At 44.5% G+C, this 288,358-nt stretch overlaps 1 protein-coding gene and 1 long non-coding RNA gene across 3 annotated transcripts; one reads left to right on the forward strand and one right to left on the reverse strand.

Moving 5' to 3' along the window:
• Window positions 1-9,310: 9,310 nt before the first annotated feature.
• On the reverse strand, window positions 9,311-29,575 carry LOC130367962 (uncharacterized). The gene is made up of 3 exons (XR_008892233.1): window positions 29,448-29,575; window positions 12,471-12,576; window positions 9,311-9,443 (listed from the first exon to the last, which is right to left on the reverse strand). It is a non-coding gene; the product is annotated as an uncharacterized LOC130367962 (long non-coding RNA).
• A 7,774-nt stretch (window positions 29,576-37,349) lies between these two features.
• On the forward strand, window positions 37,350-242,326 carry TBXA2R (thromboxane A2 receptor). Of its 2 annotated transcripts, none has more exons than XM_056571039.1 (3): window positions 37,350-37,835; window positions 194,558-195,527; window positions 240,914-242,326. In XM_056571039.1, the coding sequence occupies exons 2-3, from the start codon at window positions 194,685-194,687 to the stop codon at window positions 241,181-241,183; spliced, it is 1,113 nt and encodes a 370-aa protein (XP_056427014.1). In that variant the 5' UTR covers window positions 37,350-37,835; window positions 194,558-194,684; the 3' UTR covers window positions 241,184-242,326. The 2 variants fall into 2 exon arrangements, with proteins under 2 accessions (XP_056427014.1, XP_056427004.1); XM_056571029.1 differs by lacking the exon at window positions 37,350-37,835 and adding an exon at window positions 173,556-173,887.
• Window positions 242,327-288,358: the final 46,032 nt, after the last annotated feature.

A 288,358-nucleotide genomic window follows, 5' to 3' on the forward strand; every position in this document is an offset into this window, starting at 1 on the left:
AGGATCGAGAGAAGACAGCCTTCACCACCCCATGGGCCTGTTCGAGTTTAAGAGTATGCCGTTCGGGCTCGGTGATGCCCCAGCAATCTTTCAGCGATTGATGGAGAGATGTCTTTTGAACTTCCAGAGCATCCTCTTATATCTGGACAATGTAATCGTCTATTAGAAAGACTACTGAAGAACACTTGAAGCATCTGTCATCTTTGATGTACTGATACGGCATGGCCTGAAGATCAAGCTATCCAAGTGCCACTTGTTAAAGCCCAAGGTCCAGTACCTTGGCCATGTGGTGAGCGCAGAAGGAGTCCAGCCAGATCCTGATAAAGTGGCTTCAGTCTGTCATGACCGGGGTGGACAGGGAGAGTGAGCGCTAAGCTGTCCCTAGAAACATTCTCCCTGCCTACTTGCCCATCCGCCCTAAATGGCAGATCAACAACCACGGTGTCGGTCCCTTCCTGCGCTAAAGTGCATTGGGCGAAAAAGTACACAAATAATATTGTACATAGTCGGAAACACAGCCAAAAAAACAGATAAACCAGACAAGATATAAACATACAAACAGGGCAGGATATAGTGTACTGACATACAGTTCAGAAACCGGAATCAAGATTAACAGCAAATATGAATAAATGACTAGATATGGAATATATATACAGCAGAAACCAGGAGATGCTGGGGATGAACAGATGAACTGAATGTAACACACTAAACAGGTCAGGAAACATAGAAAACTGAAACAGTGTAAAAGAGAACTGCGCAGCACGCACCAGGTATGCATATCAGGAGCTTCTTTGTTGTTATTCAGAACAGTCGGGTTCACATGCAGGGGAGCATGAAAGCAATGGCTTGATGAAGCACTTCAGCATGGAAATGGTCCATTGTCAGCTCCCATACCACCGCGTCTGATCCTTCTTCTCCCCTGTATGTGAACCCTACTGTTCTGAATAACAATAAAGATGCTCCTGATATGCATGACTGGTGAGTGCGCCACAGTTCTCATTTACAATATCAGCGATTTAGCACCGAGGAGGAATCAGGTGTAGCTTCCAGGGTTCCTGCTGTCTACCGCAATAGTGTTCCTATCACATAAGCGTATACTGGATAGTGCCGAGATTATCTCTATTGGATCTATAAACTTAGTACACTGTTCACACTGGACGCTTAACAAAGAACACAGACAGATAAAAGTTCAGATGGACACAGATCAGTACAGAGGACACTATAGACCAGTGATTCCCAACTGCGGTGCCGCGGCACTGCCCGTGGTGCGGCGGGATTTTGCACGCTTATGACTGACTGCGCAGGAGAGAAGGGAAGCCTGCGTGCGCACACAGTGTCCCCCTGCGTCCCCCTCTCCCTTGCGGTGCAGTGACCCGAAAATGGTGCCCCTTGGTGGAACGAGCTGCATCTGCGCCGGACTCCCGCGCCTGCCGTGGAACTGCAAGCTGCGCGGGCCGGCTTGCTTAAGGTACCGTACCCTTTCCACCCCTCTGTTCCACCCCTTCTCAACCCTGTCCAAATCCCCCCACCACCGTCACCCAGGTCCACCCTCTACCCCCCGTCACTCATGTCCACCCCCTGTCATCCATGTCTGCCTTGTCCACCTCCCTGTCCATCCCTGTCACCCATGTCCACCATCCCTGTCACCCATGTCCACCATCCCTGTCACCCATGTCCACCCCCCCGTCACCCACGTCACCCATGTCCACCCCCCCTCTCACTCATGTCCATCCTCCTGTCATCCATGTCTGCCTTGTCCACTCCCCTGTCCATTCCTGTCACTCATGTTTACCCCCCCATCTTCCCCCGTAGTCTACCCAGGCACCCATGTCTACCCTCCTGTTCACCCATCTGTCCCTTTGTCACCCATGTCCACCCCCCCTCTCACCCATGTCCACCCCCCCCTTCTCACTCATGTCCATCCTCTTGTCATCCATGTCTGCCTTGTCCACTCCCCTGTCCATCCCTGTCACTCATGTTTATCCCCCCCCGTCTTTCCCCGTAGTCTACCCAGGCACCCATGTCCACCCTCCTGTTCACCCATCTGTCCCTTCATCACCCCAGTCCACCCCTCTCTGTCACTCCTGTACCTCTTTTACCCCCTTGTCACCCTTGTCCACCCCTCTGACCCCCTGTCTCCCATGTCCACCCTCCTGTCATCCATGTCCACCCCCCCCATCCAACCCTCTGTCACCCCTGTCCATCCCTGTCACCCATGTTCACCCTCCATTGTCTACCCCTCTGACCACATCCTTGTCACCCATGTCCACCCACTATTCACCCCTCTGTCACCCATATCCACCCCTCTGTCACCCCCTATGCCCCCGTCACCCATGTTCACTCTTCTACACCCATATGTCACCCTTGTACACCCATCTATCACCCATGTACACTCCTCTATACCCCTCTGTCACCCATGTACACTCCTCTATACCCATCTGTCACCCATGTACACCCATCTGTCACCCATGTACACTCCTCTACACCCCTCTGTCACCCATGTACACCCATCTATCACCCATGTACACTCCTCTATACCCATCTGTCACCCATGTACACTCCTCTATACCCCTCTTTCACACATGTACACTCCTTTACACCCATCTGTCACCCATGTACACTCCTCTACACCCCTCTGTCAACCATGTACACTCCTCTATACCCCTCTGTCACCCACGTACACTCCTCTACACCCCTCTGTCACCCATGTACACTCCTCTACACCCATTTGTCACCCATTTACACTCCTCTACACCCATCTGTCACCCATGTAAAAAAAAGTGCGGAGCCTAATAGGTTTATTTTGCAGGTTTAACGGTGAAGAATTGTGTGTGGAAGAAAGAAATGATGGCCCGGACCAGATGGAGAAGAGAAGGCAACGATGCAAATTAGAGAAGACATCATTTGTGAGTTACTGTATAAAGCAGCACTTGAAACTACATACCCACTGATAACTAGATAAATAATAAATAGAGAAATAGATTTGTATTTTCTACCGTTTTTTCCTTTATTTTTAAATTTTTTTTGCTCGTCAACCTCGGTAGGGGTGCACCATGGAAAAAAAATTTCCGAGGTGTGCCCCGACCCGAAAAAGTTTGGGAAACACTGCTATAGACCAATGGTAATGTACAGAGGACACTCTACACAGTAATCTTGTATACTATCAGTTCATGTGGTAAAAACACAAAAGATCAGAAATCATGAACTCTCTAGACTCCCCACTCCAAATATGGAGGGACATCAATACTAACTCCAAATAGACTACTAGCCAGCGGGCACACTCCACCGTGTGATCAGGATACTGGCCTAGTGGGAAACAGAAATATAATACACAGAACACTGGACTGAGAAACGGATTAGTCTGAATAGACTCCACAAAATCAAACTACATAACATGGAGGAATACAGGTCAGGATACAAAACAGGAAAATACAAAACCAAACTCCATAACCTGGAGGAATACGGCTCAGGCAAGGCTCACAATGTGAACACAGACTAAGATAACAAGGTTAAAGCAGAACAGACATACATAATCCTAAAAACCGATAGATGTACTAAAAACCAAGCAGACTAAAATCTATCATAAACTGGCATTGTAACCATGGTTAAAACTCAGATAATAACAGACAAAATAAAACAGTCATAGTCAGAATAAGACCTATTAACCAGCACAGAGTGTAGCAGAGCTAAGCTACTATCGTTGTTTCATCCCACACTTTGCCAAAGTAGCTGAGCCGCTGGATGCTCTATTGTGGGGAAGTACAAGAGGGAACTATATTGGGAAACTCCCCATCGACTGGTTGGAAGAACAGGAAGCTGCTTTCCAAGATCTAAGGCACCTACTTACCCAACCTCCAATCCTGGCATATGAGGATTATACACAACCATTCCGACTTTACACGGATGCAAGTTTTCAAGGCCTGGGAGCCATCCTATCACAAGTGCAGGCCAACCAAGAATGTGAAATTGCCTACGCCAGCCAGAGTCTGCGAGGAGCAGAGAAGAATGATAACAACTACAGTTCCTTCAAGCTGGAGCTCCTAGCTCTTGTGTGGGCAGTGACTGAGAAATTCAAGGACTATCTTGGGGCTACGCCATTTCCTGCTTACATCAATAACAGCCAACTAGCCAGGGCTCAAGTCCTGCAGGAACGTGTGGGAACTGAGTTCCTGCACTTTTTCCACAGCAGGAACACAGTTCTTATTAGCAGGAATGCTGAAGGACCAGCCCACACTTTTTTTTCCAGGACTTGACCTCTGCAACTAGCGCATCTCAATACTGCAAAACTTGGCACTCTAGAGCAAAGATGAGCCACCAGACTGGCGAATTACAGCTTCACAATAAAGTACTGGAATGGCAAGTCCAATGTCCCTGCTGACACCCACGGAAGGATGACTGATGGTGAAGAACCCCCAGAAGACCAGTGGGAGGATGTGGAAATGCCACCATTCTACAACCGGTTCATGAATCAGAATGTTATCCATGACAATAGCCAAGACCCACCAGTATGGTTAAAAATGTAATTCTGCGTAACATTCCTCTGTTAAAACAAGATCTGATCTTGCAGCCATATTAAATAATGGAATAGATGTTATTTTTAAAAAGGCTAACACTGGGTACTATTTTTTCTTCTAGCCTCTTTTCGTGTGAAATTCCAAAGACAACTATCTGGCTAGAATGCAAAGGCAATTTTGAATATGGCCACAGGAAAGTGTGACTTATTCCTTCATGAAGATAGATATCAATTTTAAATCATGTAGTAATAATAAGTAACAGAACAATTAGTTATATCAACTATATTACAAAAAATCTCATTTACCGGGCTACATATAACATCTGTAATGTCCAGAATATTGGCCATGCCAGTAATTCCTTAAAAACAAGGTTCCAGTGCCATCTAGTGGATATATAAAACCACACAGTCACTGTCTCCACCCTCAGCTGTCACTTTAGGGAGACTAAGGATGCATTCACACCAAGATTCTTCAATACGGGGACCGAATCCAGCTGGGAGATGTGAAAACTGGATGCTCCCGTATCCTAGCCGGACCCGGCCTGCATCTCATTCATTTGAATGAGCCGACCAGAGTCAGATAGTGACTCTGGTCAGCTCATTTTTGCCCTGTATCTGGTTTTGTGACCAGACAGAAAACTGTGAGTGCCCGATTTTCACATCTCCCAGCCGGATCCGGTCACCGTATTAAAGAATTATGGTGTGAATGCACCCTATTCTGGGTAACACTGAAGGTTTGATCCTGACTGTCATAGAAAGAATATTTCCCATTTCCCACTGTAAGATGTTAGGATATGCCCTGGAAACTGACCAAAAGGGAAACCTATTGGACTTTTCTGCATGGTCTTCTGAAACTGGCAGGTCTGAACATCACACTTGACCTCATTTTCATGTATTGATCTTATGACGTTATAGTTTAAGATGTGGTCTTCTCTGGCAAACCTGTTATGTATGTATGTATTGAACCATAAGGTATTTTTTTTTGTGTCTAGTGTCTATGCATGTACAGTCAGGTCCATAAATATTGGGACATCGACACAATTGTAACATTTTTGTCTCTATACACCACCACAATGGATTTGAAATGAAAAACACAAGATGTGCTTTAACTGCAGAGTGTCAGTTTTAATTTGAGGGTATTTACATTCAAATCAGGTGACCGGTGTAGGAACCACAACAGTTTGCATATGTGCCTCCCACTTGTTAAGGGACCAAAAGTGTAATGGGACAGAATAATAATCATAAATGAAACTTTCACTTATTAATACTTAGCTGCAAATCCTTTGCAGTCAATTACAGCCTGAAGTATGGAACGCATAGACATCACCAGATGCTGGGTTTCATCCCTGGTGATGCTCTGCAAGGCATGCTACTGCAACTGCCTTCAGTTCCTGCTTGTTCTTGGGGCATTTTCCCTTCAGTTTTGTCTTCAGCAAGTGAAATGCATGCTCAATCGGATTCAGGTCAGGTGATTGACTTGGCCATTGGATAACATTCCACTTCTTTCCCTTAAAAAACTCTTTGGTTGTTTTTGCAGTATGCTTTGGGTCATTGTCCGTCTGCACTGTGAAGCGCCGTCCAATGAGTTCTGAAGCATTTTGCTGAATATGAGCAAATAATATTGCCCGAAACACTTCAGAAGTCATCCTGCTGCTTTTGTCAGCAGTCACATTATCAATAAATACAAGAGAAGCAGTTCCATCGGCAGCCATACATGCCCACTATGCCATGACACTACCACCACCATGCTTCACTGGTGAGGTGGTATGCTTAGGATCATGAGCAGTTCCTTTCCTTCTCCATACTCTTCTCTTCCCATCACTCTGGTACAAGTTGATCTTGGTCTCATCTGTCCATAGGATGTTGTTCCAGAACTGTGAAGCCTTTTTTAGATGTCGTTTGGCAAACTCTAATCTGGCCTTCCTGTTTTAGAGGCTCACCAATGGTTTACATCTTGTGGTGAATCCTGTGTATTCACTCTGGTGAAGTCTTCTCTTGTTTGTTGACTTTGACACACATATACCTATCTCCTGGAGAGTGTTCTTGATCTGGCCAACTGTTGTGAAGGGGGTTTTCTTCACCATGGAAAGAATTCTTTGGTCATCCACCACAGTTGTTTTCCTTGGTCTTCTAGGTCTTTTAGTGTTGCTGAGCTCACCGGTGCATTCCATCTTTTTAAGAATGTTCCAAACAGTTGTTTTGGCCACACCTAATGTTTTGGATATCTCTCTGATGGGTTTGTTTTGTTTTTTCAGCCTAATGATGGCTTGCTTCACTAATAGTGACAGCTCTTTGGATCTCATCTTGAGAGTTGACAGCAACAGATTCCAAATGCAAATAGTACACTTGAAATGAACTCTGGACCTTTTATCTGCTCATTGTAATTGGGATAATGAGGGATAACACACACCTGGCCATGGAACAGCTGAGAAGCCAATTGTCCCATTACTTTTGGTCCCTTAACAAGTGGGATGCACATATGCAAACCGTTGTAATTCCTACACTGTTACCCCGATGTAAATACCCTGAAATTAAAGCTGTTCATTTCATTTCAAATCCATTGTGGTGGTGTACAGAGCCAAAAATGTTAGAATTGTGTTGATGTCCCAATATTTATGGACCTGACTGTATGTTCTTGCTCAACCAGCTTTGTTCTCTAGCCCTTTCAATCACTTCTAATGTGATTGAGTATGGTGTGCATTATGTGCATCTTAGCCATTGTGCTTGTACATTAGGTAGTATGCATTTGTTATTACGCATCTAATGTCTCTAACATTTTTCATGGGATTATCATGCCACCACACCATTGGCCTGTTTATAAATTATGACATGCAAAGTAATTTAGAATGTTTTTTTTTTTTTTATGTATATGGGCCTTCTAAATTGTTTTCTTCTATTTTGGCGTAATGTATAATTTACACGTTTATACATGTAACTATAGTGCTTTGCGGTATCTTTTAAGTTGGAAGACAATATATGCTGCCATGATTTATAACTAAGGTCAGCTGTGACAGAAACGTGTCCGATCCATGTTTGTCCATGCTATACAGAACCTATTTTAAATGAATGAATGAATGAATGAATGAAAGTTTACATAGTTATATATAGCTATATAGTTCATAAGGTTAAGAACAGAGTCCATCAAGTTCAACCCATTTTTCTATTGTGTCCCATTGAGTTGATCCAGAGGAAGGTAAAATGAGGCACTCCATGATTTTATTTGCCTTGGCAGCAGCTGCCAGACACTGGTCACTACAGCTAAATTTACTATTAACTAAGACTTTCCATGTCAGTTGTCCCAAGTGTTCTCCCATTTAATACATAATCCCTGCCTGGATTTTTCTTCCCCATGTGCATTACCTTACATTTATCAGTAACCCTTTAGATGCGTCTAAAATGAAAATGAAAGCTTACCGGCAGCTCAGTCGGACTGATTGGAACCATTGAGATAAAATCACGATGTCCCGATCAGCTAGGATGCGAGCGGAGGTCCCCTTACCTTCCTCCGTCGTGTCCGATCGGTGATTGATTGCTCCAAGCCTGAGATCCAGGCTTGGGAGCTATAGCACTGCAAAAAAAAAAAGTTAATAAAGGTCATTTAACCCCTTCCCTAATAAAAGTTTGAATCACCCCCCCCCCCTTTACCATTTAAAAAAAAAAACTGTGTAAATAAAAAAAAAACATATGTGTTATCTCGGCATGCGGAAAGGTCCGAATTATAAAAATATATACCGTAGTTAAATAAACCGCAGTCCAAAATAGCGTGTTTTTGGTCACTTTTTATATCATGAAAAAATGAATCAAAAGTGATCAAAAAGTCAGATCAATACAAATATGGTACCTATAAAAATATCAGATCACAGCGCAAAAAAAGAGTCCTAATACCGGCCCCTAGGCAGAAAAATAAAAAAGTTATAGGGTTCAGAAGATGACAATTTTTAACATATACATTTTCCTGCATGTGGTTATGATTTTTTTCAGAATTACGACAAAATCAAACCTATATAAGTAGGGTATCATTTTAGCCGTATGGACCTACAGAATAAAGATAAAGTATCATTTTTACCAAAAAAAATGCACTGCATTGAAACGGAAGCCCACAAAATTTACAAAATGTCATTTTTTCTTCAATTTTGTCGAACAATGAATTTTTTTTCCATTTTGCCATGGATTTTTTTTTGTAAAATTACTAATGTCACTGCAAAGTAAAATTGTAGGCGCAAAAAATAAGCCAACAAATGGAATTTTAGGTGCAAAATTGAAAGCGTTATGATTTTTAGAAGATGATGAGAAAAAAATGAAAATGCAAGAACTGAAAAACCCTGTGTCCTTAAGGGGTTAAAACACACCTGCGATCTTTTCCATGCAGTAGACCAGTGTTTTCTTATCTGTATGCCTCCAGCTGTTGCAAAACTACAATTATTGCAGAATGATAACCCTCTTGCCCAGTGGTCACTCTACCCATTGAAGCCGGACAGGCTCCCTCTGAGCATCTGACTAGTGATGTATTGTCTCTGCAACTGCAACCTGGAAAAAAACATAGATGTCATTTTGTATGCTGCTAAAAATAAGAATTGTAAGACCACTATCACGCACAGGTACAGACAGTATATTAGGAACTCCACTAACTTTACAGCCCCTGTAGCATAGTCCAATAAAAAAGAAATCCCAGAATACCCCTTTAACACCACGCCCTAGGTGAGCTGGCTTCTTTCTGTTCTTTATTGCACATGTGTCAGATGTCTTAGGCACTAGCTGATAATGGCAGGATTGCATGACTCAAGAGTCTATTTAATAATTTTTTATTTCTTTATGTGTTTTTTGGGTTTCTTGCAGATGTTCCTGTTTGCGGGTCACCTGACGTATCCATAAGTTTTCATGTGATGGTTTGTAGTCCCAAATCTCACAATAGTATAAGTCCATAGCTTTTCTAGGATATAGCAAATGTAATTAATTACTATTTTTACTATATGTTTTGTCATTTTATAATGCTGAGAAAAACAACGACTGAATAACTTCCGCTGCAAGCACAAACCCACATGTGCACTAACACACATAGGCAGGGCTATTTGCCAGATGTTCCTAAGACTTGTCTTGAGCAAGAGGCGACTCCCTCTGCTGCTGTTAAGGACTCTGCTGCAGTTAAGAAGCTCAGGCAAGTACTATAGCTCTTTTGTTTCTTTTAGGATTTAATACTTTGTGTCTTTTTTTCTAGAGTGTATTTTGGTTATGATGAAAAGTTGATCCGTAAATTATGTACTGTTATAGTTCAGAGCTTTATGACCATACAGCAGCTTCATATGCCATTTCTCAGGGGTTTCTTGCTCAACACTAAAACTAAATGTGAGATTTTCCATAACTCTAGTTGCTTTATAAAAAGCAACTAGTGTTATGTTATATATTGATTCATGGCAATACTTTTAGTGTAAGACAAAGGAACATTAGAGAGGAAAACAAAGGAAATGTTAAAGCTTATGAATGAGCAATATAAACTTGTAATATAGATAGATGGCTTGGGAGATATTAGACAGATATTCAATACTTAGTGTATTGTCCAAAAAAAATGAGATAAACCAACAACAATTTAGTAATGTGTATTATAAGCATTTATAAATGAAATAAAAATATTAATTTACATTGCATAACTGAAGGTATATTCCCCACTTTACTATGTGGAGAATGCTATCTTTACCAGATAGTTGTGTGATCTTGCTATAATGCTACATTTGAAAATGATTTTATCATATTTTGAAGTCATGAGTAGCTAGATGTACTGTTATAAATTAACTTACTGAACAGCCCAGAAGCTGCATTAAGGATAAAGCAATGACTATATTATATCATATACCTCAATCTATCTCATGATGATATGGGTAAAAAAAAAACGCGTTGAGATTCGCAACATCGTGGACACCAGAGACATAAGTATCAGCCAACTTTGGCATAATTTTCCTCTGTATTGCATACTTTTTTATATGATGCATATTTGGCTGTTTATTATCATTGTATGTGTTAAGTACTATGCCAGGAGTTATTATACACCTGATCTGTACTGTAGTCTGAAGTGGCATAAAGGGCATAGTGCAATACTTACCACCATAATACCATTATGATATAATTTTGTATTTTTGCACCCTAGTATGTATGTAGTAGTCTCTGATAGTGGGGCATAGTGGAATATTTTGTACATTATTGTTACAATATCCTAGGTAATCATTATATATTGACCCTTTGAGATGTGGCACGTAAATTGTTTGTTATCAGTTACACTTAGGGTCTTGTTCCCTTAGACAAGTAGCTTGTTAAGAAAGTTAGCTAGTGGTAGGGACTGACAACAGGGGAGGTTCCAGCACGGGGGCTTCCTTTTTAGGACAATCACTCTGCCTAGAATCAGGTTACCGAGGGGTAGATTAGGGCCATGTAGGCTCCCCCGCCACCCCCGCCAGGTACCCCACCCATTGTCCCACCCTGAGTCACGGGGTTAGGGTCAGAGATAGCTAGGCTGATACATATGTCCAGTATTTATCAATTGTGAGCAAGATATATTATCTTGCACCTAATTTATTTAATTGGTTTTATGTGTTTACCACATGGTTTTTATGTTTTTTTGTGCACCAGAGTGAATTGACTGTCTATTCAGTTGTCAGAGAAACATTTTAATAGCACAAATAAATGTTAAGTTTTTAGTTTACATTCTTTGCTTGAATTGTTGGTTGGTGGCTTGGACATCTTTGATTTAATTATTACGGGGATTTTTACACTGAGCCTAGCATTTCATTAAAAAAAATGTAGCTCACAGTGATTATCATGACAAATACTTTATCTTTGTGAAATCATTCTCAATATATTAGAGCTATCCTGATATTTGATACTGAGATCGTCCACTTAAAATATTACATACAATATCACTTTTACTTTTAAATGTTTACATGCAATCATGAGTTTTGCTAAAGATAGTCAGTACATTCTTAATGGACACAGGTGTCCTTCTTTCCCTGTTCCTCTCATTATATAGGTGTAGGTATAGGCTATGTTTTATCATGCTTAATGCAAATAAATAACAAAACATGATCAAACAGCCATGCATGTTTATTTAAATAGGAAGGGGGTGGCACTTATTTATTTAGTCAGAAAAGGTTAAAGGGGTTATTCAGGCAGTTAACAGCATATCAGGAGAGGCATAGAGGCACGTAATAAGGACATAGTTTTGCCTCTGTATAAATCATTAGTCAGACCGCATATGGAGTATTGTGTTCAATTTTGGGCACCTGTATATGAGAAGGATATAACTGATATGGAGAGGATGCAGGGCAGGGCAACAGAGGTAATGGTATGGGAGGATTACAGGACCAAGATACGTTATCAAAGTTGTCTTAGGGGCAATTTAATCACAATTGACAGTACAGAGGTCTTTCTAGTGATCTTTTTATACCTAGGCCAGTAACCATTATGAGGGGTAATCCTTTACGTCTAGAGGAAAGACAGTTTCACCATCATCACAGACAGAGATTCTTTACTGTAAGAGCAGTGAGTCTATGGAACTCTCTGCCACTTGATGTTGTGATATCTGATTTAATAAACAAGTTCAAGGGGGGTCTGGATGTTTTTCTGGAAAATATAATATTACAGGTTATAGAAACTAGATTTATGTGGATAGAAAATTGATTCAGGGATTAATTTGCCTTCCAATGGATAAACACAGTAGGGTTTTAGGTTGAATTCAATGAACTCGTCTCTTTTTTCAACCTTACAAAATATGTTATTATGAATGTACTATTACAATAATTACATAGGTTAAAAGAAAAGCTGGATCAATAACCACAATATGCTATACAAAAACACTGAGGTCTAATAGATCATTTAGCCCTGAACTCCCTTAAAGGAGATATCCCATGCAGAACTTTTTTCTGCCATTATGACCGGACTGCCAGAATATAAAACGGCAAACGGGACTCACCAGCCGTCGCTCCCTTGGGCCCCGCTATCGCTGCTCCAGTCCTCCACTGCTGTCTTCTTCCTGGTTGCCCATGGTCAATATGTCACACTGAAGCTCAGCTAATTTTCTGGATCAATAACCACAAAAAGCTGGATCAATAACCAAAAAAGCTGAGTCAATGACCACAATATGCTATACAAAAACGCTATACAATAACCACAAAAACTTGGATCAATAACCAAAAAGAGCTGGATCAATAACCACAGTATGCTATACAAAAATGCTATACAATAACCACAAAAAGCTGGATCAATAACCAAAAAGAGCTGGATCAATAACCACAATATGCCATACAAAAACGCTGAGGTCTAATAGATCATTTAGCCCGGAACTCCCTTAAAGGAGATATCCCATGCAGAACTTTTTTCTGCCATTATGATTGGGCTGCCAGAATCTAAAATGACGAACGTGACTCACCAGCCGCCGCCCCCTTGGGCCCCGCTATCGCTCCTCCACGGCCGGCCGGCAATAGACTGAGTGGCAGTATGTGGGGCATTGAACCCCAGCAACCAGTATTGCATTGTAACGTGTTGACCACAGGCAACCAGGAAGAAGACTGCAGCGGAGGACTGGAGCAGTGATACTGGGGCATTGAGGGAACGACGGCAGGTGAGCTCCTTTAGATGTTATATATTCTGTCAGCCCGGTCATAATGACAGAAAAAAAATCTGCATGGGATATCTCCTTTAACCCCTTAAAGGGGTACTCCGGTGAAAACCTTTTTTCTTTTAAATCAACTGGTGGCAGAAAGTTAAACATATTTGTAAATGACTTCTATTAAAAAATCTTAATCCTTCCAGTACTTATTAGCTGCTGAATGCTACAGAGGAAATTCCTTTCTTTTTGAAACACTGATGACATCATGAGCACAGTGCTCTCTGCTGACATCTCTGTCCATTTTAGCAACCATGCACAGTAGACGTATGCTAAGGGCAGCATGGTGGCTCAGTGGTTAGCACTGCTGCCTTGCAGTGGTGGGGACTTGGGTTCAAATCCCACTAAGGACAACAATAAATAAAGTGTTATTATCATTATAATAAGGTCAGCAGAGAGAACTGTGCTCGTGATGTCATCAGAGAGCATTCCAAAAAGAAAAGAATTTCCTCTGTAGTATTCGGCAGCTAATAAGTACAGGAAGGATTAAGATTTTTTAATAGAAGTCATTTACAAATATGTTTAACTTTCTGCCACCAGTTGATTTAAAAGAAAAAAGGTTTTCACCGGAGTTCCCCTTTAAGGGTACAGTCCGTTTTGGCCTTAAAGGGTACTCCAGCCCTAGACATCTTATTCCTTATCCAAAGGCTGGGGATCCTCGCAATCTCTCCTGCAGCACCCACTTATAATCAGCCTCACAGAGCTACATGTCTGATGACTCACGATACAGGGGCCGGCGTGACGGCCACCACAACCCCTCCCATAGACTTACATTGAGGGGGCGGGGTGTGAGTTCAAGAGGCAGAGCCATGATATCACATTACTCTGTCCCCTGTATCATGAGTCATCAGACACGGAACGATCTTTGCTCCATGAGGCTGCTGACAATTGGGTGCTGCAGGAGAGATTGCGGGTGTCCATAGCGGCAGGACCCCCATGATCAAACATCTTATCCCCTATACTTTGCATAGGGGATAAGATGTCTAGGGCTGGAGTACCCCTTTAAGGACAAAGCCAGTTTTATTTTAGCATTTTTTGTTTTTTCCTCCTTGCCTCCTAAAATCCTTCAAAATTTTCCATCCAAAGACCAATATGAGTTTTTTGAGTAACCAATTGTACTTTGTTATGACACCTTTTTATTTTACCATAAAATGTAAGACGCAACCAAAAAAGATTATTTTGTGCGGAAGTGTAGAAGAAAGACTATATTTTGCTAATTTTGGAGAGTTTTGCTTTTACGCAGTGCACTTTTGATAAAAATTACATGTTCTATTTATTCTGTGGCTCAATACAATTTAAAATGATACCCATGTGTCACGATGCCGGCTGGCAGGTAGTGGATCCTCTGTGCCAGAGAGGGATTGGCGTGGACCGTGCTAGAGGATCGGTTCTAAGTCACTACTGGTTTTCACCAGAGCCCGCCGCAAAGCGGGATGGTCTTGCTGCGGCGGTAGTGACCAGGTCGTATCCCCTAGCAACGGCTCAACCTCTCTGGCTGCTGAAGATAGGCGCGGTACAAGGGAGTAGACAGAAGCAAGGTCGGACGTAGCAGAAGGTCGGGGCAGGCAGCAAGGATCGTAGTCAGGGGCAACGGCAGAAGGTCTGGAATCACAGGCAAGGAACACACAAGGAACGCTTTCACTGGCACTAGGGCAACAAGATCCGGCGAGGGAGTGAAGGGGAAGTGAGGTGATATAGGGAAGTGCACAGGTGTAAACACTAATTGGAACCACTGCACCAATCAGCGGTGCAGTGGCCCTTTAAATCGCAAAGACCCGGCGCGCGCGCGCCCTAGGGAGCGGGGCCGCGCGCGCCGGGACAGAACTGACGGGGAGCGAGTAAGGTACGGGAGCCGGGGTGCGCATCGCGAGCGGGCGCTACCCGCATCGCGAATCGCATCCCGGCCGGAGGTGGTAACGCAGCGCCCCGGGTCCGTGGAACCGACCGGGGCGCTGCAGTGAGGGAAGTGTAGCGAGCGCTCCGGGGAGGAGCGGGGACCCGGAGCGCTCGGCGTAACAGTACCCCCCCCCTTGGGTCTCCCCCTCTTCTTGGGGCCTGAGAACCTGAGGATCAGACTTTTGTCCAGGATATTGTCCTCAGGTTCCCAGGACCTCTCTTCTGGACCACAACCCTCCCAATCCACTAAAAAAAAAGTTCTTCCCCTGACCTTTTTAGAGGCCAAAATCTCTTTGACAGAGAAGATGTCCGAGGAGCCGGAAACAGGAGTGGGAGGAACAGATTTAGGAGAAAAACGGTTGAGGATGAGAGGTTTAAGAAGAGAGACGTGAAAGGCATTAGGGATACGAAGAGAAGGAGGAAGAAGAAGTTTGTAAGAGACAGGATTAATTTGACACAAAACTTTAAAAGGACCAAGATAGCGTGGTCCCAACTTATAGCTCGGGACACGGAAACGGACATATTTAGCGGAGAGCCATACCTTGTCTCCAGGGGAAAAAATGGGAGGAGCTCTTCTTTTCTTATCTGCGAATCTCTTCATGCGAGAAGAAGCCTGTAAGAGAGAATTTTGGGTCTCTTTCCATATGGTGGAAAGATCACGAGAAATTTCATCCACAGCGGGCAGACCAGAGGGCAAGGGGGTAGGGAGGGGGGGAAGAGGGTGCCGGCCGTACACCACGAAAAACGGAGATTTGGAGGAAGATTCAGAGATTCTGAAATTATACGAGAATTCGGCCCAAGGTAGAAGATCTGCCCAGTCATCCTGGCGGGAGGAAACAAAATGTCGTAAATAGTCACCCAAGATCTGGTTAATTCTCTCTACTTGTCCATTGGATTGAGGATGGTATGCAGAAGAAAAATTTAATTTAATCTTGAGTTGTTTACAGAGAGCCCTCCAGAATTTAGACACAAATTGGACGCCTCTATCCGAGACGATCTGTGTAGGCAACCCGTGAAGACGAAAAATGTGTACAAAAAATTGTTTAGCCAACTGAGGCGCTGAAGGAAGACCAGGAAGAGGGATGAAATGTGCCATTTTGGAGAATCGATCAACGACCACCCAAATAACAGTGTTGCCATGGGATGGGGGTAAGTCAGTAATAAAATCCATACCAATCAGAGACCAAGGTTGTTCGGGGACAGGTAGAGGATGAAGAAAACCAGCGGGCTTCTGGCGAGGAGTCTTATCCCGGGCACAGATAGTGCAGGCTCGCACAAAGTCCACCACATCAGTCTCTAGAGTCGGCCACCAATAGAAGCGGGAGATGAGTTGCACAGATTTCTTGATGCCCGCATGACCTGCGAGATGGGAGGAGTGACCCCATTTGAGGATCCCAAGGCGTTGGCGTGGAGAAACAAAGGTCTTTCCTGGAGGAGTTTGCCTGATGGAGGCTGGAGAAGTGGAAATCAGGCAGTCAGGAGGAATGATGTGTTGAGGAGAGAGTTCAATTTCAGAGGCATCTGAGGAACGAGAGAGAGCATCGGCCCTAATGTTTTTATCAGCAGGCCGAAAGTGAATTTCAAAATTAAATCGGGCAAAGAACAGAGACCACCTGGCCTGACGAGGATTCAGCCGTTGGGCAGACTGGAGGTAGGAGAGGTTCTTGTGATCGGTGTAAATAATAACTGGAAATCTTGATCCCTCCAGCAGATGCCTCCATTCCTCAAGTGCTAATTTAATGGCTAGAAGCTCTCGATCCCCGATGGAGTAGTTCCTCTCCGCCGGAGAGAAGGTCCTGGAAAAAAAACCACAAGTAACAGCATGCCCGGAAGAGTTTTTTTGTAGAAGGACAGCTCCAGCTCCCACTGAGGAGGCATCAACCTCCAATAGGAAGGGTTTAGATGGGTCAGGTCTGGAGAGCACGGGAGCCGAAGAAAAGGCAGACTTGAGTCGTTTAAAGGCGTCTTCCGCTTGAGGAGGCCAAGACTTGGGATCGGCATTTTTTTTTGTTAAAGCCACAATAGGAGCCACAATGGTAGAAAAATGTGGAATAAATTGCCTGTAATAATTGGCGAACCCCAAAAAACGTTGGATGGCACGGAGTCCGGAGGGGCGTGGCCAATCTAAGACGGCAGAGAGTTTATCTGGGTCCATTTGTAGTCCCTGGCCAGAGACCAAGTATCCTAGAAAAGGAAGAGATTGGCATTCAAACAGACATTTCTCTATTTTGGCATAGAGTTGATTATCACGAAGTCTCTGAAGAACCATACGGACATGCTGGCGGTGTTCTTCAAGATTGGCAGAAAAAATCAGGATATCGTCCAGATATACAACAACACAGGAGTATAGTAGATCACGAAAAATTTCATTAACAAAGTCTTGGAAGACGGCAGGGGCGTTGCATAGACCAAAGGGCATGACCAGATACTCAAAGTGTCCATCTCTGGTGTTAAATGCCGTTTTCCATTCATCCCCCTCTCTGATGCGGATGAGATTATAAGCACCTCTTAAGTCCAGTTTGGTAAAAATATGGGCACCTTGGAGACGATCAAAGAGTTCAGAGATGAGGGGTAGGGGGTAGCGGTTCTTAACCGTGATTTTATTAAGACCGCGGTAGTCAATGCAAGGACGTAGAGAGCCATCTTTTTTGGACACAAAGAAAAATCCGGCTCCGGCAGGAGAGGAGGATTTACGGATAAAGCCCTTTTTTAAATTTTCTTGGACGTATTCAGACATGGCAAGAGTCTCTGGGACGGACAGAGGATAGATTCTGCCCCGGGGTGGAGTAGTGCCCGGGAGGAGGTCAATGGGACAATCATAAGGCCTGTGAGGAGGTAGAGTCTCAGCTTGTTTTTTGCAAAAAACGTCCGCAAAGTCCATATAGGCCTTAGGGAGACTGGTTACATGAGGAAGCACAGGGACACGGCAAGGTTTACTGGGAACCGGTTTTAAGCAGTCCTTGGAACAAGAGGGCCCCCAACTCTTGATCTCCCCAGTGGACCAATCCAGGATTGGGGAATGGAGTTGAAGCCAGGGAAGTCCAAGAAGGATTTCAGAAGTGCAATTGGGGAGGACCAACAGTTCAATCCTCTCGTGATGAGATCCGATGCACATTAGAAGGGGCTCCGTGCGGAAACGTATAGTACAGTCCAATCTTTCATTGTTTACACAATTGATGTAGAGGGGTCTGGCGAGACTGGTCACCGGGATGTTGAACCTGTTGACGAGAGAGGCTAAGATGAAATTTCCTGCAGATCCAGAGTCCAAGAAGGCCACAGCAGAGAAGGAGAAGGCAGAGGCAGACATCCGCACAGGCACAGTAAGACGTGGAGAAGCAGAGTAGACATCAAGGACTGTCACACCATTGTGCGGAGTCAGCGGACGTCTTTCCAGGCGGGGAGGACGGATAGGACAATCCTTCAGGAAGTGTTCGGTACTAGCACAGTACAGGCAGAGATTCTCCATGCGGCGTCGTGTCCTCTCTTGGGGTGTCAGGCGAGACCGGTCGACCTGCATAGCCTCCACGGCGGGAGGCACAGGAACAGATTGCAGGGGACCAGAGGAGAGAGGAGCCGGGGAGAAGAAACGCCTCGTGCGAACAGAGTCCATATCCTGGCGGAGCTCCTGACGCCGTTCGGAAAAACGCATGTCAATGCGAGTGGCAAGATGGATGAGTTCATGTAGGTTAGCAGGGATTTCTCGTGCGGCCAGAACATCTTTAATGTTGCTGGATAGGCCTTTTTTAAAGGTCGCGCAGAGTGCCTCATTATTCCAGGATAATTCTGAAGCAAGGGTACGGAACTGTACGGCATACTCGCCAACGGAAGAATTACCCTGGACCAGGTTCAACAGGGCAGTCTCAGCAGAAGAGGCTCGGGCAGGTTCCTCAAAGACACTTCGAATTTCCGAGAGGAAGGAGTGTACAGAGGCAGTGACGGGGTCATTGCGGTCCCAGAGCGGTGTGGCCCAAGCCAGGGCTTTTCCAGACAGCAGGCTGACTACGAAAGCCACCTTAGACCTTTCAGTGGGGAACTGGTCCGACATCATCTCCAAGTGTAATGAACATTGGGAAAGAAAGCCACGGCAAAACTTAGAGTCCCCATCAAATTTATCCGGCAAGGATAGTCGTATTCCAGAAGCGGCCACTCGCTGCGGAGGAGGTACAGGAGCTGGCGGAGGAGATGATTGCTGGAGCTGTGGTAGTAACTGTTGTAGCATAACAGTCAGTTGAGACAGCTGTTGGCCTTGTTGCGCAATCTGTTGTGACTGCTGGGCGACCACCGTGGTGAGGTCAGCGACAACTGGCAGAGGAACTTCAGCGGGATCCATGGCCGGATCTACTGTCACGATGCCGGCTGGCAGGTAGTGGATCCTCTGTGCCAGAGAGGGATTGGCGTGGACCGTGCTAGAGGATCGGTTCTAAGTCACTACTGGTTTTCACCAGAGCCCGCCGCAAAGCGGGATGGTCTTGCTGCGGCGGTAGTGACCAGGTCGTATCCCCTAGCAACGGCTCAACCTCTCTGGCTGCTGAAGATAGGCGCGGTACAAGGGAGTAGACAGAAGCAAGGTCGGACGTAGCAGAAGGTCGGGGCAGGCAGCAAGGATCGTAGTCAGGGGCAACGGCAGAAGGTCTGGAATCACAGGCAAGGAACACACAAGGAACGCTTTCACTGGCACTAGGGCAACAAGATCCGGCGAGGGAGTGAAGGGGAAGTGAGGTGATATAGGGAAGTGCACAGGTGTAAACACTAATTGGAACCACTGCACCAATCAGCGGTGCAGTGGCCCTTTAAATCGCAAAGACCCGGCGCGCGCGCGCCCTAGGGAGCGGGGCCGCGCGCGCCGGGACAGAACTGACGGGGAGCGAGTAAGGTACGGGAGCCGGGGTGCGCATCGCGAGCGGGCGCTACCCGCATCGCGAATCGCATCCCGGCCGGAGGTGGTAACGCAGCGCCCCGGGTCCGTGGAACCGACCGGGGCGCTGCAGTGAGGGAAGTGTAGCGAGCGCTCCGGGGAGGAGCGGGGACCCGGAGCGCTCGGCGTAACACCATGTTTACACGCTTTACTATTATGGTACTACTTAAAAATATACAAGGTTGAATGACGGCAATTTTTTTTGTGCCGTGATCTGTAGCTTTTATTGGTACCACTTTTGTTGATATGTATTTTTTGATCACTTATTATTTTATTTTTCTGAGATGTGATGTGGCCAAATGCAGCAATTTCTGATTTTTTTTTATGTTTGCGTCGTTCATCGTACGGGATCATTAGGATTATATTTTGATATATTTTGACATTTACGCATGCACAAATACCAAATATGTTTATTAGTTTTTTTTTTACACTTTATTTTTAGTAAAATGGGGAAAGGGGAGATTTACATTTTTATTGGGGAAGGGGCTTTTTCAAATTTTTTTTCAAACTTTTTTTCACATTTATTTTGCACTTTTTATGGCCCCATAGAAGACTATTATAGCAATCATTACATTGCTAATACTGTTTAGTGCTATGCATAGGCATAGCACTGATCAGTATTATCGGCAATATTTTTCTCTGGTCGCAGAAGCCATGATCTGTATTGATCATGGTTTTGAGGGGCCAATGGCAGACATCAGTACAATCTCTGATGTCCGCCATTACCGGACAGCCGGGACCTACCATGCATTAAGCGAGCACCAGAGGATCAGGACGTACATTTTTGTTCCACGTCCTTAAGGGGTTAAGTGTTTAACTTGTAATAGAAATTTTTCACTGTATTCCTTAGGTGAGCCTTAAGGAGTACTCCTTAAGGAGTACACATGTTCCCTAAACCAAATGTTGAAGGAGTATTCTACTGAAAAGTAACTTTAGTTTGTTGTGCCCAGGCTGCAAAAAAAAAAAAGAAAACAAACTTTAACTCACCTTTCTCTGTTTCCCCGTAGCGCCGCTACAGCTGTTCAGTCCTCTGATCTTCTTCCTTCTTCTGTGTGCATGGATCGTCACACTGCGCTAAGCCTGACACCAGCCGAGGCGGGACATCGCTGCTGCCGGTCATAGGCTGAGTGCAGTGTGACAATCCGTGCACACGTAAGAAGGAAGAGGACCGGACTGGAGGAATGAACAGCTGTAGCAGCGCTACAGAAGAAGGTTAGTTAAAGGGGTACTCCATTGGAAAAAAAAAATTTAATCAGCTTGTGCCAGAAAGTTAAACAGATTTGTAAATTACTTCTATTTAAAAATCTTAACCCTTCCAGTACTTATCAGCTGCTGTATGCTCAACAGAAAGTTCTTTTCTTTTTGAATTTCCTTTCTGCCTGACCACAGTGCTCTCTGCTGACACCTCTGTCCATTTTAGGAACTGCCCGGAGCAGTATAAGTTTGTTATGGGAATTTGTTCCTGCTCTGGACAGTTTCTAAAATGGTCAGAGGTGTCAGCAGAGAGCACTGTGGTCAAGCAGAAAGGAAATTCAAAAAGAAAAGAACTTCCTGTGGAGCATACAGCAGTTGATAAGTACCGGAAGGATTACGATTTCTAAATAGAAGTAATTTACAAATATGTTTAACTTTCTGGCACCAGTTGATAAAAAAAAAATGTTTTCCATTGGAATACCCCTTTAAATGTCGATAATCCCATCTAAAATCTGGTTAATCTAAAGATTTTTAAATAGAAGTAATTTACAAATCTGTTTAACTTTTTGGCAGCACCAGTTGATTTAAAAAAAGTTTTCCAGTAGAGTACCCTTTTAAATTTTTCTTTTTTTTTTTTCCTTCTTGGCAGCCAAGGCACAACTGACTGAAGTTACGTTACAGTAGACTACTGTAGTGTAGTACATGTAGTACTTCTGATAAAACCTGCAGGTTTAAAGAATGGCAGGTGTGTTAAACTTGCCACGCATCTTCTTCACAATTTCATGAAGGGGTTGGGCATAGTCAATATCACAAAGTGCAAACATGTACATTTCTCACATTTGGTAGATGCCTTCAGGTAGATAATCCCCCTCTCCTGCAGGTTGTGCGCAATGAAGAGACATCATCATGCACTGCCTGCAACATGAGCTCTGTGCCATTGTGGTACATTACAGGAGAGGAAGATGCTTGCTCCCTGCTCCTGTACAATACGTTCTACACAGAGCCACTCATTTGACATTCTTAGGAGGGCTACAACCTCACTCCTATCACTCTCAGACAGCCTGTACAAGCTGAGAAGTTTTTACTGATTGCAGCATGTTCAGGCTACTTTTTCTTAAAGGAATCAATCAGTTTTAGATCTATCAGTAGAGATGAGAACAATTTTGAGATGTGGGGGTGGTACCCCACTAGTAACAGTCACCCAATCAGAATAAGTACCATTAATAACCACCCTCTGGTTCCTATCATTGAGCCAGTTACTTACCCACTTACACACATTCTCCCCCAGCCAGAACCTTCTCATTTTATGTGCCAACCTTTTATGTGGAACCGAATCAACTGCTTTGGAAAAATCCAGATATACGACATCCAGCGATTCCCCCTGGTCCAGTTTGGAGCTCACCTCCTCATAACAGTTGATCAGGTTAGTTTGACAGGATCGATCCCTCATAAATCCATGCTGATACGGGGTCATACATTTATCTTTATCAAGATATTCCAAAATAGCATCTCTTAGGAAACCCTCAAACAATTTACATACAACCGAGGTTAAACTAACAGGTCTATAATTCCCAGGGTCACCTTTTGACCCCTTCTTAAATATTGGCAAAACATTTGCCATGCGCCAGTCCTGGGGAACAGTCCCTGTCACTATAGAGTCCCTGAATATTAAAAATAGGGGTCTGTCTATTACATTACTTAATTCCTTTAGAACACAGGGGTGAATGCCATCTGGACCTGGTGATTTGTCTATTTTGATTTTTTGTAGGCGGCACTGTACTTCTTCCTGGGTTAGACAGGTGACCTGTACTGGGGAGTTTACCTTATCCCACCGTATTTCACCTGGCATTTCATTTTCCTCAGTGAATACAGTGGAGAAGAATTTGTTTAATATATTTTCTTTTTCCTGATCCTGATATCATTTAAATATTTTACATTGTTCAGCCCTTTCAGGGACCATTACTGCAATTTGAGATCTGAGAGGGAGGCTTGAAATGATAATGGTAGCTCCAGAGGGTATGTGAAGCTAGGGTGGAAAGGTAAGAGACCCAAACTTGGTACAAGGGTTACACTAAGGGGTTCGACTGAGGTGGCTTTTACAATTTCCATGCTGGGACAAGGAGAAGGTCATTAAGGGAGTGGGGATGTGCAGAGTAATTTTCTAAATGAACCCATGGTAAGTCTGTCTTGTTACCCCACAATTGTTTGAGTAAAGTTATTGGCATAGAAATGTAGTAGCCTATAATGTCCGGCATACCTATTTCTCCTGCTAATCTAGACATTGTTATGATGTGAGATGTTAACCTAGTTTTTTTCCCAGACCAAATGTGAAACCAGGTGTTGTGCCTTTTGAAAAAGGCTGTTGGGAGGGAAATAGGGAGATTTTTGAAGGCATATAGCAATTTAAGAAGCAAAAACATTTTAAAAGTTTGCTTTCCATAACTGCTGGGAGTGACTGTTACGCCGAGCGCTCCGGGTCCCCGCTCCTCCCCGGAGCGCTCGCTTCACTCCCTCCGCTGCAGCGCTCCGGTCACGTCCTCTGACCCGGGGCGCTGCGATCCCGCTGCCAGCCGGGATGCGATTCGCGATGCGGGTAGCGCCCGCTCGCGATGCGCACCCCGGCTCCCCTACCTGACTCGCTCCCCGTCTGTTCTGTCCCGGCGCGCGCGGCCCCGCTCCCTAGGGCGCGCGCGCGCCGGGTCTCTGCGATTTAAAGGGCCACTGCGCCGCTGATTGGCGCAGTGGTTCCAATTAGGGTTTTCACCTGTGCACTTCCCTATATTACCTCACTTCCCTTGCACTCCCTTGCCGGATCTTGTTGCCTTAGTGCCAGTGAAAGCGTTCCTTGTGTGTTCCTTGCCTGTGTTTCCAGACCTTCTGCCGTTGCCCCTGACTACGATCCTTGCTGCCTGCCCCGACCTTCTGCTACGTCCGACCTTGCTTCTGCCTACTCCCTTGTACCGCGCCTATCTTCAGCAGCCAGAGAGGTGAGCCGTTGCTAGTGGATACGACCTGGTCACTACCGCCGCAGCAAGACCATCCCGCTTTGCGGCGGGCTCTGGTGAAAACCAGTAGTGGCTTAGAACCGGTCCACTAGCACGGTCCACGCCAATCCCTCTCTGGCACAGAGGGTCCACTACCTGCCAGCCGGCATCGTGACAGTGACATTGTCAGATTTGTTAGAGAAAGTATGACATAATCTGCGTAAGGTGAGATAACATTTAGTCTGTCGCTCATGTGAATTCTGGATACTCTACTATGTAGGTGGAGAGCTTGGGCTAATGGTTCTATGAAGAGAATATAAATTATGGGGCAAAGAGGAGTTTTGCTGAATTCATCTGAAAGTATCTAATTGGCTAGAACCCTAGGCGATGAGTATGAATATAGGGAAAAGATTGCAGAGAGAATACTTCCTTTGAATCCCATTGTACAAAGCACTGAGAAAGAAAATAATCACTGTTGACTATCAAAGGCCTTCTCAGCGTCTAATGCTAGAATCAAGGAAAGGGTGTTTGACAGCCCTTTGGTATTGTCAGACGTCTGTCTGCCCAAGACGAATCCTAATTTGTCATGACCAATTACGCTAGGGTGAACAACTGACAGTTGATTAGCTAACAATGATATAGGTCTATAGTTCTGGGGGAGGTCAATAGAGTGGAGATATATCATGGGGAAAATTAATCTCCAATCCCAACGGTCAGACCCCCCTGTGATCTCCTGTACGGGGCCCTGGCTCTCCCCAGGTGTGGCGTGTCACTACCCCTGCACAAAACAGTGGCCGACACAACCTCGATAAATCTCTATGGGAGAGCCATTCGTCTATCTTCGGCTCTCCCATAGAGATATTTGAAGGGGACGCGTTGGCCACCACTTTGTGCGAGAGTCGTGAAGTGCCACTTCGGGGGAGAGAAGGGCCCGATACAGAAGATCGGGGGAGTTCCAGCAGTCAGACCCTCCATGACTTAAAACGTATCCCCTATCTTTTCCCCATGATACTTCTCCTTTAATGCTAACAAGTTTTCCTCAGGCAAATTGCCAGACTCCATTGCTGCATGACAAAATTTCGTAGGTGGAGTGCTAAGGCAGCACTATATGTCTTGTAATAGGCACTAACAAAGCCATCTGGGCCAAGGGATTTTCCGAAGGGGAGTGGGCACATAACTTTTTGAACTTCAGCTAATGTGATTTCCCTGTTAAGATTTAATAATTGGGTCTCAATGAGATTGGGAAGATTAAAGGGATACTCCGCCGACAGATATCATATCCCCTATCCAAAGGATAGGGGATAAGATGTCTGATCGCAGGAGTGTGGAAACGGCGTGGAGTGACATCATGAGGGGGCGTGGCATGATGTCACATCTACGGGCACGGAAACCTAGCATTCTACACTTACTGTTTAGTGCGGCACAGTGCTTCACGGAGCTCGCGGGGGGTCCCGGTGACGGAACCCCCGCGATCAGATATCTTATTTCCTTTCATCATGGTTTATAAAAGCATAGCTTTGTTTAAGCTGAAGTACAGGCATGGACAAAGTCCAGTAGTCCAGTTCTCTGTGCTCTCTCCTGTCTGATAGTAATTCTCTGTACTCTCTCCAGTCTGATAGTACTCCTCTGTGCTCTTTCCTATCCTATCAGACAGCACATAGGAGTGCTAGCCCACCCAAGCCATGATGTTATAATCCATGATTTCCATTAAAAGGAAATACATTTTTCTTATGAAGTATATTAGAAAGGTTAATGCTTTGCCAAGATGTACAACATATCAAAAGTTTTTGGATCTAACAGTTTCCATTTAATAGATGAAAGGAAGAAGTCCAGTGCTTTATATTCAAAACAGGCCGTGCAGTTTATTATCACAAGCATGCAGTACACAGTAAATGCATGATGGTGACGTGTTTCTGCTGGTGGCACCCAGCCTTACTCAGCCTTACACCGGCCGTAACACGCCACCATCATGAATTTACTGTATACTGCATGCTTGTTATAATAAACCATGCAACCTGTTTTGTATATACCGCACTGGAATTTGGGGAATAAAAAAAAAACAGAGTTAAGCCAGTATTATTTATAGTACAGTACAATATAATAAATCTGCCTTTGGGATCTGTAATTATATCTTCAAACTGAAAAGCAACATTTTTTTCTAGTCCCAATGAGGACCCTCGCCCCTGGGAGTTAGAGTTAAAATAAAATTGGAAGATATGCTGCAAAGCTGGGTGTTTCATACAGTGCGCATCCCTGGACAGAAGATAAGTCTCCTGGGCACAAATTATATTGCATTTCAGAGACTGAAGAGCGAATGTTTATGTGGGACATTTTGGCCACTGACATTAGGAAAAGCTGTACGTATATCCATTGTAAAAGCAAGTCAGAGATGTATGACAATGCACGTGGAAGAGTGTGTCTTTCAGCAAACATGCACCCCCCCCCCTATAGAGACAGATAAAATGCTGAAAGTACAGTGAGTTGTACACATTGCAATGGAGTACTTAAATTGTAAACAGAAGAAATAGGAAAATTGAAAACAAAATAAATAAAACTTTACACGGCTCCGCAAACACATGCTGACATACTCAAGTGGGGTAATAGTTTACACAGAAGCTTTAGCAGTATGAATTGACAGTAGTGCCTGAATGGCAGTTAGTAAATATAAGTTACCGTCTGGAAGATCATACTGCAGATCACTCTTTAGCCATACGGGATCCGGACATGTTGGATGGAGGCCATTTCGGTGAAGTCAAAGCAATGGTAAGCCTCCATTTTTACGAGTGTTCCATCAATCTCTCCTTCACAGTGAAAAAATGGACTCTAGCTATTATGTCCCCAGGGACAGTGTCATCTAGGTGCTTTGGGCGAAGGATCCTATGAACCCTATCCACCTCTATCTCTTGCGGGTTGCAGGAAGGCAGGACTGATTTTATAAACGAGCAGACATATGCTGGAATGTTGGCAGGTAAGATGGACTCAGGAACCCAATGTAATTTTATGTTATTGCGGTGGCTCCTGTCTTCCAGGTCCGCCACCTTAGGTTTTAAAGCCGCAACATAATCTTATAGGTAATTGTGGGAGTTAATAAGAAGATAGTGTTACACCGAGAACTCCTCATACTTTGTCTCCAGATGATCTACTCTATCACCTAGGTCATCAATGTTTATGTCTATGGGTAAATAAGGCTAGAGGGTCCCAACCACATACCTCAGGCATAGCATTCATGGACGATAGCCGGGGTATCTACTTGGCCAGACTGTTGCAGTCAGGCCATGCCCTCTTTCAACCCCTTTAACTATTTGTCACTTCTGTTAATGCTACGTAGATGTAGAAATTGTTTATAAGTGATCACGGACTCAACATGATTTGTGTGATAACTATGTTTGTGTCCCGCAAATCCTTCCCTTTTTTTGTATATGGAATATGCTGTTCAGTTTAGGGCAACGGTACATAAAAAAGATGTGCTGGGGTTGGAAAAGATACAAAGGCACACCATTGTTGTACATAGAGTAAAAAGTGAGAAGAAAATAAACAAGATTATGGAAAATAAATAAATAAATAAAAATATCGAAAGAAAAAAATAGTAAAAAGAAGAAGATAAGAAAAAGAGAAAAATAGCAAGAAAAAAATAAATAAATCAGGGTGCACCATGTATACCTGGTGTAATTTCTTGTAAAGGAACCAAAGGGCCCAGATTTCACAAAAGTTTGGGTATGTGAGACCAGCCACACCATCACCAATGGAAGTTAGGATTGCCACTAGTAGAGCAGTATTAAAAACGTGTCTGCTAAGATCAAATGCATTGCTAATAATTTTTGATAATTATTAATTATCAATAATTTAATGATTTTCTTGTATTCTAATTCATTTAGAAAATCCATACGCATGATGCAGAACCATAGTTATAACTGATGGGGATAATGACTCCTGTTCCTATAAGAGCAAGAATGATGGTATATACTGACCCGCCTCCCTTAACAAATTATGACAGAAGTCCGCCAGTTTAAGATAAGAAGTTATAGCCTTTCTATTCAATTTAAACTGACTCATCTTGTAAGCTTCAAGATCTTCTAAACTTTCGAAATAAAAATAAAAAATCAACCTAACGGATGGGATCAGTGTTTCAAGCTTTTCTGTGGAGGGTGGCAGATTTTCTGCACAGATATCTTTTAATGTAATAGTTGTTAACTTTTCCCAAGTACAGTCACATTGTATCAAGGTGTAGTGATAATATAAAGAGGATAATTGAGCTTGGTAACATAGGAGTGAGACCTTCATACTCCTTAGTTTTAGAATGATCTTAACTCCTTTAAAGGGGTACTCAGGTGGAAAACTTTTTTTTTCTTCAAAACAACTGGTGCCAGAAAGTTAAACAGATTTGTAAATTACTTATTTGTAATTACTATTAAAACATCTTAATACTTTCCTTCCAGTACTTTTCAGCTGCTGTATACTACAGAGGAAATTCTTTTATTTTTGAATTTCTTTTCTGTCTGTCCACAGTGCTCTCTACTGACACCTCTGTCCATGTCAAGACCTGTCCAGAGCAGGAGAAAATCCCCATAGCAAACATATGCTGATCTGGACAGTTCCTGACATGGACAGAGGTGTCAGCAGAGAGCACTGTGGACAGACTGGAAAGAAATCCAAAAAGAAAATAATTTCCTCTGTAGTATACAGCAGCTGATGAATAAAGAAAGGATTAAAGATTTTTTTTATAGAAGTAATTACAAATCTGTTCAACTTTTTGACACCAGTGATTTAAAAGAAAAAAAAAATGTTTTCTACAGAAGTACCCCTTTAGTTTCTTAAATACCTCTCAAAAGGGGTTTTTTGATATTAAAAAGCAAAGGTTTCATGGAAAGCCTTATACATTTATATGGCAGGGAAGGTTTTTTCTTAGACCTTAAAATAACTGCCTGCACTGACGAAGGTATGCCCGGAGCAACCCTTTCTGAACCATACGGAGAATGCATACAATAGACAGAATTAAATATGTTTGATGAAGTGTCTTTCTTCCCATCCACGATAGAAAAGGCAGTCAGTATTCTTCTAGTTTCTCTCTAACTCTTGCTAATAAGGAAACATCATTTAGTTAAAAAAAAAGCATTTAAAAACAAATAAACTTACGTAAAAATTTGAAAGTCAGACGTAAATATATAATAATTCCTGAAATTTTGCTATATCTTGAACTGGATTGGTTATAAGAATTAGAAGGTAAAACCATTAGTAAGATTTTAAGACCTTTAATCAACTTAATGGGTACAAAAGAAAGAAGAAAGATCAGCTCACCGACTCTTCATATTCAGCAGACACCATGGTGAGGGATCCAGAAGCATGGAAGCAGGGAGCTGCTTCTCCCCGATAGCAGTAGAAAGTGGAAGAGAGAAAAATCCTGCTCCCGGTGAAGTGGAATGCACTAAAACATAACATTTATTCCTGCACATTAAAAAATGGGTTCCTCATGAGTGGCAAGTGACATGTCACTCATAAAAACAGGAGTGAAACTCCGACATGTTTTGAGCAGACGCTCTTAGTCATGGCACTGATACCATGACTTACGGGGGTTTAAATACCTACTGAGCAATGACAGGAACCTGTCCTCCAAAGACAGGAAGTGACGTTTTGGGCTGGGAACTGACCAGGTGAAGGCCGAACAGGTGAAGGATAATTTAGATTCACAAAAGAGTTAATTAACTCGTTCCTAGCCACGTGTAACCCAAAAATATATAGGATATGTTATCAGTACATTGATAGTTGAAGCCAAAATTATGTACATGAAAGTTAGCAGAAACACGACATCTAAACAAGATATATAAATATATATTTGTTCACCAAGAAAATGTATAGAATAACTCATTTGTGCACTAATAGTTAAAGCCAAAATTATGTATGTATTTATTTAAAAAAAAATAAAAAATACAAAAATAAATATATATATATATATATATATATATATACACACACACATATGTGTTAACCAGTGTTAAGCACAGAAAAGTGTGTATGCAAAAGATCTTAATATACTTCGAGAGTTCGTCTTCCATGCTACACACATAGTATGAATACCGACCTATAGAGACCACAATTCAGGACCAGTCACGGGGAATTGCGCAGCATTCTGCACAAAACACGGAAGTTCCGTATGACCTGCGGCTACAATAATAGAATGAAAGATATCAGGTAAGATGTTCATACTTCATGTTTGTATAACGCATCTTGCACGATTCCGAAAAAACGTTACAGTATTGTCATTTGCTCAGAATTCGAATGGAGAACATACCATATAATATATACTCTATATGTGTATAACTAGATTATATAGATGTCTCAACGGACAAGAAAAGTGCACGTATAAATGATAAGATGTGAAACCATAAATATGCATTATGCAACAATATTCTGACTTGCCATCGGCAGTCCACGACAATGGGGGGCATTTACTAAGGGGTTTAGTCATTTTTTTCTGACTATTTTTGGCGCAAAATTGTCGCAATTGCGCCTACCCTATAAATTGTGCGACTTTCCCTAGCAAGAGCTAGAAAGTCAAATTTTTTTTCCCCGCTTAATTTACGCAAGTTTTCAGTTTTGACTTGCAGTGGTCAGGAATTTATTAACTGAGACAGTCGCAGTTGCGCAATAAACTGTCGCAACGGCCGTAAAAATTGACTAAATTTACTCCAGCTCCAACATGGAGCAGGAAAAGCTGCTGCCGCCCGGGCTCCGACATACTTTCTCCCCGCTACCCTCACTGCGCTACCGGGGCACTACAGTCACTACAGTGATTTACATCCCCCCCCCTCTCACCTGCCAGCGCCACACAACTCCCATCTGTCTGCTGTTGCAAGACTACAAGTCCCAGCATGGCCTTACAGTGAGGACACGCTGGGAGTTGTAGTCTTGGAGCAGCGGGAGCTGAGCGGCGCGGGCGGGAGACAAGGGGGGGGGGGGGCTGGGTAGCGGGGAGGCCGTGTGAGGAGCCCGGACGGGAGACAAGGGGGGTAGCGGGGAGGCCGTATGAGGAGCCCGGGCGGCTGCACTGTAATGTCAGCCCGGGCTCCTGCCCTGAGAGCCATAGGCTTTGGCTGTCAGGGCATGCTGGGTGTTGTAGTTTTGCAACAGCTGGAGGGCCACAGTTTGCAGACCACTGGTGTGTGGTCTGTAAACTGTAGTCCTCCAGCTGTTGCAAAACTAAACAGCTGAAGGGGACCGGCGAAGAAGTTCACTTACCCTTCCGAGGCTCCAGCGACGATCGCTGACGGAGATCGTCGCGCAGCGCTGGATCCTACGGAAGCCGGTAAGTTGCGCAAGCTTCCCAACCAGGGTGCCTCCAAATGTTGCAAGACTACAACTCCCAGCATGCCTGGACACCCTTTGGCTGTCCGGGCATGCTGGGAGTTGTAGTTTTGCAACAGCTGGAGGCACCCTTGCTGGGAAACACTGGCCTAAAACAGTGTTTCCCAACCAGGGTGCCTCCAGATTTTGCAAGACTACAACTCCCAGCATGCCTGGACAGCCATTGGCTGTCCGGGCATGCTGGGAGTTGTAGTTTTGCAACAGCTGGAGGCACCCTTGTTGGGAAACACTGGCCTAAAACAGTGTTTCCCAACCAGGGTGCCTCCAGATGTTGCAAGACTACAACTCCCAGCATGCCTGGACAGCCATTGGCTGTCCGGGCATGCTGGGAGTTGTAGTTTTGCAACAGCTGGAGGCACCCTTGTTGGGAAACACTGGCCTAAAACAGTGTTTCCCAACCAGGGTGCCTCCAGATGTTGCAAGACTACAACTCCCAGCATGCCTGGACAGCCATTGGCTGTCCGGGCATGCTGGGAGTTGTAGTTTTGCAACAGCTGGAGGCACCCTTGTTGGGAAACACTGGCCTAAAACAGTGTTTCCCAACCAGGGTGCCTCCAGATGTTGCAAGACTACAACTCCCAGCATGCCTGGACAGCCATTGGCTGTCCAGGCATGCTGGGAGTTGTAGTTTTGCAACAGCTGGAGGGCCACAGTTTGCAGACCCCTGGTTTGTGGTCTGTAAACTGTAGTCCTCCAGCTGTTGCAAAACTAAACAGCTGAAGGGGACCGGCGAAGAGGTTCACTTACCCTTCCGAGGCTCCAGCGACGATCGCTGTCGGAGATCGTCGCGCGGCAGTGTCGTGCAGCGCTGGATCCTACGGAAGCCGGTAAGTTGCGCAGGCTTCCCAACCAGGGTGCCTCCAGTTGTTGCAAGACTACAACTCCCAGCATGCCTGGACAGCCTTTGACTGTCCAGGCATGCTGGGGCTTGTAGTTTTGCAACATCTGGAGGCACCCTGGTTGGGAAACACTGTTTTAGGCCAGTGTTTCCCAGCCAGGTTGCCTCCAGATGTTGCAAAACTACAACTCCCAGCATGCCTAGACAGCCTTTGACTGTCCAGGCATGCTGGGACTTGTAGTTTTGCAACATCTGGAGGCACCCTGGTTGGGAAACACTGTTTTAGGCCAGTGTTTCCCAGCCAGGTTGCCTCCAGATGTTGCAAAACTACAACTCCCAGCATGCCTAGACAGCCTTTGACTGTCCAGGCATGCTGGGACTTGTAGTTTTGCAACATCTGGAGGCACCTTGGTTGGGAAACACTGTTTTATTCCAGTGTTTCCCAGCCAGGTTGCCTCCAGATGTTGCAAAACTACAACTCCCAGCATGCCTAGACAGCCTTTGACTGTCCAGGCATGCTGGGACTTGTAGTTTTGCAACATCTGGAGGCACCCTGGTTGGGAAACACTGTTTTAGGCCAGTGTTTCCCAGCCAGGTTGCCTCCAGATGTTGCAAAACTACAACTCCCAGCATGCCTAGACAGCCTTTGACTGTCCAGGCATGCTGGGACTTGTAGTTTTGCAACATCTGGAGGCACCCTGGTTGGGAAACACTGTTTTAGGCCAGTGTTTCCCAGCCAGGTTGCCTCCAGATGTTGCAAAACTACAACTCCCAGCATGCCTAGACAGCCTTTGACTGTCCAGGCATGCTGGGGCTTGTAGTTTTGCAACATCTGGAGGCACCCTGGTTGGGAAACACTGGCCTAAAACAGTGTTTCCCAACCAGGGTGCCTCCAGATGTTGCAAAACTACAAGTCCCAGGTTGGGAAACACTGTGCCCGGCCTCCGCCCCACCTTACTGTAAGGGCATGCTGGGAGTTGTAGTCCTGCAGCTGGGGGCAGGGGACAAGCTTGTCACATTTATTATCACCTGCTCACACATCTCCTGCACCACACAACTACAACTCCCAGCATGTCCTTACTGTAAGGGCATGCTGGCAGTTGTAGTCGTGCGGGGCGGGAGATGTGTGAGCAGGTGATAATAAATGTACTAACCCATTTTTTTTGTTTTCTTCTCATTTCAGATCCGTTTATCCTGTGGACTCCTTCGGATTCGGTGGACTACTTCGATGACCAGCGTTTTTCTTTGTTTGATTTTAATAAAATGGTTAACGAGGGCTTGTGGGGGAGTGTTTTTTGTAATAAAAATTTTTTAAAACCTGTTGTGTTTTTTTCTTACTTTACTAGACAGGCTTAGTAGTGGAAGCTGTCTTATAGACAGAGTCCATTACTAACCTGGGCTTAGCGCTAGCCACAAAAACAGCTAGCGCTAACCCCCTATTATTACCCCGGTACCCAACGCCACAGGGGTGCCGGGAAGAGCCGGTACCAACAGGCCTGGAGCGTCAAAAATGGCGCTCCTGGGCCTAGGCGGTAACAGGCTGGCGTTATTTAGGCTGGGGAGGGCCAGTAACAATGGTCCTCGCCCACCCTGGGAACGTCAGGCTGTTACTGTTTGGTTGGTATTTGGCTGAGAATGAAAATAGGGGGGACCCTATGCGTTTTTTTTTTTTAAATAAATAATTAAATATATTAAAAAAACGCATAGGGTCCCCCTATTTTTATTCTCAACCAAATACCAACCAAACAGTAAGAGCCTGACGTTACCAGGGTGGGCGAGGACCATTGTTACTGGCCCTCCCCAACCTAAATAACGGCAGCCTGTTACCGCCTAGGCCCAGGAGCGCCATTTTTGACGCTCCGGGCCTGTTGGTACCGGCTCTTCCCGGCACCCCTGTGGTGTTGGTTACCGGGGTAATAATTGGGGGTTAGCGCTAGCTGTTTTTGTGGCTAACGCTAAGCCCGGTTTAGTAATGGACTCAGTCTATAAGACAGCTTCCACTACTAAGCCTGTCTAGTAAAGTAAAATAAAAATAAAACACAACAGGTTTTAAAAAAAATTTATTACAAAAAACACTCCCCCACAAGCCCTCGTTAACCATTTTATTAACATCAAGCAAAGAAAAACGCTGGTCATCGAAGTAGTCCACCGAATCCGAAGGAGTCCACAGGATACACAGATCTGTAGAAGAAGTAACCAAAAAAAAAAAAAGTGTAAGTACATTTAGGGAGAAAAAAACTGTGTTAAAAAATGTAATAAACACACACACACACACACACACACACTAAACGCCGTTTACCACTTCTGAGCCATGACTACAATTTACAGTGATCCCTCAACTTACAATGGCCTCAACATACAATAGTTTCAACATACAATGGTCTTTTCTGGACCATCGTAAGTTGAAACCAGACTCAACATACAATGCTACAGACAGTCCAGATCTGTAAAACGTGTCAATGGCTGGAAGAACCAACCAATCAAAATGGGCATTCACTGGTAAAACCCCTGTATTACTGAAGTGTATGCACTGACTGGTATTACATGTTCTGTACACTTTACCTGTATCAGGGTTAGCTGCTCTTTTGGACACCAGGTGAGGGCAACTCCATTACTTGTTTTGGACATTGCCTGTACTGTACAGGACCCCTGAAGAAGCTCCTGTCCTCTACATAGACCAGTGTTTGCCAAGCAGGGTGGCCCCATTTTTTGCAAAACTACAACTCCCAGCATGCCCGGACAGCCTTTGGCTGTCCAGGCATGCTGGGAGTTATAGTTTTGCAACAGCTGGAGGCTCCCTGCTTGGGAAACACTGACATAGACAGTGAGTTACAGCTCCCAGCAGATCTTTCTTACTTTTATATGTAAGGATTTGCTTTATCTATATCAGTTATCTACTTATTTTTCTTTGTCACTTTTTCCTATTTTTGGATGACATTTTGGTGCCTTTAGAACCAATTACCCTGTTTCCATAGAGTTATGGTCTCAACATACAATGGTTTCAACTTACAATGGTTTTCCTGGAACCAATTAATATTGTAACTTGAGGGACCACTGTAGTTATTGAATTATTTAGATGTGGTGAAAAAGCTAAAAAAAACTCAAAAACAAAAGATCCAGAAGGAAACCAGCAGCCAAACCTATTCAGACAGCAGGAAAAAGGAACAGACTATTTTTTCTACTACATGAAGTAAATTTCCCACTTTTGCCTATGTGTGCCAAATTTATTAATGCCGTGCAGCAATTTAGTAAATTTGTCGCACATAGTCAAAAATGAAGTAGAAAAAAACAGGGTAAAAACCAGACTACATAGTAAAAGATTAGTAAATGCCCCCCAATATGTCCAAAAGTTCTGTGTTAACTACAGCTTCAGCAATGAAACACAGGGTGTCAGGTAAGATGTTCATAATTCTTATTTGTATAACGCATCTTGCACCATTGAGGAAAAAAAAAAGATATTTTTAACACCGTTAGTTAACACCGAACTTTTGGACTGCCGATGGCAAGTCAGAATATTGTTGCATAATGCATATATATGGTTTCACATTTTATCATTTATACGTGCACTTTTCTTGTCCGTTAAGACATCTATATCATCTAGTTATACACATATATAGTATATATTATATGGTATGTTATATATATGGTATATTATATGGTACTGTCAAGTTTTTTTCAGAATCGTGCAAGATGCGTTATACAAACATGAAGTTTGAACATCTTACCTGACTTCTTTCGTTCTATTATTGTAGCCGTAGGTCACACAGAACTTCCTTATTTTGTCCCGAATGCTGCGCAACTCCCCGTGACAGGTCCTGAATTGTGGTCTCTATAGGCCGGTATTCATAATATGTGTGTAGCACGGAAGACCTTTCTTGCTCAGGTCCCCCTTACTTGCTCTGCTCTCTGCCCCCCTCTACTTGCTCTGCTCCCCCTTACTTGCTTAGCCCCCTCCTTACTTGCTCATCCCAACTTTACTTGCTCTGCTCCTCCTTACTTGCTCAGCCCCCTGCTGCTCCTTACTTGCTCAGCCTCCCTTGTTTACTCAACCCCCCCTTACTTGCTAAGCACCCCCTTATTTGATCAGCCCCCCTATTAGCTCAGCCCCCTTAATTGCTCAGCCTCCCCTATTTGCTCAACCCCCCCTTACTTGCTCAGTCCCCCCTTACTTCCTCTGCTCCTCCTTACTTGCTTTTCTCTCTGCTCCCCCTTCCTTGCCCAGCCCCCCTACCTATTAGCTAAGCCTCCTTATTTGCTCAGTCCCCCCTTATTAGCTCAGCCCTCCTTACTTGTTCAGCTCCCCCTTACCTTACTTGCTCATCCCCTTATTTGCTCATACCCCTCTTACAGCTTCCCCCTTACTTGCTCAGCTCCCCCTTACCTTACTTGCTCAGCCTCCCTCCCTTATTTGCTCAGCCTCCCTCCCTTATTTGCTCAGCCTCCCTCCCTTATTTGTTCATCTCCCTTTACTTGCCCAGCTCCCCCTTACCTTACTTGCTCATCCCCTTATTTGCTCAGCCTTGCCCCCTTATTTGCTCAGCCCCCTCTTATTTGCTCAGCCCCCTCTTATTAGCTCAGCCCCCCTATTTGCTCATTCCCCTCTTACAGCTTCCCTTATTTGCTCAGCCCCCCTTACTTGCTCAGCTCCCCCTTACCTTACTTGCTTAGCCTCCCTCCCTTATTTGCTCAGCCTCCCTCCCTTATTTGCTCAGCCTCCCTTCCTTATTTGTTCATCTCCCTTTACTTGCTCAACTCCTCCTTAACTTACTTGCTCATTCCCCCTTGTTAGCTCAGCCCTCCTTAAGTTATTTGCTTAGTCCCCATTTATTAGCTCAGCCCCCCTTACTTGCTCAGCTTTCCCTTACCGTACTTGCTCAGCCCCCCTTATTAGCTCTGCCCCCTTATTTGCTCAACCTCCCACCTTATTTGTTAAGCCCCCCCTTAAGTTATTTTGTCAGCCCCCCTTATTTGCTCAGCCCCCCTTACTTGCTCTTCCTAACTGCTCCTAACTGTCCTAACTGCTCTTGGCTCTTCTCACTCTACTCCCCTTTCCTTGCTCAGTTCCCCTTACTTTAATTACTGCTCTTGCTGTGGCTTGCTCTTCAGGTCCTAACTTCTTCTCACTGCTTACACTCTGTCTCTTTGCCGTCCGCAATGTGCACTCCCGCTCAGAGACGTGCACACATAGGGGTAAAAGGGGGCTGGAGCCCCTGCCCTTTTCCTCACCTGCCCCTGTAGTGCCCTCACAAAAGGAGCTACAGACTCAGGGTGACAGGTGAAGTAAAAAGGATCCGTTGCTGGGGAGTTGTATGTGGTTTACTGGAGGGTGCTGTGCCCTCCCTGCAGCAAGGGGGCGCCACTTACCCTGTCATTATCTGCCATGGCTAAGCTTCTCTCCACGAGGAGGAGATAGGAGCAGCGGAGGCAGAGAGAAGCCCCGCCCACAGCATGTCCGGACACAGACTTCAGCCTGTGCAGCCCTTACTGTAAGTAACTGTAAATATATGTGAGTGACTGTATGTCAGTGTGTGTGTATGTGTGTATATGTGTGTGTGCTATGTGTATATATATGTGTGTGTGTGTGTGTCTATCTCTATGTATGTGCAGAGAGGGATGGCTGGGGCCTTACTGTAAGTAACTAAATATATGTGAGTGAGTGTATGTCAGTGTGTGTGTATGTATATTTATATGTATGTATGTATGTATGTATATATGTGTGTATGTATGTATGTATGTGTGTATGTATGTGTGTATGTGTGTATGTATATATGTATGTATGTATATATGTGTGTATGTATGTGTATGTATGTATATATGTATGTGTGTATGTATGTATGTGTGTACTGTATATATATATATATATATATATATATACATGTATGTGTGTGTGTATGTATGTATGTATGTGTGTATATATGTATGTGTGTGTATGTATACATATGTGTGTGTCTCTATGTATATGCCTATACAGTATATGTGAGCAAGTGAATCTTTGTATGTGTGTATGTATATATGTATGTGTGTGTGTATATATGTATGTGTGTATGTATGTATGTATGTGTATGTGTGTGTGTGTATGTATGTGTGTATATATATATATATATATATATATATATATATATGAGCAAGTGAATCTATGTATGTGTGTATATATCTGTGAGTGATTGTATGTGTGTACCTATATGTATGATGTGCTTATTGGCTATATCTTTTAGTATATATTCCATGTTATATGTGTGTCTGTGTATTTATGTTTCTATATGTATATTTGTACCTGTATATATGTGTCAAAGTGTCTCATTGTATGTGTGTATATTACCTATGTACTGTATGTGTGTATATTACCTATGTACTGTATGTGTGTATATTACCTATGTACTGTATGTGTGTATATTACCTATGTACTGTATGTGCCTTTATGTTATGTGCTTGTATGTATTGTATGAAGCACATTATTAGGGAATTATTGGAGGAATGTAAGCACAGTATATAGGGAATTTATGGAAGCACAGTATATATTTCATTATATTGGAACATTATATTTTTATGTATGCTGGCACTGTGTATAGATCCTTAGGGTGCGTTCACATGTGCCTATTTTTGCTGCAGATTTTGCTTCTCATTGACAATGGGAAGAGAAATCTGCTAAAGCAAATCTGCAGCAGAAAATACGCACGTGTGAACGCAGCCTTAGTGGTGGCACAGAATAGTTAAATAATAGTGGCACAGTATATATCTCATTAATGGTGGCACAGTATATAGGGAATTAATAGATGAATGGTGGCACAGTATATAGGGAATTAATAGATGAATGGTGGCACAGTATATAGTTCATTAATGGTGGCACAGTATATAGGGAATTAATAGATGAATGGTGGCACAGTATATAGTTCATTAATGGTGGCACAGTATATAGTTCATTAATGGTGGCACAGTATATAGTTCATTAATGGTGGCACAGTATATAGTTCATTAATGGTGGCACAGTATATAGGGAATTAATAGATGAATGGTGGCACAGTATATAGTTCATTCTTGGTGGCACAGTATATAGGGAAATAATAGATGAATGGTGGCACAGTATATAGTTCATTAATGGTGGCACAGTATATAGGGAATTAATAGATGAATGGTGGCACAGTATATAGGGAATAAAGGGGGTATGGTATATAATTAAAGGGAAACTGACAGGCTGTTTACTCGCACTAAACCCAATACACTAGGTTACAGTGCATGTATACAAAAATTGGTCTTTCCGCTTTCTAGGTATTGCCCCACATTGCTAGTATGCGAAGTCAGTCTTGTGATCAATGGAGGCGGAGCTTCCCTGCCTCCATCCTGTATGCTGTGCTATGCCTGGCCGTCTTTGTATATTTATCATTCTTTTTTTTGCCAACTCTAGTATATTGTAGAATGTAAGTATATATTAGTGTGGTGTCCATCTCTTCAGTGTAAGAACCAGAGCTGTGTGGAGATTCCTGCATAAGGTGGGTGCTGGGTTATTGGGGATGGGTGCTGGGGGATGGGTGATTGGTGCTGGGTGATTGGTGCTGGGTAATTGAGGATGGGTGATTGGGGATGGGTGATGGGTGATGGGTGCTGGGTGATTGGTGATTGGTGATGTGTGATGGGTGCTGGGTGCTGGGTAATTGGTGCTGGGGGATGGGTGATGGGTGCTGGGTGATTGGTGATGGGTGATTGGGGATGGGTGGTGGGTGATTGGTGATGGGTGATTGGGGATGGGTTCTGTCATATAGAGGTCAGACCAGGGCATATAGGAAGAGATTTATTAAAACCTTTGCAGAGGAAAATCCTTCTGCAAAACGATCTGATTGGTTGCTATGGGCGACGGCTCTTTCTCTGCACAGGTTTGATAAATCTCCTCTATAATGCAGTATATTATAGGGCAGCTGTCACATGTTTTCTGTAAATAAGACTGGCAGCACAGCCAAAGTGTATATACACATGGCAGACCTCAGAGAAACTGTTCTTGACTTTACAAAAACACCAACTTTTATGGGCATAGGAATGTTGAGGAGGCCCCGCAGGAGTCCACTGTGTCCCTGGGCCGCAGCACATCTGCCCATTAAGTCTGGCAGACGTTTTTTAAATGATGAAAAGTGCCCTCTTTTTATGCTTGAGCCCCTGCCCTCCAAAATGTCTGTGCACGTCCCTGCTCCCGCTCCTTCTCTTTCTGTCCGCCGAGTCCGACAGCCAGAAAGCATGGGTTGCGCGCACGTGACCCTGGCGCCACTCAGCCACATCAAAATAATCATCTGCGAGGTGAGAGGGAGAAGAAAAAGAAGCAGTGCTCCCTTGCGGCGGCGGTGCAGCTGCAAATTCCCCCAGAGCGGCACCGGCTTTTGGTAGTGCTGTGCCCAAATTTGTTTCAAAGACGCTTGGTGTGTCGGCAACATGGGTGTGGCTTGTTGTGGGTGTGGCTTGCTATGGGTGTGGCTTGCTACGGGTGTGGTTTGTGGGGGTGTGGCTTGTCACAGGGTGGATTTTTTTTACAGAATTGTCCCTATATATTGTTTTCGCTGTAAGGACCTTACAGTGAGAACAACCATTTTAATTCAGACCTGTATAATACAGACCCCAGAATCACCACCCACCATAATACAGACCCCAGAATCACCACCCACCATAGTACAGACCCCAGAATCACCACCCACCATAGTACAGACCCCAGAATCAGTCCTCACCACAATACAGACCCCAGAATCACCACCCACCATAATACAGACCCCAGAATCAGACCCCACCACAATACAGACCCCAGAATCACCACCCACCATATTACAGACCCCTGAATCAGACCCCACCATAATACAGACGCTAGAATCACCACCCACCATAATTCAGACCCCAGAATCACCACCCACCATAATACATATCCCAGAATCAGATCCCTCCATAATACAGACCGCAGGATCAGACCCCAGTTGTGTTGTGCAATAAAATCCAGTTACATTTACTGACTCACAATTCACATCTTTTATGGTCGGCGTCATCCTCTTTCCTTCTGTTCTCCATCTGGCTCAGACAGACATGACGACTTCGTCCAGCCAAAACCCATCACTGTAGCATCTGCAAGGCAAACATCTTAGTTTTTGCATTTTTCCAATGAAGTCCCCAGAAGTGCAGAATTCAGTGGAGTTTATTCCATTCCAAACAGTGTTACAGAGCAGGCTGCGTTTCAGCGACCTGTCTTCGCCTTTGTCAAGCACTAGAAGCAACGAATTGTAGCCTGCTCTTTAACACTGTTTGGAATGGAATAAACTCCACTAAATTGCACTTTATACTTTGGTGTGCTGCGATTTTCCTTGGATATAGGTAGCTAGCTAGGTTGGTTAGGCAGCCAATTAGGTAGGTAGGTAGCTATGTAGATATGGAGGTTCATAGTTAGGTAGCTAAGTAGGTAGCCAGGTAGGTAAGTGGGTAGCTATGTATGTAGGTAGGTAGCTGGGTAGCTAGATAGGTAATTATGTTGCTATGTAGGTAAGTAGCTATGTAGGTAGGTGGCCAGGAGGCTAAGAAGGTGGGTAGGTAGCCAGGAAAGTAATAAGGTTGGAAGCTAGGCACTGAAGTGGACAGGCAGGTAATTAGGTAGGTTTAAGGTAGGGAAATAGCCTGGCAGGTAACTAGGTAGGTTACCAGGTAGGGAAATAGCCAGGCAGGTGACTAGGTAGGTTGCCAGGTAGGGAAGTAGCTAGGCAGGTAACTAGGTAGGTTGCCAGGTAGAGAAATAGCCAGAGAGGTAACTAGGTAGGTTGCCAGGTATGGAAGTAGCCAAGCAGGTAATTGGGTAGGTAACCATATAGGGAAGTAACCAGTGCTCCTCCACATCATCACCCGCCCCTGCACATACACCCCCCATTTCCTCCACATCATTACCCCCCCCTCTTCCACATCATCACCCCCCTATCACCTCTTCCACATCATCACCCCCTTCTTCCACATCATTACCCCCCCTCTTCCACATCATCGCCCCCTCTCACCTCTTCCACATCATCACCCCCCCTCTTCCACATCATCACCCCCCTCTCACCTCATCCACATCATCACCCCCCCTCTCACCTCTTCCAGGTAATTGGGTAGGTAACCATATAGGGAAGTAACCAGTGCTCCTCCACATCATCACCCGCCCCTCACCTGCACATACACCCCACATTTCCTCCACATCATCACCCCCCTTCTCACCTCTTCCACATCATCACCCCCTCTCACCTCTTCCACATCATCACCCCCCTCTCACCTCTTCCACATCATCACCCCCTCTCACCTCTTCCACATCATCACCCCCCCTCTCACCTCTTCCAAATCATCACCCCCCCTTCCACATCATCACCCCCCTCTTCCACATCATTACCCCCCTCTCACCTCTTCCACATCATCACGCCCCCCCCTCTTCCACATCATCACTCCCCTCTCACCTCATCCACATCATCACCCCCCCTCACCTCTTCCACATCATCACCCCCTCTTCCACATCATCACCCCCCCTCTCACCTCTTCCACATCATCACCCCCCCCCCACTCACCTCATCCACATCATCACCCCCTCTCACCTCTTCCACATCATCACCCCCCCTCTTCCACATCATCACCCCGCCTCTTCCACATCATCACCCCCCTTTTCCACATCATCACCCCCACTCTTCCACATCATCACCCCCCCCCTCTTCCACATCATCACCCCCCTCTTCCACATCAACAACCCCCCCACCTCTTCCACATCATCACCCCCCTCTCACCTGCGCAACCCCCCTCTCACCTCTTCCACATCATCACCCCCCCTCTCACCTGTGCAACCCCCCTTCTCACCTCCTCCACATCACCCCCTCTTACCTGCACACGCTTTCATCACCTCCCCTCTCCAGCCGATGCCAGGATGATTTAAAAACAAAACAAAAAAAAATCTTGTTTAGATGTCGTGTTTCTGCTAACTTTAACCCCTTAAGGACCAGGCCATTTTATACCTTAAGGACCGGAGCGTTTTTTGCAATTCTGACCACTGTCACTTTAAACATTAATAACTCTGGAATGCTTTTAGTTATCATTCTGATTCCGAGATTGTTTTTTCGTGACATATTGTACTTTAACTTAGTGGTAAAATTTTATGGTAACTTGCATCCTTTCTTGGTGAAAAATCCCAAAATTTGATGAAAAAAATGAAAATTTAGCATTTTTCTAACTTTGAAGCTCTCTGCTTGTAAGGAAAATGGATATTCAAAATATATTTTTTTGGGGGTTCACATATACAATATGTCTACTTTATGTTTGCATCATAAAATTTATGAGTTTTTACTTTTGGAAGACACCAGAGGGCTTCAAAGTTCAGTAGCAATTTTGAAATTTTTCACAAAATTTTCAAACTCACTATTTTTCAGGGACCAGTTCAGTTTTGAAGTGGATTTGAAGGGTCTTCATATTAGAAATACCCCATAAAAGACCCCACTATAAAAACTACACCCCCTAAAGTATTCAAAAAAACATTCAGTAAGTGTATTAACCCTTTAGGTGTTTCACAGGAATAGCAGCAAAGTGAAGGAGAAAATTCAAAATCTTCATTTTTTACACTCGCATGTTCTTGTAGACCCAATTTTTGAATTTTTGCAAGGGGTAAAAAGGAGAAAATTTTTACTTGTATTTGAAACCCAATTTCTCTCGAGTAAGCACATACCTCATATGTCTATGTTAATTGTTCGGCGGGCGCAGTAGAGGGCTCAGAAGGGAAGGAGCGACAAATGGTTTTTGGGGGGCATGCCGCATTTAGGAAGCCCCTACGGTGCCAGGACAGCAAAAAAAAAACACATGGCATACCATTTTGGAAACTAGACCCCTCAGGGAACGTAACAAGGGGTAAAGTGAACCTTAATACCCTACAGGTGATTCACGACTTTTGCATATGTAAAAAAAATATATATTTTTTTTACCTAAAATGCTTGGTTTCCCAAAAATGTTACATTTTTTAAAAGGGTAATAGCAGAAAATACCCCCCATAATTTGAAGCCCAATTTCTCCCGATACAGAAAACACCTCGCATGGGGGTGAAAAGTGCTCTGCTGGTGCACTACAGGTCTCAGAAGAGAAGGAGTCACATTTGGCTTTTTGAAAGCAAATTTTGCTCTGGGGGCATGCCGCATTTAGGAAGCCCCTATGGTGCCAGAACAGCAAAAAAAAAACACATGGCATACCATTTTGGAAACTAGACCCCTCGGGGAACGTAACAAGGGATAACGTGAACCTTAATGCCCTACAGGTGTTTCACAACTTTTGCATATGTAAAAAAAAAGATTTTTTTTTTACCTAAAATGCTTGTTTTCCCAAAATGTTTACATTTTTAAAAAGGGTAATAGCGGAAAATACCCCCCAAAATTTGAAGCCCAATTTCTCCCGATTCAGAAAACACCCCATATGGGGGTGAAAAGTGCTCTGCTGGCGCACTACAGGTCTCAGAAGAGAAGGAGTAACATTTGGCTTTTTGAAAGCAAATTTTGCTCTGGGGGCATGCCGCATTTAGGAAGCCCCTATGGTGCCAGAACAGCAAAAAAAAAACACATGGCATACCATTTTGGAAACTAGACCCCTCGGGGAACGTAACAAGGGGTAATTTGAACCTTAATACATTACAGGTGTTTCACGACTTTTGCATATGTAAAAAAATATATATTTTTTTTACCTAAAATGCTTGTTTTCCCAAAAATTTTACATTTTTTAAAAGGGTAATAGCAGAAAATACCCCCCAAAATTTGAAGCCCAATTTCTCCCGAGTACGGCGATACCCCATATGTGGCCCTAAACTGTTGCCTTGAAATACGACAGGGCTCCAAAGTGAGAGCGCCATGCGCATTTGAGGCCTAAATTAGGGACTTGCATAGGGGTGGACATAGGGGTATTCTACGCCAGTGATTCCCAAACAGGGTGCCTCCAGCTGTTGTAAAACTCCCAGCATGCCTGGACAGTCAATGGCTATCTGGCAATACTGGGAGTAGTTGTTTTGCAACAGCTGGAGGCTCCGTTTTGGAAACAGTGGCGTACCAGACGTTTTTCATTTTTATTGGGGAGGGGAGGGGGGCTGTGTAGGGGTATGTGGATATGTAGTGTTTTTTACTTTTTATTTTATTGTGTGTTAGTGTAGTGTTTTTAGGGTACAGTCGCACGGGCGGGGGGTTCACAGTAGTTTCTCGCTGGCAGTTTGAGCTGCGGCAGGAATTTTGCCTTACCTCAAACTTGCAGCCGGATACTTACTGTAATCCTCCGCCCATGTGAGTGTACCCTGTACATTCACATTGGGGGGGGGGGGGGGGGGGAGCATCCAGCTGTTGCAAAACTACAACTCCCAGCATGTACGGTCTATCAGTGCATGCTGGGAGTTGTAGTTTTGCAACAGCTGGAGGCACACTGGTTGTGAAACACCGAGTTTGGTAACAAACTCAGTGTTTTGCAACCAGTGTGCCTTCAGCTGTTGCAAAAGCTACAACCCCCAGCATGTACGGACAGCGGAAGGGCATGCTGGGTGTTGTAGTTATGCAACAGCTGGAGGCATACTACATTGGCTGGGGATGCTGGGGATTGTAGTTATGCAACAGCTGGAGACACACTGGTTTGCTACTTAACTCAGTGTGCCTTCAGCTGTTGCAAAACTACAACTCTCAGCAGTCACCGACAGCCAACGGGCATGCTGGGAGTTGTAGTTATGCAACCACCAGATGCACCACTACAACTCCCAGCATGCACTTTAGCTGATTGTGCAAGCTGGGAGTTGTAGTTACACAACAGCTGAAGGTACACTTTTCCATAGAAAGAATGTGCCTCCAGCTGTTGCAAAACTACAAGTCCCAGCATGCCCATAAGGGCATGCTGGGAGTTGTGGTGGTCTACCTCCTGCTGTTGCATAACTACAGCTCCCAGCATGCCCTTTTTGCATGCTGGGAGCTGTTGCTAAGCAACGGCAGGAGGCTGTCACTCACCTCCAACGATCCAGCAGCACAGGTCAGTCCCTCGTCGTCTCCGCCGCCGCCGCTGCTCCTGGGGCCCCGATCCCAACAGGGACGCCGGGGATCGGGGTCCCCAGCACCCGGGGTCATCTTCCCGCACCCGCTCACGTCCTCCGGAAGAGGGGCGGAGCGGGTTGCGGGAGTGACACCCGCAGCAGGCGCCCTGATTGGTCGGCCGGTAATCCGGCCGACGAATCAGGGCGATCGTGAGGTGGCACCAGTGCCACCTCACCCCTGCTGGCTCTGGCTGATCGGGGCCGTCTCTGACGGCCCCGATCAGCCAATAATTCCGGGTCACTGGAGACCCGATTGACCCGGAATCCGCCGCAGATCGCTGGACTGAATTGTCCAGCGATCTGCGGCCATCGCCGACATGGGGGGTCATAATGACCCCCCTGGGCGATATGCCCCGATGCCTGCTGAACGATTTCAGCAGGCATCGGGGACCGGCTCCGCTCCAGATGGTTGCGGGGGGCCGGTAAAACACATGACGTTCTCATACGTCATGTGTCCTTAAGGACTCGGAAATGGAGACGTATGAGAACGTCATGTGTCCTTAAGGGGTTAATATACATAATTTTGGCTTCAACTATCAGTGTATGAATAAGTTATCCTGTATATTTTTATACACATGGCTAGGAACAAGTTAATTAACTCTTTTGTGAATCTAAATTATCCTTCACCTGTTCGGCCTTCACTTGGTCAGTTCCCAGCCCCAAACCTCACTTCCTGTCTTTGGAGGCGGGGAGGTTTGTTTGCAGTGGGTTCCTGACATTGCTCAGTAGGTATCTAAACCCCCGTACGACATGGAATTAGTGCCATGACTAAGAGCACCTATTCGAAACGCGTCAGAGTTTTACTCTTGTTTTTATGAGTGACATGTCACTTGCCAATGTGGCAACCATTTTTTTTATCTGCACGAATAAACGTTAAGTGTTAGTGGATTCCTCTTCACCAGGAACTGGATTTTTCTCTCTTCCACTTTAATCAACTTACCCTGCCTTAGCACTTGTAAGAAGGACTCCATTACTAAAATATAAAGAGCGGGGGAGAGAGGTGTGTATGGAAGGTTTGAATGCACCATTTATCTTAATCCTAGCTCCTGAATAAGAATAGAGAAAAAATAGCTTTAATGAATTGAGAAGGGAAATGAAACTTAACCATATAGACCCATGCCACTCTATCGAATGCCTTTTTTGGCATCTGTCCCCAGTTTTTATCTAGCTTTAAAACTTACTGCAAATAGTAAATACAAAAGTAATTTTCTTCTATCTTTTATTTGTTATAAAATCTTGGATTATAGTGGATCAGACAACACATCCTATTCATTTCTATCTGAAACAGATGAAAAATTTTAGCTGTCATGATCTGTTTTACTTTGTAAGACTAAATAAGCTGAGTAAAGCTGTCCATGTATAAGGGATTTAAAATGGCTATTTCTATTAATAGTTGCCCTGTTAAGATTGTATTTCTGGACAACAAATTTATAAGCTCAAATGATAATACAATATCTGCTGGGATCTGTGTTGTAGTCTGGGTTTCCATTAACTGGATACAGAGCTGTTTGACATGAAAGACTACATCCAACAACTAAAGAAACGTCAGCAGTTCAGCTTCTGCCTTTGGTTTGCGTCTGTTATCTGCAGACTGTTGGCTATATTTTATGATACAAACAAGCATCAGTGTTTAGCTTAAGCCAAATGTTATCCTCAACAGCTTGCCTAGCTTTATTATATCTATCATGACAGCCTCTATTGTATATTTGCCGCAGTCATAGTCAACATTTTAGAAACATAAGAAAACCTGTGTTGGAAACCTGTGTTTCACACTATGAAGCATGTGATAAATGATGAAAAGGTTGGGGGAGATTTATCAAAACCTGTCCAGAGGAAACGTTGCTGAGTTGCCCACAGCAACCAATCAGATTGCTTCTTTCATTTTTCACAGGCCTTTTTATAAATGAAAGAAGCAGTCTGATTGGTAGTCGAGACATTAAAACTTTATAAGGTGAAACCCAAACTGTCTAAAAGACAAATAAAGGCTCCAAAAATTGAAGCAGAGAGATTTATTGGCACAGAATGTAAAAAGATAAGTGGACCCTTATTCCTGATTTTTGAGGATTCTTTGATGACAGAGGTAGCTCTGCGTCAGACTGGGTAAAACTAGCACATAGCAAATGTGGTGCTAATATATCAAAAGGGGGTCTAAATGTGATCCTGAAAACTAAAGGCCTATTAACTTCTATTTTGAGGAAATTATTTGAGGATTTTTTTGAGATGCTCTTCTGGAACGGGATCGGCCCTGTCAAACTTATCTGATCAGCTTCTATTAGGAGGTCAGTTATAGAATAAACTGGAGTGAAGCTATGAATGTTGTGTATCTGGACAACATCCACACAAAAGGTTAGTATGCAACTTGTCCAGTGGTATCAATGGCACTTACACTTAGTTGGGTCACATTTAGAAGTGGGGTACCACAGGGCTCACTGCTGGGTACACAGATTTTAACTATGTTTATTATTGACCTTGTAGAGAGTATACAGAGTAAAATTTCAATATTTGCAGATGACACTAAACTGGGTAAGGTAATTATTACAGAGGAGGACAATATAATATTACAGAGGGATCTGGGGAAGCTGGAGGCTCATGTGGATAAATGTAAAGTTGTGTACTTGGGTTAATGCAACAACATGTATGGCTGTGTGCTAAATAGCAAAACACTAGTGAATCCCCTCTACATCTCGAGGAAATAATTCACAATAAACACGGACAGGGACACTATGGATCTCTCTGCCATATGATGTTATGATGATGTTTATAGGTTAAACTTAATGGACTCTTGCCTTTTTTAAATCTTATACACAATACAACTATATTCCACTGCAGGGACATGCACAGACATTTAAAATAAATGTATTAAAATACTTAAGAATTTTTGAAATACTTCATGAGAAAATTTTATTTCCTTTTAATAGAAATCGTGGCTTATAAAATCCTCAGCTACTTTCTATACAGTCTTTCCTGAATGGTCTTAACCTCCCTAAAATAGATACTGACACATTAAGTTTACTAAACAAACCCATCCCTGAAGTAGAACTCTCTAATGCAATCTCCTTGCTGAAACCCAATAAATCCCCTGGTCCCGAGAGATTTACAGGAGAATACTATAAAACTTTCCAAGCTGTTCTTGCCCCTCATCTATTAGACATCTTTAATGAAATATTTCTTACAGGTGCTCTCACACCTGAGATGCTTAAAGCCATTATTGTTACACTTCCCAAGCCGGGTAAATCCCCAGATAAACCTGAAAATTTTAGACTGATCTCTCTACTAAATGTAGATCTGAAATTATATGCTAAAATATTGGCTAACCGTATAAATAACATTCTCCCTTCATTTATTAAAAACGAGCAGGTGGGCTTCGTAAAACATAGACAAACAACTGAAAGTACAAGACGTTTTATTGACCTGATATGTAAAGTAGAATCCTGTCGGGTGCCTTCCTTGCTCCTCCAGGCTTGATGCGGAGAAGGCATTTGACAGGGTACATTGGGGGTACTTAGATGCAGTATTGGCTAAATTTGGTTTTCAACAAACCATTAGAAAAGCGATATTGGCCCTATATTCCTCCCCATCAGCTTCAGTCTTCACCTCTGGATTTCTCTCCAAAAGCTTTCAAATTACAAACGGTACCCGTCAGGGATGCCCCTTGTCGCCCCTAATCTTTGCGCTAGCAATGGAGCCTCTAGCTGAGAAAATTAGAACTAACACCTCCATTCATGGAATTTATGTAGGTGGTGTGGACCACCGCATAGGCCTTTTCGCTGATGATGTGATTATCATCTGCAGGGATCCCTGAGCTTCCCTACCCCACATTTGTCGTGATTTAGATGACTTTAGTGACATTTCATACTACAAAATCAATTGCAACAAATCACATATTCTTAATTTGGGGCTACCTTCTAAGATGGTTAACATAATTAAATCCCGTTTCCCTTTCCCATGGGCAGATGGATCCATTACCTATCTAGGGATAAAACTAACCTACCCAAGCTCTAATTTATTTGAAATAAACTACTCCCCTCTATTAACTAATATTAAACATATCACTTCTACTTTTCCAGCCCAAGGTATATCATGGCTTGGCAGAATAGCTGCTATCAAAATGATGGTCCTACCTAAGATCCTGTACACCTTTAGAAATGTCCGGAGATATTTACCTCTCTCATACCTCCAAAAACTACAATCAGTGATAACCAAATATATATGGCATGCTAGAAAAAGAGTCAAGGCATCCTTACTATTTCCGCAACTTTCTAAAGGAGGAGTTGGGTTCCCATCCATTATTTAATCTTACAGGACTGTAATTTTAGACCAAACTAAATCATTGTAGCTACGAGACAACAATAAACTTTGGGTACTAATTGAAACTTCTTTAATGAAAGCGAAACCAATAAAGAATGTTCTTATGGCAACCTGTGTATTCAATATACCAATCACTAGTACCCATCCAACTACAAAGGCGATATTTCAAGTATGGCAAACATATATTCGCCGGAATAAGTTATGTCAGGTGGATGTTTCATCCCTACTTATTTCTATAATGGAAGCTGTCATTCCTGACCTTTATGTTTCCCATTGGTCTGATCAGGGTATACATACACTATCAGATGTTTGGGACAGTGAGAAATGTGTAGCTTTTGAGGAATGAAAAATACTCTGTGACCCACAGAGACTTCTACAAATACTTACAAATTCGCCAAGTTCTTGATTCCTTCACATATCCTCACGATGGGAAATGCTCTGAATTGGTAAATTAGCTTTCGAGACCCTCTGAGTCGATTAAAGGAATTACTTGGAATTACGCCTTTCTAGTGGCCTCCTCTTCCCTTAATCCCAACCCACACACAGTTAAATGGGAATTAGAACTTCAATCCCAATATACAGATCATCAATGGCACCAAGCCTTTTCAGCCATGCATAAACATACTAGATGTGCCAGTCACATTGAAACTTCTAAAAAGCTCTTCTATCACTGGTACCTCACGCCATCTAGGTTAGCCCATTTCTCTGATTCTTCCGACAAATGCTGGCGCTGTACTTCTCTTGGTTCATTTCTCCATATTTGGTGGGAATGTCCCAGGATATTATCATTTTGGAGACAATTGGGTAGATTCCTATCTCAATTGTGCGGCTTCCCGATAATACTTACTCCAGCCTTAGCCTTATTAAATTTGGACCTACATGTGTACTCATATTTCCATTGAACCATTATTATACATTCTCTAATTGCAACTAGACATATCATTACTAGGAATTGGAAAACAAATAGGATACCAATGATCAGGGAAGTTAAATAAGAGATTAGCTCCAATTGTTTGCATGAGTATAAAGCCTCTTGTGCCCTATACTCAGATAGGCGATTTTTGGCTTAATGGGATGTTTGGCTCCAAAGCCCCCATAATACAGTCCAATTATAAAAAGTAGAAGCTGGAATACTTAGAGATCACCTCATCTCACTACTTGATAGCAGATAGTAACCTTGCTCGCTCCTCGCTCACCCGCTATAAGACAATGATTCTGTTATCTTTTGTCGAGATGACTTGTTAGTGCCTTGTTTAGGTTATTTGTTCTTTATTAAAAACTTCAAATGTATGTGATGCATGTATAGACCGTCTATTATTGTCCTTGGTGACGATCCACTGTCCTTATATTTGAATATGTATATTCTGGCATCATATTTGGATTTATTGACTGTTTGTATTTTTTTGGATGCTTTTTATATTCAATAAAAACTATTGTTATAAATAAAAAAAAGGTTAAAGGGGTACTACTCTGGAAAACATTTTTAAATCAACTGGTGCCAGAAAGTTAAACAGATTTGCAAATTACTTTCATTTAAAAATCTTAATCCTTCCAGTACTTATAATCTGCTATATGTTGCACAAGAAGTTCTTTCCTTTATTTCCTTTCTGTCTGACCACAGTGCTCTCTGCTGACACCTCTGTCCATTTTAGGAATTGTCCAGAGCAGGATAGGTTTGCTATGAGGATTTGCTCCTACTCTTGACAGTTCCTAAAATGGACAGAGGTGTCAGCAGAGAGCACTGTGGTCAGACAAAATGTAATTTCAAAAAGAAAAGAACTTCCTGTGCAACATACAGAAGCTGATAAGAACGGGAAGGATTAAGATTTTTAAATAGAAGTAATTTACAAATCTGCTTAACTTTCTGGCACTAGTTGATTTAAAAAAATATATTTTCCAGAGGAGTACCCCTTTAACCCCTTAAGGACGGACCCATTTTTTACCTTAATGACCAGGCTCTTTTTTTTTTTTTTGACATGTGTCTCTTTAAATGGTAATAACTTTAGAATGCTTTTTCTGAGCGGAGCGATTCTGAGACAGTTTTTTCGTGACATATTGTACTTTATATAAGAGATGCATTTTTGTTGACACATGCAGCATTTTTTGTGAAAAACTCAAAAATATTGTGAAAAACTGGAATATTTCTGCTGTTTTGTAAAATTTTTTAAGGTGTACACTGTGCGGTAAAAGTGATGTTATATTTATTTTGTGGGTCAGTACGATTATGTTGATACACATTTTATATAGCTTTCTATGTTCTTTTTCCTTTTTTGAGCAGAATTCTTTTTCTGCCATTTATTTTCCAACAGCCGCAACTTTTTTATTTTTCGTCTGACGCCATTGAGTGGGGGCTTTTTTGCGGGATGAGCTGTACTTTCCATTGGTATCATTTTTTGCGATATGTGCTAACTTTTGATCTTTTTTATTCTGCTATTTGTACCAAAATTGTCGAATTTTGTCCCCCTTTTTTTTTTGCTTTTGATAAATGACAACCATATGTTTCTTCCCCTATCCCCATTAGAAAATTTCTATACATTATATTTAAAGAATTTCTTATTTTTTTATTATAGCAATATTTTAAGTAACACATTTTTATTATGGCTCTCCTATTCTTTACAGTTTTTCATAGGATTTACATGAAGTCTTAACCCCTTAAGGACGCAGGACGTAAATGTACGTCCTGGTGAGGTGGTACTTAACGCACCAGGACGTACATTTACGTCCTAAGCATAACCGCGGGCATCGGAGCGATGCCCGTGTCATGCGCGGCTGATCCCGGCTGCTGATCGCAGCCAGGGACCCGCCGGCAATGACCCGCCATTAACCCCTCAGGTGCCGGGATCAATACAGATCCCGGCATCTGCGGCAGTTCGCGATTAAAATGAACGATCGGATCGCCCGCAGCGCTGCTGCCGGGATCCGATCATTCATAACGCCGCACGGAGGTCCCCTCACCTTCCTCCGTGCGGCTCCCGGCGTCTCCTGCTCTGGTCTGTGATCGAGCAGACCAGAGCAGGAGATGACCGATAATACTGATCTGTTCTATGTCCTATACATAGAACAGATCAGTATTAGCAATCATGGTATTGCTATGAATAGTCCCCTATGGGGACTATTCAAGTGTAAAAAAAAATGTAAAAAAATGTAAAAGTAAAAAAAAAGTGAAAAATCCCCTCCCCCAATAAAAAAGTGAAACGTCCGTTTTTTTCTATTTTACCCCCAAAAAGCGTAAAAAACATTTTTTATAGACATATTTGGTATCGCCGCGTGCGTAAATGTCCGAACTATTAAAATAAAATGTTAATGATCCCGTACGGTGAACGGCGTGAACGGAAAAAAAAAATTTAAAAAGTCCAAAATTCCTACTTTTTTAATACATTTTATTAAAAAAAAAATTATAAAAAATGTATTAAAAGTTTTTTATATGCAAATGTGGTATCAAAAAAAAGTACAGATCATGGCGCAAAAAATGAGCCCCCATACCGCCGCTTATACGGAAAAATAAAAAAGTTATAGGTCATCAAAATAAAGGGATTATAAACGTACTAATTTGGTTAAAAAGTTTGTGATTTTGTCATTTTTACCAGAAATTGTACGGCGTGAAAACAAAACCTTCCAAAATTAGCAAAATTGCGTTTTTCGTTTTAATTTCCCCACAAAAATAGTGTTTTTTGGTTGCGCCATACATTTTATGATATAATGAGTGATGTCATTACAAAGGACAACTGGTCGCGCAAAAAACAAGCCCTCATACTAGTCTGTGGATGAAAATATAAAAGAGTTATGATTTTTAGAAGGCGAGGAGGAAAAAATAAAAACGTAAAAATTAAATTGTCTGAGTCCTTAAGGCCAAAATGGGCTGAGTCCTTAAGGGGTTAAAGGGGTATTCCAGGATTTTTTTTTTTTTATTTGACTATGCTACAGGGGCTGTAAAGTTAGTGTAGTTCATAATGTAGTGTCTGTGCCTGTGTGTGACGGTTTTCTCACAATTCTTCTGTGATTTTAACCTCTCTATGTATTTTTACCAGCATACAAAATGACTGTTGTCTCAGATTTTTTCCAGCTAGCAATGCGGCCTAGACCTGACTCCCTAGTCAACTGATAACAGGGAGCCTGTCTGCTTCAATGGGTGGAGGGATCAATCTGCAACTAATGCAACAGCTGTAGGCGCCCTGATTGAAAACCACAGGTTTTGTTTCAATGGGTGGGGTAACTGATGTGTGAGAGGGAGGAAAATTGCATTGTGGGATTTGTAGTCAAAAAAACATAAGTCATACAGGAAATACAAGTTCACAAAAAGCTAGCCACAGTGTTATGGTAATCTCATGATATAGCCATTTAGCCCCAAGACAAGCGAAGATCCTTCCTAAGCATGTCCATTACTGTCTGCCAGGTACGTACTAAAATCACATTATGATGGATAACCCCTTTAAGGACTCAGCCCATTTGGGCCTTAATAACTCAGACAATTTTATTTTTACGTTTTGGTTTTTCCTCCCAGCCTTCAAAAAATCATAACTCTTTTATATTTTCCTCCACAGACTAGTATGAGGGCTTGTTTTTTGCACGACCAGTTGTCCATTGTAATGCCATCATTCACTTTACCATAAAATGTATGGCGCAACAAAAAAAACACTATTTGTGTGGGGAAATTAAAAAGAAAACCACAATTTTTCCAATTTTGGAAGGTTTCGTTTTCACGCCGTACAATTTACGGTAAAAATTACATGTGTTCTTTATTCTTTGGGTCAATGCAATTAATATGACACCCATGATAACATACTTTTCTATTATTGTTGCGCTTAAAAAAAATCACAAACTTTAGTACGTTTAAAATCCCCCTATTTTGAAGACCTATAACTTTTTCATTTTTCCGTATAAGTGGCAGTATGATGGCTAATTTTTTGCGCCGTGATCTTTTTATTGATACCATATTTGCTTATATAAAACTTTTAATACTTTTTAAATAATTTTTTGGGGAATAAAATGTTATAAAAAAGCAGCTACTGTGGACTTTTTTTTTACGTTCACGCCTTTCACCGTATGGTATCATTAACATTTTATTTTAATAGTTGGGATATTTACTCACGTGACGATACACTTTTTGGGGGTAAAATAGGGAAAATGGACAATTTATGTTTTTATTGGGGAAGGGGGGTTTTCACATTATTTTTTTTTTTTTTACTTTTATTTTTACAATCATTCGATTGCTAATACTGTTCAGTGCTATGCATAGGACATAGCACTGATCAGTATTATCGGTCATCTTCTGCTCTGGTCTGCTCGATCGCAGACCAGAGCAGAAGACCCGGGGAAGGCAGCGGAGGCAGGTGAGGGGACCTCCAGCTGCCATGCTGGATGATCGGATCATCGCGGCAGCGCTGCGGGCGATTCGATCATCCATTCAAAGTACCGCGATGCTGCAGATGCGATGATCTGTATTGATCATGGCCTCTGAGGGGTTAATGAAGGACATCCGCGCGTCCGCCATTATGGGTGGGTCCCTGGCTGCTATCAGCTGCCGGGACCTGCCACGCATGACACGAGCATCGCTCCGATGCTTGCGGTTATTCATAGGACGTAGATGTACGTCCTGGTGCATTAAGTACCATCTCACCAGGACGTACATTTACGTCCTGCATCATTAAGGGGTTAAGGATAATTTTGTGAAAGGCTAGTCTAGAATCATGAACATAGCTTAAGACTCATGGGCCCTTGTGCAAAAATTCATCCATTTGGTTGTTGTCCGAGGGCCCGGCCAGGTAAAGTGCCCACCACTGCTACTGGGGATCCAGGACACTTGTCCCGAATCCCCAGGCTAACGCTGCTTTGAGCTGTATGCGTGCGCATACAGCTGAAAGCCTCCTCACAAATGGAGATACCCAAAAGGAGACGTGACCTTTGCCCAATGCAGTGCGGACACTGACGATGTCACTCATCTGTGCCTGTACTGTGTGGGAAGAAGAACGTCGTCTGGTGGCAGTGCAGATGAGTTCGCTGCGTGGGACAGGTGAGTATTTGTTTTTGTTTTGTTTATTACTATTTTTCTTTTCAACCTTGCACATAAAGGATTGTGAGGGGGGGGGTGGTCTACCTACCTACATAACTGGCTACATAACTTCATACCTGGCTGCCTAACTACCTACATATATACCTGGCTACCTAACTACATACCTGGTTACCTACCTACAAGCCTTGATACCTAACTATGTACATACTTGGCTGATCACAATTGATAATGGCATTTAACCAGTTAAATGATGGACATCAAAGTGATTTCTGAAGTCCATCATTACTGACTAACATCAGCTGCTGATAGCAGTGGCCATCTGCTGGTTATGATATGTACCCAACTCGTGGACCTGTGCCGTATTCTCCTGACCTGACCCATGACATTACATGTATGTCATGGGTTGGGAAGGGGTTAAAGATATATTGGGAGCTTTTGCATTATGAACTAGAATAAATAAAGCAGACTTTTCAACGATAATCTCAAAAATAAATTATTTTTTATTGAACACATAAGACAGAGTATAAAATACATGAAATACACAAAAGAAACCCTACCAAAAAATCTCACTGGGCAATGGTTATATATACTGGTGCTGAGTAAAAAAGTTTTACTCTAAAAAAATAATAATTATAGTATGGAGAAGATACATCCCACATTAATATACTGTGAATAAATGAATAGTCCCAAAAAATCCATAAATGATACAAAGATGTGGGACCTACCATGTTCCCTAATGTTGGAACATGACCAATGAGCTAGTGGGAAACTTCCTGTTGCAGCTCCTCTATTTTGTGGCCTTACCGTATCCCAATCATGCCTACCACCACCAGTCCTGCCAGTGCTCCACCACTGATTCCACCTACACCACCTCGGCAACGCACTCCAAAGCTTGACTTTCCTCACACAACTCCTCCTCATGGTTAGTGTTATCCTTCTTTGTAGCAGTAGGGGGAAGGAGGCAAAGACAAAGTTGATAAAATATGTCTATGATGAACATTTCCACAGCACCATGTGAATGTAGATGAGGAGGAATCTGACAGGTGGTTTGCCATTATATTGTCAGAGTCCTCTGCCTCCTCCTCAGAATACTGATGAGTCATTCAATCAAGAAAAACCGTATCATCCTGTGAAACAACCTATCTCTGTCAGGCAGTAAGAACTTGGGATGGCTGACACAGCTGCTCCTACTACCACTTGGCTCCTGGCTGCAACCTGTACTAGTGCTAGTACTGTCACCAACATTCTTACTGGCAGAAAACATGGCAGGGGTCTTCTGTCTTCTACCCTGTCCAACATTTACTTTACCATTTTTAGGTTAGTTTGGAGGTTAGCTTTCTTACAACCAGGTAGGTATAAGGCAAGTTTGATTAACCCAAAAATGTAAACGTACAGCTTGAGAATTCAGTGGAATGCGATGCTTTTAGTGCGCTGCTATGCCATAAGCAGGAAAATATAATGCTTGTTTGAGGAAACCAATAATATTCATGAAAACTGTGTTAACAGGGCCGATCTGTGTCACATGCACACACTTTTTACTTTGTTGCTATTGCACAACTAGGCGGATATAATGTGTGTTTAAGAAAAACTAAATAATTCACAAAAACTGTGTTAAAAAAGCAAATTTGCGTCACATGCTTGTCCTTTTTACTTTGCTGCTATATAACCCCTTAACGACAATGGACGTAAATGTTTGTCATGGTGCCGTGGTACTTAACGCACCATGGCGTACATTTACGCTCCGTCATGACTGTGAGCACCGGACCGGTGCTCGTGTCATGTGCGGCAGGTCCCGGCTGCTATCAGCAGCCAGGGACCCGCCGGTAATGGCCAACATCCGCAATCACGCGGATGTCTGCCATTCACTTTTCAGATGCCGTGATCAATAACGATCGGTACTTTAAATGGATGATCGGATCGCCCGCAGCACTGCCGCGGGGATCTGATCATCCAGCATGGCAGACGGAGGTCCCCTCACCTGGCTCCGTCCGTCTCCAGGCGTCTTCTGCTCTGGTCTGAGATCGAGCAGACCAGAGCAGAAGATCACCGATAACACTGATCAGTGCTATGCCCTATGCATAGCACTGAACAGTATTAGCAATCAAAGGATTGCTATAGATAGTCCCCTATGGGGACTATTAAAGTGTAAAAATGAAAGTAAAAAGAGTAAAAAAAATGTGAAAAATGTCCTCCCTGTTACGCCGAGCGCTCCGGGTCCCCGCTCCTCCCCGGAGCGCTCGCTACACTCTCCCCGCTGCAGCGCTCCGGTCAGATCCACTGACCCGGGGCGCTGCGATTCCGCTTCCAGCCGGGATGCGATTCGCGATGCGGGTAGCGCCCGCTCGCGATGCGCACCCCGGCTCCCGTACCTGACTCGCTCTCCCTCGGTCCTGTCCCGGCGCGCGCGGCCCCGCTCCCTAGGGCGCGCGCGCGCCGGGTCTTTGCGATTTAAAGGGCCACTGCGCCGCTGATTGGCGCAGTGATTCCAATTAGTGTCTTAACCTGTGCACTTCCCTATATCACCTCACTTCCTCTGCACTTCCTTGCCGGATCTTGTTGCCATTGTGCCAGTGAAAGCGTTTCCTTGTGTGTTCCTAGCCTGTGTTCCAGACCTCCTGCCGTTGCCCCTGACTACGATCCTTGCTGCCTGCCCCGACCTTCTGCTACGTCCGACCTTGCTTCTGTCTACTCCCTTGTACCGCGCCTATCTTCAGCAGCCAGAGAGGTGAGCCGTTGCTAGTGGATACGACCTGGTCACTACCGCCGCAGCAAGACCATCCCGCTTTGCGGCGGGCTCTGGTGAAAACCAGTAGTGACTTAGAACCGATCCACTAGCACGGTCCACGCCAATCCCTCTCTGGCACAGAGGATCCACTACCTGCCAGCCGGCATCGTGACAGTAGATCCGGCCATGGATCCCGCTGAAGTTCCTCTGCCAGTTGTCGCTGACCTTACCACGGTGGTCGCCCAGCAGTCACAACAGATAGCGCAACAAGGCCAACAGCTGTCTCAACTGACCGTTATGCTACAGCAGTTACTACCACAGCTTCAGCAGTCATCTCCTCCGCCAGCTCCTGCACCTCCTCCGCAGCGAGTGGCCGCCCCTGGTCTACGCCTATCCTTGCCGGATAAATTTGATGGGGACTCTAAGTTTTGCCGTGGCTTTCTTTCCCAATGTTCCCTGCATCTGGAGATGATGTCGGACCTGTTTCCCACTGAAAGGTCTAAGGTGGCTTTCGTAGTCAGCCTTCTGTCTGGAAAAGCCCTGTCTTGGGCCACACCGCTCTGGGACCGCAATGACCCCGTCACTGCCTCTGTACACTCCTTCTTCTCGGAAATCCGAAGTGTCTTTGAGGAACCTGCCCGAGCCTCTTCTGCTGAGACTGCCCTGTTGAACCTGGTCCAGGGTAATTCTTCCGTTGGCGAGTATGCCGTACAATTCCGTACTCTTGCTTCAGAATTATCCTGGAATAATGAGGCCCTCTGCGCGACCTTTAAAAAAGGCCTATCCAGCAACATTAAAGATGTTCTGGCCGCACGAGAAATTCCTGCTAATCTACATGAACTTATTCACCTAGCCACTCGCATTGACATGCGTTTTTCCGAAAGGCGTCAGGAGCTCCGCCAAGATATGGACTCTGTTCGCACGAGGCGTTTCTTCTCCTCGGCTCCTCTCTCCTCTGGTCCCCTGCAATCTGTTCCTGTGCCTCCCGCCGTGGAGGCTATGCAGGTCGACCGGTCTCGCCTGACACCTCAAGAGAGGACACGACGCCGCATGGAGAACCTCTGCCTGTACTGTGCTAGTACCGAACACTTCCTGAGGGATTGTCCTATCCGTCCTCCCCGCCTGGAAAGACGTACGCTGACTCCGCACAAAGGTGAGACAGTCCTTGATGTCTACTCTGCTTCTCCACGTCTTACTGTGCCTGTGCGGATGTCTGCCTCTGCCTTCTCCTTCTCTACTGTGGCCTTCTTGGACTCTGGATCTGCAGGAAATTTTATTTTGGCCTCTCTCGTCAACAGGTTCAACATCCCAGTGACCAGTCTCGCCAGACCCCTTTACATCAATTGTGTAAACAATGAAAGATTGGACTGTACCATACGTTTCCGCACGGAGCCCCTTCTAATGAGCATCGGATCTCATCACGAGAGGATTGAACTTTTGGTCCTCCCCAATTGCACCTCGGAAATTCTCCTTGGACTTCCCTGGCTTCAACTTCATTCCCCAACCCTGGATTGGTCCACTGGGGAGATCAAGAGTTGGGGGCCCTCTTGTTCCAAGGACTGTCTAAAACCGGTTCCCAGTAACCCTTGCCGTGACTCTGTGGTTCCTCCAGTAACCGGTCTCCCTAAGGCCTATATGGACTTCGCGGATGTTTTCTGCAAAAAACAAGCTGAGACTCTACCTCCTCACAGGCCTTATGATTGTCCTATCGACCTCCTCCCGGGCACTACTCCACCCCGGGGCAGAATTTATCCTCTCTCTGCCCCAGAGACTCTTGCCATGTCTGAATACGTCCAGGAAAATTTAAAAAAGGGCTTTATCCGTAAATCCTCCTCTCCTGCCGGAGCCGGATTTTTCTTTGTGTCCAAAAAAGATGGCTCCCTACGTCCTTGCATTGACTACCGCGGTCTTAATAAAATCACGGTTAAGAACCGCTACCCCCTACCCCTCATCTCTGAACTCTTTGATCGCCTCCAAGGTGCCCACATCTTTACTAAATTGGACTTAAGAGGCGCCTATAACCTCATCCGCATCAGAGAGGGGGATGAGTGGAAAACGGCATTTAACACCAGAGATGGACACTTTGAGTATCTGGTCATGCCCTTTGGCCTGTGCAACGCCCCTGCTGTCTTCCAAGACTTTGTTAATGAAATTTTTCGTGATCTGTTATACTCCTGTGTTGTTGTATATCTGGACGATATCCTAATTTTTTCTGCCAATCTAGAAGAACACCGCCAGCATGTCCGTATGGTTCTTCAGAGACTTCGTGACAATCAACTCTATGCCAAAATTGAGAAATGTCTGTTTGAATGCCAATCTCTTCCTTTTCTAGGATATTTGGTCTCTGACCAGGGACTACAAATGGATCCAGACAAACTCTCTGCCGTCTTAGATTGGCCACGCCCCTCCGGACTCCGTGCTATCCAACGCTTTTTGGGGTTCGCCAATTATTACAGGCAATTTATTCCACATTTTTCTACCGTTGTGGCTCCTATCGTGGCTTTAACCAAAAAAAATGCCGATCCCAAGTCTTGGCCTCCTCAAGCGGAAGACGCCTTTAAACGACTCAAGTCTGCCTTTTCTTCGGCTCCCGTGCTCTCCAGACCTGACCCTTCCAAACCCTTCCTATTGGAGGTTGATGCCTCCTCAGTGGGAGCTGGAGCTGTTCTTCTACAAAAAAATTCTTCCGGGCATGCTGTCACTTGTGGTTTTTTTTCTAGGACCTTCTCTCCGGCGGAGAGGAACTACTCCATCGGGGATCGAGAGCTTCTAGCCATTAAATTAGCACTTGAGGAATGGAGGCATCTGCTGGAGGGATCAAGATTTCCAGTTATTATTTACACCGACCACAAGAACCTCTCCTACCTCCAGTCTGCCCAACGGCTGAATCCTCGCCAGGCCCGGTGGTCTCTGTTCTTTGCCCGATTTAATTTTGAGATTCACTTTCGTCCTGCCGATAAGAACATTAGGGCCGATGCTCTCTCTCGTTCCTCGGATGCCTCAGAAGTTGAACTCTCTCCGCAACACATCATTCCACCTGACTGCCTGATCTCCACTTCTCCTGCCTCCATCAGGCAAACTCCTCCAGGAAAGACCTTTGTTTCTCCACGCCAACGCCTCGGAATCCTCAAATGGGGTCACTCCTCCCATCTCGCAGGTCATGTGGGCATCAAGAAATCTGTGCAACTCATCTCCCGCTTCTATTGGTGGCCGACTCTGGAGACGGATGTTGTGGACTTTGTGCGAGCCTGCACTATCTGTGCCCGGGATAAGACTCCTCGCCAGAAGCCCGCTGGTTTTCTTCATCCCCTGCCTGTCCCCGAACAGCCTTGGTCTCTGATTGGTATGGATTTTATTACTGATTTACCCCCTTCCCGTGGCAACACTGTTATTTGGGTGGTCGTTGATCGATTCTCCAAAATGGCACATTTCATCCCTCTTCCTGGTCTTCCTTCAGCGCCTCAGTTGGCTAAACAATTTTTTGTACACATTTTTCGTCTTCACGGGTTGCCTACGCAGATCGTCTCGGATAGAGGCGTCCAATTCGTGTCTAAATTCTGGAGGGCTCTCTGTAAACAACTCAAGATTAAATTAAATTTTTCTTCTGCATATCATCCCCAGTCCAATGGACAAGTAGAAAGAATTAACCAGGTCTTGGGTGATTATTTGCGACATTTTGTTTCCTCCCGCCAGGATGACTGGGCAGATCTCCTTCCATGGGCCGAATTCTCGTATAACTTCAGAGTCTCTGAATCTTCCTCCAAATCCCCATTTTTCGTGGTGTACGGCCGTCACCCTCTTCCCCCCCTCCCTACCCCCTTGCCCTCTGGTCTGCCCGCTGTGGATGAAATTTCTCGTGACCTTTCCATCATATGGAGAGAGACCCAAAATTCTCTCTTACAGGCTTCATCACGCATGAAGAAGTTCGCGGATAAGAAAAGAAGAGCTCCTCCCGTTTTTTCCCCTGGAGACAAGGTATGGCTCTCCGCTAAATATGTCCGCTTCCGTGTCCCTAGCTACAAGTTGGGACCACGCTATCTTGGTCCTTTCAAAATTTTGTGTCAAATTAATCCTGTCTCTTACAAACTTCTTCTTCCTCCTTCTCTTCGTATCCCTAATGCCTTTCACGTCTCTCTTCTTAAACCACTCATCCTCAACCGTTTTTCTCCCAAATCTGTTCCTCCCACTCCTGTTTCCGGCTCCTCGGACATCTTCTCTGTCAAAGAGATCTTAGCTTCTAAAAAGGTCAGAGGGAAAACTTTTTTTTTAGTGGACTGGGAGGGTTGTGGTCCTGAAGAGAGATCCTGGGAACCTGAGGACAACATCCTAGACAAAAGTCTGCTCCTCAGGTTCTCAGGCTCTAAGAAGAGGGGGAGACCCAAGGGGGGGGGTACTGTTACGCCGAGCGCTCCGGGTCCCCGCTCCTCCCCGGAGCGCTCGCTACACTCTCCCCGCTGCAGCGCTCCGGTCAGATCCACTGACCCGGGGCGCTGCGATTCCGCTTCCAGCCGGGATGCGATTCGCGATGCGGGTAGCGCCCGCTCGCGATGCGCACCCCGGCTCCCGTACCTGACTCGCTCTCCCTCGGTCCTGTCCCGGCGCGCGCGGCCCCGCTCCCTAGGGCGCGCGCGCGCCGGGTCTTTGCGATTTAAAGGGCCACTGCGCCGCTGATTGGCGCAGTGATTCCAATTAGTGTCTTCACCTGTGCACTTCCCTATATCACCTCACTTCCTCTGCACTTCCTTGCCGGATCTTGTTGCCATTGTGCCAGTGAAAGCGTTTCCTTGTGTGTTCCTAGCCTGTGTTCCAGACCTCCTGCCGTTGCCCCTGACTACGATCCTTGCTGCCTGCCCCGACCTTCTGCTACGTCCGACCTTGCTTCTGTCTACTCCCTTGTACCGCGCCTATCTTCAGCAGCCAGAGAGGTGAGCCGTTGCTAGTGGATACGACCTGGTCACTACCGCCGCAGCAAGACCATCCCGCTTTGCGGCGGGCTCTGGTGAAAACCAGTAGTGACTTAGAACCGATCCACTAGCACGGTCCACGCCAATCCCTCTCTGGCACAGAGGATCCACTACCTGCCAGCCGGCATCGTGACACTCCCCCAATTAAAATTGTTAAACAACCCTTTTTCCCATTTTACCCCCATAAAGTGTATATAAAAAAAAATTAATACACATATTTGGTATCGCCGCGTGCATAAATGTCCAAACTATTAAATATAATGTTAATGATCCCGTATGGTGAACGGCGTGAACGTAAAAAAACAACGCAAAATTACTGCTTTTTGTCACATTTTATGAAAAAAATTAAAATAAAAAGTTTTATATACACATATGTGGTATCAATAAAAAGTAAAGATCATGCCGCAAAAAATGAGCCCTCATACTGCCACTTATACGGAAAAATTAAAAAGTTATAGGTCATCAAAATAAAAGGATTTTAAACGTACTAATTTGGTTAAAAAGTTTGTGATTTTTTTAAAGCGCAACAATAATAGAAAAGTATATAATCATGGGTATCATTTTAATCATATTGACCCACAGAATAAAGAACATATAATTTTTACTGTAAATTGTACGGCGTGAAAACAAAACCTTCCAAAACTTGCAAAATTGCGGTTTTCTTTTTAATTTCCCCACACAAATAGTATTTTTTTGGTTGTGCCATACATTTTATGGTAAAATGAGTGATGTCATTATGCAGGACAACTGGTTGTGCAAACAACAAGCCCTCATACTAGTCTGTGGATGAAAATATAAAAGAGTTATGATTTTTAGAAGACGAGGAAGAAAAAACAAGAATGTAAATATAAAATTGGCCTGGTCCTTAAGGTCAAAATGGGCTTGGTCCTTAAGTGGTTAATACTATGAAGCTAAAATGCATGTTTCATTAAACCAGGAAAATAGTGTTTTTATAAGGCTGATTTGTTTTAATTGCACCTACGCTTTTTAGTCCGCTGCTATGTTACAACCTGTAGGTATATTGTTTTTGCAATTTACCCCTGTATATATGAGTAAAGGCGCTATGCTGCGTTTATGGTGCTTTCCGTATGTATTGCTATCAGACAGGTCTGCTGCAGCACAGCTTTGCTCTGTTCAGTACTTGTTTTTTTTGTTTTTTTTGGTTGAGCCTTGATAAAAGCTTGCTGGGCTTTGTGGTACAAAATTAAGCTTGTGTGGAAATGGACAGGAGCTCCCCCCTATGATTAGCCCACACACAGAGGCTGGGAATTATCCCTTCTTTGCTGTAGATCCTTGTATAGCCCCTATAGGATTTGGGTACTGTGGATGATATAGATAGGATAAGAATTCTGTCTCCAGGATAAGGTTTGTAGCTTAAAGGGGTTCTCCAGGATTTTTTTTTTATTTGACTATGCTACAGATGCTGTTAGTGTAGTTCATAATATAGTGTCTGTATCTGTGTGTGACAGTGGTCTCGCAATTCTTTTGTGATTTTTGCCCCAATATTTATTTTCAGCAGCATACAAAATCACCTAGGTCTTGGGTTTTTCAGGATGCAGCGAGTCAAGACGTGACATCACTAGTCAGGTGATGACAGAGAGCCTATCTGCTTCAGAGGGTGCAGCAAACACTGAGTGGAAGAGAGATCATTTAGCAACAGCTGTAGGCACCCTGGTTAGAAAACACTGGTCTTTTGAATGAAATGAAACTCCTTTGTGTTTCAATGGGTGGGGTGGCTGATGTGTGAAGGGAGAAAAGGGACCTCAAACTTACAAGCATAGAACTATGGGATTTGTAGTTTAAGAGAACGAAATCCAACAGGAAATACCCAGTTCACAAAAAGATAGCCACAGCATTATGGTGATCTCACAACATAGCCATTTAGCCCCAATACAAGCACAGATCCTTCCTAAGCATGTCCATTACTGTCTGGCAAGTAAATACTAAAATCCCCTTATGGTGGACAATCCCGTTAAGGATTGTGGCTCCAGTTCACACACACTGTCTGTCCTATCTCTATCTCTCTCTCTCTCTGAATTCCTGTGACCTGATCTCTCCCTGTCTGCTGCTCACTGGGACCGGCTTGTTAGCCTTTAGCTGTGCCTTTAGCCTTGTCATGTGATATGCTTGTCACCTTTAGCCTTGTCATGTGATATGCTTGTCACCCTGATTTTAGGCCTCTGCCCCCTGCACCTCCCACTTTCTTTGTGCGCCAAAAGCCATGCTTTTTATGTGTTTTCACACTTATACCGGTTTGCGCAAACTGAACTGGTAAAAGTTTAGCACCACTTATTATATACAATTTATTAATATAAACAGGAAGAATCCAATTTGACACCTAAATGTGCTATATGCCATCTTGGCTACATGGTGTCTCTACATGATCCTAACATAATAGCGGAAAGGTCACCAAACTAACAATCATACAAAAAGAACCAAAAAGTGACTGTAATGCCGCTTATAAAAATATATAACTTTATTGAATCACATTAAAGGGGTATTCCAGGCCAAAACTTTTTTTTATATATCAACTGGCTCCGGAAAGTTAAATAGATTTGTAAATTACTTCTATTAAAAAATCTTAATCCTTCCAATAGTTATTAGCTTCTGAAGAAGGTGTTTTCTGTCTAACTGCTCTCTGATGACTCACGTCCCGGGATCTGTGCAGTTCCTATGGGGATATTCTCCCATCATGCACAGCTCCCGGGACGTGACATCATCATTGAGCAGTTAGACAGAAAACTTCAGAAGCTAATAACTATTGGAAGGATTAAGATTTTTTAATAGAAGTAATTTACAAATCTGTTTAACTTTCCGGAGCCAGTTGATATATATATATATATATATATATATATATATATATATATATATATATATAAAGGTTTTGCCTGGAATACCCCTTTAAAATACAATAGAATGGGACCATAATAACACTGGAATAAAAGAAGACCTCAAAGTACAGGCCGAGCAACAATGCAGAGAGCATGCATTATACACTAGATGTGGGAACAACTCTGTAGGAGTTAAATTCTATGTACCTGCACCTGAAGTAATGTTGTCCCCTGTAGAGACACTTGGAACCCCAGCCGGATAATTTTCCTACCTGGGGAGAATCCTTCCCAGCAAAGAAATAACCAACAAGTTAAAGTGCCATGGCTACCAACTATGACAAAGTGTAAGTGCATAAGGTGCTTTTTTGGGCTTACCCATGTTTAAAGTGCTGCTCTCCGCTCCCCAACGCCATTTTGCTTCCTTTCCCAAGGGGCCGCAGCTGTCATAGTCTCTGCATTGTTGCTCGGCCTGTACTTTGAGGTCTTCTTTTATTCAAGTGTTATTATGGTCCCATTCTATTGTATTTTAATGTGATTCAATAAAGTTATATATTTTTACAAGCGGCATTACAGTCACTTTTTGATTCTTTTTGTATGGTTATTATATACAATACTTATTATATACAATACTGAAATGTCATGATTAACCATATTTTCTGTGATCACGGTGCCCTAAGCTATTTAATGATAATGCAATTTAATATTTGAGGATTTGCCACCGGTTAATATGTATAGTTCATGATCAGTTACAAAAAAAAAAAGTAGTTTTGTCTTTCCTGTGTTTAAGAATTAAATGTGTGTCACATTTATGTTTAGTTGTGTGGTTTCCCTTATACAGTTTACACCCTTCCTTCCTGAAGACACAAGTAGATTAAGGGAAAAATACAGAAGTAGGATTTAAAAACCCCAAAAAACAAAACAAGAAAAACATTCATTTTGGAAGGCCAAGTGAACGAAGAACATGTGACATTTTTGATGAATTTCAACAATTTAGGTAATTGTTACAGTGGATTAGCTTCCATAACATTGTTCACATCTGTGAGCTTTAGAAAATGCTTATATAGAAAATGCTTTAATGCTTATATATAGTATACCTGGACAGCGTGGCTTGAACTAGGTGTATGGAAACATCATTTAGGGAAGTTACTCATGAACTCGGATGTATTTTCCAATTCATAGAATTTTATTTTCATCATTTCAGCTTCACAGTATATTCCGTTTAAAACTTCATACATAAGATGTCTGATATCAATCAGGCAGATTAAAAACAACCTGTGCTCCATCCTACTTTTTAGGGCAAACCCCCTTAGTCATGCGCACAGGTAGGACAGGTCAGGTGGTAGATATAGGGCGTCACACTAATACAATTATTATACCATCACCTAATGCACTAATATATCCACACACCCCAAAAACACTCAGAGAAATACTTTGTAACTACATGTCTCATTTAAACCTTTCAGTTCCAATGCCTCCAACTCCGTAATCCAAAATGTCTCACGACGCAAAGTTTCTTTTATTGTCTTCCTTATTCGCTCTACATTCAACATTTTCTATTACCTGCCAAGGTAGATCCCACACTACATGACCACAACTTCTGAAGTGTCGTGCTACGTTTGTGTCGCCATACTGCGTTTCCACCTCTGTCTTAACATCACCTTCCAAATACCTTGCAAAAAGGGGAGGGAAAATGAAGAAAGATGAGCACATTTAGCAATAATCAGAACATGAGACAACAGTAAAAAAGATCTTAAACCTGTGTGATAATTTATGCTGCAATTTTATTGGGGGTTCCAGTTATATTTGCACATGCAGAGTTCTTTCTTTACTTACTTTTGCTATGGGAGGGGTTGCCCCTCCCTTTCTTGAATTACTTTTTTTTTTTTTTTACTGTAAGGTTTCTGTAAGGTTTTGTACATAGAAATAATCCAAACAATACAAATATAGAAACAAGCGACCATCATCAAAAGGGCCGAGGTCCTATAGAAAACACATAGTCACAAAATATGGAACATATGGGCAGGCTCAAAAGCGCCAATGAAGCCAGCAAACCAAGGCAAGAGCCCCTATATTGGTGAATACACAAACAAACATAAACCATAATGCAGACAATGCAGGAAATCAGCTTATCCGCTGCAATAGCATGCGGCCCATGGGGCCTCAGACAACAAGGAGGGGAGGGGGAATGGAAGGGGGGAGGACATAGACAGGAATACATGTAACACTCAAATCAAACGGAAAGGAGGAGAAAGGAGAAACAAAGAAAAGAAAGAAGCAGGAAGAAATAGAAGGGGGGGGGGGGGCGGGGGTCAAGGTGGTTGCCGGTCTGAAAACCGATCCCACGGCTCCCAAACGGAGAGAAAAGAGGAAATAGAATTACTTAAAGAAGCTGTGAGAGCTTCCAGGGAACAAATCGTACAAATACGTGTAAGCAGATCAATCTCTGAGAGAGGAACAGTTCTCTTCCAGCACTTGGCGATAAGGGTCTTAGCAGCCAGGACAATGTGCATGAAGAGCCGAAAGGGCTTCTTAGACAAAGTGGAATGGGAAAGGTGGAGAAGATAAATCAAGGGGTCTAGTGGGACGGAAATACCCAGAGCCTCAGAAACGAGGCACTGCACCATTTTCCAATAAACCGATAGGACAGGACATGACCAGAAAATATGAAATACTGTGCCCAACCACACCCCACACCGCCAGCACTGAGGGGGGATGGAAGGGTTTAGTCTATTCAGAAGCTCTGGGGTGTGATACCAGCCCATAAACAGTTTGTACAGGGTTTCCTTGTACGCAGTTCAAATGGATGCCTTGAATGCCTTTTCCAAATCACCGGCCACTGAAGCAAGGTAATGGTAGTGTTTAAAACCTCCTCCCAACTGGCCATATAACGGTGGGATGGGGGCAGGCCCGGACTGGCCTACTGGGATACCGGGAGATTTCCTGCTGGACCGCCAGCCCTGGGGCCGCTTTGAGATATGGCTTGCGTGCATTTTTTCCCCCGCCAGGGCCAGATCATCATTGGCGCATCGTGCCCACAGGGGGCCCCTGTCACATTAGGGAAATCCCTGTGTTCTGAAAAATCTTTTCGGGACACATAGATGCCCTGGTTACCTCTCTGCGGCCGCCGTTAACTTTAAAAATGCAGGGGCCGCCGGGAGGTAGTGCACGCAGGGACGGCCCTGACGTCCCGTGCGTGCGCCCATAGTAACAGAGCGGAGCAGTGAGGAGGACGAGCGCACATGGTAAGTGACCAGCGGCACGTCATCTTCAGTATTCCGACCACCGCTCCGGGGTCATGATCTACTTCTATGGCCCATAGACCATAGCAGTAGATCGTGACCCAAGAACGGTGGTCAGAATACTGAAGTGGGGCAGTAAACAGGCATACAGCCTCCAGCCATACACTGTATATGGCTGAAGGCTGTGTGTCTGTGGGGGAACTGTACTGCACCTAATGTGGGGGACTATACTGCACCTAATGTGGGGGACTATACTGCACCTAATGTGGGGGAACTATACGGCACCTAATGTGGGGGAACTATACTGCCAACCTAATGTGAGGGACTATACTGCACCTAATGTGGGGAACTATACTGCACCTAATATGGGGGAACTATACTGCACCTAATGTGGGGAACTATACTGCACCTAATGTGGGGAAACTATACTGCACCTAATGTTGGGGACTATACTGCACCTAGTGTGGGGGAACTATATTTTACCTGTTATGAACAAGAAAATCACGACATGCTGGTATAATGATGCAACACTATGGGGCTGGTATGTAATTTTTTCCGGGGCTGGTTTTCACACCCAGTCCAGCCCTGAATAGGGGTTCACCGTCTGGGGGCTGTATGAGTAGTGCATTTAGGAAGCCCCCATGATGCCAGAACAGTAAAAAAAAAAAAAACACATGGCACACTATTTTGGAAACTACACCCCTCAAGGAACGTAACAAGGTGTAAAGTGAGCCTTAACACCCCACAGGCGATTGACAAACTTTTGTTAAAATGGTGCCAGAACAGTGGACCACCCCTCACGGGTTGTAACAAGGGGTGCAGTGAGCATTTACACCCCACTGGCGTTTGACATTTCTTTGGAACAGTGGGCTGAGCAAATGAAAAATTACTTTTTTCATTTTCACGGATCACTGTTCCAAAAATCTGTCAGACACCTGTGGGGCGTAAATGCTCACTGTGCCCCTTATTACATTACGTGAGGGGTGTAGTTTCCAAAATGGGGTCACATGTGGGGGGGTCCACTGTTTTGGCACCCAAATTCTCTCTCCAAAAGCCCAATGGAGCTCCTTCTCTTCTGTGCCTTGTAGTTTGCCAGCAGAGCACTTTACATCCACATATGGGGTATTTCCATACTCAGAAGAAATGGGGTTACAAATTTTGTTTTTTTGTTTTTTCTACCTATTTGGGGAAACACCAGCATTTCAGGGGGAAAAAAAAACAAATTTTAAATTTTCACGTCCAACTTTAACAAAAACCTGTGGGGTGTTAAGGCTCATTATACCCCTTGTTACATTCCATGACGGGTGTAGTTTCCAAAATGGGGTCACATGTGGGTGCTTTTTTTTTTTTTGCATTCATGTCAGAACTGCTGTAATCATCTGTCCCTGTGCAAATCACCAATTTAGGCCTCAAATGTACATGGTCTCTCTCACTCCTGAGCCTAGTTGTTCGCCCGCAGAGGATTTTACGCCCATATATGGGGTATTTCCGTACTCAGGAGAAATTGCGTTCCAAATTTTGGGGGTCTTTTTCTCCTTTTACCTCTTGTGAAAATAAAAAGTATGGGGCAACACCAGCATGTTAGTGTAAACTTTTTTATTTTTTACACACACATGCTGGTGTAGCCCCCAACTTTACATTTTCATAAGGGGTAAAAGGAAAAAATCCCCTCAAAATTTGTAACGCAATTTCTACCGAGTACAGAAATACCCCATATGTGGCCCTAAACTGTTGCCTTGAAATATGACAGGGCCCTGAAGTGAGAGAGCACCATGCGCATTTGAGGCCTAAATTAGGACTTTGCAATAGGGGCAGACCCGAATACAAGGATGGGGGTTATCTCCACCTAAACCCTACTGCAGTGTAAAAAGTAAAACACTACATCTCATCCGGCAGTGTTCCCAAACAGGGTGCCTCCAGCTGTTGCAAAACTCCCAACCTGCTAGGACAGTCTATGGCAATACTGGGATTTGTTGTTTTGCACTAGCTGGAGGCTCCATTTTAGGAACACTGCCGGATGAGATGTAGTGTTTTACTTTTTATTTTGTGTCAGTGTAGTGTAGTGTTTTTAGGGTACATTCACACGGGTGGGGGTTCACAGTGAATTTCCGCTGGGAGTTTGAGCTGTGGCGGAAAATTTGCCGCAGCTCAAACTTGTAGAAGGAAACCCACTGTAAACCCGCCCGTGTGAATGTACCCTGTACATTCACATGGGGGGGGGGGGGGGGGGGGTGCACCCCAAACCTTGAGCTGTTGCAAAAATACAACTCCCAGAATGCACAAAGACAGATCGTATATGCTGGGATTTGTAGTTTTGCAACAGCTGTAGGCACACTGGTGGGGAACCACTGAGTTAGGAAACAGACTCTAGCTCAGTGATTCCAACCCGTGTGCCTCCAGCTGTTGCAAAACTACCATTCCCAGCATGTATGGTCTGTCAGTGCATTCTGGGAGTTGTAGTTTTGCAACAGCTGGGTGGCACACTTGTGTGAATCACTTAGTTAGGAAACAGACTCTAGCTCAGTGTTTCCCAACCAGTGTGCCAACAGCTGTTGGAAAACTACAATTCCCAGCATGCCCAGACAGTCAGGGATGTTGGGCGGTGTAGTTCTGCAATATCTGGCCCTTCAGATGTTGCAGAACTACAACTCCCAGCGTGTCTGGACAATCTGGGCATGTTAGGAGTTGTAGTTATGCAACAACTGGGGAAGAACAGTTTGGAGACCGCTAAGTAGTGGTCTCCAAACTGTAGCCCTCCAGATGTTGCAAAACTACAACTCCATGTATGCCCAGACTGTCCAGGCATGCTGGGAGTTTGCAGAACTACATGCCCAGCATCCCTGACTGTCTGGGTATGCTGGGAATTGTAGTTTTGCAACATCTGGGGGGCTACAGTTTGGAGACCACGGCATAGTGGTCTCCAAACTGTGCCACTTCAGATGTTGCAAAACTACAACTCCCAGCATGCCCAGACAGTCAGTGCATTCTGAAAGTTGTAGTTTTGCAACATCTGGAGGACCATAGTTTGGAGACCACTACAAAGTGGTCTCCAAACTGTGGCCCTCCAGATGTTGCAAAACTACCATTCCCAGCATGCCCAGACAGCCTTTGGTTGTCTGGGCATGCTGGGAGTTGTAGTTTTGCAGTTTTTAGAAGGCCACAGTGAAGATCACTTACCGGCAATCTTCATTGCAGCCTCCTCGCCGTACTTTCTGCCTGCACTCCTGATGTCTCTGCCGCTCGTTGGTCTCTCCTGCCACCGATGCCGCTCGGGTAAGCCAGTTCTCTCCCCCCCCCCCCCTTGTTTCTCCACCGCTCTGCCCAAACTTTGATCGGCGGGCAGAGCGGGGGAAATTAACTTTAACCCTCCCGCCCCCAACTGCCATTGGTCATCAGCCTGATCGACCAATGGCAGGGGATAGGAGGAAGTGGCAGCACTGCCACATCGCTCCTATCCTTTAGCATGGTCGGAGCTGTCTGTGACAGCTCTGATCACTGTTATTTTCCGGACGATGGGGTCACCAGTGACCCCATTGCCCCGGAAACGCCGCAAATCGCCGGTCTGAATGGGGGGGTCTCAGGACGGGATGGATATCAGCAGTCAACCTGGTCCGGTCCCCGCCCGTCGCGCGGCTGGGACTTAAATTCCCACGGGCGTACAGGTACGCCCTCTGTCCTTAAGCACGAGGACGCGAGGGGGTACCTGTACGCCCTTCGTCCCCAACAGGTTAAGAGGTAACGCTTCTGTTTTTGAGAGGTTAACTTTATAGCCAGAGACCACACCATATGCATGAAGAGCCTTATAAAGATTAGGAAGGGAAAGCAAAGGACGTGAAAGTGTGAGAAGCATAAAGCAAAGACCAGGGGTGGAAAGTGGACAGCTCTATTGGGTACCATTAGACAGTGTAAAAGCAGGAGATGTAGTGTGAGGGAGTTTGAGAGAAGCAGTCAGAGAGGAAAAGAGACCCTGCAGAGCAGTGAGGAAGTTACCAGTGATTCCAAACTTCTGGAGGGTAGCAAAGAGGAACGGCCACCTCAGCCTATCAAAGGCCTCCTCGGCATCCAAACTGAGAATTAACGCCTGCTCAGACCTCCGAGCAGGCGTTACCCTATACCCTAAACCCTTACGGATTAGGGTAATTTAGGAGTGCAAAAAAGATTGCGAAATTCCCTCCCCCCCACCCCATAAAGAAATTAAAAAGAGGAACAAGCTTAGGGATAAGTGTGGAAGAGAAAGTTTTGTAGTATAGATATGTGAATCCGACTGGACTGGGAGAGCAACCAGCAGGAAGGGATTTTGAGAACTTCAGAGAGTTCTTCCCCTGTTATGGGAGCATTAAGAACCTCAACGATTTGCCTTCTACAAAGTAGGCAAGCCACACTGGCAAAGATAAGCATCGAGCGCAGAATCACGCTCCCCCCGGTCGGATGGAGAAGGAAGGGAGAAAAGACGAGAATAGTAGTCAACAAAAAGGCGGGAAATATCAGCGGGGTGATAGTGAAGAACACCTGAAGGACCTGGAACCAATTTTGTTTAATATCTTCATTAGAGATATCGCAAAAGGTCTTAATGGTAAGGTATGTCTTTTTTGCTGATGACACAAAGATATGTAACAGGGTTGATGTTCCTGGAGGGATACGCCAAATTGAAAAGGATTTAGACAAACTTGAAGAATGGTCAGATCTCTGGCAACTGAAATTTTATGTGGATAAGTGCAAGATAATGCACCTGGGGCGTAAAAATATAGAATATTTGACACAGTCCTGACCTCAGTATCTGAGGAGTAATTTAGGAGTAATTATTTCAGAAGACTTAAAGGTAGGAAGACAATGTAATAGAGCAGCAGGAAATGCTAGCAGAATGCTTGGATGTATAGGGAGAGGTATAAGTAGTAGAAAGAGAGACGTGCTCATGCCGCTGTACAGAACACTGGTGAGACCTCACTTGGAGTATTGTGCGCAGTACTGGAGACCGTATCTCCAAAAGAATATAGATACTCTAGAGAGAGTTCAGAGAAGAGCTACTAAACTAGTACATGGATTGCAGGATAAAATTTACCAGGAAAGGTTAAAAGTACCTTAACATGTATAGCTTGGAAGAAAGAAGAGACAGAGGTGATATATAGAGACTTTTAAATACATAAAGGGAATCAACACGATAGGAGGAGAGCATATTTAAAAGAAGGAAAACTACCACAAGAGGACATAGTTTTAAATTAGAGGGGCAAAGGTTTAAAAGTAATATCAGGAAGTATTACTTTACTGAGAGAGTAGGGGGTGCATGGAATAGCCTTCCTCCAGAGATGGTCCGTTTTTGCATTTTTATTTTTTCCTCATCACCTTCTAAAAATCATAACACTTTCAATTTTGCACATACAATTCCATATGATGGCTTATTTTTTGCGCCACCAGTTCTGCTTTGCAGTGATATTAGTCATTTTACCCAAAAATCCATGGCGAAATGGAAAACAAATTCATTGTGCAACAAAATTGAAGAAAAAATTTCCTTTTGTAAGTTTTGGGGGCTTCCGTTTCTACGCAGTGCATTTTTCGGTAAAAATAACACCTTCTCTTTATTCTGTAGATCTATACGGTTAAAATGGTACCCTACTTATATAGGTTGGATATTGTCGTACTTCAGAAAAAAAATCCTAACTACCGTATTTAACGGCGTGTAACATGCACTTTTAAAACTTAAATTTAAAGCAAAAAGCCTGCCTGCGTGTTATACGCCGATAAATCTTCTGGTCACTGATTTAAAGCGGCCACAGCAGCAGCTGCTTGTTAAGTATTAGCAGCACAGCCGTGGCCACTTTAAATCAGTGACCAGCGGCGGCTCCTCCCCGCTCTGCTTTTAATTTTTCTTACCCCCCCTCCCTCATCATTCCCCCTTTTCCCTGCTTTTCATAGTCTTTAAAATTTTCCTGCTTGCTGTGGTCAGTGAAGCAGATGAGTGACGTCCTCTCCTGGCTTCTCTGTGCGGCATCAGTGACGTCACTTTTCATTTCCTGTAGTCGCCGCACTCCGAATTCTGACTAGCGGTGGTTACAGGAAATGAAAAGTGACGTCCCTGATGCCGCGCAGAGGAGCCGGGAGAGGACGTCATTCATCTGCTTCACTGACCACAGCCCGCAAGACAGCCAAAGTGCAGCCAGGTAACAAAAATAAAAAAAACTATGAAAAGCAGGGAAAAGGGGGAATGATGAGAGAGGGGAAGAATAGCATAGGAGGAACATGGTGGGGGATGATGAGACAGGGTGGGGGTATGATGAGACAGGGGGAAATGATGAGGGGGGAATGATGGGGGACACGATGAGACAGGGTGGGGGGGATGATGAGACAGGGGGAAATGATGAGGGGGGAATGATGGGGGACATGATGAGGCAGGGTGGGGGGATGATGAGACAGGGGGAAATGATGAGGGGGGGAATGATGGGGGACATGATGAAACAGGGGGAAATGATGAGGGGAGAATGATGTGGGACATGATGAGACAGGGTGGGGGGATGATGAGACATGGGGAAATGATGAGGGGGGAATGATGGGGTACATGATGAGACAGGGTGGGGGATGATGAGACAGGCGGAAATGATGAGGGGGGAATGATGGGGGACATGATGAGACAGGGTGGGGGATGATGAGACAGGGGGAAATGATGAGGGGTGAATGATGGGGTACATGATGAGACAGGTTGGGGGATGATGAGACAGGCGGAAATGATGAGGGGGGAATGATGGGGGACATGATGAGACGGGGTGGGGGATGATGAGACAGGGGGAAATGATGGTGGGGGAGGCACTAAATGCTTATTGTCTGTATGGCTAGTGGTGGTCTATGACAGGGTGATATATTGAGACATGGGGGATGATGAGACATGGGGCGTGGCAATGAAAGGGGTAAATGTGGCCCGGGCACTGATAAAATTGAAGGAATGATGTGGCACTGGAGGGGACAGGACCAAACTGAGGTGCAGAAGAAAACAAAGCTGGGGGGATGATGTGGCATTTAGTCCAAGTCATTTATTTTGCGTATAATTTAAAAAAAAATTAAATTTCCCTGTTAAAATGGGGGTGCGTGTTATACGCCAGTGCGTGTTATACGCCGATAAATACAGTATATGCAGGAAAATTTAAGCGTTAAAAATTGTCATCTTCTAACCCCTATAACTTTTTTATTTTCCTGCGTATGGGCTGGTATGAGGACTCATTTTTTGCGCCGTGTTCTGAAGTTTCTATCGGTACCATTTTTGTATTGATCTGAATTTTTGATCGCTTTTTATTAATTTTTTTCATGATATAAAAAGTGACCGAAAATACGCTATTTTGGACTTTGGAATGTTTTTGCGCGTACGCCATTGACCGTGCGGTTTAATTAACTATATATTTTTATAGTTCGGACATTTCCGCACGCGGTGATACCATATATGTTTAAATTTATTTAAACAGTTTTTTTTTTTTATATGGGAAAAGGGGGGTGATTCAAACTTTTATTAGGGAAGGGGTTAAATGACCTTTGTCAACTTTTTTTTCACTTTTCTTTTTGCAGTGCTATAGCTCCCACAGGAAGCTACAGCACTGCACACACTAATCTTTTACCCTGATCCCTGCAAAGCCATAGCTTTGCATGGATCAGCGAGATAGGGGCTTGATTCCTCAAGCCTGTAGCTCAGGGTTGGAGCAATCAAACGCCAATCGGACGCGATGTCCCGATCATTCTGACTGAGCTGCCGGGAAGCATTTACTTTCACTTTCAGACGCAGCGGTCAACTTTGATCGCCGCGTCTGAAGGGTTAATAGCGCGCGGCACAACGATTGGTGCCGCACGCTATTAGCCCAGGGTCTCGGCTATCGTTAGCAGCCGGGACCGACCCAGTGTGATGCGGGGTCACGGCGTGACCCCGTTTTAAACACCGGGACTGGGTGAGGGGCATACAGGTACGCCCTTCGTCCTGAAGGAGTTAAACATGCATGGGATAAGCAGGGACTTTTGATAGGATTCACATTATTGGACAGACTAGATGGGCCAAATGGTTCTTATCTGCCAACACATTCTATGTTTCTATGTTTCTAAGTATCTTAGAGGGCCGAGGGAGACTGGGTAAGTGCTCGGTCACGTAGGCGCCTGGCCAGCATAGTATGGGCTTTATTACCCTTTTCATAAAAATGTTGCCTAACATACAATTGTCTTTCAACCCTATGGAGAGACAGGTCCCCCAACTGAGCACGAGCAGCCACCAATCGCCGCAACAGGAGAGTCTCTAGACTTGCTATCCGTGTATGGAGTTCCTGGGAATGAGCCAGAGCATCTCACTTCAATCAACTTGTGAGCTTCTCAGAGAACAGCCTGTAAAGAGACTGTGCCCTCATTGGTAGCAAAATAATCCGTCAGGCACTTCTGAATCGACTCCCGGGAGGGTAATGTTTTAAGAAGAGAGTCATTAAGATGCCAATGACAGCTCTGGAGAGAAGTATGGGAGGAAGAGAAAGAAAGGAGAACAGGACAGTGGTCAGACTAGGAGATAGGCTCAAGAGAAGCATTGGAAAGCACGCGCACCATAGGGAGGTTACCAAAGAAGTAATCTATGCGCGTGTGCAGTTTATGAGGGTGGGAGAAAAAGCTAAAAGAGCACTCCATCGGGTGGTTGATTCTCCACAGCTCATACAACAAGGAAGCCCGTATTAGCCGCCAAAAAATATAAGCCAAGCGCAATTGACTGAATGTTGGTCTAGGGAAGGTGAAAAAATAAGGTTAAAATCGCCCCCCCCCCCCCAGTAACCACGCAGAAGGAGGGTACCTATGTAGTCTAGTAAGGCTCTATGTAAAAACGGTATTTGCGATGTGTTAGAGCCATAGATATTACAAAGCAGCAGTGGGACCCCACCCAGGACAACCTCCAACATCACATAGCGCCCCTGTGGGTCGAGAAAGGTAGAAGAGACTTAAAGCGGGCAGGATCGAGATATATAGAGAGTATAGCAACCCCAGCTACTTTCCTATTAGAAATGGCAGAGTAGGCCTGTGGATAGAGATGGTGTAGAAATTGGAAAGATCCATGATATGATGGTCAAAATGTGTCTCCTGAAGGAAAACGACATCAGCCCGCAGCGAGACCAACTCCTGTTGCAATAAACGCCTCTTAGTTGGGGAGTTAAGACCCTTAACGTTCAGGGAGACACACTTAACCATGACGGATGTGAAGATGGCAGCGGAGCTAGTGAAGGGTCATACTTACAAAATCCGGCAGACGAACCAGAGAACACCAACGGGAAGAGCCTGCGAGGACAGAACCCTGGAAGAGACAAGAGAGGAAAGCATGCCACCTTGTTATAGATACAGTCCTGGGTATAAATAAATCTTGGGAGAGATCTCTGCACAGTCCCCTGATATATTTACACATAGTTATTAGGTTGCCCCTAAGCCTTCTTTTTTCTAAACTAAATAACCCCAATTCTGATAATCTTTCTGGGTACTGTAGTCCTCCCATTCGCCGTATTACTCTGGTTTCACGTTTTTGAACCCTCTCCAGCTCCACTACATCTTTCTTGTACACTGGTGCCCAGTACTGTACACAGTATTCTATGTGTGGTCTAACTAGTGATTTGTACAGTGGTAGAATTATTTCCTTGTTGTGGGCATCTATGCCCCTATTGATGCACCCTATGATTTTATTTGCCTTGGCAGCAGCTGCCCGACACTGGTCACTACAGCTAAACTTACTGTTAACTAAGACGCCTTAGTCCTTTTCCCTGTCAGTTGTCCAAAGTGTGCTCCCATTTAATACGTAATCCCAGCCCGGATTATTCTTCCCCATGTGCATAACCTTACATTTATCATCTGCCACTTCTCAGCCCAAACCTTCAACCTATCCAGATCCATTTGTAACAGTGCACTGTCCTCTATAGTGTTAACCGAGTTTATTTTTATATGCAAAGATTGCTACTTTACTATTCAACCCCTCTACAAGGTCATTAATTAATATATTAAATAGAACAGGATCCAAGACTGACCCCCTGTGGTACCCCACTAGTAACAGTCAGCCAATCAGAATAAGTACCAATAATAACTACCCTCTGTTTCCTACCACTGAGCCAGTTACTTACCCACTTACACACATTCTCCCCCAGCCCCATCCCTCTCATTTGATGCACCAATCTTTTATGTGGCATCGTATCAAATTCTTTGGAAAAATCCAGATATACAACATCCAGCGATTCCCCCTTGTCTAGTCTGGAGCTCACCTCCTCATAAAAGCTGATCAGGTTAGTTTGACAGGACCGATCCCTCATAAAGCCATGCTGATATGGAGTCATACATTTATTTTTATCAAGATACTTCAAAATAGCATCCCTTAGAAAACCCTCAAACAATTTACATACAACGGAGGTTAAACTAACAGGTTTATAGTTCCCGGGGTCACCTTTTGACCCCTTTTTAAATATTGGTACCACATTTGCCATGCGCCGGTCCTGGGGAACAGTGCCTGCCACTATAGAGTCCCTGAATATTTAAAATAGGGGTCTGTCTATTACATTACTTAATTCCTTTAGAACACGGGGATGAATACCATCTGGACCTGGTGACTTGCCTATTTTTACTTTTTGTAGGCGGCACTGTACTTCTTCCTGGGTTAGACAGGTGACCTGTACAGGGGCGTTTACCTTATCTCGCTGTATTTCACCTGGCATTTCATTTTCCTCGGTGAATACAGTGTGCCTCCAGCTGTGCCTGCTCATTGCGTCAATCCACCGCTACAAGCAGATACACAGCGATCTGCGAGTCGCAGCGTGAATGTGCATTGTACTTGCAGACATCACAGGCTTTCCCCCTGCTCCCTGAGCAAGGCCGAGAGCAGGCGCTATGTGTGCGAGTACACTGCAAATGCGTGCGGCTACTCGCAAATCACTGTGTGTCTGCTTGTAGCGGCGGATTGCCACTACAAGCAGGCACAGCTGGAGGTACACTGTAGGGCCCGTCATCGGCGGATTCGCAGCGTAAAATACACGGCGGATCTGTTTCGTGTGACCCTACCCTTAATAGGCAAAATTATACACATAGTTGTCTGTTGATTCAAAGATTTTGTCAGTTGCTTAGCATAATGTGAAAGGATGCTTCATAATAGTTAATTCACAGGGATTACAAGTATTTATTTGAACAGGAATGTATTATGTATGATGGTCTGGATAAGGGGGCGATCTTCGCAAAGAGATGATCTTTTGAAGAGGTTTTACCCCTTAATGATGCAGCAAACTCTTCCAATTTTCCATCAAAAGGGATTGTTGTTTGCAGGACTAATTGTACTTTGTAATCACATCACACATTTAACCACTAAATGTATGGTGCAGCCAAATACAATTATACGTGGGGTAAAGCTGAAAAACCAAACAAACAAAAAAAAATGCAGTTATGCGACTTTTAGAGGGTTTCGTTTTTACGCAGTGCCCTTTTCAGTAAAAGTGATACATTATCTTTATTCTGTAGGTCCACAATTGCACTGGTACCCAATTAGTATGCTTAAAATTTATCTCTTCTGACCCCTATAGCTGTAGTTTTTCGGATACAGGGCTGTTGAGGGGTAATTTTTAGCGCTGTTATCTGTTTTTAACAGTACCATTTTTGTTTTGATGGGACTTTTTTATCACATTTTATTATAATTTTTTTCTGCTTTATGAACTTTGCAATTGACCGATTTAATTAACATTATATATCGCACGCGGCGATACCATACGTGTTTATTTATTTTTTGTTCATTATTTTATTTATGAAATGGGAAAAGATGGGGGGGTGATTTAAACTTTTGTGTATGTATATGTGTGTGTGTGTGTGGGGGGGGGGTTACAAACATTTATTACTTAATTTAAAAAAAATATTTTTTACAATTAAGGAGACTATTACATGGAATCTTTTGATTTCTAACACTGTTCAATGCTGTACTTTTGCACAGTATTGATCTGTGTTATCTGCGCTCTGTTGCTCTAGCCTGCCAAAGCAGACTTGAGCAACACAGAGAAGATCAGACAGCACAGAGGCAGGTAGGACCCCCCAGCTGTCATGTAAGGTGATCACCCTTAGCAACAAACCAGCAACACAGAATTGCCAGCTTTTTGATGGTAGGATTTAAAGGGTTAAAGGAAAACTGTCAGATATTTTCTCCCACACTATCCACAGGTACTGGTGGATAGTGCGGGAGATGCTGATTAAAACAAGCCCTACCTTACCCGGATCCGCCGAGCCGTCTGCCTGCAATTGTAGTTTTATTCCATGTGGAAATCTTGCTGTAACTGGCACGGGCGGGGCTTCTGCCCTTAACTGGCACTGACATCAGCGTCGCTTCTGAATATTCATCCCCCTCCCTCCAGCTCTCCCTCTCTTCGCTGCTCCTAACTGGAGGGAGTCGGGATGAATATTCATAAGCGGCGCTGATGTCAGTGCCAGTTAAGTGCTGAAGCCCGTGCCAGTTACAGTAAGATTTCCACAGAGAATAAAACTACAATTGCAGGCGAACGGCTGGGTGGATCCGGGTAAGGTAGGGCTCGTTTTAATCAGCGTCTCCTGCACTATTCACCAGTACCTGTGGATAGTGCGGGAGAAAATATCTGACAGTTTTCCTTTAATAGTCTTACAGTGGCCACTGAAGGCTATTAGCTGTGGCGTCTGGCTGTTGATTCCAGTTGGGGGTAGTGCTGTATGGAGCTGGCTGAAGTTACAATTTCACTCTCCTGGGGAGAGAAGGGGTTAAGGCAGGGCAAAAGAGGCATCTGCCTTGGGCCCAATCATTCCTGGGGGGGGGGGGAGAGATGCAAGCAGCTGCCCATTGAGCCTTCTGCGCTGCATGGCTGGAAAACTTGTCATGTCATCCAGAAGACTATATAGCAAACATATTTCGGACACTATAGCCCTAAATTGGTAACTGATCACAGTAAAAAGAAAATTTTACTTACCTTTTTTTCACCTTTTTTAGGGAGGGGCACAAAAAAAAATGCTTGCCCAGGGTCTAATGATGATTAAAGTCGGCCTTGTTTTCACTGTATCTGTTTATTGTAATCAGACCTTTTTTTCCCAAACTAAATAACCCCTAACATTTTTTAGTACTGTAATCCTCTAATCCACCCATTCCCTTATTACCTTGGTCCTCCTCTCTACCTTCTCCAGTTCAGTCATATCCTGATTGGTTATTTGTACAGAGGCAAAGCTATGAGGGAGATTTATGAACACCTTTGTAGAGTGAAGCAGTTGCCAATAGCAACCAATTGGATAGCATCTTTCATTTTTCAGAGGCCTGTTTAAAAATTAAAGAAGGAAAACAAAAAAAAAAACAGATAGAAGAAAGTCCGCACGAGGGGAGCGTTTTTGAAGCAGCTCCCCTCGGTGAAGTAAGTAAATCCTAAGGCTGGGTTCACACTGCAGAATTTCTGAGCAGAATTTCTGCTGGAGATTGAGCCAGCAACGCTAGGACAGAGCAGACTGCATTTCTGGCCCCATAGACTGCAATGCATTTCTGGGTGGATCTTTTGGAGGATCTGCTCCGCAATGCATTGCCATCTATGGGGACGGCAATGTAGTCCACGCGGTCCTAATGCCGCCGGTTCGATCTCTGGCAGAAATTCTGCCCAGAAATTCCACAGTGTGAACCTAGCCTAATAGTAGAGGTCTGTCATGGTTTATGAACTTGTGGTGCTGAAAGCAAGGTACACGCTCTCCTTTTTTTCTTTCTTTTTGTATATCCCTTTTTTTTTTTTTTTATTAAAGAAGGAATCTGATTTCCTCTGCAAGGGTTTTGATAAATCTCCTATGTTCTTGTCATGAGCATCTTTGACTTTTGCAATGCATCCCATTAATTTTTACCTTTCAATGTATGTAGGGGGAAGGTCAGGGCTGAAGATTGACCATAAACCAGCAAAGCACCTTTTTTTTTTGGTCCTAAAATAAAATAATGTGATAAAAATACCAACTAATAATTTTTTTTTTTTTAAAGAAACCCTTGTTGGCATCATTTCCAATATACTCATTAATGAATATCTTTTAGGGTGTATCTTTAAAAAAAGGGTCACTATTGGGGGTCCAGTATTGTTCTGCTAGCGCCAAACCTTTGAAGACATGGAGTGAAGCCTATAATTCATATAGTAAAGCCCTGAACCAATGGGTGTACTCCGTTCCTACTGGGTCCCACCATGTGGTCAAGCAATAAAATATGGCCTAAGGGAAGGTATTGCCTAACATGGGACAAGCAGTGTAATAAATGTTAGAAGCTATATATGAAAAAATATTTAATTATGCCCAACAATTATGTCCAACAACATATAATAATAAAATAATCACTACACACTCTAGTGAACACAACTCAGATTGAAGCCCCACTCCCCCAAAATGCACTCCCCCAAAATGTTCTAAATTTTTTTTAAAACTGTTAACCTTTTCATACATTTAAAAAGTTTTAAATAAAAAAATATATATATTACTGTCAAAAAAGATTTGTGACAACCCACACTGACTTTAGACTGACTGAAGAATATTTCCCCGGAACTTCTAGCTTATCACAAGGCTTGAGACTGTACCTGTGCAATGGGGCTGTTGGAAATTGTGTGGCTGTAGATTTTAGACGTCTCCTGTGGGGGGGATCTCATTGGGGCTTTAGGATCACCTGGTTTACTCTGCATGACTTCCCTTAAGGTTACAGTAACACTGATAAACATGTGCATAACACAAAATGGCTGCATAACAAAATACAATTTACCCTGGAGTAGTGGGCCCAGAACAGTGACACTGGAAGTACCTGAGGCAACGTTTACCAGACAGGACAACATCCTGTACTGGGTTACCACAGATCATTTGCGGGACCAAAGGTTTAGGAACAATTGCATGGTTGGGTTTGCAACTATTTACATTATATTGTTGCTAATCATGTAACACTTATATAATATTGTCACTAGAGGTGTAATGTAATTGTTGTTAAATATAGCCAGCCACAAGGGCCCTGTGGTTTGTTCATTATTAAAAGTATTTTGTGAGTTGTCCTAATATTTTATTAATGGGGTTATCCACCAAAAGGGGACTTTAGTGCTTACCTTCCAGACAGTAATGGACATGCTTAGAAAGGATCTGTGCTTGTCTTAGGGCTAAAGGGCCTACTGCTACTGCTTTATTTTTGTGAACTGGCTATTTCCTTTTGGCATTCCCTTCCTCCAACTACAAGTCCCAGGATCCCTTGTTTGTAAGTGTGAGGTCACTTTTGTCAGCCAACCCACCCATTGAAGCTCACTCTAGCTCGCCTCCATGCTGTGCTGTGGTTAAAACTACAATTCCCTGCAGCCCTGTGGAGAATGATCACCCTTCCTTCCAGCTGGTGTTCTACCCATTAAAGTAAGGTCAGGCTTCCTTTAACTACTTAAGGACCAGGGTTTTTTCCATTTTTACACTTAAAATTTTTCCTCCTTACCATTAAAAAAGGTCTGCCAGATCTTTCTGGAGGGATTGTGCACTCAAACGTGGGTTTTGAATTGTTTTTCTCACATTCCTGCGAACTGTTCTGTCTGATATTTTTCTTGGTCTTCCAGATCTTGCTTTAACTTCCACTGTTCCTGATGACTGCCATTTCTTAATTACATTACAAACAGAGGATATTGACATCTGAAAACGTTTTGCTATCTTCTTATAGCCTTCTCCAGCTTTGTGAGCTTCAACTATTTTCAGTTTCAGATTTCTAGACAACTGCTTAGAAGAACTCATGGTGCTGATTGTTGGGGCAAGGTCAGATGAGTCTGGGCATTTAAAACTTTTGAGATTGACATCAGCTGGTCTTCCCAGATGATGATTGAGAACAATCCATGACACTGGCAGGTCTCAGCTTTGCAAAATTCTGCAGGGTGCCCAAACTTTTGCAGACGCCATTTGTTTGTTTTCTGTTATTTTGAAAGTGTAAATAATGAAAATAAAATCTAACTTTTGTTGACACATTATAAGAATGTCTAATCTTTAATTTGATGCCTTTTGGAGATTTTTCCATCTTTCCTTGACTTCTTTTTGCACATTAAAGGACAACTGCAGCGCAATATACACTTATACCCTATCTGCAAGATAGGGGATAAGTGTTTGATAACGGGGGGTCCCCCCGAGATCTCCCTAACAGGGCGCCGCCATTAGCGCTCATAGTGAGCGCTAAGGCGCGTAGCATCGACCTAGAGGACGACGGTGACGCCCCCTCTCCTCCCCGTCCCCATACAGTTCTATGGGAGAGCCGGGGAGGCACGAACACTGCCTCCCCGCCTCTCCCATAGAGATGCATGGAGGAGGCGTGCCGGCCGCAACATCATGCTGTGGCAGGCCCGCCCCCTGCACGGGAGAGCCCCGGCACAGCCACGGCCCCGTACAGGAGATCGTGGAGGGTCCCAGCGGTCAGACTCCCCGCGATCAAACACTTATCCCCTACCTTGTAGATAGGGGATAAGTGTATATTGCGCTGCAGTTGTCCTTTAATACAATTTTTTACCTAGGGTGCCCAAACTTTTGATCCCCACTGTATATTTTTATAACTCAGACATTTCTGTGTCTCGGACAGCCTCATTCACCCTTTTTTTCCAGGTCACCAAAGACCCGATTGACCCGGAATCACCTCAAATCGACATGGGGGGATCCCAGGACCCCCCCCCCAGGGGTTTGCACGGGGTGCCTGCTGATAGATATCAGCAGTCATCCTGGTCCTGAAATTCCCACGGGCATACAGGTATGCCCTAGATCCTTAAGTGTCAGGGCGTCAGGGCGTCAGGGCGTACCTGTATGCTTAAGCAAAATGGCAGCCCCCATATAATTGTACAAAAACTGAAAAAAATTAAATAAAAACTTATTAGAAAAAAAGAACATTTCAGCATTTAGCAGTAATCTTTAAATAAATAAAAAAAAAAACATCTAGTGCATATGTTGCACAATGTGCACACTTCCATTTTCCAACACTGGCCCAGATTTATCAAACTGTGTGAGAGTAAAAATAGAGTGATTTTCCCACAGCAACCAATCACAGTTCAGCTTTCACTTTACCAGAGCTCATTAGCTGAGCTGTGATTGGTTTCTGGGGGAAAATCACTCTATTTTTACTCTCACACAGTTTGATAAATCTGGGCCATTGAGTGCAGTAAACGTGGTAATAAGGCAGTCCTGACATTTTTGGCAACAAAATGTGCAGTGTTGTATGTAGTTAAAAGTCCTCCAAAAGATAACAAAATGTTTCTGAAATATATCTTCCATTTACCATTTTCCTTGCACAATCATATATGTTTTGTGTGAAAGAAAGTAACATCTTTGTTTAATTTCGTTTTTTCCCAGACTTCTGAGACTGGAGTTTAAACAGTACATTCTTTACATTCTCAGACCGTCAAGATTTCTTTCCTGAAATAAGTCTCAGCATCATACGTGTCATACATTTGAATCATTCTGGACAGGATGCATTCTGTGCCTTAATGACCAAGAAGTTTTCCACCATCGCATTACAACAGCCATGTCACTTTTTAATAACACCATTGAGGTGTGCATATAACTAATTGATTAACTCTTTTTTTTAGACAAAATGGGATTTTGCTTTTTACATTTTTGCAATTCATTACATTATTATTGTTCCTACAAGGTGACTTTGCTGATATAATACACTGTACTACTATATTAGTATATTATGGCTGTGCTGCAGACAGAGGTTAAGCTACCAGAAACTATTCTATGCCATAAAAAGGCAGTGAGTTAGTATAATACACCTCTTAAAGGGTCCGGTGAAATTGATCTTATCCCCTATCTTGTGGGTTAGAAATAAGATAATTTTCACTGGGCAACCCCTTTAATGGCCTTTGTAAAAGAATACAAAAAATATTGTCCCAAAGGAAAATAAAAAAATTCTAATTTGGCCAAAGCAACCAATCAGATCTAAGGTTTCATTTTTAGAGAATTTCAGACATGATAGCTGAGCTGTGCTTGGTTGCAATGGGTAAATCATCTTTTGTGCTCAGACTGACTGATAAATGTGGGCCATTATGTTTATTAACCGCTTAAAGGGGAACTCCGGTGGAAATAAAGTTTTTTCAAATCAACTGGTGCGAGAAAGTTAAACAGGTTTGTAGATCACTTTTATTTAAAAATCTTAACCCTTCTAGTACTTATCAGCTTCTATATACTACAGATATACTACAGAGACATTTGTGAAGTTCTTTCCAGCCTGACAACAGTGCTCTCTACTGACACCTCTGTCCGTGTCAGGAACTGTCCAGTAGGAAAGGTTTTCTATGGGGATATGATTCTAATCTGGACAGTTCTGACACGGACAGAAGTGTCAGTAGAGAGCACTGTTGTCAGACTGGAAAGAAATTCACACATTTCTCTGTTTTATACAGCAGCTAATAAGTACTGGAAGGATTAAGATTTTTTAATAGAAGTAATTTACAAATCTGTTTACCTTTCAGGCACCAGTTGATTTGAAAACATATTTTTGTTTTCTACTTCTTTCCACCGGAGTTCCCCTTTAAGGATTCAGCTTTTTTCTTATTTTTGCACTCTTTTTTTTTCCTTCTCGCCTTCTAATAGCCATAAAGCTTAAAATTTTTCACTTACAGAGCCATATGAGTTCTTTTTTTGCGCCACCAATTGTATTTTGTAATATCTTCACTCATTTCACCACCAAAACAAAAACAATATTTGTGGGGTGAAATTGGAAAAACAAAAACAAATAGGACATGTTGTAACTCTTGGTGCAGTGCACTTTTTGATAAAAATGACATATTATCTTAACTTTGTAGTTCCAAAATTGAGTCCTCATGTGGTGACACGAGGGTGCAAGATATACTTGTCAAATCGTGATGCCAGGGCACCACTAACCTACACGGTCCGAGGTGGAGACAGTGTCTCCAGGGCCAGGTGCAGGGCAATAAACACACCAATGCCAGGTTAAGGATAATTGATATATGATTTAAACACTCTGTATTGTATTAGTGTTCTTTAGTTTATTTCAGATTGGGTCTGGGTCTTATGAGGGGAGAAATTGGAGGGAAAAAAAACGCCATTTTGTAACTCTTGGGGGCTTCAGTTTGAATGTAGTGCACTTTCGGGCAAAAATAATTTTGTGCATTTTATACAAACTGTGCACTCACTAGTTTACATGTAGCAGAGAGTAATTTCTACAGTTTTGTCACATGAAAATGTATAATAAAATATTTACAACAATATAAAGGATGTACTCATTCGAGATACTGTACCTTTTCCATCTCCAGGACGTCATTTTTATGAACCGTTGCCCACAACTGAACAGAATATTCCAGATGAGGTCTCACTAATGCTTTATAAAGACGTATGTGCAGAAGAAAAGTTGACCAGTTGCCCATAGCATCAATTCAGATTGCTTCTTTTATTTTATTTTCAGAAGCATTTTTAAAAATGAAAGAAGCAATGTGATTAGTTGCTATGGGCAACTGGTCAACCTTTTCTCTGCACAGGTTTTGATAAATCTGCCTCGATATCCTGCTGGTTTTAGAGGCATCTGCTTGACACTGCATGCTATTCTCCTGAATTCTTCTCTTTCAGTCACTCTCAGTTTTACACTTGTGGTGACACAGGGTGCAACTTCTTTCCCCCAAACTATATATTGCAGAATTTAGGGGTTCCCATTGGGCAGACAGGTTCAACAGGTTTACACTGCTCCTCTTGCATAGTACACAGACAACATATTATACAGTGAATTTAGAAAATATTGTAAAGCGCATTAACATTTAAAACAGGGTTAGATAAATTCCTGGAACAAAATAACATTAATGCTTATGAAGAAATATAAAATCCCATCCCTTCCCCCAATATCCCACCACACCCCTACCCTTCAATTCCCTGGTTGTACTTGATGGACGTATGTCTTTTTTCCACCGTACTAACTATGTAACTATGTAACATGATGAACATAACAGGCACTTTCACAGTGAGCAAAACACATGTGCAGCAGGCATGCCTGAGGAGTTCCGCAGCCCATAGGACAGCCTTTGGGGCTGGGACACCACAAACTCACTCTTTAAAGAACAACCGTCCTTGCCGTCCAGTCCTGGAGGCTGGGGATTGACAAGGGTAGTGGAATGTAACAGTCCCTTTTAGAGGTAGAACAGAGTTCTTTTAGTGCAAAGATTAGAAATCCTTCCTTTATGTGGTTGGTGCCCTTGTTGACGACCACTTGCATTTTTGGTTTGATATAAGGTGCCATATATTATACTTGAGAATTAGAATTAAGCTAATAAAGCTAACACTAAATATGGACAGATTGGGACATACTGAAACAAAACACACATATACAACACTTTCTTGAGGCACTTCCTGAGGCTGCAGCATTTTAGTACCAAGGTGACTCTGAAAGGGGGGGCCGGAGCTGCCGTAGGCTATCCATCACTACCGGTCCTGTGCCACGGGACCCATTGGCTTATAGCATCTAGGTTATATAAGTGAAATTAGTGGAGAAAGATAAGTGTAAAAATATAAAAAAAATATGTGATATTAACCTTTTGGGGACACAGGACGTATGCATACGCCCTGTATCCCCGATTCTTAAATACTCAGGGCGTACCTGTACGCCCTGTTCCCGTTTACCTGGTTTAAACCGGACGACGGGAGGGCCCTCACCTGCTTCTCCGTTGTCCAATCGGCGATCTACTGCTCCATGCCTACGCAGCAGGCAGGAGAAGCAGAGCGCCAGTTACACTGATCAGTGCTTTGCAATGGCAGGGCACTGATCAGTGTATGCAATCAGAAGATTGCATGTTTATAAAAATAATCATATGTGGTACCGCCGTGTGCATAAATGTCCGAACTATTAAAATATATTAGGTTATCTAAACCACACAGTTGATGGCGTACACATAAAGAAATACCAAAGTCCAAAATTGTGCATTTTTGGTCACTTCATATACCATAAAAATATTAATAAAAAGCGATCAAAAAGTCCCATCAAAACAAAAATGGTACCTATAAAAACTACAGATAACAGCGCAAACAAATGAGCCCTCATACCACCCCGTACATGGAAAAATTAAAAAGTTATAGGGATCATAAGATGCAAATTTTAAACATACAAATTTTGGTGCATGTAGTTTATAATTTTTTTAAGTGGTAAAATAAAATAAAACCTACATAAATTGGGTATTCTTGTAACCGTATGGACCTACAAAATAAAGATAAGGTGTCATTTTTACCAAATATTGCACTGCGTAGAAATGGGAGCCCCCAAAATTTACAAAATAGCATTTTTTTAATTTTATTTCACCCCACAAACATTTTTTGGGGGTTTTGCCGCAGATTACATTCCAAAATAAGAGATGTCATTGCAAAGTACAATTGGTAATGCAAAAAACAAGCCCTTATATGGGTCTGTAGCTGCAAAATCGAAAGCGTTAGGATTTTTAAAAAGGAAGAAGAAAAAGCGAAAATGCAAAAATGAAAATTTGCCTAAGGTGAAAATAGGAGTCCCTAAGGGGTTAAGAACCAGGTATATAGGTAATGGTATTGGAAAATAGTAAGTAAATTGGATATTATTCTATGCAAATATGTAACATAAATGGATATAACATAAATATATTTATTAAGATATTGGTGAACTAGGCGGTGTAGTCACAGGGCCCTTGTGACTCACAACCAATGCATAATTTGTATAAAATACAATTAGAGATGAGTGAATTGAAGCTGACGAACCCAAACTGGTTACGAATTTTAGGAAATATTCGATTTCATTAAACTCCATTTTACAGCGTTCCTGGCTCCAGGGTATCTAAAGTTGTGGATCCACATGTCAGTAAATGGGGCAAGGGACACTGGGAAGGCGGGAAGGGAAGTAGGCGGGATGACCCTGAATCACATGCTGGATGCAGCCTATCAGCAGCCAGTCACCCCTGTGATTTTACAGCCCTTTATAATCGGCAGCCATAATGTGGCCAGCCACTTCATTCATTACACTGCATAGAGATAGGACGGACAGCCTGTGTGTGTGTTACAGCAGAGAAAAGCGCATTCCAGCAGCATTTAACATCCTCCTAGTTACATCAGCGTTCTCGTGGATGGAGAGCATTGTTTTTACCACTGAAAAACCTTCCAGTCACTTTCTTCGGCATAGTATTACAGAGAGGGGCACATAGCTGTGTGTTGCCTCATACATACACAGCGGAGGCAAGAATAATTTTTCAGCGCAATTCTGTGTCTTTGTTCCACAAAAAATCTACTGGTTATACTAGTCTGTAGATGGTATAATACCTAACAGTCCATTCCTAATAGTCTGTGACAGACTGCAATTTTGTGTTTAGTACACAGCTTTTTTTTGGCTGTAGCACTTGTTGTGTACTGCTGGTGTTTTACAACAATATATATACAGTGGTCCCTCAACATACGATGGTAATTCGTTCCAAACGACCCATCGTTTGTCGAATCCATCGTATGTTGAGGGATCCGTGCAATGTAAAGTATAGGAAGCTGTACTTACCTGTCCCTGCCGCTCCGGACCGTGTCCTCCCCGCTCCCGCTGCTGTTCCAGGGGCTCCCGATGCTGTCCCGCTGCTCCGGTGTCTTCTTCGCGATCCTCCAGTGTCTTGCGCATCTTCTGCAGGGTCCGGGCCTCGCTTTCTGGTGACGTTATTTCGCTGCTGCGCCGGCACGGCGTGCGGAGGAGGTTCACATAGCCACATGCAAGATATGTCGGCAGATGGTAAAGCGTGGCCCGTTGATCCTGTGACAGTGTGCAACTCCGCCTCCTTATCCTCCACTGTGTCCTCAGCCTCCACCACCCAGACAAGTCTTAGTGGTCCTTCAGCATACCAAATGTGCAGGGCACGGCAGTGTCACGCTGTTCTTCACATGGTTTGCCTTGGCGAAAAGAGTCACACAGGGGAGGAACTGCTAAAAGTCATTCGTAAAGAAATCGGTGCATGGCTTACTCCAGAAAAACTGGAAATGGGAACCATGGTGACCAACAATGAGAAGAACATCTTGGCCACGCTGCGACAAGGAAGGGTGAGCTATGCGCCCTGCATGGCACACGTGTTTAATCTTTTTGTCAAGCAGTTCCTGAAGTGTTCCCCCCATTTGCAAGACATCCTAACAATGGGAAGGAAACTTTGCATGCACTTCAGCCACTCGAACACCACAAAGCACATCCTCCTTCAGCTGCAGCATCAGAAGGGTATCCCCAACATAGTCTGATTTGTGACGTTACCACACGTTTGAATTCCATCCTCCATATGTTGGACCGACTGTACAAACAGAGAAAAGCCATCACCGATTTCTTGATGATCCAAGCGGATAGGGGTACTCTCCTTTGTAACTTCAATGTGTAACTTCAGTGGCAGCTCATACGTGACACCTGCCGTTTTCCTCAGGCCCTTTGAAGAAGCCACATTATTAGTAAGTCGCCAGAATTACAGGATGAACAACGTCATTTCACTGCTTCATTTCCTACAACAAGTGTTGGAAACGATGGCTGGTCAGGGCAATTGAGACGTTGCACCTACATCTCACGGCCACATGAGCCCTGTGGGGGCTGAACTGGAGGAGGAAGATGAGGGGCACAGTGGAGCACAGTTTAGCTTTCATGAAATGGGCATGCTTCTAGTCATCTGACAGGAGAGGAGGAGCATGATCAACTAGAGGAGCTAGAGGGTTATGAGGAAGGCTAGACAGAGGACCCAGACACACCGTGGCAGTATGCAGTGGAGATGGAGGCAGCGAGTCCCTCCGAGTCACTTGCACAAATGGCACAATGCATGCTCAGTTGCTTGCGTAGTGACCGCCGAATTGTCAACATTCAGCAGCGGGATGACTTGTGGCTCTCCACCTTTTTGGACCCTCGCTACTGGCACAAAATGGGGCCTTTTTTTTACACCCACTGAGAGGGAGGACAAACTGACCTACTACAGAGAGATCCTACGTAGTCAGTTGGCCGATGACTATCGGCACCATCATCCATCCACTTGCAGGTCTTACTCGGGGGGCCCTCTGCGTTCACCTTCCACTGCCATGGCTGCTGGGTAGGGGTGGGGTGGCAGGAGCAGTACCAGCTCCATCAGCAGCAGCCCGAGTCTACAGTTCCTGATGAGTACCTTTCTTCACCCGCATAGTGAAGCAACTCATCAGCAGCAGGTAGACATGGAACAGGACCTGAACCAGTAGGTGGTGGCATACCTTGACATGGTCATGCCAACAAATCTTGAAGATCCACTGGACTTATGGGCAGCCAAACTTGGTTTATGTCCGCAACTAGCAGAGTTTTCCCTGGAAGTGTAGTGTGCCATCAGAGTGGGTGTTTAGAGTGGTGGGGACCATAGTCACCCCTAGGAGAACTCGTCTGTCCACAAAAAATGTGAAGACACTGACCTTTGTGAAGATGAATCAGGCATGGATCAGCCAGGATTTTCACCCACCAATGCCAGACGCATCAGAGTAGATTGACCATGGTGCCACACCAACACTTCACAAATATGGATAGTGCAAAACAGATTTAAGGTACTTGTGTTTGTGAGAAGTTGGGTCTGGCACCGCTACTGTGAATGCATCTAGAGAGCTATATTCGGAACAGTGTAATACAGCTTAGTGATCGTGTCTGTCTGCTAGATAGTTGCTACGGGTGATGGAGGTGCCCGTATCAAGAAAGTCCAGTATAATGACACAAACTTTGCAAGTAGAGAGTATAGATAAAGCACTCACCGCAGCCAGAGGTTCAGTAACAAACTTGAGCTTTAATTCCAGACTTGAGCCGGTAAAACAGAGCAGACAGACACACAGGGAGCATGGATGGAACAGGTGAGGCGGGGGCGTGACAAAGGGGTGGAAAAGGAGTGCTTTATCTATACTCTCTACTTGCAAGATTTAAGGTACTGTTTCCCATTTACAAACATTCCAGCCACCTTCATCACCGGGTACTGGTATTGCCTCCCACGGCACCACTCACTTTCAGGACTCCTGATGCTGCTGCTGCTGCCACAACCAGGCTGTTTTATTCAGACACTATATTGTCTCCTTATGCTTTTGGCAACTCCAGGCTGTGCCATACAGCCACTTTGGGGTCTACTCAAGCTTCGGCCACCTCCAGGCTGTACCATTCAGACACTAAAAGAGCTCCTTATGCTTTCCCCACCTCCAGGCTGTGTCATTCAGACAATATATTGTTTTCTGATGCTGCTGGGACTGTCTTGGATATTACCTACAATTTTTTTTATGGTAGCCCTAGCAAACATACATGCTCAATAGAGATTTCAACATTGATCTTTTAATGTTAGGGGTTGTGAAGCCCTTTTATCTACACATCCTGCTGCCTGATCCAGGCTGTGTGTTTCAGGAACTACTTGGCTTACTGATGCTGCTGGCCCTGTGCCTAAATCTTTTTGATGTTAGCACTAGCTAACATACATCTTCTATTCAGATTTCAATATTCACCTTTTAATGTTAGGGGTTATTAAGCCCTCTCGTGTACTTTTGCTGCTGCCTGATCCAGGCTGTGTGTTTCAGCAACTGTATGGTTTATTGATGCTGCTGGGCCTGTGCCTTAAATTTTTTGATGTTAGCACTAGCTAACATACATCATCTATACAGATTTGAACATTAACATTTTAATGTTAGGGGTTGTGAAGCCCTCATGCTGATGCTTGCTCCAGGCTATGTGTTTCAAGAACTACTGTGCAGGGGCGGACATATCACCTGTTTAGCCGGTTCGGCTGCACAGGGGCCCAGCGTGTTAGGGGGCCCACCTAGTGGCCCAGGTCACAGCCTGGGCCTCACAGTCTGGGCCCCCTGCCAGTACTTCATACTATATGCTGCAGCAACAGGTCCCGGACCTGCCGCTGACAGCAGTAATTTACCTTTAAACCGGCCGGGCGAGATGGACAGGCCAGGGGCTGATGGGAACAGGCCTTCCCCTGCGCAGGCACGCACGTCTGTTCCAAGCCCCTGACATCACGTGTTATGGCCTCTGACCCCGGAGAAGCGACAGGAGCAGCAAACCCTCCTGCCTCACACGGCCGCATCGCTGAGCAGATCAGGTGAGGAGAGCAACGATCGGGTGCAGGGCGGTGGGGGGGGGGGGATTGTAATGATGATGAAGAGGACAGGAGGGGTGTTGAAGGGGTTGGTGGTGTAATGATAAGGAGGATTGGGGGTCTTGGAGAGCGTAGTGTTGATAAGGAGGATCAGAAAGGGGGTCAGGGGTGTAGTGATTAGGGGGTTTAATGTTGATGAGAAGGACCAGGGGGGTGTCAGCTGTGTAATGATGATGAGGTGCTTAAGGTATATGGGGTGATGAGGAGACTGAGGATGGAGTGCATGGGGTGATGAGGAGACTGAGGATGGAGTGCATGGGGTGTATAGGGTGATGAGGAGACTGAGGATGGAGTGCATGGGGTGATGAGGAGACTGAGGATGGAGTGCATGGGGTGATGAGGAGACTGAGGATGGAGTGTGTGGGGTGATGAGGAGACTGAGGATGGAGTGCATGGGGTGATGAGAAGACTGAGGATGGGGAGCATGGGGTGATGAGGAGACTGAGGATAGGGTGCGTGGGGTGTATGGGGTGATGAGGAGACTGAAGATGGGGTGTGTGGGGTGTATGGGGTGATGAGGAGACTGAGGATGGAGTGCATGGGGTGTATGGGGTGATGAGGAGACCGAGGATGGGTTGTGTGGGGTGTATGGTGTGATGAGACTGAAGATGGGGTGCGTGGGGTGTATCGGGGGGTGATGAGACTGAGGATGGGGTGCGTGGGGTGTATGGGGTGATGAGGAGACTGAGGATGGGGTATATGGGGGTGATGAGGAGACTGAGGATGGAGTGCATGGGGTGATGAGGAGACCGAGGATGGGTTGTGTGGGGTGTATGGGGTGATGAGGAGACTGAGGATGGGTTGTGTGGGGTGTATGGGGTGATGAGACTGAGGATGGGGTGCGTGGGGTGTATGGGGGTGATGAGGAGACTGAGGATGGGTTGTGTGGGGTGTATGGGGTGATGAGACTGAGGATGGGGTGTGTGGGGTGATGAGGAGACTGAGGATGGATTGCATGGGGTGTATGGGGTGATGAGGAGACTGAGGATGGAGTGCATGGGGTGTATGGGGTGATGAGGAGACCGAGGATGGGTTGTGTGGGGTGTATGGTGTGATGAGACTGAAGATGGGGTGCGTGGGGTGTATCGGGGGGTGATGAGACTGAGGATGGGGTGCGTGGGGTGTATGGGGTGATGAGGAGACTGAGGATGGGGTATATGGGGGTGATGAGGAGACTGAGGATGGAGTGCATGGGGTGATGAGGAGACCGAGGATGGGTTGTGTGGGGTGTATGGGGTGATGAGGAGACTGAGGATGGGTTGTGTGGGGTGTATGGGGTGATGAGACTGAGGATGGGGTGCGTGGGGTGTATGGGGGTGATGAGGAGACTGAGGATGGGTTGTGTGGGGTGTATGGGGTGATGAGACTGAGGATGGGGTGTGTGGGGTGATGAGGAGACTGAGGATGGATTGCATGGGGTGTATGGGGTGATGAGGAGACTGAGGATGGAGTGCATGGGGTGATGAGGAGACTGAGGATGGAGTGCATGGAGTGTATAGGGTGATGAGGAGACTGAGGATGGAGTGCATGGGGTGATGAGGAGACTGAGGATGGAGTGCATGGGATGATGAGGAGACTGAGGATGGAGTGTGTGGGGGTGATGAGGAGACTGAGGATGGAGTGCATGGGGGGATGAGAAGACTGAGGATGGGGTGCAAGTGGTGATGAGGAGACTGAGGATGGGGTGTGTGGGGTGTATGGGGTGATGAGGAGACTGAAGATGGGGTGTGTGGGGTGTATGGGGTGATGAGGAGACCGAGGATGGGTTGTGTGGGGTGTATGGGGTGATGAGACTGAATATGGGGTGCGTGGGGTGTATCGGGGGTGATGAGACTGAGGATGGGGTGCGTGGGGTATATGGGGTGATGAGGAGACTGAGGATGGAGTGCATGGGGTGATGAGGAGACAGAGGATGGAGTGTGTGGGGTGTATGGGGTGATGAGAAGACCGAGGATGGGTTGTGTGGGGTGTATGGGGTGATGAGGAGACTGAGGATGGGTTGTGTGGGGTGTATGGGGTGATGAGACTGAGGATGGGGTGCGTGGGGTGTATGGGGGTGATGAGGAGACTGAGGATGGGTTGTGTGGGGTGTATGGGGTGATGAGACTGAGGATGGGGTGCGTGGGGTGTATGGGGGTGATGAGGAGACTGAGGATGGGTTGCATGAGGTGTATGGGGTGATGAGGAGACTGAGAATGGAGTGTGTGGGGTGTATGGGGTGATTCAGTGGTTGGTACAGTATTTGGCAGTATTATATTCATGGAGTACAGTGGTTGGCAGTATTATATTAATGGAGTACAGTGGTTGGCAGTATTATATCAGTACATTGGTTGGCAGTATTATATTCAGTGGTATAGTATTTGGCAGTATTATATTCATGGAGTACAGTGGTTGGCAGTATTATATTAATGGAGTACAGTGGTTGGCAGTATTATATCAGTACATTGGTTGGCAGTATTATATTCAGTGGTATAGTATTTGGCAGTATTATATTCAGGGTACAGTGGTTGGCAGTATTATATTCATGGAGTACAGTGGTTGGCAGTATTATATTCAAGGGTACAGTGGTTGGCAGTATTCAGGGGGTACAGTGGTTGGCAGTATTATATTCAGGGGTTACAGTATTTGGCAAGGTTATAATGATTATTGTCATCATACAGAGGATGAGGATCTACTGACAAATTAAGGAACCAATGATGTCCAGGTGTCAGACTCTGCAGAGAAGATGGAAGAAATCCTGGTGTCTGGACCAGATGAAGAAGAAAAGTAAAGACCACAGAGAAGACGTCACTCAGGTCAGTGATATCATTGTGTATTTTCCTAACTGTCCCATCAGAGCTGTAGTCACTGATATCATTGTGTAGTCTCCTGACTGTCCCATCAGCTGTAGTCACTTCAGACATGATGGGAGTTGCAGCTTTCCAACATCTGGGGAGCCACTTGAACCAAGGTGACTGGTGGGGGTCCCATGAGTCAGACCCCCACCATAAAAATGGTCTGTTTATTTTAAAATGCCTGGGCCTATTTTTGGTCCCAGTCTGGCCCTGCCTGTAAGTCACTTCTATCACTAAGGAGCCAAGGAACCATGGGGGGGGGGGGGCAAGGGGTGTCCTGCTAAGTCCAGGGGTGCGAATGTAAAGGGGAGCACTGCCCTCTGCCTCCCAGCTAGATACGGGTCAGGCTGACCCGGGGGAGTACTCACCGGGCCGCACACTGAGAGGGACAGGAGCCACCCAGAGCCCACCTCAGGAGCCGTTCCATCCACCTGTGGTGGACAAGGCAAGTGGCGACACTACACGTGCGGGGTAAGTGGAGGCACTCCGGTGGGGTCTAGGTACATGAGGGGACACAGGTAAAAATAAGTATTTTTAAGTGTACTGTAGCACATTTTTCTGCCCTCATTAGTGCATACCACATACTTACATCTAAGTAGTGTACTATTTTGTACCTGTTAATCTGTCAAGGGTCTATATACTGTGAAAGGGCAGCCAAAGGATAGGCAAATACTGGATGGACAAATACTGTTTTAAGCGAAGTGAAGCTTATTGTACTCCCCTTATGTACGCAATAAGTATGTCAGGCAGAGTAGTGAAATTTCAACTACAAAATCCGTAATATCAATTTCTACATTTTAAATTTAAATTTTAAAATCATAAATTTCAAAGGTCTTGTCATGCTGCTGCCAACTCCAGGCTGTGCCATTCAGACACTATATGGTCTCCTCATGCTTCAGCCATCTCCAGGCTGTGTAATTCAGCCAATATATGGTTTACTGATGCTGCTGGGCCTGGGCATAACATTTTTTGTTATGGTAGCACTAGCTACCCAAAATCTTCAGTTTAAATTTCCCTTGGGTCTCCTCATGCTTCAGCCAACTCCAGGCTGTACCATTCAGACACTATATGGTCTCCTCCTACTGATGCCACCTCCTGGCTCTGTCATTGTGCTGCCATGTGACACTTTGTTAGATTAGGTCCTTGGTACCCACACACTGGGGCTCGGGGCACTAAAACTTGGGAGTTAAAAGTTCCATTTCAAAATCCTCAATTTCAATATGTTAGATTTCTATTTAAAATTCTTATATTTCAATGGTCTCCTCATGATTTTGCCAACTCCAGGCTTGGATAGACTAAGTGTCTGGGCATCCACTTGGCAAATGAGGTTCAATGTGGATAAATGTAAAGTTATGCATCTGGGTACTAATAACCTGCATGCGTCGTATGTCTTAGGGGGGATTAAACTGGCAGAGTCACTGGTAGAGAAGGATCTGGGTGTACTTGTAGATCACAGACTACAGAATAGCATGCAATGTCAGGCTGCTGCTTCCAAAGCCAGCGGGATATTGTCATGTATCAAAAGAGTCATGGACTCAAGGGACAGGGACATAATACTCCCCCTTTATAAAGCATTGGTACGGCCTCACCTGGAATATGCTGTTCAGTTTTGGTCACCTGTCCATAAAAGGGACACTGTGGAGCGGGAAAGGGTGCAGAGACGTGCGACTAAACTAATATGGGGCATGGAAAATCTTAGCTATGAGGAGCGATTAAAGGAGTTACAATTGTTTAGTCTTGAGAAGAGACGTTTAAGGGGGGATATGATAAACGTATATAAATATATTAATGGACCATACAAAACATATGGAGAAAAACTGTTCCAGGTTAAACCCCCCCAAAGGACGAGGGGGCCACTCCCTCCGTCTGGAGAAGAAAAAGTTTAGTCTCAAGGGGCGACACGCCTTCTTTACCATGAGAACTGTGAACTTATGGAACAGTCTACCTCAGGAACTGGTCACAGCAGGAAAAATTAACAGCTTTAAAACAGGATAACATACATTCCTGGAACAAAATAACATTAATACTTATGCAGAAATATAGAATCCCATCCCTTCCCCAATACCCCTACCCTTCAATTCCCTGGTTGAACTTGATGGACAAATGTCTTTTTTCGACCGTACTAACTATGTAACTATGTAACTATGTGTCATTCAGGCAATATATGGTTTACTGATGCTGCTGGGACTGGGTCTGGGAATAAAAATGTTGTTATGGTAGTACTAGCTACCCAAAATCTTCGTTTAAATTTCAGAATTCATTTTATAATCTTAGGGATTGTGAAGGCCTAGTGTCTACTCATGCTGCTGCCAACTCCTGGCTGTGCCATTCAGCCCCTATATGGTCTCCTCATGCTGCCAACACCTCCATGCTGTGTCATTCAGCCATTATATGGTCTCCTCATGCCGCCAACACCTCCACGCTGTGTCATTCAGCCACTATATGGTCTCCTCATGCTTCAGTCTCATCCAAACTGTCTCATTCAGCCACTATATGGTCTTCTCATGCTGCCAACACCTCCATGCTGTCATTCAGCCACTATATGGTGTCCTCATGATTCAGCCTCATCCAAACTGTAACCAAAGATATGTGACCAAAGTTGCTTTTCAACTCGAAAAGTAAATTGCGTTTGGTGCCAAACACTTTAGTACACCTCCTATCAAATAAATGCACCAGACGTGAAAATCTAAATAAAATAACAAGCTTTATTAAACATATATAATAATTAAATAAAAAACATAAATAATGAGAATCAGTAATAGCCAGAAAAATGTGCTATGATCTAATGAAGACTATTCTCTTAAAGGTTTGCCGTTACCAGTTAAACACATACTGCAGAAAAGCACTGCGACATTGAGCACACATAGAAAAGGCAAACAAAAAATGAATAATAATAAGAGAAGAGAGACAACGTATACAGGTGATCTATTGGTGCACTGTGGGAGCCTGAGAAACCTAGAGACAAAAGTGTGTTGGTATGAGACCTGAAAAAATTAACAAGTACATCCACAGCAACATCACTGCACTAGAAAAATACACCAGCCCACGGAAGGGAAGAGAGGATAAACACGCTGCTACAGTGCATCCGGAGTCACCACGTTATACTCACATAAGAGATCACACACAACCCCTACGCCGTTTCGCTACCCGCTTCGTCAGGGAGTATCAGCCACAATATGGTCTCATGCTGCAAACACCTACACGCTGTGTCATTCAGCCACTATATGGTCTCCTCATGCTGCCAACACCTCCACGCTGTGTCATTCAGCCATTATTTGGTCTCCTCATGCCGCCAACACCTCCACGCTGTGTCATTCACCCACTATATGGTCTCCTCATGCTTCAGCCTCATCCAAACTGTGTCATTCAGCCACTATATGGTCTTCTCATGCTGCCAACACCTCCATGCTGTCATTCAGCCACTATATGGTGTCCTCATGCTTCAGCCTCATCCAAACTGTGTCATTCAGCCACAATATGGTCTCCTCATGCTGCAAACACCTCCACACTGTGTCATTCAGCCACTATATGGTCTCCTCATGCTGCCAACACCTCCTCGCTGTGTCATTCAGCCACTATATGGTCTCCTCATGCTGCCAACACTTCCACGCTGTGTCATTCAGCCACTACATGGTCTCCTCATACTGATGCCACCTCCAGGCTCTGTCATTGTGCCGCTCTGCAGCAGTGATTCTAAAAGCGATCCCTGTAATCTGCATGTCATTCTGAATAACAGTATTATTTCACTCCCCCAGCACACTCCATATGCGTGTTAGTACACAGCAAAGTGTTCTACGCCCCTATTGAGGGGTGTAGGCCAGAAATAGCCATTTTTAATATAGATTCGCCGCAAATAATTTCAGACCGAAACACATTTTTCAGAAAAATTTCATCATATCTAAATACAATCATAAAACAATAATCTGGGGGACATCTATGCTGCCTAATCTGGGGGAAAACTATGCTGCCTAATCTGGGGGACAACTATGCTCCTAATATGGGGGACATCTATGCTGCCTAATCTGGGGGAAAACTATGCTGCCTAATCTGGGGGACAACTATGCTCCTAATATGGGGGAAAACTATGCTCCTAATCTGGGGGACATCTATGCTGCCTAATCTGGGGGACAACCATGTTCCTAATATGGGGGAAGACTATGCTCCTAATATGGGGGACATCTATGCTGCCTAATCTGGGGGAAAACTATGCTCCTAATCTGGGGGAAAACTATGCTCCTAATCTGGGGGACAATTTTGCTCCTACTCTGGGGGACAACTATGCTGCCTAATCTGGGGGACAACTATGCTGCCTAATCTGGGGGACAACTATGCTGCCTAATCTGGGGGGAACTATGATCCTAATCTGGGGGACAACTATTCTCCTAATCTGGGGGAAAACTATGCTGCCTAATCTGGGGGACAACTATGCTCCTAATCTGGGGGGAACTATGATCCTAATCTGGGGGACAACTATTCTCCTAATCTGGGGGAAAACTATGCTGCCTAATCTGGGGGACAACTATGCTCCTAATCTGGGGGGAACTATGATCCTAATCTGGGGGACAACTATGCTCCTAATCTGGGGGACAACTATGCTCCTAATCTGGGGGACAACTATGCTCCTAATCTGGGGGACAACTATGCTCCTAATCTCGGGGGAACTATGCTCCTAATCTGGGGGACAACTATGCTCCTAATCTGGGGGGAACTATGCTCCTAATCTGGGGGGAACTATGCTCCTAATCTGGGGGAAAATTATTCTCCTAATCTGGGGTAAAACTATGCTCCTAATCTGGGGGACAACTATGCTGCCTAATCTGGGGGACAACTATGCTGCCTAATCTGTGGGACAACTATGCTACCTGATCTGGGGGAAAACTATGCTCCTAATCTGGGGGAAAACTATGCTCCTAATCTGGGGGAAAACTATGCTGCCTAATCTGGGGGGAACTATGCTCCTAATCTGGGGGAAAACTATGCTGCCTAATCTGGGGGACAACTATGCTCCTAATCTGGGGGGAACTATGATCCTAATCTTTGGGACAACTATGCTCCTAATCTGGGGGACAACTATGCTCCTAATCTGGGGGGAACTATGCTCCTAATCTGGGGGGAACTATCCTCCTAATCTGGGGGAAAATTATTCTCCTAATCTGGGGTAAAACTATGCTGCCTAATCTGGGGGACAACTATGCTGCCTAATCTGTGGGACAACTATGCTGCCTAATCTGGGGGAAAACTATGCTCCTAATCTGGGGGAAAACTATGCTCCTAATCTGGGGGAAAACTATGCTGCCTAATCTGGGGGGAACTATGATCCTAATTTGGGGGACAACTATGATCCTAATCTGGGGGAAAACTATGCTGCCTAATTTGGGGGACAACTATGCTCCTAATCTGGGGGGAACTATGATCCTAATCTTGGGGACAACTATGCTCCTAATCTGGGGGACAACTATGCTCCTAATCTGGGGGACAACTATGCTCCTAATCTCGGGGGAACTATGCTCCTAATCTGGGGGACAACTATGCTCCTAATCTGGGGGGAACTATGCTCCTAATCTGGGGGGAACTATGCTCCTAATCTGGGGGGAAATTATTCTCCTAATCTGGGGTAAAACTATGCTCCTAATCTGGGGGACAACTATGCTGCCTAATCTGGGGGACAACTATGCTGCCTAATCTGTGGAACAACTATGCTGCCTAATCTGGGGGAAAACTATGCTTCTAATCTGGGGGAAAACTATGCTCCTAATCTGGGGGAAAACTATGCTGCCTAATCTGGGGGAAAACTATGCTCCTAATCTGGGGGGAAAACTAGGCTAATCTGGGGGAAATCTATGCTGCCTAAACTGGGGGACAACTATGCTGACTAATCTGGGGGGAACTATGCTCCTAATCTGGGGGAAAACTATGCTCCTAATCTGGGGGGAAACTATGCTCCTAATCTGGGGAGAAACTATGCTAATCTGGGGGAAAACTACCCGACCCTCCACAATATTTTTAGTTTCTCATGTGGCCCCATGGAAAAAATAATTGCCCACCCCTGCTATATGACAATGGATGACTAAGCAAAGTAATATCTGCTATGATATGCAGAAAGACTCATAGGGGGACATTTATCAAGGGATTTAGAGCTCTTTTTGCTTACAAAAGTCGCACAAAAAGTCTCATTAGCACCTAAGCAATTTTTTGCGCGACTTTTGGCTGTAAGAAAGCTACAAAAGAGCGTATGAAAGTAAGTTTTATTTTTTACTTTGCAGTGGTCAGGGATTTATCAAGTGCGAAAGTCGCACAAAAAGTCGCAAGCCCCAAAAAACTGCGTAAATGTAAACCAGCCCAGAGTTGGCTTACAAAATGGCTTTTGAGAGCAAATGTTATATTTCCCTCTGGCAACCGAGATCACAGCGGGAAATATATTGCAACTGTACAAAGGAGCCTGGCATCAGTCTGCAGCCGCCAGGCTCCATCTGATTTTATCCCCGCTACCCTAACATAATGACAATCCCCCTTATCTCCCACCTGCCTGCGCCGCACATCTCCCATCTGTCTGCTACCTGTTGCAAGACTACAACTCCCACCATGTCGATACAGTGAGGGCATGCTGGTAGTTGTAGTATTGTAGCGGGCGGACAATGTGCGGCGCGGGCGGGTGGAAGACAGGGGGGGGAGGGTTATGTAAAGCAGTGTCCCCATCCCCATCATTATATTAGGGTAGCGGGGATAGAATCAGAGGAACCCGGGCGGCTGCAGTACTATGTCAGCCCGGGCTCCTTACCACAGCGCCCCATAGTTTAGTGTAATTTCAAATTTCCCACAAATTTCCCGACTACAACTCCCAGCATGTCCTTACAGTAAGGACATGCAGGGAGTTGTAGGGGGGGTGGTGGCGGGTGACAAGCTCGTCACCTGCCGCACAACTACAACTCCCAGTATGCCCTTACAGTAAGGATATGCTGGGAGTTGTAGTTGTGCGGCAGGGGGCAGGTGTGCGGGGAGCTTGTCACCCCCCCTACAACTCCCAGCATGTCCTTACTGTAAGGGCATGCTGGGAGTTGTAGTTGTGCGGCAGGGGGCAGGTGACAAGCTAGGTCACTAGCCCCCACCCCCCCTACAACCATGTAGTGGGGTGACAATCTCCCGCACCACATGACTACAACTCCCAGCATGCCCTTACTGTAAGGACATGCTGGGAGTTGTATTTGTGCGGCAGGGGCCAGGTGACAGGCTTGTCAACCGCCTCCCTACAACTCCCAGCATGCCCTTCAGTAGGGATATGCTGGGAGTTGTAGTCATGTGGTGCGGGAGATTGTTACCCCCTCCCCCACTACAACTCACAGCATATCCTTACTGTAAGGGCATGTTAGGAGTTGTAGTCATGCTCGGGCAGGTGACAATAAATGTATTAACCTATTTTTCTTTTTTTTTTTTTTTTTCTCATTTCAGATCCGTGTATCCTGTGGACTACTTTGGATTCGGTGGACTGCTTCCATGACCAGCTTTTAAAAAAATCTGTTTAATGTTAATAAAATGGTTCACGAGGGCTTGTGGAGTGTTTTTTGGAATACATTTTTTTTAAACGTGTTGTGTTTTTTTTAAATTTACTTTACAGGCTTAGTAGTGAAAGCTGTCTAATAGACGGAATTCATTACTAAGGCTGGGCTTAGTGTTAGCCCCCAAAACAGCTAGCGCTAACCCCCAATTATTACCCCGGTACCCACCGCCACAGGGGTGCCGGGAGGAGCCGTTACCAACAGGCTCAAAGCGTCAAATATGGTGCTCCTGGGCCTAGGCGGTAACAGGCTGGCATTATTTAGGCTGGGGAGGGCCAGTAACAATGTCCTCGTCCACCCTGGTAACATCAGGCTGTTTCTGCTTGGTTCGTATTTGGCTGAAAATAAAAATAGGGGGAACCCTATGTGGTTTATTTTTTTTAATAATTAATTATTTATGCAAAAAAAAAAAAAAGATAAGATTCCCCCTATTTTTAGACAAATACCAACCAAGCAGCAACAGCCTGATGTTACCTGGGTGGGCGAGGACATTGTTACTGGCCCTCCCCAGTCTAAATAACGCCAGCCTGTTACCGCCTAGGCCCAGGAGCGCCATAATTGACACTCCAGGCCTGTTGGTAACGGCTCCTCCCGGCACCCCTGTGGCGGTGGGTACTGGGGTAATAATTGGGGGTTAGCGCTAGCTGTTTTGGGGGCTAACGCTAAGCCTCAGCTTAGTAATGGACTCTGTCCATAATACAGCTTCCACTACTAAGCCTGTCAAGTAAATTAAAGGAGTACTCTGGTGCAGAGTACTCCTGCTCCGTCCTGCCTGGGCTGCAAAAAAAATGAAAATAAACCATCACTCACCTTCTTGGGTTCTCGCGGAGCGCCACTACAGCTGATCGGTCCTCTCCGGTCCATCTTCTTCATACTTCCGAATGAACGAAGCATCACATGGTGCTCAGCCTATTATGGGCCGAGGCAGAACATCGCGGCAGCCGGCGATAGGCTGAGCGCCATGTGACGCTTCGTTCACACGGAAGTATGAAGAAGATGGACCGGAGGATTGACCAGCTGTAGTGGCGCGCCGCGGGAGCCCAGGGAGGTGAGTGATGGTTTATTTTCATTTTTTTTGCAGCCTGGGCAGGAAAAAGCAGGAGTACTCTGCACCAGAGTACTCCTATAAAAAAAACAAAAAAAAAAAACAACCGTTTAAAAAAAATTTATTCCAAAAAAAACACTCCCCCAAAAGTCTTCATTAACCATTTTATTAACATTAAACCAAAAAAATGCTGATCACTGTGCTCCCCTGAATCTAAAGTAATCCACAAGATACACGGATTTGAAATGAGAAGAAAAAAATTAGTTAGTACATTTAGGGAAAAAAAAAGTGGTTAAAAATGTAAAAAAACATATACATATCACACATTTTCTTCAAAGCTGCAAATTGGTGTTCTGAAGTCATTTATTGATTTTTGCTTATGTGTGCTAAAAAAATTGTATTCAAAAGTGATTTATTGGTTTTTGCTTATGTAAGCCAAATTGATCAACCCACAATGATAGTATGATAAATATGTCACACATAAGCAAAACCAAAAGCAAGAAAAAAATGCCTACAGAACTCGCTTACCAAAGCAACGATGATAAATGTCCCCTATAGCGATTTGCACTAGGAAATAATTGCTAGAAAAATAAATTAAAAAATAAAAATAATAAAAATAAGAATAAAAATAAAAATAATTTAAAATGTATGAAAAAAATATGTAAAATGAAAAAAAGATATAAAAAAATGATAAGACATAATAAAAATTAAAAGGAAAATGTAAACATAAAAATATATATACTGCATCCGTTTTTACACAGAAAACGGATGTTTAATAACGGTAGAATACTAGTATACTAGTAGAAAAGAGCCTAATGCTGCAAAATGCATCTGGCTAGTCAGCAAAATGCCATGAATCATAACACATTGTTTGTAGTGCATTTCTATTTCAATGCAGACATTAGGAGGCACACATAGCATTTTTGAGAAAAAAAAACATTGCAGCTTTTAATTGTTTTTCATTCAGTTTCTTGAGCCAAAGTTGGATGTGGATTTAAAGGAATAAGAAATATAAAGGAAGGACTTTTACTTTTCTTTCCTGCTGGATCAGTTCATGTGAACCCCTCCCCCTTCATATTGACTTCTTAGGGTATGTTCACACGCGCAGATTTTCGCAGCGTATTTAGCTGCGGATCCGCTGGTGAAGGCCCCGTGCTATGCTGGCTTTACATGTGCCTGCTGGTAGCAGCAATACGCCGCTACGAGCAGACACACTGCAGCAATGTGCAGGGCGTACTTGCACATCGCGGCTGCTCTCCCTGCTCTGAGCTAGGCAGAGAGCTCCCGCGATGTGCGAGCATACTGCGACTCGCACATCGCAGTGTGCCTGCTGGTAGCGGCGTATTGCCACTATGAGCAGGCACATGTAAAGTCAGCATAGAGCGGGCCTTCACCAGTAGTGTTGAGCGGCATAGGCCATATTCGAATTCGCGAATATTCGCGAATATATGGACGAATATTCGTCATATATTCGCGAATATTCGCATATTCGTAATATTCTCGTTTTATTTTCGCATATGCGAACAATTCGCGTACGCGAAAATTAGCATACACAAAATTAACATACGCTACAATTCGCATATGCGAAACATGTGCATATGCAAATTTTCGCATATGCGAATATTCGCACACCAGTCTCTCACAGTAGTATTAGAGCCTTCTTTACACCACACAAGCTGGAATTACATAGGGATGATCACTGTGATGTGTACTGTGAAAAAAAAAATAAATAAATAAAAAAAAAAGAATATTCGTAATTACGAATATATAGTGCTATATTCGCGAATATTCGCAAATTCGCAAATATGCGATATGCGTGAATAAAATTCGCATTGCGAATATTCGCGAGCAACACTATTCACCAGCGGATCTGCAGCGCAAAATCCGCTGAATATCCGCGCGTGTGAACATACCCTTTTAGTCCATTTCTAGCCATCTAGATTTTTCATCACAATTATAAAAATTTTATTTTATTATACAAAAAGCCAAATGAACAAGTAGTCGGACGCACATCTGCTTTTTTACATCATGAAATTCTTTGTCACTGATAACATTCTCCCAAAGCCATTATTTACAAGGATATTTATTTTGTTTAGTTCCATTGCTCTTGAAATGGTTGACTCTGTGTTAAACATTTCGTGTAGCTAAAAACATGAAAAATAAACTCTGAATAAGTAATAATAAACCCACAGGCCACTGCACTAAGTAGGCAGCTGATGACTTCCTTTTCCTTTATGCTAAGCTAATGTATTGACCAGTCATTCCTGGGAAAATTCTTGCTTGGTAGATAGGCATGAGCTTATGTTTAGAAGATGGGAGAAAATGTCCATGGGAAAAGGGAGAAAATGTCTCTAGTCACACTTTAGGCTGCTGAAAATGTTGTAAAATGCACAAAATGTGATACATTTGTCCAGTCCAATTTGACTTTGGCAGGGATACAGAAGGACAATTAGCTAAATCCTCTCTATTACATATGCTTGTGGAATTGCTTACATTGCTTTTAACTTTAACAGTTTTGTTTATGAAAAGGCTGTCAGGACTGTAGTTCAGTTTATTAAAATGATGGAAATAGGAGGAACACACTTCAAGGGCTTATGCGACTACTAGAACTTTTTTTTTCAAATAGCACAATATCATAGGTCTGGTATCAAAAGCAAGTGGAGATCTATAGTGCACATAAATGTAACATATGGATGGTCTGTGTTCAAGGAAGTATGAGCTGCCATTTATGAGCAATGTTCCTCTCTTGCACATTCGGAAGCCCCAAGCAGGTCACTCCTTTTATGAAGTCCATAATATGCAACCTGAAACTACATGAAGCAGTTGTGGATCAGTAACCCCCCCCCCTTTTGATTACTTATTTCGCTTAATTTTCTTTGGTGGTAATCTAATTTTCTGCATTGATCCAAAAACAATATTAAAGGGGTACTCCAATGAAAAACTTTTTTTTTTTTTTTTTATCAACTGGTGCCAGAAAGTTTAACAGATTTGTAAATTACTTCTATTAAAAAAATCTTAATCCTCCCAGTACTTATTAGCTGCTGAATACTACAGAGGAAATTCTTTTCTTTTGGAATACAGTGCTCTCTGCTGACATCACGAGCACAGTGCTCTCTGCTGACATCTCTGTCCATTTTAGGAACTTTCCAGAGCAGCATATGTTTGCTATGGGGATTTTCTCCTACTCTGGACAGTTCTCAAAATAGACAGAAATGGCAGCAGAGAGCACGGTGCTCGTGATGTCAGCAGAGAGCTCTGTGTTCCATAAAGAAAATAATTTCCTCTGTAGTATTCAGCAGCTAATAAGTACTGGAAGTATTAAGATTTTTTAATAAAAGTAATTTACATATCTGTTTAACTTTCTTGTTCTACTGGAACACTGATGTATTTGTTGTTCAAACCAGGGCCGGACTGGGACTGAAAATAGGCCCAGGAATTTTAGACTAAGCGGCCCATTTCTATCATGGGTGTGGCTATGTGAAGGTGGAGCCACAGAGGGGAGGGGAAAATGTCAATCACATTTGGGTATTATAGGGTACATAATGTGAAGAAGAAAAAATGTATATACACACGCATAATTGACACATGTCCCTCTACATAAATCATATGGTTACAACACCAGTATATAAGGAGGAATTTTATCACCATGCATATTACCATCATACTGTTACTGACCAAATCCTGTATACTGACCAATAATACCAGTAATCAAGGAGGGAATATTATTACCATACATATTACCATCGTACTGTTACTGACCAAATCCTGCATACTGAGACCAATACTACCAATAATACCAGTATACAATGAGGAATAAGCGATCTGATTGGTTGCTATGGGCAACTGGTTGACATTTCCTCAGCACAAGTTTTGATGAATCTCCTCCATTATCACCATACATATTACCATCATACTGATTCTGACCAAAATGCAAAAGGAGAAATCTGGGCCGGTAACTGCAGGCTGTGCGGCAATATGGGAGGAGTGGTGTCAGGTATACTCTAGGTGCTGTGTGCTTCAGGTGGGGCTAAGTTTAGGCAAGTATAATGAATAACGTAGGTAGAGAAGGAATAGAAAACTTGCACTCACCATGCATTTAAAGGCTTTATTATGGCAGATAGAGCATAACCGAAGCTATCAACAGCAGGCAGATGTTCAGAAGGCAGGGGCGCAGAACAGATCCGTTTCACGCAGCTGAGCGTGCTTTCCCGAGCTGCTACGTGGCATCTCACCTGGCACATATGCCAGATATCGTGAAGACACCGGAAGGATTTCCATGGCAACAGGTAAATAAAAGACGTAGGTGAACAACAAATATGTAAAAAGCAAACATGATAAAGGTAGCAATTACATCGGCAAAGGAATGAAAACATGTTATAAGAATGGAGTGAACTTGTTGCGATAGTTTAAAAGTAAAACACCAGTGGAGTCAAATTTATCGATCCATTTAGCTTCTCTTAGTAAAAGGATTGTGTCATTCGCCACCATACGGGGGAGTATTCACTCTCTTGAGTCCAGGGAATAGCTGAGTAGTGCAATCCCCTCCATGTGATTCCTTCACATGGGCAATTAACCTGAGGGCACCAGATCCAGTCCGTATGGAGCGAAAATGCTCTCGAATGCAGACATGGAGCTGTCTTATGGTCTTGCCCACGTAGAAGAAAACGCACGGACAGAACAAGGCATATACAACATTTAACACTTCGTCAAGCTGCATTATGTGTGCAGAGGGAGCAGGTCCTACATGGAAAATGACCTTTAGATAAATCTTTAGATAACCAATTTTTAGTTTTTCTTGGAGCGCTATTTTGACTGGAAGATTTCTTAAGTTTGTCTCCTATGGTCACACTCTTTCTAAATGTTTTGAGTGGGGGAAACCTAGGAAATAGTGATCATAATATAATACATTATAACTTGTTCTTCAATAAGGGAATCTCGCGAGGGGCCACAAAAACAATAAACTTTAAGAAGGCAAAGTTTGATCAACTCAGAGAAGCCCTTTACAATATGAAATGGCATAAACAAGAATACTGACACTAAATGGGAGACTTTAAAAAAAAATTCTCACTGTAAGATGTATATACCTTATGGGAATAAAAAGGTGAGGAATAAAAGAAAACCAATAAGGATGAATAAAAATGTTAAGTGGCAATAAATGACAAAAATAAAGCATTTAAACTACTAAAACAGGACGGCAGTGAAGAAGCATTAAAAAGTTATAGAGAAAAATGTAAAATATGTAAAATACAGATAAAAGCCGCAAAAATAGAGACAGAAAGACTAATTGCCAAAGAAAGTAAAACTAACCACAAATTGTTCTTTAACTATATAAATAGCAAAAAGGTCAAAAATGAAAGTGTAGGCCCTTTAGAAAATGATGAGGAAGAAATTATAGAAGGGAATCAAGAAAAAGCAAATAAATTAAACAAATTCTTCTACACTGTATTCACCAAGGATAATGAAATGCCAGGTGAAATACAGCGAGATAAGGTACACTCCCCAGTACAGGTCACCTGTCTAACCCAGGAAGAAGTACAGTGCCGCGTACAAAAAAATCAAAATAGACAAATCACCAGGGACTTGCTCATGGCAAATGTGGTGCCAATATTTAAAAAGGGGTCAAAAGGTGACCCCGGGAATTTTAGACCTGTTAGTTTAACCTCCGTTGTATGTACATTTTTGAGGGTTTTCTAAGAGATGCCATTTTGCTTCATGAGGAAGGCTTCATAAGGGATCGGTCCTGTCAAACTAACCTGGTCAGCTTTTATGAGGAGGAGGTGATCTCCAGGTTGGACCAGGGGGAATCGCTGGATGCTGTATATCTGTATTTTTCCAAAGCATTTGATAAGGTGCCACATAAAATATTGGTGCATAAAATGAGAAGGATTAGGCTGGGGGAGAATGTGTGCAAGTAGGTAAGTAACTGGCTCAGTGATAGGAAACAGAAGGTGGTTAATTAATGGTACTTATTCTGATTGGGTGACTGTTACTAGTGGGGTACCACAGGGGTCAGTCTTGGGTCCTATTGTGATAGCCTGGGGGAGTAGGGTATGGGGAGTGTAGCTGTGCAGTTACTAAAGGGTGATTGTGAACCCTTGCTATTCGTGATGCCAGGGTGGGGGCTCCTCAGTAATACTTGTCCTACCGCACCCTTCCCAAGAGCGATAGGGAGGTAGATAATAATGGAATGTCCACAACCGGAGAGTTTGCTGAAACAGTTGTAACTTTTACTGAAGATTTTATGCAAGCTTTTTTTGGAGATTGACAAAGGTTGGGACTTTAGCAATTTAGAGTCTTTAGTATAATATGTTCCACTGGATTTAGTTGCGGTCCAGTAGTCACGCTAGCTTTAGCGGGGGTAGTTTAGAACTAACGGTTTAAGTTCCGCTGGGGCTGGTAGGTTTTCAGGCCTAGCGTGTCTTTGTAAGTTGCGCAGATCCGTCCTGCTAGTCCGGCTTCCACGAGAGCAGCAACCCAAGAGAGCGATAATTGGCTACAGCTCCCTTATATGGGCAGGGGCTGGACTAGTGCTAATTGGTCCAATACTTGTGTCAATCACCATTACAAAGGATTATGGGTAACACGTGAACCAAGGACTTCCAAAGGTCCTCCAACATACCATAGAGGATATTAACATGATCGCATGACCGAAGATCCTGCGACGCTGAACAAGGTAAGTACTATACATTATATTAAATCTACATTATTACTAAATATGTACATGTATTAACAGTATAGAATTATAGTAGAGGTGAGGCGACTAGGGGCTGTCCCAACTGGGGGACCCTACCTGAGCGTAGTTACTCTGACTTTGGGGACCCCCACACTATGTACGGTATGCAAGACGGTACCGGGACACCACACTATTCTATTTAATATATTCATTATTGACCTTGTAGAGGGGTTGAATAGTAAAGCAATCTTTGCAGATCATATTAACCTCTGTAAAGCGGTAAACACTATAGAGGACAGTGCACTGTTACACATGGATCTGGATAGGTTGGAGGTTTGGGCTGGGAAGTGGCAGATGAGGTTCAACACTGATAAATGTAAGGTTATGCACATGGGGAAGAATAATCCGGGCTGGGATTGTGTATTAAATGGGAGCACACTTGGGACGACTGACGTGGAAAAGGACTTAGGAGTCTTAGTTAATAGTTAGCTGTGGTAAACAGTGGCGGGCAGCTGCTGCCAAGGCAAATAAAACCATGGGGTGCATCAATAGAGGCATAGATGCCCACGACAAGGAAATAATTCTACCACTGTACAAATCACTAGCCAGACCACACATAGAATACTGTGTACAGTACTGGGCAACAGTGTACAAGAAAGATATAGTGGAGCTGGAGAGATGGGCAACCAGAGACGGGCAACCAGAGTAATACGGGGAATGGGGGGACTACAGTACCCAGAAAGATTATCAGAATTAGGGTTATTTAGTTTAGATAAAAGAAGGCTTAGGAGAGACTTAATAACTATGTATAAATATATTAGGGGGCAGTACAGAGATCTCTCCCATGATCTATTTATACCCAGGACTGTATCTATAACAAGGACGCATCCTCTACATACCTCTAGTATGAGGGTTTTTTGCCTTCCTCTGGATCAACTCAGTAGGGACTCATTAGGGATATAGGTTGAACTTGATGGACTCTGGTCTTTTTTCTACCTTATGAAATATGTAACTATGTAACTACAGTCATGGCACCCCTGAAATTTTTCAAGAAAATGAAGTATTTCTCACAAAAAAAGAATGCAGTAACACATGTTTTGCTATACTTATGTTTATTCCCTTTGAGTGTATTGGAATTAAACAAAAAAAGGGAGTAAAAAAAAAGCAAATTGGACATAATGTCACACCAAACTCCAAAAATGGTCTGGACAAAATTATTAGCACCCTTTCAAAATTGTGGAAAAATAAGATTGTTTTAATCATGTGATGCTCCTTCAAACTCATCTGGGGCAAGTAACAGGTGTCGGCAATATAGAAAAAAAATCATACCTAAAAGCAGATAAAAAGGAGAGAAGTTCACTTAGTCTTTGCATTGTGTGTCTGTGTGTGCCACACTAAGTATGGACAACAGAAAGAGGAGAAGAGAACTGTCTTGAGAACCAAAATTGTGGAAAAATATCAACAATCTCAAGGTTACAAGTCCATCTCTTGAGATCTAGATTTGCCTTTGTCCACAGTGCGCAACATTATCAACAAGTTTGCAACCCATGGCACTGTAGCTAATCTCCCTGGGTGTGGACGGAAGAGAAAAATTTATGAAAGGTGTCAACACAGGATAGTCCGGATGGTGGATAAGCAGCCCCAAACAAGTTCCAAAGATATTCAAGCTGTCCTGCAGGCTCAGGGAGCATCAGGGTCAGCGCGAACTATCCGAACTATCCGTTGCCATTTAAATGAAATGAAACACTATGGCAGGAGACCCAGGAGGACCCCACTGCTAACACAGAGACATAAAAAATCATTCTACTATTTACCAAAAACGGAATGAGGCATACAAAGCAAAGAACACAATACCTACAGTGAATTATTGTGGAGGTTCAATAATGTTTTGGGGTTGTTTTGCTGCCTCTGGCACTGGGTGCCTTGAATGTGTGCCAGGCATCATGAAATCTGAGGATTACCAACAGATTTTGGGTGGCACTGTACAGCCCAGTGTCAAAAAGCTGTGTTTGCATCCGAGATCTTGTGTCTTCCAGCGGACCAATAAACCACCAAACATATGTCAAAAAGCACCCAGAAATGGATGGCAACAAAGTGCTGGAGAGTTCTGAAGTGGCTAGCAATGAGTCCAGATCTAAATCCCATTGAACACCTGTGGAGAGATCTTAAAATTGCTGTTGGGAAAATAAGAGAGACCTGGAGCAGTTTGCAATGGAAGAGTGGTCCAACATTCGGCTGAAAAGTGTAAGAAGCTTATTAATGGTTATAGGAAGTGACTGATTTCAGTTATTTTTTCCAAAGGGTGTGCAACCAAATATTAAGTTAAGGGTGCAAATACTTTTGTGCAGCCCATTTTTGGAGTTTGGTGTGACATTATTTCCAATTAGCTTTTTTTCCTCCATTTTTTGGTTTAGTTCCAATACACACAGGGAATAAACATGTGTATAGCAAAACATGTGTTACTGCAATCCTTTTTTTGTGAGAAATACTTCATTTTCTTGAAAAAATGTCATGGGTGCCAACATTTACGCCTTGACTGTATATGTTTAGTCACTTTTTTAAGATTGACATCAGAGTCTAAAATATACCAGTTTTGACGTATTGCTCTGGAGACAATGGAGTATACATTGGTGTTGCTAAGGGAGAAATTAAAGCGTCTGGCTTGCGTCTGGTTTCTAGATTTGGATTTAAGTAAATCTGTTCTATTGATAGTTTTAATTTGTTCGAAGTCCTCGTTTATGATATTCGTAGGGTAGCCTCGTTGTTTTAAAGGGGAACACAGATCGTTAGCTTCGTCCTCAAACATTTTTTGATCACTGTTGATCCTTTTTAGATGCAGTGATTGAGAATATGGTATGCCCTTCTTTATGTGAAGTGGGTGGGAACTAAAATGTAAGAGTGTATTGTGGGCGGTGGGCTTGCGATATCCCATGGTGATCAGCCTGTTATCAATGACTCTTAGCTTCACATCTAGGAAGTCCTGTTCCTGCCCCCATACATGCAAGTAAAGTACATATTTTCCTTATTGGTAATATTAAAAAATTAAACAAAGTTCGAAAAATCCACCTCAGGGCCGTCCCAAACCACCAAAACATCGTCAGCGAAACGTAAAAGGAGTTTGATGTGTTTTTGAAGGGGTTATTGGGGGGGAAAATATGACATCATTCAAGGGTGGTGAGGAACAGGTTGGCATAGGTACAGGAGACCGGCGTGCCCATGGCAGTGCCTGAGACCTGCCTATACCAGTACTCCCTATCCCTGAACTCGTTGTGATATAGAATGAAGTGCAAAGAATTGCAAACAAAATCAACAAATTGGGAGGCTTTATCTATTTTAAGGAGGACCTCAGGGATTGCCTGTGCACCCGCATCATGGGGTATGCGGGTGTACAGGCTTTCAATGTATATAGAGGCTAGTTTGAAACCTGTCTGCCAGCCAAAGTCTTCAAGATGTAGCAAAAGGTCACCTGTATCTTTTATGTATGTCGGAGTATATGGAAGGAGAGGTTTAAGTATCCACTCCATATACTAGGACAAAGGTTATGTTGCAGAGCCGATCCCCGCCATGATGGGGCGACCAGGGGAGTCGGCTCTGCGACTTATGAACTTTTGGGAGGAAGTACCATCTGGCATGCTTGGGTGAAGTATGGATTAGCTTCTCTGCAGTATGGGTGGAAATGAGGCCTAGTTCACATTGTGTTGTAAGAAAAGAACGGAGGGAACTAAGGGTTTTTCGCTGTGGGATTCTGAGAAAGGGGCTCATACGTAGTTCTGGCTCCCAACAGACGTGGGGTTTCGGATTTGTAGTAATCAGTATTCATAACTACTGTGCTACCGCCTTTATCAGCCCTAGTCACTTTAAAAAAACATGGGGGGATACAGCGCTCCATGGTGTAATAAAATAAAAACCTGTATGGTATATTATGTACTATGTTTAGCCGTTCACCTGAAATAGTTCTGTACCCACATACACAACAATGGTGAGCACATATACGTGTGGTGTCCGCAGCAAACTGGCCCAATTTAAAACAAATAGAGAGGATAGCTTCACTGGGAACACCGGTTTCACATGGCGCAGGACACAGGATGCCAACAGGTAAGTAAAAGCAAGTAGTGAATTATTCTCCCAGAATGAAACGCGTTTCACTGCCTAAGCAGCTTCATCAGTGAAGCAGTCACCACCTCTTTCTTTAAAAAGTTAGAGAAAAAAATGGCCCTTTTACAAGCTAAAATAAAAGAGACTAAAAGAGAAAAGTTCCTGAGGGACAAGTCCGATTATGACACTTCACAAATATTCCTTTGGAACACTAATAAAAGACAATAACCACACATCAAGGACACCACCATTAAAAATGGTACATAATGTTAATGAGAAAGACCCTGCTTCAATTTCATGGTATATTTATTAAAACACATGTATAAACATAGATAATAAAAAAACTAATATAAATGCACTAGTCATACAGAATCTACCACTGGGCCCTAGTGATAAGATAAATGTAGGTAAAACACTGCTGCCAGATATTAAAGTACTGTTGCTGGATATAATTATACAACAGATCTGTTAATTCAGCAATTGATAGTCCGGCACTTCTGGTAAGATGTTACTAAAATTATTAGTTGGTATTCTGGCACTTCTAATAGCCGTGGTCTTGTACTGCGACTGACCCACTTGGTTGTCCTGTGGCTATTGGTTCAATGCGGGTGCTGTAATGGCTCTCTGGGATGCAGCCGGCTGCCGGCTTCAGAATAGGTGCCATGCGTGCTATGTTTTTCAATCTCCCACGAGGTTGCTTCTATCGTTACTCTGGCAGGAGTATCGAGACTACCATGCAGCGTTCCCGAACTGTGTCAGAGGATCAAGCAGATTGGGCGGATAACCTGCAATTCACGAAGTCAGTAATCAGGTGCAGACTTTTTCCAGGTAGCAGTGCATCTTGCTAGGGCTGTGTTCAGACAGTTTAAAAGTATCTAGACACATTTTAGGGCTCTGAACATAAATATATGACCCCTTCATCAGTAGATGCAAATGGAACAAAATCATCTGCTTTTGTGTACAGGCAATCGGTGAGGTCCTCCTTGAAACGGATAAAGCCCCCCAATTTATTGATTTTGTTTGCAATTCTTCATTCTCTCTCAAAAGGAGTTCAGGGATGGCGAGAACTGGTATAGGCAGGTGACCGGCACTGCCATGAGCACGCCAGTCTCCTGTACCTATTCCAACCTGTTCCTCGCCGCCCTTGAATGATGTTATAATTTCATAAAACACATCAAACTCCTTTTACGTTTAGTTGACGATGTTTTGGTGGTTTGGGACGGCACTGAGGGGGACTTCTCAAACTTTGTTTCCTTCCTTAATACTACCAATAAGGAAAATACACTTATGTGTTTAGGGGGGGCGGGGGGGGGGGGGGGGGGGGCAGGAACTGGACTTCCTAGATGTGAAGCTTAGAATCATTGATAACAGGCTGGTCACCATGGGATACCGCAAGCCCACCGCCCGCACTACATTTCTAGTTCCCACCCATTGCACGTAAAGAAGGGCATACCATATTCCCAATTACTCCGTCTTAAAAGGATCAACAGTGATCAAAAAATGTTTGAGGACCAAGCTAACGATCTGTGTTCTCATTTAGAGCAACGAGGCTACCCTAGTAATATCATACACGAGGGCCTCAAACGAATTAAAACTATCAATAGAACTGATTTACTTAAATCCAAATCTAAAAATCAGATGCAAGCCAGACGCTTTAATTTCTCCCTTAGCAACACTAATGTAAACTCCATTGTCTCCAGAACAATACGTCGAAACTGGTACATTTTAGACTCTGATGTCGATCTAAAAGAAGTGACTAAACATCCTCCACTCATAACATTTAGAAAGATTGTGACCATAGGAGACAAACTTAAGAGATCTTTCAGTCCAGAAAGCGCTCAAAGAAAAACAAAAAAATTGGTTATCTAAAGATTTATCTAAAGGTAATTTTCCATGTAGGACCTGCTCCCTCTGCACACATAATGCAGCTTGCCAAAGTGTTAAATTAGGTAACTATACTCACATTGTTAACTACCTCATTACCTGCCGCACTGCTTATGTTGTATATGCCCTGTTCTGTCCGTGCGGTTTCTTTTAAGTGGGCAAGACCATAAGACAGCTCCATGTCTGCATTCATGAGCACTTTTGCTCCAAACGGCCTGGATCTGGTGCCCCCAGGTTAATTTCCCATGTGAAGGAATCGCACGGAGGGAATTGCACTACTCTGCGATTAGCTGGACTCGAGAGAGTGGATATATCGTGGCGCCCATATCGTGGCGACCGACACACAATCCTTTTACAAACAGAAGCGAAATGGATCGCTAAATTTGACGCCACTGGTGTGTTAGATTTAAACGATCGCAAGGAGTTTGCCCCATTCTTATAACCTGTTTTCATTCCTTTGCTGATGTAATTGTTACCTTTATCATGTTTGCTATTTATATATTTGGTGTTCACCTACGTCTTTTGTTTACCTGTTGCCATGGAAGTCCTTCCGGTGTCTTCCAGGTATCTGGCGCATGCGCCAGGTGAGACGCCGCACAGCAGCTCGTTGAAGCACGCTCAGCCACGGGAAACAAATCTGTCCTGTGCCCCTGCCTTCTGAACATCTGCCTGCTGTTGATGGCATTGGTTATGCTTTATCTGCCATAATAAAGCTTTTAAATGCATGGTGAGTGCAAGTTATCTATTCCTTCTCTTTCCACGTGATTCTGACCAAACGTTGTGTACTGAGATCAATAATACTAATAATACCAGAATATAAGGAGGAATGTTATTATTATACATATAACCATCATAATGTTACTGCTATATTACCCTCATACTGTTACTGACCAAATACTGTAATACTAATAGTACTAATAATATAATAAGGAGGAAATGTTCCCCTATACAGTGACCATATAGTGACAGATATCAGCTCTACACAGGCTCTGCAGACCATATAAGTGATTACATACAGTGAAATCCTGTGATTTGCAGGGATGTCTTCTCTAATCGGTGTAGTTCACTTTCCTTTTTCTTCTCCATCCATCCCAGACTGTCATGACGATTTCTTCCAGCCACAACTTGTCTCCACGGAACCTGCCAGACAAACATTGTAGGCTCCAGCCACGTTGCTTCCAGCCACCCATATTGCATCCAGAAACCCACACTGCCTTCCAGCCACAAACATTGTATCCAGCCACCCACATTGCCTCCCACATTGCTTCCAGCCACCCACATTGCCTCCTAGTCACTCACAATGCCTCTTACATTGCTTCCTGCCACCCACATTGACTCCCACGTTGCTTCCAGACACCCACATTGCCTCATGCCATCCACATTGTCTCCCACCCACTTTGCCTCCTTTCTCCTAGCCACCCAAATTGCCTTCCATCCACCAACACTGCTTCCATCATTGCTTGCAGCCACCCACATTGCATTCCACATTGCCTCCCAGCCACTCACATTGTCTTCTATCATCCAGTCACCTTCATTGCCTCCCAGCCACCCATATTGCCTTCCATGTTGCTTCCAGCTATCCACTTGGCCTCCCAGCTACCCACCCACATTGCCTCCTGCATCCCAGCCACCCACATTGCCTCCTGCCTCCCAGCGCTATTGCCTCCATTCCCTCACCCCTGCTGTTGCCTCCATTCACCCCCTACTATTGCCTCCACTCAACCCCCACTATTGCTTTCATTCGCCCCCTACCCCCTGCTATTCCTTCCATTCACCACTCTACCCTACCACTATTGCTTCCATTCACCCCCACCCCCTGCTATTGCTTCCATTCACCCCCTCCCACAATATTGTTTCCATTCACCTTCACCCCCCCTTCGCTATTGCCTTCATTCAAACCCCCCCTCCGTTCCTCAACCCCAATATAACATTTGAGCTGTCGTCTCACTGACAATATGCACGAGGGCTGACGGAGAGTGTCCAACATTATCACTGCAGTGACGTGGATGCTTCCCACCCAGTGTTCGTACCCCGTTTTTTTTGGCGAAAGCGTTCAACACATCACGCTTCTGCTTCCGCCAAGGTGCCTCCCAAGACCCTCCCTGGTTGGGAATCACTGCTGTAGAGGATAGAGTGGATGATGCACGTACTGTAGCAAATGGAGCCACTGTTGACTTGTAAAGATAGGCCTGTTTTACCTGGATGATTGCGGTGTGCTGGAAGCCAGTGTAGACTTGGGAGCATTGGTTGACAAAAGGATTGTCCCCTTTCTCACAGAAAACTGACTTTTAGACAATGTTCTGGATATTCAAATGAAGGGTTACATTCCCCCTGCGACATAGCTGTAACTTGCTACTGACACCAGTAGATTTGTTAAGGAGGCATCTTTCTAGTTCTGACCAGTTGGCACCTCCTAACTTTGCATTCCCCTGTTAATTGATGTTATAATTTGATTATGTAAACCCATTTACTGACTGGAATAGTTTCCTCTTACTTTCTTTGCTCTATTACTGCAAATGCTGAATAAAAACGTTTTTTTCTTCAAAATGATGGGGTCCAGTGGTCACACGCTGTGGTATATGTCAGCATCCTATTTTCCTTGTAATTTCCTCCCATCATAGATTACATTGTAAATGCACCTCCTCCATACTGGCTCAGCATAGTATAGCAGTTGAGAAAAGCTGTTGATATATTCTCTCTGTTAACGCTTTACCACACAACAATTCAGCAAACAAATGTTTAAAGCAGATAAGACACATCCCCCATTCCCAATCATGCAACTTGCCTTATCTTCCCCTCCAGTAAAATTGCCCTCAATCCTCTGCACAGTTCAGCAGTAGATCAGCACAGGCTGTCCTAGCTGAAATCGGTGATGTGATGTGTGATCTGTGCTCACCGCTGACAGGGCATTGCCATCTAGGCCCTACCAATGGCATTGCTGAGAACTATAAAAGTGAATATGTTATAAATAATACATTACACACTATATGAATAAAAATATTGAGACAGCTACACATTAAACCTATAGGAGCTTTTAGATCATTGAAATCCATAGGCATCATGATGGAGTTGGAGTTATAACAGCTTCATCTCTTCTGGGAAGACTTTCTACAAGATTTTGGAGTTTGTTTTGGGGAATTTTGGCCTATTCATCTAGAAGAGACTCAGACACTGATCTTGGATGAAAGGGCACCTTGCTTTGCGCGCCAACGGCACAGTCATGCTGAAACACAAAAGGGCCTTCCTTAAAGGAGTACTCTGGTGCAGACTACTCCTGCTCCGTCCTGCCTGGGCTGCAAAAAGAAGGAAAATAAACTATCACTCACGATCCTGGGTTCCCGCGGAGCGCCACTACAGGTGATCGGTCCTCTGGTCAATCTTCTTCATACTTCCGTGTGAACGAAGCGTCACATGGTGCTCAGCCTATCGCCGGCCGCGGCAATGTTCTGCCTCGGCCCATAATAGGCTGAGCGCCATGTGACGCTTCGTTCACACAGAAGTATGAAGAAGATGGACCGGAGGACCGATCACCTGTAGTGGCGCTCCGCGGGAACCCAGGAAGGTGAGTGATGGTTTATTTAAATTTTTTTTGCAGCCCAGGTAGGACGGAGCAGGAGTACTCTGCACCAGAGTACTCCTTTAAACTGCCTTAAGCATATAATTGTCCTAAACATCTTGATATGCTGAAGTATTAAAACGCTACTTCTATAATGCAGAAGAAGGGAATCAGTTCACCAAGGTGTAGTCTCCCCTGCGACATGGATGGTACTGGGCAGCTCCCAAAGTAGAAACTTAAAGAGAAAGAGAAATCCAGCACAGAATGGATGCAGTGAATGAGTCCCTTTATTCCATAAAAATTAACAATACAAGCGGTGCATCATAGAGTCACACGTCCCGTGTGTGAGTCCAGGAATAATAAACCATGACTATAGATTATATATATACACATCACATTAAATATAATAAAATATATTCATCTAAAAAAATCCCTGGACAAACTGATCAAAATGAGACTATAAGAATAACACATAATAGCACAGGAAACATCATAGAAAAAACACCGGAAACCAAAGATGCTGCTATAAGGTATCAATAGTGCAATATCACATCATACCTCTTCTTCAGACCTGGTGGTGTCTGTTCATATAGTCATTTTCCAATACACCTTTCAGAATAAGATTTTCTGCCGAAAATCTCCACCCCTGGGTGGAAGAGTCACGTGTTCTATTCCTGCATAGACAAAATGGCTTTCTACACAATGTGCCAACGCAGCTGACACGTGATGTGAACTGAAATGTATATCAGAAAGATGTTTTCTGATCCGTGGCTAGATCGTCATTGTAGTATTTCCCACATATTGAAACGTATATGAACTGCAGTATAGTAAATATACCGTGTTTCTCCGAAAGTAAGACCGGGTCTTATAAAAATTTTAGTCACAAAAAACACACTAGGGCTTATTTTCAGGGTAAGGCTTATTTATTTACGGTACCCTATGTACATTGAACAACATGGCGGTTCCACGGTATTTACACCCCCCATTATCATCATGTTATGTGTGCAGCTCTGCCCCCCCAATGTCCCTCCCCCCCACCCCTGCCGGTTTATCAGCCCAGCGCTGCACCCCACATCGGGGTACTAATCATTTGTCACCCGCGAGCGCAGCTTCTCTCCCCCCCTGTCAAATAATTTTCAGCCGCTGCGCTTTGTATTCCTGTGCCCGGGCTGCAAATATTAAAAAATAAACTTTAACTTACCTTTGTCCTCCGTTCCCCTGTTGATAAGGCACCGGCCTCATGGTCCCTCCGCTGTTCTTGCTGCTTCCTGGTGTTGGGACGTCACAGAGCCTACAGCCTATCGCCGGCTGCAGCGATGTCCCGCCTCTGCCGATGATAGGCTGAGCCCACTGTCATGTAAGAAGTCGGCCGGCTTCTTACATCACAGTGGGCTCAGCCTATCACTGGCCGAGGGGGGACATCGCTGCGGCCGGTTAAAGGCTGAAGGCTCTGTGACGTTCCCATCCCCAGGACTGCAGCGATAACAGCGGAGGACAGTGAGGCCGGTTCCTTAGCAATGGGGGAACGAAAACGAAGGGCGAAGGTAAGTTAAAGCTTGTTTTTTAATATTTGCAGCCCGGGCATTGTCTAGGTCAGTGGTCTTCAACCTGCGGACCTCCAGATGTTGCAAACATTTGCAACATCTGGAGGTCCGCAGGTTGGAGACCACTCGTCTAGGTCTTATTTTTGGGGTAGGTCTTATATTGCAGCCTACCCCGATAATCCAGCTAGGGCCTATTTTCGGGGTAGGGTGTATTTTCGGGGAAACACGGTATCCCATGTGTGGTATTGCACATACTGTTTTATAAAGAATGTACTGCCTGTGGCATCAGATGTAAATGTATTGCCTGGTTGCATGATCGTGTCACAAATGCACCTGTTGTGCCCGCACCCGTATACTCCTAGAAATTGTAACCGCAGATTTTGATTTGCTACCAAACGAGCTAGGGGACACTAACTAGGCCAGTGTCGGGGTTCTTTTTGCATGGCTTTCTCAAATGATGGATCTGATGTTTTAAGTGGCAGAAATATCCTAATGATTCAGCAAATATCCCAATATTGCATAATGTATCCTGTTGAGAATACTGCTGGTTTCTCTGACCTCGATTTTATTTCTTTCTTGAAGTATTTATGAGATACTGTCTATTTCGGCATGATACAATGGCATTGACACAAGTTATGATCCAACTGGGATATCTCCTTTGAGTGAGCATAACTTAGATGTCTTCAAGCTCATGATCAAAATTAGAACTTAGACTACAATTTCATCAGTCTCTCAGATCCTCATCAATTTAAAAAATTTGAAAAGGATGACATCTCTCCTTCCAACAGGTATTGGTAATAACACATCCCATGCTACAGAGCACCTGTGTGATGTGAGAAACTATGTGAAGAGACCGGTCTACCTATTGAAGTTACTACACTACCTAATGGGGGGGGGGGGGGGGGGGGACCTACCTACTCTTTCCCAAACCACTTATCCACTTATCCTATGAGATACATCAAGGAGGGGAGGCAATGTTATTGTTTGAGGCACTAAAGGTGCTGTAAAAGTGTGGAGCCCAAAATGTTTGTCTGGCAGGTTCTGTGAAGATTAGTCATGGCTGAAAAAAACTGTCATAACAGTGAGGTCTAGATGGAGAAGAAAAAGGAAAGGTAAAGACTCCAGTCAGAGAAGATGTAGTGTGTGAGTCCCCAGATGCAACGGTTTGTGGTTTACCTATACAGGATTTGGTCAGCAACAGTATGATGTTACATGTATGGTGATAATATTCCTCCTTGTATACTGGTGTTATTGGTAATATTGGTCTCAGTATACAGGATTCCATCAATAATAGTTTGTTGGTAATATGTATGGTAATAATATTCCCACTTATGTACTTGTATTAGTGGTAATATCGGTCTCAGTATACAGGATTTGGTCAGTAACAGTATGATGGTAATATGTACGGTGATAATATTTATCCTTACATACTAGTATAATTAATAATATTGGTTTCAGTATACAGGATGTGGCCAGAATCCGTATGATGATAATTATTTCCTCCTTATATACTAGTGTTATTTTGTAACTATAAAATGTATTTAGAGGTAACTGATTTTTATCATTGGAAATAGTTTTGTTAACATATATATATATATATATATATATATATATATATATATATACGTAAAACATTTTTTACATTACATGGGGAAAGAAGCTCACTGCAGTACTCTACAAGGATTAGATCTAAAGATCAGAGGGGGTCTGTGTGACATGTCAAAGTTTATTAAAATGACAGTTATGCTTTAAGATTTCCTTTTACTGGAATTAAGTTTCCTGGGCCCTGAAAAACTGCCCAATAGCAATATCCCTCCTCCACCAAACTGTACAGTCAGTCAGGAAGGCAAGGTTGTCCTGGCACTTGGATGTGTCATAGAAAAAGTACCACAAAATACATATAACAGGTCTATTGGGTAAAACAAGGTAATGCACAATATGACTGACTAAAAGATTTGTAAAGGTTATACACAGGAAGTATCTTTTCAACATTTCGCCAAAGCACTGTCTTCGTCAAGGGTTTGTGAGGCATTTGACAAAGACAGTGCTCTGGTGAAATGTCGGTGAGGCTGATCATAGGCTTTAGGCAGTGATTTCTATATTTAGTGGAATCCAAATCATGGATATATAGGAATAGCCATAAGATATAGTCCAATAACAATAAGATGAGTGGAAGTAAGAGATCATCGGTTGCCTGTTTGGGCAGGGGATGGTGTGAGGGACCTCCATAGAGGTGCAAAGTGTAACAACCAACCATCTATATACTCATAAGAGATGAGAATAACAGACAATAAAGATTAATCCACATCAGAGAGATCACGTTTGTTCTTTCATTTAGTTTTAAAGCACAGGAATTAAAAGTAATATTTTAGTGAGTCCATAGAAATAGGGATTCTTAATCCCTAGGGGGTCTCCCCTGAAGGGCTATTGTATATTGTAGTATTACCCTGGGACTCCTATGGGATAAGTTGTGATTAAATTATGAAACACAAACTTCACATACAAATTTCACTAGTGGGGATAGATTCTGGTCTGGGCAGGAGTGCAGCTTGGAACTTATAGTAGTACCAAGTATTTGGGCTCCCTAGCAATGTGGACCCTGCCATTTTGAATTAATATAGTTATCAATGCAGGTTCTGCACAAAAGTCTGTGTTGAATAAAATGACAAGCCACATCCTATCAAGTGAACAGAATTTTAGCAACTTATTTACATGTTGAATGTTCGCATACATGAAGAATGTTCGCTACTGCCCTGAAAAAAAATCTGCAGCAGAAATAAAAGGTATATTACTTTGTTTCTGATGAACATGAAAGGATGAACACCACTGAATGTACAACAGTTCTACATCTGCACCAATTTAGCAATATGACCTTGGATTTCTGCTGAGGAAATACACTCAAATATTAATCTTAAGTGTGGACATAGCTCTAGGGTGATTTTACACACAGCACTTTTTTTGGAAAAACACAATTGCAGTTTTTTTTATACAGTTTTTCAAACAGAAAAGGAATTGTTAAAGGAAACTACTTCCACATATCCTTCATGCTGGACCAACTTCTGTCTTTGGCTTAGAACTTCACTACTGTAGTGACTTAAAAACTGCTGTGTGTTAAATAGTGTTGCTCGCGAATATTCGCAATGCAAATTTTATTCGCAAATATCGAATATTCGCGAATAAAGCACTATATATTCGTAATTACGAATATTCCTTTTTTTTTTTTCACAGTACACATCACAGTGATCACCCCTCTTGGCTTCCAGCTTGTGTGGTGTAAAGAAGGCTCTAATACTACTGTGTGAGACTGGCGTGCCAATTTCCGCATATGCAATTTTTTGCATATGCTAATTTTGGTTTATGCTAATTTTCGCATATGCTAATTTTCGCATACGCGCATCTTCGCATATGCGCAAATAAAACACGAATATTACGAATATGCGAATTTAGCGAATATATGACGAATATTCGTCCATATATTCGTGAAATATCGCAAATTCGAATATGGCCTATGCCGCTCAACACTAGTGTTAAACCAACTCTTGAAAAGTTAGTTATTTTAGAAAAATGACTGCGCTTCTCTCCCTGCTCAGTGTATATGAGATGGAGGCTTTGCTATGACATATCAAAAGTCCTCATTTAAGGTGGCAGTGGGCTTCTTTATGTTTTGAACCCATTTACAGCTTCATTGTTTGCACACATCTCTGCCACTCCTAAAACTCACACGAGGATGAAAGATTTAGGTTATTTCCTAGGATTTAAAGTTACTCTTACACAGTATTTCTCAAACATGGGATCAAACAATATGGACAGAAGTGGTGGTATTAAACATTCTGTATCAAGAAGCAATAAAGTTACGGTATTTGTTTTACTTTATACAGCACAGTGATCCCTCAACTTACAATGGCCTCAACATACAGTAGTTTCAACATACAATGGTCTTTTCTGGACCATTGTAAGTTGAAACCAGACTCAACATACAATACTACAGACAGTCCAGATCTGTGAAACGTGTCGATGGCTGGAAGAACTGACCAATCAGAATGGACATTTCACTGATAAAACACCTGTAATACTGAAGCGTATGCACTGACTGATGTCTGGTAGTGCCCCCTACAGTACAGGAAGGTATTACATGTTCTGTACACTTTACCTGTACCAGGGTTACCAGCTCCTTTGGACACCAGGTAGGGGCGACTCCATGTTACTTTTTTAGGACACTGCGTGTACTGTACCCAAAGAAGCTCCTGTCCTCTACATAGACCAGTGTTTCCCAAGCAGGGTGCCCCCAGCTGTTGCAAAACTACAGCTCCTAGCATGCCCGGACAGCCTTCGACAGATCTTTCTTACTTTTATATGTAAGGATTTGCTTTATCTATATTAGTTATCTACTTATTTTTCTTTAATTCTCACTTTTTCCTATTTTTGGATGACATTTTTTTGGCTTCAGAACCAATTACCAAGTTTCCATAGAGTTCTGGTCTCAACATACAATGGTTTCAACTTACAATGGTCGTCCTGGAACCGATTAATATTGTAACTTGAGGGATCACTGTATAAGTATAGCAGTGTTATGCATTTTTCTGGGGAGATGTGTATTCTGTGAAGTATGTATTTTATTACAGTCAACAGCACTGAATACTCAACCATGAGGTGTTTCCAGATATGGACTCATCTTCTGGAACATTCAGTACTTGTAAGGAATAACATCTAACAGCCATAGTTGCAAAAATGCCAAGGATCACATAAGGTTCCTGTCAGTGTTTAAAAACGCAGCGTAAGAACATTTATCACATCCCAAAATGTGTACTGTAGTTGCATGGAGCAGACTCTAGATCTTATAAGTGCAGTAGAAAACAAACTGCAGTAATTTTTGTTGTGATTTCTCCAAATTTTAATCCCACAGATACTTTTTTATCAGACGTTAACCCATCTTTGTCCTCTAAGTAAAATATATCCTGAATCCAACTGTGCATGAAAACAATGACATTCAAATCAGTACAACAATACACATCAGTCCCATTGTTTTTAATGTAAACCAATCCCTGCCTGAGCTCCCGAGAACTTAAAAGGGATATGTCAGCTCTATATGATGCTGAGTGATACAGACGTGAGCAGATATGTAATAGGGATATAAAACAAATGATACCTGTCTCTTAGCTGATAGTTGTTTACAAAGATATAAAATGATGTTTTCTTTTTAAGCTCAAGTACCATAGAGGCTATGCCAGTCTGCAGTGTGCACACCTCATTCCATCCCCCCCCCACCCCTCCCTGTCTTGCATGATTGATGCACAGTACTCAGTGCTAGAAGACAAGCAGTAAAAGACAGGGGAGGAGGTGTGAATGCTGCAGCTCAGCACCGCCTCTATGGCACTTAGCCATCAGCTAAGAGAAAGGTATTGTTTGTTTTATTACCTGACAGTGTCTGCAGCTCTGAGCATTATATAGAGATTCCCTTTAAGGGGGTTGTCTGAGATGAGACAAAAAGTCTGCATCCCCCCCCCCCCAAACGATAATAGTACTAAACCAGTCCACGTGCGTTCTCTGATATGGCTGCTCACCCCTATTCAGACAGGTGGAGGGGCAATATTATACTACAGTGTACATCGTTCAAGTTCACATTCAGGGCCATATCCCCAATTTATAAAAATGAAGCTCTCACGTTTTCCATTATTTGTTCTGTTTACTATATGACTGCGGATGAGATCTGTATAGAAAGGGTAGTGAGAAATTGTTGTTTTACCTTAAAAGGTTGACTTCTTAACCAGGAATCCTTTAGTACATTTAGGTATGTTGTTCTCATTAACTCATTTGCAATCTTTAAATACACATTCAGGAACCAAATGAATTACTCAATTGTGCAAAACTATTGCTAAATAAGTTTGCTTCCAGCACAATTTGCTAAATATAGGGTGCAATAAAATGCATTATGTGTTTCCAACATTAGTGGTAACAGAAAGGTAGTTACAATAAAACATTGTTGTTGTATTATATATTATATAAGTTGGCACAGATAAGGATATGTCTTGAGGGTGTGTTCACACATTCAGGTTTTTAAATACATACATTGAATACAAAGTCAGGAATAGTGTTGCTCGCGAATATTTGCAATGCGAATATTCGCGAATATAGCACTATATATTTGTAATTACGAATATTCGTTTTATTTTTTATTTTTTTTAATTTTTTTTCGCAGTACACATCAAAGTGATCACCCCTCTCTACTTCCAGCTTGTGTGGTGTAAAGAAGGCTCTAATACTACTGTGTGAGACTGGTGTGCGAATTTTCGCATATGCGAAAATGTGCATATGCTAATTTTCGCATATGCGAATATCCCTTATGCTAATTTTGTATATTCTAATTTTCGCATATGTTAATTTTCGCATTCGCGCATGTTCGCATATGCTAAAATAAAACGAGAATACGCGAATATATGACGAATATTCGTCCATATATTCGCGAATATTCGCGAATTCGAATATGGCCTATGCCACTCAACACTAGTCAGGAATGGATTTGGAGAAGTCTCAGTCTTTCCTTTGTAAGTCTCTATAATGTATGATCTGTTCCTGGTTTTATATTAAGCAATTGCAACGAAAAAAACGGAATGTGTGAACACACTGTAAAGGCATTTCATTTATTATAATAGGAATTTTGCATGTGGCTAGTTTTTGGGATACTGTGCTTCATCCAGTTCATATCTGTGATAAACAGCAGGTTTGAATGTAGGTGAAGACGTGTATAGTGGCCACTTATTAACAAGATAAGCTTCAAAATTAGCCAATGTAAATGAGAGCAGAGATCAGTAGTGTTGAGCGGCATAGGCCATATTCGAATTCGCGAATATTTGCGAATATATGGACGAATATTCGTCATATATTCGCGAATATTCGCATATTCGTAATATTCTCATTTTATTTTCGCAAATGCAAACAATTCGCGTATGCGAAAGTTTACATATGCGAAGATTCGCATATGTGAAAATTAGCATATGCAAATGTTCGCATATGCGGAAATTCGCGCGTCAGTCTCACATAGTAGTATTAGAGCCTTCTTTACACCACACAAGCTGGAAGCAGAGAGGGGTGATCACTGTGATGTGTACTGTGAAAAAAAAACAAAAAACGAATATTCGTAATTACGAATATATAGCGCTATATTCGCGAAATTCGCGAATGCGCGAATATGCGATATTCGCGAATAATATTCGAATTGCGAATATTCGCGAGCAACACTAGAGATCAGTACCTTTGCAAAAATATTTTATCCCCTATCCAGAGGACCGGGGATAAGGTGTCTGATCGCGGGGGGCCTGCTGCTGAGACACCCCGCGATCTCCCTGCAGCGCCCACATTCTATGCGGGTGCTGAATCTCCAGTTTCGGAAACCTCCAGGTTTCCGGGACTAGGGACGTGATGTCACGCCACGCCCCCTCCCATAGACATGAATGGAGGGGGCGTGGCATGACGTCCCCAGTCCCGGAAACCCGGAGGTTTCCGAAACTAGAGACACAGTCAACGCATAGAATGTGGGTGCTGCAGGGAGATCGCGGGGGGTCTCCTCAGCGGGCTTATCCCCTATCCTTTGTGACTATACATAGGACACATGGTCACACATTCAGTGGGAGATTTATCAAAACCTGTCCAGAGGAAAAGTTACATAGTTACATAGTTAGTACGGTCGAAAAAATACATATGTCCATCAAGTTCAACCAGGGAATTAAGGGGTAGGGGTGTGGCGCGATATTGGGGAAGGAATGGGATTTTATATTTCTTCATAAGCATTAATGTTATTTTGTTCCAGGAATGTATCTAATCCTGTTTTAAAGCTGTTAATTGTTACTGCTGTGACCAGTTCCTGAGGTAGACCGTTCCATAAATTCACAGTCCTCACGGTAAAGAAGGCGTGTCGCCCCTTGAGACTAAACTTTTTCTTCTCCAGACGGAGGGAGTGCCCCCTCGTCCTTTGGGGGGGTTTAACCTGGAACAGTTTTTCTCCATATTTTTTGTATGGGCCATTAATATACTTATATACGTTTATCATATCCCCCCTTAAACGTCTCTTCTCAAGACTAAACAATTGTAACTCCTTTAATCGCTCCTCATAGCTAAGATATTCCATGCCCCATATTAGTTTAATCGCGCGTCTCTGCACCCTTTCCAACTCCGCAGTGTCCCTTTTATGGACAGGTGACCAAAACTGAACAGCATATTCCAGGTGAGGCCGTACCAATGCTTTATAAAGGGGGAGTATTATGTCCCTGTCCCTCGAGTCCATGCCTCTTTTGATACATGACAATATCCTGCCGGCTTTGGAAGCAGCAGCCTGACATTGCATGCTATTCTGTAGTCTGTGATCTACAAGTACACCCAGATCCTTCTCTACCAGTGACTCTGCCAGTTTAATCCCCCCTAAGACATACGACGCATGCAGGTTATTAGTACCCAGATGCATAACTTTACATTTATCCACATTGAACCTCATTTGCCAAGTGGATGCCCAGACACTTAGTCTATCCAAGTCATCTTGTAACTTATGCACATCCTCTATAGACTGTACCATGCTACAAAGCTTGGTGTCATCTGCAAAGATAGAAACAGAGCTGTTAATACCATCCTCTATATCGTTGATAAATAAATTAAACAACAGCGGGCCCAGTACTGAACCTTGGGGTACACCACTTATAACCGGGGACCAATCAGAGTACGGATCATTGACCACCACTCTCTGGGTACGATCCATGAGCCAGTGTTCAATCCAGTTACAAACTAAACTTTCCAAGCCCAAAGACCTTAACTTACCTGTCAGACGTCTATGAGGGACAGTATCAAATGCTTTAGCAAAATCCAGAAACACTATATCCACAGCCATTCCTCTGTCAAGGCTTCTACTCACCTCTTCATAAAAGCAAATTAGATTGGTTTGACAACTTTTATCCTTAGTAAACCCATGCTGGTTATCACTTATAATGCTACTATCCCCTATGTATTCCTGTATGTAATCCCTTATAAGTCCTTCAAACAATTTACCCACAATGCAGGTTAAACTTACCGGTCTATAGTTTCCTGGGGAAGACCTAGAGCCCTTTTTGAAGATTGGCACCACATTCGCCTTGCGCCAGTCCCTTGGCACAATACCAGACACCAGAGAATCTCTAAATATCATGAACAGGGGTACATATATTACTGAACTTACCTCTCTAAGAACTCTTGGGTGTAGTCCATCCGGCCCTGGAGATTTGCTTACATTTATATCACTTAACTTACCTTATACCATCTCTACATTAAGCCAGTTCAGTACATTACATGATGTGTTACCAGCACTGACCTGGCCAATGTCAGCTCCTTCTTCCATAGTATATACAGAACTAAAGAACCCATTCAGTAGCTCCGCCTTCTCTTGATCGCCTGTGACAACCTCCCCGTTATCATTATTAAGGGGTCCTACATGCTCTGTCCTTGGTTTTTTTGTATTTATATATCTAAAAAAATATTTAGGATTAGTTTTGCCTTCTTTGGCCACCTGTCTCTCGTTTAGAATTTTTGCTGTTTTTATTACATTTTTACAGATTTTATTAAGCTCTTTGTACTGTTTAAATGTTATCGCTGACCCATCAGATTTGTATTTTTTGAAGGCTATTTTTTTGTTGTTTATTGCTCTTTTAACATCATTTGTCAGCCATGTAGGATTTAGTTTTAATCGTTTATATTTGTTCCCCTTTGGTATATATTTAGCTGTATAGTTATTTAGAGTTGATTTAAAGATGTCCCATTTACCTTCTGTATCAGTATTTGACAACACCTCCCCCCAGTCTATGTCCTGTAGTGCAACTCTCAGCCCAGGGAAGTTTGCCTTTTTAAAGTTATATGTTTTTGCCTTCCCCGCCGACCAGTTGACCAGTTGCCCATAGCAACCAAGGCCTTTTTACAAATGAAAGAAGCGATCTGATTGGTTGCTATGGGCAACTCAGCAACTTTTAGACTGGAAGAAAGGAGATTTTGTCTAAGGCAAAGGAAAGTTTTTTTTTACACTAAGAACAATAAGGATGTAGAATCCTCTGCCTGCAGATGCGGTTTTATTAGTCTGTACAGACGTTTATACAGCAACTGGATGAATATTTGCAAAAGCATAACATTAAGGGATACAGGACATGATTGTGATGCCCGCGGTGTAGCATGTTGTGATGCCCGCGCTGTAGCATGTTGTGATGCCCGTGCTGTAGCATGTTGTGATACCCACGCTGTAGCATGTTGTGTGCCCATGCTGTAGCATATTGTGATGCCCGCGCTGTAGCATGTTGTGTGCCCACGCTGTAGCATGTTGTGTGCCCACGCTGTAGCATATTGTGATGCCCACGCTGTAGCATGTTGTGATGCCAGCGCTGTAGCATGTTGTGATGCCCGTGCTGTAGCATGTTGTGATGCCCGCGCTGTAGCATGTTGTGATGCCCGCGCTGTAGCATGTTGTGATGCCCGCGCTGTAGCATGTTGTGATGCCCGTGCTGTAGCATGTTGTGATGCCCGCGCTGTAGCATGTTGTGTGCCCGCGCTGTAGCATGTTGTGTGCCCACGCTGTAGCATATTGTGATGCCCGCGCTGTAGCATGTTGTGATGCCAGCGCTGTAGCATGTTGTGTGCCCGCGCTGTAGCATGTTGTGTGCCCATGCTGTAGCATATTGTGATGCCTGCGCTGTAGCATGTTGTGATGCCAGCGCTGTAGCATGTTGTGATGCCCGCGCTGTAGCATGTTGTGATGCCCGCGCTGTAGCATGTTGTGATGCCCGCGCTGTAGCATATTGTGATGCCCACGCTGTAGCATGTTGTGATGCCAGCGCTGTAGCATGTTGTGATGCCCGCGCTGTAGCATGTTGTGATGCCCGTGCTGTAGCATGTTACAGAAAATGATTTCCAGTATAATAATCAAATATATCAATTGCCACAGAATGGGAAAGTGCTAAAAAAGTTTTTACCATTTAAAACTACAGCTCTCAGTATGACCTTAACCCCTTAAGGACCGGGTTTTTTTTCCGTTTTTGCATTTTCGTTTTTTGCTCCTTGCCTTTAAAAAATCATAACTCTTTCAATTTTGCACCTAAAAATCCATATGATGGCTTATTTTTTGTGCCACCAATTCTACTTTGTAATGACGTCAGTCATTTTGCCCAAAAATCTACAGTGAAAAGGAAAAAAAAATCATTGTGCGACAAAATTGAAAAAAACAAACGCTGTTTTGTAAATTTTGGGGGCTTCCGTTTCTACGTAGTAAATTTTTCGGTAAAAATGACACCTTATCTTTATTCTGTAGGTCCATACGATTAAAATCATAACCTACTTATATAGGTTTGATTTTGTCGGACTTCTGGAAAAAATCATAACTACATGCAGGAAAATTAATACGTTTAAAATTGCCATCTTCTGACCCCTATAACTTTTGTATTTTTCTGTGTATGGGGCGGTATGAGGGCTAATTTTTTGCGCCATGATCTGAAGTTTTTAACGGTACCATTTTTGCATTGATAGGACTTTTGGACTTTGGAATTTTTTTGCGCGCACACCATTGACCGAGCGGTTTAATTAATTATATATTTTCAGAATTTGGACATTTCCGTACACCGTGATACCATATATGTTTATTTTTATTTACACTGTGTGTTTTTTTATTGGAAAAGGGGGGTGATTCAAACTTTTAATAGGGGAGGAGTTAAATGATCTTTATTCACTTTTTTTTTCACTTTTTTTTTGCAGTGTTATAGGTCCCATAGGGACCTATAACACTGCACACACTGATCTTTATCATTGATCACTGGTTTCTCATAAGAAAACAGTGATCAACGATTCTGCGGCATGATTGCTTATGCCTGGATCTCAGGCACTGAGCAGTCATTCGGCGATCGGACAGCGAGGAGGCAGGTAGGGGCCCTCCCGCTGTCCTGTCAGCTGTTCGGGATGCCGCGATTAGCCGCGGCTATCCCGAACAGCCCGACTGAGCTAGCCGGCAACTTTCACTTTTAGCCGCGCGGCTCAGCTCTGAGCGCGTGGCTAAAGGGTTAATAGCGCGCGGCGCCGCGATCGGCGCTGCGCGCTATTAGAGGCGGGTCCCGGCTTCACTATGACGACGGGCCCGCCGTGATATGACGCAGGGTTACTGTGTAACCACGCGTTATATCAGGAGAGCAAGACCAAGGACGTACCGGTACGTCCTTGGTCCTTAAGGGGTTAAGTATGTGGTAAGGTTATGCTGGGAGTTGTTGTTTCACCCATCATTACTGCAGAACTTACAAGTGACTCCAGCTCTGATAGGACATAATGAGGAGAATACAGAATGATCTAATTCAGATGGTACATACCGCCAGGACTTGTTCCAGCTAAATGTTCACTCAGCAGAACTTGATACCAGATGGTTCCTCACTATGTCAGCAGATTCTGATCCTCTATATGAAAACAATAATTATTATAATACTGCCAAACACTGTATCCTTTGAATATAATACTGGCACACTCCGTACCCTCTGAATATGATACTACTACACACTGTACCCTCTGAATATAAAACCGCCACACACCCTACCCTCTGTATATAAAACCGCCACACACCGTAACCACTGTATATAAAACCACCACACACCGTAACCTCTGTATATAAAACCGCCATACACCGTAACCTCTGAATATAAAACCGCCACACACCATACCCTCTGTATATAAAACCACCACACACCGTAACCTCTGAATATAAAACCGCCACACACCGTACCCTCTGTATATAAAACCGCCACACACCGTAACCTCTGAATATATTACTACAACACACTGTACCCTCCGAATATAATACTACCACATACTGTGCTCTCTTAATATAACCTTGCCATGCACCCTCTGAATACAATACCGTAATGTATTGTGGTAAATAAAAACCATACTACCCCAAAAATTCCTTATAATATACACTATGGCCGACATGTATAATTGTCTTTAGACAGTTTTTTGTGTTTAAAAATGGTGCAAAAAAGGCACGAGCAGGGTTTTTTTGTGCTTTTTTTGCGCTTGAGTTGCAATCCACTGATTGTGACAATGCACATGATATGGATGGGTTTTATGAACTGCGTCTTTTTGTGAAAAGGCGCAAAAAAGGCGGAACGCCACTGAAAAGTCTCTAAATCTACACCTGCCCAGACTTAGCTTAGCTTTTTGGTGTATGTGAAGAGTGAAATTTTCAAAAATGTGACCTGCACAAAATTTATCAAATAGTCTGCTACCTTTTAATACATTTGGTGCTCTTACACATTACCAGCATACAAAAAAAGGTGTAGAAAAATGCTTCACTTACACTTACAATGATAAATGCCGGCCTATACCTCTGAAATGCCAAACACTCTGTGCCCCTCTTATATAGTAATAATGCCCCATCCTGTGCCCCCACATATTTATAACCCGTCCTGTTCCCCCCACATAATAATGCCCTCTGTTCTGTGCCCCTCTCTGTCATGTTCCCCTAACATATAATGCACCCTGTCATGTTCCCCTCACATATAATGCCCCTTGTCCTGCCCCCTCAGGGGGCATTATATGTGAGGGTCACATGACATTGGGCATTATATGTGGAGGCACAAGACAGCCCCCCCCCATCATGTGCCCATATAATGCACATATAATTCCCCCCTGACATATGTCCTTGACTTATAATTCCCCCTGTCCTGTGCCCCTCACATATAATGCCCCATGTCCTGTGCCCCTCACATATAATGCCCCCTGAGGAGGCAGGACAGGGGGCATTATTTGTGAGGGGCACAGGACATGGGGCATTATATATGAGGGGCACAGGAGAGGGGGGCATTATATGTGAGGGGCACAAGTCAGGGGGCATTATATGTGGGGGGCACATGACAGAGGGGCATTATATGTGAGGGGACATTAAAGGGGGGGCATTATATGTGAGGGGCAGAGGACAGGGGGTATTATAAGTGATGGGCACATGATGGGGGGGGTATTATAAGTAAGCTGCAAATGTCAGGGGGGCATTATATGTGCATTATATGGGCACATGACAGGGGGGGCCCTGTCATGTGCCCCCAGATATAATGCCCCCTGACATGTGCCTCTCACATATAATGCCCCCCCTGTCATGTGCCCCCACATATAATGCCCGCCTGACATGTGACCCTGACTTATAATGCCCCCTGTCCTGTGCCCCTCACATATAATGCCCCCTGTCCTGTGCCCCTCACATATAATGCCCCATGTCCTGTGCCCCTCACATATAATGCCTCATGCCCCCCTGACATGTGCCCCTCACATATAATGCCCTCTGAGGGGGCAGAACAGGGGGCAGAACAGGGGGCATTATATGTGAGGGGCACATGTCAGGGGTCATTATATGTGAGGGGCACAGGACATGGGGTATTATATATGAGGGGCACATGACAGGGGGGTACTGTCATGTGCCCCCACATATGATGCCCCCCTGACATGTTCCCCTCACTTATAATTTACTCCCCCCTGCCTCCCCTTTCTCACGCCCGTCACCTTTATCACACACTGCGGCTGCTCCATTCCTGCAGTCAGTGAGAGCCGCGGGGACGTGATCTCCGGGCGCCGGCGCGATGATCACGCCGGCCTGCTGTGGACAGCTCTCACTGACTGCAGAAATGGAGCAGCTGCAGCGTGTGAGAAAGGGGAGGGGGGAATGGTGGAGCAGGACAGCTGACAGCTCCCTCTCCACCATGCTATAGTACAGGAGGAGGGGCAACAATCTCGGGGGGGGGGGGGGGGAATTGCCCCGTTGCCCCCCCCTGGATCCGCCACTGACTCAGTGCACTTTACTTGATGTAGGTATACTAATTACCATGCCCATGTTAAACTGATGACTAGCTTCCCTTATTGTCTAGCACATTATGCACTTTTTAGCATGATTATTGATGGATTATTGGAGGAAAGACATAAAAGAAGGTCATCTGAGAAGGGGGCCGCTTTATGTTCCTCCGCCCCGTCTAAATACCCTTTATTGTAGAGGAGTTCTGGATCATTCCCCAGAGTGGCTCTTATAGCTAAGGCGAATAAAATTGGAGAAAGCCTGTCCCATTCCCCTCCCAATCAGGAAGGTGTCTGATAGTGTTGCTCGCGAATATTCGCAAAGCAAATTTTATTCGCAAATATCGCATATTCGTGAATTCGTGAATATTCGCGAATATAGCACTATATATTCGTAATTACGAATATTAGTTTTTTTTTTTTTTTTTTCTCACAGTACACATCACAGTGATCATCCCTCTCTGCTTCCAGCTTGTGTGGTGTAAAGAAGGCTCTAATATTACTGCGTGAGACTGGCGTGCAAATTTTCGCATATGCTAATTTTCGCATACGCGAATTGTCGCATATGCAAAAATAAAACGAAAATATCACGAATATGCTAATATATGACAAATATTCGTCCATATATTCGTGAATATTCGCGAATTCGAATATGGCCTATGCCAATCAACACTAGTGTCCGATTCATATCCCCTGACATTAATTTTCGCCATCAAACGGGCATATAGATGTTGCAGCAATGTCAGGAACCCCAATTCCCAATCTAAAGAGTCGAAGGCCTTCCTTAGGTCCAAGGATAGAAAAAAGCCAAAGTGAGTAAGGGTGCTACCATCCCAAGAAGAGTGTAGTAGGGAAATTAAGTCAAATAAATCACTCTATGGGTCTGATCGGGTGCCTGACTGCCAGGTATAAAGCCTACCTGGCCCAGATGGATATAGGATGAAATAAAAGTAAGTTGTGTGGCCATAACTTAATGAGTTATTTTATGTCATAGTTAGGGATATGGGGCAGTAGTTGTCAGTTTTAGAGGGGTCCTTATCAGGCTTAGATATCGTCTTAATATATAATATTCTGGGCCCAATGGCTCCCCTTACGAATGAGATGGGAACCTTTTTATATTATAGGGCGCCAAATCCATCTGGGCCAGGGGCCCTAGTCGACTTAGAGGATTTATTCCCCAAGGAAACCTCCTCTTGGGTGATCGCCTCCTCCATCAGATCCCTATGGTCTGGAGAGTGGGAGGGTAAATTTACGGCATCAAGGAAGGCAGATACTTGATCCCAATTGAATGGGGAGGGAAAGGAATACATTGACTGAAAGTATCTAGTGAATTCCTGCAGGACCAGCTTTGGGTTTTGGCCTGAGCTAGAAGTGATACAATCATATCAATCATTTAGAAAATCACGGTAGCACAAATAGGGTAGACAAACAGGAGGCACAAAGGAAAGGGGAAGACAAGACACAGACATAGCAACAAAAAACAGCAGAAGAATGCAAAAAGAAAAGCAAACTGTGCTCTCAGTACAACACCCATAATTTTACCTTCTTTATTTGAAAGATTGAATTTTTATTACCAATTTTTTACACTTTTTTCTCATATATATATATCAATTAAATCCTACTGAACGTAATTTATCCATTCAATCTTAGATCTTTCATGGCCTGCTTTAGCATCAATGTTGTTGCTTATAAATCTTTAAATACTGCTGTCAGTGGCATCTAAACAATTAAATGTCCAGCCCATGAGACCAATCTGCGTTGGCTATTGACAGCAGCTGGTAGCCGTTGGGTGTGAAGCACTCTATACATCCATTATGGTACTGGACATAATTGTATGCCCTATTGCATGAATGGGTCAACTGCTTAATTCTTTTAATCCACCTCCAGAGTCTGGCAGCAGCTTTCCTCACTGGAAAAACATGCTCTTTTTGCTGAGATGCATGTGTATAAGGTGAACTGAGCAAGTGTTCCTTTGTCCGTTATCTCAAGGGAATGGCCATAATTTACTATATAAAGAAATTTATAATTCTATATATAACCAAAGGATAAATTGGCCAGCACCATTGATCCAAACTATTGTAAAAACCTGGCTTGCAGCTGCAAGCTGCTGGGCTAAATATACAGCAATGGGAAAATACAGCAGCACACTGCTAGCACAAAGATATAGATGAAACATGAGTATATAGATAAAACATATATATATATATATATATATATATATATATAAAGTATATAGATAGAACATGAAAAGCTATACAGCTGTAATGCAATAAATGAAGATATGAAACTATGAAAATATGAGGTACTTAGCTTGCAAATTTGGCGCCAAATAGCGTGGACCGTCCCACCACGGTAAGGTAGCCTCATTCTGGGACGGACCCTACCTACACTCTGTATATGCCTCTGTGTGAACAGTACAACAGGCATTGCAAGGTCTGAAACATCCAAGGCACCTTATATACACCTAATAGAGGTGGGTGGGGTGCAGGAGCCAACATGGAGGTAGCCACTCCCCCGTATGTGTAATACAACCAAAGGATAAATTGGCCAGCACCATTGATCCAAACTATTGTAAAAACCTGGCTTGCAGGTGCAAGCTGCTGGGCTAAATATACAACAACGGGAAAATACAGCAGCACACTGCTAGCACAAAGATATAGATGAAACATGAGTATATAGATAAAACATGAGTATATAGATAGAACATGAAAAGCTATACAGCTGTAATGCAATAAATGAAGATATGAAACTATGAAAATATGAAGTACTTAGCTTGCAAATTTGGCGCCAAATAGCGTGGACCGTCCCACCACGGTAAGGTAAACTCATTCTGGTTGTATTACACATACGGGGGAGTGGCTACCTCCATGTTGGCTCCTGCACCCCACCCACCTCTATTAGGTGTATATAAGGTGCCTTGGATGTTTCAGACCTTGCAATGCCTGTTGTACTGTTTACACAGAGGCATATACACAGTGTAGGGTCCGTCCCAGAATGAGGTTACCTTACCGTGGTGGGACGGTCCACACTATTTGGCGCCAAATTTGCAAGCTAAGTATCTCATATTTTCATAGTTTCATATCTTCATTTATTGCATTACAGCTGTATAGCTTTTCATGTTCTATCTATATACTCATGTTTTATCTATATACTCATGTTTCATCTATACCTTTGTGCTAGCAGTGTGCTGCTGTATTTTCCCATTGTTGTAATTCTATATATAGAAATGTATCATTTTTTATGTAGTTTTTTGCCACTTGAAGGATAGCGATTGTAAGACTGTAATGTTTAATGCCATGTTAAATGACAAGAAAATGTTATGAGTAATGCAATAAGTGTTGTAGACTTCCTAATCCTATCATAGCAATTACCTTCTAAAGCATTAGCTTTTGTCTTGACAAAATGTTTTTCTTGATAGATGTAAAGCAAAACTTTACTTACTCTATGACTCCATTAAGAAAGACATGACTTGGAAAAGACAACAACTGGAGGAACTTGATAGAAAGTGTCTCTAACTTGATAAGCTTTAGACGCTAATTCATCATTGTTTTGAGGAAACAGAGGACACAGGGTCTGGATGAAAGATTCTCTAAAACACATTAGCTGGCAAGAAATCAAATCCTGATTACATATCTATTACAAACTACTTTATGTAAACTAATTGATGCTTTCACAGATCAGGAACAAGTAATTAGTCTGTTCCTTCCTTTCTTAAGTGCTCTTAGGAAAATGTATGCTTTTAGCTTTTTTTCTTTTCTTTAAGCCATGGGCGCTGCCTTGCACTGGTAAGTTGAGCTTACTGCCTACCAGTACCCCCAGGTCCTTTTTAATAGAAGTTTTATCTAATGTTCTATTATTTAGCATATAATTGTACTATTTTTATGGCCTTAGTGCATCACCTTACCCAGTTTAGTGTAATCTACAAATATTGAAATTCTACTCTGTTATCATTCTGCAAAGTCATTAATAACCATGTTGAAAAGAAGTAGACCAAGTACTGACCCCTGCTGTACCCCACTTGTAACTGTCATTCAACCAGTGGAAGTTCCATTGATACCCGTCCTCTGCTTCCACTGCTAACCCATTTACTCATATTCTCCTTTAGTCCCAGCATCCTCATTTTATGGACTAACCATTTGTGTGGCACAGTATCAAATGCCTTAGAAGAGTCCAGATACACAACATCCACAGCTTCACCAAGTCCAGTCTATAACTGATAAGAGAGTGAGTCAGTTCTGTACCCTATGCTAAAAAATAGGCCAGACATTGTGTACTGTCTGCTCTAGACAATTTGTGCATGCTGCACTCTGGCCAGCTTAGCTTTGTGTTTATGTTGTTAGCCAGTCAGAACCTTTATCTGTATCATTCTCAGGCCTTCAGCCTGGCTGCTGATTTTTACCCTGTTTTTTTTTTTTTTTTTTATAAATAATTCATCATTCATAAGGTCTGGACGTTCCTGAAATCTTCATATTCCTGTCTTCTAACAATATGATGAGTGAAGTCACGATCTCAGGTATCACAGGATGCCCAAAGTGAACCCAATGTGCACTAAAAACAAACAAACAAGACATCTGCATAATTAAAATCATATAGTAACAGAACCATATACTGATTAGCTAATTAAGACAGACAATTGAGTGGAACCAGAGGTGGATGTCCCCATTACTTGAGAATCATGACAATAGAGGTTTTAAGGAAAAATCCATATTCAGACCCTTGGGATACAGAGACCCTAGCCTGTCAATCCAAACTAGCTCTCGTCTCTTCAACATATTAATTCTGTCACCTCCTTTCCGCATCACAGGGACGTGATCAATGATCATGAATTTAAGTTGCTCTACAGAATGATTCATTTCCCTGAAGTGTCTAGGGACCGGTAATTCTACTTTGCCAGTGCGAATAGAGGATTTGTGGTTGTTCAGTCTAATTTGGCATTCTGTGGTGGTCTCACCTACATATATGTATGGGCATGGACAAACCAATACATAGATGACCTAGTCTGATTTGCATGTTACATGATGGTGAATCTTAAATCATGTGACAAGCTTTCAGAGCAATATCCTGTACGTGATTGTAGCATAAATAACTTGCCCATCATACCTGACATGTCTTCAGTGGAAGTTACTTGCATCATATTGTTACTGACACGTCTTCAGAGCAATACCGTTAACGTAGTTATAGTATACCTGACTCACATTCAGGTGGAAGTTACTTGTATTTATTGTTGCTAACAAGTTTTAAGAGCAATACCTCAGTCATAAGTATAATATGTTAATTAGGAATGAGCGAATCGAATCTGACGATTCCGAATTCGTTATGAATTTCTGGAATAATTTGATTTGTAACAAATGCGAATATCGCCGTGATTCTATTACGCGAATCTGTTCATTAAACTCCATTTACTGCGGTCCGGACTCCAGGGCATCTAAAATGGCGGATCCACATGTCAGGACATGGGGCAATGAATCACATGCAGGAACAAGGGTCGGCGGGATGACCATGAATCACATGCAGTATGCAGCCTATAAGCACCCAGCCACCCCCTGTGATGTCACAGCCCTACATAATCGGCAGCCATATTCCGGCCAGTGACTCCAGTGTTCTATTTCAGAGAGAGTGGGACAGAGAGAGACACAGAAAAACATTTTTACACCAGCAATTCACCTCAAGCCAAATTCCAGCTTACAAGCACTGATAGGAAAGGGAGAGAGATTGAGAGAGAATGTTCAACTGTGGGTGTATTACAGCAGGCTGTCAGCAGCAATTAACCTCAAGCCCAAGTCCAGGCTACATGCACAGATAGGAAAGGGAGAGAGATAGTGCACCTGTAGGTCTATTACAGCAGGCTGGCAGCAGCGATTCACCTCAAGCCTACGTCCAGCCTACAAGCACTGACATAGAAAAGAGAGAGAGTGAGAGAGAAAGTGCATTTTTGGGTGTATTACGGCAGTGATTCACCTCAAGCCCAAATCCAGCCTACAAGCACTGAAAGAAGTGAGAAACTGTGAAAGGCCAGCCAAAAGTACACACCTGCTGGTGTTGTAGACAAATACTGTTTTAAGTGAACTGGAGTGCCTTGAACTCCCCCACATACGTACATCTAAGTGGTGTACCATTTAGTTCCTGTTAAAGTCTAAAGGGCCTAGTTCATTGCAAGGCCAGTCAAAAGTACATAACTGCTGGTGTTGTAGACAAATACTCTTTTAAGCGGCGTACTGGAGTGCCTTGAACTCCCCTCATAAGTGCATAACACATACGTACATCAAAGTGGTGTATCATTTAGTTCCTGTTAAAGTCTTAAGGGCCTAGTTCATTGCAAGGCCAGCATAAAGTATACACCTGCTGCTTATCTAGACAAATACTGTTTTAAGCGTAGTGAAGCGTATTGTACTCCCCTCATATACGCACTAAGTATGTCAGGCTGAGAAGTGCCAGAACGTGCACAGAGGTGTGGCAGAGGCCTAAATTCATCAGGCAGAGGTTGCAGCAGTCTAGGGGTGAGTGGCAGCAGGAGACGCAGCGAGAGGCCTGAGCTTTCGGTATCAGCTAGGGGTCTAGTCTCAACCAGCAACCCATCTGTCGTCATCGATTGGTAAACACGGTCATCCACTTCATCACAAATTACATCTGATACCCCCAGTCAACAATCGGTAGGGTCCTCAGACACAACCCTCAGTTGGCATGGCCCGGGAGCAGTCCTTGTCCTCCCCTTGCCTCTGTCCTATGCTGTTCCCTCCTCTGGAAACTATTCAGTGAGGACGATTTAATAGAGGACAGCCAGCAGCTACTGCCCAGCCAAGAAGTGGAGGAGACATCCGCCGCTTTCTCTGGTAGGCGGGCAAGTAGTGAGGAGGAGAGTGGCGTGTGAGGTGGTGTTGCCAGCGTTCAGGCTCCTGAAGCAGACACTGTTGAGGAACCTGAGTAGGACATCAATGACGTGCAGACACAACTCTATGATGATGAAGCCGATCGCACTTGGGAGGCGGGTGCAGAAGGGGGCTTCAACATCATCCTCAGTAGAAGAGGATTGCAGATTGCCTGTGAGGCAGCAGTTGAGCCAGCAAGGTGGTAGCATGGTTGGCAGTCAGCATGGTGGCAGAAGTGGAAAGTCTGGAGCCAAACGTGCCCGGGGTAGACCACCTGCTTTGCGGCAGCCTACCTTCCTGGGAGGTAGTGAAACAGGGGTTCCTGGAGTCGGCGGCAGTAGTAGTCATTCAGTGTGGACTGTTGGTGGGAAAGTCAGCTACTTGGCGATGTGGCAGTTTTTTATTAAGCATCTGGAGGAGGTTAACATGGAAATATGTGTCGGCAGAAGGTGAAGCGGGGCCAGGGTCCCAATGTTGGCACCACGGCCCTGTGTCAACATATGCAGCGCCACCATAAAGTGGCCTGGGAGAACCGTGGCTCCAATGTAGTGGTCCAACCTGCTGCATCACCCAGTGGCACGCCGCTCCCGTTTTCCACAACCTCCACAACCTCAGCCGAAGGGAGCTGTGTGTCATACCCATCTTCTGTCACTCCAGATGCTCCTGCTCTTCCTACTTCGCATCAGTCATTATGCCAGCAATCCATCGGCGAAGCCATTTCCAAGAGACAACAGTATGCGCCCATTCATCCAACGGCGCAAAAGAATGTGCTCCTGTCAGAGTTGCTGGTGCTCTAGTCCCTCCCTTTTCAAATGGTGGACTCTGCACCTTTCAGAGAACTGATGGCTTGTGCCGAGCAGAGGTGGAGAGTGCCAAGCCGTCATTTCTTCGCAAAGAAGGCAGTACCAGCCCTGCACAATTTTGTGGAACAGAAGGTGGGCCAGTCCTTGAGCTTGTCAGTGTGTACCAAAGTGCAAGGCAGCGCCGATGTGAGGAGCAGTAACTATGGTCAGGGAAAATACATGTCCTTTACGGTCAACTGGGTAAATGTGGTTCCTGCACAGCCACAAGAGCAACTTGGACTGGTCACGCCACTTCTGCCTCCACACTCTCAGGCTGTTAGTCCTGTGACAGTGTGGGACTTCACCTCCGTCTCCTCCACCGTGTCCTCAGCCTCCACTGCACGGACAAGTCTCAGTGCCCCACCAGCATACCATGTGTGCAGGGCATGGCATTGTCACACTGTTCTTCAAATGGTTTGCCTTGGCGAATGGAGTCACACAGGGGAGGAACTGCTAAAAGTCATTCATCAAGAAATCGAATCATGGCTTACTCCATAAAAACTGCAAATGGGAACCATGGTGACTGACAATGGAAAGAGCATCTTGTCTGCGCTGCGACAAGGAAGCCTGAGCCATGCGCCCTGCATGGGATATGTGTTCAATCTGCTTGTCAAGCAGTTCCTGAAGTGTTCCACCCATTCCAAGACATCTTAACAATGGGAGGGAAACATTGCCTGCACTTCAACCACTCGTACACTGCAAAGCTCACCCTCCTTGTTAGTCAGTCGCCAGGATTACGGGATGAATGACGTCATTACACTGCTTCATTTACTACAACACGTGTTGGAAACGATGGCTAGACAGGGCACTGGTGAAGTGGCACCTACATCTCACGGCCACATGAGCCCTGTGAGGGCTGAATTGAAGGAGGAGGCGGAGGGGGAGAGGCGCAGTGGAGCACAGTTTAGGTTTCGCAAGATGGGCGGTTTTTCTAGTCATCTGACAGGAGAGGAGGAGCAGGAGCAGCCAAAGGAGCTAGAAGGTTATGAGGAACGCAAGACAGAGGACCCAGACACACCGTGACAGTATGCAGTGGAGATGGAGGCAGGGAGCCCCTCTGAGTCACTTGCACAAATGGCACAATGCATGCTCAATTGCTTGCATAGTGACAGCCGAATTGTCACCATTCCGCAGCGGGATGACTTCTGGCTCTCCAACTTATTGGACCCTCACTACCGGCACAACATTTGGGGCCTTTTTTACACCCACTGAGAGGGAGGACAAACTGACCAATTATAGAGACATCCTACGGAGACAGTTGGCCGATGCCTATCGGCGCCATCGTCCATCCTCTCGCAGGTCTGACTCGGGGGATCCTCTGTGCTCACCTTCCACTACCATGGCTGCTGAGTAGGGGTGGGGTGGCAGGAGCAGTACCAGCTCCATTAGCAGCAGCCTGAGTCTATGTGCCACCTACATCACCAAGTATTGATGTGATGCAAAGACCTCTAAAAGTGGAAGGGAACAACTTATGGTTCATTGTAACCAGTGGGGGGTAAAAACTTCACCTGTAAGGCTCTACTCTCGCATTATTAATTCCCTTCTTGGCAAGTGTTACTCGGCCTAAAAAGTGGGGCCCCACACATTTCCCATGGTTTTTAGGTGGAAATAGGGAGGTTTTGCTGTGTGGGGCCACCCTTTTTAGTGCGCGTAACACTTGCCAAGAAGGGAATTAATAGGATGAGAGTATGGCCTTACAGGGGAATTTTTTTTACCCCCCCCAGCTACTTTTAAGACTATTAAATACTTTTTAAGACTTTGTTTTCGTTCAAAGCAGCGGCACCTCTGGTTCATCATAACAGAGAGCTAAACTTGGCGAACATCGACACCGGTCTGTTCTGCAGGCATTTTGGTAGGTTTAAAGCCCCAGCGTGTGGGTATTACCAATCTATTTCCCACTTGACATCATGGTGTCAGTTGGCAAAGGAGTAAGCGACCAGCTCCAGAGGTCCAGCTATTGCAAGCCCGTCAGGCCAGAGAGACGCCAGCACAGTAGAAAGGCTGGGTAGACTGATCAGATTCCTAGGACAAAATCAGATATGCAATAACTTTAACCTATCCAAATGCAGTTACAATCAGTGCAGGCTACTGCACATCTGCTCCAACTGCTTCAGAGCACATCCGCTTTCAGCCTGTATGCAAAGAAATAAACAGTCCTGACTAGGTGTGGTGGAGGTTACTGTTCTGGGGTGCTTATTGAGCTTCCATTCTGAGCCTGAGTGGGTTCAGTGGTTGTTGTATTGCTTCACTAGTGGCTTTCAAACTGGCCTAGTAGCTCTTACTTACAAAGCACTTACTGTATGAGTGCAAGAACCTCCTATCTGCAATTAATGATCCAGTTAAGGTGGCAATGTTGCTGAACAATGAAGTTGAGAAGGGATTCATGATTGGTCCATTTATTACGTCACCGTTTTCCTCTTGGAGGGTCAGTCCAATAGGAAAAGTCTTGGGAAAGTTTAATAAAAAGAAGAGTTTAATCTATCATTTGTCAGCGCCTCATTCCTCTATCATTCTGAGTTTAAATTTGCTGATTCCCTCAGACGAGTTCAGCATGAGGTATGCTTGAATTGATGAAGCAATGCAGATGGCCTTAGAACTGGATCAAGGTGTCTGGTTGTCAAAAGCAGACATTGCCGACACTTTTAAGTTATTACCAGTAAAAAGGGATTTGTGGCAATGGCATTGGGTGAAGTGGGAGGAGCTATATTATTTTGCTGTCAAGTTGACCTTCGGATCCAAGAGTAGTCTGTGGTTGTTTGACCAACTTGCCATAGCCCTTCAATGGATCCTAGAGAATGTAGTGGGGTGTAGGCATGTCATTCACTATTTAGATGATTTCTTGTTACTAGAAGAATCACCATCAGTTCCTCATAAATTGTCTGACTTGTTCCAGCAGCTAAGGGTCCCGGTCTCACCAACAAAGATAGAAGGCCCTTCTCATGTTTTAACCTTACTGGGTATAGTTCTAGACATGGTAAAGGAGGCCAGGTTGCCACAGGACAAATTAATTAGAATCAGAAAGACCATATTGAATTTCAATAGATCTCAGGTAGGTAACAAGGCAGAGCTACAGTCTCTCTTAGGGTTGTTAGCGTTCACAATGATAATCATACCTTAGGTTAGTAACATAGTAACATAGTTCATAAGGTTGAAAAAAGACCAGAGTCCAACAAGTTCAACCTATAACCCTAATGAGTCCCTACTGAGTTGATCCAGAGGAAGGCAAAAAACCCTCATACTAGAGGTAAAAATTCCTTCCCGACTCCAAATATGGCAGTCAGAATAAATCCCTGGATCAACATTCTGTCCCTATAAATCTAGTATATACATAACCATCAATGTTATTACTCTCCAAAAATGCATCCAGACCCCTTTTAAATTCTTAGACCTTGTTCACCATGACCACTTCCTCTGGCAGAGAATTCCACAGTCTCACTGCTCTTACAGTAAAGAACCCCCACGTCTGTGCTGGTGTAGAAACCTTCTTTCCTCTAGACGTAGAGGATGTTCCCTTGTTATAGATACAGTCCTGGGTATAAATAGATAATGGGAGAGATCACTGTACTGTCCCCTGATATATTTATACATAGTTATTAGGTCTCCCCTAAGCCTTCTTTTTTCTAAACTAAATAACCCTAATTTTCATAATCTTTCTGGGTACTGTAGTCCTCCCATTCCCCGTATTATCCTGGTTGCCCAACTTTGAACCCTCTCCAGCTCCACTATATCTTTCTTGTACACTGGTGCTCAGTACTGTACACAGTATTCCATGTGTGGTCTGACTAGTGATTTGTACAGCGCTAGAATTATTTCCTTGTCATGGGCATCTATGCCCCCTATTGATGCAGCCCATGGCAGCAGCTGCCCGACACTAGTCACTACAACTAAATTTACTATTAAATAAGACTCCCGAGTCCTTTTCCATGTCAGTCGTCCCAAGTGTGCTCCCATTTAATACATAATCCTAGCCCGGATTTTTCCTCCCCATGTGTATAACCTTACATTTATCAGTGTGGAACCTCCTCTGCCACTTCCCACCCCAAACCTCCAACCTTTTCAGATCCATTTGTAACAATGCACTGTCCTCTATTGTGTTTACCGCTTTACAGAGTTAAGTATCATCTGCTACATTGCTACTTTACTATTCAACCCCTCTACAAGGTCATTAATAAATATATTAAATAGAACAGGACCCAAGACTGACCCCTGTGGTACCCCACTAGTAACAGTCAGCCAATCAGAATAAGTACCATTAATAACCACCCCCTGTTTCCTTTGCTTTGCCATTTCATTTTTCCTACCAGTAGTATCAGACTCCTCTCCGAAGGTTTTTACTGGCACTTCATCCGGTACAGGTTTTGCAGCAATAGATAGCAGCCTATAGGTAGCAGATGTATGGCCAGATCAGGTTAAGTAATTTCCCAGTTTTAGACAGGCTTCGACTGCTTTTGAAATATTCCCGGTGCTGGCAGCTGCAGTAGTATGGGGTCATATTTGGGTCCATAAAACTGTCATGTTCGTTTGTGATAATCAAGCCACGGTAGAAATTTTAAACAAAGGTCGGTCCAAGTCAGAGTTGGTTATGACATTTTTAAAAAGGTTGACATGGTTAGCTTTGTGTACTAAATTTCCCTTTGTGAAAAATTCAGGGGACTAGGAATATTCAGCTGATGCTCTATGCAGGATGAAATTTTCAATTTTCTTTCTGGTTATGCCAGAAGCAGACTTGGTGTGCAGGCCGGCTCCAGCCTTAATGATGGACAAAAAATTTACAAAAAACTGGCAGATGGTCTTATCAGAGATTATCTGGCTACCAATACCAAAAAATCATATAATGTAGCCTGGAATAGCTATCAGAACTTCATCAAGACTCATTAGGCAGCTGGTTCTGATCATACTGAACTTCTAATTTGTTTTGTCTCTTTTTGCCATTATAAGTTGAAATTATCATACACCACCATTAACTCCTTAAGGACTTAGGGTGTACCTGTACACCCTGAGTGAGCTCCCGTTCTATAACGCAGGGCCATAGCAGGTTGGGCCCGGTCATTGTTACCGTTGTTGCCGGGACCCGTGGCTAATAGCGCGGCACTGATACGTGCTAATAACCCTTTAGGCGCAGCGTTCAAAGTTGATCGCCGCATCTAAAGTGAAACTAAAATGTTGCCGTTAGCTCAGGGGGCTGTTCGGGATTGCCGCAGAGAAATAGCGGCATCCTGAACAGCTGTAAGACAGCATCCTCCTCGCTGTCCAATCGCCGAATGACTGCTCAGTGCCTGAGATCCAGGCATGAGAAGTCAAGCGGCAGAATCATTGATCAATGGTTTCCTATGAGAAACCATTGATCAGTGTAAAAGATTAGTGTGTGCAGTGTTATAGCCCCCTATGCGGAAATGTCCGAATTATAAAAATATATAGTTAATTAAACCACACGGTCAATGGCGTACACGCAAAAAAATTCCAAAGTCCAAAATAGCGTATTTTTGGTCACTTTTTATATCATGAAAAAAAAGCGATCAAAAAGTCAGATCAATACAAAAATGGTACTGCTAAAAACTACTGATCAAGTCGCATAAAAATGAGTCCTCATACCGCCCCATACGGGGAAAAATAAAAAAGTGATAGGGGTCAGAATGTGACAATTTTAAACGTATACATTTTCCTGCATGTAGTTATGATTTTTTCCAGAAGTACGACAAAATCAAACCAATATAAGTAGGGTATCATTTTAATCGTATGGACCTACAGAATAAAGATAATGTATATTTTTTACCGAAAAATGTACTGCGTCGAAACGGAAGCCCCCAAAATTTACAAAATGGCGTTTTTTCTTCAATTTTGTCACACAATTATTTTTTTTTCCATTTCGCCGTAGATTTTTGGGTAAAATGACTGATTAGAATTAAACAAATTAGAATTGGTAGCACAAAAAATAAGCCATCATATGGATTTTTAGGTGCAACATTGAAAGGATTATGATTTTTTAAAGGTAAGGAGGTAAAAAGGAAAGTGCAAAAAACTGAAAAACGCTCAGTCTTTAAGGGGTTAAGTTATACCTGGCAGGGGTACAGCATCATCTGTCTATACAGTTTCCAAGTAGGCCATTATTGTTTACGGCTTACCCGATCAGGGCCATTCTGAGGGGATTACACAACACAACAGTCAGCAAAGCCCCGTCGAGGTTGCCACTTTCAGGGGAGATGTTCAGGAACATGTCCAATCTACTAGACGGTTCCCCTTTTGGTTTGCTTAATAGCCTAGTAATCAAGGCAGCCATGTACCTAGAATTTTATGGGCTTTTAAGACCAGGGGAGTTTTCCAGTTCCAGCACCAAGTCTAGGTACTTGGTCAAGTCACTATTAGTTCCCAAGAGCAGGTGTATGTTCTAACTTTATTGTCTACCAAAACTTCCACAACTGAAGTGCAGGTGCTGTATTTCCCGACAGGGCACAAATGGTGTCCAGTTCAGATTTTTAATACATTACTCATTGCAATGGTAGGGTGCACCTCTACTTTCTTTCAACAATGCTTTCCTAACTACTAGCAACTATGTAAAAAATATACGTATTCTGGCTAAATCATTGGGTCATAATCTCGCCTCTCTTTCAGGGCATTCTTTTCAAATTGGTGCTGTCTCAGCAGTATCACAGCATAAGCTTCCGGCGCATTTCATCAACTCAATGGGGAGATGGAATTAATTTTGTTATGCTAGATATGTCCGTAATCCTCGTCTTGAAATGTCACAGGTGTTTCAGCTATTGGTGATGTAATCATGTGAAATATATCAAATAAATATTATTAATACTTACTTGTCTTGCTTTTTGCCCTCTATAGGCGTGCCCTCGATCGCAGTTGTGAAGGGAAGTGTCATATCATCATATTTATATCAATCTATCGCACATCAGCCTATGCCCTATAAATGACCTTTCTTACATGACTTGGGGCATGTCATAAAATGCAATATAATGGTCATTAGACCAGGGGCATATTTTGGGATGTGTTGTAAAACATTCTGGCCTAACCTGTCTCCTATATGTATCATGGTAGCCTTGGGATATCTGGCCAGTTCATAGAGAGGCCAAAGCACAGGTGGCATTGTTTCTGGTATGGGCCCACCAAACCTGTGTTGGTGCCTGGGGATATCTGGCCAGATAGGAGGGTCTTAGGATATTGTATAACGTTAGATATATATACCAAGCTGAATGGGAAGGAGAGTGATCCTGAGAGGCAGCCACCAACACGGGAACAACTCCATGAGGCAGTGAGGATCCAGGCCCAAGAAATATAGACTGCTGTCCTGCCTCATCTCCCAACACTCTGATAATCTGCTAAGTATAATCCTGGGCACCCTCTTTCCTCCTCTACCTTAGCCCCAACTTCCCTCTCTTAGTAATCTCATCCTCTCTCCTCCCTGCAACCTATAACTTTGCCCCAACTTCCCTCTCTTAGTAACCTCCCCTCAACAGTCTAACCCTATCCTTCCTACCCCAAGACTCACAAACCTCTTCTCTCCCTGTTCTCTCACTGACCCTCTCATTACTATCACTAACTCCTATAGCCTTAGGGACAGAAAGCTGTTGTGGATTGAGCGCCGGTGTGAGTGTATTGGTGGGTAATTAGGTGGGTGGGTAAGATATTGTATTGGGTTAAATTGTAATGTGACTAGTATAATATCAATGTATCTCAGTTGCCAAGTGCTCTTCCATGGTCTCTGTGTGAAGGAGCAAATCGTCTACATATTGCAGCAGACATTCTGGCCGGTGAAAAAGAAGGACACTAATTCTTTCAGGTTGACTGTAGACCTAAGAGTCCTTAACAAATACACCCCCATGTCTGCCCCAGTAGTTGCACAGACTCCCGACATAATGGCAAGAATAAGCGGCAAAAGTCGCGTATTCTCGACCATTGATGTTGCCAACGGGTTCTTTTCCATTGAACTGACAGAGACCTGTAGGTACAAGTTTGCTTTCACTGTGGGGGACAAACAGTACATGTTTTGTGTACTCCCTCAGGGGTTTCACAGCAGCCCTACATATTTTCACCAGGCATTGGCGGCCGTACTAAGTGTGTTTTCACGGCCAGAATGTCTGCTGCAATATGTAGACGATTTGCTCCTTCACACAGAGACCATGGAAGAGCACTTGGCTCTGTTGAGGGAACTGCTGGGACTCCTGGTCCAAGCAGGGCTCAAACTGAACCCTCACAAGGCAAACTTGGCTAGATCAGAAGTAACCTTCCTTGGCGTCATAATTTCCCATGAAGCCAAAGGCATCATGGCTGCCCGCGTGGAAGCCATGGTGAAACTACCCAGACCAGGCACTCTTCAGGACCTGCGCAAGTTCCTGGGAGTAGCCAACTTTATGAGAGAGTTCATAGAGGATTTTGCTGCAAAAGCGAAGCCCCTTTATGAACTTCTCAGAGGGGAAGAACCTTCCTTGAAAGACTGGTCAGAACCACAGGAAGAGGCATTTTCAACTCTGAAAAGAGACCTCTCCTCGGCCCCAGTCTTAGCAACCCCTCACCCTGAAGGAGAAATGGCAATTCAGGCCCATGCTGGTGCAGAGTCTATCTCGGCGGTCCTGCTTCAACAAATAGGATCAGAGTATAGACCACTGGGATACTTCTCCAGGCTTCTTTCACCAGTTGAAAGAGGGTTTGATGAGTGTGCCAAGCAACTTGCAGCCGTGCATTATGCAGTTAAAGCAACTGAGCATATTGTAGGCTTCAAGCCCCTCACTGTTCAGACTCCACATTCACCTTTAGCCCTCTTGCTTCGTGATACCCTCCCTGGAGTCTCACAACAGAGATTCGGGAAGTGGATCATGGACTTGAGTGGAAGGAATCTGACCGTGACACAAAAGGCAAGGTATGTTTTGTCCCAGTTGTTGAATATGACAGGGACTGAACATGACTGTGGACAACCAATGCACGTCACTGCTCCCCAACTGTTCAGGACAACATCCCATCCGGATGACAGAATCATCTTTGTTGATGGCTCTCGCTTTTGTTTGGATGGCACCTATGTGACAGGGTTTGCTGTGCTGGATGAGACCACAGGTAACCAGAGCCTTGTCAGGTTGCCAGGCCACTTGTCAGCGCAGCGGGCTGAGCTGGAGGCTATCAAAGAAGCCCTCCTCCTTCAGCCCCAAGGGAATCGTACTATATATAGTGACAGCTCATATGCAGTTCGATCCCTCACCCTGCACCTGGACACATGGAAAAGACGAGGGTTTGTCGACAGCCAGAACAAACCCTTGGCTCATGTGACTGTCCTGAAAGAATTGTGGGAATGGGGAATGGCACATCCTGGAGAGGCTGCACTCATTAAAATCCCAGCACACCAGAGAGGGGATGGACCCTTGGTCCTGGGTAACAATCAGGCTGATGAATTGGCCAAACTGGCTGCAGTGCAAGGAGTCCTGAGGGAACCAGATGCCCAGGACAATCCTTCATACCAGGTTGCTGTGAGAAAGAAAGGTCTAACGGAGGGCCCAGTGTCATTTGAAGAGGAACAGTCAAAGGATCCACTTCTGGCAGCACATTTTACCAACCCACAGGATCCCTGGAGGATCTGTCAGGGAATCTTGTGTTATGACACTGGCACCCATCAACTCCCTCTGCCTGTGGTCCCACAGCATCTGCAAGCAGAGCTGACAAGACTTAACCACCAATTGTTGGGACACCTTGGCCGGGATAAGCTTCTGTCCCTTCTAAAGGACAAATTATACTGGTCAGGAATGTCCAAAACAGTGGAGGAAGTCACCCAACAATGCCTGGTGTGTGCCCAGATAAATCCAAGAGCTCCAGCCCTTAAGCCAGTGTTGCAACGTGTTCCTCCAGCTAATGGACCGTGGTCGTCAATACAAATTGATTTCATAGGACCACTGCCAGCTGGCAGTCGTAAGTGCCGCTATGCACTAGTGGTTGTGGATGTCTTCTCCAAATGGGTAGAAGTGATCCCAACCACGAATGACACAGCCACCACTACTGCCCGAGTCCTTTGGGAGCAGGTTCTGTCACGATGGGGGATGCCCAGAGTGAATGAATCTGACCGGGGGACCCATTTCACAGGCAAGGTAATGAAATCTCTTTGTGGACTTTTGGACATAAAGCAGAGGTTTCATGTACCTTACCATCCCCAGTCTGCAGGCATAGTGGAACGGATGAACCGTACCATCAAAATGCGACTATCCAAGGCATTGATGGAAAGGGGTTCCTCTTGGGTAGCCTCTCTCCCAGCTGTGCTTATGGGAATCAGAGCCTCGGAATCATCCACCACCGGTGTAACACCCTTCGAGCTCATGACAGGGCGCAAGATGCCGCTCTGCTTTCCTAATGAGCCACAAATATCGGAACCGATGAAAAACGCCATTGCCAGAGATGTGTTTCTCCAACAGGTTCAACAGAACCTGAAGGAGTTACTGCCACATGCAGCAATACGAATGCACAAACCGTATCTACAGGGGGAGACTCCCATGCCCTCTGTAGGTGATATGGTTATGGTCAAGGTGTTCCGTAAGGCTGGACCCTGGGATGCAAACTGGGAGGGACCATATCAGGTCCTGGAGGCAATGGGCGACACAATGCTAAAAGTGCAAAGACCGATGACTGCGAAAAAGAAATCACATAGAAGGCAGGCAACCTTTTGGATCCACATCGACCAGGCAAAAGCCACCCAAGCCTCCCCAACTTAATACCACACAATATAAGTTGGGGAAGGGGGGGAGTAGGTGATGAGTCGAGGTGGTTCCAGCTTTTCAATTTTACATACACACATATAGACTCAGGTGGTAAGGATAGGCATGTTAAATAACTTATCCCTTACCAGATGACAGGATCCAGATGGAAACAGACATTAAAGGTTTTCCTAATTATGGTATTAGTGATCAGGACCCTAGCAGACCAAACCACCCACAGTGAGAGACACAATGACAGAGGTAAGAACACTGATACATCAATATCTAGCCCCTTACTAATGGTGCAATGTCTAGAGGGTAAAATATTAGAGCCATACACTAATTTTGTATTTACACCAGGACATTGGTATGTATATGGTTTCCAGAGAGATGGGTTTGCTGATGGTGTAGTCCAGCATTACTCCCCTGCAGAGAACACCTCAGCATTACAATATGATTTGCATGACCTGTGCTTAAGAGAGTACAAGTACTACATAGACTCCGATCCAACTCCCATTAGATCCACTAGGTGGGTCTCTAAGAGCCCATATTTGCACCCCTATGGGGATGCGGTCAGGAATACAACTGAGGTACTATGCACCAGGGAAGGTATCCTGAGTCCAGAGGATGCCACGGGGGCAGAGTACAATGGTTGGTATATCCTAAAGGTTGTCTTTTCACATTCGGAAAGACGGGAGGATCTAAGGGAAAGGACATATTTTGATAGACCAGTGCCGGTCATGGGTACTCTGAAAGCATATTGTATGTTGAGAGACTCTCAGATGTTGATAACTAGGGAATCAAGTTATCCACAAGGCCATGTCCCCACTGACTTTCTGCAAACCAGTGTGTTGATGTTGAAGTTAAATTGTAGTAAGACCGGACAGGTGCTTTGGAACGATAAAGGTGGCTCCTTACAGCTCAAAGGCCTGTATCGTGCAAAGGTCCTAAAAGTCAGGACCGATGCAAAAAGCCCCAGGTATACTCAGGTGAAGGGATCACCATCCATACGATCTTTTATGATAACCATTATGAGAGATAATTGTGTACCAGAGGTGACAGGATATTATTTCATCACCTATGCCCATTGGGGGCCTGATACACAAATGGTAATTTCAGATGCCAACCCTTGGAGGTGGGACATCGTATGTAATGGTGTAGATTCTCCTATAATCGATGTATGGATGGATGGCACCCCTATGACTGAGGAATACCGGAACATATATGTATCCTCAGATTGGAGGGATCCACACGGTAAAGATATTAACCTCAATATCAACATAGATGGGATGTTTGAATGGCCATATTGTGAGGCGGCAGATGAAGGGTGCTGGACTTTCACTCAGTGGGTCTACCTCTCTGGAACCACACCTGTTCGTGATGTGGCTCTACAGGCAGGTGACAATGATCAGTGGTATCGGTTTAAAGGAAAGGGGCAGATATGTGTAACGGTAGTCAGAGTCCCTTCAGACACAGAGGATCTCCAACCGGTAGAATTACATACATACCCTTGCAATGCCCCTACCCATAGATTGGCAGATCCTATAACTCCTCAGTTATCGTCACCATGGACGATACTTACAGAAGCCAAGTTTACATTGTATACCTGGAGGATTTCTGTAAATGATTTTAGGGTGGATCAGTGGGATCACCGTTGTGAGGAGTTTCTTAGAAATCAAATTGACATGTTAAAAGGTTGGGTAGAGGCAGGGCAAGTACGCAGATACAGGACATACCGGGGGGAAAGAGATTTGATTGCTATGGGTCTAGGAGGAGGAGCTATGGGAATAGGGGCCTTAAACACAATAGACTTGGAAGTCCTGCGGAGCAAACTTGGGGATCTGGCGGGACATGCCAGTGAAGGATTTAAGACCCAGCTTGATGTAAACCACATTTTGGAGGGTTTACAACATTCGCACATATATGCTACAACCTCTCTGTCTTCTGCTCTACGAGAGAAGTTTAGAAGGTTAGTTGTGGGTCTTCTAGAGGAGCAAGACAAAGCTCAGCTCGGCCTGGCATGTACGCAGGTCCAAAGTGAACTCTCAGGCAACCTGAAACATATTGTATCTTCTTTGTACCACGGCCACTATCCATTTAACCTCCTTCGAAAAGTGAGCACACTCATCCCCTCTTTTGCTGTAAACCATACTAAATGGTGAGTAACTCAGTGGCACGGTTGTTATAATTTTACTTGTACCGCATCATCCCTGGTGCCCACCTCTGGTAGTATCAGGATGGGGTTTAATACTATCAATCTGGGGGTGGTAGTGAGCAACCAAACTGTACTTCATCCACAACTCTCCTCAGATATTCTAACTTATGAGGGCAGCCATCCTTATCTGTTTGATACAGAAGGATGTTGGAAGAGAGAGGATGCTATCCTCTGTCAAGATAGGTATGACCGGGTGCTTAGACACCAATGTTGGAATTCTGAGGGGTCTTGTGAGATGAAGGCAAACTTAATCCCTTCTTCCAACCTTAAATATCTGGGTCAGGGATATTGGTGTTGGTACCAAACAGGGAATGCATCTTATGCTGTTTATGCCACTAACTGCACCGAAAGAGGAGAACTGCTCCCAGGAGCATATTGTACCCTTAATCCCGTTCTAGGAATTGATGTAGCTGATCAAAAAGGGAGAACTCCAATCACTCCAGAGAAGAGACTCGAAATCCGCCCTGACACCCCAGTGAGGCTTCAGAAGATTCCTCTCGGTTTCGGCACAGAATTAAAGAGTCTTCTTTTAGATTTTAGCAGCGAAGAGAAGATTGTGCAGAAGCTGAGAGAGACGGAGAGTCAAGCCACTATCCAGTTAGAACATGACACAACCAAGATTACAGGGGTTGTGCATGCTTTAGAAAGAGACTCTTCTGTGTCCTGGTGGGAGAGCCTTTTTGGATACAGCCCAAAAGCCACATCTTTCTTTAACTTGTTTATTCATCCAATCATCATTCTCCTAATCCTGGTTGCCCTCATGTATATAGGACTCTTCTTAATTTACAGAAGAACAAAGAGGCTGGCTGACCAATTACAGCACGGTCAGACACAGCATCATGAACTTTTGCGAAGACAGGGGTCAAGGACATAATACATACTGATACGGTCCTGCTGCCCCAAAATATTACATACTTGAAGATATCTATGAAACTATTGTAAATGTTAATTATGTTGTTTTTATCTATGTTGCGTGCTTACTTTAAATAGTACATATAGACTCTAGGTGTAAATGGGTGACCACCTGCTTGGGAGTGCATACATTTACAGCCCAATTACACAAGGGTTTGTGACCCACGTGTTTTTGGATGTGTAGACTAGATGTGCTATTTGGCACGAGTCTCTATGTGTACCAGAGTCAATAACCATTGTTTGACTTGGGTTGGGTGTATTGTTTTTAAATATTCTTTAAAGATATATGGGTGTGTGTGTGGGTAGTCCCCATTATGTCCGAGTGTACTGTAGGTGTGTTTGGACCCATAGGGACAGGTAAGGTACCCACACTATTCAAGGTAATTGTCACTTCAACCCTCAGAATGGTATGGTTCATAAGGGATGGATTGAGTGTCAGCAACAGGGGAATGGACGGTGGTATTCCTCCCCAAAATTAGGCCTTAGGTACTGAGACATTCCCCACTACTTAGGAGCTCTGATCTGCCTTGGTAAAGACCTGCTTATCTGTCCATGGAGACTACCAAACCGGTGATAATCCCTACTTCAATCAAAGTGACAAGGAGAAGCTTTAAAAAAGAGTCATGCCTGCAACAAGTCGTAAAGATGCCACTCTGCGCTAATGACACCTGAGGACCAAGGTGGTGCCGCATGTGTCAGCACTATGGACTGTCATGTTGACTGGGTAACAAGCCAAGGTTAAAGCTGCCTAGATTGACTCAAAGACTCTGCTGTTGAATTAATGAGGCCATTCCTGAGTCTGACCAGATAAACTTAAATGGAGACAACATCAGGATAGGCTGTTGACAGACACAGAAAATGTCCGGGCAAAGTTAGGACTCATATTAAAAGGACTTCAATCTAGACCCAACAAAGAAGAAGGAAGATCAATGCAAAGATTGTGTGTTCTGTGGATAGAGATGGTGGGTTATGGTGACTGGCAGTAAAAGTGCACCTGTGGAAATGGGTGGTGTCTAAGTACCTAAATGTAAAATTATACTTCATTCCATCCTGGACCATTACCAACAACATACAGGGTTGACGAGGTAAATACATCCCAATATGACACTTCCCAAATTGCATTGTCGAGTTCCCGACAACAGGGGGATTGTGAAGGGAAGTGTCATATCATCATATTTATATCAATCTATCGCACATCAGCCTATGCCCTATAAATGACCTTTCTTACATGACTTGGGGCATGTCATAAAATGCAATATAATGGTCATTAGACCAGGGGCATATTTTGGGATGTGTTGTAAAACATTCTGGCCTAACCTGTCTCCTATATGTATCATGGTAGCCTTGGGATATCTGGCCAGTTCATAGAGAGGCCAAAGCACAGGTGGCATTGTTTCTGGTATGGGCCCACCAAACCTGTGTTGGTGCCTGGGGATATCTGGCCAGATAGGAGGGTCTTAGGATATTGTATAACGTTAGATATATATACCAAGCTGAATGGGAAGGAGAGTGATCCTGAGAGGCAGCCACCAACACGGGAACAACTCCATGAGGCAGTGAGGATCCAGGCCCAAGAAATATAGACTGCTGTCCTGCCTCATCTCCCAACACTCTGATAATCTGCTAAGTATAATCCTGGGCACCCTCTTTCCTCCTCTACCTTAGCCCCAACTTCCCTCTCTTAGTAATCTCATCCTCTCTCCTCCCTGCAACCTATAACTTTGCCCCAACTTCCCTCTCTTAGTAACCTCCCCTCAACAGTCTAACCCTATCCTTCCTACCCCAAGACTCACAAACCTCTTCTCTCCCTGTTCTCTCACTGACCCTCTCATTACTATCACTAACTCCTATAGCCTTAGGGACAGAAAGCTGTTGTGGATTGAGCGCCGGTGTGAGTGTATTGGTGGGTAATTAGGTGGGTGGGTAAGATATTGTATTGGGTTAAATTGTAATGTGACTAGTATAATGTTAATGTATTGAAGTTGCCATTGTTGTATACACTGAGATACATTGATATTATACGGATATGTATATATGTTAGCTAAAGTTATATAGTGTGTTAGTGAATAAACCTTTGTATTATTAACCCTGTGTTGGGAATTACTCAAACCGTACATCTACAAAGGGAAACAATAGTAAGTTGTTAACACTTGGAAAAGGAAGGAAGGAAGGAAGGAGGAATAGTATAATATATTTATACATTCCCTTTATCATTGGCGATATCCTTTATCATTAGGATACCCTTTGGTATATAACCATTTTATATCATTTCCCTATATCCTTTATCAGCAGTTATGGCACACCTCAGCCATTTATTATGTATATGGTATTTATGTATTATTATAAGATGCTTCAAGTAGGTACTCACGGTTTAAGACTGGAGCACAATTGATTAAGCCCGTAGGGCTGTGTTTGTGCGAGGGGCATGGGCTATATGATGCCCATTATGTCCTTCCTTGGGGCGTGTGTTACGTTTGTGCACCCACCCAACCCTCCCCTTTTTTCTTTTCATTTCTACTATAGGGTATGCCTTCTATAGGCGTGCCCTTGATCGCAGTTATGGCACACCTCAGCCGTTTATTATGTATATGGTATTTATGTATTCTTGTAAGATGCTTCAGGTAAGTACTCACGGTTTAAGCCCTGACCACAATCCTTCTTTACCATGTTTTCCTGATGTCAGATTGATGCTACTTTGTATTCCTGCTGTAATTCTGTATTCTGGTTTATTGACTATGTCCCAGACCTGTACAGTACTTGTATATTATGTTGACTATGACGCCCCTGCACCTTATTTAGAGAAGGGATTGGCTCCAAGTTGTGAGCTGCCGTTCAGGGTGAGCAAGTAGACATGGAAAGTGAGTTCTGGGATAAGCTTAGGGATCACATTTTCCTGCCCTATCTGACATACTCATGACACATATTAGTAGAAGTAGAAGTAGGGGGTAATCTTGGTAATAGTGACCAAAACATAATAAGTTTTTACAAAAAGCAAAATAGAGAAAAACAGAAGCATCTGAATGATGTGAAACAGCAGCTGTAACTACAGTTTTACTGAACTATGCACAGTCCGGTTCTGCTGGATTTTTACTACACTCCAGTGGTGAGTCGCCTCCTTTTCTTTTTTTTTTTTATTATTTAAATCTTTTATTTCTTTTAATAATAAAATTTACAAAACTACAGTGTACAATTCAGATATACATAACAGCACCAGTCAAAAAGGATCCATATAGCCATACTTATATTTATTTACATCTGAAAAGTATACCTAATCATTATTAACACCCCCCCCCCCCCCACCCCACCCCACCTTCTGGCACAGAGAGGAAGAGAGAAAAATAAATAAATAAATAAAATAATAAATAAATAAAATAAAAATTAATATCATTTAAATTCAAGTCTACCATACATTCCAAATCTTTCTACACTCTCTTTGACCCTTCTTACTCCTCATCCATCTAAACTCCTTATATTTCATGATTTTTAACCCTTCCTTCCATTCCTCTATCTGCAGTTCTTTAGGGGATATCCAATTCCTCAGTATGGTCTAGCGAAGAACAAAATCCGATGCAACAAACACTCATATTTCCCCATATTACCGATAGCTCCTAGCAGTATGAACTCTATCGTACGAGGTACCTTCACGGGAATTTTAATTTCTACCTCTTTTATTACAGATTCCAAAAAAATAGATATCTTCTCACATGACCAAAAACTATGTAAATAATCCGCTTCTTCCAAACCACATTTAACACACTGTGACGTAGTTTTCACCCCTATCCTATATAAATGAAGCGCGGAATAGTGGGTCCTGTGTAATATCTTAAATTGTGTAATTTTATGTTCCATATTACGAGAAACCTTACTTATCTTTTGGGCCATAATGTCCCAATCATCTTCAGACACAGTACCCACTATCCGAGACCATTTTTCCTTAATTCTATCAATCCCCCTTATTCCAATAATCTTATTTAATTTCTTATACAAAATTGATATTCCTTTTCTTTTAAAGTGCTCTATTTGAATCAGTGCTTCTATCAAATTATGTTTCTGTGCTATATATACCTCCTTGTCTATCGTGTTATGGACTGCGTGACTAACCTGCCAATAGTACAGCCAGTCATTATCATTAACATCATACACCCTTTTTATGTGATCAAATGAAAAAAGTTGTCCTTTATCAAATATTTGTTCCAATCGTTTTATACCCTTACTATCCCAAAAAGTTGACTCACAATCCACCAATTCTTTAAATTTATTATTACCCCACAAAGGTGTGAACCCAAAACTATTTTCTATATGTAATTCTTCCTTTAATCTTTCCCATACTTTTCTAATTTTGTGCAGTAGCGTCTTGCTATTTAAACCATTCTCTTCATAATCATCTAATTCCAACACCTCATATATATTCTCTTTCTCCTTATCTACTACAATCTTCTCCAGATATCTAGAATTACTCCAATTCACGAGTCGTACCAACTGCGCAGCCAAATAATAAACAAGAAAGTTGGGCATGTCCAATCCTCCCCTATCTCCAGGGGCCATAAAATATCTGTACTTCAAACGGACCTTTTTCCTTCCCCTTCCCCATAACAATCTGCCCAATATCACTTCTATCTTCCGGAACCACCCCTTACCGATCCACGTTGGCGAGGCACTAAGGAAAAACAGGATCTGTGGGAGGACCACCATTTTTACTATCGCCATCCTTTCTGACATCGAAAAAGGCATTTTAATCCATACTTCTACTCTCTTCGCTAGGCTATTTAATAGAGGGCGTATATTGTTAGTCACAAACCTATCATTTGTGGCTGCTATTTTTACTCCCAAATAGGGGAAACATTCGTTTTTTTTTAGCACGGATAGTCTTCCCACCATCTCCCCCATATCTTCATCTAGGGGGAGCATAGTAGATTTACTCCAGTTTATCTCCAACCCAGATAGGGGGCAAATACATCGAACAGCTTCATAATCCAGTGCATTTTTTCTTGTGGGTTAATTACGAAAAGGAGGATATCGTCTGCAAATAGCAAAATCTTATTTATTTCTCTGTTTACTCCAAATCCCTCATAAAAATTGTTATCTCTTATCCAAGCCGCAAGGGGTTCAATATAAATTAAAAATAAAGAGGGTGAGAGGGGGCAGCCCTGCCTTGTTCCTCTACTTAGTTTGAATGGGTAAGAGGGAATTCCATCCACCACTACGCTCGCCTCCGGATTAGTGTACAGTAGCTGAATATAACTTAAAAGTCTCGGGCCCACCCCCACCTTCCTCAAAACTTCCCAAAGGTATTCCCACTCCACCCTGTCAAAGGCTTTAGTAGCATCCAGTGACAGAATGGAGCGGGGGCCCCGGGATCCACTCTGGATTGCCTCATATACCTGGTGGATATTGTCGTGGACTGTCCTTCCTGACCTAAATCCCCCCTGGTCTCTCCCCACCACTACCTCCACTACTTTATCTAATCTCCTTGCCAATACCTTCGCTATTATCTTTATATCCGTATTAAGCAAGGAAATGGGGCGATATGAACCCAAGTCCAACGGATCGTTATCTTTTTTCCTAATAAGTCTGATGTTAGCATCACACATTGATTTAGGGAGAACCCCCCCCCCCCCTCCAGGATTCATTAATGATACCCAGCAGTTTTGGAAGTAGCAGGGTTGAATATATCCTATATATCTGGAATGGAATACCATCGGACCCAGGGGATGTATTCCCTTGAATTGATGCCAATGCTTCCTTCAATTCCTGGAGGGAGATTGGGTCCTTCAAAGAATCCCTGGCATCCTCTGTTAGACTTGGAATATTAATTCCTCTCAAAAATTCCACCACGTCAGCCCTATTAATCTTGCTACTTATATAGACATTGGAGAAAAAAGAGCTAACCATTTTAGTTATTTCTTCTCTTTCTGTGTTTATACTACCATCCACCCTCCTCAAAGCAATAATACCATATTCCTCACCTTGATTTTTAAGTAATCTTGACAATGTCTTATTTGGTTTCCCTTTCTCAAAAAAATTTAATTGCCCACTAAAGAATAGTTTATTTTGTGCCTTTTTAAGTAGATATTCTTTGTATTCCTCTTGGGCTGCCTTCAATTCTAACAGCTATTCATCCCCCAGTATCCTCATCTATCGCTGCTTCTAATGTTGCCACTTTGCTATTCATCATTGATTCTTCCTGGGCAAATTCCTTTTTCTTTTTATTAATTCGCCTATATATAGGCCCCTCAAGAATCCCTTCATGGCATCCCATACTATCTGAGGACTCGCTGAATTATGGTTAATCTCCCAGAATGCTTCTATTTCCTGTCTAAACCAGTCCTGGTCCCCCACTAATTCTATCCAGTGGGAGTTGAGCCGAAAGCCCAACCTTTTCCCACCCATTGCCTTACCTCCAATTTCCACCACCACTGGACAATGGTCCGATAGGGTTTTAGCTCTATACTGCACCCTACTGGTCCAAGTCATCGCATTCTTATCACAAAGACATAGATAAATTCGGGAAGCAGTGTTATATGAAGTACTAAAGCATGAATACTGTCTAACTCCTGGGTTTAGTTTCCGCCACCCATCAACCCAATTCATCTCTCCACAGTACCTCGCCAATGCTGTTTCACTCCCCCCTACATTCCTACCTAGTTTGTATCTGTCCATACTAGGGTCCATTACATTATTCATATCTCCAACTATCCATAATGCCGCATGTGTCTTTCTTTCGCTGTAACTCACGAGATCCCTCAGAACATCCACTCTAAAAGGTGGAGGAATATAAACAAAGGCCAAGATAAGGGATTGGCTCCAAGTTGTGAGCTGCCGTTCAGGGTGAGCAAGCAGACATGGAAAGTGAGTTCTGGGATAAGCTTAGAGATCGCATTTTCCTGCCCTATCTGACATACTCATGACACATATTAGTAGAAGTAGAAGTAGGGGGTAATCTTGGTAATAGTGACCAAAACATAATAAGTTTTTACAAAAAGCAAAATAGAGAAAAACAGAAGCATCTGAATGATGTGAAACAGCAGCTGTAACTACAGTTTTACTGAACTGTGCACAGTCCGATTCTGCTGGATTTTTACTACACTGAAGAGTAAAGTATTCCAGCGGTGAGTCGCATCCTTTTCTACTTTGCTTTTTGTAATTATGATGTCTAACCCTATCGTCGATTGAACACCCCGCTCGTCCCCATATCCCCCTATTGCTGTCAAGCTGGTTTCTGCCGTTGCATTTGTTTCTGCAGAGTTGTAGTTGTGAGGTGCGGGCAGGTGACAAGCGCTCTGCTACCGGCCGGGAACCATGAATATAACACTACGGCATTGTAATTTCATATTCCCCGTCTGGAGCTGTGATTGGCCGAGGGGTCTCGGCCAATCACAGCTTCAGGAGGAAAATATGAAACTACAGTGCCATGGTTTCATATTCCTGTGAGCCGGCTGGTGAGCAGAGTGCTTGTCACCTGCCCGCACCTCACAACTACAACTCCCAGCATGTCCTTAATGTAAGGGCATGCTGGGATTTGTAGTCATGCAGTGCAGGTGACAAACGCTCCCCGGCCGGCTACCATGAATATGAAACTACAGCACCCTTCGGCCAATCTCAGCTCCGGGCGGGGAATATGAAATTACAATGTTGTAGTATTATATTCATGTTCCCGGCCGGCCGGCTCCACTCCCTACCGCCCGCCTGCATCTATCACTTGCTGCCCCTAGCATATACGACCCGCTGTCCGCAGTATGCCACCACGTCGCCCCCCCCCCCGCATATACCACCCACTGCCCGGCCGCATTTAACACCCGCCAGCTAGCAAGACTACAACTCCCTGCATGTCCTCACTGTAAGGGCATGCTGAGAGTTGTAGTCTTACAACAGCTGGTGGTATATGCGGGCAGCCAGTGATCGATGCGGGCAGCGAGTGATAGATGTGGGTGGCCAGTGGGTGTTAGATGAGGGTAGGACTTTACGCTACTTTTTGTGAGTTTTTTTGTGTTGATTTGCCTCTTTTTAACAAAAGTCGCAGTTAGTAAACCACGGCCTACAGCTAAACAAAAACAGATTTCGTGTAAAACAGCTGGATTGTGAGACATTGTAAAGGTGGGGGAGGATATTTAAAAGACCAATCTGCTGCACCTTTGGCAGAGATTATAGATATCACATTGTCATTATTGATCATTGAGTACTGAATGATGAAAACATGTTTTTTTTTTTTTTTTTTTTTACAAAGCCTCAAGATAACAAAATATTTAAAAAGTGTAGGGTCTGAAAACTTTCTGAATATGCATTGTAATTATAATGTCATTATTCCCACTATGGCATATTTTCTTCAGAAAATATTTATTTCAATTTATAAATTTTATTTTCAGAAATCTAGCTTGCGTTTGCATGGAATTCAAAGGTTTTTGGTTATTTTTTTATTTTAAACTTGATATTAAAGAGTATGAACTCATCTGAACCTAATTCCCCCCTCCCATCTCTAATCCTACTTTTTTTTTCTAAAACCTCTTTTCCTACCTTCTTCAATCCCTTAGTTGCTCCTTTTGCTGCCCTCTGTGAGAGTGGCCCAGCAGGCAGCTGAAGCCTGGCTGGGTTCACTTCTGCCCTTCTTCTTCATGCTGCTTGTAATCTGTATCCTGCAGGTAATGCGATAATCGGCCAATTCGGTAAGCGGGGGGGGGGGGGGGGGGATGATTGGTGTTGGGTGATCCTGCCGCTGGCCTTATAATCATGGGGGGGGGGGGCGTGGCCTCGAAATTACGGCTGTCCAGCCTGCCATGCACTGTGCTGCCTCCGCCTGTCTAATTGCACTCTAAGTTTGGATTCATGCTGCCAGGCTGGCATGAGTCCGAAATCAATGAGCCAGAACATGTAAGGAGACACCTAGTGGTCAGTTTTTAAAAGTAAAAAATCTAACTATAACGATACATTTTTGTTAATCACATGGTGTTAGAAAGTGTTTTCTAATACATTGATTAACAAAATATAAAAAGTTTTTTTTGGTCACAGGTACTGTAACTATATTATGGCTATGTTCACATCTGCATCTGAGGCTCCGTTAGGGGCCTGTGCTGCAGAATTTGTTTAATAATGGGATAAAAGAATGCATCATGCAGTATTTTATTGTCCCATTATAATACATTAAAATGACAGACAACAGATAGAAACCTAACAGACCCCACTAAATTAAGTGAAGTCTGTCAGGCTGCGTTGGTTGTTGTCCATCATGCAGTGGACTGGCAGTTCTGTTTTGTAGGTTCTGAACAGAATCTGTAATGCAGATGTGAACCTAGGCTTTAGTGGACCTGTTGGCAGTTTAAAGTTACTACATATGCCTAGGATAGCTGGGTGATTGATGGCTATCCTCCCCTGGGACCCCTTCCAATCACCAAAATGGGAGAGAAATTTATTTTCATTGCCCGTTCGGGCACTGTTTAGTATTATTGTCAGCTTTGCACAGGGCACTCTGTTTTACAGAACTGACATACTGTTACCAGCTCATATACAGATATATATATATTATAATTAATTCTATTAGTGTGTTGCTGTCCTACACTGTGTATTCATATGAATACATACATGGTTTTCATTTGTCTTGTGTGTATGTGTACTTTTGGGAGGGGGTCCAATCATGTTGTATTCTATTTGGTATTTTCAATAACATATAATAATTTTTTCATTACTATATTTGTGATTATTTAATACACTTATTGGCAAGATTTTGTAGGTAATTGCTGTTTGATGTGACTTGCAATAGATTTGTCATGTAGAGATTTATCATGTAGGTGTATTACATTTTTCCCCTAGTCTGATGATTGGTGGGGTTCCATTTATAACACTTTTTAAAATAGTTTTTTTTTCACCATTTTTTAATCCCATTTTTTGTCCTTATACTTTTTCCTGCCATCATGCCATCAAAATAATATTGATCAGTGTTATCGGTGCTCCACTTGTACAGGCTGCTGAGGCTGCGTTAGTTGGATATCACAAAGGCAGGTAGGGACCCTCCGGTTATCATCCCAGCTGATCGGGACCCCACAGTTACCCAGCCACCAGAACACACCGCCACCACAAAATTTGAAATTTTGTTCCTGCAATCAACGTTAATAAAAATTCTTAATAGTGAAGAGCGGCATAGGCCATATTCGAATTCGCAATATTTTGCGAATATATGGATGAATATTCGTCATCTATTCGTGAAATTCGCGTGTTCGTTATATTATATATATATATTATTTTTTTGCGCATATGCGAAAATGTATGCACATATTCGCGAATATTGAGCCCTCCCTTTTTTAATGGTACAGTGAACTATGAATAGTGCATTAACTCTGTGATTTTTTGCCTGTTGAAACCAATAGGCCCATTGTGGTCTATGGGGATCTCACAGCATGTAAAACAGTAAGATAAGCAGGACTGTCTTGGCAGCACAGTGGAATGGGAGACCACCACTGGTTCAAATCCTGGGGTGGGATACAGTGTTGTGGTCAAACTTTCCAGGAAATGCTGCTGAGTTGCCCATAGCAACCAATCAGATTGCTTCTTTCAGTTTTGAAAAACCCTCTGAAAAATGAAAGAAGCAATCTGATTGGTTTCTATGGGCAACTCAGAAACTTTTCCTCTGGACAGGTTTTGATAAATCTCCCTCTATGGGGGAGATTCATCAAAACCAGTGTAGAGGAAGAGTTGTGCAGTTGCCCATAGTAACCAATCAGATTGCTTCTTTCATTTTTGAAAAATGAAGGAAGCAATCTGATTGGTTGCTATGGGCAACTCAGAAACTTTTCCAGGAAAGTAAAGTTTAACCACAACACTGTAACACTCTGTCCCACCCCAGGACTCGAACTAGTGGTGGTTTCCCATTCCACTGTGCTGCCAAGACAGCCCTGCTTATCTTATTGTTTTACATGCCATGAGATCCCCATAGACCACAATGGGCCTATTGGTTTCAACAGGCTAAAAAATCGCAGAGTTAATGCACTAGTCATAGTTCCCTATACCATTAAAGGGGTTCTCTGGTGCTTAGACATCTTATCCCCTATCCAAAGGATAGGGGATAAGATGCCTGATCGTGGGAGTCCCGCCGATGGGAACCCCCGTGATTTTGCACGCGGCACCCCGTTTATAATCAGTCCCTGGAGCGTGTTCGCCTCCGCCCCAGTGTGACGTCACGCTCCGCCCCTCAATGCAAGCCTACGGGAGGGGGCGTGATAGCTGTCACGCCCCCTCCCATAGGCTTGCATTGAGGGGCGGAGCGTGACATCACACGGGGGCGGAGGCGTGACGTCACACGCCGTCGGCCCTGTGGTCGCGGGTAATCAGACCCGGAGCGAACATGCTCCGGGGACTGATTATAAACGGGGTGCCGCGTGCAAGATCATGGGGGTCCCCAGCGGCGGGACTCCCACGATCAGGCATCTTATCCCCTATCCTTTGGATAGGGAATAAGATGTCTAAGCACTGGAGAACCCCTTTAGAAGGGAGGGCTCAATATTCGCGAATATGCGCATAAATTTTCGCATATGCGCAAAAAGAAAAGAAAGAATATTCGTATTTACGAATATATAGTGCTATATTCGCAATATTCGCGAATGTGCGATATTCGCGATTAAAATTCGAATTGCGAATATTCGCGAGCAACACTAATGGTTAATGCCAGGCATCAGCACAATTGTCTCTGCCCGGCATTTTCAGTGAGTCTTGGTTGCTGTTAACAACCCTTTTCTCACCGTCTATAAAGGGAGCAAAGCTCCTGTAAAGATGGTTAATGAGATGTAAATATAGGCCACTTGGCGTGAACATATTCCTGCCCATGATGTAACTTTACTTACAGGTATGTAGAAAATGTAGATTTTTGTTTATTGTAGATTTTGAATTTTTGTTTCAATTAACCTATTTGAAGACAAAAAAGGGCAAAAGAAAAATGGCGTAAATGCCTCAGGGTGCTTGTGTTTTTATAGTGCAATGTATAACTTCAAGGATGCTCGCTCACCTTACTAAGTGTGACCTGTGGAACTTACTGAGTGTGTTCCTTACTGAGCATGACCAGTCACAACTACTATGAAGTGCATAGCAGATATAAATCCAGATTCTAAGCCACAATCCACAATGGCAGCAGTATCTCTAGTGGCCCCTGCAGTATGTAAAGTGACTGCTAAAAACATACATAATAAAAAAACAAAAAATACCAGATAAAGCGCTAAAGATACACAGTGTCATAATCTTAAAACATCAAATTAAATTGAACTGAACAATAAGGTTTTCAGTTTGGTGTAAGTCCGAACTTTTTTTCTCTTTTACTATGTTTAAAGGGGTACTCCGCCCCTAGACATCTTATATCCTATCCAAAGGATAGGGGATAAGATGTCTGATCGCGGGGGTCCCACCACTGGGGACCCCCGCGATCTCTCCTGCAGCACCCCCTATTTTCACAGAGCGAGGACTGATGACTGGCGATGCAGAGGCCGGAGGATCATGATGCAAGTTTATGGGAGGGCCGTGGTCTTTAAGTAAACATATTTGGGATATAACACAGGTGCACTAAGTGTATTTTAACCCCTTAGTGACAGACCTTAGAAGTTCAAGGAAAGATAATTTTTTCTTTTATAGGAACCATTTTGGTTACACATTTTATTAATTCTTGTTTCACAGCATTTCAAGAGCCATATCTTTTCAATTTTTCCTATGACCCTAGATGTATGATGGGTTGTTTTTTTTACAAGATAATTTGTAGCTTTTGTTGGTGATATTTTAGTTTACATGAAATAAATGGTTATGCAATGAAAAATAGAGTGGGATATAAAAAAAAATCTAATTATTCAAGTGTGTAGCCTTGACAGTCTAAGAATATGTTCACACAAGATGGTCACCACGAGTTTCCCATTGCAGGTTTGAGTTTTTCACAGTGACATTTTTGCAGCATAAAATCCAAAGCAGATTACATTGACCTCAAAGGGGCCTGTTGCGGAAAAGCCAGAGCATGAAACTAGCGGCACAAACCCCAACAGTGTGGTAGATTTTTAACAGTTATGCAGGACCAATTGTACTTAGTAATGGCATCACTGATTTACCAAAAAATCTCGGGGGGCCCCCCAAAAAATATTTTATGAGACAAAATGGGAAAAAATGCAGTATTGCAACCTTTGGCGGGTTTAGTTTCTCTGCAGTTAAAATTATGTTATCTTCACTTTGTAGGTCAATACAAATATATATGTATGTGTACTTTAAAAAAATTAAAACTGTCACCTGTCACGTCGGGAAGACATAAGTGTGGGTCTCAACATGCCCAGACCTCTGTCAGTGTCTTTTGGGGTGCCCACTTTCAAAATAGGGTGGCCATAACCACGCTGCTACTCTACTAAAGTGCATGGTGTAGCAATGTCCAATACAAACACCTTACAGAAGTCAGGGACGCAGGTAATATAGCCACCTGAAAAGGGCATGAATGCCGAGGCCAGAGGTAATTGGCTCGTGGTCCATGCCTCCTCATAGGCCCGGGCATCATCACAGCAATGAAGGATGAACTAAGCCTTCTCCTATAACCAGATAGTTTACAATAACTTTTTGTAAGAAAATGAGTATGCTTAAAATTGTTCTCTTCTGACTTTTATTTTTCCATATATATATATATATATATATATATATATATATATATATATATATATATAGCCAACATAACAGTGCAGCACTCCTCCATACAGTTAAAAAGTGGATTTATTGGCTAACAGCAAAGCAACGTTTCTGTCCTACTATAGGACCATTTTCAAGCTTGAAAATGGTCCTATAATAGGACAGAAACATTGCTTTGCTGTAAGCCAATAAATAGGAGGACTGTAATCAAGTCTGAGCGCTGGCACCAGCCACTTTTGTGATAAGTAGTGCTGCATTGCTTCTTTTTAGATATGTATGTGTGTATATATATATATATATATATATATATATATATATATATAACAGTATTTATTTTTGCTGTCCTCTCAAAATAACTCAACACATAGGCCTTATTTTGACATTAAAGGGGTACTCCTGTGGTTAAGATTTTTGGCTGTATTGCATCTTCTTTTAATGTTCATTTTTTTTTGCAATTGACATGTATTATATGTTTGTGTAGCATGTGTCTTTTTCTTACCTGTTTGTGGGCCAGGAAGTTCTGTAGTTCTGTGTTGGATCTCTTGTTGGATCCACAACGTCGGCCATGTTAGTATTAGGCTGTGGACAACATGTCATGCCTTTTTTTTCTCTGTTCTTTCAGAACTGCATGAGAGAAATAAGCCACGCCCCCTCATCTCCCCCTCCTGGAGGACGCAGGTGTGCATGAGAGAAAGAAGGCAGAGCAGGGGTAGAGAGAGGACGTACACAGCTCCTCATCTCCCCTCCCCCTGCTTTGTCTTCTGAGGATGCAGGTCTGCACTAAAAGATATGAGTGTTATCTGAAGGGGAGGATAACAAAGTGTACGGGCTGGGGATGTATAGACTGCAGGGGAATCGGACTGGGGATGATTTCTATGTGGGGGGGACTCCTGAATTACACATGCTGGGAGTTGTAGTCCCTGTTATGTGTGTGTATGCTAGTGTTTACAAACTAGAGTGCCTCCAGCTGTTGCAAAACTACAACTCCCAGCATACCTGGACAGACTTTGGGCATGCTCTGAGTTGTAGTTTTGCAACAGCTGGCGGCACACTGGTTGGGAAACACTGTCCTAGCCTATTCAGCATACACATCATGTTACACCAGTGTTTCCAAACCAGTGTGCTCCAGCTGATGTAAAACTACAACTCCCAGCATGCCCTGACAGCCTTTGGGCATGCTGGGAGTTGTAGTTTTGCAACAGCTGAAGGCACACTGATTGGGAAACACTGGCCCAGCCTATTCAGTTGTTTCCCAACCAGGGTGTCTTCAGCTGTATCAAAATTACAACTCCCAGCATGCCCGGACAGCTTTTGGCTGTCCGGGCATGCTGGTAGTAGTAGTTTTGCAACACCTGGAGGCACCCTGGTTGGGAAACACTGGTGTATGCCCTATAGAGGTATGGTGAACTACAACCCCCAGGAGACTACAGAGGCAGTATGCTGGTGTTATACCACAGACTGAAGACTCCTGAATGACACATGCTGGGAGTTGTAGTCCCTGTTATGTGTGTGTATGCTAGTGTTTACAAACTAGAGTGCCTCCAGCTGTTGCAAAACTACAACTCCCAGCATGCCTGGACAGACTTTGGGCATGCTGGGAGTTGTAGTTTTGCAACAGCTGGCGGCACACTGGTTGGGAAACACTGTCCTAGCCTATTCAGCATACACATCATGTTACACCAGTGTTTCCAAACCAGTGTGCTCCAGCTGATGTAAAACTACAACTCCCAGCATGCCCTGACAGCCTTTGGGCATGCTGGGAGTTGTAGTTTTGCAACAGCTGAAGGCACACTGATTGGGAAACACTGGCCCAGCCTATTCAGTAAATTACAAACAAAGTGCGTTGTTTCCCAACCAGGGTGTCTTCAGCTGTATCAAAATTACAACTCCCAGCATGCCCGGACAGCTTTTGGCTGTCCGGGCATGCTGGTAGTAGTAGTTTTGCAACACCTGGAGGCACCCTGGTTGGAAAACACTGGTGTATGCCCTATAGAGGTATAGTGAACTACAACCCCCAGGAGACTACAGAGGCAGCATGCTGGTGTTATACCACAGACTGAAGACTCCTGAATGACACATGCTGGGAGTTGTAGTCCCTTTTGTGTGTATATGCCAGTGTATCCCAACCAGGGCTGATTATATTAGTGTGCTGTGTACAAGGGAGCCGATCCGGGAAAATTGTAAGATGGGTAAAGAGAGGAACAAAAAAAAAAAAAAATATGGAGCTGCCCCAAACCAGCAAGGCATGTGGCATGCTGGGATTTGTAGTTTTAAGCACAGCAAGAAACAGGAAATAGGAAAGATAGGAAAACAAAGTGGGGGATAAAAAGACAACAAAGAACGGAAATAGAGTAACCATACAACAAGAATAGAAATGAAACAAAACAAATGGGGTAAGTCAAAAACGGAAAAACACGTAGCCCTTTAATGGCTGTGTTGAGTAATTTTTAAGGAGACAGCAACATTAAACACTGTTACCTACTTTACACTCTGCAGTAGTGAGTGTACAGCCTGTATAACAAACGTGAGTATACCCCAAGTGAAAATGTCTAGCTTGGGCCCAAATGGCAATTTTACCTCCTCAGTGTCCTGTGACTTGTTAGTTTTAAAAGGTCTCTGGGGTATTAGGGGAGCAAGTGTCTTTAATTTGGTGTTATTGTTCTCACGCTCTCTAATACTGACCACTGGTGGTTCAACATGCATGGCACCTCATGGTAAAGAAAAAAAATTGTTGCTCTACATAAAGATGGCCTAGGCTATAATTGTACACAGCATGGTTTAAATTTGTATTAGGTGACCAGGGCATATATTTATGCCCTTTGTCCTAAAGGGATTAAATAAATTGATCATATTTCCCCTTTAAAGGGGTATTCCAGGAAAAAACTTTATATATATAGCTTGTACTGATGTGACAGAAATAAACCCAACATTTTTTCACTGATTTTTGGAGTGCCGCATTGTTGCTGGATACTATATATATATATATATATATATATATATATATATATATATATATCAACTGGATCCAGAAAGTTAAACAGATTTGTAAATTACTTCTATTAAAAAAATCTTAATCCTTCCAGTAGTTATCGGCTGCTGAAGTTGAGTTGTTCTTTCCTTTCTGACAACAGTGCTCTCTGCTGACACCTCTGTTTGTCTCAGGAACTGTCCTTCCAAAGCATTAGAGGTTTACTATGGGGATTTTTCTTGGAATACCCCTTTAACCCCTTAAGGATGCCATACGCTCCCGTTTTAAAGTCCTTAAGGAATGAGGGCGTATGGGTACGCCAGTGGGAATTTCGGTCCCCGCCGCTAGCTGGTCGGGTACCAGACCGGGAGGCCTCCAGAAATCATTCAGCAGGCAACCCGGCATATTGCCCAGGGGGGACTGGCGATCTGCGGCGATTCCTGGTCATATGGGTCTTTGGTGACGCGGAAAATAAGGGGGATCGGGGGTGTCCAAGACACCCCCGGACCCCCTGAAGAGATAGGATTTAGGTGGCAGGGGTGCCACCCCTCCTATCCCTGCTATTGGTCGGTCAGAAGCGACCGACCAATAGCAGATCGGGGGCAGGGGGGTGGGGTAAAGTTCAGTTCCCCGGTTCTGCCCAGCCACAGTAGTTCGGGCAGAACGGGGGAACTGACGGTGAGCGGCGCCGTAGGTCCACTTACCATCGGCGGTGGCAGAGGCGACGATCGGTGGCAGTGATCGGCGGGCGGCGATGACGTGCGGCTGGCTCCCTGGTGCAGCGTGCTGCAGACTATGGAAGCCAGTGAGTTGCCTAGCAACATCTGGAGGGCTACAGTTTGGAGACCACTATACAGTGGTCTCTAAACTATAGCTCTCCAGATGTTGCAAAACTACAACTCCCAGCATGCCCACACAGCAGTTTGCTGTCTGGGCAAGCTGGGATTTGTAGTTTTGCAACATCTGGAGGGCCACAGTTTGGAGATCACTGTGCAGTGGTCTCTAAACTGTGGCACTTCAGATCTTGCAAAACTACAACTCCCAGGGGGCCCACACAGCAAACTACTGTCTCGCCATGCTGGGAGTTGTAGTTGCGTACCTCCAGCTGTTGTATAACTACATCTCCCAGCAAGCCCTTCGGCGATCAGTACATGCTGGGAGTTGTAGTTTTGCAACAGCTGGAGGCACACTGGTTGGAAAATTCTGAGTTAGGTAACAGAACCTAACTGAAGGTTTTCCAACCAGTGTGCCTCCAGCTGTTGCAAAACTACAACTCCCAGCATGCACAGTCTGTCACTGCATGCTGGGATTTGTAGTTTGGCAACATCTGGAGGGCCACGGTTTGGAGATCATTGTGCGGTGGTTTCTAAACCTTGGCCCTCTAAATCTTGCAAAACTACAACTCCCAGCATGCACGAACAGCAAACGTCTGTCTTGTCATGCTGGAAGTTGTAGTTGCGTACCTCCAGCTGTTGTTTACCCAAAATACTGAGTTAGGTAACAGAACCTAACTGAAGGTTTTCCAACCAGTGTGCCTCCAGCTGTTGCAAAAGTACAACTCCCAGCATGCACGGTCTGTCAGTGCATGCTGGGAGCTGTAGTTTTGAAACAGCTGGAGGTTTGCCCCCCCCCCCCCCCCTGTGAATGTACAGGGTACATTCACACGGGCAGGTTTACAGTGAATTTCCTGCTTCAAGTTTGAGCTGCGGCAAATTTTCCGCTGCATCTCAAACTCCTAGCGGGAAACTCACCGTAACCCCCCACCCGTGTGAATGTACCCTAAAAACACTACACTACACTGACACATAATAAAACACTACATATGCACCCCCTTACACTGTCTCACCCCCCAATAAAAATGAAAACGTATCGTACGGCAGTGTTTCCAAAATGCAGCCTCCAGCTGTTGCAAAACAACAACTCCCAGCATTTCCAGACAGCCACTGACTGTCCAGGCATGCTGGGAGTTTAGCAACAGCTGGAGGCATCCTGTTTGGGAATCACTGGCGTAGAACACCCCTATGTCCACCCCTATGCAATCCCTAATTTAGTCCTCAAATGCGTATGGTGCTCTCTCACTTCGGAGCCCTGTTGTATTTCAAGAAAACTGTTTAGGGCCACATATGGGGTATTTCTGTACTCAGGATCAATTGAGTTAGACTTTTTGGGGGACTTTTTCTCCTTTTACCCCTTACGAAAAAGAAAAGTTGGGTTCTACACATAGTGTAAAAAAAATTAAAAAAATGTACACTAACATGCTGTTGTTGCCCCATACTTTTTATTTTCACAAGAGGTAAAAGGAAAAAAAAGACCCCCAAAATCTGAGTACGGAAATACCCCATATGTGGTAAGATGCTCTGCGGGGGCACAACAGGGCTCAGGAGTGAGAGCGCCCCATTTACATTTGAGGCCTAAATTGGTGATTTGCAAAGGGGTGGCTGATTTTACAGTGGTTCTGACATAAATGCAAAAAAAAAATGTGTGACCCCATTTTGAAAACTACACTCCTCATGGAAAATAACAAGGGGTATAGTGAGCCTTAACACCCCACAGGTGTTTGACGCATTTTCATTAAAGTTGGATGGGAAAATTCCAAAAACATTTTTACCCATATTTTTTCATTTTCACAAGGGAAAATAGGAAAAAAAGCCCCCCAAAATGTGTAGCCCCATTTCTTCTGAGTAAGAACATACCCCATATGTGGATGTAAAGTGCTCTGCGGGTGCACTACAATGCTCAGAAGAGAAGGAGCGCCATTGGGCTTTTAGAGAGAAAATTTGTCTGGAATTGAAGGCCATGTGTGTTTATAAAGCCTCCATGGTGCCAGAACAGTGCACACCCCCCCCCCACATGTGACCCCATTTTGGAAACTACACCCCTCATGGAATGTAATAAGGGGTGCAGTGAGCATTTATGCCCTTCAGGTGTCTGACAGATTTTTGGAACAGTGGTCCGTCAAAATGAAAAAATTTTCATTTGCACAGCTCACTGTTCCAAAGATCTGTCAAACGCCAGTGGGGTGTAAATGCTCACTGCACCCCTTATTAAATTCTGTGAGGGGTGTAGTTTCCAAAATGGGGTCACATGTGGGGGGGGGTCCACTGTTCTGGCACCACAGGGGGCTTTGTAAATGCTCAAGGCCCCCGACTTCCATTCCAAACAAATTCACTCTCCGAAAGCCCAATGTGACTCCTTTTCTTCTGAGCATTGGAGTGCGGAAGCAGAGCACTTGACGTCCACACATGGGGAATTTCCATACTCAGAAGAAATGGGGTTACACATTTTGGGGGCATTTTCTCCTATTACCCCTTGTAAAAATGTTAAATTTGGGGGAAAACCAGCATTTTAGTGAAAACATATTTTTGGCCATTTACACATCCGACTTTAACGAAAAGCTGTCAAACACATGTGGGTGTTAAAGGGGTACTCCAGTGAAAACCTTTTTTCTTTTAAATCAACTGGTGGCAGAAAGTTAAACATATTTGTAAATTACTTCTATTAAAAAATCTTAATCCTTCCTGTACTTATTAGTTGCTGAATACTATAGAGGAAATTCTTTTCTTTTTGGAATTCTCTCTGATGACATCACGACCACAGTTCTCTCTGCTGATGTTATTATAATAATAACACTTTATTTATTGTTGTCCTTAGTGGGATTTGAACCCGAGTCCCCAGCACTGCAAGGTAGCAGTGCTAACCACTGAGCCACCATGCTGCCCTTAGCATGCATCTGCTATGCATGGTTGCTAAAAATGGACAGAGATGTCAGCAGAGAGCACTGTGTTCGTGATGTCATCAGTGTTCCAAAAAGCATTTTCTCCTATTACCCCTTGTAAAAATGAGAAATTTTGGGGAAAAAACTGCATTTTTGTGAAAAAAAAATTCATTTACACACAAGACTTTAACGAAAAGTTGAAACACATGTGGGGTGTTAAGGCTCACTGTATCCCTTTTTACGTTCCTTGAGGGGTGTAGTTTCCAAAACTGTATGCCATGTGCTCAGAAGGGAGGGAGCGACAATGGGATTTTGGAGATTGAGTTTTTCTGAAAGGGTTTTTGGGGGGCATGTCCCATTTAGGAAGCCCCTATGGTGCCAGAACAGTGGACCCCCCACATGTGACCTCATTTTGGAAACTACACCCCTCATGGAATTTAATAAGGGGTACAGTGAGCATTTACACCCCACTGGCGTTTGACAGATATTTGAAACAGTGGACTGTGCAAATGAAAAATTTTTTTTTTCATTTTCACAGACCACTGTTCCAAAAATCTGTCATACACCAGTGGGGTGTAAATGCTCACTGCACCCCTTATTACATTCCGTGAGGGGTGTAGTTTCCAAAATGGGGTCACATATGGATATTTATTGTTTTGCGTTTGTCAGAACTGCTGTAATAATCAGCCACCCCTGTGCAAATCGCCTCAAATGTACATGGTGCACTCTCCCTTCTGGGCCTTGTTGTGCGCCCCCAGAGCACTTTGCGCCCACATATGGGGTATCTCCGTACTCGGGAGAAATTGAATTACAAATTTAGAGGGTCTTTTTTCCCTTTTACCTCTTGTGAAAATGAAAAGTATAGGGCAACACCAGCATGTCAGTGTAAAAAATTAATTTTTTTACACTAACATGCTGGTGTAGACCCCAACTTCACCTTTTCATAAGGGGTTAAAGAAGAAAAAGCCCCCCAAAATTTGTAAGGCAATTTCTCCCGAGTACGGCGATACCCCATATGTGTCCCAAAACTGTTGCCCTGAAATATGACAGGGCTCCAAAGTGAGAAATTTGAGGCCTGAATTAGGGATTTGCATAGGGGTGGACATATGGGTATTCTATGCCAATGATTCCCAAACAGGGTGCCTCCAGCTGTTGCAAAACTCCCAGCATGCCTGGACAGTCAATGGCTGACCGGCAATACTGGGAGTTATTTTGAAACAGCTGGAGGCTCCGTTTTGGAAGCAGTAGCGTACCAGATGTTTTTCATTTTTTTGGGGAGGGGGGCTGTGTAGGGGTATGTGTATATGTAGTATTTTTTACTTTTTATTTTAGGTTAGTGTTAGTGTAGTGTAGTGTTTTTAGGGTACAGTCACATGGGCAGAGGTGCACAGCAAGTTTGCCGCTGGGAGTTTGAGCTGCAGCGCAAAATTTGCGCCATCTCAAACTTGCAGCACTCACTGTAAACCTCCGCCCATGTGAGTGTACCCTGTACATTCACATTGGGGGGAGGGGGCAAACATCCAGCTGTTGGAAACTCCGAGCATGCCCTTTGGAAACGGACAATGTTTCCCAACTAGTGTGCCTCCGCATGGAGGACGTCGCTCGCGCTGGGACCGCTCGGGACACCGCTCGGACGGGTAAATGACGCCGAGGGACGGGTCAGGGACACTTAGCAGAGCGGTGTGTGTCCCGATCCCCGTGATCGGGACTCACACACCGCGCTGCTAAGTATTTTCATAGCGAAACGCTGCTATCAGCTAGTCAGATTTGACCAGCTGATAGCAGCGATCGCTGGGGGGGGGTGGGGGATGAAACCCCCCGTGGTCGCATGGTAAGATGGCTGGCTATCAGTGATAGCCACCATCTTTCCGGGCGCTGCGGGATGCCGCGAGTAGCGGCAAAAATGTTCATGATGTACCTGTATGTCATTGTTACGCCGAGCGCTCCGGGTCCCCGCTCCTCCCCGGAGCGCTCGCTTCTCTCTCCCCGCGGCAGCGCTCCGGTCACGTCCTCTGACCCGGGGCGCTGCGATTCCGCTGCCAGCCGGGATGCGATTCGCGATGCGGGTAGCGCCCGCTCGCGATGCGCACCCCGGCTCCCCTACCTGACTCGCTCTCCGTCTGTTCTGTCCCGGCGCGCGCGGCCCCGCTTCCTAGGGCGCGCGCGCGCCGGGTCTCTGCGATTTAAAGGGCCACTGCGCCGCTGATTGGCGCAGTGGTCCCAATTAGTGTGTGTCACAATGCCGGCTGGCAGGTAGTGGATCCTCTGTGCCAGAGAGGGATGGCGAGGACCGTGCTAGTGGACCGGTTCTAAGCCACTACAGGTTTTCACCAGAGCCCGCCGCAAAGCGGGATGGTCTTGCTGCGGCGGTAGTGACCAGGTCGTATCCACTAGCAACGGCTCACCTCTCTGACTGCTGAAGATAGGCGCGGTACAAGGGAGTAGACAGAAGCAAGGTCGGACGTAGCAGAAGGTCGGGGCAGGCAGCAAGGTTCGTAGTCAGGGGAGATAGCAGAAGTTCTGGTACACAGGCTTTAAACACACAAAACGCTTTCACTAGGCACAAAGGCAACAAGATCCGGCAAGGGAGTGCAAGGGAGGAGACTAGATATAGCCAGGGAACAGGTGGGAACCAATTAAGCTAATTGGGCCAGGCACCAATCATTGGTGCACTGGCCCTTTAAGTCTCAGGGAGCTGGCGCGCGCGCGCCCTAGAGAGCGGAGCCGCGCGCGCCAGCAGATGACCGCAGGAGACGGGAACGGGTATGAGACCTGGGATGCGATTCGCGAGCGGGCGCGTCCCGCTGTGCGAATCGCATCCCCAACGGCCATGACAGGACAGCGCTCCCGGTCAGCGGGACCGACCGGGGCGCTGCGGAGAGAGAGACGCCGTACGCGCTCCGGGGAGGAGCGGGGACCCGGAGCGCTAGGCGTAACAGTACCCCCCCCCTTAGGTCTCCCCTTCTCTTTGTCCGGTAACTGCCTCCCCTGGGATGAGGGCACCGGGAAAGGATGGAGGGATTCCTCAACGGCAGGCAGAACAGCAGGAGTAGGAATGGGGAGGGAGGGCAGAGGGCGAGACTTGGCACGGGGCAGTGTGACACCAGGACGAGGGCCATGAGAGGACACAGAGGCTTGCCTGATGGAACTGGGAGGGGGGGAGAGGCATTTCCTGTGGCAGGCAGAGTCCCTAACGACCTTAGGGGGACCGGGTACAGGAGGAACCACAGGGTCACGGCAGGGAGTACTGGGAACCGGTTTAAGGCAGTCCTTGGAACAAGAGGGATCCCAACTCTTGATCTCCCCAGTGGACCAATCCAGGGTTGGGGAATGGTGTTGAAGCCAGGGTAGTCCAAGGAGAATTTCGGAAGTGCAATTAGGAAGGACAAAAAATTCAATTTTCTCGTGGTGAGGTCCGATGCACATTAGGAGGGGCTCCGTGCGGTAACGCACGGTGCAATCCAACCTGGCTCCGTTGACCGCGGAAATGTGGAGTGGCTTGACAAGACGGGTCACCGGAATGCGGAATTTATTCACTAAGGACTCCCGAATAAAATTCCCAGAAGCTCCAGAGTCCAGGCAGGCCACGGCTGAGAAGGGAGAGCTGGCTGAAGTAGAAATCCGAACAGGCACCGTGAGACGTGGAGAAGCCGACTTAGCATCAAGAGACGCCACACCCACGAGAGCTGAGTGCGAGCGTGCGTTTCCCAGGCGTGGAGGACGGATTGGGCAATCCACCAAAAAATGTTCAGTACTGGCACAGTACAGACAAAGATTCTCCTCCTTACGGCGATTCCTCTCTTCCAGGGTCAGGCGAGACCGATCCACTTGCATGGCCTCCTCGGCGGGAGGCCTAGGCGCAGATTGCAGTGGAGACTGTGGGAGAGGTGTCCAGAGATCTAAGTCTTTTTCCTGGCGGAGCTCTTGATGCCTCTCAGAAAAACGCATGTCAATGCGAGTGGCTAGATGAATGAGTTCATGCAGGCTAGCAGGAGTCTCTCGTGCGGCCAGAACATCTTTAATGTTGCTGGATAGGCCTTTTTTAAAGGTCGCGCAGAGAGCCTCATTATTCCAGGATAGTTCAGAAGCAAGAGTACGGAATTGTATGGCGTACTCGCCAACGGAGGAATTACCCTGGACCAGGTTCAGCAGGGCAGTCTCAGCAGAAGAGGCTCGGGCAGGTTCCTCAAAGACACTACGAATTTCCGAGAAGAAGGAGTGTACAGAGGCAGTGACGGGGTCATTGCGGTCCCAGAGCGGTGTGGCCCATGACAGGGCTTTTCCAGACAGAAGGCTGACTACGAAAGCCACCTTAGACCTTTCAGTAGGAAACTGGTCCGACATCATCTCCAAGTGCAGAGAACATTGCGAAAGAAAGCCACGGCAAAACTTAGAGTCCCCATTAAATTTGTCCGGCAAAGACAGGCGGAGGCTAGGAGTGGCCACTCGCTGCGGAAGGGGTGCAGGAGCTGGCGGAGGAGATGGTTGTTGCTGCTGTAGCTGAGACTGAAGCTGCTGTAGCTGCGACTGGAGTTGCTGTGTCATGGTGGTCAAGTACGACAGCTGGTGCTCTTGTCGGGCGACCAATGTAGGGAGGTCGGCGGCAGCTGGCAGAGGAACTTCAGCGGGATCCATGGCCGGATCTACTGTCACGATGCCGGCTGGCAGGTAGTGGATCCTCTGTGCCAGAGAGGGATGGCGAGGACCGTGCTAGTGGACCGGTTCTAAGCCACTACAGGTTTTCACCAGAGCCCGCCGCAAAGCGGGATGGTCTTGCTGCGGCGGTAGTGACCAGGTCGTATCCACTAGCAACGGCTCACCTCTCTGACTGCTGAAGATAGGCGCGGTACAAGGGAGTAGACAGAAGCAAGGTCGGACGTAGCAGAAGGTCGGGGCAGGCAGCAAGGTTCGTAGTCAGGGGAGATAGCAGAAGTTCTGGTACACAGGCTTTAAGCACACAAAACGCTTTCACTAGGCACAAAGGCAACAAGATCCGGCAAGGGAGTGCAAGGGAGGAGACTAGATATAGCCAGGGAACAGGTGGGAACCAATTAAGCTAATTGGGCCAGGCACCAATCATTGGTGCACTGGCCCTTTAAGTCTCAGGGAGCTGGCGCGCGCGCGCCCTAGAGAGCGGAGCCGCGCGCGCCAGCAGATGACCGCAGGAGACGGGAACGGGTATGAGACCTGGGATGCGATTCGCGAGCGGGCGCGTCCCGCTGTGCGAATCGCATCCCCAACGGCCATGACAGGACAGCGCTCCCGGTCAGCGGGACCGACCGGGGCGCTGCGGAGAGAGAGACGCCGTACGCGCTCCGGGGAGGAGCGGGGACCCGGAGCGCTAGGCGTAACAGTGTGTTCACCTGTGCACTTCCCTATATCACCTCACTTCCCCTGCACTCCCTTGCCGGATCTTGTTGCCTTAGTGCCAGTGAAAGCGTTCCTTGTGTGTTCCTTGCCTGTGTTTCCAGACCTTCTGCCGTTGCCCCTGACTACGATCCTTGCTGCCTGCCCCGACCTTCTGCTACGTCCGACCTTGCTTTTGCCTACTCCCTTGTACCGCGCCTATCTTCAGCAGCCAGAGAGGTGAGCCGTTGCTAGTGGATACGACCTGGTCACTACCGCCGCAGCAAGACCATCCCGCTTTGCGGCGGGCTCTGGTGAAAACCAGTAGTGGCTTAGAACTGGTCCACTAGCACGGTCCACGCCAATCCCTCTCTGGCACAGAGGATCCACTACCTGCCAGCCGGCATCGTGACAGTAGATCCGGCCATGGATCCCGCTGAAGTTCCTCTGCCAGTTGTCGCTGACCTCACCACGGTGGTCGCCCAGCAGTCACAACAGATAGCGCAACAAGGCCAACAGCTGTCTCAACTGACCGTTATGCTACAACAGTTACTACCACAGCTTCAGCAGTCATCTCCTCCGCCAGCTCCTGCACCTCCTCCGCAGCGAGTGGCCGCTCCTGGGATACGCTTATCCTTGCCGGATAAATTTGATGGGGACTCTAAGTTTTGCCGTGGCTTTCTTTCCCAATGTTCCCTGCATCTGGAGATGATGTCGGACCTGTTCCCCACTGAAAGGTCTAAGGTGGCTTTCGTAGTCAGCCTTCTGTCCGGAAAAGCCCTGTCATGGGCCACACCGCTCTGGGACCGCAATGACCCCGTCACTGCCTCTGTACACTCCTTCTTCTCGGAAATCCGAAGTGTCTTTGAGGAACCTGCCCGAGCCTCTTCTGCTGAGACTGCCCTGTTGAACCTGGTCCAGGGTAATTCTTCCGTTGGCGAGTATGCCGTACAATTCCGTACTCTTGCTTCAGAATTGTCCTGGAATAATGAGGCCCTCTGCGCGACCTTCAAAAAAGGCCTATCCAGCAACATTAAAGATGTTCTGGCCGCACGAGAAATTCCTGCTAATCTACATGAACTTATTCACCTAGCCACTCGCATTGACATGCGTTTTTCCGAAAGGCGTCAGGAACTCCGCCAAGATATGGACTCTGTTCGCACGAGGCGTTTCTTCTCCTCGGCTCCTCTCTCCTCTGGTCCCCTGCAATCTGTTCCTGTGCCTCCCGCCGTGGAGGCTATGCAGGTCGACCGGTCTCGCCTGACACCTCAAGAGAGGACACGACGCCGTATGGAGAACCTCTGCCTGTACTGTGCTAGTACCGAACACTTCCTGAGAGATTGTCCTATCCGTCCTCCCCGCCTGGAAAGACGTACGCTGACTCCGCACAAAGGTGAGACAGTCCTTGATGTCTACTCTGCTTCTCCACGTCTTACTGTGCCTGTGCGGATGTCTGCCTCTGCCTTCTCCTTCTCTACAGTGGCCTTCTTGGACTCAGGATCTGCAGGAAATTTTATTTTGGCCTCTCTCGTCAACAGGTTCAACATCCCGGTGACCAGTCTCGCCAGACCCCTCTACATCAATTGTGTAAATAATGAAAGATTGGACTGTACCATACGTTTCCGCACGGAGCCCCTTCTTATGAGCATCGGATCTCATCATGAGAGGATTGAACTTTTGGTCCTCCCCAATTGCACCTCGGAAATTCTCCTTGGACTTCCCTGGCTTCAACTTCATTCCCCTACCCTGGATTGGTCCACTGGGGAGATCAAGAGTTGGGGGTCCTCTTGTTCCAAGAACTGTCTAAAACCGGTTCCCAGTAACCCTTGCCGTAACTCTGTGGTTCCTCCAGTAACCGGTCTCCCTAAGGCCTATATGGACTTCGCGGATGTTTTCTGCAAAAAACAAGCTGAGACTCTACCTCCTCACAGGCCTTATGATTGCCCTATCGACCTCCTCCCGGGCACTACTCCACCCCGGGGCAGAATTTATCCTCTCTCTGCCCCAGAGACTCTTGCCATGTCCGAATACGTCCAGGAGAATCTAAAAAAGGGCTTTATCCGTAAATCCTCCTCTCCTGCCGGAGCCGGATTTTTCTTTGTGTCCAAAAAAGATGGCTCCCTACGTCCTTGCATTGACTACCGCGGTCTTAATAAAATCACGGTTAAGAACCGCTACCCCTTACCCCTCATCTCTGAACTCTTTGATCGCCTCCAAGGTGCTCACATCTTCACTAAATTGGACTTAAGAGGCGCCTATAACCTCATCCGCATCAGAGAGGGGGACGAGTGGAAAACGGCATTTAACACCAGAGATGGACACTTTGAGTATCTGGTCATGCCCTTTGGACTGTGCAACGCCCCTGCCGTCTTCCAAGACTTTGTCAATGAAATTTTTCGTGATCTGTTATACTCCTGTGTTGTTGTATATCTGGACGATATCCTAATTTTTTCTGCCAATCTAGAAGAACACCGCCAGCATGTCCGTATGGTTCTTCAGAGACTTCGTGACAACCAACTCTATGCCAAAATTGAGAAATGTCTGTTTGAATGCCAATCTCTTCCTTTTCTAGGATATTTGGTCTCTGGCCAGGGACTACAGATGGATCCAGACAAACTCTCTGCCGTCTTAGATTGGCCACGCCCCTCCGGACTCCGTGCTATCCAACGCTTTTTGGGGTTCGCCAATTATTACAGGCAATTTATTCCACATTTTTCTACCATTGTGGCTCCTATCGTGGCTTTAACCAAAAAAAATGCTGATCCCAAGTCCTGGCCTCCTCAAGCAGAAGACGCCTTTAAACGACTCAAGTCTGCCTTTTCTTCGGCTCCCGTCCTCTCCAGACCTGACCCTTCCAAACCCTTCCTATTGGAGGTTGATGCCTCCTCAGTGGGAGCTGGAGCTGTTCTTCTACAAAAAAATTCTTCCGGGCATGCTGTCACTTGTGGTTTTTTCTCTAGGACCTTCTCTCCAGCGGAGAGGAACTACTCCATCGGGGATCGAGAGCTTCTAGCCATTAAATTAGCACTTGAGGAATGGAGGCATCTGCTGGAGGGATCAAGTTCTCCTGTTATTATCTACACCGACCACAAGAACCTCTCCTACCTCCAGTCTGCCCAACGGCTGAATCCTCGCCAGGCCCGGTGGTCTCTGTTCTTTGCCCGATTTAATTTTGAGATTCACTTTCGTCCTGCCGATAAGAACATTAGGGCCGATGCTCTCTCTCGTTCCTCGGATGCCTCTGAAGTTGAACTCTCTCCGCAACACATCATTCCACCTGACTGCCTGATCTCCACTTCTCCTGCCTCCATCAGGCAGACTCCTCCAGGAAAGACCTTTGTTTCTCCTCGCCAACGCCTCGGAATCCTCAAATGGGGTCACTCCTCCCATCTCGCAGGTCATGCGGGTATCAAGAAATCTGTGCAACTCATCTCCCGCTTCTATTGGTGGCCGACTCTGGAGACGGATGTTGTGGACTTTGTGCGAGCCTGCACTATCTGTGCCCGGGATAAGACTCCTCGCCAGAAGCCCGCTGGTTTTCTTCATCCTCTGCCTGTCCCCGAACAGCCTTGGTCTCTGATTGGTATGGATTTTATTACTGATTTACCCCCTTCCCGTGGCAACACTGTTATTTGGGTGGTCGTTGATCGATTCTCCAAAATGGCACATTTCATCCCTCTTCCTGGTCTTCCTTCTGCGCCTCAGTTGGCTAAACAATTTTTTGTACACATTTTTCGTCTTCACGGGTTGCCTACGCAGATTGTCTCGGATAGAGGCGTCCAATTCGTGTCTAAATTCTGGAGGGCTCTCTGTAAACAACTCAAGATTAAATTAAATTTTTCTTCTGCATATCATCCCCAGTCCAATGGACAAGTAGAAAGGATTAACCAGATCTTGGGTGATTATTTGCGACATTTTGTTTCCTCCCGCCAGGATGACTGGGCAGATCTCCTCCCATGGGCCGAATTCTCGTATAACTTCAGGGTCTCTGAGTCTTCCTCCAAATCCCCATTTTTCGTGGTGTACGGCCGTCACCCTCTTCCCCCCCTCCCTACTCCCTTGCCCTCTGGTCTGCCCGCTGTGGATGAAATTTCTCGTGACCTTTCCATCATATGGAGAGAGACCCAAAATTCTCTCTTACAGGCTTCATCACGCATGAAGAAGTTCGCGGATAAGAAAAGAAGAGCTCCCCCCGTTTTTTCCCCTGGAGACAAGGTATGGCTCTCCGCTAAATATGTCCGCTTCCGTGTCCCTAGCTACAAGTTGGGACCACGCTATCTTGGTCCTTTCAAAATTTTGTGTCAAATTAATCCTGTCTCTTATAAACTTCTTCTTCCTCCCTCTCTTCGTATCCCTAATGCCTTTCACGTCTCTCTTCTCAAACCACTCATCCTCAACCGTTTTTCTCCCAAATCTGTTCCTCCCACTCCTGTTTCTGGCTCCTCGGACATCTTCTCGGTCAAAGAAATTTTAGCTGCCAAAAAGGTCAGAGGGAAAAATTTTTTTTTAGTGGACTGGGAGGGTTGTGGTCCTGAAGAGAGATCCTGGGAACCTGAGGACAACATCCTAGACAAAAGTCTGCTCCTCAGGTTCTCAGGCTCTAAGAAGAGGGGGAGACCCAAGGGGGGGGGTACTGTTACGCCGAGCGCTCCGGGTCCCCGCTCCTCCCCGGAGCGCTCGCTTCTCTCTCCCCGCGGCAGCGCTCCGGTCACGTCCTCTGACCCGGGGCGCTGCGATTCCGCTGCCAGCCGGGCTCGCGATGCGCACCCCGGCTCCCCTACCTGACTCGCTTTCCGTCTGTTCTGTCCCGGCGCGCGCGGCCCCGCTCCCTAGGGCGCGCGCGCGCCGGGTCTCTGCGATTTAAAGGGCCACTGCGCCGCTGATTGGCGCAGTGGTCCCAATTAGTGTGTTCACCTGTGCACTTCCCTATATCACCTCACTTCCCCTGCACTCCCTTGCCGGATCTTGTTGCCTTAGTGCCAGTGAAAGCGTTCCTTGTGTGTTCCTTGCCTGTGTTTCCAGACCTTCTGCCGTTGCCCCTGACTACGATCCTTGCTGCCTGCCCCGACCTTCTGCTACGTCCGACCTTGCTTTTGCCTACTCCCTTGTACCGCGCCTATCTTCAGCAGCCAGAGAGGTGAGCCGTTGCTAGTGGATACGACCTGGTCACTACCGCCGCAGCAAGACCATCCCGCTTTGCGGCGGGCTCTGGTGAAAACCAGTAGTGGCTTAGAACCGGTCCACTAGCACGGTCCACGCCAATCCCTCTCTGGCACAGAGGATCCACTACCTGCCAGCCGGCATCGTGACAGTCATGGGTCGGGAACACCTTGCTACCCATGACGTACAGGTATGTCATAGGTCGGGAAGGGGTTAAAGGGGTATTCCAGGCCAAAACTTTTTTTTATATATCAACTGGCTCCGGAAAGTTAAACAGATTTGTAAATTACTTCTATTAAAAAATCTTAATCCTTCCAATAGTTATTAGCTTCTGAAGTTGAGTTGTTGTTTTCTGTCTAACTGCTCTCTGATGACTCACGTCCCGGGAGCTGTGCAGTTCCTATGGGGATATTCTCCCATCATGCACAGCTCCCGGGACGTGACATCATCATTGAGCAGTTAGACAGAAAACTTCAGAAGCTAATAACTATTGGAAGGATTAAGATTTTTTAATAGAAGTAATTTACAAATCTGTTTAACTTTCCGGAGCCAGTTGATATATAAAAAAAAGTTTTGCCTGGAATACCCCTTTAAATCCATTTCATAACTAAACTGGTCCCTGAAAAATTCTGATTTTGAAATTTTCGTGAAAAATGTGAAAATTGTTGCTATATTTTGCAGCCCTCTAATGTCTTCCAAAAGTAAAAACATGTCAACTTTATGATGCCAACATAAAGTAGACATATTGTATATGTGAATCAATATATAATTTATTTGGAATATCCATTTTCCTTATAAGCAGAGAGTTTCAAACTTAGTAAAATGCTAAATTTTTTAAATTTTCATGACATTTGGGGATTTTTCACCAAGAAAGGATGCAAGTAACGAGGAAAATTTACCACTGTGTTAAAGTAGAATAATGTCATGAAAAAACTTTCTGGGAATCAGAATAATCGGTGAAAGCATCCCAGAGTTATTAATGCATAAAGTGACACTGGTCAGAATTGCAAAAAAGGGCTCAGTCTTTAAGGGGTTAAAGCGTACCTGTCAGATCCCACAAAAAAATGAATATGTTACCCAGAACCTAATCCTGACCATGTAAATCTAATGTTTATGCCTCTGTCACCCATAATTTGTATTTAAAAAAAATACCTCTTTTCATTAGCTCTCACTGTTAGAAATCCTCTCAGGGGAAGTGGGCGTATCCCTCCCTTGTGGTGGCGGGTTTTGATTGGTATGTCTGCTCATGCAGCCTTGTCAATGAGATTTTTTTTTGCTTTCCCATTGAATGAAATAAGGGAAATCCAGTATACTTGTGTAGTGAATCCATAACATAAATTATCATACAGATTTTAAACCTGCATTGCAATTCAATCTAAAAACACCCTTAGGCAAGGTTTACACACAAGTTTTGTTTTTGTTATTTTTACTGCCATGTTTAAACTGCCACTGCAGTTTTTAAGCCAAAGCAGAAGTGTATTCAAAATTAATGGGAAATATTAATGAAAAACTTATACTTCTCCTTCCTACAGGATCCACTTCTGACTTGATCTCAAAAAGTGCAGTTTAAAATAAATAAATAAATAAATAAAAAAGACAGAAAAAAACATCTTAGCATAATGATTAGATTGTCCATATTTCATTTTTCATCAATTTACATTTAAAAACTATGTCTTCTCTTTCAGGTTATGAATCACTTAATGGATACACAAGGAAAAGATGACAGATTCATTAATTCTGCATAAAAAAATGGAATCCTAATTTCTATTATCCAGTTTTCTATGTAAGATATCTTCCTCAGAGAAGCCGAGCATGTGTATTGAAAACAGAATGGAAACAAGTCTATGCCTCACAATGGAAATAGAAGAAACACTGTCATCACCTGCAGCCTCCTGCTTCCGACATATTAATATGACTACTTCTGTGGGTGGACAAAAGCCTATTACCTCTTGGTGGTTCTCCACCATTTTCTCCATTATTGGCCTTTCCTCTAACCTTTTTGCTTTTTGTGTCCTGGTTAGTGCATCTAAGAAAACTCGAAGTCGATCAAGGTCTTCCTTTTTAATCTTTCTCGGAGGTTTGGTCATCACAGACTTCACCGGGCTATTAGTAACTGGTACTATTGTGGTCTCTTACCATATAACTCAGTTTAACTGGCAGATTCTTGATCAAAACTGTTATCTCTGTAACTTTTTTGGACTTTCTATGGTTTTTTATGGACAATGCCCCCTTTTGCTAGGTGCATCCATGGCTGCAGAGAGGTTTTTTGGCATAACTAAACCATTTTCCCATTCTGCCAATATTTCGAAAAAGAGAGCATACTGTATTGTGGTCATGGTTTGGTGTTTTGCTTTCCTATTAGCTTTATTTCCCATAATGGGTATTGGGAGTTACACCTTACAATACCCCAAATCCTGGTGTTTCCTAACTTTGCTACAGGACCTGAAGAATAAAGCCTTTGGATTGATCTTTTCCTTCATCGGTATCTTTTCTGTCTGCCTCTCTTTTATTTTGAATACAATCAGCGTTGTGACCCTTTGCAGAGTATATCATGACCGTGAGTCTGTCCAAAGACGACGAGACAGTGAAGTAGAAATGATGGTCCAGCTGGTTGGAATCATGATAATTGCTAGTGTCTGCTGGCTTCCATTACTGGTAAGTTTCTGCTCACATTTTATAAATAATGAGTCAAAAGTAGTGTATTATGAGTATGGACACAGGTAGCAGAAATGATATGAATGTTCTCTTGCAGAAAATCCACAGCATTTCTGCACCAAGAACAGCAGAGAGATTTGCACCAATTCATACAGATTTTGTTGCAGATTTGTTGCAGATTTTCCACTTCAGTAGTAGCATAGGTGTACTTTATCTTCCATACCATATATCTCTTTACTTTGTGGTGAGCGTTTAATTATTATTTTCTGTACTTTTTGTATATGTGTACAATTTTTGTGACACCTGTTTTGGCTACGCTGTATAACTGTGTTTTTATTTTAACTTACTGTATTACATGATTTTGTGTACATATCAGAGCATATGTGTGAATACAACCTATTCCTAGTACTTACTCTGCCCTAGATGGGGTTATTATTTTCTTGTTAGCATTGTGTATTTGCTCACCTGCTGTGCTATCTTTCACCAGATCAGATGATTCTTCCTTGGCTCAGTGATGGGCCGTTCTGTTCTATCCATGTTTCTGTCTGACACATCTGAGACTCATGATTGGGAGAAGGGTTCTTAACCCCTTGGGGATGGAGGTTTTTTTTCAATTTTTGCACTTTCATTTTTTCCTCCTTACCTTTTAAAAATCATAGTTACATAGTTAGTACGGTTGAAAAAAGACATACGTCCATCAAGTTCAACCAGGGAATTGAAGGGTGGGGGTGTGGCGCGATATTGGGGAAGGGATGGGATTTTATATTTCTTCAAAAGCATTAATGTTATTTTCTTCCAGGAATGTGTCTAACCCTGTTTTAAAGCTGTTAATTTTTCCTGCTGTGACCAGTTCCTGAGGTAGACTGTTCCATAAGTTCACAGTTTTTATGGTAAAGAAGGTGTGTCTCTCCTTCAGATTAAACCTTTTCTTCTTCAGATGGAGGGAGTGCCCCCTCGTCCTTTGGGGTTATTTAACCTGGAACAGTTTTTCTCCATATTTTTTGTATGGGCCATTAATATACTTATATACATTTATCTTATCCCCCCTTAAACGTCTCTTCTCAAGACTAAACAATTGTAACTCCTTTAATCGCTCCTCATAGCTAAGATGTTCCATGCCCCATATTAGTTTAGTCGCGCGTCTCTGCTCCCTTTCCAGCTCCACAGTGTCCCTTTTATGGACAGGCGACCAAAACTGAACAGCATATTCCAGGTGAGGCCGTACCAATGCTTTATAAAGGGGGAGTATTATGTCCCTGTCCCTTGAGTCCATGCCTCTTTTGATACATGACAATATCCTGCTGGCTTTGGAAGCAGCAGCCTGACATTGCATGCTATTCTGTAGTCTGTGATCTACAAGTACACCCAGATCCTTCTCTACCAGTGACTCTGCCAGTTTAATCCCCCCTAAGACATACGATGCATGCAGGTTATTAGTACCCAGATGCATAACTTTACATTTATCCACATTGAACCTCATTTGCCAAGTGGATGCCCAGACACTTAGTCTATCCAAGTCATCTTGTAACTTATGCACATCCTCTATAGACTGTACTGTGCTACAAAGCTTGGTGTCATCTGCAAAGATAGAAACAGAACTGTTAATACCATCCTGTATATCATTGATAAATAAATTAAACAGCAGCAGGCCCAGTACTGAACCTTGGGGTACACCACTAATTACCGGGGACCAATCAGAGTACGAATCATTGACCACCACTCTCTGGGTACGATCCATGAGCCAGTGTTCAATCCAGTTACAAACTAAAGTTTCCAAACCCAAAGACCTTAACTTACCTGTCAGACGTCTGTGAGGGACAGTATCAAACGCTTTAGCAAAATCCAGAAACACTATATCCACAGCCATTCCTCTGTCAAGGCTTCTACTCACCTCTTCATAAAAGCAAATTAGGTTGGTTTGACAACTTCTGTCCTTAGTAAACTCATACTGGCTATCACTTATAATACAATTATCCCCTATGTATTCCTGTATGTAATCCCTTATAAATCCTTCAAACAATTTACCCACAATGCACGTTAGACTTACCCGTCTATAATTTCCTGGGGAAGACCTAGAGCCCTTTTTGGAGATTGGCACCACATTCGCCTTGCGCCAGTCCCTTGGCACTATATCAGACACCAGTGAATTTCTAAATATCATGAACAGGGGTACAGATATTACTTACTTACCTTGTACCATTTCTACATTGAGCCAGTTCAGTACATTACATGATGTGTTACCAGCACTTACCTGTCCAATGTTAGCTCCTCCTTCTTCCTTAGTATATACAGAACTAAAGAACCCATTCAGTAGCTCTGCTATCTCTTTATCGCCTCTGACAACCTCCCCATTATCATTATTAAGGGGTCTTACATGCTCTGTCCTTGTTTTTTTTTTTGCATTTATATACCTAAAAAACCATATGATGACTTATTTTTTGCACCACCAATTCTAATTTGTAATCACATCAGTAATTTTACCCAAAAATCTACGGCGAAACGGGAAAAAAAAATAATTGTGCGACAAAATTGAAGAAATGCCATTTTGTAAATTTTGGGGGCTTCCGTTTCTACGTAGTACATTTTTCGGTAAAAATGACACCTTATCTTTATTCTGTAGGTCCATACGATTAAAATGATACCCTACTTATATAGGTTTGATTTTGTCGTACTTCTGGAAAAAATCATGTATACCTTTAAAAATTGATCTTCTGACCCCTATAACTTTTGTATTTTTCTGCGAATGGGGCGGTATGAGGGCTCATTGTTTGCACTGTGATCTGAAGTATTAAGCGGTACCAATTATGTATTGATCCGACTTTTTGATCGCCTTTTTATTAATTTCTTTCATTATATAAAAAGTCACCAAAAATATGCTATTTTGGACTTTGGGATTTTCATTGCGGTTTCATTAATTATATATTTTTATAATTTGGACATTTTTGCACGCGGTGATACCACATATGCTTATTTTTATTTACACTGTGGTGTTTTTTTTATGGGAAAAGGGGGGTGATTAAAACTTTTATTGGGGAAGGGGTTAAATGATCTTTATTCACATTTTTTTTTTGCAATGTTATAGCTCCCATAGGGGGCTATAACACTGCACACACTGATCTTTTACATTGATCAATGGTTTCTCATAGGAAACCGTTGATCAATGATTATGCTGCTTGACTGCTCATGCCTGGATCTCAGGCACTGAGCAGTCATTCGGTGATCGGACATCTAGGAGGAAGGTAGGGGACGCTCCGGCTGTCCTACACCTGTTCGTGATGCAGCGATTTCACCGCGGCGATACTGAACAGCCCACTGAGCTAGCCGGAAGCAGTTTACTTTCATTTTAGCCACGGGTCCCGGCCTGACCCGCTATGACATGGTCATATAGAAAGGGAGTGGGCGTAGGGCGTACAGCTACGCCCTCCGTCCACAACAGGTTAAACTGCCTTTTTAACCCCTTAAGGACTCAGGGTTTTTCCGTTTTTGCACTTTCGTTTTTTCCTCCTTACCTTTAAAAAATCATAACCCTTTCAATTTTCCACCTAAAAATCCATATTATGGCTTATTTTTTGCGTCGCCAATTCTACTTTGCAGTGACATTAGTCATTTTACCCAAAAATGCACGGCGAAACGGAAAAAAAAATCATTGTGCGACAAAATCGAAAAAAAAACGCCATTTTGTAACTTTTGGGGGCTTCCGTTTCTACGCAGTGCATATTTCGGTAAAAATTACACCTTATCATTATTCTGTAGGTCCATACGGTTAAAATGATACCCTACTTATATAGGTTTGATTTTGTCGCACTTCTGGAAAAAATCATAACTACATGCAGGAAAATTTATACGTTTAAAAATGTCATCTTCTGACCCCTATAACTTTTTTATTTTTCCACGTACGGGGCGGTATGAGGACTCATTTTTTGCGGCGTGATCTGAAGTTTTTATTGGTATGATTTTTGTTTTGATCTGACTTTTTGATCACTTTTTATTCATTTTTTAATGTTATAAAAAGTTACCAAAATACGCTTTTTTGGACTTTGGAATTTTTTTGCGCGTACGCCATTGACCGTACGGCTTAATTAATGATATATTTTTATAGTTCGGACATTTACACACGTGGCGATACCACATATGTTTATTTTTATTTTTTTTTTTACACTGTTTTATTTTTCTTATGGGAAAAGGGGGGTGATTCAAACTTGTATTAGGGAAGGGGTTAAATGACCTTTATTAACACTTTTTTTTAACTTTTTTTTGCAGTGTTATAGGTCCCATAGGGACCTATAACACTGCACACACTGATCTTTCATCCTGATCACAGGCGTGTATTAACACGCCTGTGATCAGCATTATCGACGCTTGACTGCTCCTGCCTGGATCTCAGGCACGGAGCAGTCATTCGTCGATCGGACACCAGGGAGGCAGGTAAGAGCCCTCCCGGTGTCCGATCAGCTGTTCGGGACGCCGCGATTTCACCGCGGCGGTCCCGAACAGCCCGACTGAGCAGCCGGGATACTTTCAGTTTCACTTTAGAAGCGGCGGTCAGCTTTGACCGCCGCTTCTAAAGGGTTAATACCGGACATCGCCGCGATCGGCGATGTGTGGTATTAGCCACGGGTCCCGGCCGTTGATTAGCGCCGGGACCCACGCGATATGATGCGGGATCGCGGCGCGATCCCGCTTCATATCGCGGGAGCCGGCGCAGGACGTAAATATACGTCCTGCGTTGTTAAGAGGTTAAAAAAATATGTTTTATGGTCTATGATTAAATCTACACTGTGAAATATGTTAGACCTGTTCTGTTGCTCCATTTGGCTGTGTGATTTTACTTTTATCATGCTCCAATAAAGGACAAGTTTCTGTTACGGAACTCTGTAGTTGCTGGACATCTTTCACACTGTTTTCCACTGCTGTTGGTACTGGCACCTCATTCCCTGAAATGCTACTACCCATTCCCCTGTCCAGGCCCACAACCCTGGCCGAGGGCCTAATTAACCAAACCACTCTACAGGTTCACAAAACAACCAAATCCCACTGAAGCTATCTACTGCCCCACCAGAAATAGGGAGTCATCCTCAGCCCCCAAGCTAAAGCACTTTACCGTTTGGCATTTTCCCAATACATGTTATTCCTACCAGGCAGACTTGGTCTGGGGAGTATTCTAAGGCTATGGAGACAAAGACACATGTAGCCAGAAGGACAAACACACACCTGATGCCCAAGGCTCAAGCCCACTTTTCACTACACAGGCCAACAGCACTTTTCACTTTTACCTCACAACAAACTCCCTAATAAGGAATATGCCAGTATTTGTACTTCCTTTTTGGCTGTCATCTCATAATACTCCCAGCTCATGTTACATACATAGTAACATAGTTCATAAGGTTGAAAAAACTATACTAGAGGTAAAACTATACTAGAGGTAAAAATTCCTTCCCGACTCCAAATATGGCAGTCAGAATAAATCCCTGGATCAATGTTCTGTCCCTATAAATCTAGAATCCATAACCAGCAATGCTATAACTCTATAAAAATGCATCCAGCCCCTTTTGAACTCTTTTGCAGAGTTCACGATGACCACCTCCTCCGGGAGAGAATTCCACAGTCTCACTGCTCTTACAGTAAAGAACCCCCGTCTGTGCTGGTGTAGAAACCTTCTTTCCTCTAGACGTAGAGGATGCCCCCTTGTTATAGATACAGTCCTGGGTATAAATAGATCATGGGAGAGATCACTGTACGGCCCCCTGATATATTTATACATAGTTATTAGGTCTCACCTAAGCCTTCTTTTTTCTAAACTAAAACCTAATTCTGATTATCTTTCTGCCATTCCCCGTATTACTTTGGTTAGCCATCCTTGAACCCTCTCCAGCTCCACTATATCTTTTTTGTACACTGGTCTGACTAGTGATTTGTCCTTGCCAAAGCATTCTAACATTGCAACAAGTCGATTTCAAAGCCAGACCTCCTGTAGATCGAACAATAAAACAGGGCTACACTGTGTACTCCAAACATAATCACATACAATTAAGTGTAAAGTAAGACAATAGTGACACTGAACAGACCTCAGTTGTAAACTAACAAGCAACTAGTTACAAAGATACAGTTCCAAAAGCCTACAATTCTAGCACAAGGGTCTTCTGTGACTATGTTAGTCACTGAGATAACACTATACATAGTAATTATAAGTACACTATTTTATTACTTGTTATATGGAATATGACAATAGACAGAGCTTTAACCCCTTAACCTGTTAAGGACGGTGGGCGTATCCATACACCCCCATTTTAACCCCTTCCCGCTATTGGACGTATGCATACGTCCAGGCGAATTACACGTTCGCGCAAATGGACGTATGCATACGTCCAAGCGATCTCCTGCTCTGCCGCGGGCAGCGCAGGAGATCGCGGGTGGGACTCAGCTGTCAATCACAGCCGGAGTCCCACCGCAGCTGCCGGGGCCGCGATCGCGCCGGTCCCGGCAGCATTAACCCCATAGATGCCGTGATCAGTTCTGATCACGGCATCTATGGTGTTTGCAGGGGGAGCGCTCTCCCCCTGCCCATCAACGGCGGCTCCGCGATAAAATAAGGGGGATCGAGGGTGTCCAAGACACCCTCGATCCCCCTTGAAGAGATAGGAGCGAGGTGGCAGGGTTGCCACCCCTCCTATCCCTGCTATTGATCGGCCGAGCGACCAACCAATAGCAGACTGGGGGCGGGGGGTTAAAGTTCGGTTCCCCTCCGCTATGCCCACCCATCGGTGTCCGGGCACAGCGGGGGGAACCGTGTAGTAGCGGCGGCGGCGGCAGCGGCGGTCACTTACCCGGCGGCGGCTGTGATCACGGCGGCGGTGGAGGTGAGTTTGGCGCCGCGTGTCCGGGAGTCTGTTGCCTAGCAACAGCTGCAGGGCGACAGTTTAGAGAGTGGTCTCTAAACTGTTGCCCTCCAGATGTTGCAAAACTACAACTCCCACCATGCCTTGACAGCTGTTTGCTGTGTTGGCATGCTGGGAGTTGTAGTTTTGCAAGATTTAAAGGGGTTCAGGCTGGAGATCACTGACAGTGGTCTCTAAACTGTAGCCCTCCAGATATTACAAAACTACAACTCCCAGCATGCCCAGACAGCAGTTTGCTGTCTTAGCATGCTGAGATTTGTAGTTTTGCAACATCTGGAGGGCCACAGTTTAGAGACCACTGTCAGTGATCTCCAGCCTGAACCCCTCTAAATCTTGCAAAACTACAACTCCCAGCATTCAGGAACAGCAAATGGCTGTCTCGGCATGCTGGGAATTGTACTTGCGTGCCTCCAGCTGTTGCATAACTACATCTCCCAGCATTCCCTTTGGCAATCAGTACATGCTGAGAGTTGTAGTTCTGCAACAGCTGGAGGCACACTGGTTGGGAAATACAGAGTTAGGTAATAGGTTCAATTACCTAACTCAGTATTTTCCAACCAGTGTGCCTCCAGCTGTTGCAAAACTACAACTCCCAGCATGCACGTTCTGTCAGTGCATGCTGGGAGTTGTAGTTTTGCCCCCCCCCCTCCCATGTGAATGTACAGGTTACATTCACACTGGCGGCGGATTACAGTGAGTTCCCTGCTTCAAGTTCGAGCTGCAGCAGCCGCAGCTCAAACTCCTAGCGAGAGACTCAGTGTAATCCGCCGTCAGTGTGAATGTAACCTAAAAACACTACACTAACATAAAATAAAGAGTAAAACACTACATATATACACGTACACTGCCCCCCCCCACCACCACCACTTCCCCCCCAATAAAAATGAAAAACGTATCCTACAGCAGTGTTTCCAAAACGGAGCCTCCAGCTGTTGCAAAACAAAAACTCCCAGCATTTCCGGACAGCCATTGACTGTCCAAGCATGCTGGGAGTTTAGCAACAGCTGGAGGCACTCTGTTTGAGAATCACTGGTGTAGAATACCCCCATGTCCACCCCTATGCAAATCCCTAATTTAGGCCTCAAATGCGCATGGCGCTCTCACTTTGGAGCCCTGTCGTATTTCAAGGCAACAGTTTAGGGCCACATATGGGGTATCGCCGTACTCGGGAGAAATTGCCTAACAAATTTTGGGGGGCTTTTTCTCCTTTTACCCCTTATGAAAAGGTAAAGTTGGGGTCTACACCAGCATGTTAGTGTAAAAAAAAAACATTTTTGTACACTAACATACTGATGTTGCCCCATACTTTAAAATTTCACAAGCGGTAAAAGAAAAAAAGCCTCCAAAATTTGTAACGCAATTTCTCCTGAGGACGGAGATACCCCATATGTGGGCGCAAAGTGTTCTGGGAACGCACAACAAGGCTCAGAAGAGAGAGTGCACCATGTAAATTTGAGGTCTAAATTGGTGATTTGCACAGGGGTGGCTGATTTTACAGCGGTTCTGACATAAGTGCAAAACAATAAATACCCACATGTGACCCCATTTTGGAAACTACACCCCTCACGGAATGTAACAAGGCGTACAGTGAGCATTTACACCCCACAGGTGTCTGACAGATCTTTGAAACAGGGGTCTGTGAAAATGAAAAATAAAATTTTTAATTTGCACAGCCCACTGTTCCAAAGATCCGTCAAATGCCAGTGGGGTGTAAATTCTCCCTGCACCCCTTATTACCTTCCGTGAGGGGTGTAGTTTTAAAAATGGGGTCACATGTGGGGGGGTCCACTGTTCTGGCACCACGGGCGGGCTTTGGAAATGCACATGGCTAAATTCTCTCTCCAAAAGCTCAATGATGCTCCTTCTCTTCTGAGCATTGTAGTTCGCCCCCAGTGCACTTCACGTCCACTTATTGGGTATTTCCATACTCAGAAGAGATGGGGTTACAAATTTTGGGGGGTATTTTCTGCTATTATCCCTTGTAAAAATGTAAAATTTGGGGGAAAACAAGCATTTTAGTGTAAAAAAAATATATATTTTTTTACATATGCAAAGTCGTGAAACACCTGTGGGGTATTAAGGTTCAGTTTACCCCTTGTTACGTTCCCCAAGGGGTCTAGTTTCCAAAATGGTATGCCATGTGTTTTTTTTTCTTTCCTGGCACCATAGGTGCTTCCTAAATGCGGCATGCCCCCAGAGCAAAATTTGCTTCCAAAAAGCCAAATGTGACTCCTTCTCTTCTGAGACCTGTAGTGCGCCAGCAGAGAACTTTTCATCCCCATATTGGGTGTTTTCTGAATCGGGAGAAATTGGGCTTCAAATTTTTCTGCTATTACCTTTTTTAAAAATTTAAAATTTTGGCTAAACCAAGCATTTTTGGTTAAAAAAAATTTTTTTTTTTTACATATGCAAAAGTCGTGAAACACCTGTGGGGTATTAAGGTTCACTTTATCCCTTTTTATGTTCCTCAAGGAGTCTAGTTTCCAAAATGATATGCCATGTCGTTTTTTTTTTGCTCTCCTGGCACCACAGGGGCTTCCTAAATGCGACATGCCCCCCGAGCAAAATTTGCTCTCAAAAAGCCAAATATGACTCCTCTTCTGAGCATTGTAGTTCGCCCGTAATGCACTTCAGGTCAACTTATGGGGTACCTCCATACTCAGAAGAGATGGGGTTACAAATTTTGGGGGGTATTTTCTGCTATTATCCCTTGTAAAAATGTAAAATTTGGGGGAAAACACACATTTTAGTGAAATTTATTTTTTTTTTTTTACATATGCAAAAGTCATGAAACACCTGTGGGGTATTAAGGCTCACTTAATTCCTTGTTACGTTCCTCAAGGGGTCTAGTTTCCAAAATGGTATGCCATGTTTTTTTTTTTGCGGTTTTGGCACCATAGGGGCTTCCTAAATGCAACATGCCCCCAAAAAACCATTTCAGAAAAACGTACTCTCCAAAATCCCCTTGTCGCTCCTTCGCTTCTGAGCCCTCTACTGCGCCCGCCGAACAATTTACATAGACATATGAGGTATGTGCTTACTCGAGAGAAATTGGGCTAGAAATTCAAGTATAAATTTTATCCTTTTACCCCTTTCTAAAAATTCAAAAATTGGGTCTACAAGAACATGCAAGTGTAAAAAATGAAGATTTTGAATTTTCTCCTTCACTTTGCTGCTTTTCCTGTGAAACACCTAAAGGGTTAAAACACTTACTGAATGTCATTTTGAATACTTTGGGGGGTGCAGTTTTTGTAATGGGGTCATTTATGGGGTATTTCTAATATGAAGACCCTTCAAATCCACTTCAAACCTGAACTGGTCCATGAAAAATAGCGAGTTTGAAAATTTTGTGAAAAATTGTAAAATTGCTGCTGAACTTTGAAGCCCTCTGATGTCTTCCAAAAGTAAACACTTGTCAATTTTATGATGAAAATATAAAGTAGACATATTGTATATGTGAATCCCAAAAAAAATATTTGGAATATCCATTTTCCTTACAAGCAGAGAGCTTCAAAGTTAGAAAAATGCAAAATTTTCAATTTTTTCATCAAATTTTGGGATTTTTCACCAAGAAAGGATGCAAGTTACCACAAAAATTTACCACTATGTTAAAGTAGAATATATCACGAAAAAACAATCTCGGAATCAGATTGATAAGTAAAAGCATTCCAGAGTTATTAATGTTTAAAGTGACAATGGTCAGATGTGCAAAAAAGGGCTGCGTCCTAGAGGTGAAAATGGGCTGTGTCCTTAAGGGGTTAAAGTCCTTAAGGACTGAGGGCGTATGGATACGCCCGTGGGAATTCCGGTCCCCGCCGCTAGCTGGTTGGGGACTGGATCGGGATGCCTGCTGAAATCATTGAGCAGGCATCCCGGCACATCGCCGAGGGGAGTCCTGTCGGCGATCGGAGAAAATCGCATTTGATTTTCTCCAATTCCGGGCTGATCGGGTCTCCGGTGACCCGATCACCCGGAAAATAGGGATGATCGGAGTTGTCAGTGACAGCCCCGATCATCCTTAGGGATAGGAGTGAGGTCGCAGTGCTGCGATCTCCTCTTATCCCCTGCCATTAGTCAGAACTGAGGCCTGTACCTGAGGAGAAGATGTGTGGGGCCCGGCGATCATTAGAGACATCCAGCGGAGATCACGGCTTAGGTAGGGAATCGACGGTGGGGGGGGGGGGAGAAATGAAGTGAAAGTAAAGTGATCTTTACTGTGGCAACCACTAGGAAGGCCGTACTGCAACTCCCAGCATGCCCAGACAGCAAAGGCTGTCTAGGCATGCTGGGAGTTGTAGTTTTGCAACATCTGGAGGGTCACAGCTTGGTGACCACTGTTACAGTGGTGCCCAAATGGTAGCCCTCCAGATGTTGCCAAACTACAACTCTCAGCATGCCTAGACTGCCCAGGCATGCTGGGAGTTGTAGTTCTGTAACATCTGTCCCTTCAGATTTTGCAATTTTTATGAAATTTCTGAAAATCGCTGCTCTAATTTGAAGCCCTCTAAATTTTTCAAAAAGTAAAAATATGTCCATTTTATGATGCCAACATAAAGTGGACATATTGTATTTGTGAATAAAAATAAAATTTATTTGGAATATTCATTTTCCTTACAAGTAGAGAGCTTCAAAGTGAGAAAAATGCTAAATTTTCTAAATTTTCATGAAATTTGGGGATTTTTCACCAAGAAAGGATGCAAGTAACGGCGAAAATTTACCACCAAAATAAAGTAGAATATGTCACGAAAAAACATTCTCAGAATCAGAATATTCGGTAAAAGCGTTTTAGAGTTATTAACGCTTAAAGTGACGGTGGTCAGAATTGCGAAAAAGGGCTCAGTCCTTAAGGTGAAAAAGGGCTCAGTCCCAAGCCCATTTCCACCCATTTTGGCCAATGTCATTTTAAGCATTAATAACTCTGGGATACTTTTACTTTTCATTCTGTACAGGCATACAGGTGCCCTGTACATTCACATGGGGGGGGGGAAACCTCCAGCTGTTGCAAAACTACAACTCCCAGTAAGCACTGACAGACCGTGAATGCTAGGAGTTGTACTTTTGCAACAGCTGGAGGCCCACTGTTTGGAAAACCTTCAGTTAGGTTCTGTTACCTAACTCAGTATTTTCCAACCAGTGTGCCTCCAGCTGTTGCAAAACTACTACTGCCAGCATGTACTGATTGCTGATTGCTGTTATGCAACAGCTGGAGATACGCAACTACAACTCCCAGCTTGCAAAGACAGCTGTTTGCTATTTGGGCATGCTGGGAGTTGTAGTTTTGCAAGATCTAGAGGGCCACAGTCATTCCCACGGGCGTACAGGTACGTCCTTGGTCCTTAATCCTCTAAGGACCAGGCCCATTTTGGCCTTAAGGACCAGACCAATTTTATTTTTGCATTTTCGTTTTTTTCCTCCTCGCCTTCTGAAAATCATAACTCTCTTATATTTCCATCTACAGACCCATATGAGGGCTTGTTTTTTGCGTCACCAATTGTACTTTGTAATTACATCACTTATTTTACCATAAAATGTACGCCGCAACCAAACAAATATTATTTATGTGGGAAAATTGAAAAGAAAACCGCAATTTAGCAAACTTTGGAAGGTTTTGTTTTCACGCTGTACTCTTTCCAGAAAAAATTACATGTTTTCTTTATTCTGTGGGTCAATACGATTAAAATGATACCCATGATATATGCTTTTCTATAATTGTACCGCTTAAAAAAAATCTCAAACCTTTTTAACAAAATTAGTATGTTTGAAATTGCCCTATTTTGACCACCTATAACTTTCTCATTTTTCTGTATATGGGAGCTCAGTTTTTTGCGTCATGATCTGTTGTTGTTATCAGTGCCACTATTGCTTAGGTTTTACTTTTTATACATTTTTAATAAAAATTTTTGGGAATAAAATGTGACAAAAAAGCAGCAATTTTTGACTTTTTAAATTCTTTTATGTTTACGTTGTTCACCGTACGGGATAATTAACAATATATTTTAAGAGTTCAGACTTTTACGCACGTGGCTATACCAAATATTTGTATTAATTTTTTTTAACACTTTTTGGGGGGTAAAATGGGAAAAACGGACGTTTTACTTTTTTATTGGGGGAGGGGATTTTTAAATTTTTTTTACTTTACATTTTTAAAATTTTTTTTTTTTACACTTTAATAGTCCCCATAGGGGACTATTTACAGCAATCATTTGATTGCTAATACTGTTCAGTGCTCTGTATAGGACCTAGCACTGATCAGTATTATCGGTGATCTTCTGCTCTGGTCTGCTCGATCTCAGACCAGAGCAGAAGACCCCAGGAGACAGACGGAGTCAGGTGAGGAGACCTCCGGCTGCCATGCTGGATGATCGGATCCCCGCGGCAGTGCTGCGGGCGATCCGATCATCCAAAGTACCGCACTGCCACAGATGCCATGATCTGTATTGATCACGGCATCTGAGGGGTTAATGGCAGACATCTGCGCGATTGCGGATGTCCACCATTACCAGCGGGTCCCTGGCTGACATCATAGAAAATGTTATTTATGTTAACAGAATATTGTTTTTGTACAATATTACTATCCCTTTTTTTTTTGTTAATATCAGATAGTTCAAGGCTTTGCATACTTAGTAAATAGGAGATATTGGTATAGACTTTGATGTCTTTTGAGTGCTACCATTGCTGTCAACCAGAAACTTGTTTGGGATTCACCAACATTTAAAGGTCTATAACAGGGGTCCTCAAACTACGGCCCGCGGGCCACATGCGGCTCGCGGAGCGCATTTACCCAGCCCGCCGGGTGTTTTTGCCTCAGGACATCCCTGTGTTCCGAAAGATGCTTTCGGAACACAAGGATGCCTCTGTTAAATCCCTGCGGCCCGCGTTTACTTTAAAAACGCGGGGTCCGCCGGGAGCAGTCGCACGCAGCGACGTCCCATGCATGCGCCCATGGCAAGCGAGAGCGGAGGAGTAGAGAAGGAGAGAAGTAGCAAGGATGCGCGCTGGTAGTAGGTAAGTGTTTACCAGCGGCGCGTCCCTTCGGTGTTCTGACCACCGATCTTCCGGTCCTGCTATAGGCGGAGCGGTGGTCAGAACACTGAAATGGGGCAGTACAAAGGCATACAGCCTCCAGCCATACTGTATGGCTGGAGGCTGTATGCCTGTGGGGGAACATACTGCCAACATAATTTGAGGGACTATACTGCCAGCCTAATGTGGGGGACTATATTGCACCTAATGTGAGGGGAACTATACTGCACCTAATGTGGGGGAACATACTGCCATCCTAATGTGGGGAACTATACTGCCAGCCTAATGTGGGGGACTATATTGCACCTAATGTGAGGGGAACTATACTGCACCTAATGTGGGGGAACATACTGCCATCCTAATGTGGGGAACTATACTGCCAGCCTAATGTGGGGGACTATATTGCACCTAATGTGGGGGGACTATACTGCCAGCCTAATGTGGGGGACTATATTGCACCTAATGTGAGGGGACTATACTGCCAGCCTAATGTTGGGGACTATATTGCACCTAATGGGGGGAACATACTGCCAGCCTAATGTGGGGAACTATACTGCCAGCCTAATGTGGGGGAACTATACTATCAGCCTAATGTGGGGAAACTATACTGCCAGCCTATTGTGGGGAAATATACTGCACCTAATGTGGGGGAACTATACTGCCAGCCTAATGTGGGAGAACTATACTGCCAGCCTAATGTGAGGGAACTATACTGCCAGCCTAATGTGGGGGACTATACTGCACCTAATGTGGGGGAACATACTGCCAGCCTAATGGAGGGGGGACATACTGCCAATGTAATGTGGGGGACTATATTGCACCTAATGTGGGGGGAACTATACTGCCAGCCTAATGTAGGGGAACTATATTGCACCTAATGTGGGGGACTATATTGCACCTAATGTGGGGGAACTATACTGCACCTAATGTGGGGGGACTATATTGCACCTAGTGTGGGGGGAACTATACTGCCAGCCTAATGTGGGGGACTATATTGCACCTAATGTGGGGGAACTATACTGCCAGTCCGGCCCTGGCAGTATAGTTTGAGGGACCGTGAACTGGCCCCCTGTTTAAAAAGTTTGAGGACCCCTGGTCTATAACATAATTTTTGTTTTTGCTTAGTGTAAATGCCAGGATGCCATAGGATATTGGCCTGCTCAATAAAAGTTAGCATACAAAAAAAAAAAATACCAAAATAGTAGACTATACTATTCCATACCACAGTATGTTGTAAAAAAAAGAAAGCAAAGAAAAAAGAAACACATGTTTTCGGATGACATAATAGCCTTTGGTTGAAGGATGCCACATATGACCTTTATTAAATATGTATGTTAGGCAACTCCATTGACGTTGCTGTCATTATGTTGACAGATTGCTGAAGCTTCCTCAGTCAGAAAGCAGGGGGCCCAGAGAATGCTAACGATTATTGATGGGGGTGGGCACAGAACATGTAAATATTTATATTGTGCATAAGAGCCTGTTGCTATATATAAAGCTGATCTCTCTTTCTTTATATTGTGCTGGAATGGCAACTTAATACTGACACTCTGTATGAGTCTAAAGTTGCCTAGGGAAGCAAATAGAGACTGGCTATATACACACTTCAGGTCTACAGGAGTCCTCATGCTGCTAATAAAAAAAAATAAAAGACAGTGGGAGACATTTATCATTGGCTTTACACCCCTTCAATGTTCTTAAACGTCCCTGCAAATTTTGCGCAATTGCTATTTTTTTGTGCAATTTTTGGTAGAAAATCTTTCAAAGTTGTCTACTGTTTGGTGCACCATACATCACTTTTTGCAGTGGAGCTGTATTTATTATTTGCGCAAATTAAATTTAGAAGTGTTTTCTGCGCAAACCTACAAACCCTAATAGAACACGTACAAAAGTGTCAGATGACAGAGCACAAAGCTTAAACCTAGCTATACAGCTCACTGGTTTCTATAATTGAGCAAAATTGATCAAGTCCTGTGTGCCTTTTTGGTCAATTTTGAGCAACTCTGCAAACAATACACCAAGCAAACAGTAAAATCTTTACTACCTTACACCAAGATTGATAAATGTCCCCCAGTGAGTAGAATACCTGGGTGCAAGGCTATGATCTGGGGCCAATAAAGAGAAATCTCAAATACAGGCACATTGGAGATCGCCATTGAGTATGCCCACAGAGCCCTCAGGGCACGGCCCAAACCCTATGACCCACATGGGGACATTATTTGCTGACAACTTGATTTCAAAGTCAAAGAATCAATGCTTTGCCAGAGAAGTTAAAGACCTAAGATTTAAAGACTCTGAGTGGGGCCAGATCTACAAAAGTAGAATTCTTACGCTCTCTATGAGAAGATGCCTAAAACCAATTACTACTACCCTAGCACTGGGTCTTGCCATTTGGCCTCGCCACTACCATTGATGGCACCCAATTGATAATCAAGAAGTTCTAGGATGCACAAGCAGTGGCTTACAAGCTGAACTGGATGGCTCCGCTGTAGACAATTGGTTTCTTCTTAAAAATCTTCAGGGCCTTGTCACCATACCACCTCATACACCTTTGATCTAGCCTACATCAGAGAAGGGCTCCAAGACAAAGAAACTCACAGGGAAGCTCAGCCTGAAGAGTATCATCAACGATGACACTTTAACATTTGCCACTGTACTTCACCCCTTAACGGCATTGGATGCAAATGTATGTCCTGGTGCGATGGTATTTTAGACACCAGGATGTACATTTACGTCCTGTAGATGATGCAAGCACCAGACCAGTGCTCACATCATGCATGGCAGGTCCCAGCTGATATCAACAGACAGGGACCCGCCGGTAATGGTGGACATCAGCAATTATGCCGATGTCTGCCATTAACCCCTCAGATGCCGTGATCAATATAGATCATGATATCTGAGGCAATGTGACACTTGTAATGGAAGATCAGATTGCCCACGACACTATCCCAGAGATCCGATCATCCAAGATGGTGGACAGAGGTCTCCTCACCTGCTCTAGCCATCATCCCTGGGTCTTCTTCTCTGGTCTGACATCAAACAGACCAGAAAAGAAGATTCCTCATAATACTGATCAGTGCTATGCCTATGCATATCACTGAACAGTATTAGCAATCTAATGATTGCTATAAATAGTCTCCTATGGGTACATAAAAAGTGGAAAAGCGTAAACATAAAATAAATCCCAAATTTGTTGTCACATCACATATAAAAAAAATGTTTAAAAAGTCACATATACACAGCAGTAAAAACTAGAGATCATGGCACAGAGAATTTGCCCTTATATAGCCCCAGATATGGAAAAATGAGAAAGTTATAGGTGGTCTAAATAGGGCAATTTATAGGGCAACATACTTATTTTGTAAAAAAGTTTGTTTTTTTGAAAAGCATTACAATAATAGAAAAGTATGTAAAGATGGGTCTAATTTTAAGTGTATTAATCTACCGAATAAAGAAAACATGTCATTTTTACTGTGAAGTGTACAGCGTGAAAACAAAACCTTCCAAAATTAGCAACATTTTGGTTTTCTTTTCAATTTCCCCACACAATAATAATAATTTAAAAAAAAATCCATAAAATCACATTGTCTGATTTTTTAAGAATGTATTTGCAAATTATGGTGGAAAATTAATTTTGGTCAATAACAAAAGTTCATCTCAATACTTTGTTATGTACTCTTTGGTCGCAATGACAGAGGTCAAACGTTTTCTGTAAGTCTTCACAAGGTTTTCACACATTCTTGCTGGTATTTTGACCCATTCCTCCATGCAGATCTCCCTAGAGAAGTGATGTTTTGGGGCTGTTGCTGGGCAGTACGGACTTTCAACTCCCTCCAAAGGTTTTCTATGGGTTGAGATCTGGAGACCGGCTAGGAAAATCCAGTACCTTGGAATGCTTCTTACGAAGCCACTCCTTCATTTCCCGGGCGGTTTGTTTGTAATGCTTGTCATTGTTATGCTGAACGACCCAGCCACGTTTCATCTTCAATGCCCTTGCTGATGGAAGGAGGTTTTCATTCAAAATCCCACAATACATGGCCCCATTCATTCTTTCCTTTACACAGGTCAGTTGTCCTGGCTTAAGCAGGGGACATGTCTGGCACTGCATGCTTTGAGTCCCTGGCACCGTAGTGTGTTACTGATGGTAGCCTTTGTTACTTTGGTCCCAGCTCTCTGCAGGTCATTCACCAGGTCCCCCTGTGTGGTTCTGGGATTTTTGCTCACCGTTCTTGTGATCATTTTGATACCACGGGGTGAGATCTTATGGGAAGCCCCAGATCAAGGGAGATTATCAGTGGTGTTGTATGTCTTCCATTTTCTAATAATTGCTTCCACAGTTGATTTCACACCAAGCTGCTTGCCTATTGCAGATTCAGTCTTCCCAGCCTGGTGCAGGTCTACAATTTTTTTTCTGTTGTCCATCGACAGCTCTTTGGTCTTGGCCATATTAGAGTTTGGAGTGTGACTGTTTGAGGTTGTGGACAGGTGTCTTTTATACTGATAACAAGTTCAAACAGGTGCCATTAATACAGGTAATGAGTGGAGGACAGAGGAGACTCTTAAAGAAGAAGTTACAGGTCTGTGAGAGCTTGTTTGTAGGTCAACAAATACTTATTTTACCGAGGAATTTACCAATTCATTCATTAGAAATCCTAAAATGTAGTTTTTTTTCTCCCCCCCCCCCGCCCCCACATACATTCTGTCTCTCATAGTTGAAGGGTACCTATGAGGAAAATTACAGTCCTTTCTCATCTTTTAAAGTGCGAGAACTTGCACAATTGTTGGCTGACTAAATACTTTTTTTCCCACTGTATTTCTCATAGTGTTTTCATTGCCCATCGGGTCAAGAACATTCAAGGGAGTTAGTATAAGGGTTAGCAACTTTGCCTTTCATCCTTTCCTCCCAACTAGGTGATCCAGATGGAAATTACATCCTGGAAATTACAGGGACCAAACCAAATCCTAGGCCTGACGGGCCACTAACTAAACATTAGTCATTTCCTCACTATCAACTGGAGAGCTTCTCTCTGCCAGCTTACAAAACACATGACCTCCTGTTCACTGGTCACACTTGTCTTTCTTACAGCCTTTACTCACTGTTCATACTTGACTTTGTCAGCAATCTTATCACAGTCCTCCTGCTCTGTACTTCTCAAGTGGCCAATCCACCTGCCCCTTGCACTGGGGAAAGAGTACTCCACTTGTTGCCCCAACTTGTCAGCATCTACATTTCCACGATGTATGGGTAACTCCCATCCCCTCGCTGTGTGTCTCCTGCAAGGACCCGTGCCTCTCCATCACACCTTGTCAGCTGTCTGGGAAGAGCTTCTCTCATCATGCAGCCACACTGCTTGGTGTTTCTCAGACAGCGCATCTGTCTGTCTCGCAGACCAGAGAAAGAGCATCCTCTCTTGGGTCTCTCATACAGCCACACTGCTATTGTCTCCAGGGGGAGCACAGACCATGTCTCCTGGCCTAGCTAAATCAATTCCCTGCTGCTCTCATTAATCAGCCATCAAGTGAAGGATTCTGCTAGTCCAGCTAAAGAAAAGCACCCTTTCACTGCCTCAGTGTCACAAACAATACATACATTGCATTGGTTTTTGTTGTTGTTTGTTTTTTACATACAAATGTCAATGGGCAATTGATTATGCTGTATGAAATACATGATGTAGCCTCCACTAACGTATACATTTTTATCCTGTTCAACTTGTACATTAACTGTAGGCAAAAACTCAGCGTAATCCTAGTCTTTCAGCAATAGCTAAACACATCTTCATTTTATCTGCATCATCTGAATTTATTTGTGGAACAACCCATTTGATGAATGTAAACAACATCACAGTGTAAATACATTTTTAAGATTTTTTTTTTAAGTTTTTTTTTATTAGCATTTATATTGACTATTTAATTATAGTCAATATGATATAATTTTCCCCCCTAAAGTTTTAATTAAATTATTGAAAATCCAAGGGAGAGATGCAGGGGGAGAGCATGAAAATGCTGGGTATGAAGACAAAATATCTGTCCGCATCTGTCCATACCTTCTCAAGTGACTGAACCTATGAAAGTTATATATATGATGATGATGATTATTTATAATGCAAACAACAATTATATTTTTATTAAAAGTAACGTGAGGAGACTTAGAAATATAACATTTTACTTTTTCAATTAGATTTATCTTTGTCATTCACCGTATGGTTAGATTTCATTTGCACATGTATAAATATAATGTAACAGAACACGACAGATAAACAGTGTACTTTTGAGGTACAAATAAGCCAAAACAATCTTTGATATTTCTACCATTACTTACGTTAGTATGGATTTATGATGTGTAATGTCCATATGTGTTAAATAACGGATCCAGATGAACTTCTTTGTAGTCATTCCAGCAATAAATACCAAGCTCGAGAAGGAAATGTTCTATCCATATATAGACAGTAAATGTTCTAAGTTTAGCTAAAACTTGATAACATTAAAGTAAATAGCGCATTTTCTGATTAAGCCAGTTCAGTCATATGAAAACAGCCTGAAATTGAAGTCCGGAATTAGATAGAGGTTTTTCTACTTCAGACATTTTACAGAGGTTTATAGTCAAGAAAATGGTTAAATGCAAGAAGAATAGCACTTAAATAAAAACATTAATTTTTCAATGAATTTTAATTATATAAATTAGATCTATCTAAAAGTAGTTGCTCTACTTAAACACATGCATTTTCTTATTAAATATTTCACAGACATAACACTAAAAATGTTAGAAGGATTTTTGGGCAATTAAATTTAAGTAAAATTGTGAGCTGGAACCAGAAACCTTTGTCGCTGCTTACCAGCCAACGGGATGATTGTGATCTCCTGATTTTACGCATAGTTACAGTAGGCATTATTTACATCTTATTCTGCCTCATTCCTTTTTATAATTGCAGTAAAACTGGTGAAAAACTATTGCTATACATATATGTTAATATGGTAGCAAAACAATTCATTACTAAACATATTAGAGTATGGTTCCCATTTCTTTGAGCTATGTTGCATAGATCCAAACATGAATATCCAATTAAATAAATATCAGACAAAAATCTGGGTATAGGTCTGTTTAACATACATAATGGTAAACCAGGATATTCTATTACAAGATCTGGGGTAGAAATTAAAGGGGTTATCCAGGAAAAACTTTTTTTTTATATATCCACTGGCTCCAGAAATTTAAACAGATTTGTAAATTACTTCTATTAAAAAATCTTAATCGTTTCAGTACTTATGAGCTTCTGAAGTTAAGGTTGTTCTTTTCTGTCTAAGTGCTCTCTGATGACACGTGTCTCGGGAACCGCCCAGTTTAGAAGCAAATCCCCATAGCAAAACTCTTGTAAACTGGGCGCTTCACAAGACACGTGTCATCAGAGAGCACTTAGACAGAAAAGAACAACCTTAACTTCAGAAGCTCATAAATGTACTTTGGAATAACCAAAAATCAAAAAGTCACAGCATGCATATAAAAGTCGCATGTGCGCAAGTACTGCAACTTTTTTACGCAAAAAACATCTACTGCAGAGTTTGATAAATCTCCTTCAAAGTGTATTGTGTTCAATGTAACACCTGTAATGTGCATTATGTGGGGTTTACTACAAGAAAGCTAAAACAGAGAATCTCAGAACATCTGATGGGAGCACGGGGGCTGAATGGTGTTCAGACCCATGCACTGTTAGGAGCCTTACGACATTTCTGGGGCGCTCACAATGGAAATGTATCTTCTTTAAAGGTAATTCCTATAGAATATGTAAAATGCCCACCAGGGCCGTTTGAAGGAATTTGGGGGCCCCAAGCAAAATGGACATGGAGGCCACCCCCTTTGATGTTCACGCACGTCACGCTCTAGGGCCGGCATCAGGACATAGTAACGCCGGCCCTTGAATTCTGGGAGCGCAACGTGAGCGTACGTCGATACGACGCACATTAGGTGCAGCAGTGTTCCCCCCACATTAGGTGCAGCAGAGTTCCCCCCACATTAGTTAGGCAGTGTCCCCCCCCACATTAGGTGCGGCATAGTTCTCCCCAGATTAGGTTGGCAGTGTTTCCCCCCCCCACATTAGGTGCAGCATAGTTCTCCCCACATTAGGTTGGCAGTGTCCCCCCCCCCCACATTAGGTGCAGCATAGTTCTCCCCACATTAGGTTGGCAGTGTTCCCCCCCCCACATTAGGTACAGCATAGTTCTCCCCACATTAGGTTGGCAGTGTTCCCCCCCCCCCACATTAGGTGCAGCATAGTTCTCCCCACATTAGGTTGGCAGTGTTCCCCCCCACATTAGGTGCAGCATAGTTCTCTCCACATTAGGTTGGCAGTGTTCCCCCCCACATTAGGTGCAGCATAGTTCTCCCCACGTTAGGTGCAGCAGTGTTCCCTACCTATACCCCCTGTCCAGACCCCCCCCCCCCAGGGCCATTTATTTGGTGGGGATCTGACTGCTGAGACCCCCACTGATCACCTGGGTTAAAGTGGATCTCCAGCTGTTGGAAAGCTTAAACTCCCATCATTCTGGAGAGCCTCTGGCAATGGGAGTTGTAGTTTTGTAACAGCTGGAGAGACACAGATTGGACACAGTTTTACCCATCATCACTGCAGAACTTACAAGTGACTACAGCTCTGATGGGACAGTCAGGAGAATACACAATGATATCAGTGACCTTGGTGACGTCTTCTGACTTGGGTCATATCTTCTCTGTTATCTTTTCTTCTTCATCTGGTCCAGAGACCAGGTCTTCCTCCAGCTACATCTTCTCTGCAGAGTCTGACATCCAGACATCATTGGCTCCTCACCAGATCCTCATCCTCTGCATGAAGACAGTAATCATTATAACCTTGCCAGAAAGTGTACCCTAAATAAAATACTGCCCCACACTGTACCCTGAATATAATACTGCCATACACTGTACCCACTAAATACAATCCTGCAACATACTGTACAATGAATATAATCCTGCCACACACTGTACCCTGAATATAATACTGCCACACACTGTACCCTAAATAAAATACTGCCCCACACTGTACCCTAAATAAAATACTGCCCCACACTGTACCCTGAATTTAATACTGCTATACACTGTACCCTGAATATAATATTGCTATACACTGTACCCACTAAATATAATCCTGCCACACACTGTACCCTGAATATAATACTGCCCCACACTGTGCCCTGAATATAATCCTGCCACACACTGTACCTTAAATAAAATACTGCCCCACACTGTACCCTAAATAAAATACTGCCCCACACTGTTCTAAATTAAATACTGCCCCACACTGTACCCCGAAAATAATACTGCTATACACTGTACCCACTAAATATAATACTGCCATACACTGTACCCACTAAATATAATACTGCCCCACACTGTACTCTAAATATAATACTGCCACACATTGTACCCTGAATATAATACTGCTATACACTGTACCCACTAAATATAAAACTGCCACACACTGTACCCTGAATATAATACTGCCACACACTGTATCCACTGAATATAATACTGCCACACACTGTAACCTGAATACTGCCACATGCTGTACCCACTAAATATAATCCTGCCACACACTGTACCCACTAAATATAGTACTGCCACACACTGTACCCACTAAATATAATACTGCCACTCACTGTACCCCTGAATACTGTGCCACACTGTATCCACTGAATATAATACTGCCACACACTGTAACCTGAATATAATACTGCGACACACTGTATCCACTGAATAAAATGCTGCCACACATGCATACACATCATATATACATATACACCCCCTCTTATCCTCTGTGTCCTCATCACCCCCATAACCCCCCGCCAAGCCTCTCCTCATCACTACTATAACTCCCCCCCACCTCTCCTCATCACAACTATAACCAGGGGGGGTTATGGGGGGGGGATGAGGAGAGGTGCAGGGGGGGGCACCTCTCATCACCCCCATAACACCCCCCTGTACCTCTCATCACCCCCATAACACCCCCCCTGCACCTCTCATCACCCCCATAACACCCCCCTGCACCTCTCATCACCCCCATAACAACCCCCCCCCCTGCACCTCTCATCACCCATAGAAGGCGGAGCTACTGAAAGGGTTCTTTAGTTTTGTATATATTAGGGAAGAAGGAGCTAACATTGGACAGGTCAGTGCTGGTAACACATCATGTAATGTACTGAACTGGCTTAATGTAGAGATGGTACAAGGTAAGTTAAGTTAAGTAAATGTAAGCAAATCTCCAGGACCGGATGGACTACACCCAAGAGTTCTTAGAGAGGTAAGTTCAGTAATATCTGTACCCTTGTTCACGATATTTAGAGATTCTCTGGTGTCTGGTATTGTGCCAAGGGACTGGCGCAAGGCGAATGTGGTGCCAAACTTCAATAAGGGCTCTAGGTCTTCGCCAGGCAATTATAGACCGGTAAGTTTAACGTGCATTGTGGGTAAATTGTTTGAAGGACTTATAAGGGATTACATACAGGAATACATAAGGGATCATTGTATTATAAGTGATAACCAGCATGGTTTTACTAAGGACAGAAGTTGTCAAACCAATCTAATTTGCTTTTATGAAGAAGTGAATAGAAGCCTTGACAGAGGAATGGCTGTGGATATAGTGTTTCTGGATTTTGCTAAAGCATTTGATACTGTCCCTCATAGACGTCTGACAGGTAAGTTAAGGTCTTTGGGCTTGGAAACTTTAGTTTGTAACTGGATTGAACACTGGCTCATGGATCGTACCCAGAGAGTGGTGGTCAATGATTCGTACTCTGATTGGTCCTCGGTTATTAGTGGTGTACCCCAAGGTTCAGTACTGGGCCCGCTGTTGTTTAATTTATTTATCAATGATATAGAGGATGGCATTAACAGCTCTGTTTCTATCTTTGCAGATGACACCAAGCTTTGTAGCACAGTACAGTCTATAGAGGATGTGCATAAGTTACAAGATGACTTGGATAGACTAAGTGTCTGGGCATCCACTTGGCAAATGAGGTTCAATGTGGATAAATGTAAAGTTATGCATCTGGGTACTAATAACATGCATGCATCGTATGTCTTAGGGGGGATTAAACTGGCAGAGTCACTGGTAGAGAAGGATCTGGGTGTACTTGTAGATCATGCAATGTCAGGCTGCTGCTTCCAAAGCCAGCATGATATTGTCATGTATCAAAAGAGGCATGGACTCAAGGGACAGGGACATAATACTCCCCCTTTATAAAGCATTGGTACGGCCTCACCTGGAATATGCTGTTCAGTTTTGGGCACCAGTCCATAAAAGGGACACTGCAGAGCTGGAAAGGGTGCAGAGACGTGCGACTAAACTAATATGGGGCATGGAACATTTTAGCTACGAGGAACGATTAAAGGAGTTACAATTTTTTAGTCTTGAGAAGAGACGTTTAAGGGGGGATATGATAAATGTATATAAGTATATTAATGGCCCATACAAAAAATATGGAGAAAAACTGTTCCAGGTTAAACCCCCCCCAAAGGACGAGGGGGCACTCCCTCCATCTGGAGAAGAAAAGGTTTAGTCTAAAGGGGCGACGCGCCTTATTTACCAAAAGAACTGTGAATTTATGGAACAGTCTACCTCAGGAACTGGTCACAGCAGGAACAATTAATAGCTTTAAACCAGGGTTAGATACATTCCTGGAACAAAATAACATTAATGCTTATGCAGAATTATAAAACAACATCCCTTCCTCTTATCCCCTTACACCCTTCCCTTCAATTCCCTGGTTGAACTTGATGGACGTATGTCTTTTTTCAACCATACTAACTATGTAACTATGTATATGTAACTATGTAACCCCCCCTGCACCTCTCATCACCCCCCATAACACCCCCCTGCACCTCTCATCACCCCCATAACATCCCCCATGCACCTCTCATCACCCCCATAAAACCCACCCTGCACCTCTTATCACCCCATAACACCCCTGCACCTCTCATCACCCCCATAACACCCCCCTGCACTTCTCATCACCCCATAACACCCCCCCATAACATTCCCCATAACACCCCTGCACCTCTCATGACCCCCATAACCCCCCCTCCCCACACACACACACACCTGTCATCACCATTGTAGTCCCCTAATCACCATACAATACCGCCCCCCCCCTGGCCCCCCACGCCAGTTTACTTACCCTGGATTGTTGCAGCGGCCTGAGTCTGCTGCTGCTCCTGTCACTGCACGGGGAGGATGCTGGAGGTTCGCGTGGGAACGTAAGGAGGGATAGGTCAGGTGATTGGAGTAGACGTGCGTGCCTGCGAGGGGCACGTGACGTCTCTACTTCCATTAGCCCCTGACCTTTCCGGCCCTGCTTTGTTTCTTAAGGGGCCCGCGCCCTACAAAAAGGTAATTTAATTGAAATGTGCGGGCCCCCCGAAGTGCCCTGTCTCTACAGGATGGGCAAGCACCGGCTCTGCTCGGGGCCCCCCCAGCCAGCTCGGGGCCCCAAGCAATTGCTTGGTTTGCCGGTCCGGTAGCGACGGGCCTGATGCCCACAATGTGGAGGTGATTGGTGTAGGAAACTTTTATCTAGAGAGACTTTTTGGATAGTAAAAATGGAGACTAGAATGCCACACGATTTAAAGGGGTACTCCGGTGCTTACACATCCCCTTTGGATTGGGGACAAGATGCCTGATCGCGGGAGTCCCGCCGCTGGGGACCCCCGTGATCTTGCATGCGGCACCCCGTTTGTAATCAGTCCCCGGAGCATGTTCGCTCCGGGTCTGATTACGGGCGACCACCGGGCTGGCGGCGTGTGATGTCCCCTCAATGCAAGCCTACGGGAGGGGGCACGATAGCTGTCACGCCCCCTCCCGTAGGCTTGCATTGAGGGGCGGGACTCCCGCAATCAGGCATCTTATCCCCTATATCCTTTGGATAGGGGAAAAGATGTGTAAGCACCGGAGTACCCCTTTAAATGATGGACATCAAAACGATCCCTGTTATCCGTCATTACCGGCAGATGTCAGCTGTTGACTGCAGCGGGCATCTCTCGGTTATGACACAGGCCTAATCCGCGGGCTCACGTCATGTCTGCTCACCCGACCATGACGTACGTATTGTCATGGGTCTGGAAGGAGTTAAAGTCCCATACAACTATACATCTATGGGAAATGTATACAAAAAAAGAGGATTGCAGCAGCACACATTGGTCAAAAAAATTGAGGCTCTTAGCGCACTTTTTGATCAAAACGTGTCCCCCATCCACCACGGGGAGGTGGCCTCATTTAGGATGGGAACCTAGCACAAATTCTGAGCCTAACACTCAACTATCCACTCACCTCTGCTGGGCATATAGCCTCTGACTGGGTGACATGCTGGATCCATTTAAAACTCCACCTGTGAGAAAGGGGGAGGGGTGCACAGCTAAACAGGGTGCCATTACCCCCTGAATTGTACACACAAGAAAAAAGAAAGATAGCCGGCACAACAGCCTAATACACGGGTGCACACTGCCATGGCATCAGAGTATACAAAAAAATAGGATTGCAGCAGCACACATTGGTCAAAAAAATTGAGGCTCTTAGCGCACTTTTTGATCAAAACGTGTCCCCCATCCACCACGGGGAGGTGGCCTCATTTAGGATGGGAACCTAGCACAAATTCTGAGCCTAACACTCAACTATCCACTCACCTCTGCTGGGCATATAGCCTCTGACTGGGTGACATGCTGGATCCATTTAAAACTCCACCTGTGAGAAAGGGGGAGGGGTGCACAGCTAAACAGGGTGCCATTACCCCCTGAATTGTACACACAAGAAAAAAGAAAGATAGCCGGCACAACAGCCTATGGGAAATGTATGTTACTGCATAACTTCCAAACAGCAGGAGATATTTTGATAATACTTGGTCACATGTTATGTATATGTTCTTTAAAAATATAGGATAGTTAATTTAACGTTAACCTACCCCCATTTGTGAGGGTCAGGGTTTTTGTTTAACCTCCCTGGCGGTACGATTCTTTCTGGAAATTTGTACCAAAAGCGGTACAACTTTTTGCACTGAATTTCACATCTCCCCCCCCCCCCGCCCATTTCACATCTTCCCCGTCACATTCCCTCTCCCTTGTCACATCCCCCCCGTCACATTCTCCCTCCTCCTTGTCACATTCTCCCCCTCCTTGTCACATTCTCCCCCTCCTTGTCACATTCTCCCCCCTCCTTGTCACATTCTCCCCCCTCCTTGTCACATTCTCCCCCCTCCTTGTCACATTCTCCCCCCTCCTTGTCACATTCTCTCCCCTCCTTGTCACATTCTTCCCCCCCTTGTCACATTCTTCCCCCCCTTGTCACATTCCCCCCCTTGTCACATTCCCCCCTTGTCACATTCTCCCCCTTCATGTTACATTCCCCTCCCCCTGTCACATCCCCTCCCTTCATGTCACATTCCTCCTCCCCCTGTCACATTCCCCCCTCATGTCACATCCCCCCTGTCACATTTCCCCCCCCCCTTGTCACATTCCCCCCCTTGTCACATCCCCCCCTGTCACATTCTCCCCCTTCATGTTACATTCCCCTCCCCCTTGTCACATCCCCCCCCTTGTCACATCCCCCCCTCTGTCACATTCTTCCCCCCTTTGTCACATTCTCCCCCCCTTGTCACCTTGTCCTGCAGTAACATACACTAGGTTTGCCGGGCAGATTTCAAACCTAGTGTATTTGCTGCAGAACAAGCCCTTTTCCCTTCAGCCAATCACAGGCTTTACACCACTGCGGCCTGTGATTGGCTGAAAAGTGAAAGGTCCTGTAAGATGAATAGAGCAGGGACCAAAGCGCACGGAGGGGAACGACATCTTCAGGGACCGGGACTAGGTGAGCAAAATTTTTTTTTTATTTTACTACTTTTTCCTTTTACACTTAGCTCAGTGTTTTTCTAACAGGATGCCTCCAGCTGTTGTGAAACTACTACTCCCAGCATGCCCGGACAACCTTTGGCTGTTCGGGCATGCTGAGAGTTGTAGTTTTGCAACAGCTGAAGGCACCCTGTTAGAAAAACACTGAGCTAAGTGTAAAAGGAAAAAGTAGTAAAATAAAAAAACCTTTTGCTCACCTAGTCCCGGTCCCTGAAGATGTCGTTCCCCTCCGTGCGCTCTGGTCCCTGCTCTATTCATCTTACAAGACCTTTCACTTTTCAGCCAATCACAGGCCGCAGTGGTGTACCGGGAACTCTGCAATTCTACCCCGAGCGTGACTCGGGGTTACCGATCCTGGCAGGGAAAATTAACCCCGAGTCACGCTCGGGAATACCGCTCAGAAGGTTAAAGTCCCATGCAAATCTATGGGAAATGTTTGTTTCAGCATAACTTTCATACGGCTGAAGATATTTTTGATAATACTTGGTCACATGTTACTTAAATGTAAAAAAAAAAAAAATAAGTGATAGTTAACTTATCTCCAACCTACCCCCTTGTGTGAAGGATGTTTTTTTTGTTTCAAGTCCCATGCAAGTAATTGGGACTTTCGGAACCTTACTCCACAAGCTCCGCTCTGCATCTCCTGATGAAAGTGTCAGTCCAGCCTGCAAGTCACACCCTCCATGCATGGAATGCCCCATTTTGCAAAGACACACCAACCATTTAAGCCACCCCTTTTATTTGATGCCCTTTTTGTGTATTGGTCTGGCTTGTAAATCAAGCCCACTCCCACAAAGCCATGTCCCCTTCTATTTTTGGCTTACATTAGCTTCATCACAACTCAGCCCAACCTGAGGACAGTATGGGATATGAGGACGAGATATGAGGTCGGGGTATAAGGTCGGGATATGAGGACTGGATATGAGGTGGGGATATGATGTCGAGATATGAGTGTTAAGCCGAGCGCTCCGGGTCCCCGTTCCTCCCCGGAGCGCTCGCCTCATCCTCGTTGCTGCAGCGCCCCGGTCAGATCCACTGACCGGGTGCGCTGCGGTCCCGCCTCCAGCCGGGATGCGATTCGCGACGCGGGTGGCGCCCGCTCGCGATACGCACCCCGGTCCCCGTACCTGACTCGCTCTCCGTCTGTTCTGTCCCGGCGCGCGCGGCCCCGCTCCCTAGGGCGCGCGCGCGCCGGGTCTCTGCAATTTAAAGGGCCAGTGCACCAATGTTGGTGCCTGGTCCAATCTTCCCAATTACCAATTAGTGTGATCACCTGTGCACTTCCCTATATTACCTCACTTCCCCTGCACTCCCTTGCCGGATCTTGTTGCCTTAGTGCCTAGTGAAAGCGTTCCCTTGTCTGTTCCTAGCCCGTGTTCCTGACCTCCTGCCGTTGCCCCTGACTACGATCCTTGCTGCCTGCCTCGACCTTCTGCTACGTCCGACCTTGCTTCTGCCTACTCCCTTGTACCTCGCCTATCTTCAGCATCTTCAGCAGCCAGAGAGGTGAGCCGTTGCTAGTGGATACGACCTGGTCACTACCGCCGCAGCAAGACCATCCCGCTTTGCGGCGGGCTCTGGTGAAAACCAGTAGTGTCTTAGAACCGGTCCACTAGCACGGTCCTCCCTATCCCTCTCTGGCACAGAGGATCCACCTCCTGCCAGCCGGCATCGTGACAGTAGATCCGGCCATGGATCCCGCTGAAGTTCCTCTGCCAGTTGTCGCTGACCTCCCTACGCTGGTCGCCCAGCAAGCTCGTCAGATCGCCCAGCAGTCGCAACAGATTGCGCAACGAGATCAACAGCTGGCATACTTGACCTCCGAGGCACTGCGTATTCAGTCACAGATACAGCAGCTGCAGCCGCAGATACAGCAACAGCTACAGCTGCAACTACCATCTCCTCCGCCGGCTCCTGCAACTCCTCCGCAGCAACCGGCCGTTCCTAACCCCTGCTTGTCCCTGCCGGACAAATTTGGCGTAAAGATCGCCCAACGAGATCAACAGCTGGCATACTTGATCTCCGAGACACAGCGTCTTCAGTCACAGTTACAGCAGCTGCTGCCGCAGATACAGCAACTTCAGTCACAGCAGCTGCTGCCGCAGATACAGCAACTTCAGTCACAGCTACAGCTGCAACAACCATCTCCTCCGCCGGCTCCTGCAACTCCTCCGCAGCAACCGGCCGTTCCTAACCCCTGCTTGTCCCTGCCGGACAAGTTTGATGGGGACCGCAATGATTCTGCCACAGCCACAGTCCAGTCCTTCTTCGCTGAGGTCCGTGGTGTCTTCGAGGAGCCTGCCCGAGCTTCTTCTGCCGAGATTGCCCTGCTGAACCTGGAACAGGGTGTTTCTTCCATTGGCGAGTACGCCATTCAGTTCCGTGCTCTTGCTTACGAGTTGTCCTGGAATAGTGAGGTTCTCTGCGCGACCTTTAAAAAAGGCCTATCCAGCAACATTAAAGATGTTCTGGCCGCACGAGAGACTCCTGCTGACCTACATGAACTCATTCATCTTGCCACTCGCATTGACATGCGTTCTTCCGGATGGCGTCTGGAGCTCCGCCTGGATATGGACTTTGTTCGCACGAAGCGTTTTTTCTCCCCGGCTCCTCTCTCCTCTGGTCCTCTGCAATCCGTTCCTGTGCTTCCCGCCACGGAGGCTATGCAAGTTGACCGGTCTCGCTTGACACCTCTAGAGAGGACACGACGCCGCATGGAGAATCTTTGCCTGTACTATGCCGGTACCGAACACTTCCTGAAGGATTGTCCTATCCGTCCTCCCCGTCTGGAAAGACGTACGCTGACTCCGCACAAAGGTGACACAGTTCTTGATGTCAAGTCTGCTTCTCCACGCCTTACTGTGCCTGTGCGGATATCTGCCTCTACCTTCTCCTTCTCTACTATGGTCTTCTTGGATTCCAGATCTGCAGGAAAATTTTTTTTGGCCTCTCTCATCAACAGGTTCTACGTCCCCGTGACCAGTCTCGCCAAACCCCTCCTAATGTGCATCGGACCTCATCACGGAAAAATTGACTTTTTTTTCCTCTGGTTCTTTGGCCCCAAGAAGAGGGGGAGACCCAAGGGGGGGGGTACTGTTAAGCCGAGCGCTCCGGGTCCCCGTTCCTCCCCGGAGCGCTCGCCTCATCCTCGTTGCTGCAGCGCCCCGGTCAGATCCACTGACCGGGTGCGCTGCGGTCCCGCCTCCAGCCGGGATGCGATTCGCGACGCGGGTGGCGCCCGCTCGCGATACGCACCCCGGTCCCCGTACCTGACTCGCTCTCCGTCTGTTCTGTCCCGGCGCGCGCGGCCCCGCTCCCTAGGGCGCGCGCGCGTCGGGTCTCTGCAATTTAAAGGGCCAGTGCACCAATGTTGGTGCCTGGTCCAATCTTCCCAATTACCAATTAGTGTGATCACCTGTGCACTTCCCTATATTACCTCACTTCCCCTGCACTCCCTTGCCGGATCTTGTTGCCTTAGTGCCTAGTGAAAGCGTTCCCTTGTCTGTTCCTAGCCCGTGTTCCTGACCTCCTGCCGTTGCCCCTGACTACGATCCTTGCTGCCTGCCTCGACCTTCTGCTACGTCCGACCTTGCTTCTGCCTACTCCCTTGTACCTCGCCTATCTTCAGCATCTTCAGCAGCCAGAGAGGTGAGCCGTTGCTAGTGGATACGACCTGGTCACTACCGCCGCAGCAAGACCATCCCGCTTTGCGGCGGGCTCTGGTGAAAACCAGTAGTGTCTTAGAACCGGTCCACTAGCACGGTCCTCCCTATCCCTCTCTGGCACAGAGGATCCACCTCCTGCCAGCCGGCATCGTGACAATGAGAATGGGATATGAGGTCAAAAGCTTACTCCTTTGTTACTTTTCCTCTGCAACAAGGATTAGTAAGGAAAAACTGGACCACATGTACTCAGCTTGTCTTATATAAATCCTGTCTATTAATGCTAGCAATAAAAACTGCACCTACTACAAATCACTGTGCAAAAAAAAACAAGCACTGATAATAATTAAAGCCCTGATAATATAATTAAAGTTATAGCCACATTGCTTAAAAATAAAATTCCTCAAAGTTGCAGTATTGTGTTTTTTTTTTTTTTTTTTCATTCACTGTGGGAGATTAGCTCTGAAGAATCATTCAAATAGTGAGAAGATAGTAGTCAGAGACAGGGACAAGATGTCTTTTTTTCCAAAGTAAATAACCCCAAGATTGATAACCTGTCTTGGTACTGTAATCCTCCTATATCATTAATTATCTTTGCCTTCAATGCAAAAAAACTAAATTGATGGGGTCATTAAAGGGCACTGTCAGATATAAAAACTTTTTATATGTTGTACATCTTGACAAAACATTAACCTTTCTAATATGTTTCATAAGAATACTTTATTTCCTTTTTATAGAACTCATGGACAAAGTTGAGTAAGAGGGGCTAGCACTCCTCTGTGCTCTCATCTGTCTGATAGTGCTCCTGTGCTCTCTCCTGTCTGATAGGACTCCTCTGTGCTCTCACCTGTCTGATAGGACTCCTCTGTGCTCTCGCCTGTCTGATAGTACTCCTCTGTGCTCTCTCCTGTCTGATAGGACTCCTCTGTGCTCTCTCCTGTCTGATAGGACTCTTCTCTGCTCTTTCCTGTCTGATAGCACTCCTTTGTGCTCTCTCCTGTCTGATAGTACTCCTCGGTGCTCTCTCCTGTCTGATAGCACTTCTCTGTGCTCTCATCTGTCTGATAGCACTCCTCTTTGCTCTCACCTGTCTGTAAGTACTCCTATGTGCTCTCTCCTGTCTGATAGGACTCCTCTGTGCTCTCTCCTGTCTGATATTACTCCTCTGTGCTCTCTCCTGTCTGATAGTACTCCTCTGTGCTCTCTCCTGTCTGATAGCACTCCTCTGTGCTCTCTCCTGTCTGATAGCACTCCTCTGTGCTCTCATCTGTCTGATGGTACTCCTCTGTGCTCTCTCCTGTCTGATAGTACTCCTTTGTGTTCTCTCCTATCTGATAGGACTCCTCAGTGCTCTCTCCTGTCTGATAGCACTCCTCTGTGCTTTCATATGTCTAATAACACTCCTCTGTTCTCTCATCTGTCTGATAGTACTCCTCTGTGCTCTCTCTCCTGTCTGATCTTACTCCTCTGTGCTCTCTCCTGTCTGATAGTACTTCTCTGTACTCTCTCCTGTCTGATAGCACTCCTCTGTGCTCTCTCCGGTCTGATAGCACTCCTCTGTGCTCTCTCCTGTCTGATAGTACTCATCTGTGCTCTCTCTTGTCTAATAGGACTCCTCTGTGCTCTCTCTTGTCTGATAGGACTCCTTTGTGCTCTCTCTTGTATGATAGGACTCCTCTGAAAGACAGAGGAGAGCAGAGGAGTACTAGCCCTCCCTTACTTACTGGACTTTGTCCATGCCTGTGCTTCAGCTTGGACAAAGCTATGATTTTATAAGCCATGATTTCTATAAAAAGGAAATAAAAATTTCTTATGAAGTATATTAAAAAGCTTAATGTTTTGCCAAGGTGTGCAATATATAAAACATTTTTGAATCTGACAGTGCCCATTTAAGGGTTTAAATTAAGAGAATTAATACAAATAGATATTTCATCACACTCTACCAGTGGCATAGACACATAGGGGGTTATTTATCACTGTTCTATACCCTTTTTTGGTCTAAATCTGCAAATTTTATTTAATTTTGCGCTAATTGCAGTGTTTTTTGCCTTTTTTTTTACAAGTTCTAAATTCTGTCACTTTGACCTTTTGGTGTTGCTAGACTTTTGGTGTTGCTAACATTTTTTAAATGGACGGATGCAGTGGTCACAAATTTATTATCTGAGTGTTTTAAATGTTTCCGCAAATTTTTCCGCAAATGATGCAAAAAAAAAAAAAAAATGCAAATCTAGACCACCTCCTGACCAGGCTAAAAAAATTACCACTCCTTTGACGTTTTCATTCTTTTTTTGGACTTTAGCGATCAAAAAAAGTGATGGAGATACCTTTTTTTAATACAATTTCGTAGGGTATCATTAAAAAAAATAATAAAAAAGATACAGTAATGATGGAAAAAATTGTGTTTAATTTAATTTATCTTTGTTATAACAACATTTTTATTCATTTTTAAACAGGGATCAATTTTTGTGTGCGGGCAGGGCATTTAAACTGCCACGGACCAAGGGCGTAAAATTACGCACCTAGTCCCGCTCCCGGGATATAACGCAGGGTTACACGGTAACCCAACATCATATCACGGCGGGCCCGGCATCATAGTGAAGCCGGGACCCGCCGCTAATAGCGCGCGGCACTGATCACGGTGCCGCGCCCTATTAACCCTTTAGCCGCGTGCTCAAAGCTGAGCCACGCTGCTAAAAGTGAAAGTAAAATGTACCGGTTAGCTCAGGGAGCTGTTCGGGTTCATCGCGGTATAATCGCGGCATCCCAAACAGCTGTAGCACAGGAGGAAGGTCTCTTACCTTCCTTCCTGCAGTCCGATCGCCGAATGAATGCCTCAAGCCTGAGATCCAGGCTTGAGCATTCAATTGCCGAAAACACTGATTGATGCATTCCTATGGAGATGGATCAATCAGTGTACAAGATCAGTAAATGCAATGTTATAGCCCCCCTAGGGGCTATAATATGGCATAAGAAAAGTGTAAAAAAAACACTAAGCCACCATGCTGCTCTTAAAGGAATTTCCTCTGTAGCATTCAGCAGCTAAAAAGTACTGGAAGGATTAAGATTTTTTAATAGAAGTAATTTACAAATATGTTTAACTTTCTGGCACCAGTTGATTTAAAAGAAATAAGGTTTTCACCAGAGTACCCCTTTAAGTCTTTCAATGATCCCTTCCACAAATATAAGTTTGAATCACCTGGCATTTCCAAGAATAAAAAAAAACTGTGTAAATAAAAATAAACATATGTGGTATCGCCGCGTGCGGAAATGTCCGAATTATAAAAATATGCTGCTTTAAACCACACGTTCAATGGCGTACGCGCAAAAAAATTCCAAAGTCCAAAATAGCGTATTTTTGGTCACTTTTTATATCATGAAAAGATGAATAAAAAGCGATCAAAAAGTCTGATCAATGCAAAAATGGTACTGACAAAAACTTCAGATCACGGCGCAAAAAATGAGCCCTCATAGCCCCCTGAACATGGAAAAATAAAAAAGTTGTAATACAAAATCAAACCTATACAAGTAGGGTATCATTTTAACCGTATGGACCTAGAGAATAAAGAAAATGTGTCATTTTTAACGAAAAATGTACTACGTAGAAACGGAAGCCACCAAATTTACAAAATGGCATTTTTTTTCAATTTTGTCGCACAATGATTTTTCTTTCTGTTTCGCCGTAGATTTTTGGGTACAATGACTGATGACATTACAAAGTAGAATTGGTGGTGCAAAAAATACACCATAATACAGATGTTTAGGTGTAAAATTGAAAGGGTTATGATTTTTTAAAGGTAAGGAGGAAAAAACGAAAGTGCAAAAAACGAAAAACGCCTGGTCCTCAAGGGGTTAAAATGTAGCCGACAATAATAAAAATGTAGTGTATGTGTGTTTTTCCCTTTTTTTAAATTTTTTTTTTAGGTAGTACTACTACTCCCAGCATGGAACACACTGTTCCATGATGGGAGTAGTACCTATACTAATTGACAGATCACCCCGAGTCCGTTGCAATCCTTCTGTATAACTTATAGATGCAGGCGGCCGCTCTTTTATGGTCCCCTGCACTGCCGAGTATATACATTATATTTCTCTCAGTTTTAATCAAGATGTCGCCGACATGCTCTTGATAGCAGACTGTCATTTTAAATGTATAAAACTCACCTTTGAATCGCTTATATTTAGGCATCAGGAAGTAGAGAAGGTATCTTTTGACAAAGAGCGCATGCGCTCGAAACGCGTCAAAATCTTTCAGATGTTGTGAAGTGTATCAGCTCCACGTTGTTTTAAAGAGGATCTGAAAATAAAGCTGCAATTTTCCCAAGTGCTGGATTATCGTTTCTTCTTTCTATGCTGCCGTATATACACCTATTCATATTTCCTGCAGAGAGCTGTGATTGGCAAAATGGTGCTAGCCAATCACAACTCTCTGTGGGAAACATGAATAGGTGTATTTATACAGTAGTGAAGGGGAGAGCGGCCGGCCGTATCTATACATTATACTGGAGGATCACAGCGGGTATCAGGAGTAACATCCACTGTGATCTTTCCTTAACTACAGGTACTACTGCTCCCAACATGGAGCACACTCTGCTCCATGCTGGGAGCTGTAGTACCTGCATTAACAGATAGATTGCAACAGGTGTCAGAAGTTACACTCGCTGCGATCTGTCTATTAATGCAGGTATTACAGCTCCCAGCATGGAGCAGAGTGTACTACAGCTCACAGCATGGAGCAGAGTTGGGAGTATTAGTACCTGCAGTTAAGGACAGATCACAGCAGGTGTCACTCCTGACACCTGATGTGATCGTCAAATCTATTGCAGAGATGTAGAGCGGCTTTCTCCTGCACTCTGCATCTCTGCACTATACTCTGGCCAGTGATGTGAATAGAACATCACTCATTCATATTTCCCTCTGAGAGCGGTGATTGGCTGCCACCATCCGGCCAATCCCCACTCTGAGCGGAAAATATGAATGAGTGATGTGAATTTCTATTCACTTCACTGGCCGGTCCGGAGTATAGTGTAGAGATGCGAGCACTGTATAGAGCTGTCTGGAGTGACACCCGGGGCAATATGTCTATTAGTACAAGTACTACTCCCATCATGGAACAGTCTGTTCCATGCTGGGAGTAGTAGTACTACCTAAAAACGTAAAAAATTGAGAAAAAGTGAAACGCACACTTTATTAACAATTAATTAAAATTTTGTTATAAAAATGTCATTAAATAAATTTTTCCCATCCTTACTGCATCCTTTTTTCTTTTTTTAACTTTTTTTTTGGTACCCAACACATTTAGAAAAAAATGCATTTTTCACTCAAATGCAAAAACGCAAGAAAAAATGCAGGGAAAAAACCCGAAGTGGAATCCTAGCCTTAGAAACAGAATAGAGATAATCTGAAAGCAAGGTAGAAAATGATCTGGGTACCGATATGCGCAACATTTATCGTGATCACTGCGACAATATGCAGCACCACCAAAAAAAACGCATCTTGACAAACCACAAAAATGATCTAGCCAAGACCATATTGATAAATAACCCCCTTAGACATTGACCCTCATTTACTGAGTGTCGGTTTAATCTCTGAGTGTTTTCCCTGAATTCTGAGTGAAAATCTCCATATTTACTAATCTGTCGCCCGACAATTTTTTTTTTTTTTGGCGCACGGGTTTGGAAATGTGTCCCACGGGTTTCCTGAAAGTGTCGCATGTTCTCGGAGTAAAAAAAAAAAAAAGGTGAAACATCTCCCTGATTTACTAATGTGTCGCATGGGAAAAAAATTGTGTCCACAGGTTGGAAATTGTGTCGCACGGTAAATTGTATATATGTATGTATATATGCATGTATATATTCCCCGTACAGCGCAATCATATGCCCCGCACAGCGCGTTATATATGCCCCGCACAGCGCGTTATAAATGCCCCGCACAACGCATGTATATACACATGCCTCTGAAGTGCTATCAATGACTAATGCAGTGGTCTCCAACTTGCGGACCTCCAGATGTTGCAAAACTACAACTCCCAGCATGCACGGAGCATTCTGGGAGTTGTAGTTTTGCAACATCTGGAGGTTCACAAGTTGGAGACCACTTACTTGTCAATGATAGCGCTGCGCTGTCACTATGCGCACTGATGGTGATGTCACGACGTGCGTTGGGGACGTCACCATCAGTGCGCACAGTGACAGCGCACAGCAAGAGCGCCGAAGCCAGGAGCATCGCAGACCTCAGACCCCGGACCCCGGCATCGGGTAATTATAACACCGGCGATGGGGGGGAGGTGATGGGGCAGCTCCGGTGATGGCTGAGGATTGTGTATTGTAGCGAAGTGGGGACCAGATAACGCTATATGTTTGCTCCACACTTCGCTTCTATACAGATGCCTCTGAAGCGCTATCATTGACAAGTATTAGCCAGTGGTCTCCAACTTGCGGACCTCCAGATGTTGCAAAACTACAACTCTCAGAATGCTGCGTGCATGCTGGGAGTTGTAGTTTTGCAACATCTGGAGGTCCACAAGTTGGAGACCACTGCATTAGTCATTGATAGCGCTTCAGAGGCATGTGTATATAGATGCGCTGTGCGGGGGCATGTATAATATATATCTGCATGCGCTGCGGGGAGGTATATAATAGTGCTATGCGGGGGGTATATAGTATATATATATATATGTGTACACATGCGCTGCGGGGGGTATATAATAGCGCGACGTGGGACAAGACATATCGCGCAACGGGGGGCAAGATATATAGAAGCTGTGGGGACATATACATTCCCCCCAGCGATTCTATATATCTTTCCCCACCGCAGCTCGCAGGGATCCCTGAATGGCTCCTCAGTACGGGCTATTCAGGGATCCCGGCTGGGAAAATGAAAGTAAAACACATCATACATCGCTGGGGAGCGGACCATGCCGCCCACTCCCCTGCTTAATAACTTTTAATCGTATCGGGTCTCAGAAGTGAGACTAGATGCGATCAACCCCTGTACTACTACCCCCAACATGGAACAGACCCTGTTCCATGATGGGGGTAGGATTCACTCGGTTTTCAGTAATTTCCCGACAGCTCGTTTTGGTGAAGAAAAATTCACAGGTTTTCCTGTGAGTTTTTCATCATACTCCGAGTGTTTTTTCTTTTTTGTCGGGAACACGTCCCTTTTTTAGATGACCACGCCCATTTTGACGGGTTTAAAAAACACTCGGAGTGATGATATCTTTTCTCGGGTTGTGCGACCAAATTTGTGTCGCATGGGCTATGCGACACAAATTTGGTCGCACAACCCGACAAAAACTGTCGGTTTCACGTTAGTAAATGAGGGCCATTGTCTATGCAGCTAGGAAATAGTAATGGTGCTTGGTGATTTTGTTCAACTTTGTGTATTAGAATGTTTTAACCCCTTAAAGGACATCTACAGTGCTGGGCAAAAAAACTTTTTTTTTACCTCATTTAATAGGTCTTTGAAAGACCTTTTCAACGATGTCTCCCCCATCAAAATTGGCCCAGTCTTTCTCCCGTTATCAGCACACGAATTACGGAGGAGAAGTGAAAATAAAACTACATCTCCCATCATGCCTTGTGCTTACTTCCTGTAAGCTGCTGCCCTCCCCCTGTTCTATCCCCCCGAGCAAATTATTATATTGTAACGCCCACATCTTCCTTCCCTATGCATACACCCTCCCCTTCTGCTCATCTCCCCCTCCCCATGCTGCTCCTGTCCAGTGATGAAGCAGCTGCCTCCGCGCTCACTGTAGTGTGGACTCTGGAGAGTGAAAGGAAAAATGGTAAAAAAACATAATTGTTTGTCTATAAAACTGTCCTGATAGGGGTCCCTCCATCTTTTTCACAACTACAACTCCAAGCATGCCCAGTTATTTTATATGCTGTTCGGGCATGCTGGGAATTCCAGTGGTGCCTCCAGCTGTTGCAAGACTACAAATCCCAGCATGCCCTGTCAGCTTTCTGCTGTTTGAGTGTATAAAGGAGTTGTAGTTCACCAACACCTCTACTGTATCAGGAGTCTCCTGGGAGTTGTAGTTCATCAACACCTCTACTGTATCAGGAGTCTCCTGGGAGTTGTAGTTCATCAACACCTCTATTGTATCTCTGTAGTCTCCTGGGAGTTGTAGTTCACCAACACCTCTACTGTATCAGGAGTCTCCTGGGAGTTGTAGTTCATCAACACCTCTATTGTATCTCTGTAGTCTCCTGGGAGTTGTAGTTCACCAACACCTCTATTGTATCTCTGTAGTCTCCTGGGAGTTGTAGTTCACCAACACCTCTACTGTATCAGGAGTCTCCTGGGAGTTGTAGTTCACCAACACCTCTATTGTACCTCTGTAGTCTCCTGGGAGTTGTAGTTCACCAACACCTCTATTGTATCTCTGTAGTCTCCTGGGAGTTGTAGTTCACCAACACCTCTATTGTACCTCTGTAGTCTCCTGGGAGTTGTAGTTCACCAACACCTCTATTGTATCTCTGTAGTCTCCTGGGAGTTGAGTTCATCAACACCTCTATTGTATCTCTGTAGTCTCCTGGGAGTTGTAGTTCACCAACACCTCTATTGTACCTCTGTAGTCTCCTGGGAGTTGTAGTTCACCAACACCTCTATTGTACCTCTGTAGTCTCCTGGGAGTTGTAGTTCACCAACACCTATATTGTATCTCTGTAGTCTCCTGGGTGTTGTAGTTCACCAACACCTATATTGTATCTCGCTAGTCTCCTGGGGGTTGTAGTTCACCAACACCTATATTGTATCTCTGTAGTCTCCTGGGAGTTGTAGTTCACCAACACCTATATTGTATCTCTGTAGTCTCCTGGGAGTTGTAGTTCATCAACACCTCTATTGTATCTCTGTAGTCTCCTGGGGGTTGTAGTTCACCAACACCTATATTGTATCTCTGTAGTCTCCTGGGAGTTGTAGTTCACCAACACCTGTATTGTATCTCTGTAGTCTCCTGGCTGGGAGTTGTAGTTCACCAACACCTATATTGTATCTCTGTAGTCTCCTGGCTGGGAGTTGTAGTTCACCAACACCTATATTGTATCTCTGTAGTCTCCTGGCTGGGAGTTGTAGTTCACCAACACCTCTATTGTATCTCTGTAGTCTCCTGGCTGGGAGTTGTAGTTCACCAACACCTGTATTGTATCTCTGTAGTCTCCTGGGAGTTGTATGTCACCAACACCTATATTGTATCTCTGTAGTCTCCTGGGAGTTGTAGTTCACCAACACCTATATTGTATCTCTGTAGTCTCCTGGGGGTTGTAGTTCACCAACACCTATATTGTATCTCTGTAGTCTCCTGGGAGTTGTAGTTCACCAACACCTCTATTGTATCTCTGTAGTCTCCTGGGAGTTGTAGTTCACCAACACCTCTATTGTACCTCTGTAGTCTCCTGGGAGTTGTAGTTCACCAACACCTATATTGTATCTCTGTAGTCTCCTGGGAGTTGTAGTTCACCAACACCTGTATTGTATCTCTGTAGTCTCCTGGGGGTTGTAGTTCACCAACACCTGTATTGTATCTCTGTAGTCTCCTGGGAGTTGTAGTTCACCAACACCTGTATTGTATCTCTGTAGTCTCCTGGGAGTTGTAGTTCACCAACACCTCTATTGTATCTCTGTAGTCTCCTGGCTGGGAGTTGTAGTTCACCAACACCTGTATTGTATCTCTGTAGTCTCCTGGGAGTTGTATGTCACCAACACCTATATTGTATCTCTGTAGTCTCCTGGGAGTTGTAGTTCACCAACACCTATATTGTATCTCTGTAGTCTCCTGGGGGTTGTAGTTCACCAACACCTATATTGTATCTCTGTAGTCTCCTGGGAGTTGTAGTTCACCAACACCTCTATTGTATCTCTGTAGTCTCCTGGGAGTTGTAGTTCACCAACACCTCTATTGTACCTCTGTAGTCTCCTGGGAGTTGTAGTTCACCAACACCTATATTGTATCTCTGTAGTCTCCTGGGAGTTGTAGTTCACCAACACCTGTATTGTATCTCTGTAGTCTCCTGGGGGTTGTAGTTCACCAACACCTGTATTGTATCTCTGTAGTCTCCTGGGGGTTGTAGTTCACCAACACCTATATTGTATCTCTGTAGTCTCCTGGGAGTTGTAGTTCACCAACACCTCTATTGTATCTCTGTAGTCTCCTGGGAGTTGTAGTTCACCAACACCTCTATTGTATCTCTGTAGTCTCCTGGGAGTTGTATGTCACCAACACCTCTATTGTATCTCTGTAGTCTCCTGGGAGTTGTAGTTCACCAACACCTCTATTGTATCTCTGTAGTCTCCTGGGAGTTGTATGTCACCAACACCTCTATTGTATCTCTGTAGTCTCCTGGGAGTTGTAGTTCACCAACACCTCTATTGTATCTCTGTAGTTTCCTGGGGGTTGTAGTTCACCAACACCTCTATTGTATCTCTGTAATCTCCTGGGAGTTGTAGTTCATACACCAGTGTTTCCCAACCAGGGTGCCTCCAGATGTTGCAAAACTACTACTCCCAGCATTCCCTGGTTGGGAAACACTGGCATACACACACACATAACAGGGACTACAACTCCCAGCATGTGTCATTCAGTAGTCCCCCCTCACACACAGAACCAGTATGATATTTATTCCCTGTATACACCTCCAGCCCGTGCAGTATAATATGTCTCCTTCACACACACGTCCCCCCCTCCCTGCTCTGTGGTTTGCTCTGTGTTTTCCCCCATGATAACTTGAATCCTCCCGGTGATAAGTGAGGTCCTATGTAGACAGAGCAGGGGAGGGGGGAGGAGCTGTGGACGTCCTCATTCTCCCCCTGATTGAATCTTACAGATAGGGGCGTTTCTGAGGATGAGCCTATGGCTGCCTCAGAAAGCACCCGCTCATGCATATGCATAAGAGGGAGGAGCTGACAGAGGCTAGGGGGAGCACAAACACTGCTGGGAGGAAGAGATCTCCGTCCCCAAGATGGCGGCTGCAATGTAATGAATAGGGGACGGACGCAGGACTACTGGGCTATGCTGGCAACTCTAATATCTCAGAAACGGCTGCATATAGGTAAATAGGACTAATTGACTGAATTGTATAACTTTTGTTTGGGGAACACTTGGGCAGGGATTTTTGACCACTACAGTTGTCCTTTAAGGACTCAGCCCATTTTGGCCTTAAGGACTCAGACAATTTAATTTTTACGTTTTCATTTTTTCCTCCTCGCCTTCTAAAAATCATAACTCTTTTATATTTTCATCCACAGACTAGTATGAGGGCTTTTTTTTTGCGCGACCAGTTGTCCTTTGTAATGACATAACTCATTATATCATAAAATGTATGGCGCAACCAAAAAACACTATTTTTGTGGGGAAATTAAAACGAAAAACGCAATTTTGCTAATTTTGGAAGGTTTTGTTTTCACGCCGTACAATTTATGGTAAAAATGACGTGTGTTATTTATTCTGAGGGTCAATACGATTAAAATGATACCCATTATTACATACTTTTATATTATTGTTGCGCTTAAAAAAAAATCCCTTTATTTTGATGACCTATAACTTTTTTATTTTTCCGTATAAGCGGCGGTATGGGGGCTCATTTTTTGCGCCATGATCTGTACTTTTTTTGATAGCACATTTGCATATAAAAAACTTTTAATACATTTTTTTATAATTTTTTTAAAATAAAATTTATTAAAAAAGTAGGAATTTTGGACTTTTTTTTTTCCGTTCACGCCGTTAACCGTACGGGATCATTAACATTTTATTTTAATAGTTCGGACATTTACGCACGCGGCGATACCAAATATGTCTATAAAAAAAAATTTTACGCTTTTTGGGGGTAAAATAGGAAAAAACTGACGTTTTACTTTTTTATTGGGGGAGGGGATTTTTCACTTTTTTTTTACTTTTACATTTTTTTTTATTTTTTTTTTACACTTGAATAGTCCCCATAGGGGACTATTCATAGCAATACCATGATTGCTAATACTGATCTGTTCTATGTATAGGACATAGAACAGATCAGTGTTATCGGTCATCTCCTGCTCTGGTCTGCTCGATCACAGACCAGAGCAGGAGACGCCGGGAGCCGCACGGAGGAAGGAGAGGGGACCTCCGTGCGGCGTTATGAATGATCGGATCCCCGCAGCAGCGCTGCGGGCGATCCGATCATTCATTCAAATCGCGCACTGCCGCAGATGCCGGGATCTGTATTGATCCCGGCACCTGAGGGGTTAATGGCGGACGCCCGCGATATCGCGGGCGTCGGCCATTGCCGGCGGGTCCCTGGCTGCGATCAGCAGCCGGGATCAGCCGCGCATGACACGGGCATCGCTCCGATGCCCGCGGTTATGCTTAGGACGTAAATGTACGTCCTGGTGCGTTAAGTACCACCGCACCAGGACGTACATTTACGTCCTGCGTCCTTAAGGGCTTAAAGGACATCTGCAGTGATATAACACTTATCCCCTATCGACAGGATAAGTGTTTGATCGCTTGGAGTCTGAATGCTGGGATCTCCCGCACGGGGCCACAGCTCTGCTGGATCTCTCCTGTGCAGGAGGCGTGTTGGCCGCAGCATGATGCCATGGCCAACACGTCTCCTCCATGTAGTTCTATGGGAGAGGCGGGGATGCAGTGTTCGTGCCTCTCCCGCAGAGCTGTATGGGGAGGGGGCATACCGTCGTCCACAGTGAGGTTGACGCTACGAGCATTAGCCAGAGCACAGCAATGCCGGGGTCCCATTTGGGAGATCTCGGTGTCCCAGCGGTTGGACCCCCTGTGATCAAACACTTATCCCCTATCCATATTGTTACTGTGATATGGCGCTGATGTATTGCATAGAACTGATATACGTTTATTAAATTTTTTTAATAGATTTCATCTTAATCTCAATTTTTTTTTTGTATATTTTTCAGATTTTTATAGCACAAACAGTTCTTCAGCAGCCCAATAATGAACTGGGGGATAGAGAAATTCCTCGAGAAACCGAGAAACTGCTTCTAATATTTCTTCGAGTGGTAACATGGAATCAGATTTTGGACCCTTGGGTCTATATCCTATTTAGAAGAGCGGTTTTAAAGAGAATTTACCCCAGTCTGAATTCTCGTCCCTCGATTGTATCGTTATATCCAACACTTACCGCTTCCTTACGTCGGAAATACACTCATGAATCGGTCATCAATTAATTATAGTATTGTCAGCCATCCTCCTTTGTGAGAGCTGCCTTAACGATATAGCATGTAATGAGAGAAATGTTTTCTTCAGATCTTATTGCAAGTTACAGTTGCTATTTACAATCCTAATTTTCAATATGGCATTCTGTAATTCCCCTAATATGTTGTGGTCATTGACTTTACTGATTGTTTTGTTCATCCTGGTAAAGTTTGTAATGTTTCTTTACAATTATTTTCATTTTATTAGGCTTTTGCATCCCGTCAAAAAACTACAACAGGCTGGACATGACCTGATCTGGTCCTCTTTCAGTTAAAATATTAGCCCACTTAAAACAGAAAATAAATTGCTCTGCTACAAAGAATATATGTCATATAAGCCTTTCTTATCTGCATGTGCAATGTGTTGTTTCCTACAGTTATTTATAAATCTAATGAAATATATAACGTGCAATAAAAGATGTTTAGTTGTAAAACATATTTTTCATTACCAGAATATCAAGAATTGTGTTGATTTTTAGCATAACAAAGTGCCGACATTGTTACCTGCCAATATTTCAGGGTATAGTATATCAAATATTAATGAATGAATAGTAAATGACTAAAGAACTGCAGCAACTAGCTACCAGCAAATTATACAAAATTGCGTACCAGAAGCTGACCAGACACTATAGTACAGTATATTACTATAAACACTTAAGGACGCAGGGTGTACATGACGTACGCAACATAGCTGGTTGGTCCGGGCGGCTATCAGCCACCTGAACCCATGTCTAATGCCAGACATCACCGATCGCGGTGACGCCTGGCATTAACCCCTTAAACACCATGATCAAAGTTGACACTGTTGGCAGCTCAGTGGAGCTCATTAGAACCATCGAAGTGAAATCGCAATGTCCCAACCAGCTGAAAGGATGATGGGAGGGCCCTTTCCTGCCTCCTCACCGTCCGATCAGTTCAGCAAGGCTCCAGTCATCCATGGCAGGCTGGAGCAATGGAGTGCCGATAATACTGATCAATGTTGTGCTATGGCATAATGTTTGCATTAAAAATAAAAGGTTAAAAAGAAAAAAAATTGAATTTTGAATGTGATTTAACCCCTTCCTTAATAACAGTTTGTATCATTTTAATCATATGGACCAACAGAATAAAGATAAGTGTTTTTAAATATTATTGGTTTCATCAAACATACATTATATCTTCCTAATTGTATGATAGCAAGTGACACACATCTGCCTAGTAAATACAGTGTTGATTAATATTATTGGTTCAGCAAACACACATTATATCTTCCTAGCTGTTTGATAGCAGCGAACTAAGAAGCGTGTTGAAGAGACATGCATCTTCCTAGTTGTGTGATAGCAGTGAACTTAAAAGCACAAGCAAATGACACGTATATGCCTTGTAAGGACACTCTTTGTAAATATTCTTAGTTTCATCAAACACGCATTATGGGGGAGATTAAAATCTGTACAAAAGAAAAGTTGCCCAGTTGCCCATAGCAACCATAAATTGTTTCTTTAATTTTGCAGTGACCTTGTTAAAAACGAAAGAAGCGAGCTGATTGGTTGCTATGGGCAACTGGACAACTTTTCTTTTGGACAGGTTTTGATAAATCTCCTTGATACATTGTGTGCATTCCACATGGATTAGCCTTCTATGGCATTTATATTTTTGGGTTCATGAAAACTTGCATTATCCAACAAAGCAAAAGAGTAATGTCCGGATATGCTCCCAGAAACCATGAAAAGGACAATGGGAGCCAGCCCTCTTTAGGTTATGTTCACCCGCTGAAATGTCTGTTAGGATAATCTCTGTGCGGACATTCCGCAAACTGCGGGTGCTGACATAAGCAACGAGGAGGAGTTTTGTGAGGACAGTCAAACTTTGGAGTTTAAAAAGGTTTGAATCTGTGTAGCTCACTCAGCACTTAAGAGATAAACCTGAGGTGAACTGGTGTTACCTTTACCCAGAGGTCTAACACGTAAAATATAGCTGTCAGGATCTGGGTACTGAGAGGATACTGGTGGTGGATCCTCTGTGTCAGTGGGGAGATGACGTGGGCCGTACCAGGGGAACGGAGTCTAATGGGTTACTGGTATTCACCAGAGCCCACCGCAAAGTGGGATGGACTTGCTGCGGCAGGTAATCCCCAGGTCGTTCCACCCGATAGCGACTCAACGCCGACTGACTGCTAAGATAGGCGCGGTACAAGGGATTAGGCAAGAGCAAGGTCGGACGTAGCAGAAGGTCAGGGCAGGCAGCAAGGATCGTAGTCAGGGGCAACGGCAGGAGGTCTGGAGCACTGGATTGGGACATACAAGGAACGCTTTCACTGGCACAATGGCAACAAGATCCGGCAATACAGGGAAGGGGAAGTGAGGTAATATAGACCAGTGCACAGGTGAAATTACTAATTTGGGCCAGGCGCCAATCAGCGGCGCACTGGCCCTTTAAATCGCAGAGAGCCGGCGCGCGCGCCCTAGGGAGCGGGCCGCGCGCCGAGACTGGACAGATGGAGGACAGGTCCGGTAAGCAGGCTGGGATGCGAACCGCGAGCGGACGCGTCCCGCATCGCGGGTTGCATCCCTGCTAGAGACAATATCGCAGCGCTCCCAGTCAGCGGGTCTGACCGGGGCGCTGCGAGCAGGTAAACGCTGCGAGCGCTCCGGGGAGGAGCGGGGACCCAGAGCGCTCGGCGTAACAGTACCCCCCTTGGGTCTCCCCCTCTTTTTGGAACCCGAGAATTTGTGAATGAGGTCTTTGTCGAGGATGTTTTCCTCGGGCTCCCATGACCTCTCCTCAGGGCCGCAATTCTCCCAATCTACGAGAATTTTTTTTTTTACCTCTGACCGTCTTAGACGCAAGAATTTCTTTAACAGAGAAGACATCAGAGGAGCCGGAGACAGGAGCTGGAGCGACAACCTTGGGAGAGAAGCGGTTAAGGACAAGCGGTTTAAGGAGAGAAACATGAAAAGTGTTAGGAATACGGAGAGAAGGGGGAAGAAGGAGTTTGTAGGAGACAGGATTGATTTGGCACTTGATTTTAAAGGGTCCAAGATAACGTGGTCCCAGTTTATAACTGGGGACACGGAAGCGGATATACTTGGCGGAGAGCCACACTTTGTCTCCAGGAGCAAAGACAGGAGGAGTTCTTCTCTTTTTGTCGGCATGCTTCTTCATTCGGGATGAGGCCAGTAGAAGGGATATTTGAGTTTCCTTCCAGATGGTGGAAGGAAACTTCGTCAACAGCAGGCAAACCAGAAGGGGTGGGAGTGGGGAGGGGGGGCAGATGGTGACGGCCGTACACCACAAAGAACGGGGATTTGGTGGAGGATTCAGAGTCCTTGAAATTCAGCCCAGGGTAGAAGATCGGCCCAATCGTCCTGGAAACAAAATGTCGCAAATAGTCACCAAGGATCTGATTAACTCTCTCTACTTGCCCATTGGATTGGGGATGATAGGAGGACGAGAAATTTAATTTGATTTTTAGTTGATTACAGAGAGCTCTCCAAAATTTCAATACAAATTGAAACGTGAAGGCGAAAAATGTGCACAAAAAATTGTTTCTCCAACTGTGGCGCAGAAGGAAGGCCTGGAAGTGGAATAAAATGTGCCATCTTGGAGAAACGATCAACGACCATCCAGATGACTGTGTTGCCATGGGATAAAGGCAGGTCTGTTATAAAATCCATGGCAATCTGAGACCATGGTAGCTCAGGAACAGGCAGAGGATGAAGGAGACCGGCAGGCATCTGGCGAGGAGTCTTGTCCCAGGCACAAACTGTACAGGCCCGAACAAAATCAGCGACATCTGCCTCCTGGTTAGGCCACCAATATAAACGAGAGATGAGTTGGATGGACTTCTTGACGCCAGCATGGCCGGCGAGGTGCGAGGAGTGTCCCCACCTGAGGATCTTGAGGCGCTGGCGTGGAGGGACGAAAGTCTTTCCAGGAGGTGTTTGTCTGATAGAAGCTGGAGAAGAGGAGATCAGACACTCTGGAGGAACAATGTGTTGCAGGGGGGCTTCCGATTCGGAAGCATCAGAGGAACGAGAAAGGGCGTCAGCCCCGATTTTTTTGTCAGCAGGGCGAAAATGAATCTTGAAGTTAAAACGGGCAAAAAACAACGACCACCTAGCCTGGCGTGGGTTCAGCCGTTGGGCAGACTGGAGATACGAGAGATTCTTGTGATCCGTGTAGATGACAATCGGGTATTTGGAACCCTCCAGCAGGTGCCTCCATTCTTCGAGGGCTAGTTTAATGGCCAGAAGTTCACGATCACCAATGGAGTAATTTTTTTCCCTCAAAGAGAAGGTTTTAGAAAAGAAACCACAAGTAATGTTATGTCCAGTAGAGTTTTTTTGTAGGAGTACAGCTCCGGCTTCCATCGAGGAGGCGTCCACCTCAAGCAAGAAGGGTTTAGATGGATCAGGTCTGGAGAGTACGGGAGCAGAAGCAAAGGCAGTTTTGAGACGATTGAATGCCACATCCGCTTGGGGAGGCCAGGACTTAGGGTTGGCGTTCTTCTTGGTTAGGGCCACAATCGGAGCCACAATGGTGGAAAAATGCGGAATAAACTGTCGGTAGTAATTGGCAAACCCCAAGAAGCGTTGGATTGCTCGGAGTCCGGAGGGGCATGGCCAATCTAAAACGGCTGACAGTTTGTCTGGGTCCATTTGAAGTCCCTGGCCAGAGACTAAATAACCTAGAAAGGGAAGAGATTGGCATTCAAAGAGACATTTCTCTATCTTGGCAAATAATTGATTGTCACGGAGTCTCTGGAGCACTAGACGGACATGGCGGCGGTGTTCTTCGAGGCTAGAAGAAAAAATCAAAATGTCATCCAGGTAAACCACAACACAGGTATATAACAGATCCCGAAATATTTCATTCACGAAGTCCTGGAAGACAGCGGGGGCGTTGCAGAGCCCAAAGGGCATAACCAGATATTCAAAATGTCTGTCTCTGGTATTAAATGCGGTCTTCCACTCATCCCCTTTTTCTGATGCGGATGAGATTATATGCGCCTCTTAAGTCCAATTTGGTGAAGATGTTAGCGCCACGTAGGCGGTCAAAGAGTTCCGAGATAAGAGGCAGGGGATAGCGTTTTTTTTTTAGTGATCTTATTTAAACCGCGGTAATCGATGCACGGTCGTAAGGAACCATCTTTTTTGGAGACAAAGAAGAACCCCGCTCCGGCAGGGGATGAAGACTTGCGGATGAATCCCCTCTTTAAATTTTCTTGGATGTAGTCCGACATGGCTTGAGTCTCAAGAGCAGACAGAGGATAGATCCTGCACCGGGGTGGAGTAGTATCAGGAAGGAGATCAATAGGGCAGTCATAAGGCCTGTGAGGAGGCAAAGTCTCTGCTTGTTTTTTGCAAAAAACATTGGCATAGTCCTGATAGGCCTTGGGGAGACCTGGTATAGGAGGAGCCACAGGGGTTTGACTGACGGGACTGGGAGCAGACGTGAGGCATTTTTGTGGCAAGAAGCACCCCAGCTCTTGATCTCCCTGGTGGTCCAGTCAAGGGTAGGAGAATGGCGTTGGAGCCAAGGCAAGCCGAAGAGAATTTCGGAAGTGCAGTTAGAGAGGACCAGAAATTTAATTTTTTCATGATGAGGTCCAATGCACATTAACAGGGGTTCTGTGCGGTAACGCACAGTACAGTCCAATTTTTCTCCATTAACTGAAGCGATATAGAGAGGTCTGGCGAGACTGGTCACTGGGATGTTGAACCTGTTAATGAAAGAGGCCAAAATAAAATTTCCTGCAGAGCCTGAATCCAAGAAGGCCACAGCTGAGAAGGAGGAGTTAGCAGAAGAAGAAATCAGCACAGGCACAGTAAGACGTGGAGAAGCAGAGTTCACACCTAGAGCTGTCTCCCCTTTGTGCGGAATCGGAGTGCGTCTTTCCTGACGCGGAGGACGGATAGGACAATCCTTCAGGAAGTGTTCGGTATTGGCACAGTACAGACATAGGTTCTCATTGTGGCGGCATGTCCTCTCTTGTAGGGTCAAGCGAGACCGGTCTACTTGCATAGCCTCCACGGCAGAAGGCACAGGAACAGATTGCAGTGGACCTGAGAAGAGAGGAGCCGGGGAGAGAAATCACCTGGTGCGAACAAAGTCCATATCCTGACGGAGCTCCTGGCGTCTTTCGGAAAAACGCATGTCAATGCGGGTGGCCAAATGGATAAGTTCATGCAGGTTGGCAGGAATTTCTCGTGCGGCCAGCACATCCTTGATGTTACTGGATAGGCCTTTTTTGAAGGTCGCGCAGAGGGCCTCATTGTTCCAAGATAATTCAGAGGCGAGGGTACGAAATTGGATGGCGTATTCGCCCACAGAAGAATTTCCTTGGACAAGGTTCAACAGGGCAGTTTCGGCAGAAGAGGCTCGGGCTGGTTCCTCGAAGACACTACGAACCTCAGCGAAGAAGGACTGAACAGTGGCAGTGACAGGATCATTGCGGTCCCAGAGCGGTGTGGCCCATGACAAGGCCTTCCCAGACAGGAGACTAACCACGAAAGCCACCTTTGACCGTTCAGTGGGAAATTGGTCCGACATCATCTCCAAATGCAGGGAACATTGTGAGAGAAAACCACGGCATTGTTTAGAGTCCCCATCAAATTTGTCTGGCAGGGACAAGCGGAGGCTGGAAGTGGCCACTCGCTACCGAGGGAGTGCAGGAGCTGGTGGAGGAGATGGTTGCTGTAGCTGTGGCAGAAGTTGCTGTAGCATGGTGGTCAGTTGAGACAGCTGATGACCTTGTTGCGCTATCTGTTGCGACTGCTGGGCGACCACCGTGTTAATGTCAGCGACAACTGGCAGCGGGACCTCAGCGGGATCCATGGCCAGATCTACTGTCAGGATCCGGGTACTGAGAGGATACTGGTGGTGGATCCTCTGTGTCAGTGGGGAGATGACGTGGGCCGTACCAGGGGAACGGAGTCTAACGGGTTACTGGTATTCACCAGAGCCCGCCGCAAAGCGGGATGGACTTGCTGCGGCGGGTAACCCCCAGGTCGTTTCACCCGATAGCGACTCAACCCCGACTGACTGCTGAGATAGGCGCGGTACAAGGGATTTGGCAAGAGCAAGGTCGGACGTAGCAGAAGGTCAGGGCAGGCAGCAAGGATCGTAGTCAGGGGCTACGGCAGGAGGTCTGGAACACTGGCTTGGGACATACAAGGAACGCTTTCACTGGCACAATGACAACAAGATCCGGCAATACAGGGAAGGGGAAGTGAGGTAATATAGACCAGTGCACAGGTGAAATTACTAATTTGGGCCAGGCGCCAATCAGCGGCGCACTGGCCCTTTAAATCGCAGAGAGCCGTCGCGCGCCCTAGGGAGCGGGGCGGCGCGCGCCGGGACTGGACAGACGCAGGACAGGTCCGGTAAGCAGGCTGGGATGCGAACCGCGAGCGGGCGCGTCTCGCATCGCGGGTCGCATCCCTGCTAGAGACACTATCGCAGCGCTCTCGGTCAGCGGGTCTGACCGGGGCGCTGCGAGCAGGTAAACGCTGCGAGCGCTCCGGGGAGGAGCGGGAACTCGGAGCGCTCGGCTTAACAATAGCAAAGTAAACCAGTCCTCAAGGTATATTTAGAGGCATATTTATCAAGGTATACCAGTCCATTCTGCATCTAAATATACCTTGAGGACTGGTTTACAGTTGATCTATCAACTTTACTATATTAAACTTTGGAGTTTGTTGACTAGGTGGTGGAGGTGGAATTAGTGGCCAGGCCTAGCACTAGTGGGACTGATGATGGTAGGTGTGGTGAGGATACTGTATGGCATCATGGTGGCTATGCTGAGGGGGAGCAAGGAGCCCAAGTTCATGCATAGAGGAGTGGCGTAGACAAAGAGAAGTTGGATTTTGAGGATGATGTTGTGTTGGACAGAACGTGGGAACCAGTTGAGAAGGAGCTGATGTGTTCAGAGGAGGAGGGTAATGGCAGTGTCAGTGTAGAAGAGTGTAGCCGAGGTAGGGGAAGAAGACCCATGAAACTTAACAGATGTTGGGCTGCTGGTCTTATGAGTTAAGGTGATGGCGATGCTGCTGCATATTTAGGTTTTATTTAAAAAAAATTATAATTACAGAGGAGGGGCAGTCAGGTGGTGCAGTTTCTGTCCGGTATTCTGCTGTGTGGAAATTATTTTCTACCTTACTAGATGCAGACAACATGGTACTATGTCATCTCTGTAAACAGAAAGTTAACCGTGGCCAGGCTCCGAGTGTAGGGACTATATCTCTATTTAGACATATGGAACATCACCACAAGGCTGCCTGGGACAGTCGAGATGCCCCCGCAACTTCAGGAAAACGCTGCTTCTGCTTCTACTGATGCTCCTCCAGATTCTCTCAACTGTCTAGCAAACAGGCCTCGTCCACAGGCAGCACATATTCTATGTTGTTGTCATCAGTGTCTTCTCTCTTCCTCCTCAATGCCATCAGTTATCTTTTGGGGAATCTAAGTCCTCCAAACAAGGGTGTGCCCAGCCCAGGTGACACATACCTAGTCACCATTACTTTGCAAAGACAGCCATCCCCGCTTGCACAACAATGTGGCGGAGAGGGTGAGAATCTCTGCGCAGTTGTCTGTGTGCAAAATAGTGCATAGGGTATGTGCAAAAAAACAAACACAATAGTGGCACTGCCTGGTGCCATAACCCCAGGTTAGACAAGTAGAGAAGAACCAGAAAACTTGCTTACCTGGGTGAGTTGAACTAAGAGCCCAACACCTTAGATCGCCTTGTGACAATTTCAGAGGCTGCCACCGACCCAAACATGTCCCAATAGAACGGATTTAGAAGTAAAAAAAATACTCCGGTTGTCTGAGCTTGTCCGGATCAAGAAAAAAAAGGGTCTTTGGGGCGCACTCGGAGGTGGAACGGATAAACCACGGATACCGAATATAAAAACAGGAATATATTAAGGACAACACGTTTTGGAAGCTTATGCTTCCTTTTTCAAATCTATATAAAAAATGTACCACATACCTTATATATACACACACACACAAATGCATGACTTTCAAATGAGACCAGGAAAATGGGGAAGGTTGCGTCCCCAGGGTTAGAATATCTCATCCAGCCCGGTGTCAAATAAAAACATATAGCAGGACTTACATAGAAGTAATGATAATACTTATGGTAATGCCATTTGCAGTGTTTATGCATGCTTATTTTAAAATAATTTATAACATCAATTGTAAAATGTTATAATGTGCAACATTGTATCAACTTGCTTTTTACTTTTTATTAACGGGTACTATTAGTAAGTATATGAGTAAGTTCCTCCTGGACAAGGAATGAAAAAAAATTGGTTGTGGTGCTGAAGATAAGTGCAATCTTTTAGATTAGTTACTGATATGAAGTCCTGAGTTCTAGTCCCCGAGTGAACCATGTTTAATAAATTTGTGCTTATTTTAAAATAATTAAAAACATCAATGGTTAAGTGTTATTATGTGCAACATTGTATCAACTTGCTTTTTATTTTTTATAAGTATAAGGGTATGTTCCTGCTGGGTAGTTGAAAAAAAGAGTTGGCTGGGATGCTGAAGGTAAGTGCACTCTTCACATCTTCAGCTGGGATGCTGAATGAACTAAGTTTTATTAAATAAAAATCCTTGACACAAACAGAAGTTTTGGGGGGGAGGGAAGTGGATGAAAAAAACAAAACATTTTGCAAAGACAGCAATCCCCGCTTGCACAATAATATGGCCGAGAGGGTGGGCCACTCCACGCAGTTGTTTGTGTGCAGAATAGTGCATGCCATTGTAGATACATGGAGTAGTAGCTACAGCCAAGGCCAATGCATGAATAGTGCATGCCATTGTAGATACATGGGGGGAGATTTATCAATGGATTTAGACTGTTTTTTCCTGTCTAAATTTGTCGCACAGAAAGTCGCAGTCTAAATATGTGCGACTTTTCTGCGACTCTTGCTGTAGAGGATTTTTAGAACATGATGCATGCAAGTCTATTTTAGACGGAAATGCATTGGAAAATGCATTGGTGGTGAATTTATCAAGTGCGACTTTTGTGCGACAAGTCGCATCTGCCCAAAATACGCTGAAATGTCAGACCATGTTGGAGCAGGTCTAAATGCAGTTTAAGCTGTAGACGCTGAAGTCTGAGCACAGAATTTATCAAGGGCTGTGAGACCTTTGATAAATTAGGAGCACAATAGACAGGAGACAACCACATACGCTGGTCTATAAGCATACCCAGAATAGACTAGATTAGTAAATGTCCCCCATGGAGTAGTAGCTACAGCCAGGGCCAATGCATGTCTTTTACGACCAACTGAGTCAATCTAATGCAGAACACCGCAACAAGGCCAAAAAATTGTAGTGACACCTCCATGGTTGCGCCGATCAGATTCAGCTGCTGATATCACCCACCTATCCTGCTCCTCATGCGGGACCTCCTCCACAGACATGTTGCATCACCACATTGGGAATAGCATTGCTTGCCCTCTTCCTCCCCTCCGTTCATCGGTGCAAAATCTGATGTCTGGGTGAGAAAAGCCACACAGCGGAGGAGCTGCTGCCCAGACTGCAACAGGAAGTTTCACACTGGCTCTCTGTAGTGATCTCACATTAGAAATGTTGTAGTCTATAATGGCAAAACATCGTCAAAGCACTGTGTCTAGGTCAACTGGCTCCAGAAAGTTAAACAGATTTGTAAATTACTTCTATTTAAAAAAATCTTAATCCTTTCAGTACTTATGAGCTTCGGAAGTTAAGGTTGTTCTTTTCTGTCTAAATCCTCTCTGATGACACCTGTCTCAGAAAATGCCCAGTTTAGAAGCAAATCCCCATAGCAAACCTCTTTGAAACTGGGCGTTTCCCGAGACAGGTGTCATCAGAGAGGATTTAGACAGAAAAGAACAACCTTAACTTCAGAAGCTCATAAGTACTGAAATAATTTATAGAAGTAATTTACAAATCTGTTTAACTTTCTGGAGCCAGTTGATATATATAAAAAAGTTTTTTCCTGGAATACCCCTTTAAAAGGAAATAAATGAGTAACCACACTCTCGGTTAGACTCTCGGTTTAACCCCTTAAGGACCAAGCATTTTTCAGTTTTTGCACTTACGTTTTTTCCTCCTTACATTTTAAAAATCATAACCCTTTCAATTTTGCACCTAAAAATCCATATGATGGCTTTTTTTCTACTTTGTAATGACATCAGTCATTTTACCTCAGTCATTTTACCCAAAAAACTATGGCAAAACGGAAAAAAAAATATTTGTGCGACGAAAATGAAGAAAACATACCATTTTGGAACTTTTGGGGGCTTCCGTTTCTACGCAGTACATTTTTTTGGTAAAAAGGTCACCTCTTTATTCTGTAGGTCCATACAATTAAAATGATACCCTACTTACATAGGTTTGATTTTGTAGTACTTCTGGGAAAAATCATAACTACCGGTACATGCATGAAAATTAATACATTTAAAATAGTCCTCTTCTGGCCCCTATAACTTTTTTATTTTTCCCCACAAACGGGGCGGTATGAGGACTCTGAAGTTTTTATCGGTTCTATTTTTGTTTTGATCTGACTTTTTGATTGCTTTTTATTATTTTATTTTTTGGTATAAAAAGTGACAAAAATACGCTATTTTGGACTTTGGAATTTTTTTTGCCCGTACGCCATTGACCATGCGGTTTAATTAATGATATATTTTTATAGTTCGGACATTTACGCATGCGGCGATACCACATATGTTTGTTTTTATTTACACACTTTTTTTTAAATGGGAAAGGAAGGGTGATTCTGATTTTTATTAGGAAAGGGGTTAAATCACATTTATTAACTTTTTTTTTTTGTTTTACTTTTTTTAAGCAGTGTTATAGCCCCCTCTAGGGGCTAGAACATTGCAAACACTGATTACAGGCACTGTTCAATGCATTGCCATAGGAATAAGTAGAAGTAGCAGAGTTCATTAGCACACCCCTGAGAGCATCAAGTTTCCGCGGCAGGACAGGTGCAACCCAACACCAGCAGGAGCAATGTAGAAAAAGATGCATCCAGCGCAGACCTCGTCCAATTGAAAACTTTATTCAGGTACCAACAAGGACAGGATAAAAGTGGCGCTTTTCAGCCAGTTAACCTAGCCTTACTAATACTCAGTATGAGTAAGGCTAGATTAACTGGCTGAAACGCGTCACTTTTATCCTGTCCTTGTTGGTACCTGAATAACATTTTCAATTGTATGAGGTCTGCGCTGGATGCATCTTTTTCTACATTGCCATAGGAATGCATTTATCAGTGTTTTCTGTGCTTGATTGTTCAAGCCTGGATTTCAGGCTAGGAGCAATCAAATGCCGATCGGACAGCCAGGAAGAAGTTAAGGCACCTCCCGCTGTCCTCTCAGCTGTTCGGGACACCACAATTTCACGGCGGCGGTCCCAAACAGCTCCGCTGAGCTAACCGGCAGCATATTCTCCCATTTTGGATGCCGCAATCAACTTTGATTGCGGCGTCTAAAGTGTTAATACCGGATACAAGCCCAATCGGCGATGTCTGGTATTGGCCGCGGGTCCTGGTTGCTGACAGCAACCGGGACCCCGCAGATACGAAGCGCGCTCAGCTTCTGAGCGCGCTTCACAGATCGGAAGCCAGCCACAGACTGGTCGTTAAGGGGATAAAGCCAAAATGGGGGAATTTTTCTCACCTTCTGAGAAGGAGGCTAAATTGGATTTGTATGAGAAGAAGCTACACAGTCAGCTTGCCACTACTTTCCAGCAAGAAACACCTGCCGAATGGTGGTCCAGTCTCCGCTCTCTGTTGAGTCAATGTTCCACTCCCTCTGCTAGCATTAGATGAACACATGGAGCTCATGATGCTGGAGCAGAAGATGATGAAGTTTCTGCATTTGGTATTTCCCCCTAACATGAATCATCATCATCATCAAAGGGATTTGAACCACCACCTGAGCAACCAGGTTGCGACCTTCCTCAGCAGTGCCCTTTCTGTGACAGACAGCAGAAGCTCAGACCCCATGGACATCTGGGTCACAGATTTTACCATTGGTCAGAACTTGCCCAGTTCTCCCTGGATGTTCTGTCTAGTTCACCCTCTTGTGTAGCATAGGAGAGAGTGTTCAGCTCAGCAGGTGTCTTCATCCACCCCAACGTGAATAAGATTGTCAGCCAGCAATGAAGAAAAACTGACATTTACTAAAAATGAATCAGTGAGGAATTTAAACCTCCTGTGCCAGATGCTACTGATAAGACACTACTTCCTCAACCCCTGCTGTACGCAGACTACTAGTAACACCAATCCATCACCTCCTACTGAATTCTGATAATTACTAGGAAGACCAGTCCTGTTATGTTAAGCGCTCCGGTCGCACACGCTGGCCGTGAGAGCATGGTCCCGTTACCTGCTGCTGCCGACGGGACTGGGACTTGCATCACGGGACGCGCCTGCATGTGAGCCCCAGTCTGTCTCTCACCTGGTGCTTCTCCTGCCCCAGCCTCTGCCTCTCTGCTCCAGCGCACGTGTCCCCATCCCCTAGCGCGCCGGTGCTTTAAGATTTAAAGGGCCAGTGCGCTCATTAGTGTAATTCACATATGGCTCATTGATAAATTCCTCCACCCTCCTCACTTCCACGGATCTTTATTGCCTTGTGCCTGAGAGACAGCCATCCTGAGAGTTGCCTTACAGTGTATCTGATCCTTTGCTCTGTTACTTGACCTTGCTCTGTCTGAGTGGGCTTTGGAAAGAGAGGAATTTGTAAGAGAGTTAGAAAACCTGAGAGATATCTGCTGTGCGGAGTGAATTGTGTGAATACTGAAAGTTGCACATAGAGGGACCATTGCTAGAATTTTAAATAGTCTTTTTCCCCTTTTTTTCCCCTCCATTCTACCTCTAGGGGGTGGGGTAGATTAGTCACACACAGGTGCTTAAATCTTAGTTTGAGTCTCTGTCTAAGCATGCTCTGTCTGAGTGGGCTTTGGAAAGAGAATTTGTAAAAGAGTTAGAAAACATGAGAGATATCTTCTGTGCGGAGTGAATTGTGTGAGGACTTAAAGTTGCACATAGAGGGATCACTGCTAGAATTTTAAATAGTCTTTTTCACCTTTTTTTTTCTCCATTCCACCTCTAGGGGGAGGGGTAGATTAGTCACACACATGTGCTGTACGTTGGTTAATGCCAGTCCACCACCTACCACCTACCACCTATGATGGCTAATGCCGACCTGCCACCTCCTGCTGTATGCCTGACTACTACTAGTAACACCAGTCTGCCACCTCCTGCTATATACTGGATAATGCCACTCCGCCACCTACTCACCATATCGAAAAGACTGACTGCTGAGGTACCCCGCTTGTAACTGTCACCCAACCAGAATAAGTTCCATCCCATTCCAGAATAAGCATTTTGTGTTATACAATATCAAATGCCTTAGAAAAATCCAGAAGCACTGTACCCACAGCTTCACTCCTGTCCAATCTATAACTGATCTCCTCATAGAAGCTGATCAGATTGGTCTGACATGACTAAATCCATGTTGGCACTGTGTTAGAAGGTTATTTTAATTTGGATACTCCAGAATAGCATCTCCCGGGAAAATCTTAAAAATCTTACCCACAATAGATTTAAATCCTGTGAAACAATACTGTCCTGTGAATACTTCTGCTATAGAATGTTTTGCAGGGGACCCAAAAGATGTTTCCTGTGTATGAAATCAGATTTTTCTAAATGCATCAACTTTAATACATCTCAAATGGTGATCCATTACCCTCTTATGAGGGGAATTATAATATCTTAGGGCTTATGCAAACTACAAATTCTGATGCAACTGCCTCCCATTGTTTTCAACTGAATTCTGCGGCACTGTGCGAAATTTCAGAAATTCCGTATTCAGGACTCCACTGAACAAAAAACATGTTAATTATTTTGGCGGAATTCCAATCAGTGGCGGACTTTTATCAGTGGCAGGTATTTATGTGCACAGTAAAAACAGGATATAATGAATCATGATGCATCTGTGAGCACAAAACCCAAAGAAACAAGAATAAACAGAGAAGCATAAAGGAGAAACAATGTAATGATTGGAATGTCATAGCCAGAGAGCAATGTAACCGGACATTTTCCTATCCCGTAATGGGGTATAATCATCAGCTTATCTTGGAATGTCAGGTAATCTGAACATGTCATTGTGAACTTGTAAATGACTCCCATTAAAGAGGAATAAAGAATGTAATATAACTTAACCAGGAGATTATCGTTTTTGGTGCAGATTTATCAAAAACCATCTTGGTTTCCTATGGCAATCAATAACAGTTCAGGTTTCATTTTACCAGAGCAATTTGTAAAATGAGCTGAGCTGGAAACCCAGACAGATCAATAAATCTTGGCCTGTGTCTCCATCATATATTAAGATACATAACTAAAAAAAAGGAAAAGAAAGGAAACTCCCTGCAGGGAGTAAATTCCAGAACTCCAGACATTACTCCATGGATTAAAACATAACAGGTTTATTCAAACATAAAAAAACAGGTTGTTTAAAACTTCATTCTGTAAACTGACACGTTTCGGACTAGATGCCTTTTTTTTAAGGTTTTTACTGGCATAATAAATCTTTCTGAATAAATGCATAATTATAACATAAGCCACACATAAGGAGTCTCACCTGGTCACATTAACCCATTGTAAAAAAGAAAGAACACCCCATACATAAAACCTTATATGATGGTTAAGTGTGTGCACACAAAAAAAAAATATTAATTTCGCATCACTGAAAAATATACAAGAATATACTATACTAAACAATGTTCATCTACAAAACACAAGTATGTACATCTGAAATTATACTCATTATTACTTATCGCTACCCATAATGTGGCAGAATTACCAACATAACACTATAATGAAAAAATGCATCCTAGTAAAACAACCTTATAGCTTAAATCTCAATAAAACAACATTACATCAGATCTGCTGTTTAAAGCTTGTGGCATTCTAGTCTCCATTTTTATTATACAAAAAATCTCTCTAGATAAAAGTTTCCTACACCAATCACCTCCACGTTGTGGGCATTTTACATATTCTATAGGAATTACCTTTAAAGAAGATACATTTCCATTGTGAGCGCCCCAGAAATGTCGTAAGGCTCCTAACAGTGCATGGGTCTGAACACCATTCAGCCCCCGTGCTCCCATCAGATGTTCTGAGATTCTCTGTTTTAGCTTTCTTGTAGTAAACCCCACATAATGCACATTACAGGTGTTACATTGAACACAATACACTTTGAAGGAGATTTATCAAACTCTGCAGTAGATGTTTTTTGCGTAAAAAAGTTGCAGTACTTGCGCACATGCGACTTTTATATGCATGCTGTGACTTTTTGATTTTTGCTTATTCCAAAGCACATTTCTGAAATCTGCTCACGACTGCAGTGGTCATGTATTTATCAAATACAATAGTCACTATTTATGAAGAAAAAAAGTTGCATCTCCATTTAATAGTCGCATAGGTATTCCAGGTCCAACCTGGCTTACAGAATGTCCGCAGAAAAGGTAATTAACACCCACTTTAACAACTGTTCTTGTTCTGCATCATGAAACAAAGCTACTACATTAATGTTAATGTTATTTATAGAAAAAAAATATTATATAACTAATAACTAAATTTTAAGGTTGAAAATACACACTGCACGCCTTGTTAATTTTAGGACATGTACATGCTGGCGTACACACTAAATGTAAAAATGAATGTGTTAAAATAGAATAAAGCACAAAATAATTGTGTAAGAATTTTTACAGACTACGTAAATAACCCATATGTGGCAAGGTTGTGAGACTATTTGATAAATAGGTTGCATGTAAGCAAAAGTAAGTAAAAAAAAATGTGTCATATAAAAGCCATACGTTTGAAAAGAATAATAAATCTCCTTCTGTATGATCTGACAAAAGTTAAATAAAAAACTTGGCCAGTATCTAGTGACTTTATCTGCTGGGTTTTCACAATTAGGGTATGGTCCCACGTACAATTTATGCAGCATATTTCATGCTCCGCAAACACTGCATAATCCCCGATCACCATACACACAGGGCTTTCCAGCTGCAGCCTACATGTACAATGAGTTTTGGAGTTGGGGCCGCGCGTTGGCGTGACTATGACGTGGGGGCCGCGCCTCCAAAACTCACTGCACACACAGGGCTGCCGCAGGATAGCCCTCTGTGTATGGTGATCAGAGATATCCTGCTGCAGTAGCAGATTTTGTGCAGCGTAAAATACACTGGGTAAGCAGTACGTGGGACTGTACCCTAAATCAGCAAATGGAGCACCTGCTCCTGCCACATTGCTCCTGCTCCTGCCTTTGTATCCTAGCCAAGATGCCTGTTCACTCTTCTTATTATCCTTTCTTCCCAAAAATAAGTAGGAGAAATGTGATTGCCTAATGTTGCATTCCTTTATGCAACATATCTGCAGAAATTTTGCAAGATATTATTCAAAATGGAATCTTGTGATAGAATGGGCAAGTTTCTTTTCATTATCTCCTTAGCCTTAACTCCTTAACCGGACCATATTCATTAAAATGAACCGTAGAAAATACCGTGATGGAAGATCCATTTCCCACATCACTGTCCAATTTTTATTCTTTTAGTTATTTGTTTTATTTCGTCCATGATACAAGTATTCACTTCTCAGCTTGCGCCTAGCAATCCCATCTGCCCTGGATATAATAGTATGTGAATAACCCCTGTTGAAGAATCTGTATCTTATAATTTTACAAAATCTTCATAGGAGATTTTTGATGGTGTGGCTCTCACGCCCACTCTTGGCATGATGATGACAATTAATGAATTTGCCAGGAATTCTACATCACGAAAAACCATATTTGCGGGGTGGAAATTGAGAGTAAAAAACTAGCCATCAGAGTTATTGTTCAAATATTGCAAAAAAGAATCCAAATTTGTATCATCACCAGGTCCCCACCACACCGCTAGGACGTCATCTATAAAGCAACCGTACAAGGCGATGTGGTGGAGAAAAGGATTTTCGGTAACTAAAAAATGTTGGGCCCCATAGCAAACCTTTAAATGGCCTCATACTTATGCGCATACAAGTATTGTGGAACTTGAGGTTCCACACACATTAAAACGTATTGAGGGGGGAGGGGGGGGTTCATACAAACCTGTGCAGAGGAAAAGTTGATCAGTTGCCCATAGCAACCAATCAGATCACCTGTTTAATTTTTAAAAAGGTCTCTGAAAAAAAATTCCCCCAATGTGTGTAATGTGTGTGAATCTACAAGTGCCACAACACAATCTACAAGTGCCACAACACATAATGTATCCCCCTCCACAGGCCCTGTATCCCCCTCCCCTGTGGAGGGGAAGAAATTATTGGTTGTGGCTAGAGATGAGCGAATCGAAGCTGACGAACCCGAATTCATTACAAATTTCAGAAAATATTAGATTCGCAATGAATGTGAATATTTCCTCGATTCTATTGCGCAAATCGCTCCATTTACTGCAGTGCAGGCTCCAGGGCATCTAAAATGGCGGATCCACATGTCAGTACATGGGGCAAGGAACACTGGAAGGCGGGAAGGCAAGGCGGGAATGGGAAGTAGGCGGGATGACCCTGAATCATATGCAGGAAGCAGCCTATCAGCAGCCAGTCACCCCTGTGATGTCAAAGCCCTATATAATCGGCATTCATTATTCCGGCTCCTCAATTCATTACAATACACTGCAGAAGGATCATAGGATGCAGAGCCTGTGTGTGTTACAGAAGAGAAAACACAGTACAGCAGCGTTTAACATCCTGGGAGTCACAACAGCGTTCTCGTGGACGGAGAGCATTGTTTTTTTCACTGAAAATAAATTTTTACTGCAGCTGCAGTCATTAATCTCCCAGTAACTTTCTTCGGCATAGTATTACAGAGAGGGGCAGATAGCTGTGTTTTGCCTCATACATTTAAACAAGCTGCCTCAACTTCATAAACGTTAGCAGAGGAGGCAGGAATAATTTTTCAGTGCAATTCAGTGTCTTTGTTCCACAAAAAATCATCTGCTGGTTATACTAGTCTGTAGATGGTATAATACCCAGCAGTCCATTCCTAATAGTCTTTGACAGAGTGCAATTTTTTGTTTACTACACAGCTTTTTTTGGCTGCAGCACTGTTGTGTACTGCTGGTGTTTTACAAAAATATGTTTTTTTTAAGGGTACTGTAGCGCATTTTTCTGCCCTCATCAGTGCATACCGCGTACGTACATCTCAGTAGTATACTATTTTGTACCTGTTAATCTGTCAAGGGCCTAAATACTGTGAAAGGAAAGACAAAAGTAATCACCGGCTAGTGTTTTACAAAAATACTGAGTTTTTAGACGTACTGTAGCGCATTTTTCTGCCCTCATCAGTGCACACTGCATACGTACATCTAAGTAGTGTACTATTTTGTTTCTGTTAATCTGTCAAGGACCTACATACTGTGAAAGGACAGACAAAAGTAATCACCGGCTGGTGTTTTACAAAAATACATGTTACGCCGAGTGCTCCGGGTCCCCGCTCCTCCCCGGAGCGCTCACAGCGTTCTCCCATTCGCAGCGCCCCGGTCAGACCTGCTGACCGGGTGCGCTGCGATAATGTTCCCAGCCGGGATGCGATTCGCAATGCGGGACGCGCCCGCTCGCGATGCATCCTGACCCGCTTACCAGACTCGTTCCCCGTCTGTGCTGTCCCGGCACGCGCGGCCCCGCTCCCTAGGGCGCGCGCGCGCGCCGGGTCTTTGCGATTTAAAGGGCCGGTGCGCCACTGATTGGCGCATGGGTTTTAATCAGTACCTTCACCTGTGCACTTCCCTATTTATACCTCAATTCCCCTGCACTTCCTTGCCGGATCTTGTTGCCATTGTGCCAGTGAAAGCGTTTCCTTATGTGTTCCTAGCCTGTGTTCCAGACCTCCTGCCGTTGCCCCTGACTACGATCCTTGCTGCCTGCCCTGACCTTCTGCTACGTCCGACCTTGCTCTTGTCTACTCCCTTGTACCGCGCTTATCTCAGCAGTCAGAGAGGTTGAGCCGTTGCCAGTGGATACGACCTGGTTGCTACCGTCGCTGCAAGACCATCCCACTTTGCGGCGGGCTCTTGTGAAAACCAGTAGCAACTTAGAACCGGTCCACCGACACGGTCCACGCCAATCCCTCTCTGGCACAGAGGATCCACCTCCAGCCAGCCGATTTGTGACAATACAGAGTTTTTAGGCGTACTGTAGCGCATTTTTCTGCCCTCATCAGTGCATACCGCATACATACATCTAAGTAGTGTACTATTTTGTACCTGTTAATCTATCAAGGGCCTACATACTGTGAAAGGACAGCAAAAAATGCACACCTGCTGCTGTTCTAGACAAATATTGTTTTAAGCGTAGTGAAGCGTATTGTACTCCCCTCATACACTAAGTATGTCAGGAAGAGAAGTGCCAGGATGTGCACCTAAACGTGGCCTAAATCCTTCAGACAGAGTTCGCAGCAGATTGGGGCGAGTGACAGCAGGAGTTGCAGCAAGAGGCCTGATCTCCCGTTATCAGCTAGCGGTCGTTTCTTGACAGGCAACCCATCTTCCGTTGTTGATTGGTTAACACTTCATCACAAATTACATCTGACAGCCACAACCCTCAGTTGGCATGGCCCGGGAGCAGTCCCTGTCCTCCCATTGCCTCTGTCCTATACTGTTCCCTCCCCTACAGAAGTATCTTATGCTGTGGGTTCAGCTCCACTTTTCATTGAGGATGATCTAATAGAGGAGTCAGCAGCTTCTGCCCAGCCAAGAAGTGGAAGAGACATCCGCCGCTTCCTCCGCTAGGCGGGCAAGCAGTTATGAGGAGAGTGACGTGGAAGGTGGTGTTGCCAGGGTTCAGGGTCCTAAAGCAGACACTGTTGGGGAACCTGAGGAGGAGATCAGTGATGTGCAGACACTTGTTGATGATGATAAAACCGATCGCAATTGGGAGCCGGATGCAGAAGGGGCTTCATCATCATCATCATCAGGAGAAGAAAGTTGCAGGTTGCCCGTGAGGCAGCAGTTGAGCCAGCAAGGCAGTAGCATGGTTGGCAGTCAGCATGGAGGCAGAAGTGGAAATTCTAGAGCCAAACATGCCCGGGGGAGACCACCTGCTTCGTGGCAGCCTACCTTCCGGGGAGGTAGTGGAACAGGGGTTCCTGGAGACGGCAGCTGTACCAGTCAATTAGTGCAGACTGTTGATGGGAAAATCAGCTACTCGGCGGTGTGGCAGTTTTTCATCAAGCATCCAGAGGAGGTTCACATAGCCACATGCAAGATATGTCGGCAGAAGGTGAAGCGTGGCCAGGATCCCAATGTTGGCACCATGTTCCTGCGTCAACATATGCTTCGCCACAATAAAGCGGCCGGGGAGAACTATAGCTCCGATGAAGGGGTTCAGCCTGCTGCATCACCCAGTGGCACGCCGCTCCCTCTTTCAGCCAGCCAAGGCTCCATCACCTCAGCCGAAGGGAGCTGTGTGCCATTCTGTCGCTCCAGATGCTCCTGCTCCTACTACTTTTAGTCAGCCATTCCGCCAACAATCCATCAGCGAAGCCATGTCCAAGAGACAACAGTATGTGCCCACTCATCCAACAGCGCAGAAGCTGAATGTGCTCCTAAGTTGCTGGTGCTGCAGTCCCGCCCTTTTCAAGTGGTGGACTCTGCACCTTTCAGAGAACTGATGGCTTGTGCTGAGCTGAGGTGGAGAGAGCAAAGCCGTCATTTCTTTGTGAAGAAGGCACTGCCAGCCCTGCACAATTTTGTGGTCCAGAGAAGGTGGTCCAGTCCTTGAGCCTGTCGGTGTGTACCAAAGTGCACGGCAGCGCCGACATCTGTAGCTGTAACTACGGTCAGGGATAATACATCTCCTTTACGGCTCACTGGGTGAATGTAGATCCTGCATAGCCATAACCCCAACTTGGACAGGTCATGCCGCTTCCTCCTCCATGCTCTCAGCCAGTTTGTCCTGTGACAATGTGCGACTCCGCCTCCTTATCCTCCACCGTGTCCTCAGCCTCCACTGCCCAGACAAGTATCAGTGGTCCTTCAGCATACCATGTGTGCAGGGCACGGCGGTGTCATGCTGTTCTTCACATGGTTTGCTTTGGCGAAAAAGTCACACAGGGGAGGAACTGCAAAAAGTCATTCGTAAATAGTGTTGAGCGGCATAGGCCATATTCGAATTCGCGAATATTCGCGAATATATGGACGAATATTCGTCATATATTCGCGAATATTCGCATATTCTCGTTTTATTTTCGCATATGCGTAAATTCGCGCATGCGAAAATTAACATATGTGAATATTAGCATATACAAAATTAGCATACGCGATAATTCGCATATGCGAAAATTTGCATATGCTAATTTTCGTATACGCGAATCTTCGCATATGCGAATTTTCGCCCGCCAGTCTCACACAGTAGTATTAGAACCTTCTTTACACCACACAAGCTGGAAGCAGAGAGGGATGATCACTGTGATGTGTACTGTGAAAAAAAAAAAAAAAAAAAACACGAATATTCGTAATTACGAATATATAGCGCTATATTCGCGAAATTCGCGAATTCGCGAATATGCGATATTCGCGAATAATATTCGAATTGCGAATATTCGTGAGCAACACTTTTCGTAAAGAAATCAGAGCATGGCTTACTCCACGAAAACTGGAAATGGGAACCATGGTGACTGAAAACAGGAAAAACATCTTGTATGCGCTACGACTGGGAAGGCTGAGCCATGCGCCCAGCATGGCACACATGTTCAATCTGGTTGTGAAGCAGTTCCTGAAGTGTTCCCCCCATTTGCAAGACATCCTAACAATGGGAAGGAAACTTTGCATGCACTTCAGCCACTCGTACACCGCAAAGCACACTCTCCTTGAGCTGCAGCATTCGAACGGTATCCCAAAACATAGTTTGATTTGTGACTTTGCCACACGTTAGACCGACTGTACGAACAGAGAAAAGCCATCACCGATTTCTTGATGATCCAAGTGGATAGGGGTTCTCCCCTGTGTAACTTCAATGTGAACCAGTGGCAGCTCATACGTGACATCTGCCGTTTGCTCAGGCCCTTTGAGGAAGCCACATTATTAGTAAGTCGCCAGGATTATGGGATGAACAACGTCATTCCACTGCTTCATTTCTTGCAACACGTGTTGGAAACAATAGCTGGTCAGGGCACTGGAGAGGTGGCACCTACATCTCACGGCCACATGAGTCCTGTGGGAGCTGAACTGGAGGAGGAGGAGGGGGAGTGGCACAGTGGAGCACAGTTTAGGTTTCGCCAAATGGACATTGTTTCTAGCAATCTGACAGGAGAGGAGGAGCAGCCAGAGGGTTATGAGGAAGGCGAGACAGAGGACCCAGACACACCGTGGCAGTATGCAGTGGAGATGGAGGCAGGGAGTCCCTCCGAGTCACTTGCACAAATGGCACGATGCATGCTCACCTGCTTGCGTAGTGACAAACGAATTGTTATTATGACTTCTGCATCTTCAAGGGAAAAAAAAAGGGAATATTTAATGTGAGGGGCTGCAGGGCAAAGCACAGGTGGCATTATATGTGAAGAGCACATGATAGGTGGCCCCCCTGTGCTGTGCCCCTCACATATATTGCCCCCTGTGCTGTGCCCCTCACATATAATGCCCCCCTGCTGTGCCCATCACATATAATGCCCTCATCATGCACCCCTTATTTATAATGCCCCCATCATGCACCCCTCACATATAATGCCCCATCATGCGCCCCTCATATATAATGCCCCCATCATGCGCCCTTCCCATATAATGCCCCCATCATGCACCCCTCACATATAATACCCCCTGTGCTGTGCCCCTCACAAATAATACTCCTGTCATGTGCCCCAAACATAAAATGCCCCCTGTGCTGTGCCCCTCACATATAATGCCCCCTGAGGGGACAGGATGGGGGCATTATATGTGAGGGGCACAGCACAGGGGGCATTATATGTGAGGGGCACAGCCCAGGGGGCATTATATGTGAGGGGCACAGCACAGGGGGCATTATATGTGAGGGGCTCATGATGGGGGCATTATATGTGAGGGTCAAAAAACGGGGGCATTATATGTGAAGGGCACAGCACGGGGCATTATATGTGAGGGGCGCATGATGGGGGCATTATATGTGAGGGGCAAAAAATGGTGGCATTATATGTGAGGGGCGCATGATGGGGCCATTATATGTGAGAGGCGCATGATGGGGGCATTATATGTGAGGGGCAAAGAACGGGGGCATTTTATGTGAAGGGCACAGCACAGGGGGCAATATATGTTAGGGGCACATGACAGAGGGCGTTATTATTATGTGGGGGGAACAGGACGGTTCATTATTATATGTAGGGGCACAAGATGGGGCATTACTACTATATGTAAAGGCACAGAGTGTTTTGTATTTCAGAAGTATAGTGTATTTTATGAGGAATTTCTTGGGTGGTACGTTTTTTTTATGGGCCACAAAACATTTGGGTATTTTATTCAGAGGGTGCACTGCACAGCAAGTTATATTCAGAGAGAGCAGTGTGTGGTAGTATTAAATTTAGATAGCACAATGTGTGGTAGTATTATATTCATAGGGTGCCGTGTGTGATAGTATTATATACAGAGGGTACAGTGTGTGGCGGTATTATATTCAGAGGGTACAGTGTGTTGTATATTCAGGAGATACCGTGTGTCAGAATTATATTCAGAGGGTGTGTGGCGGTATTGTATTAGAAGAATACAGTGTTTGACAGTATTATAATTATTGTTTTCATATAGAGGATATAGAAACCATCTGGGTGTCAAATTCTGCTGAGAGAAAATTTAGCTGGAACAAGTCCTGGTGGTATGTAGCATCTGAATTAGATAAGAAAAGACTATAGAGAAGACATCACCTGTAGTCACTGACATCATTCTGTATTCTCCTTACTGTGTCCTATCAGAGCTGGAGTCACTTGTAAGTTCTGCAGTAATGATGGGTGAAATAACTCCCAGCATCCCCTTACCACTGCTTAGGTCATACTGGGAGCTGTAGTTTTAAATGGTAAAAACCTCTTTAGCACTTTCCCATTCTGTGGCAATTGATATGTTTGATTATTATTCTGACATGTGAACATGGCCTAAGAGTCTTAACCCCTTAAGGACCGTGGGTTTTTCCGTTTTTGCATTTTCGTTTTTTGCTCCTTGCCTTTAGAAAAAATCATAACTCTTTCAATTTTGCACCTAAAAATCCATATGATGGCTTATTTTTTGCACAACCAATTCTACTTTGTAATGACGTCAGTCATTTTGCCCAAAAATCTACGGTGAAACAGAAAAAAATTATTGTGCGACAAAATTGAAAAAAAAAAGCAGTTTTGTAACTTTTGGGGGCTTCCGTTTCTACGTAGTACATTTTTCGGTAAAAATGATACCTTATCTTTATTCTGTAGGTCCATACGATTAAAATGATACCCTACTTATATAGGTTTGATTTTGTCGGACTTCTGGAAAAAATCATAACTACATGCAGGAAAATTAATACGTTTAAAATTGTCATCTTCTGACCCCTATAACTTTTTTATTTTTCCGTGTATGGGGCGGTTTGAGGGCTCATTTTTTGCGCTGTGATCTGAAATTTTTAACGGTACCATTTTTGCATTGATAGGACTTATTCGTCGCTTTTTATTCATTTTTAAATGATATAAAAAGTGACCAAAAATGCACTATTTTGGACTTTGGAATTTTTTTGCGCGCACACCATTTACCGAGCAGTTTCATTAATGATATATTTTTATCATTTGGACATTTCCGCACGCGGTGATACCACATATGTTTATTTTTATTTTTATTTACACTGTTTTTTTTTTATTGGAAAAGGGGGGTGATTCAAACTTTTAATAGGGGAGGAGTTAAATGATCTTTATTCACTTTTTTTTCCACTTTTTTTTTGCAGTGTTAAAGGTCCCATAGGGACCTATAACACTGCACACACTGATCTTCTATGCTGATCACTGGTTTCTCATTCTCATTTCTGGTTTCAACGATTCTGCCGCATGACTGCTCAGGCCTGGATCTCAGGCACTGAGCAGTCATTCGGCGATCGGATAGCGAGGAGGCAGGAAGGGGCCCTCCCGCTGTCCTGTCAGCTGTTCGGGATGCCGCGATTAGCCGTGGCTATCCCGAACAGCCTGACTGAGCTAGCCGGCCACTTTCGGTTTCACATTTGGCCGCGCGGCTCAGCTCTGAGCGCGCAGCTAAAGGGTTAATAGCGCGCGGCGCCGCGATCGGCGCTGCGCGCTATTAGAGGCGGGTCCCGGCTTCACTATGACGCCGGGCCCGTCGCGATATGACGCTGGGTTACTGTGTAACCCCGCGTTATATCAGGAGAGCAGGACCAAGGGCGTACCTGTACGCCCTTGGTCCTTAAGGGGTTAAACAAGGTTAGGACTGTATGATACATTTAATAATATTGTAAGTTCCATGAGCAACATCTTATTTTCTGTCCGCCAACACAAAATACTCTAATAGTGCCCCTCCCGAGACTGGACTCTGGATCCACCACTGCTTGGAATATTGTGCTCAGTACTGAAGGGCGTATCTCTAAAAGGATATAGATACTCTATAGAGAGTTTAGAGAAGAGCTACTAAACTACAGGGTGGGCCATTTATATGGATACACCTTAATAAAATGGGAATGGTTGGTGATATTAACTTCCTGTTTGTGGCACATTAGTATATGTGAGGGGGGAAACTTTTCAAGATGGGTGGTGACCATGGTGGCCATTTTGAAGTCGGCCATTTGGAATCCAACTTTTGTTCCTTCAATAGGAAGAGGGTCATGTGACAAACTTATTGGGAATTTCGCAAGAAAAACAATGATGTGCTTGGCTTTAACGTAACGTTATTCTTTCATGAGTTATTTACAAGTTTCTGACCACTTATAAAATGTGTTCAATGTGCTGCCCATTGTGTTGGATTGTCAATGCAACCCTCTTCTCCCACTCTTCACACACTGATAGCAACACCGCAGGAGAAATGCTAGCACAGGCTTCCAGTATCCGTAGTTTCAGGTGCTGCACATCTCGTATCTTCACAGCAAAGACAATTGCCTTCAGATGACCCCAAAGATAAAAGTCTAAGGGGGTCAGATCGGGAGACCTTGGGGGCCATTCAACTGGCCCACGACGACCAATCCACTTTCCAGGAAACTGTTCATCTAGGAATGCTCGGACCTGACACCCATAATGTGGTGGTGCACCATCTTGCTGGAAAAACTCAGGGAACGTGCCAGCTTCAGTGCATAAAGAGGGAAACACATCATCATGTAGCAATTTCGCATATCCAGTGGCCTTGAGGTTTCCATTGATGAAGAATGGCCCCACTATCTTTGTACCTCATATACCACACCATAGCATCAATTTTTGTGTTCCAACAGTCTTGGAGGGATCTATCCAATGTGGGTTAGTGTCAGACCAATAGCAGTGGTTTTGTTTGTTAACTTCACCCTTCACATAAAAGTTTGCCTCATCACTGAACAAAATCTGCGTAAACTGAGGGTCCTGTTCCAATTTTTGTTTTGCCCATTCTGCAAATTCAGTGCGCCGATCTGGGTCATCCTCACTGAGATGCTGCAGTAGCTGGAGTTTGTAAGGGTGCCATTTGTGAGTAGCTCATATTCGCCGAAGGGATGTTCGACTAATGTCACTCTCCAGTGACATGCGGCGAGTGCTACGCTGTGGGCTCTTGCTGAATGAAGCTAGGACAGCCACTGATGTTTCTTCATTAGTGACAGATTTCATGCATCCACATTTTGGCAAATCCAACACTGAACCAGTTTCACAAAATTTAGCAAGCAGTTTGCTAACTGTAGCATGGGAGATGGGTGGTCTCGTAGGGTGTCTTGCATCGAAATCTGCTGCAATCAACGCTCCTCATGTGTTAACCTCGACGACATGCCAATGTCTGTAAACAAAGAAAAAATTGTAAATAACCCATGAAAGAATAAAGTTACGTTAAAACCAAGCACATCATTGTTTTTCTTGTTAAATTCCCAATAAGTTTGATGTGTCACATGACCCTCTTCCTATTAAAAAAAACTAAAGTTGGATTCAAAACGGCCAACTTCAAAATGGCCGCCATGGTCACCATCCATCTTGAAAAGTTTCCCCCCTCACATATACTAATGTGCCACAAACAGGAAGTTAATATCACCAACCATTCCCATTTTATTAAGGTGTATCCATATAAATGGCCCACCCTGTAGTACATGGATTGCAGGATAAAACTTACCAGGAAAGGTTAAAGGACCTTAACATGTATAGCTTTGAATAAAGAAGAGACAGAGGTGATATGATAGAGACTTTTAAATACATCAACACTGTAAAGTAGGAGAGCATTTAAAAAAAAAGAAAAACTACCAAAAAAGGACATAGTTTTAAATTAGAGGGGCAAAGGTTTAAAAGTAATATCAGGAAGTATTACTTTACTGAGAGAGTAGTGGATGCATGGAATAGCCTTCCTGCAGAAATGGTCGCTGCAAATACAGTTTAAAGAGTACCAATCATCAAATTTTTTTTTGATATGTTAGAGCGGATTGTATATAGAACAACTTTGTAATTATATTCAATAAGGGGTCTCCCTAGCTGCAAGCTTTTCATTGATTTTGGACTCACGCCGGCCTGGCAGTGAGTCCGAAATAGCAGTGCTGGCTGAGCACGTGACCAGCTCAGCACAGCTCCCCGTCTGTCAATCAGACAGGCGGGATCGCTGTGCTCACATGCAGGGCACTGAACACCGAGGATAAGCGGCGCTCTGAACACTGGGGACAAGCAGGCATCTGGGCAGTGAGGACAAGCGGCGCCCCGTACACTGAGGACAAGCGGTGCCCCATACACTGAGGACAAGCGGCGCTCCATACACTGAGGACAAGCAGCGTTCCATACACTGAGGACAATCGGCGCTCCATTCACTGAGGACAAGCGGTGCTCCATACACTGAGGACAAGCGGTGCTCCATACACTGAGGACAAGCGGCGCTCCATTTACTGAGGACAAGCAGGCATCTGGGCAGTGAGGACAAGCGGTGCTACATACACTGAGGACAAGCATAGCTCTGTACACTGAGGACAAGCAGGCATCTGGGCAGTGAGGACAAGCGGTGCCCCGTGCACTGAGGTTAAGCAGGTACTATTCCCATGCCCCCCCCCCGAAGTGAGGGCCGAAGCAGTCCCCCCCAGCAGGCTTCAGTGACGCAGCGCCTGCTGGGGCACGCCCACATCCTAAGTGAGCAAGTGAGCAAGAAGATAAGTAAGAAGATAAGTAAGTTACAGAGCTTTCTAAAGCTCTTTAAAAAGTTTTTAAGGGCAGGGAAGGTGTTATATGTAGTTAGGGAACATAGCTTAAGTTAGTGTAGGAAAGTTTATTTAGTGATAGATACTCTTTAATAGTGTTGAGCAGCATAGGCCATATTCGAATTCGCGAATATTCGCGAATATATGGACGAATATTCGTCATATTCGCGAATATTCGCATATTCGTAATATTCTCATTTTATTTTTGCATATGCGAATATTCGCGTGTGCGAAAATGAACATATGCGAAAATTTGCATATGCAACAAATTAACATAATCGAAAATTCGCATATGCGAAAATTAGCATATGCGGAAATTCGCACACCAGTCTCACACAGTTGTATTAGAGCCTTCTTTACACCACATAAGCTGGAAGCAGAGAGGGATGATCACTGTGATGTGTACTGTGAAAAAAAAAAAAAAAAAAAAACGAATATTCGTAATTACGAATATATAGCGATATATTCGCGAATATTCGCGAAATCGCGAATATGCGATATTCGCGAATAAAATTCGAATTGCGAATATTCGCGAGCAACACTACTCTTTAAACATGCATAGGCTAAGCATAAGGCTATCATTCATATAAGATAGGGCCAGGGACTATTGATAGGATTCAGATTATTGGGCAGACTAGATGGGCCAAATGGTTCTTATCTGCCGACACATTCTATGTTTCTATCTCCACCTTATTGAACCCTCGCTACCGCCACAAAATAGGGGTCTTTTTTACACCCACTGAGAGGGAGAACAAAATTACCTACTACAGAGAGATCCTACGTAGTCAGTTGGCCGATGCCTATCGGCGCCATCATCCATCCTCTCGCAGGTCTGAATCGGGGGGGGGGGGGGGGCCGTGCACTCACCTTCCACTGCCATGGCTGCTGGGGAGGGGTGGGATGGCAGGAACAGTACCAGCTCCATCAGTAGCAGCCTGAGACTACAGTAGCTGATGAGTAGCTTTCTTCACCCGCATAGTGAAGCAACTCATCAGCAGCAGGTAGACCTGGAGCAGGACCTGAACCAACAGGTGGTGGCATACCTTGACATGCCCATGCCAACACACCTTGAAGATCCGCTGGACTTCTGGGCAGCCAAACTTGATTTGTGGCCACAACTAGTAGAGTTTTCCCTGGAATATCTGTCCTGCCCGTCCAGTAGTGTGCCATCAGAGTGGGTGTTTAGTGTGGCGGGGGCCATAGTCACCCCAGGGAGAACTCGTTTGTCCACAAAAAATGTGGAGAGACTGACCTTTGTGAAGATGAATCAGGCATGGATCAGCCAGGATTTCCGCCCACCAATGCCTGATGCATCAGAGTAGATTGACCATGGTGCCCCACCAACACTCTACAAATATAGATAGTGCCAAACAGATTTAAAGGGGTACTCCGGCCCCAAGATATCTCACCTGTATGTACTGCAGGGCCGCCACGCCCCCTCCCAGAGACTTGCATTGAGGTGGTGGGGCGTAACATTACACAGGGGCGGAGTCATGACGTCCCAATAATCCATCCTCATGGTCAGGAGGTAAAAGACTGAGAACCTCCAGCTCTTCCAGCAGTACTTACAGGTGGGTGCTGCATGCTAGATTGCGGGGTTCCCCAGTAATCCCCCCCTTTGGATAGGGGATAAGATGTCTTGGTGCTGAAGTACCCCTTTAAGGCACTGCTCCCCAGTTACAAACATTCCTCCGCATCAGACCTTTTTTCACTCACCTTCGTCACCGGGTACTGGTATTGCCACCCACTGCACCACTCTGTCAACGGGTCACTTTCAGGACTCCTGATGCTACTGCTGCCACCCCCAGGCTGTTTCATTCAGCCACTATTTGGTCTCTTCTCATTCTTCAGCCAACTCCAGGCTGTGTCATTCAGCCACTATATGGTCTCATACTTCAGCCACCTCCTGGCTGTGCCATTCATCCAATATATGGTTTACTGATGCTTCAGCCAGCTCCAGTCTATTTCATTCAGCAACTACATGGTTTAGTGATGCTGCTGGGCCTAGGACATTACCTATATATGTATATGGAGCACTAGATACCATACATCTTCAATGGAAATTTCAAAATTAATATTTTATTCTTAGCGATTGTGAGGCCCTATTGTCTCCTCCTCTGCCGCCAACTCCAGGCTGTGCCATTCAGACACTATATGGTCTCCCCATGCTGCCACAAACTCCAGGCAGTCATTCAGCCACTACATGGTCTCCTCATACTGATGCCACCTCCAGGCTATCTCATTCAGCCACTATATGGTCTCTTCTCATGCTTCAGCCATTCAGCCACTATATCCTACTACTGATGCCACCTCCAGGCTCTGTCATTGTGCTGCCATGTGACTCCTTGATAGATTTTGTCCTTTGTACCCACATGCCGGGGCCCGGGACACTAAAACTTGGGAGTTAAAAGTTCAATTTCAAAACCCTCAATTTCAATTTAAAAATCTTAAATTTCTATTTAAAATTCTTACATTTCAATGGTCTCCTCATGCTTCTGCCAACTCCAGGCTGTGCCATTCAGCCAATATATGATTTTCTGATGCTGCTGGGCCTAAACATTTTTTATGGTAGCACTAGCTACCCTATCATCTTTAAAGGGGTTATCCAGGAAAAAACTTTTTTTTATATATCAACTGGCTCCATAAAGTTAAACAGATTTGTAAATTACTTCTACTAAAAAATCTTAATCCTTTCAGTACTTATGAGCTGCTGAAGTTGTTTTGTTCTTTACTGTCTAAGTGCTCTCTGATGACATGTGTCTCGGGAACCGCCCAGTTTAGAAGAAAATCCCCATAGCAAACCTCTTCTAAACTGGGCGGTTCCCGAGACATGTGTCATCAAAGAGCACTTAGACAGAAAAGAACATCTCAACTTCAGAAGCTCATAAATACTGAAAGAATTAAGATTTTTTAATAGAAGTGATTTACAAATCTGTTTAACTTTCTGGAGCCAGTTGATATATATATAAAAAAAGTTTTTTTCCTGGAAAACCCCTTTAAATCTTAGGGATTGTGAAGCCCTAGTGTCTACTCATGCTGCTGCCAACTTCTGGCTGTGCCATTCAGACACTAAATGGTCTCCTCATGCTTCAGCTAACTCAAGGCTATGTTATTCAGGCAATATATGGTTTACTGATGCTGTTGGGCCTGGGTCTGAGAATAAAAATTGTGTTATGGTAGCACTAGCTACCCAAAATCTTCAGTTTAAATTTCAGAATTAATCGTTTAATCTTAGGGATTGTGAAGCCCTAGTGTCTACTCATGCTGCTGCCAACTCCTGGCTGTGCCATTCAGAAACTAAATGGTCTCCTCATGCTTCAGCCAACTCCAGGCGGTGTCATTCAGGCAATATATGTGTCACGATTCGGCTTACAGGTAGTGGATCCACTGTGTCAGCGAGGGATTGGCGTGGACCGTGCTGGTTCTAAGAGGCTACTGGTGTTCACCAGAGCCCGCCGCAAAGCGGGATGGTCTTGCTGCGGCAGTAGCAACCAGGTCGTATCCACTAGCAACGGCTCAACCTCGCTGACTGCTGAGAAGGCGTGGGACAGAAGGACTAGGCAGAGGCAAGGTCAGACGTAGCAGAAGGTCGGGGCAGGCGGCAAGGTTCGTAGTCAAGATGGATAGCAAGAGTTCAGGTAACACAGGCTTTGGACAACACTAAACGCTTTCACTGGCACAAGGCAACAAGATCCGGCAGTGAGCAGATATAGCCAGGGAGCAGGTGGAAGCCAATTAAGCTAATTGGGCCAAGCACCAATCATTGGTGCACTGGCCCTTTAAGTCTCAGAGAGCTGGCGTGCGCGCGCCCTAGAGAGCGGAGCCGCGCGCGCCAGCACATGACAGCCGGGGACCGGGACGGGTAAGTGACTTGGGGTGCGATTCGCGAGCGGGTGCGTCCCGCTGTGCGAATCGCATCCCCGACGGCCATGTCAGTGCAGTGCTCCCGGTCAGCGAGACCGACCGGGGCGCTGCAGGGAGAGAGGCGCCGTGAGCGCTCCGGGGAGGAGCAGGGACCCGGAGCGCTCGGCGTAACAGTATCCCCCCCCTTAGGTCTCCCCCTTTTTTTTGTCCGACAACTGCTTTACCTGGGACGAGGACACCGGGAGTGAATGGAGGGTTTCCTCAAAGGCAGGCAGTACAGCAGGAGTGGGAATGGGGAGGGAGGGCAGATGGCGAAGCCTGGCACGGGGCAGTGTGTCACCAGGACGGGGGCCATGAGGAGGCACTGAGGCTTGCCTGACGGGACTGGGAGGGGGGGAGAGGCACTTCCTATGGCAAGCAGAGTCCCAGTTCTTGATCTCCCCGGTGGTCCAGTCAAGGGTGGGAGAATGAAGCCGGAGCCATGGCAGACCGAGGAGGACCTCAGAGGTACAGTTGGGAAGGACGAAGAACTCAATTACTTCGTGATGGGGTCCAATACACATCAAGAGGGGTTCTGTGCGGTAACGCACGGTGCAATCCAATCTGACTCCGTTGACCGCGGAAATGTAGAGCGGCTTGACGAGACGGGTCACCGGGATGCAGAATTTATTCACCAAAGACTCCAAAATGAAATTCCCAGAGGCACCAGAGTCCAAGCAGTCCACGGCTGAGAGGGAGGAGTTGGCTGAAGGAGAAATCCGCACGGGCACCGTGAGACGTGGAGAAGCAGACTTTGAACCAAGAGACGCCACACCCACGTGAGCTGGGTGCGTGCGTGCGTTTCCCAGACGTGGAGGACGAATAGGGCAATCCACCAAGAAATGCTCGGTACTGGCACAGTACAGACAAAGATTTTCTTCCCTACGGCGATTCCTCTCTTCCTGGGTCAGGCGAGACCGATCCACTTGCATGGCCTCCTCGGCGGGAGGACCAGGCGTAGACTGCAAAGGATACTGTGGGAGAGGTGCCCAGAGATCTAAGTCTTTTTCCTGGCGGAGCTCCTGATGTCTCTCAGAAAAACGCATGTCAATGCGGGTGGCCAAATGGATAAGTTCTTGCAGGTTCGCAGGAATCTCTCGTGCGGCCAGCACATCCTTGATGCTACTGGATAGGCCTTTTTTAAAGGTCGCGCAGAGAGCCTCGTTATTCCATGATAATTCGGAAGCAAGAGTACGAAATTGGATGGCGTACTCGCCTACTGAAGAATTACCCTGGACCAGGTTCAGCAGGGCAGTCTCGGCAGAAGAAGCTCGGGCTGGTTCCTCGAAGACACTACGGACTTCAGCGAAGAAGGACTGGACTGTGGCTGTGGCAGGATCATTGCGGTCCCAGAGCGGTGTGGCCCAAGACAAGGCCTTTCCTGAAAGAAGGCTCACTACGAATGCCACCTTAGACCGTTCTGTAGGAAACAAGTCTGACAACATCTCCATATGCAGGGAACATTGAGACAAAAATCCACGGCAGAGTCTAGAGTCCCCATCAAATTTGTCCGGCAGGGACAAGCAGAGGCTAGGAGCGGCCCCTCGCTGCGGAGGAGGTGCAGGAGCTGGCGGAGGAGATGGTTGCTGCTGTAGCAGAGGCAGAAGTTGCTGTAACATGGCGGTCAACTGCGACAGCTGCTGTCCTTGTTGGGCAATCTGCTGCAATTGCTGAGCGACCACCGTGGGAAGGTCAACGAGACTTGGCAGCGGCACCTCAGCGGGATCCATGGCCGGATCTACTGTCACGATTCGGCTTACAGGTAGTGGATCCACTGTGTCAGCGAGGGATTGGCGTGGACCGTGCTGGTGGACCGGTTCTAAGAGGCTACTGGTGTTCACCAGAGCCCGCCGCAAAGCGGGATGGTCTTGCTGCGGCAGTAGCAACCAGGTCGTATCCACTAGCAACGGCTCAACCTCGCTGACTGCTGAGAAGGCGTAGGACAGAAGGACTAGGCAGAGGCAAGGTCAGACGTAGCAGAAGGTCGGGGCAGGCGGCAAGGTTTGTAGTCAAGATGGATAGCAAGAGTTCAGGTAACACAGGCTTTGGACAACACTAAACGCTTTCACTGGCACAAGGCAACAAGATCCGGCAAGGGAGTGCAGGGGCAGTGAGCAGATATAGCCAGGGAGCAGGTGGAAGCCAATTAAGCTAATTGGGCCAGGCACCAATCATTGGTGCACTGGCCCTTTAAGTCTCAGAGAGCTGGCGCGCGCGCGCCCTAGAGAGCGGAGCCGCGCGCGCCAGCACACGACAGCCGGGGACCGGGACGGGTAAGTGACTTGGGATGCGATTCGCGAGCGGGTGCGTCCCGCTGTGCGAATCGCATCCCCGACGGCCATGTCAGTGCAGCGCTCCCGGTCAGCGAGACCGACCGGGGCGCTGCAGGGAGAGAGACGCCGTGAGCGCTCCGGGGAGGAGCAGGGACCCGGAGCGCTCGGCGTAACAATATGGTTTACTGATGCTGCTGGGCCTGGATCTGGGAATAAAAATGTTGTTTTGGTAGCACTAACTATCCAAAATCTTCAATTTACATTTCAGAATTCATCTTTTAATCTTAGGGATTGTAAAGCCCCAGGGTCTACTCATGCTGATGCCAACTCCAGGCTGTGACATTCAGACACTATTTGGCCTTCTGATGCTGCTGGGCCTGGTTCTGGGCCTAAAAATGTTTTTATGGTAGCACTAGCTACCCTAAATCTTCAGTTTAAATTTCAGAATTCATCTTTTACTCTTAGGGATTGTAAAGTCCCAGGGTCTACTCATGCTGCTGCCAACTCCTGGCTGTGCCATTCAGACACTATATGGTCTCCTCATGCTTCAGCCAACTCAAGGCTATGTCATTCAGGCAATATATGGTTTACTGATGCTGCTGGGCCTAGGTCTGAGCCCAATTTTTTTTTTATGGTAGAACTAGCTGCCATAAATCTTCAATTTAAATTTCAAAATTAATATTTTAATCTTAGGGATTGTGAAACCCTAGTGTCTACTCATGCTGCTGCCAGCTCCAGGATGTGTCATTCAGCCACTGTATAGTCTCCTCATACTGTCAGCACCTCCACACTGTGTGATGCCTCTAATCTGCATGTTATACTGAATAACAGTATTATTTCACTACCCCAGCACACTCCATATGCATGTTAGAACAAAGCAAAGTGTTCTACACCCCTATTGAGGCTCTCTGTGGGCCAAAAATAGCCCTTTTTAATATAGATTTGCCACAAATAAATTTGGATCGAACCCATTATTTTTGAAAGTTCGCTCATATCTAGTTGTGGCATTTGTAGATTCACAGACATTACACATATTGGGGGTGTAATCTGTGTATAGCATGTACACTTCCTTTATCCCCATTCCTAAGAAAGCAGTAAGGATGAAAGGCACTAGGCACTAGGTCATACAAGCGCTGAGTTTCATACTGTCCAGGGATTTATTCAGACTGTCATATTTTGAGTTGGGAAGGAATTTTTTCCCCTAGTACCGGGCAATTGGCATCAGTCTCACGTTTTTGTTCTTTTTTACTTTGTTTGGTTCACCACAGAAGGGTATTAGGTTGAACCTAGTTGACTCTATCTTTTTTTGTCATGTAGTAACATTGAGTGACCAGGAGCATGGCTGTTTTTAACTAAGTGGGGCTAAATGAATCCAAATTCTTAAATACTGTACTACCATTACCAATAGACCGTTATTACTAATAGTTACACTACATAAGGTTAAAATAATACCACCACACCAAGAACACCACTAAATAATTATTGATTTATATCAACATACTGTTACTGTATGTTAACCACTATACACAGACCAATAACACTACCATACGGTGACCATACAGGGGTAAGTATCAGTAAGAGAACCTCTCGAGGGGCCACAAAAACAATGAACTTTAGGATGGCAAAGTTTGATCAACCCAGAGAAGCCCTTAACAATAGAAAATGGGATAATGTCCTCAGAAACAAAAATACTGACACTAAATGTGAGACTTTTAAGAATATTTTAAATCGAGGCGTGGCTTGGCAGCTGACTGAGATGGCAGTGTAGCTCTGAGCGACGGTTATAGCGACTGTCAGCTCGTCAGTTTCACTGAACACCCTCCTCTCTCCTACCGAAAGGTGTATGAACACCCTCTGCAGTTATGGCCACAAGAAGAAATCTCAGGAGCGCTCACAGCGTTCTCCCATTCGCAGCGCCCCGGTCAGACCTGCTGACCGGGTGCGCTGTGATAATGTTCCCAGCCGGGATGCGATTTGTGATGCGGGACGCGCCCGCTCGTGATGCGCATCCCGACCCGCTTACCAGACTCGTTCCCCGTCTGTGCTGTCCCGGCGCGCGCGGCCCCGCTCCCTAGGGTGCGCGTGCGCCGGGTCTTTGCGATTTATAGGGCCGGTGCACCACTGATTGGCGCATGGGTTTTAATCAGTACCTTCACCTGTGCACTTCCCTATTTATACCTCACTTCCCCTGCACTCCCTTGCCGGATCTTGTTGCCATTGTGCCAGTGAAAGCGTTTCCTTGTGTGTTCCTAGCCTGTGTTCCAGACCTCCTGCCGTTGCCCCTGACTACGATCCTTGCTGCCTGCCCTGACCTTCTGCTACGTCCGACCTTGCTCTAGTCTACTCCCTTGTACCGCGCTTATCTCAGCAGTCAGAGAGGTTGAGCCGTTGCCGGTGGATATGACCTGGTTGCTACCGCCGCTGCAAGACCATCCCGCTTTGCGGCGGGCTCTGGTGAAAACCAGTAGCAACTTAGAACCGATCCACCGACACGGTCCACGCCAATCCCTCTCTGGCACAGAGGATCCACCTCCAGCCAGCCGAATCGTGACAGTAGATCCGGCCATGGATCCCGCTGAGGTCCCGCTGCCAGTTGTCGCTGACCTCACCACGGTGGTCGCCCAGCAGGCGCAACAAGGCCACCAGCTGTCTCAACTGACCGTGATGCTACAGCAGCTTCTACCACAGCTTCAGCAACCATCTGCTCCGCCAGCTCCTGCACCTCCTCCGCAGCGAGTGGCTGCATCCAGCCTCCGTTTATCATTGCCGGACAAATTTGATGGGGACTCTAAATTATGCCGTGGTTTTCTTTCACAATGTTCCCTGCATTTGGAGATGATGTCGGACCAATTTCCAACTGAAAGGTCAAAGGTGGCTTTCGTAGTCAGCCTTCTATCTGGGAAAGCCCTGTCATGGGCCACACCGCTCTGGGACCGCAATGATCCTGTCACTGCCTCTGTACACTCTTTCTTCACGGAGATTCGAAGTGTCTTCGAGGAACCTGCCCGAGCCTCTTCTGCCGAGACTGCCCTGCTGAACCTGCTCCAGGGTAATTCTTCTGTTGGCGAGTACGCCATCCAATTCCGTACTCTCGCCTCCGAATTGTCCTGGAATAACGAGGCCCTCTGCGCGACCTTTAAAAAAGGCCTATCCAGTAACATCAAAGATGTGCTGGCTGCACGAGAAATTCCTGCTAACCTGCATGAACTTATTCATCTTGCCACCCGCATTGACATGCGTTTTTCCGAAAGGCGTCAGGAGCTCCGCCAGGACATGGACTTTGCTCGCACGAGGCGGTTTCTCTCCCCGGCTCCTCTCTCCTCTGGTCCACTGCAATCCGTTCCTGTGCCTTCCGCCGTGGAGGCTATGCAAGTTGACCGGTCTCGCTTGACACCTCAAGAGAGGACACAACGCCGCATGGAGAACCTTTGCCTGTACTGTGCCAGTACCGAATATTTCTTGGAGGATTGTCCTATCCGACCTCCACGTCAGGAAAGACGCACTCCGACTCCGCACAAAGGTGAGACAGCTCTTGATGTGAACTCTGCTTCTCCACGTCTTACTGTGCCTGTGCGGATTTCTTCTTCTACCTTCTCCTTCTCAGCCGTGGCCTTCTTGGATTCCGGATCTGCAGGAAATTTTATTTTGGCCTCTTTCATCAACAGGTTCAACATCCCGGTGACCAGTCTCGCCAGACCCCTCTACATCGCCTCTGTTAATAATGAAAGATTGGACTGTACTGTGCGTTACCGCACGGAACCCCTCTTAATGTGCATTGGACCCCATCACGAAAAGATTGAATTTCTGGTCCTCTCTAACTGCAATTCGGAAATTCTTCTTGGATTACCGTGGCTTCAACGCCATTCCCCAACCCTTGATTGGACCACCGGGGAGATCAAAAACTGGGGTACTACTTGCCACAAGAACTGTGGTACTAATTGCCACAAGAACTGTCTTAAGCCTGCTCCCTGTACTGTCAGTCAAGACCCTGTGGCTCCTCCGATACCTGGTCTCCCCAAGGCCTATCTGGACTATGCTGATGTTTTTTGCAAAAAACAAGCAGAGACTTTGCCTCCTCACAGGCCTTATGACTGTCCTATTGACCTCCTCCCTGGTACTACTCCACCCCGGGGCAGAATCTATCCTCTGTCTGCTCCGGAAACACAAGCCATGTCGGAGTGCATCCAAGAGAATTTAAAAAAGGGGTTTATCCGCAAGTCTTCCTCCCCTGCCGGAGCTGGATTTTTCTTTGTTTCCAAAAAAGACGGCTCCTTACATCCTTGCATTGATTACCGCAGACTTAATAAAATCACTGTAAAAAACCGCTATCCCCTACCTTTATCTCGGAACTCTTTGACCGCCTACGAGGCATCCACATCTTTACCAAGCTGGACTTAAGAGGTGCATATAATCTCATCCGCATCAGGGAGGGGGACGAGTGGAAGACCACGTTTAACACCAGAGATGGACACTTTGAATATCTGGTTATGCCCTTTGGGCTTTGCAACGCCCCTGCCGTCTTCCAAGACTTTGTAAATGAAATTTTTCGGGATCTTCTATATACCTGTGTTGTGGTCTACCTAGACGATATTTTGATTTTTTCTGCTAACCTAGAAGAACACCACTGGCATGTCCGCATGGTTCTTCAGAGACTTCGGGACAATCAATTATATGCCAAAACGGAAAAATGTCTCTTTGAATGTCAATCTCTTCCCTTCCTAGGATACTTAGTCTCTGGCCAGGGACTCCAAATGGATCCAGACAAACTATCAGCTGTATTGGATTGGCCACACCCCTCCGGACTCCGTGCTATCCAACGTTTTTTGGGGTTTGCCAATTATTACAGACAATTTATTCCGCATTTTTCCACTATTGTGGCCCCTATCGTGGCCCTAACCAAGAAAAACGCCAACCCTAAGTCCTGGCCTCCTCAAGCGGAAGATGCATTCAATCATCTCAAAACTGCCTTTTCTTATGCTCCCGTACTCTCCAGACCTGATCCATCTAGGCCCTTCTCGCTGGAGGCAGACGCCTCCTTGGTGGGAGCTGGAGCAGTACTCCTACAGAAAAATTCTTCCGGACATGCTGTTACTTGTGGTTTCTTTTCTAGGACCTTCTCTCCGGCGGAGAAAAACTACTCCATTGGTGATCGAGAACTACTGGCCATAAAATTGGCGCTTGAAGAATGGAGGCACCTGCTGGAGGGATCCAAATATCCAGTTATTATATACACTGATCACAAGAATCTCTCTTATCTTCAGTCTGCCCAACAGCTGAATCCTCGCCAGGCTAGGTGGTCGTTGTTCTTTGCCCGTTTTAACTTTGAAATTCATTTTCGCCCTGCTGACAAGAACATTAGGGCTGACGCCCTCTCTCTTTCATCGGCTGCCTCTGAAGTGGAAGCTTCCCCGCAACACATTATTCCTCCGGACTGTCTGATCTCCACTTCTCCAGCCTCCATCAGACAAACTCCTCCAGGGAAGACCTTCGTCTCTCCACGCCAGCGCCTCAGGATTCTCAAGTGAGGACACTCCTCACACCTCGCAGGCCATGCTCGCATCAAAAAATCCATCCAGCTCATCTCTCGATATTATTGGTGGCCTACCCTGGAAGCTGATGTTGTTGATTTCGTGTGTGCTTGTACAGTCTGTGCCCGGGACAAGACCCCTCGCCAGAAGCCTGCTGGTCTCCTCCATCCTCTGCCTGTTCCTGAGCGACCATGGTCTCAGATTGGTATGGACTTTATTACTGACTTACCTTTATCCCATGGCAACACAGTTATTTGGGTGGTCGTTGATCGATTCTCCAAGATGGCACATTTTATCCCTCTTCCAGGTCTTCCTTCTGCGCCTCAGTTGGCGAAACAATTTTTTATACACATTTTTCGCCTTCACGGGCTTCCTATGCATATCGTCTCGGATAGAGGCGTTCAATTTGTGTCAAAATTCTGGAGGGCCCTCTGTAATCAACTTAAAATCAAATTAAACTTCTCGTCTTCTTATCATCCCCAATCCAATGGGCAAGTGGAAAGAATTAATCAGGTTCTGGGTGACTATTTGCGACATTTTGTTTCCTCCCGCCAGGATGACTGGGTATCTTCTACCATGGGCCGAATTCTCGAACAATTTCAGAGTCTCTGAGTCTTCCGCTAAATCACCATTTTTTGTGGTGTACAGCCGTCATCCTCTTCCCCCCCTTCCCACTCCCATGCCTTCTGGTTTGCCCGCTGTTGATGAGGTGACTCGGGGCTTCTCCACCATCTGGAAAGAGACTCAAAATTCTCTCCTACAGGCCTCATCCCGGATGAAGAAACATGCCGATAGAAAAAGAAGAATTCCCCCCCATTTTTTCTCCCGGAGACAAAGTATGGCTCTCTGCCAAGTATGTCCGCTTTCGTGTCCCCAGTTATAAACTGGGACCACGTTATCTTGGTCCTTTCAAAATCAAGTGCCAAATCAACCCTGTCTCTTACAAACTCCTTCTTACTCCTTCATTCTCCCATTCGCAGCGCCTCGGTCAGACCTGCTGACCGGGTGCGCTGCGATAATGTTCCCAGCCGGGATGCGATTCGCGATGCAGGACGCGCCCGCTCGTGATGCGCATCCCGACCCGCTTACCAGACTCGTTCCCCGTCTGTGCTGTCCCTAGGGAGCGGGGCTGCGCGCGCGCGCCGGGTCTTTGCGATTTAAAGGGCCGGTGCGCCACTGATTGGCGCATGGGTTTTAATCAGTACCTTCACCTGTGCACTTCCCTATTTATACCTCCTGCACTCCCTTGCCGGACACTTCCCCTGCACTCCCTTGCCGGATCTTCTTGCCATTGTGCCAGTGAAAGCGTTTCCTTGTGTGTTCCTAGCCTGTGTTCCACACCTCCTGCCGTTGCCCCTGACTACGATCCTTGCTGCCTGCCCTGACCTTCTGCTACGTCCGACCTTGCTCTTGTCTACTCCCTTGTACTGCGCTCATCTCAGCAGTCATAGAGGTTGAGCCGTTGCCGGTGGATACGACCTGGTTGCTACCGCCGCTGCAAGACCATCCCGCTTTGCGGCGGGCTCTGGTGAAAACCAGTAGCAACTTAGAACCGGTCCACGCCAATCCCTCTCTGGCACAGAGGATCCACCTCCAGCCAGCCGAATCGTGACACCCAGGATGTCCGGGAGACATAAAAAACTAACTGACTTTTACTATACTCCTAGGACACGCGTGGCTCAAGATGGCCCCACGCTCCTACAGCACAGATCCTCCCCTCTTTCCCCGGCTAGCGGAGGGCAACGCTCTACTCAGGCAGAAGCTTCTCCTGCCGGGAGAGTTAGAAGCAATTCACTTCTGACCCTGGAGGATGGCAATGCCCGGAGCTCCTTCACGCTTACCTCAGGAGAAAACGTGCAAGATGCCATGGACTCACAGGTGCGTGCAGCCAGCCCTGCTTCCCCCACTCAGTAACTCATGGGCAGCCCGGCTTAGCAGAGACCCAGACTGTCCTCAGCTCTACAGTCCTAGGGTGCTTTTGCTAATACTGATGCACCCTTGCAGCCACCTGATCCTTTTCTGAATTTCACAGCCTCTGAGGTCCCTGTAACGGAGAACTCCCTCAAAACTATGTTACAAGCTTTACATGCTTCTATTCATAGTATCATACTTCTCACTCTACAACCACTGCAGTCGTCCATTGCAGAGATTGAATCTAGAGTGGAACACACTGAAACTAAAATGGTGGAACTCACGGGCTCCCATAATTCGCTCATAGATGCACATTATGACTTGGAAGAGGAGGTCCCCAATTTACGTGCCAAAGTTGCGGATATAGAAGACCAGTCACTCAGAAATAATATTAAACTTATGGGAGTCCTTGAGGACATCCCCAAGAAGGAACTGGTCCCATATATTCAAGATTTGATTAAGGCGGTCCTTCCAGACTGCTCCCCACGGGACTTACTCATAGATAGGGTGCATAGGGTTGCTAAGCCCAGACACCATTCCCCGGGATGTTTTAGCACGTCTGCATTTCTATCATGTGAAAGATGCTTTTATGCTGTGCACCAGAAATAAGGACTCGCTCCCAGCTAAATTTTTGGGGGTTTCTATCTATGCGGACTTATCTGCGGTGACACTACAGCTGCAACGTAGCCTGATGCCAATCACTCAGGCTCTGAGAGATTAAACTATTCCTTATAAGTGGGGGTACCCAACTCATGTAGTTTGCATGGTGGAGGAAGGGGTTAAGTTGTTGCAATAGTGGAATATTCAGACCAAGACAGTACCGGCCAGCAGCAAGCCTGCAACACAACGCGTGCAACAGGAATGGCAGATGACCTCTGCACATAGAGGACACCGCTGAAGGTTCTCCATTTGAGAGCTCGGATGATACTTTGCTGCTTCTGCATATGTAATTTCTAAACTGGCATACAAGAAACTGTTCCTTCCCCCGACATCTTAGGATGTCCCCACGACGACATCCACTTTACTGACTAAGGTCCAGTCTTAGGACCGAAACGCGTCACCTTGTCATGTTCTCCTGGTCTTTGTGGCTTTAATTGGAATAAAACATCCTGTGTTCTGATATCCGCGCTGGACATTCTGCCTTTGTTCGACATCCACTTTACTGTACTGTGCACAAACCAGGAGAATGGAGTCTTTGTCTCAAGCCTTAAGATTGGATGCCTCTATTATTGGTATTACAGTTGGAGGCCGAGAGCATCTTGTTTAGTTATATGCGGACAAAGTTATCATTACACTATCATCCCCTGAAACTTCTCTACCTAAGAGGATGGATTTACTGCATAAGTTTGGAGAACTATCCTATTACAAATTGAACATGTCCAAATTCCAAGTCCTACCTCTTAACCTTTCCATGGTAGCCTGGGAACGATTGTCTCGTTCCTTTAAATTAGACAGGCAAGATGACACAATTACATATCTCGGGGTTAAACTAACCAGATCTTTTAAAATGTTATATAATTATAACTATGTCCCATTTTTGCGGCATCTACGGTTAGAACTACATAAATTGGGGTGCTACGAGGTCTCCTGGGCAGAATCGCAGCGTTTAAAATGTTAGTATTGCCTAAGCTGCTTTACCTATACCGCACGTCACCATTAAGTTTGCTGTCAGGTTTCTTTGTAAAGGCCCACTCTTGGCTCTTAAAGTATGTATGGGGATCTAAGAAACCGAGGATATCACAATCTCTCCTTATGAGAGAAAAAGCGAAGGGGGGGGGGGGCTAGAGATTCCCGATCTCCGTAGATATCACTCAGCAACACTAATCACCCTGTTGAAAGCATTCTGGCTGGAGGGTCCTCTTATGGCGTGGTTCCAAATTGAGTGTTCCTTTGGGGAAATGTCTAGTCCTAAGACACTACTGTTTCTCCCTCTCTGGCGTATGCAACTTCCACGTGATTTTTCCCCATTGACGGTAGCAGGCCTCTCCTGTTCTTCTTTTCACCTTGAAATGTCCCATGCTTTCCAATTGTTCCCACCAAACACACCCATTCACATATAAGCTCAGAGTATCCCTAATGTTCAACTACACTCATGGGCAGATAAAGGTATCACAACTGTATCCCAGTTGTTTGACGGGGCTCATATGCATTCCTTTGCACACATTGGTAGAACATATGATATCTTCTCTTCTGACTTCTACAAATATTTGCAGATTAGACATTATTTTAACTCTCTAGGGGGTAAAGAATAGTATTATTCCACAGATTTAGTACGCTTGTTTTGCTTGAATATTAAAGGTTTGAAAGCCATTTACCAGCTTCTCGACACGGATCCACTTCCCTATAATAAACCACCTTTTACTAGATGGGAGAAAGAATCAGCGGTCAGTATTACAGATCAAGAGTGGTCACAGGCCTCTAAGTGGCTATTTTATTCCCTATGTAATGTGTCTCAGATCGAGGCAGCGATCAAAACTAGACTCTGCTGGTACTATCCACCTACAAGATTGCACACTATGTTTCCGACTACCTCCTCTATGTGCTGGAGACACTGTAATCAGAGAGGATCTATTTCACATGTACTGTGGTTTTGCGATAAACTGTTGGTATACTGGACAGCTGTTAGAGATTAGTGTTGAGCGGCATAGGCCATATTCGAATTCGCGAATATTCGCGAATATATGGACGAATATTCGTCATATATTCGCGCATATTCGTTATATTCTCGTGTTATTTTCGCATACGTGAAAATTAGCATATGCGAATTTTAGCATATGCGAATTTTCGCACGCCAGTCTCACACAGTAGTGTTACAGCCTTCTTTACACCACACAAGCTGGAAGCAGAGAGGGATGATCACTGTGATGTGTACTGTGAAGAAAAAAAAAAAACGAATATTAGTAATTACGAATATATATCGCGAAATTCGCGAAATTCGCAAATTCGCAAATATGCGATATTCGCGAATAATATTCGAATTGCGAATATTCGCGAGCAACACTATTAGAGATATACTACACTCCATTTATTCCCCCATTCCGGAGCTGACACATAAATTGGCCCTATTATTGATAGGTGTGCAGGACTTTCCTGCAGACTTCAGACCCCTATTATGTAAGATTTTGGTTATAGCTAAATTAGTTGTCACTCGCCACTGGAAATCGACAACTCCCCCACATGTCACTGAAACGATTTCCTTGATAAATATGGCGCATACTTATAGCTATTATAGCTATGAATTATGGCACATTCTCATCTAAAGTCGAACGGCTGTGGCATAGATGGAGTTCATCCCCGTACTTAAAAAATGAATTGACTACGGAGTTTTCCCCGTGATGGGGTAAAATTAGACTGGCAAGCTTTCATTTCATTCAGTAGCATAACTGTTGGTCGTCTTGTCAACCATGTAATGTTTATTTTTCTCTTTCTTATTGATAAATATGTGGACACTCGTGAGATGCAACATTCATAGATTGCTCTGCCTGGATTATGTTCTGACCTGTTGTTCTTTCAAATGTTGGACTTTGTTTATATTGAAAAACTTAATAAAACTGAATGATGAAAAAAAGAATATTTTAAATTCTCACTGCAAGAGGAATATACCTTATAGAAATAAAAGGGTGAGGAATAAAATAAAACCAATATGGATGAATAAAAAGGTTAAGGGAGCAATAAATTGCCAAAATAAGGCATTTAAACTACTAAAACAGGATGGCAGTGAAGAAGCATTAAAAAGCTATAGAGAAAAATGTAAAATATGTAAAAAAAAAATGTTCTTTAAATCAATAGCAAAAAGGTCAAAAATGAAAGTGTAGGCCCTTTATAAAATGATGAGGAAGAAATTCTAGAAATTATGATGAGGAAGAAATTCTTCTCCACTGTATTCGCCGAGGAAAATGAAATGCCAGGTGAAATACAGCGAGATATGGTAAACTCCCCAGTACAGGTCACCTGTCTAAACCAGGAAGAAGTACAGTGCCACCTACAAAATATCAAAATAGACAAATCACCAGGTCCAGATGGCATTCACCCCTGGGTTCTAAAGGAATTAAGACCCCTATTTTTAATATTCAAGGACTCTATAATGACAGGGTCTGTTCCCCAGTACTGGCACATAGCAAATGTGGTGCCAATATTTAAAAAGGGGTCAAAAGGTGACCCAGGAATTATAGACCTCCGTTATTATTAATTAACCTCC

The sequence above is a fragment of the Hyla sarda genome, chromosome 1 (genome assembly GCF_029499605.1).
Source record: "Hyla sarda isolate aHylSar1 chromosome 1, aHylSar1.hap1, whole genome shotgun sequence".
NCBI classification, from domain to species: domain Eukaryota; kingdom Metazoa; phylum Chordata; class Amphibia; order Anura; family Hylidae; genus Hyla; species Hyla sarda.

Excerpts from the sequence above, each read along its gene's own strand:
- TBXA2R (XM_056571039.1), top strand. The coding sequence starts at position 194,685 with ATGTGTATTGAAAACAGAATGGAAACAAGTCTATGCCTCACAATGGAA. Across the intron at positions 195,528-240,913 it reads TCTGCTGGCTTCCATTACTG|ATTTTTATAGCACAAACAGT; the intron begins GTAAGTTTCTGC and ends TATATTTTTCAG.